The sequence below is a fragment of the Nilaparvata lugens genome, chromosome 5 (genome assembly GCF_014356525.2).
Source record: "Nilaparvata lugens isolate BPH chromosome 5, ASM1435652v1, whole genome shotgun sequence".
Lineage (NCBI taxonomy): Eukaryota > Metazoa > Arthropoda > Insecta > Hemiptera > Delphacidae > Nilaparvata > Nilaparvata lugens.
Window position 1 is genome coordinate 17460656 of NC_052508.1, and position 288358 is coordinate 17749013.

Sequence of the window (288358 nt, forward strand, 5' to 3'; positions counted from 1 at the left end):
CTAATAATGATTATTTATTAATCCATTTTTCACAGACCTATGTTTTCGAAATTGTCGGCCTAGCGGCTTCCGAAGAACGGAAAGATGATCATGATTCAAGATCATATTGAGATAATATGCTTCAGCATCTAAAGTTACCAGCTGTAATAAAGACGTCACCCTATGATAAATTGTGTAGGCTACTGGTATTACAACGGTAGTTTGGAGTTGAAGTGTAGTTGATTGGTACCAGCTGTAGATAATGGTTCCTTAGAAGACCTATACAAATAATTATCACTCCCCTATCATTGAGTAAACGGAAAATGTTGGGAAAAAATTATTCACCTGATGGAAGAGAGTTGTTCATATTGCATTCATTAATGGCAGAATAATTTCCATTTTTTTTAAATTTAGCTTAGCTTATATACATCCTAAAATGTAAGATGGAAAGAATATGTAATTCTGTGTGATTCATCGTACATCGCATATTTCCTGGACCATCTATTGACAATCAACAACTATGAAAACATTGAATTCATCTTTGAAACACTGATTTATCCTATCTAATTTTTTTAATTCAACACTTTACTGTTAGATATTACTACCAATTGATTGAGAAGAATATGTTTTGGGAATAATGAATGCTGCATGACTAAGCACATAGGAAGTCCGTATTCAGATGTAAATGAAAATATTGATTGTCAGATAAATTTCATGATTCACCAAATAAAGTAAAGTGTGACATGAGATACATTGACTTTTTGGCGGTACGAAGTTCGCCAGGTAAGCTAGTTGTAAATAAAGCTTTATTATTATAATAGACAACGCTGAAAAAAGACAGGCTCAATCACCAGGAATACTATAAATTCTATGAAGGACCAGTAAGCCAATAATTTTGAGTAGTTCGATCACTTCCATTATGGACACTGGATACATTATGGACACTGGATACATTATGGACAATCAATACGTATGAAATTTATTAGCTACAAAATGAAAAACTTTGATTGAAGTGACCCAGACTACCACAATGTGAATAACCATTTAGATCAAATATAAAAAATTACTCACATCTCTCATCAACTCGTACTTTTTGTTCACAAAATATCTACACAAAAATATAAGTTATATTGAATGAACTCACGGCTAATAGTACTCAAGTTTGTCTTTTTCTGGCCGTGCAACAAATAAATGTAGGTTTATGTTTGACATCTTGTTTTTGTAATCTTGTTGTCTATCAAGAAATTTTTCAATGTTTTTTTTGTTTGCAATAAAATTTAAATTTGAAAAAAGAATTATCAACAAACTCCTAACCAAAGAAAAGCTCTGTACTCAGTTCTAATCGGAATGTATGAGACTCCATATACAGCTGATAGAAGGCCAAGCATAAGCATACAACAATGGAGCAAACACGTGGCAATAAGCTCGCGCTTTCGATCCACAGAAAATTAAATTCGATCAGCTGATTGATAAAATTATTTTAAGCTTTCCAATGATTACAACATATGTTAGAATATCATGAGTCAATTATATCAGTTCCATATGGCTCACCATGGAACCATATTTTATGGAACAGATACCTTTTCAATCATCATAGGAACTAAAACAATGTTGTAATTTGAGGAATAGTTTTGGGAATTGAGAAAATATAGAAGACTGTCCACATGGAACCTTCTGGCTATTCATTTACATCACACATTTGAAACCACTATGTAACATAGAACCTTTTATTTCGCCATTCTTCTACTGTTGATATTTTTTAAATCACTGGAATATCTCCACTCCATGACAATTTCCCTATTAAAAATATTATTAATTATCAATAAGAATTTGAAAATTTCAGTAATCTAAGAATTTAGATTTTTACAATACTTGATTACATCTATACAATCATGACTGCAGTAAGGCAAGCAATCGATTTTTTATAAATGCAATTCTAGTAATCTAGTAATAATTCTAGTATACAGTAAAGGATGATCCATGGATTTGGATAGCAAACTCTATCAACTATTATACCAGCATTCTATTAACAGTGCAAGCAGGCTTTATTGATCAAACATTATTGGTCACTGATTTAAGATTTATAGCTTATTCAAACGTCTATTACCTGGAATAATAAATATTATGAAGGGAACAAACTAAGAAAATAGATAATTGTGTATGAATTGAACATTTTAATATCAGCATTATTATGCAATAATTGAAAAACAAATTAAAAGCTACGGAGCCTCAATCAATCAATAAGTACTCTTCATTATCAGACTAAAAATTAATCTCGATGGATTGCTGAGTTCAAGCGTAGATCATCAACTCGGGTTTAAAAGATAATCTCGGTGGATTGCTGAGATCGGGATCAGGCTAAAATGAGATAATATCAGGAGCAAAAATGATTATTTTGGACTCCAACTTAGACCTGCTAGGAGGCAGGTTTAAGTTCGTATTAAGCTATTAACTTGCTATTCTTTTTATTTTATTAGAAACCAGTGTCAAATTGGGGTTCGTCTTTCAATTCTGAACAATTTCATTACCCACAAAGTCATATTTAAAATGTTTTTCCACTAATGTTTAAAATATTAAAACATAAGAAAGTGAAAATGAAAACACCTTCAAACAAGAAAATTCTATACCTCTCACGAGAAGGGGGTCTGGGGAGCCTCCCCCGGAAAATTTTAGAAAAATACCCTCAATTTGGTGTGATTTCAAGCAATTTATACTTGTAAAACTACATCCTAATAATGAAGTTTCTTTATTAAATAAATCATCATTTAATTTTTCATAGAAAATAATATATCATAGGCCTATGATATTTCAGTTCATATAACAAATAGAATGGAAATATAATTTTATTAGTCATTCAATTGTTTCAAAAAGTTATAATCTTCAAACCTATGATTTTCATGATTTTTACTCAAGTACAAAAAATATATTGGGGGGGGGGGATATATCCATGTTCCCAGATATTACAGGAGATTTGTATATCCTCCTGTCCCCGGTGGAAACTACTCTTTAATCATAACATTACTAGGACATTTTGTGGGTACCATACTAAAAAAAAGGTACTGAAGCATTGGCTGAGGGAACTACGTTTCAATCACATGAAATGATTTACATCCATGATCTATTCATATTCATGCATGAAACTGAATGAACAATTATCAATACATGTTATAATATTGAACTTTCAATTGTTAAAGATGGTAAAAACAAAACTGACTTACTTCAAAAAGATCTTTCTGAAGTATTCGCTATACGCAGTTCCTAGCCCCCCCCCCACAAGGATCAGATAAATAATGAAAATACGGGTCTATCTACACGAATCCTTAAAATCTCTGATTTTAAAAACTTAAAAACTGATTTAATACTTTTTTTAAACAGCAGTAGTATAATTATTCCTCCTACAGTATCAACAATGTAGCAAAATTGCCTTGGAAGTATGGCTACGGGTACGGAGTAATAGAGAATATATTTTTCTCTGTGGTATAGTTGAAGCTTGAAATAGAATAGGTACTATTATTGATCAGGGAGCAATAAGTGAGTTATTGCATATGTTTCAACGTGAGAATTAACAAGTTGCAAGATGTCACAGTGAAAGCAGAAGAAAGGGCGCAATCAGACAATCAATGTATGTACAGAGTTGGTGAAAATTATGGAACCAGCTTAAAGGTTCTTTAGCTTTCTAACTTAAAGTTATTTCCCAATAAGAATATGATTCCCAATGAATGAAATTGTTGAAACTGTTATTGTAAAAGGAAAATTTATCTGTTTCCATGATTTTTTAAGAAATCTGTTTCAGTGTATTCCTACTTTAGGACCTTCTCTGTAAGTCTATATTTCTAATAAATATTTAATGATTTAATAACTAATAATGTATATGTTTGTATTGATACTTCTACCACATTTTTATGAAACTGGGAAAAATGAAGCATTTAATAACATAGAACCACTAGCCACTTGGAGGAAGTGCAGCTGTTCAGACCTAATTATGCTCTATGTTTCAGTATGATCACATAGAACCTTATGGCTCAAATCAGTGGAGGGGTAATGCACATGGGACATAATGAAAATATCAATTTCTATAACTAGAATACAGTTTAACAAATAGAACCTTTTACTGGTGCATTCTCTTTGTTTTTGGGGATCGATCTATGTGCATAACTCAATAAGCCCAAAATTGTCACATAGAACCTTATGGAACTGAGCCGACGATATATGGCTCACCATATATGGCTATACCTTACCATGTTCATAACCTTACTAAATAGGATCCTTTTCCATCCTTTGAAACCCTTAGAGGCAAAATCCGTTCTTAGTGCGCATCTAGCATGTTTGAAGAGTATTTTTGCAAAGTTTCAAGTCTGTAGGACAATTAGTTTGAGCTGTAGTGTGATTTTACATCAAAATTTTCGAAAAATGCCCTCTCCTGGACCCCCCTGTGCTCCTGATCGAAATTTTTCTGCATAGATCTAATTTTTTTTCGTAGCTGAACAAAAAAGTTCCTCATGACTTTGCTGTGCAATGAGCGGTTAAAAAGTACAAAATTTTGGGGGGGCCCCAGCTCCCTCAGGGGGGCAAATTTCTGAAAATCCTTTCTTAGTGGATGTTTTCAGGCTACCATAAACAATCGTGCAGAATTTCAAGTTTTTAGGCTCAGTAGTTTGGGCTGTGGTGTGATTTCAGTCTGTGGGGGCTTAGCCTTTTATAAGTATAGAGAAGAAGAAGAAGAAGAAGAAGAGAAGAAGAAGAAGAAGAAGAAGAAGAAGAAGAAGAAGAAGAAGAAGAAGAAGATAACATTTGATGTTTATTTGTTTGACAAATGTTTATTTGTCAATGTTTAGGTATTTACAGATATCGTTCTTAAGAAGACATCAAATTTCCTATAATGCTGAATAATCACTAGTTCAATTTTCTCTAAAGCCTAGTGCAGCTTCATTAAATTCTAGTACAGAATTTATTTTCTGAAATAACCTCATAGTAGAACGTTTTATGATACAATAATCATGTTTTTTAGACTCCTATAAACTCGCGAAATGAGTTCGGTTATCCTATTTCAAATGAGCTGCTGATTTTTAAAACGTTATAGATCCTTGCTCATAAATAACATTGTCTATCGGCCTATTCAATTATTTTCCAAGACTTATCTCAAGCTTCCAACATAATCCTCCAAGAATCATCACTTTCCAAGACTTATTTCAAGACACGCTTCAAACGAATCTGTACTTGTCTTTTTTCTTTAGGGCTAGTTTTAAATAGAAATAGAAATAGAAATATAAATCTGAGTACCCTTTTTAAATTATTTCGTCACGACATATTTCGGCTACTAATGCCATTTTGAAAAATTTGGTGTGGTACACTCACACAACTTTCCTTGCTCATTGATCTATAAGCCTCATTCTTAAACGAGGGGAATAACATCATGCCGATTGGCGGCTAAATAACTACGATTATACTATTGTTATTGTGTTCAGAGTACATTTTCCTTTGTTTGAATTACGAAATTTCAGGATTTTTTGAAAGTTGTCAAAACAGACAGCTGTTCGAGAAATAAAATATTGACATGTGTTCTTTTGAATAAACTGCTCTACCTACCTACCTCCCGCACGAGAAAGAGGTTACAAAGTAAATTTCTCAGGGATGGGGTGGACCCCCTGTTAGTTTCTCAGGGAGGAGACTCAGTCCAGTTAATAGAGCTGATATATAACTATACAGGGTATGAATTTTTAAAAAATCGGTCAAGTCATTTTCGAGAAAATCGTGATAGAAATTTAACAAAATTCATTCTTCTCAGGAATATTACGGAGCTCCTGCAATTTTCCCAGAAATAGGACTCATGTCAGTTAATAGGGCTTATAAATAGCTATCTATGGTATGAATTTGAAGAAATCGTTGGAGCCGTTTTCGAGAAAACCGTGAAAAACATGGTTTTTTTAGTAATTATCCGCCATTTTTCTCAAGAATATTAGACCTACGGAGCTCCTGCAATTTTCACAGAAATGAGACTCATGTCAGTTGATAGGGCTTTTGAATAGCTATCTATGGTATAAATTTGAAGAGAATCATTAGAGCCGTTTTCGAGAAAACCGTGAAAAACATGGCTTTTTAGTCATTATCCGCCATTTTTCTCAAGAATATTACGGAGCTCCTGGAATTTTCCCAGAAATGAGACTCATGTCAGTTCATAGGGCTTATAAATAGCTATCCATGGTATAAATTCGAAGAAAATCGTTAGAGCCGTTTTTGAGAAAAAAGTGAAAAACATGGTTTTTTAGTAATTATCCGCCATTTTTTTCGCCATCCTGAATTGAATTTTATTGAATTTCTTATTGTCGGATCCTTATGGTATAAGGACCTTAAGTTTAAAATTTCAAGTCAATCGGTTAATTAGGAATGGAGTTATCGTGATCACAGACATACACACATACACACACACACACATACACACATACACACATACATACACATACACACATACACACACACACACACACACACATACACACACACAGACCAACACCCTAAAATCATGTTTTTGGACTCAGGGGACCTTGAAACGTATAGAAAACTTGAAATTAGGGTACCTTAATTTTTTTGGAAAGCAATACTTTCCTTACCTATGGTAATAGGGCAAGGAAAGTAAAAATAGCCCTGCCGTAGCAGATTAAAAAGAGGTAGGCCAAAAACTACCTGGATGACGAATGTCCAGAAGGACATGAAAAATTTGGATCTTTCTACAAACGATGCCTATAATCGGAAGGAATGGCGCCTCAGGATTGGTAAAGCCGACCCCGCATAACGGGAAGTGGCGAGGATGAAGAAGAAGAAGAAGAAGAAGAAGAAGAAGAAGAAGAAGAAGAAGAAGAGAAGAAGAAGAAGAAGAAGAGAAGAAGAAGAAGAAGAAGAAGAAGAAGAGAAGAAGAAGAAGAAGAAGAAGAAGAAGGTAGCCGAAACATGTCGTGACGAAATAATTTAAAAAGGGTACTCAGACTTATATTTCTATTTATATTTAAATCTGTACTTTTATTATACTCCATTGCTAGTTTTTGAATGCCATAAGTCATTTTCTGATCAACAATACAATTACAATACAGTGATTTTGATTCAGAGATGGTGGTTAATCACGTTATTATTGCTTGATTGGTTTGATTCGTTCCACGTAATAGTAATTGACATTTTAATTCATATACACCAATAGATCACACTGATTAAACTATTGATTACGATCCATCAATTTTTTGAACAGTGGTTTCCTTCTCTTATCCAGTGAGTACGTAAAAAACTGCAAACTACTGAACTACTGAATACTGTCAACTTAAATAATCATAAAATCGATATTATCCATGTTTTTTGAAATGTATGAATTCAGGGCTACTTTCTTGTAGTTATGAAATAAAATTATTACCCTTTAAAATTAATAAAACAAGAATACAAATTGTAACGTAACTACTAGTTTCAGTGAACACACCGTTAATTGTTACGTTACAGTTTGTATTCTTGTTTTATTAATTTTTCGCCACACTGCACAGAAAGCAGCTGTTTTCCAGTCCCTACATAGATCTGAAAGACCTTGTTTGCAGACGACTCTTGTCTGACGTAAGAAACAGGTTTTTTTTCTGGTCTAGGCCAGAAAGTGTTCCCTTTCCAGCCGCTTGGAAGTCCGTAGTTAATAAGTCATCCGCTAGATTGGGCGAGTGTCCACTCTCTTCATCAAAGTTGCCATGATTTCAGTTCGAATTTCGAATCAAACTAATTCAGCATTCGCTCCGTAACCATTTTTATTCAATTATTTATTGTTGATTAGCGCATTCCAAATTTTCAAAAATGCTTGTAGATGATGACGCCTGTGATATTCCAAGTGAAATTTTAAAAGAATCTGAAATCCTGACTACAAATCTTCTACCACTAAAATCAAGAGAAAGGAATGATAACAAGTATTCTTTATTTATTTTGTCAGCGATACCTGTAGTGTGGAGAAAAATATTGTTCACACCATGGGCAAAAATGTTTTTCCAGCTCTCAATCTTTTCTAGTCCTTGGCCTATGGCCTCGGACTTGAAAACTTATTTCGAGCCGGAAAAATCTCATTTTCTGCTCTAGGTGCGAAATATACTATCAAATGATATTATTCAGTTCCTTCGTGTTTGGATAGATTCATCTTCTTCTCACTGGTTAAATGTTGACACACTTGGATCTTCAAAATCTAAAATTCAGAGCATAAGATTTAAAGCGCTCAGATTCCATGAATTGAGATTTTAATGTAGATTTTTAGAATAGAACAAAACCATACTTGAATTAGTATCAAACTAGAGATAACTATTATAGTAACTACTTATGGCAATTTATTGACAAGTAACCAACCAAATGAGTGAACCCACATTATGATGTATTTTCTATCGTGACAACGAATAAATAAGTAGGTAAGTTATATTAGAAGTAATATTTGTGAATGATAGGAATCAAGTGGTATGAACATTAAAAGAGAATAATCAAAATCAGTATTTTGTAAAAGATATTCCGGCTTAAATCTTTGTAGTATAGCCCTGCTCAATCACTAGCTAGACGTTGTATCCATTATCACTTTTTGATAGTTGATTAGAGTTCATAAAAAGAGCAACATAGCGTAATCAACAAGAAAAAAAGTAAAATTGGAGCTCAAATTTTACTCTCTGTAAGACCAAAAAAATGGAAAATTTGAGCTCGAATCTTTGAAAGACAGGCCTGATTTCATTGAGTGTGCGATTCGAAATTGAGGGCTCTGGCCCCGAATCAACAAGAGGCCGAACGTGTCATCAATATATTTATTAGTTTTTCGCTGAACGCCGCTTGAATATTTAACACGGCTTTCCCGGTTGATCCCGTTATTTCAACCCAATTTTTGTCTCTTCTTTCCGCCTGATGAATAAGAAACAAAGTGCGGACGGAATAATAAGAAACAAGGAACAGGAAAGACAGCTTTAATACATCCTAAACAAGATATAAGAAATGCTTCCTTTTATAAATCGAATTTGCTTCGCACTTCGCACCTCTCCAGCCGTTTTCTATCTCATTCAATCCCCAAGGTTCGACTTATTTTGTTTACCAGGATTTATATTCCATCTGTTTGCATTCGCACTGTACACCATTCACGCTACTTATTTCCCTCCAGGTCTTGGAAATACGAGGAAACCTTACATTTGCTATTCTACTCTCTTGCTCTTACATATTTCATCCTTACTCCATTAGGACTGATATTTGCCGTGAAGATTTTGTGATACCTTGCGAATTCCTTTCCACCTTTCAAGCTTGTTTTCATGATGTTCATAATATGTTTTAAAGATCAGCCAGTTACTCCTTTCCTGAATAAATGCATACAATCATTATTAGTATTAGCTTGATTGTTCTTGAATGAATGAAAGTTCTACTGAAATACTCCAATCTATTCAATAAGAGACTTAAATCTTAAATGGCTTGATATTCCAAATGAAATATAGTATTGTGATATCAATCCTTTCCAAATGAATATAGTATTGAGATATCAATCCTATACTATTAAACGAGCAATTTCTGTTTATATGTTTATATGCTAAGATGTTTAGATGTTTAGATGTTTAGGTGCTATATGTTTATATAATATCTGTATGTGACCGGAACTCGAAAACGGCTCTAACGATTCTCACTAAGTTTGGAACAAAGCTGGTTTATGATATGAAAACTCGATTGCACGAGGTCTCAACCCTGGGATAATTCGCTGAAGGACAATAAAAGGATAAATACGTCCTTGGAAAAACAGCTGGAAATTTTGTCGTCTGACAATACCGTAGGCGTAGACTAATGGAATTGAGTGAACGAGTGCATGTGTGGGATCATTCAGCTGATCTCACGAGAAGAAAAATTCAGCAAGAAAAATTCATTATCGTTTATTTCTCTTTTTTTTAGAAAACATGTTTACTTTAGAGTGTCCAAAATAATAACTAGATGCTCTTAGTGTAGAATAGTAAATAGTTTATTAACAAATATTGTAGCAAACATAGTATATCATTCTAAATCGAATTCATAGTATATCTATTTGTAATTATTGATGATGTGTTTGTTTTTTGAAGTGTGAATGAATTGTTATTTTGATGAGTGATAGTAGATTAACTTAGATTTTGATTTGGACTGTAGTATAAATTTGAAAAGGGACATTTTTGGACATAAGCCTGTTGTGCCTCCTCTCATAACTGTAAAAATAATTGTACGACTGAAGAAATTCATAAATAAATAGACTATAAACTATGAATTCAATCTTTCGTTACAAATTTTCTATGTTTTTACACTCCAGAGCGAAGCTCGGTCCTCCGATATTATATAATGATATCATTGAGGAATAAGTATAATTTTCAAAAACCAGTTCTTTTTATATTAATTACGGAATATTTGATCTTTAAAGCTAGAGTGCTTCCATTTCTAAAAGAAAACAAAAACCTCACAAATATTTGGAATTACATATAGTTAAGTTACCTACTGTAGAATTATAATAATGGATACGTAGCTCTTTTCTGTATCTACCTACTTACCTAGATTTCAACGGGTGTAATGCTCAATGTCAAAACAGGCGAGAATTATACAGAGCTTACACAAGAACATGATGTAGAGTATTTCTAATAATATAAGGCTCGGTTGCACTGAGGCATGTTGATCCTTAACCATGATCAAAGGCCACGATAACCAATCAGAGTAACCTTCTTCCCAAAGCAACTTCTCGTGCATTTATCATTATTTAAATTTAACAGATTTTTGTGCAACCGGGTCTAAGAAAATGTATTCATCTTTGAATGGATTTAGAAGAAATTGTTTAGTTAGAAATGGAGAACCTGAACTCTGTGTTTATGATTACGTTCATAAATCAAGGACAAATCCATAAAATACCTACTTCAACCCCGATTGAAATACGTAGAAACCATCAAAGCCTTCTGCTCCATGAATCGTTACTTTGTAGGACTCCGAATACATCAATCACAAAACCGACTTGAGAAATTCCCATCTGCGAAGTTATTTAAAAATAATAAGTCATAGTTTGGAACACGACTTCTGCAGCCAGATATTAATCTTAATTTCTCAGGATTCAATTTGCATTTTTGAGCAATGGCCGCCGATGATAGAAATAGAAACATTTTTTGTTTGTTCCGCCCTCAAAACACGTTTCAGACTCGCATAAATTTGAATCAGATTCAGCCGATACTCAATAAATCATAGGAAAGTAATCAATTATATCGCTGAAACAATTACAGGAAGAGGAGACCTTGTGGCAAATTGATTTCCAATATCAACGAAGGACGAAGCGGATAAATGATTCGAGCAATTCTTCAAGAGAAAAAATCCAATTCTTCCAATCTCACAATGAGTGTCTCACATTCACTACTAGGCTACTCAACAGTTAACATTAATTTATATAAAAAAACAAGTATCTTAGATTTGTAACCTGTAAGGAAGAATTATCAGGAGTTTTATTTATTTATTTAATAGAGCTATTGCCCAAAACTTCTTTTATCACCAAATTTTGTCTTGAATGATCCAAATATTATGTAGGTTATATCCACTTTTACACCGAATCATCAATCTGAAACTACAAATCAGAATAAAACAAACAATTTCAAATTTAGATAGAAGTTCTACGGTGGATTGGAACTACTTATGTAATTATTCATTTATGAAGCCAAATCTGTTGAAATCAGAACTATTGGAATAATTATGATGTAGCAGAATCCTCAACATTTATCTTTCAATTTCAAAAATTGGAAGCTGTGCTACAAAAATATTGAAGTGCCAAATCAAAATTGAAATTGAATGCTACTATACTGTAGAATTAATTATACTTAGTTTCATGAGCTTGAAGGGAAAAGTCAAGCAACAGCTTGACATGATTATTTTCTCTTGAAATCATTTACCTCCTCCACCTACCCATTTGATAGAAATAACTTCTATTCAACATGGCGGACTATTATATTCAAAATTACAGTAAAATAGTATTTGAATAGAACTATAGTATTAATAAAAATTAATAAAAACTGAATGAAAAAGACTAAGAAATTGTCAAAAAACCACTGATTTATTGATAATTAGAAACACCGGATTATCTCTGATAATCTCAGTTTATCAGAGATTGATAATGGTGTAATAACCGAAACCGGTCTTTCTAATTATCAATAAATCAGTGGTTTTTTGACAATTTCTTAGTCTTTTTCATTCAATATGAATAATTACCACAATATCAACTTCTCTGTATACAACATCATAAACTATAAGAAAACTATAGAACTTTTTAATGAGAACCAATGGATCAGGTTTCGATCCATAGGTAGAATAGAACTACCTATAATTAGTAGCAGAATCCTCAACATCTATCTCATATTTATCTTCCAATTTCAAAAATTGGAAGCTCTGCTACAAAAATAGATATGGTATTAATACCATATTTCCCAGAAATTCATTCACTTGACGGAAAAGCCATTGAAATTTCCCACTCTCCACAGCATGACCAAAGCTTTCCACTTTTACACAGTAGAAGAGAATACAGTAAACAATAATTCTCTGTTTTCTGTTTACATTACTGAACTGTAAACAAAATATTTCCGAAGAAGCTCTTCATCCTGCGTTACGAACTCAGCAATAAACAGCATGATGGAAATTTCAACTACAACTGAAATAACTGTTTATTTTTCTTGATTGAAACGCTATAAAATTATTTTTCTGATTGCACGTTTTAATAACACTGTATATGCAGTAATGTAATGTTACATTCTATACTCACTGTGTATATAATGTAAATCAATCTGAGAAGACATATTTGTAGTTGCGATCTTGCAATCAACAAATATTTGTTCAATTTTAAATATATAAAAAGTCAGCATCAGTGAAAGTTAAGTTTGGTAAACACTCCAGCGAATTAATAAACTCTCAATGAAAATCAAAAATTGATTTGCACAACGGGCAATCCAGATAGCACTGGAAACACTGAATGTATTTCATTCTGTATTCAATTATAAATATAGAATGTTTCGTAAATTCCCTTCAAACTGCTTTTTAATAAATAAATCACCGTTCATGATTTGATTTGCTTCTAGAAGAAATATGAATCTAATCTATTATTAGCTCTTTTAAAATATAAAATTCAGAAAAACATCCATTACAATAAATCTGTTTCAAGAATATTTTGCAAAATATCTGATGTCGAACTACCTGTTTTTGAAGACTAGAATAGTATTTCATAATGATTATATTATGTATTTCAGTATACAGTCACATAATAATGATTTTATACGAGATCTGTCCAAGTATATAAAGAAAAACGGTTATATTTTATTGATTTTTTCAAAATTAATCATATCAATGACATCACATTGTTATAACAGAATGTTGTGCATCATAGAATATTGCTAGAATCAATATTTGAATATTAATCTACTTATTATAAAATCGTAATATTGTGAAGATAAATGATAGGTTTTGAAGTGTATAAAACCATTTTAGTGATACAATTTTTGATCATCTATGGATTTATTTAAATTTAGTGTTTTGAAGAATTATGGGTATATTTTTCAATAAGATCTGCAGCATAGACAAGTAAATTATATTTCATAGAGGAGCTTCCAAAGATCTTTGAAGTCAAATTTGAGAGATTTCTTACATCAGAACTTACTCTAGTCTCTATCAATGAATATCTACAAGACTTTGAGCAGTATTTATTCTGCATTCTAAGAGATCTGGCAGCTCTCGTTATCGTCGTCCAGTCCCAAACATTTCCTGAAAGTCGGTACTTTGACTTCGTAAATCTTGATTATTTGTGATGATAGTTAACAGCTTTAAAACGCCAAACCAGTCATCAAAATGAAATAATACAATGCAAAAAACGGCGTCGTGCGATGCAAACATAGACCTTGTTCGATGCTGTTATTTAAAAGGTGAACGAAGACCTTGAAGACTCAGTAAACATGCTTCGTTACAAGTGCTCGTTGCTGGCTCTGCCGCTGGCTTCTTTGGTTATCCTGTCTTCAGTCGTCACTCCGGGAAATTCCCTGGAAAATGGACAAGGATTGCGCCGACTGTTGTGGGATTTGGAGGAAGGAACTGGTGAGTTTTAACAATTATACATTCTACGGGACTCTAGATATTTTTGAATGTTAGAAGATCTTTAAAATTTTTTACAGTTTTCTAATTTTCATTCATCTCTCATTATTCGTTTGATTACCCACGCACAAGCCTACAGCTCATGTGGGCATTAACCCCAATAAAAAAATGTGATCAGAAGCATCATGACGTATGATTTTGAAGACGATGTATGAGTGTTGTTATAGCTGCTAATAGTTTTCGCATTCTTGCAATACGTGCTTCCATATAAATGTTGTAAACTCATTTTATAACTTGAAAGCTATGTTTGGCGAATGATCCAAGAATGATCGTACAACAATTTTCCATTTTGTTTTCTCTTGGATGAAGAGAAATACTGATACTGATACTGTTGAGAACACATTCTGGATAATAATTTTTCTTACAATAGTAGGAAAACAACTGGTCAGCAAAAGTGGGAAAACAATAAGATGATCTAGTACAATTATATATTCAGTTTTTGAATTTCTCTATCGAGATGTGAGCATGATATCTTTGAACTATCGAGATTTATCATTATTAGAACTATATTGAGCTGAGAAATATCCACCAAATGAGGCTGATGGTTCCGGCTGTGATTCTGAGTATATAGTTATTTTCAGATTGAATAGAAATGAAATGTTTTTCATTTGAATTCCAATCTCATTGTGAATACATGAACTCCAGGAAAAAACTAGACTTCATCGAAGATAGTTTATTAGTTTTGAGTAGTATAGATTCAATTCTATAGTACTATAGATTAAATAGCTCAAGTATCACCTTATTATTTTATCTACCAATGTTGTTGTATGTTAATGTATCTTTATGAAGTGACTTCTGTCAATGCAATTATTTTGTTTGTGACAGTAGAACATTCTTGATTCTTGATGCTCGATTCTTGATTCTTGATTCTTGATTCTTGATTCTTGATTCTTGATTCTTGATTCTTGATTCTTGATTCTTGATTCTTGATTCTTGATTCTTGATTCTTGATTCTTGATTCTTGATTCTTGATTCTTGATTCTTGATTCTTGATTCTTGATTCTTGACTCTTGTTACATCACAGTCATTTGTATCGTAAATGAATAAATTCAAACTACTGATTCCCAGATTCAAACTACAAATAGAATAATTTAATTGGCTTAGGCCTATTAGCATCTATGATCGTTTATAGGGAAGAACCAGAAGTATCCTTTCTTTCGAAATCTGGTGATGTCATGATATGAGTCAGTCACATAATTTCGGAGAGCACAATTGAGAAAACGGCGCGATTTATCAACTGGTGCAGTTTGCAGTCTCCACGGCTCGATTCCAGTTTACATCGAAAATCGGCGCGGTCCAAAATTGGAATCGACTTTACGAGATGGAGCACATTCCCCAAAGGCAATTCAATTACATTGTTTTCGAATGGAAATTCGGGGCGGGCGGCTGCCGACTGATCATAAATTTCCAAACGGTTATAACTGTGCACTGTAAGTTTATTAGAATCGATTTCTTCATTCGCAGAATGCGAATCGAAAAAGTGCAATCTAAAATCAATTAGCATAATTGCTGGATGCGTATGAAAGCTGCCAATTGAATTGGGCCGCACAATGACAGTAATTTAAAAGCTCGTCCACCGTATATTGGCTCATCTTTTAATACCACTCTGCTAAGTGGAAAGTGAATTATTTGATTCTGATTAAAAAGGAGAAAACATAAAAAAGGGGATCCATGATTGGAGTTTTATTTCTCAAAACTCGTAATTAATAGCTTTTCACTACTGCATGAGTTTGATGCTCACTACAATATATTATACTTTTGAGGTGGATTATTATTCAATGTCCGTATACCATACGGAGCATCAAACTGAATGATTCTAGCGGGAACTGGATTATCTATTACATGAACTCTTAGTTGAATAATAATCCAAAATCAATTAATTGAATTGAAATTGAACGAATCCGATATGAATTGTTGTAGGAGTAAAAGTAAAATGAATAATACTAGAATTCTCATTATATTTCTATAGACAGTGGTTTTGTAGAGGGAGAGTGCAAGTATACACTATACTCTTTGCACTGGAGTATGTTTAGGAGGAGGAAATCATGACTGAACGGAGCTAAATTCAAACTTAAATATATTTGTAAATGTTTGTTGAGGAATATACTGGCGGATTCTCATTTCCTACGCACTGTGAAATCAGAAACGACAGATAATTTGTTAACAGACCTGACAACCTATTATTGAATTCAACGAAATCAGTCCAGTTCTGCTGAAAAAGACCGGACGTGGGAATAACTTGACAATATCCAGCGAGAATTTCTAATGTCATTTTGATGCCAGAAGGCAACAATTTGATATAAATTTCGTCGAATGTCAGCGGTGTGTATTGTAATTCTTATTATTGGAGGAGGGTTGTGTCGCGGTTGACAGTTGCGGAATGACGCCGGCTAGAGAATTGGACCAAACTGATGTTTTTGTTTGAGCCGGTCTTGTTGTCGGCAGGCCGCATTGTGATGTGTGTGTTTTGCTCCACTGTGATGCCACACTGTCCTGTTGAAAACTACTGTAGAAATGTGTGTGTGATATATGACTGGCATACATGACGCCTCCATACAGTGGGCAAACATTGTTGGAACGTTGAAGCGAGAGAGAGCGAGAGAGTGAGTGAGAGCGTGTTGCATGCAACAAGCAACAAGGGATGCGATGCGATGGATGACCAGCCACTGAAAGAAAACCAACTGTAGCTTGTGGCTTCTGCTGGTGACATGTTGCCATCGATATATCAGTTGTTTCTTCCCGCTGACAATGCCAGCCACTCTTGCATGCATATTCCATTTTTGCCCATCACTGTGAGATAATATTAGTTTAGTAAACTGTATGCAGAAGTTAAAATAGTAGTGCATGCTCTCCAGTAAGTTTTGACATAGAGTAAAATAATTGTATAGAGGTTTTCTCTGGTTTTGATATTAGTTTATGCTGTTTAGTAAGTTTTAATATTAGTTCATGCTACGGTAAATAAAAAGCTTTAATATAAATTCATGCTGTATTCTGTGTAATAGGCTTGAGGGTAGCTAGCTCCTTGTGGATTTGATTACTGACAATCATTGCGATAGGCAAGGAAGACTATTGAAGACCATGAAAGACTATGGAAGACTATCGAAGACTATGGAATAAAATCCAAGACAATAGAAGACTATGTAATATCAGAGAAAACTTATTCAATAGATTGATTCTATTGTAATACTTTGGAAGACTATTGGGAACTAGGGAAGAATGTGGAAGAAACATCAAATGTGTTGGGGCACTCCTCCTTCCTAATCGAGAGTTTCAGGATATGAAGCACTCGAAAGAATGAACTCCGAATTATGAGCAGATCTGAAACAAAATAATTCAGTAGGTCTACGTAGAGTATTGAAATGATCCCGGCCACAGGAAGGTAGGAAGAAATGAGATAACAGGAATGTTATACAAAGTTTAAAATTAAATTGAAGTTTGAACATTTTTAGAATGTATTGCCTAATAACTTTTCAGATTTAGACGTAGAATAGTCATCAGTCATAATTCAGAACTGATGGCAGTAGAATTGGTGAGGTGATGTTCAGTTTATGCCCATGGACTGAGAGGCACGTGGACAAGTATACAAGTGAAGCGCAAACAAATTTATCTACATCGGCAAATTTATTGGTTTGGATAAAATAGTAGGTCGGATAATCGAGACTCTTTGACGATTAAAGACATTCACAGTAGAGAATGAGGATTGGATGACGGAAATCCACTAGTCATACCAGGAACTACTATTGAGGAATTGGAACTATCATCTCCAGGTCTTCAAAGCTGTCAAATCGCAATTGTCTCTCATCATTCAGCCAATAGCAATCTAGCAACGAATCAAAGGTTAATGTTAAGCCATCGGCTATCCACGTGTTTAGGATTTAGGAAATACATGACGTGCTTATATTTAGCTTGTAATAATATGCTGCTGCGTATTCTAGCTTCAATTAATTAGCTCAATTGAGAATTATGACGCTATTACGGAATATAATTACTATCCGGTTTCATTCAATTAATCATGCATGTGGTTAGCAACAGAATCAAGTCAGATCCATTTCATTCATCATTAATAATTCAACATTAATATGAAGTGCACGCTCTCTAGGAATTGAAATAGAGGAAGTGCAATTCCCCTCTCTCTCTTCTATATTCGCACCGTCAATAGATCCACCGTCTATATTTGCACTCTTTCCAGTATTCACAGGAAGAGGAACCAGTATGTAATTTTGGCTGAAATAAAGCCCTATTCAACGAAATATGAACGTAACTGAAACAAAAAATATAGAAGTACCTTCACGCAAATAAAAACTAAAATGAAACTATTTATAGTAAACTGGAACGTCAACAATAAAAACTATCAAGTGAACCTGTTAAAATGAAGGGGAAGTAATTAATACCTGCATAATTTCCTTTTACATGAATAATAAAAGATGAGAATTGTCATTAAGCGATGAATATAACAGCAAAAATAGTAATAGACATTCACATGAGACATTAATTTAGATTTACATACACAAATTATTCGTGAGAGAGATTTGAGAATATAATTTTTAATAAATTTTATTTGTGGGGGATTCTGAAGAATATAATTCTCAACTACATCAATCGGACAGTTTGCTGCAAGATATTCCCAGTATTATTTTTCCAGAACACTATAGTGAATAGTCTCCGTAGTCACTGTAAAACAATCTTGAATCATCATCGATCTAGATCTGAACTTGAAAATTGAATTGAATTGAATTGAATTTATTGCCAAAAATCACATACAAATATTTGTACAATACAATCACTAAAGTATGCAATATACAATCACTAAAGTATGCAATATACAATCACCTAAAAATATACATTTATTGTAACTTGCACAACAATAATTATCAATGTAATCAATGTAATATTCGGCACTCCTCCTTCCTAATCGAGAGTTTTAGGATATGAAGCACTCGAAAGAATGAACTCCGAATTATGAGCAGATCTGAAACAAAATAATTCAGTAGGTCTACGTAGAGTATTGAAATGATCCCGGCCACAGGAAGGTAGGAAGAAATGAGATAACAGGAATGTTATACAAAGTTTAAAATTAAATTGAAGTTTGAACATTTTTAGAATGTATTGCCTAATAACTTTTCAGATTTAGACGTAGAATAGTCATCAGTCATAATTCAGAACTGATGGCAGTAGAATTGGTGAGGTGATGTTCAGTTTATGCCCATGGACTGAGAGGCACGTGGACAAGTATACAAGTGAAGCGCAAACAAATTTATCTACATCGGCAAATTTATTGGTTTGGATAAAATAGTAGATCGGATAATCGAGACTCTTTGACGATTAAAGACATTCACAGTAGAGAATGAGGATTGGATGACGGAAATCCACTAGTCATACCAGGAACTACTATTGAGGAATTGGAACTATCATATCCAGGTCTACACAGCTGTCAAATCGCAATTGTCTCTCATCATTCAGCCAATAGCAATCCAGCAACGAATCAAAGGTTAATGTTAAGCCATCGGCTATCCACGTGTTTAGGATTTAGGAAATACACGACGTGCTTATATTCAGTTTGTAATAATATGCTGTTGCGTATTTTAGCTTCAATTAATTAGCTCAATTGAGAATTATGACGCTATTACGGAATATAATTACTATCCGGTTTCATTCAATTAATCATGCATGTGGTTAGCAACAGAATCAAGTCAGATCCATTTCATTCATCATTAATAATTCAACATTAATATGAAGTGCACGCTCTCTAGGAATTGAAATAGAGGAAGTGCAATTCCCCTCTCTCTCTTCTATATTCGCACCGTCAATAGATCCACCGTCTATATTTGCACTCTTTCCAGTATTCACAGGAAGAGGAACCAGTATGTAATTTTGGCTGAAATAAAGCCCTATTCAACGAAATATGAACGTAACTGAAACAAAAAATATAGAAGTACCTTCACGCAAATAAAAACTAAAATGAAACTATTTATAGTAAACTGGAACGTCAACAATAAAAACTATCAAGTGAACCTGTTAAAATGAAGGGAAAGTAATTAATACATGCATAATTTCCATTTACATGAATAATAAAAGATGAGAATTGTCATTAAGCGATGAATATAACAGCAAAAATAGTAATAGACATTCACATGAGACATTAATTTAGATTTACATACACAAATTATTCGTGAGAGAGATTTGAGAATATAATTTTAAATAAACTTTATTTGTGGGGGATTCTGAAGAATATAATTCTCAACTACATCAATCGGACAGTTTGCTGCAAGATATTCCCAGTATTATTTTTCCAGAACACTATAGTGAATAGTCTCCGTAGTCACTGTAAAACACTCTTGAATCATCATCGATCTAGACCTGAACTTGAAAATATCAAGCAAGCATTACTAACAGTAACTGTCTCTGAATAACAGCACTGTATGTTATTTTAACAATCATGTTAATAGCCTTATGATAGAATAGTTTTAGGTAGTACAAACGGCACTAATTTGCGAACTTGAACTTAATTAATATGAAGGCCGATAACGGTACCGGCTCTAACCTGTTTGTGAGAATTATAAAAAGATGACGTGATTACAGTTTGGCTCTCGACTTAGAAGAGAAAGAACCTATCGAACCGTTGAGGTAGCGAATGGTAAAATGTAACATTTGGATTGAAAACGGAAAGCGATCTCTCACCGGAATTGAAGGCCGCGTCCAATTGTTTGTTTACTTTTCATTCACCTCCATTTTACGGAAAATTTCTTCATAGTCTCCTAGTAGATTAAAGTGAGATGATTTTGAGGATTGGTTTTAGACCTTGTATTTTGAGGCGATAAGCTTCAGGAATGTAGAGTGTGGCTCTATATTTATAGATAATTTTCCTTGTAGAATTCTTGTAGAACATTCTTGAATATCCTTCTACAGTCCGGGTCCTGTAGCTTTGCCAATCGGCGGAGGTCCACTAGACTACAATACTACCCGTTCACAAACATCGAACATTTTTGAAAATGTATCTTTCCATGAGCAACAGATGATTTTTTGTATCTTCTCAAAAGCAACGTGTTGCATCCGAAAAGATACTCAAGGAGCTTTTTGGAGTTCTTTTAGCACAACGCAGCCTATCAGCTGACATCCGTTCAACATGCTCTTTCTATTGTTGGTGATATGTTGCAACTCTCTCATTCATGAAGACTCTCTGTATGTAGAGGGCTCCCTTCAAGGAAGCTCTGTAGGGAGCTTCCTCCATCTAGGGATGTAGGGTCTAGGAAGCCTGATGTTTTTGCAAAGCCGTGAATATTACCTCGTGAACCATATCTTGCCCATATGCCGTTACAAAGTCACGGAGGCAAAGCTACGGGACGGATACTGTACAATATTATATAGAATAGAATAGGAATATGAAGTGGAATTATAATATATCTATACAAAAGGATATTGTAAGATTTTCCTGCAAGGGTTGGAGTTTAAAATTTATACCACAGAAGCAACACAAATGTTTGTATGTGTCCATGCTAGATCATTTAAATCATAACTGAAATGTGTGTGAAACAAACCTCTAAAAATGCATAATACCTCTAAATCACAGTGACTGAGTTTGTATTCAGTGTAACAATTATTGCGGCGATGGTGTCAAACAATCAAAGTACAAAGCCTGTAATCCGAGCCGCTTTTTTGCGCCGAGAACTTAATGAAGCCAACTACAACAGCCAACAGCCAACAGCCAACAATGTGCAGCACTCTAATTGCCGCATTTTTTCAGACGAGCTGCTCTTCAATTCACCTATCCACTTTATCACAAAGGCAGCAGCAGCAGCAGCACTGCGATTTTCCCGCTTTTGCCATCTCCCCAGGGTCAAGTTACACAATTACGCTACACAGAAGGGTTTCAGTAATGCGAATTTTTGTTGACGTGTGTGTGCGCGCTGCCTAATTAGGGTACTTTGAAGGTACACGTAGATTCAATTGCTAGAATCGGATTTCTACAAACGGATTGTGGGTGTGTGATTGTCGGTGGGAGGGGGAAGAATTCGAGTAATAAAAATATGTATAATCAGCAACATGATTTGCAGTGTAGAGTGCTTTGTGAACAGTCAACACAAAGAATTAGGCGCGGCTTTGTCGTAATTGAAGATAAAAGGCAAGCAGGACCGCTGATACTCCATAATAAGGTTATTACGTTTATTTATGTATGGCACTCGGCGTCGTTACGTCTAATTGGGAATTACGGGACGGTCGTCTGGTGTCACAATAACGAGGCCATTAATATTTTAGATATGAATAATTATCGACGGTGACATCGGATGCTGATATAATGCTAATTAGGCGACGCCCGCCGCTTTTATACGGGCGACGCGACGCTAATGTGTAGCAACTTTTCTAATTACGCTCGACGCGAGGGCGACGCTCAATGGACGTGGGACGCTTCTTTAGAGGTGCCAACTTCCTAATTGCCTTTTTACATGTGGACATGTTTGACGGGTCGCTTTAATGCACAAACTGCGCTGTTCAAATGCACCTACAAATTGCACCTACCTCCCTCAAATTAAACTGATGATGTTTAGAATTATGTTATGAGAATGGATGCAACACTTGTATAATTAAGGTGTCACATGTATGGGGGTGCAGCTTGGATATGACAGACGGTATAAGTTTCATGATGAATGCGACACTCATATACCAACACTAAAAGAAAGCTCCACATGGATTATAGAGGTGCAATATGTTTAATTCTGTAAGGAATAATTATTAAACTCCAGTTGTCAATATTTGCATTAGCAGAAGTCTTAAGGGTGGTTGAGAGCATATTTGAAATTTCGTTCAATAATTATTAGTCTAGGATGTTACATAATTCATTTTCATCCATTGATTTCATTTGTACAGTCATCAAGGCCCGGATTCCGAGCTCGGGATTTGGCCAAGTTCTAGACTCGAATTGAATTGATTTGAAAAAATCTTTATTCATAAACAGCTGGAGTAAGAAAATTTGCTTTCCGAAACGGGGCGTAGTCGTAGTCATTGTCAAAGTCACGTTTGAATTGAATTTCAAAAAACTAGAAAATTCAACACAAAATAAAATAAAGAGAAAATAGTGTGAAGTTTCAGCTATTTTGAATTATTTAGAAATGTTTAATTTCTACAAGGAAAACGTTTCCAATTATAGAAATGAGAACTGCGACTACTGTTATAAAAACTGCGACTACGCCCCGTTTTGGGAAAGCTTATTTACTGACTCCAGCTGTTTAAAGTCTAGAACTTAGCTAAATCCCGAGCTCGGAAACTGGCCCTTAGGGCTGTTTACACAGTCGAAGCTTAAACTGAATTCAATCAGCTGGTGGCTTAAACTCAAAATGAACCATATAGTAACAAACGAGACTTGATATGGATTTAATCCAGTTTAAAATGTAATTCAGTTTAAACTGGAACTGTGCAAATGGCACTAAGTGTATTCGAATTTTGATTTATTTTATGGTTGATTAATTGGAAGGTGGAATAAGTGTTGTGAGCCAGAAACGGGCCGGCCAGGATAGCCGAGTCGACTACGGCGTTACACCCTTCAGTCTGCTACCTGGTCGTCAGTTTGAATCCCGCCAGTAGGCATGAAAGTTAGATAATGTCATAGAATCACCCGCTCACTCCCAATTTTTCACGCACAAGCAATAAACTCATGTAGGTATCATCCATTATAAATCTTGATGTCTTGATGATAAAGACAAAAAAAAACAGATTACCATTTTGTGAGATGATAGCCTACAGTAAATTATTAAAACAAAAATCTGCCATATTGTTAGCATATTTTTTTAGTATTTTTCTGCTACATCACATTCTGGAAAGTTATGAGTTCACTCAAAGAATAAAAATAAAATTGAAGAAATAGGTACTTTGTTGTTGAAAACCTGTTATAGTGTTACAAGAACTACATTCAGGTTCAACTGTCATTCACTTTCAACTAACAACAATTCTATCCATTTAGGTGCTGGATAATATTAATCACCGTATTGTACTTGGCTTGTTGATTGATTGAGTACTTTATTCATATAGATTACAATATATACTGGCTTATACACTTATATACAATAGCTTACAATACAGCAAAATTATAGATAGATCTACATAATATAGACTAAGAAAATAATTATTGAACTGTATATGATACAAAAAAAGCAATTTGTAATAATTAAAGATAATATTGTTACATCTACATAAATTGGCGGAGATTTGGACAAAGAATATTCAAAATATCCTTCCCAATAACTCTCTACCTTGTTCTGTGTTTGGTAGAAACACGAAATCTTTCCTGAAGAAAACTGCATGAAGAATTGCCGGACAAAACATCAAAGTTGTCTCTTGCACCTGCAAAATAGTAACAAAGTATCAACGAACGACCTTGCCACCTTGGATTAAATGCAGGTCAAGTTCAGTCAGAGAAATTGATACAGTGGGATTCACTCCAAACAGACAGCATTCCTTTCAGGTGACACTAATACTACCCATTGCATCCGATGCTGACAATTTAGAGTGAGTCTCTCAGTCGCAGAAGTGGCGACTCTAATCGTAGCGCTCTACGCTCGGCTGGACACGTCTTGAGACCATTTCTTAGCTAGTAATTAGAGATGGAGGATTAGATAGAAACCGACATTGGAATTCAGATAGCAGCAAGGATTCTAGGATGCTTCAATCTTCCTGCAGTTCCGTTTAGCATCAATTTAGCCCGTTGCAAACTTGCAGCATAATCCAAAACTAATTGCAAATCTACAGTAATTCGAGAGAACGTGGAAATGTTGGCTAAGGATATTTATTTACATGTTTTACTATTGTTATATTCTTCGTTTTTGTTATATGGTTTTTTTTATCTCGTCTTTGTCTTCATTCATTAGACTTTGTTAGCGTTTCCTTTTATATTTTTTCAAATTAACAATTAAATTTGAATTTACATCTCTAATGCTTCTCATTTATTGTTTTGGTTATTTATCTCGTCGTCGTCTTAATTGATTAGGCTTTGTTAGCGTTTTCTTATATATTTTTTCTAAAACAACAATATTAAATTTTAATTTACAAAATTTCCAACTTGAATGCTTCTTTGCTGTAACTATAAAAACTGATCATACAATTCAAATTCTGATTTTTTTTGCAATATTGTAAATAGAGTTGAACTTGGCAATGTGAAGTCTGTTTATAATTTCAAATGTTGCATCGTGCTACATTTCTTGTTTGAATTTACTGAAAGTAATATTCAGCAAAACATAAAAAATTCAATTTTTTGTCTAAAACTTGGTTAATAAACTAAACTTTTATTTGTTTTCTAATAGTATGAATTTACTTCTACATTCTAGAAAATTCGTGTTCAAGTAAGTTGGAATAATATAAGGGTAATTCATCCACCTTAATCATTCAAAATTAATCTCGTTTGTCATCACTTGTTGAGCTGATTGACTAAACCAACGCTTCCCTCTGGATGTTAGAGCATCATCAACATTTAATCTCATTAGTAGGGTGATCATTTTCAATGAAAAATTCAGTGAAGGCTGAATCATTAATGGGTTTATAGATCATTAGAGCGATTGAAACCTAGTAATTGTAACGGGACTTAGAATAAATGATTGAAATCATCAATATTATCCACTTTTTCATCACATTCTGAATAAAAGCTGCTATCATACAATATTTTTGATAGATGCTATAGCTCATACCTCGAACTACACCAGTTTGATGAAACTTTAGAAACCTGACACTAAAAACTATGAATGAATCGAATGTACATTCGAGGCATGAAGCAGATGCTGCTCAGAGTTCAGTTGGAAATAGACCGACTGAGTAGATAAGGTGAAGTTCGTAAATTAAGTGCCGGTTGCACAACAGCCGGTTAAATTTTAACCACGAGAACCGTCTTTTCAAAAACGCCTTCTCTGATTGGTACTCGTGAAATTAATCACGGTTAAAATTTAACCGGCTGTTGTGCAACCGGGCCTAAGTCCTCAATCCAATCCTTTGTAGTAAGTAGTCTACTTTTCTTATAACAATTTGTGTCTTATTGATTTTGTTAGCCCTGATAACAGCACTTTTTTGGACCACCTCAACCATCTCTCTGATTTTTGAAATTATTCAAATACATTTAAATATTCAAATACATATATTATGTTCATTGACATAAGTTTATCGATAATTTGACAACCTGTGAGACTGAACTCCCCGTGATGATTCTTTCCATAGCTAAGTTCTTAGTCAACATGGCTAAGCTCTTAACATGGTATGATAATCATTGTGATGCTTGAAAAATTTGAGTTTATAATCTAAAGATCAAAGGCATGGAAAAAGTGTTGGATATTTTCTATTACACTTCTTATTCGAGGACTACAGACCAGCAAAATAAAGAGTTCAAAGGCATGAATGAAGTGTTGAATATTTCCTATTGCACTTTTCATTTGAGGACTACAGACCAGTACAATAAAGAGTGGATTTAAAAAAATTAATTTTATTTATTATGGAGTTTCTCATAATCAACAGAGAATCTACAAATCAGTTCAACGGCTTCACGTTGCAAATATTGTCGATCTATCTACATTTATAAGTGACGTTACATGTTGAAAGTAGCTTAGCCCAAAATACTGTTTACAATAGTTTACTTAGGCAAGGTATCTGATGTCACGAGGCGTCAACTCAAGTTGGAAAACTCCGCCTCTACATTGCTCTCTGATACTGAATCTATTAGGAACGACATCGACTTCGCCTATTCGGTTTTACGCCGGGGTATTTGAATGGATTGAATAAATTAATGAACGAAGCCTGTTAAGGGCCGACTCAATAAGTGCTAATCGTCTTCTGAAGGAACAGCATTAGGCTTTCATTGGCAGTCACAATGTATCTATATCAGCATCACCTCGCGCTTCCACTGCAAACTTTGTTTAATCCCATTTGAGCGGCAAACAAAGCAATTCAGCCGATCGCTGTGGCATGGATGACGTCATCCATATTTCGAGAAGGCCAACCTGGAAACTGTGAGATAATATTCTGGAGCGCTGAATGCTTCACTGCAAAAGCACTTCCGGCTTAGATTCGAACTTGTGCGTCGATGAAATATCAAACTGATACTCAGTTATTTACCATTTTGTGAATTCGTGGAAACAATGAGTGGAGTTCACCTTTCAACACCATGAATATTAATTAGAACACTTGAAAATCGAAGTTCGACTTGATTTTCAACAAATCAAATCCTATGGAAGAGTTCTTCTTGGAAATGAGCTCTAAGTCTCCATTTCCCATAGAGAGTGGTTCTGAATACTGTGCTAATACTTTCGATAAATAACGGAATTCTATAAATTAGTACAACTTGCTTACAAGTCAGTTATTGCGGATGATGTTGTTAATAGAATAATTGAACATTTTGAATTCATACCTGCCATTATGATTATAATCACTACCTCCGTAAACAAAGCCATAGTGCATTCTGGTGACATCAGCACAGGTAAGGCTTCTACACCAATAAAAATGAGTTGATTTCAGCTAATCTATATCAGCTAGTGTTTTTATTGGTGTAGGAGCCTTCCTGCGCTGACGTTACCATCAACCACCTGTCTTGCACTATGGCTTTGTTTACGGCTTAATACTGTAGCACATTGGAAATACAAAACATTGAAAGCAGCGCTAACAAAACACTTCACTCGTATAGCAATCTTCTTTATATATGAAAATGAATAAATATATAGAAAATAAAAATCTTAGTACCCTTTTTTTGAAATATTTTATCACAACATGTTTCAGACATTTATGCCATTTTCAAGTGATATGAAGTAAATAAATAAATACTACTGGAAGATTCTTATTCCATAAAAACATATGAATACACTAACATATGATCAAAATAAGAATCTTCCAGTAGTATTTATTGACTTCATATCACTTGAAAATGGCATAAATGTCTGAAACATGTTGTGATAAAATATTTCAAAAAAAGGGTACTGAGATTTTTATTTTCTTTATATTTATATTACAAGTAGCCCTATACAGAAAAGAGATGAAAATGAATGTCTGTTTGTGTGTTAGTTTGTTTGTTTGTTCCCTATAGACTCAAGAGCTACTTGACAGAACGGCATGAAACTTTGGGAATATGTTGTGTGAATATTGGTGATGGTTTCTGACCAGAATTTCTAATTAATTCATTAATAACTGAAGAATGACAGACTAATTTACATGTTTTTCTAATTTAGCTCAGCTTATATTCATCCTAAAATGGAAGATGGAAAGAATATGGAATTCTGTGTAATTCATCGTACATCGCATATTTCCTGGACCATCTATTGACAATCAGCAACTATGAAAACATTAAATTCATCTTTGAAATACTGATTTAACCTATTTTTTTTAATTCAGCAATACTGATAGATATTACTACCAATTGATTGAGAAGAATATGTTTTCGGAATAATAAATGATGCATGACTAAGCACATAGGAAGTCCGTATTGAGATGTAAATGAAAATATTGATTGTCAGATGAATTTCATGATTTACCAAATAAAGTCATGAGATACGTTGACTTTTTGGCGGTAGGAATTGTTTTAGTACAGTAATAAAACATTGATTGATTTGATTCGTATACACAATCGATTCGAATTTGATTCATTCATTCGAATTTGATTCATTCAAATTTTGAATTGATGCTGATTTTCAAGACTATAATATAGTCTACTCATGAAAACTCAGTTGAAAATTAAAAATCAAATACAAAACATGTCGTGATTTTCAATAGAAACTGAAGTTGAAAGCTCATAAATTCTCACCCGTAGTATATCAGTATGCTAGGAAAGAGAATGCGTTAACAGTAAACATTTATTGAGATTAGAGTATATCAGATTTAAAACAGCGATTCAGAGATATTCTGGACTTTTTTATATCATTTTCCAATATATCATTGCTCATAAATAAATTTTGCTTCAATGATCTAATGCTGCTTCAATGTTGCTTTTATGTTGCTCTAATGTTGTTTTTATGTTGCACTAACGTTGCTTTAATGTTGCTTTCTCAACAGGAATCGATGTGAGCGAACACGAGCGGATTAGGAGGGAAGCTGCCGAAGAAACAACTACGACATCAACAACAACCACAACAGCAAAGCCCGACAAGAAGAAAGCCGATAAACCGAAACCGTTTCCCGATTTTCCGAAACTCGAGTTGGACCCGGACACCGAGTCTCTGTCACCCAACAACACTGACCCGGAAATCCCTCTCGGATTTCCCCCTCTTATGCCCCCTGATGGTCCCCTCTACCCTCCCGGACTGTACCCAGGTTCCCCATTTGGACCAAGTCTCCCTCCCCGACCCGCATACCCACCCGGCTTCGAGATCTGTTTCAATCCATTAGCCTTGCAGCCGCTGCCCGAGGACTCGAAGAGCGCCAAAATGCAGAAACAAATCATCAAGATGCAGTGCGACTTTGTCAACATGCAGACCAAACTCACCAAGTTCCAGCAAAACCTTGAGAAGGAGCTCGTCGAACTGAAGAAGTTGAACTATAACGTGGTTGCCAGGATAGCCCGGCTCGAGTCCATGCTCAGGGCTTCTCCTTTCTAGAAACATCTTGCAAAACTCGACAAAATTAATACATTCAAAAAGAATTATTCAGAGATTGTGAGTATCGCTTTCAACAAAACAAACTGTACCCTTCCTTACAATAATATGTTTGAGAAAGAGTAATAAAATTCAATTTCAAACAAAAATCTTCCCTTTTTAGAATTTTATTGGTTCACTCTTAAACTGAATGAACATTTTTCTCAGTATGGATAAAGTGTTTCTATCCCAAAGTGTATAATAACTATTCCATAGTTGATTCTGTTTTGAATAATAACTCAAGTATAATCAAAGATGAAAGAATTATTAGAAATTGCAGTTTTTGGACAGGTTCATTCAACGAATTTCCTTCAGCTATTAAGTTCTTCGATCAAATCAAATGATTTGATAAGCTTCTCGTTGTTGAAAAAAATGAGACACAGATGTTGTCATTACCACTATAAATTGGTAACAATTGAAGTTGTATTGACAACAGCTGTGTCTCATTTTTTAATTAAGGAGAAATACCAGAATATCTCTTCAAAAACAATAAATTTCTTAAAACTTCTGGTTGGTGTTGACACTGTAATCTATATTATTTACAGTTTCTTCGTATAGAAAAATTGAAAACAGTAAACTGTACTTAGCATTGTCATATGGATCTCAGTCCACAGTGAATATTTATTGATTAGCGTAGAATGTAATCGTACTTTCTCCGATAAGTTGATGAAGAATTGCGCTCTCCAGCTATTGTACTGTTGATCCTGGATTTCTCCTTCTTCAAATTTGTATAGAATTCTGGAACCAACTGCAACTAGAAAAAACAAACTTGTTATGAGAATTGGTTGAAGTGAAAAATAACATATCGGATAGCATACTGTAGTTAAAGAAGTGGCCCATTCTCTCAAACTATAACATACTAATTCTGTCAAATACAAATTTATTAATTTGTTGACAGGACTGCAGTTTTGTGTTGAAACCAACATATTTATAGTTGTAAACTTCCAGTACAGCTGAAATGGTTTCAACACAGAGCTGCAGTCCTGTCAACAAATCCAATAAAAAATGTAGATGTGACAAGAAAAAAACTGTGTTTTGTCATTTATGAAGAAGTTACACAATATTCATATAAATTCAATAAATTGTATCATACATTGCAATAATAAACTCTCAATTTAAACACATGTTGTTAGTCCCATAGAATATCATGTTACATCATCTCAGGTAAACAATTCTCTCGGCTTTGCTCAACTGGTGATCCTAGAAATGCACAAACTGATAATTCGTTACAATAATATCATTTTCAAAGCATGTTATTGTTCAATTAGGGTTAACTTGCGACTCGCTTTTTCCGACTAAAAGTCAACATTACCATCCACCGTCATCCTTGGTAAATTGTGAAACAACCAACTGGTCGTTCTCGAAACGACAAAGTTTGTGGTTGATACAAAATAATAATAAACTATTAACACGTTGGTTGCTTGTGATAATAATTGAACTTATACAGATAATGATTGCTTTGAAGTCAATTTGCTATGTTACTCTCTCACTAACCGATCATACTTTGTCCCCTCCAATTTCTCTTTATGTATACAACAGGCATCAAATATCCTATACTATTAAACGAGCAACTTCTGTTTATATGTTTGGATGTTTAGATGTTTGTATTTCACCGGATCTCGAAAACGGCTATAACGATTCTCACGAAATTCAGAACATAGTAGGTTTATAATATAAAGATTCGATTGCGCTAGGCCTCATCCCTGGGAGAACTAGCTGAAGGCCATTAAAAGGATAATTATTATTTATCCTTGGAAAAAAAGCTGATAATAATTATTTCGTCGTCTGTTGGTGATGGAAGTGAGTGAGCGAGTTCATGTGAGTGGGACTGTGTCAAAATTATGACTCAGCTGTTGAACTTTTGTAATCATTCAATCAGGTACTTAGTGCCGGTTCCAATAAAGCCGGGTTATTTTCAATCCTAATTAATTTTCCAGTAGATCCATCTTTTTGGAATGGTCTTTTTCGATTTGGTTCACGTGAAGTTAATCAGGATTAAAATTTATCTGGCTTTTGTGCAACTGGACCTTTGTGAAGGAAATTTTTGCATTCCTCTGGGAATTAATCTGAATTTACTGTTATTGGATAGAACATTTCTGTATGAATGTTATGAATGTTATTATAATTTCTTCTTTCGTAATAATTTTTTTATGCTTTTGTACTCCAGAGAGAAGCTCGGTCCCCGATATTGGTAGGCATAAGTTATCTTGATACAAGCACAGACAAGCATCACTTGTATCTGTCGTTAGAGAGAAAATACTTGTATTATATTTATCATTATACAGAGAGAAAATACTTGTATATCTTTCTCTCTACTAGTAGAAACCAGAAATTATAAAAAAATATAATTGAAGTGAACAAATGACCTTTGTCGTATGTCACCAACGCGTTTTCCACTACAAGCTCGGAAGTTGCAGTTGGATGGAAAAAGAGACATCGGAAGACCGAGGAAGCGGTGGACACCGGAACAGGTTTTACAAGCCTAGTCCATGATTGATTATGATGATTTTTCTCTCTGCTGTAATACAAGAATAATAATGAATATGATGTATATATCTCTCTGTCAATTTGTGTAGGTTGATGAAGTTCAGTTGATAAAGCCAAGTCTGTTGCCAAATCAAATATTGACTCCCAGTCATATTGCGATACAAGTTTGTTTTCTATTATTTTTGTAAGCAGAGAAGGAAGTTGATCTTGTGCCATTTAATGTGTAAGAGGTTACACCACTTGCGAAGCACAATAATTTTTAAAATTGAAATTGATTTATTTTCCTCTTCTTTTACAAAATACAATATATTCAATATTAAATGTGAAGAAAGCTTCTCATATGGGCAATTGCCTGTGTGTGAGGAACGAGTTCCAAATACAAGAAAAGACAAATCATAAAAAGTTAAGATTTCAGTTTACAATATTGATAAAGAACAAGCAAAAAAATTATTCTAAAATACCTCTAATTAGTATAATATAGTATCTTTTCATATAGTATCTTTACAGGCATCGACATATACCTGCACTCAGAATCACACGAGCACACTATTATTATTATGCATCTAATAATAACGAATAATATGGTATGGTTTATTGTGCTTCTCATCATCATCTTCACTTCAGGGATTAGGTTTATTAATTAACCTGTTCCGGTACCCATCACTTTCTTGGCCTCCCTAAATCTCTTTTTCCTGTACGTCTATAGTTTTGGACTACAACGGGAATTCTTCCAGGTGGCATTCTATCCAAATGACTGCACCAGTTGCGTCTATTTTGAAGAACTCTTTCATGCAGAGGAGCAACCAATAAAACCTGTCTTATATCAGTATTTCTGATTCTAATGTTGTGCTTCTATGGTTATACATATAACCATATGTATAATCATATATATAATAACCATAACCATATATATAATGTATAATGGTTAGCTTCTATGGTATAATCTAGATTGTTTATTCTATGGTTATAGTTTGTGTTCATCAGCTAATATTGTACCTATGGAAGTTGAGAGGACCAAGCAGAGTTTACCATAATTAACAATAGCCTAATATTATCATTGACAGCCGGTCATTTTAGTTTATTTTTGTATGCAATAATTGAAGTTGATATATTATTAACTTTGTGAAAGGTTACTAGTGAAATACACATCTGGTGCTTGCGTCACTGTTATTATACACAACAATGTGATGTCAGGATTTAGTATGCACCAGGCCTGGCCTGCGAAAGCATGAAAATATGGGCGCTAACAAAACTCAGGAACGTGTATAGTGGAATTCAATTCAAATTGCCAGCATTGTTTGAGTGGAATGCATTAGTGTTGTTTGGAAGTGAAGCTGACAGTTCACAGTGAATCTCACTATAGCTGCTACACAGAGTACAGAGAAGAGAAGAGTGGAGCAAGAGCACGTATATTAAAACAAAATGCAGGTTGAATTTGTGACACACTGGGCCCTACTGCAGATGAGACCCACTGTAAGAATCCCCCGTAAATAACATCAGTACTTCATTCAACTAATGCTGACAGTCTAAAGTGAAACTCACAATAGGCCTGCTGCTTTATTTTGCTCTTTCGGCCACATTTCTGCGTTGACAGATGACATCTAAAATGAATTACATTCTGCGCGCCGAAATAATATATGAGCACCGTGTTTAATTATAAAATGAATTTTTCGCCAAAATTGCACATATACTGGAGCAATGGCGCTCCGAACTGGTAATGTTTGTAGGGAAGTTTTCTGGCCATTAATCATTTTCTGGTAACTTGTTTGATTATTTTTGTGCGAGTTTATTGTGATGAACGTATAGAATTCCCGAAATTTGGATTATAACTCTGGAAACTCATTCTGTGTTTTCAATGATTTAATTTTCAACGTTGTTCCATATCAATTAAATAACCATCATTATTCTTTATGAAAACCACGAAAACGCTTAAAAATTCAGTCACTCAAAAATCTCCCTCCAAAATTGGGTACAGACTTATTTGCCACGAATACGCGCATTCCGCTTTCCATCAGCTGATGCTATGCTTATTAGTATATCTGTATCTTTCCATCAGCTGATACTGAGCTCATTAGTATATCTGTATCTTATTGTTTCTGCACGGGGAGAGGCATAATAAGCTGAAATACGCTGATGGAAAAAGAAATGTGTGTTTTCGTTGTTACGCACCTTCATGTTTTCCACTTTGAGAACTATTTTGTAATCTCAAAAGTAGATAACTTCCATTGAAAATTGAAACAAAAAAGAATGAAACAATCATTTATGTTGTTTAAAAACTTGGATATTGATGTGATACTTGAAGACTGATAACAACCCTACCATGTGAGAATTTTGATAAGCACTCTTATTAAAAATTCTTGGTATTCTCCCTTAAGAAATTAATAGTAGACCATGTTTCCCAAATAATTGCAGTATTCTGATTTGGAGATAATGTTTGTTGAATTTCATCATCCAAGTCATATAATTATTGAAATAAGGTAGGAATTATTCAGTAGTTTGGTGATGAATGGATCCATAATTCCAATGATGTGTTGTCTATCAATGAACAATACATGATTGATGTGCTAATAGACTATCTCAACGTTAATAACCTATTGTCTGTCCAATACATCAGTAATCCAGATCCATATCTATTCAAATTACATCCAATGTTTGATGCTCAAATTATGTAGCAATGCTACAACATATAAGATATAGATATAGTTGCTAATTGAATACATTGAGAAAGTGTCTGCTATTTTCGATAATTACGATAGAGTTTATCTAGTTTACTGAATAAAAAGACTGAAGATATTTCTCTACCATAGGTTCATTGGAAATCGAGATTCTGGTTTCGGTTGTTACACCATTATCAATCCCTATTGAACTAAAACTACAGGTAAATAGCAGTAGTATTTATACTAACGGTCAAGCACCGTTGGTGAACGTCTATCAAGGTCTGACAATATTGGCCTAGATAAGCTTCTCATCAATTAGCGGTTCAGACTAAACAAAATGGCGAACAAAACTAATTTACCTAATGTCCTTCTCAATTTTTGGAATTCCAAAATACTGTAGTAGATAATTCCCAAATACTTCGTTTTAATAAGTGAAGAATTACAACAGATCTCGTAAGGGACCAATAAAAAGCTGCAAATCATTCTATTTCACTTGTTATCACATCAGATTAGTGTTTCAATATATAATGTGTTGGTGAATTAACAGAAATAGGATCGATTGGATATGTATTTGCCATACCATTTTTGATTAAATTCTACAAAATTGTTGGAGAATGAAATAATGTTATTGAAAATAGGAAGTCCTTTTGAGTGAAATATTTTAAAACTTCAATAAAATGACAATATAAATATGGAGCTAGTGATAATGAAAATTTGAGCTTAATATACAAATTTGGAACTTCGGATGAAATTAATAAATGAAAAGCTCTTCTACTTATTTATGGTATATTACTATCCTTCTCATATTATATGATTATACATGTATACTTTTTTGCCAATTAATTCTCTTCTTCAAAATTGAAGCTTTACTGCTGCTGTAGTACCTAATACCAAAGAAGATCCATATAAATAGAAAATAGCCATACATTAGTTATTCTGATTTTATACATATGAAAACCATCCTTTGACCATTCCTTCTTTCCCCCTAACTATTCTCCTTTGAGTGCAGAAGCTCTAATGACTTTGAAATGATTCCAACAATAATCAATGCTGTATGAAGCTGAAATTAATGCATTTTGCAAGATATCTGTGCCGCCTTTGAGCATACAGATTGGAACATTACCCGTGCTGAACATGACCCTGGTCTCCTAATTATTTATATAGCATCACCCAGTGCGTATCTTGTATATCAAAGCAAACCTGACCTCTTCCATTGCTCTTAATTTCCGCTCGTTTCAGCGAACTTTATCTCTCTTTCTCTCCTAACCAACGAAGTTTCAGAGGGAGAAGGATTCGAGATTAAAAATTGAAGACTTTCAGATGAAGTTTTGTGGTTTGGTCTGGGAATTGCATTTGGTCAGCAGCCAGAATGACTCTTACAAATTCTTGAAGCTTGTTGTATCAATATTAATAATGGAGAATGGAACAGGAGAAATCAGAAGCTTTTCAACTCATGAACTTGAACATTAATTTGCAATTCATGAAGTAAGATCTAATAGTAGGGCCGAAGAATATATCAGAGATTGGGATGAATGATGGTGATTCTAACTTTGTTGATCATTTGATAACAAAGATCACAAGATCGAGCTTCACGAAGATTCACGGAGGACATTCAAGTTGATAGGTCACGGCTTCTACTTATAGCGGTGCTCAATCGTTACTCGTTAGTATAAATACTGCTGTATTTATACTAACTTACTTGTAGTTTTAGTTAACCAGAGATTGATAATGGTTTAACAAGCGAAAACGGTAGCTCGATTTTTAATAAATCTGCGATTGGTCAATATCCAGTACTTTCATTCAGTATGTACAAATGAAACTGGGAGGCAAATGTTACAGTTTACGAAATAATATACTAGGATGATAGTGATTAAACGGTATCTTCACTCTATGATACGGATAACTGCCACAAAATCACTTCATAGCTACTAAGTATGTATTAAGTAATTAATAGTTACTCAAAAGAAAAACACATACATTCGATACATGTAGGATGTGATAAGAAGAGCAGTTCTTACAAAGCCTTTTGAAGAATGATCACGAATATAAGTCCTACAAAATATAAATAGAGGCTTATTTAGAGAGTTGGGACATTGAAAAGTTTATTGAATAAACAGAGTCAGTACAATAACGGAGCAAGCACTATTGACCATAATCAACATTGGCTGCGTCATGACACAGAAAATAAAAACATTTATTGGCGTCATGACCAAAAATGTAGTTTTCGATAGTTAACATAGTGAATGTAGTTGAATAGCATATCTTCTTATTGAACTCCTGTTGGCTGTTACCATGACAACAAAATTGATGTTCTCTGATTGGTTGGTTTGTGATTAGTTCAAGATAGTGTAATTCAACTCCCATTGGCTTTCACAATGATGACGAAATCGCTGTTCTCTGGTTGGTTAGGTTCGGATCAATTCATGAATTCCTTCTCTATCAATTCTTATTTGCTAAGGCGATGACAAAACCCACCAATAAGGGAGTAGAATCTTCGATGACATGATGACATCCAATTGGAATTGAGGAAGTTAAAATTCATCAAACCACAAGCTCACACATTTTCCATTATAGCGACAGCTAACAAAATCTAGTAAAGCCAATATATAATGGTGGGAAAGATTATTCTATTATTCATTCTCCATTACATATGAAGAAAATATGGACAACTTGTTGAAAGCAATAATAAATCCATGAATGTGATCTGATGATTTGTTTAACTGATCCAAAATGTACTTCACGTCATAAACTGTCACATGTGTAGCAGGCTGAATTCATAATAAGATCTAGATTATGAGGCCTATCTGATCCTTTGAACAATGCAAATGGAACAGCCTGTTAGAGCTGCAATGGGGATTAGTAATGTTTGTCATGAATTGCTCAATCACAGCTTTGTTTCAGGCTAAAGTGTTTCCGGATTTGTCATTGGGGTGGGCGAAATAATGGCCTTAGTTGTCTCCAAGCTCAAAGAGATATCCTGAGGGCATCTCATGAACTGGTTGATAAGTCTCAACAACCTGTGTGTTCCATCTCAATAGGCTTTGATAATTGGGAAAATGATGAGGGTAAATGAGGAAGTTTCCAATAGATTGAGAGAGGACTAAATTACTAGTAGTTCTGTAAACAGTAGACCTCGTGCAGTTATAAACCACAGCCTCTTCTTATACTGTCCATCAGAGCAAATCCTGTTTGTATGTCGTGTCGGCAAGATATCGGTGTGAAAACAGCTAATGGCTGTTGGGGTTGGTGTATCAAAAATGCTAACATCAAAAGCTAATTTCCTTCAAGACATACTGGCAACAGGACAGCCCGAGTTCAAAGCAGAGAAAGTTCGAGAGACAATACTATGTATGTTTGGTTATTAATTGCATGCGTTATTGCACGCAATCAATAGTTCATTTAATAGTGGGTAAAAATTGCATTCAATGAGACATGCGATTAATAGTCTACACAGCTGCTGATTTTTTACCAAGTTACATTGAAATATTGAATTGAATTGCATGCGTCATGACATGACGCATGCCTCATGTCATGACATGACGCATAATCCACTCGACAGCTGATTTATAATGAATAATTCTATAGTCTGATTTTTACTCCAATATTGGCGTATGAAGGAGGCTTGTTTTTCCTTTTATATTATCCTTGAAATGCAAAATTTCCAAAAACCTTTTATATACCTCGACGCGCAATTTAGAAAGGAAGATACCTGTCAATTTTCATGAAAATCTATTACCGCGTTTCACAGTAAATGCGCAACATATGAACATTTAAATATATAAACGTAAAGAGAAATGCCAAACCGTCGACTTGAATCTTAGACCTCACTTCGCTCGGTCAATTATGGTCTTGTATGAACTTCCAATTGATGAAGCATGATTTTTGATCATTTTCATCACGAATCTATAGACTACAGTGCAGATGAAAGAAATCTTGTATTGTTGAAATTATTGGATTTGAAACCTTCAGCTATTCTCTTCCTATATTGTTAATATTTTCAGTTGCAAATAGGCCTATGTACATATTTATCTTTCTAGTATATTAATTTGGATTTTTTATTTGATTATTCAATTTATTTGAACTAACTGGCCAGTCATGAACATTTGAGGCTCTTTCTTCATTACTCCTGTATCATTTCTTCTGCATCAGGACTGTATCAAGTGGCTTGTGAATATTGTGCTTCGATATTATTATAATGAAGAAGCCTTTGATGTTTTACAACTTTTAAGTTAAGAAACAATTTATCCATCAATTTGCATTTGAATAAGTGCAATCTCTCATTAATTTTCGTCTATTTCTTGGAAATTCCATTACGATTTACAGCATTTAATTTGGATTATCGTTTAATAATAACTATCCATAAATTTAGCATCTGGATAAATGCAATCTTACATTAATTTCCGTCTATTTCTTGGAAATTCCATTAAGATTTTCAGCATTTAATTTGGATTCTCGTTTGATAATAACTATCCAATAATTTAACATCTGAATAAATGCAATCTCTCATTAATTTCCGTCTATTTCTTGGAAATTCCATTAAGATTTACAGCATTCAATTAAGATTCTCGTTTAATAATAACTATCCATAATTTAGCATCTGAAAAAATGTAATCTCTCATTAATTTCCGTCTATTTCTTGGAAATTCCATTAAGATTTACAGCATTCAATTTTGATTCTGGTTTAATGATAACTATCCATTAATTTAGCATCTGAATAAATGCAATCTCTCATTAATTTCCGTCTATTTCTAGGAAATTCGATTAGGATTTACAGCATTTAATTTGGATTCTCGTTTAATAATAACTATCCATTAATTCAGCATCTGAATAAATGCAATCTCTCATTAATTTCCGTCTATTTCTTGGTAATTCCATTAAGATTTACAGCATTCAATTTGGATTCTCGTTTAATTATAACTATCCATTAATATAGCATCTGAATAAATGTAGTCTCTCATTAATTTCCGTCTATTTCTTAGAAACTCCATGAAGATTTACAGCATTTAATTTGGATTCTCGTTTAATGAAAACTATCCATCAATTTAGCATCTGAATAAATGCAATCTTTCATTAATTTCCGTCTAATTCTAGGAAATTCCATTAGGATTTACAGCGTTTATTTCTGATTCTGGTTTAATGATAACTATCCATTAATTTAGCATCTGAATAAATGCGATCTCTCATTAATTTCCGTCTATTTCTTGGAAATCCATTAAGATTTAATGTAGGAGCATCTATAGTATTAATCTTCACTAAGCTGGACAAGGAACAGCTGACACGAACTGCTACACATTTAATGGAAATGGTACGACACGGAGCTATGGTGCTTTAACGGCACAGAGCTATGGTGGCCTACACTACGGAGGTGGTTGTACTCGCCTTGTCTCGGCGCAGTTATCTTCTGCAAATGTCTGCAGCAGAGATATTGCATTCACGAGATGACATCACCAAATTACATGTCATCTTCAGTGTTTGCCTGTATTATTTGCTTGAAATGATAGCTGGTGTGGGAGGTATGATGATGATGATGATTAGGAGGGGGAGGGGTGTCGCTAAGAAAATTGGAGGAATTTCGGTGCCAAGTGCGAGAGGAGGAGAAAATTGTGCGTGTCTCTTCTTGTTGGTCGGTTTTTGTTCGCAACGATAATAATTTTGAAGTCGGCGCGTTGTGCACCACAGATAGTGTCTTCTGCCAGCCTCAACTGCACTAAAAGACTGTCTGCGTCGGGCAAAACGAATGGGCCATCCCTAGCTGCGGAAAACGGGCCTTTTCTTCCCTATTCCACTCCCCATTAGACTTTTCTTATGAGATTACACACTCTCGTTTGCTCCGTCTGCCATACAGATTCTCACTTACACACTGTATCTCTTTTCCACTCTCTCCTCTTCCTCTCCTTTCCCTCTAATTTCTTAGTCCTCTCACTCACCTCTTCCTCCTTTCCTCTCATTCCTTCAATCCTCCCTCTCCTCTTCCTCTACAATCCCTCTCAGTCCTCTCACTCACCTCTTCCCCCTCTCCTCTCATTCCCCTCATCCTCTCCTCACTCTCTCCCACTCGCCCTCTCTCTCTTTCGTGAAGAGTTAAAGGGAAGGTTATGGGTGATATTCCTAAGAATGGGTGATATGTGCAAAGTGAAACGTTGGTTTGCTTTGATTCAGATGAACTCACGGTCTATCTAAAACTGTTTCAATCAAACTATGTATTTAGATCACATAGTTTCATTAAAACAATTCCATACAAACCCGTATCCTATTCCGAAACAATTCAAACTCGTTTTCTAAAATATAAGTAATATCAACCTTAATCGCAACTATGTTCTGTGGTCGAGGTTTTGTAACAAAAGAACAAAAATTTGTTTCTCAGAATTTCGAGATTAATAGAAATTTAATTTTAAAAGATTAATTTCCAATAGAAATTAATTAGTATGACAATTTTATATATTTCCACTGAGAATTTATATGCTTAAACATTGAATGCAATTCAGTTTAACATTATATATATTTCTTATTCGATCATTTTAAACAACCTTAACATATCTTAAAAGTTTATGTGGGAAAGAAAGATACAATTTCATAATAAAATTCGTAGTTACTAACATTTCTAAACTTTAAAGAGAAATAAAATTAAATTTGAATATAAAAATATTGTTACCTTTTCAGCGGAATTTGGAGAAAAGAAAAATTAAACTTGTATAATAAGAAATAGGGCAAACTGAGCAAACAACCTATAACTGAGCAAAGTATTAACAAAAATTCGAGGAAACTACTAAAAGAAATTACATTTGAAAGGAAAATCTTCGTAATTGACTACATCTGGATCTCCAATTCATGTAGATGCAAAACAATATCTATAGTAATTCCGAATTGATTTTTCCCATATCATTCAATAATCATTATTTTAGTTTATATTATGTAAATTCATCTAATTATTTGCTGTATTGTAAGCTATAGTAGCCTATATAAGCCAGTATTTATTGTAAACTAAGAATTAAAGCACTCAATCAAACAATCTCCTCTTCCTTCTCACTCCCGCTCCTTTCTCAGTCCTCTCACTCACATCTTCCTCCTTTCCTCTCTTTTACCCTCATCCCCCCTCACTCTTTCCTCTCCCTCTCATTTCTCAGTCATCTGACCCACCTCTTCTTCCTCACCTCCTATTTCTACTCATCCTCTACTCTCTCTCCCCTCTCTCAGTCCTATCACTCATCTTCCTCCTTTTTTAATATTCTTCTGATCCCTCCTCACCCTCTCTTCTATCTCTCCTCTCCCCCTTCTCACTCTCACTCACCTCTCCCCCTTCCACGCACTTTCTCTCTTCCATTTCTCTCTCTTCCACTATTCTCCCTTTTCTCATTTTCTTCAGCCCTTTCTCTCTCACTTTACTTCTCCTTCTCCAGAAGTCTGATCTCGTCTTCGCAGTGCCATCTGTTCTACACTTATTGTTGAGAAATATTAAAGGGGCTGAGATTTTCATTTTCTCGTCGCGACCCAGCACCGAATTTCTAGAGAAATATTGCAGATAATTCGAGACAAGGCTCGAAAGAATCACTTCTGTCTTTTTTCTAATCTTCAGCCAAGCTGATGTAACTTGGACTCAGCTCCATAAAAAAGGGCTCAAAGTGATTTGGAAGAGATATTAATTTGTTGAGGATGATTTTGTACATTCGGAACAGTGTAATTTATGAGCTGCTAATAGGATAAAGACATTGTTCAATCTCCATTCAATTTTCAGAACGGAGAAAAATGTAATGAGCTATAAGCTGGAATGATCTTTGATATATGACGCACGATTCATTTCAAGAATGATTACATTCTTCAGTCAAATATCTAAGTAAATGTCTATCTAATTGCAGATCAAAACCAAATTATAAAAACTGTAGGATAGCAAAGTAAACACTGTATTATATACCACATTATTAACTGTTAATCACAATATTATACTTAATCTCAAATTTTCGAGACTTTCAGACAAGAAGGACGAGAAGAAGCTGAAGAAGAAGTGGGATTGAATCAATGCTGACCCAATATGAAAGTTGTAGCAATTCGTGTAATTTAATACCCGCATGCTTTTTACTTGAATACCCCTGTTTCTCTTGAGATGTAATAAATCTTCTTCATTTTCTATTCAAAACACAACTTTAAAGTTTATGGTCTACGATTCTCACTGACTTATTTACTTCGTGGACTATAATTATCATACAACTACTATGCAGCCTAGCTAGCTGATGAAACTTAGAAAGTTAAATATCCTCACGGAATCAAACTTGAAAATCTCTGAAAACTGTTGCTAATCTCAAAGTATTGGAAGTTTCATGTACTTGCATCAGCTACTAACGAACTTGCAAGTTCTTGGAAAGTAGTAGGTACTCCAATATTAATTTATGTACAAATAAGCTTTTTACAAGAGCAATAAACAGGGAAGTTTCTGGCATCTAATGAGGCAATACTAGTGGATGAATGCACTGAAATTGAGTCAGAAAGTTGACTGGGTGGAAACTGGAAACTGGAAACTCTCTCGATGGAGCAAATAATTTTTCCTTGATCGGCGTGTCTTCTAATTAATAAAAACTTTCCTCGAGATATAAGTTTGATGCGAAATAAACTTTCGAATCGTATACAGAATAAATAAACAGAATATCTTGGTGAACTATCTTAAAACTGTACGGAGAAGTTTGTGGTGAACTTGAGTTTTCTCGGGTTGAAAGCGGTGTGTTCTTATAAATCTTGAAATTGAATAAATTAATGTGAAGGAAATTCCTCCCACGTTCCAACGTCATGTTGATTTTTCTCATCATCTTTCTTTCATGATAATATCAATTCAATCCTAATAAAAAAACCACAATCACTTAGCATAAAAGCAAAAAATATTACATTCTTTGAATTTTTTGTAATTCCTGTGTACTAAATTGTACTAAACACAGATGATAGAAATCATGATAACCCATGTTTCATCAATAATAATCCACTTTTGGGACATCAAGATCAAATAATTACTTTAGCAAACACTTGGTGTTGATTACTACTCTTGGAGACAGGTACATTTTTATGAGATTTTTGAAAATATATCAAATATAATGTGAAAACCACATTAATACACAAAAATACACAAGAATTCATGATATATTCAAATTTAAACTCTTGAAAATTATAATAAAGTATTTTAATAGGGCTACTGTACTTGAATTGGTCTATTATTATAAAAATGACCAGTACTATTTTTAATAGGGCTTTTTATTTTTAATAGGCAAAGAATTTTAATAGGGCTACTGTACTTGAATTCGTCAATTATTATAAAAACGACTAGTACCATTTTTATATATTCTTACATAAACACAACTACTTTCGAGCACTCATGCCATTTTCAAGTGTAAAAATGTAAATTCATTCATTATAGATATGATGTCATGGAAATTACCTGAATTTTGGTACACTAATCTATACTATGAAATGAAATTTATTGATTCCTTTTCACAATAAACATAGCAAATTACAATTTATAAAAGTAGGATCTCAGTTGACCACACTAACCAGTATTCGTGGTCAACTTACAGAAGAAATAAAAATAATCATCATTACTAAAAAATTACATTATGGTCATAACTTGATTAAAAATTATACAAAATGAACAAAAATATACAACCAGAACAATTTATCTTGAATATCCAAAAAATATGGTCTATCATTATTATTTTTTATAAATGTATTAAAACCATTACTACTCTTCGATATATTTCTCACATGTGTTATTCACGATTCTAATTATCGAAGAAATAAATAAATTGTATATAATGTTTAATCTGTAAATTATTAGTACCTGCTCCTTTATAAACATATTCATACTTATGTCAGTGATGCATCAAGGAAAACTAATTCTTGGAAAGACTCTTAAAATTTAAAAAAAAACTTGATATTTTCAGATGATTTGATTTTGTATGGTAATTGATTGAAGTATTTTGGAGCTACATATTGGAACGATTGCTTGAAAAATTATTTATTGACTTTTGGTAAACGAAACATTCTTTGTGAGATTTTCTTGTATTGTAATATAAATTCTCTGTACCAGTATTGCTAGCTCTGACATAGAATAGCTTTAAGACTTTACATACAAAAAGATGTTGTAGAGGTAATGCTCTTATGGAGGAATATAATGGAATAGAACGTTCTCTTCTAGTACTGTTGCACATTATACGAATTATATTATTCTGAGATACTCTCAGCTTTTCAAGGTAACTCTTACAAGCACCCCCCCCCCAGCTGAGAATCCCATATTGCAGTCTGGATTGTACTAGTGCAAAATATAATATTCTCAAGAGATTAAGATGACAAAAAATCTTCAAGAGATAAAACGTTCTCACCGATGATTTAATGCTCTTATGCAAGCTCTGAATGTGGAAGTTCCAATTTAAATCTCGATCAAAGTTAACACCCAAATATTTAAACGTAGGGTAGTAGTTCTTTCTATCATTTCACATGTGCGATTTATTATGTTACACTGCAAATCATGAAAAACCAGTGGTGAGTGATGGAAAATCAAAACTGTTAGTTACACTAAAATTTACATACTTTGTTTTATTTATGCTTATCTTCATTTTATTATTATCACACCATTGTCTCAATCTTGTCAGTTTCTTCATTAATATTTGCCCATATCTCTTCTATATTTCTGTGGGAGTAGAAAAGTGCCACATCATCCGCAAAAGCGCTCACATGGTCATGTAAAGGTGACTAGTAAATCATTGATAACTATTGCACTATTGTAACAGTATTTCTAATGATTTTTGATGATTCTATTAGACTATCTATTTATAGATAATCAAGGTCCAAAATATATGATTACTAGAATAATTCCGTCAAGAAATCCCACTACGTTGATTTTATTATTTATTCATTCAGAATTACACAGCTTTTAGAAAATTACCACAGGCTTACGCCCTAAACGGTTCCAATTCCAATTTATACAACAGTCCAAATGTATCTAGGTTATGTGTCACTTCAACATTCTTCAATTACATACTCAATTTACAAATTTTGTTTGATGTTTTTCTCTTGATAATTTTAATATTGACATTAACATTATTTCAAATAACAACTAACCACCTAATGACTTACTTAACACTAATTAATAAATAAAAAACAAACAAAACCTACTCTAGAACATGGTAGGCCATAGTGGAGTAGGTCAATTTCCACACAGAAAAAACCAAACATGTAGAGGACACATCATAAGAATTTTTTTGTAAATAACTATTGTATGTAATGCAATTTATCTAATATTTCCTGCAATTGATGTAGTTGCTTTAGTTTTTTTTGGAAATAAACATTCATTCATCTGATGTCTGTTATTTCTAAGAATTTTATAGTATTAGTATTCATCATCATCATCTTACGTACAAGGATTAGGTTAATGCCTGTTCCGACTTACAAACAGCTTATTAATATCTATATTTCAATTACAAAATTACGCTATAATATATACAAGTAGTGTATTTATTGCCATCTCTTCCGTGGCCTACCAATAGATCTTTTCCCTGCCGGTTTATAATTCAATATCTGTAGTGGAAGCCTTTCTGCCGGCATTCTTTCCACATGGTCTTTCCACTGCTTCCGGTATTGTGTGACTTTTTCCAACAAGCTGTAAATTCCTAGCTCTGCTCGGATATCATCGTTTCTGATGTGGTCCCTTCTATCGCAGCCCTTGGTTCTCCGGAGGAATCGCATCTCCGCCGCCTGCACTCTACTCTCTAGGGGTTTAGTTGTAACCCACGACTCACTTCCGTAGAGGAGGACTGGAGCAGCCATTATTCTATAAAATTTCATTATAGTTTCTCTCCGTGCTTGCTTCCCCAAGGTTCTGCTAATATTGCCACATACCACTTGAAATTTTCCAATCTTTTTCTCGATATCCAAATCTTCACTATAACTGATGTCACATCCTAAATATGTATATTTCGACACTTGTTCTAGAACTTTGTTGTCAATCACAATTTTTGACCGGGTTGGATGTTTACCTGTGAAAGCCATAATTTTTGTCTTGTCTATTGATATTTTAAAATTGTACTCTTTACAAATTTCGTTAAGAACATAAACTGATTTTTGGAGGTCATTTTCACTGTCTTGAATAATCCACAAGTCATCAGCAAACAATAATGCATTCAGGTACTCGTCATTTGTTAGTTTAATTCCTAAAGCTACTCTACATTTCCATTTTCTGAAAATGTGGTCCACATAAATATTGAATAGAGTGGGTGATAAGCTGCACCCTTGTCTAACTCCTTGATTTATAATCATTTCGTCTGAATAGTATCCACTGCAGATTTTTATAAGCTCCACAAAAAGTGAAGTTGTATTGGATTCTGTACATGCTGATGAGCTCCACATCTGTTGAACTGGTGTCGAATTCTGTAGTTGTTGATCGTGGTTGAATTCACGTATCCTATGATCTACTGCAGGAATTTTATTTATACAATGTAGGAAGTTACTGACTATTCATTACATCAATGCGAAATAGCTTTCTCACAAGGTTGTAGCTACGGTACTCTTTTCAGTAAAGAAGTAAGCTCTTGCAATTATATCCAGTTTGAATTTGAACTATTGGATGAGAAAAAGGGTGTCAAATAGAAAAATATGGAAGAATATGTATTTGTAATGTTATGAATAAACTTATTGGATTAGTATATTTGTTTATGCTCCTCTCAAATAACCAGTAAAACCATTTTCATTAGTCACTTTCGATTGCAATTTGGAGAAACAAAAACTGAAACGACTCCTCAACACTACTATGTCGCAGTGCATCAACCAACCACACGAACACATTAGTCTTATATGGTCGTATTGGTCGATGCAGGTTGGTGCTGTGTTCATGGCGTATCATGGAGATTCACGTGAAACTGGCAGCATTTCATTTAAAGGACATTGATGTTACACATTCAACTAATGAAGGCAATTTGTAGGGAATCTTACCAGATACTATTCCTGATTAGGATATTCCCTGGATTCATACTCATTTTATTAGCTACTATCATTCTTATCTCCTCATATTTTTTCTCTCTTTCATTCTTGTTTTCATTCTTGAGTTGAGATATCTTTGTATGAGGTGAATTGATTTCGTAATTCTTGTGAGAGACAAGCACATTTTATGTGCTGCTTCCATTGAGAATTCCAACTAAACAAAAATGGATAAATCCAGCCGTGTCCAACTTTGGCCTAAAGTGGCCGTTGTATTGGGATTGCTCCACTCATTTTCTCCCTGAAAATTCGATAAAATTGGAATGAAATCAAGACATCAATAAAATCTAATACTGTATTTGATTTACTCTCAAGTTCAACTGATCTAAAATAGGATATTATTTCGAATATCCAAAAAAGCTATATAAATAGAACTAATGACTTCTGCTACTGCATGGCCAAAGAACTGAATAGCAGAAGGAAATTGAACAATGAAACTGTCCAATAACTAAACTGTCCATCAATACATTTAATTGGAAAATCTCCACCTTCCACAGCGCCATATTCGTTTCAGTTATATTCGACTCAACCCAGACGTAGAAATCCAACGTCAGTTGTTCATTGCTTACAATTATAGGGGATATTGAAGTAACTTACTATTGTTCTAATGGTGTTTGCAAGATTTCACAAACTTGTAAGACTCAATTAGCAAAGCGCTGCTCCCTTATTGCGAGAAACGCTGATTGGAGTTCACACATGGGTTCGAACTCGCCCTTAATACTCCACTAGCGAGTGCTCGAACTTGCGCGTGCGTCAGTGCCACATAAAATGGAGCACCCGTATAAAGTTAGTCTGCACTAGTTGTCAACAAACAGTATGGCTTCCGTCATTCATCACGACCACGACGCAGTGCACGTTCATCACTTCAATGCCTTACTATGACGAAGACGAGGTTGCAGACTGTCGTACTACACACAATGCTTCAACAATGGATGTATTGACCAGGTCAATGCTGTAAGGCTGTGAGCAAACAGTCTTGCAATTCATATAACAGCAAGGTAGCTCATTCCAGGACTCCACACACAAATCTAAATTCAGTTTGAACTCCAATATGAATGAGGATTTAATTGAATATTATAGTCAACTTGTATTATACCAGGGTGATTCTTAATTATGGTAAAATAATTCAATAAGTGATAGTAGAGGTAGAAATAAGAAAAAAGTTCTCATAAACATATATCCATAAACGCTTCATTAGCGAGCTATACAGGGTGGAGGATTTCGCCCGGAATTCAGTTCCTCTGGTGAAATACACCGATACTGAATTGTTTGGGGACTAGTTTTTGATAAACTTATGCTGGATTAATATGGAAAAATATTTTAAAAATTGAATAAAACTAGTCTGGAAGCTGTAGTGTGAGTAGGTTTTGAGAAAAAAGTTGAAATATGCAAAATTCTAAGTAGAAAAACACAGACTTCTACGTTTGATGCCCAATAACTTTCTTCAATGACCAGTGAACAAATAATTTTTGCAATAAGAATTGTAGAGAATTCAATTCTGAAAAGAATTATGTAAGTTGTGTAAACTACATTTAAATAAAAGTTGAATAAAATGTATTCTTATGTAGTACACCACAAAAATTTGCTGTTTTATGAGGAGAAAACTAATAACTCATAGGTTGTAGCTGATTGTAAATGAAACATGGATTTAAAGAACAGCTGATTCATTTTGTTTTAAATGAGAAAATATTTAAAAGAAATTTTCAGCTGAAAATTATTTTTTGAAATATTGTAGCTCATTGTTGAACAAAACAACAAACTGTAAGTTAGGCCTACTGTAACCGCGCTGTGTTTATTTTTTTAATCTATTAACCAGTTATTTGTAACCATTTCACTTTGCTGTTGTGAGAATCATGCATGATGGAGCTCCAGCACGCTTCAGTGTTGCTGTTTGTGAACACTTGAATCACAGCTTTCCAAATCAATGGATAGGCCGAGGTGGGCCAGTACCATGGCCAGCTAGGTCACCAGACTTAAATCCTTTGGATTTTTATCTTTGGGGACACTTGAAAACCTTAGTATACAATACTCCGATTGATACCATTGAAGAACTCCAATTAAGGATTTTGAACGGAATAGAAATGATAAAGCAGACTCCTGGAATATTTTAACGGGTCCGACAATCGATGAGAAGACGTCTGAACATATGCATTCAGAACAAAGGAGGTCACTTTGATTCACTTTGAACATCATCTTTAGTCTTTTGGTATAAGTTTAATGTCATTTAGATATGTTACTTTCATATAAAAATAAACTTTTCATAAAAAACCGAAAATTTATTTGCAATCAGCTACAACCTATGAGTTATGAGTTCTCTCCTCATAAAACAGCAAATTTTCGTGGTATAATGTACTATATATAAGAGTACATTTTATTCAACTTTTATTAAAATTTAGTTTACACAACTTACATAATTCTTTTCAGAATTAAATTCTCTACAATTTTTATTGCAAAAAAATATTTGTTTACTGGTCATTAAAGAAAGTTATTGGGCATCAAACGTAGAAGTCTGTGTTTTTCTACTTAGATTGTTTGCATATTTCAACTTTTTTCTCAAAAACTACTCACACTACAGCTTCCAGACTAGTTTTATTTGATTTTTCAGATATTTTTCCATATTAATCCAGCATAAGTTTATCAAAAACTAGTCCCCAAACAATTCAGTATCGGTGTATTTCACCAGAGGAACTGAATTCCGGGCGAAATCTTTCACTCTGTATAGCTCGCTAATGAAGCGTTTATGGATATGTTTATAAGAACTTTTTTTTTATTTTTACCTCTACAATCACGTATTAAATTATTCTACCATAATTAAGAATCACCCTGTAGATTCCATGAAGAATTGAACAACAGATAAAATAATAATATTAAAAGGAGGGGTTTGAGATTCACTTCATCTTGTCAGCATTTTTTGAATGGGAAGCATCGATCTTATTCATAAGGATTGCTGTCAGTATCAATTGAAACTCACTCACTAGTTTAACTCACTAGAAACTACAGTAGTATCTTAATGTGTCACTCGCTTTTTCCTTTGACTTCATTGATCAATTCACGGTGATTTCAACTATTGCAGACATTTGACAGTTCCCTATGTTATTTTCACACTATTGAACAATAGTCACATTGCCATCATCATCATCTAGTTAGCTATTACCATAGCTATTTCATATAGAAGGATTGAATAATTGACCGAGCGAAGTGAGGTCCGAGATTCAAGTCGACGGTTTTGCATTTCTCTTTATTTATGTTCATATGTTTATATTTATGTTCCGCATTTACGGCGAAACGCAGCAATAGATTTTCATAAAATTTGACAGGTATGTTCCTTTTTTAATTTCGCGTCGGAGGAGAAGGAGGAGAAGGAGGAGAAGGAGGAGAAGGAGGAGAAGGAGGAGAAGGAGGAGAAGGAGGAGAAGGAGGAGAAGGAGGAGAAGGAGGAGAAGGAGGAGAAGGAGGAGAAGGAGGAGAAGGAGGAGAAGGAGGAGAAGGAGGAGAAGGAGGAGAAGGAGGAGAAGGAGGAGAAGGAGGAGAAGGAGGAGAAGGAGGAGAAGGAGGAGAAGGAGGAGAAGGAGGAGAAGGAGGAGAAGGAGGAGAAGGAGGAGAAGGAGGAGAAGGAGGAGAAGGAGGAGAAGGAGGAGAAGGAGGAGAAGGAGGAGAAGGAGGAGAAGGAGGAGAAGGAGGAGAAGGAGGAGAAGGAGGAGAAGGAGGAGAAGGAGGAGAAGGAGGAGAAGGAGGAGAAGGAGGAGAAGGAGGAGAAGGAGGAGAAGGAGGAGAAGGAGGAGAAGGAGGAGAAGGAGGAGAAGGAGGAGAAGGAGGAGAAGGAGGAGAAGGAGGAGAAGGAGGAGAAGGAGGAGAAGGAGGAGAAGGAGGAGAAGGAGGAGAAGGAGGAGAAGGAGGAGAAGGAGGAGAAGGAGGAGAAGGAGGAGAAGGAGGAGAAGGAGGAGAAGGAGGAGAAGGAGGAGAAGGAGGAGAAGGAGGAGAAGGAGGAGAAGGAGGAGAAGGAGGAGAAGGAGGAGAAGGAGGAGAAGGAGGAGAAGGAGGAGAAGGAGGAGAAGGAGGAGAAGGAGGAGAAGGAGGAGAAGGAGGAGAAGGAGGAGAAGGAGGAGAAGGAGGAGAAGGAGGAGAAGGAGGAGAAGGAGGAGAAGGAGGAGAAGGAGGAGAAGGAGGAGAAGGAGGAGAAGGAGGAGAAGGAGGAGAAGGAGGAGAAGGAGGAGAAGGAGGAGAAGGAGGAGAAGGAGGAGAAGGAGGAGAAGGAGGAGAAGGAGGAGAAGGAGGAGAAGGAGGAGAAGGAGGAGAAGGAGGAGAAGGAGGAGAAGGAGGAGAAGGAGGAGAAGGAGGAGAAGGAGGAGAAGGAGGAGAAGGAGGAGAAGGAGGAGAAGGAGGAGAAGGAGGAGAAGGAGGAGAAGGAGGAGAAGGAGGAGAAGGAGGAGAAGGAGGAGAAGGAGGAGAAGGAGGAGAAGGAGGAGAAGGAGGAGAAGGAGGAGAAGGAGGAGAAGGAGGAGAAGGAGGAGAAGGAGGAGAAGGAGGAGAAGGAGGAGAAGGAGGAGAAGGAGGAGAAGGAGGAGAAGGAGGAGAAGGAGGAGAAGGAGGAGAAGGAGGAGAAGGAGGAGAAGGAGGAGAAGGAGGAGAAGGAGGAGAAGGAGGAGAAGGAGGAGAAGGAGGAGAAGGAGGAGAAGGAGGAGAAGGAGGAGAAGGAGGAGAAGGAGGAGAAGGAGGAGAAGGAGGAGAAGGAGGAGAAGGAGGAGAAGGAGGAGAAGGAGGAGAAGGAGGAGAAGGAGGAGAAGGAGGAGAAGGAGGAGAAGGAGGAGAAGGAGGAGAAGGAGGAGAAGGAGGAGAAGGAGGAGGAGAAGGTGGAGGAGGAGAAGGAGAGGGAGGAGTATAAGGAGGAGGAAGTAGTGTCGAGGAGAGACTAGACATAAACAGCGTCGGAAAAGGACTTGAGCGTCCCTAGGACGCCGACGAACGGACGTTTTAGAAATTCAGTGGCGGCGTCGGGTGTGTACGTTGGGGTCCGTTCGGATCAAATTGAAAAATTCCAGCAGCGCTTTCAGGCATGGAAAGCGACTAACCCGGAATGCAAGGCATTTTGACTCCCGATTATATTACGTCGTCGTCGTCTACTGTGACTGAGACTCACCCTCTCTCACTCTCTCCCTCGGCGACTTCCTATCTTCTCTCTCCCTCTACTTCCGCGTCAGTTAAACTCTCTTCATTCAACAGCCTGCTTCTCGCCACACCCACAACCCTGCATCGTCGGCTCCTTGAGAACTTGCATTTTCATCATCAACATTCATTTGGACCAAAGTGAGTTGTGCACCACTTGCCTCGTGCAATCGTGGAGTATTGGTTGGTTTAAGTGTTGAGGAGTCCCAAAGACAAATAATCTAGGTATCTTTGAACGGTATCTTCACTCTATGGTTTGTGTTAGCAGAAATAAGGTAAAATAGAATGGCTTTTTTTGGTGGTGAGTCACTTGCGTGAAGGTAGATATTCACCTCGCCTAAATATAAAATTAAAGCCGTCAATGGGCTTTACGACTGTCATACTTCAGCCGGGACCGACAAAATAACGTGACCATCCGATATGTGTCTCAGTGTAACATCTTGACAGCTGCAGATGGTTTCATTTATCAATATAGCCTTGAGCTAGGCCTGTAAAATTCCTTATAATCTCGTAGAATACGCCTTGATAGAGGAGGCATTGAATAGTTACCATAAATCAAAGATAGCTACTGCTAGAACAGGCTTGATTAGCCGTTTCCATCTATGTCTATTCAATTATTGATCCGGCGATTTGCACCACAGCCTTCTGAATATTTATATAGCTTCATTCCATTTCGTTAATATCATACATATTAAAATGTGGTTCCCATAATAAAATGTTATACAATATATGTCATATATATTTTATGTCAATATAATGCTTATTTATACAATCACAAAATCAAATAAATGACAGGTTGAGGAACAACAAGAATCTCTTTCGAATTTTGATAGTTACAGTTATAGGATTATATTTGCAGCTCTGGAAAAAGTTCAGTATCATGAAAAATAGTTTAGAATCCAGCATGAAAACCATAAGTCATATTAAATGTTCTATCTGACTCACTCACCCGGATTGAGTATAATACTAGATGAGATGATATACAGTGACAAAGTAGGATTGCACCTGTTGTGAGATTCATATTCCAAAGACAATTGAAATGATAGAACGGCGCAGATGTCACTTTTCATTTTTCACCACCTTCTACAATAGTGGCAATTCTACCTAGATAGCAATGATTTAAGTCATTCTGGTATATCTTATCTAATAAGCTATTAATTGTTGATTCTTGGTTATAGTGATCAATTCTAACTCAAATTTATGTTACATTCTTCAAGAAAATTCATCGTTTTATGATTTAATGAAATGATATGAAATATCCTGGTGTCTCATTCTGGTCTCATTATTGGGATAATTCAATTTGGCAACGTTGTGTTATTGGGGAAGTAAATAACTTTTTCTAACAACTGACAAAGATAGCAAACCAATGTGAATCAGGTGCTGACATTGGAATGTTAATCTCACTATAAAAATTGTTCAGTTGATTGAAAATTCGAAATAAATGGAAACACTTTGCAAAATTGGCAATGAAAAGTCGAACCTTACACTTCTGAATAACCATTTATCGTCTTTGTAAAGTTGCATATAAATTTCTATGAGCACCAAAGTAAATGATCTGCATCCCAGATACTGAGAAATAATTTGGGAAAAGGGCTTGAATAATAGTGGTAATATCAATAAGATACTGCCACCTGCGCCGTATTATGCTTATTGGAAGGGAACTGCTGAACGTTCGCCATATGCAGAATGCTTTTGACGATTCTCTTACAATTGGAATATGAAATTCACCACCTGGCTCCCCTAGGCACATATTTTCTCTGAAATTCCTTCCCATCGATGATTCTGTAGTCATGATCAATTGAAAGGAACAATCTAGATAATAGTCGAAGATTTTTCTTTTGCTGGTGATGCCTGAAACAATTTTTAGTTTTTTAGTTCTCGGTAGATTAATTTAATTTTCTTTTATTGTAATAAGTGTTGATTTTTCAACCTTGATTTGTTGCATTGTTAAATTCTGGCAATAAAGAATTGAAAAAAAGGCCAAGTTAAATTATATTGATATACAAAGTTTATTCCCGAATCTCTATCTTTTTCGTTTCAGTATAACTGTCCCTAATTCACTAAAGATTCTTCTCAAACCTCTAGCTTCTCTTATAAATAATTCCAAATGGAATATTTAGTAATCGTATTACTTGAATAAAAAGCTACCTCAATAGCCTTGAAAGAATTTTGTTACAAATCTCGTTTTCGAGTGTTGTTTGAAGTTTCTTTAAATGATGTTACCAACCGTGTTGACATTCCCAATAGAATAATCATTATTACTTTCCTTGCCCTATTACTATAGGTACCGTAAGGAAAGTATTGCTTTCCAAAAAAAATTTAAGGTACCCTAATTTCATGTTTTCTATACGTTTCATTACTTTCCTTGCCCTATTACCATAGGTAAGGATTGCTTTCCAAAAAAATTTAAGGTACCCTGATTTCATGTTTTCTATACGTTTCAAGGTCCCCTGAGTTCAAAAACATGATTTTTGGGTGTTGGTCTGTGTGTGTGTCTGTGAACACGATAACTCCATTCCTAATTAACCGATTGACTTGAAATTTTAAACTTAAGGTCCTTATACCATGAGGATCCGACAATAAGAAATTCAATAAAATTCAATTCAAAATGGCGGATAATGGCTAAAAAACCATATTTTTCACGGTTTTCTCGAAAACGGCTCTAACGATTTTCTTCATAGTTATACCCTAGATAGCTATTTATAAGCCCTATCAACTGACATGAGTCCAATTTCTGGGAAAATTGCAGGATCTCCGTAATATTCCTGAGAATAATGGATTTTGTTAAATTTCTATCACAATTTTCTCAAAAATGACTTGACCGATTTTTTTCAAATTCATAGGTATATATCAGCTCTATTAACTGGCATGAGTCTCCTCCCTGGGAAACTAACAGGGGGTCCACCTCATCCCTGAGAAATTTACTTTGTAACCTCCTTCTCGTGCGTGAGGTAGGTAGGTAGAGCAGTTTATTCAAAAGAACACATGTCGATATTTTATTTGTAGAACAGCTGTTTTGACAACTTTTAAAAAATCCTCAAATTTCATGATTCAAACAAAGGAGAATGTACTCTGAAAACAATAACAATAGTATAATCATAGTTTTAATTATTTAGCCGCCAATCGGCATAATGTTATTCCCCGAAATTATCCTCGTTTAAGAATGAGGCTTATAGATCAATGAGCAAGGAAAGTTGTGTGAGTGTACCACACCAGTTTTTTTTATGATGGGAACATATGCTCAAGTATAAATATTCGGGACATTTTGAAGCAATATTGATCCCTTGGATGTAGAGTTCCTGGTTCCATTGGACTTGTAAGAATCTATACGTTTCTCTTCTCATGATAAAGATGTTGATTCATTCTTTTTTTACAGGCGTACCCATATATGTCTCCTAAATATGACTTAATTAGTTACTCCTGCATCTAGAACTGCATTTCTAAGTCTAGAGAGTTAGGACAAGTCCATATTAGACGTTTTTCAGGCGCCAATCCAATCTACCAATTGGAGGGCTTCTTGCCGACTTTGTAAACGCCTGTAAAATGCCTTTTATGGTCTCGTCCTTCAATAGAAGTGGGATATTATGAGTTTGAAATAAAAAAGTACTGTTTTTATAACAAGATCGATGTCAATATAACAAAAATCATACTCGGACAAAGGTTTCAATTTGAATTGAGCCCTGCATTCTTGATTCCAAATTACTAGAATATTTTCCCCTTCAATATTCTACCAACAACGTAGAATATAACAATCAATTTCCAAGTTGAAACAGTGTGTGTGTTCAGTTAGGGAATGGTGGCTGGCGGTTGAATGAACGTTAAGCATTGAACGTTTTTTCGAAGTCGAAAAGTAATTTTGAAAGGCCCTTCAGCGGTCCATCAAATATTTCTTTCAGTTAGCGGAACTTGTTAGCAGTTTGTGTACATAACTCGGGCTAAGTAAATTCAGACAAATTACTTTGACGAGAGATCCGTTGTGGTGTAGAAGCAGCAGAAGCAGCAGCAGCAGAAGCTTCCCTCGTTTGCTTTTAGTTGAATTTCTTATCAATGATTAAAAGGCTGCGGCCCGTGCTGGGGCGTGCGTCTGTTCACTTTGCAGGAAAGCGTGTATGTGTTAGTGCTGAAGATCAGTCGCTGATGTAGTGACAGTAACCGGTGAACTATACCTCGCTGAAGTGCAGCATGATAAGAAACGCTGATAGCATGATCTATTCCTAATGTCTTCTAAATGTTTGTGAGTTGACGTTTCCAGAAGTCTGGAAAAACCAACAGTTTTTGAAGGATAGAATGTGCTATGTTGAGGCTCATTCCAAGCTGTCAAAAGAATAGGAAAATAGGTCAAATTGGAAGCATTGAGATAAGGTGAGGTAGATAGGTTGTATTATTGAAGTGGATGAAAATAGTTTGTGGCGATTGGAAAAGTATATGGGATAATGTTATTTATAATGAATCCTGACTATAAATTAAAGTAAATCTCACCAATTATAATGATACTATGATATACTATTATATTAAGCGAGCGTTTTCTGTATATCTGTTTATATTTTTATATCTTTGTATTTTTATATTCTTATTTTGGTATCTGGTTATTTATGTTCAAAGGATCTCGAAAACGGCTCTAACGATTTTCACGAAATTTGGAACATAGTAGGTTTATGATATAAAAATTCGATTGCACTAGGTCTCATCCTTGGGAAAAACCGCTGAACGACATTAAAAGGATAATTCATCCTTGGCTGAAACAGCTGAGACTTTCATCGTGTGTGGTTAGTAAAAAGTGAGCGAGTGATTCTGTGGAAAATCAAAATATCGCATCACCGAAATTCATAAGCTCACTTATAGCATAGAGAAAAAATAGCATAAGTAGATATCCCATGGTATAGGGCGTTTATGTCGCAACTTTCACTGTTATCTCAAGGTGATAGTCCACGTAGTTCTTTTCTGTGAAGCTTTATGACGCTGGTAGTCTCTCATATTGTGCCGTTCACACACTCTTACCCGGTCAAAACAGTAAAAATCGACAATAATCGACATTAATCGGCTTGAGATAACAGTAAAAGTTGCGACATAAACGCCCTATACCATGTGATATCTACTTACGCTATTGTTTCTCTATGCTTATAGCCAGCTGTTAAAATATAAACACGATAATTTACAGAATTGTGTTCTGTTTATCAATAAATAAAAATAACGAGCGAAGCTCGGTGCCCCGATATTTAATAAATGAATGAAAATGGAAAACATCACCAAAGATATGAGAAAATATGATATAGTAAAAGTATGTAAAGTAAATCTCACTATGGTCGAATATTGTAGAAGGTGTAACTTGGTCTTATCAGTCATAATTCCTGAAGAGTAATAACTCCATTGTGTGTGTGTATGTGTGTGTGTGTGTGTGTGTGTGTGTGTGTGTGTGTGTGTGTGTGGTGTGTGTGTGTGTGTGTGTGTGTGTGTGTGTGTGTGTGTGTGTGTGTGTGTGTGTATGAGTGTATGTACGTCTGTGTACACGATATCTTATCTCCCAATTAACAGATGACTTGAAATTTGGAACTTGAGGTCCTTACAATATAAGGATCTGACACGAACAACTTCAATTCAAGATGACGGCTGAAATGGCGAAAATGTTGTCAATAACAGGGTTTTTCGCGATTTTCTCAGAAACGGCTCCAACGATTTTGATCAAATTCATACCCAAAATAGTCATTGATAAGCTCTATCAACTGTCATAAGTCACATATCTGTAGAAATCTCAGGAGCTCCGCCTCATCTCTGCAAAGTTTGATTTTAGATTCCCAATTATCAGGCTTCATATTTAATTTGAACAAAAAAGACTCTACAATTAATGATGAGTAACATTTTCACCTAAAATTGGAAATAAGCTCGAAGTTCGTGGAAATAAGATTATTCAATATTGCAAACTGTTGGCAACTGTTGATTCTATTGAACCATTCACTATGAAGAGATAGCAGACTTCGTGTGTCTGCAGCGCTATTGTCCTATCACCAGCTGGCTTACATCTTTGAATAGTAGACTTTCAGATGCGCGTGAACACTAGCGTCAGTTGATCAATTTTCATAACGGCAAGGAAAGTTGTGTGAGTGCGCCACACCAGATTTTTTAATATTTTAATTATTTTAAAGGGTACTATAATTCTATTTTATAAATACAAGAAAGTAGCCCTGAATTCAATCTTATTTATTTTAATCATCCAATATGAGGATAACATTGTATCTCATCTTCAATTGAAAACATGACAGTATGATGCATTTCAATCGAGGGTGAAACGATAAGCGTTATACCAACTGAGAAAATGCAATCACAGCGATTTATTAAAAATACTTAATATACGAACGAAAAAGTTCGTCTTTAATCCAATTCTCCACGTTAAATCAGCTAACTGATCTGATCGACGATTTTTTTTCAATTCCGTCCAACTCTCCTCAACGTGACAAGCGATGGAGAATGGAGATGTCATTTGGGGCGCTCTTTTTCACACGGAAATGGAGGCGAATTGATGAGGATGTGGATGGAGACTGTATGGAGACAGGGTCGTCGTGCATATGTGATGTGCCGAGATTGGCAAATGTAGAGAAAAGAAAAAAAATGAGGATGAATAAGGGGCTAGCCATTCGTTGGCCGGAGTCGGATGAGCAAAAAGAGTGTATAATGGATGGGGGGTTGGTAGAGTGAGGGGTGGTCACAGAGGGGGAGAGGGGGTGTGTGGTATGGTGGTGCTTACTTGTTGATTGGGTCTGAATGGGAAGCTGAGTCAAAGCACTCAATCGCATTATCTACACCTCATTGTCCGTTTCTGCACCTCACCTTCCCAGTGCTCTTGGCTTTTATTTTTATTTTTCTACTCTCTGCTTTTTCCTAACCTTTTTTTGTCTTTTCTTTTTTTTTCTACTCTCTGCTTTTCCCTAACCTTTTTCTCTTTCATTTCTTCTACTTTTCTTTATTTTTATCTACTCTCTGCTTTTCCCTAACCTTTTTTCTCCTTCCTTTCTTCTACTTTCCTTTCTTTTTTTTACTCTCTGCTTTGCCCAAACCTTTTTTCTATTTTCTTCTACTTTTCTTCCTTTTTTTCTACTCTCTGCTTCTCCCTAACCTTTTTTTGTCTTTTATTTCTCCTTTCTCCTTCTATTTTTATTCCTATTTTATTCCTTCTCTTTCTTTTTCTTTTGCTACTCGCGATTATTATTTTTGTTTTCCTACTCGTGCTCCTACTTTTCCTTTTTCTTTTTCCCTACCACTGTTTTAAGTCTGCATTCACTAGGCGTCATTCTTTTATCTTTTTCCTACTCCTTCCTTTATTATTTTTCTCTCTTCTTCCTTTGACTTTCCTCTTACATTGTCGTTTCACATTTTCCTACTCCGACTTTCCCCGTTTCCCTCACCACTGATTCTATTTCTGAATTCACTACTTCCCTTCTTTCCGCTACTCCTTTAATCTTCTCTCTGTCTCTCTATTCAGGGTTCACAGAGGACCTGGAGTCCCAACTCCGCCCTTATTAAAGGCAATTATTCTCTCTACTCTTAATTTTTATTCCTCTTTATCTCCTTCCCTCCCCCTCTTGTATTAATCCTACCACTGTTTCCAACTCGGCCTTCACTAATTTCCCTTATTTTTCCATACTTGCACATTATTTATCCCACTTCTGCTAGTCCTCTATCTTCATTTACTCGTTTCCTTATTTTTGCATTTGCTTACACTACTCTTCCCCCTCTTCCTCTCTTCTCTAGAATACTTCTATATGATCGTATTTTTGGTTTTCTTCCTATCATCCAACTAACACCCCTCAATCCAAAGCTACTTTTCAATTATTTGTCCTCATCTTTTCTCTTTCATCTTCTCTCGATTCAGTTGTTCTCCAACCCCTCTCTCTCTTCTTCATTATAGAATCCTCAACGAATAGGATCTTTTATTTTTATCAATTCTTATGTTTTTCAACATCTTTGGGCATATATTATGATCTACTCTATATGCTCCATGATTTATCCTGCTTTTATCCTCCTCCTTTTTCATCGTCACTCTTTCTTCTGAACTCCTCCCATTCACTTTATAAATTTTCCCGTCTCTTCCAAAATATAACTTACCTTGTTTTCTATTTTCTCATTATTTCCCTTTATTTTTCATTATCTTTCTAGCCATCGTTCGTTTCCCAATCCACTCCATCACTACTCTGCCAACTTCTCATCTACTTCCACCTTCTCCATTCTCCTCATTCCCTCCATAATCTACTCCCACAACTTCTCTTCCTCCTTATCCTCATTCTCTCTCGTATCCTTCTTCTCGATTTCTTCCTCCTGTCTCTTCTAATATTATTTCTCTCCTTCATTGCTCGACCTGCACTATGGGTCTTTCTGGACCACTTCCGGTCCCTCCGTCTTTCCGCGCCCCGTGAGCATTTTCTTGTCCTAAACACCCTCCTGTCCACTTATCACTCCTTCTGTTTCTCCATCTTCTACTCCTCCTCCTCCTCCTCCTCCTCCTCCTCCTCCTTCTCCTCCTCCTCGCAAAGTGAACAGCAGTAGTGGCATTCGGCTGCCACTCTGCAGTCTATCCTCTCAGGATTTCTTTTATTCGGTTAACAAATTCTCTGCTTCCATTCCCTCCTACCCCTTCCGCCCAAATCCATCCTGCAATCCAATAGCTCCACACTGACCTTTCAGGAAAATCCTCCCTCTCCCCATTCACCTACTCTTCCTCATCCTTCTCCTCCTCCTCTTCATCCTCCTCCACCTCCACCTCCTTCTCCTCCCTACCCTTTTCCTCGGCTAGAAAAACCTTTTAGGGCCCCGTCTTAGCTCTCAGGACGATTTTCAACTCTCGTTGCAAAAAGAGAAACACTATTGCCGAACAACTACGAGATGAAATCACCACGAGCTGCCCCACCATCAACAGACCATGATTGTGGTGAGAGAGAGAGTGGGAGAACATCTATTCAACTGTTTCGGCACCATTATCAACCCTGCAAAACAAGACTAATCTCTTTAAAAGGCTAAGGGATGGGATAGTTGTGTGGATCCTGATACCAGCCAATAATCACACCATCACTATAATATGTATAATGAGTATAGAGAATGGCGCAGGGTAATCTATATATATATATAAAAGCGTAATGGCACTCACTCACTGACTGACTGACTCACTCACTCGCAGAACTAAAAATCTACCGGACCAAAAACGTTCAAATTTGGTAGGTATGTTCAGTTGGCCCTTTCGAGGTGCACTAAGAACGGATTTGGAAAAAATTCCAGAGATACGCCCAAAATCTGTGTTTTTCCAGCGTTTTTTCGCGTTTTCCAAGCTTTATCGAGAACAAATGAACAGAAAATGTTCAAATCTACTACAGAAGCTCAGCTAGGGTGTAATAATGTTGTGTTAGAAGGAATTTGCAATAACTTCAAAGATACGCCCAAAATTAGCGTTTTTTGCTTTTTCTTAGATTTATCGAGAACAAATGAGCAGAAATTGTTCAAATTTAGTACAGAAGCTAAGCTAGGGTGTAATAATGTTGTGTTAGAAGGAAATTGAAATAACGCCAAAGATACGCACAAAATATGCGTTTCTCCAGCGTTTTTTTGCGCTTTCTCAGCTTTCACTTTCTGATGGAATGAAGCATGCTCAAATGAAAAATGCAGGCGGGCGAAGCGAGCCCGCTGATCTCATTTTTGGACGATCCAGTCGGGGCTCCAGGGGGCCGAGCCCCCTGGCTAGACGGATATGGCGAACGAAGCGAGCCTGACGGCTAGTGGTAATATATACCTTAGTGATATCATCATACAGAGCGTTCTAAAAAGGACTTTACAACTTTGATATTTAATAGAACATTATTTGAAGAAGATATACAGCTGTATTTAGTGTTGTTACAAAGGGAGAAAACTCAAGTTTATATTTGACTGCTCTCGGACCAAATGAACACAGTGAGAGAACAAGAATTCTGAAGCATTAAAACACATAGAAACCACCCGCCCTTCGAAGAGCATGACAAATTATGTCTCCAAAAGTGTATAAATCCAATGTTAGCTCTCATGGCTTTGGAGCTTTTTAGCTGGCTTTATCCAAATTTGTATTATTCTCTGTTCAGAACAAGCATTTGCTCTTTTGGTCTTAACCCATAGAGTAGTTCCCTAGTTCTAAAACCTTAGAATAGTTCAAAAGTACGAGATAAAGTCATAGCAAGCACTGGCTTTAGTTACGTTGAAAATCGCTGCCTCCTTTGTCTATCCGTATCCAAGATAAAGAATCACAAGGATAGTTCATCCGAATCGATTGCAACAGTTATCAATACCCAATATCGAAAAGAATGACTAACAACGAAACTTCCATCAAATGCATGGTATATTTATTCATCATTTACAATCAACTCAAGGACAAAGAAACAGACTACAGTCCAAAACTTCTTCACATCCCAATTTCAAAAGATAGATTGTCCAAAATGTTGGTATAAAACACTATCTATCTGTCTTTTACTGGAGTCATTCTAAATGTAACTTCCGCTAGCTCTTGTAATGACGCAATTTCGTACCGGTACCATCAAACTATTGAGAAGTTTAACTTTTTTTCTCCAAAACAACACTGGATTCAGCTCTATAATTATTATCTTCTTCGAATAATTTCCATCAATTATTTTAATTGCAGAATTCATTTTGAAACCAATTGTGGTACGGTTATTGATTGATACCAGGATTAACGATATTATCCAATTCCTTGGCCTTTTCAGTCTTGTACCATAGAAAAACACCATTCTCTGTGTTACTATGTAAGATGACTCGTACTATCCTATACTATTAAACGAGCAACTTCTGTTTATAGGTTTATATGCTCAGATGTTTAGATGTTTGGATGTTTAGATGTTTAGATGTTTAGATGTTCATATGTTTGTATCTCACCGGATCTCAAAAACGGCTTATAATATAAAGAATAGTAGGTTTATAATATGAAGATTCGATTGCACTAGGACTCATCCCTGGGAAAACTCGCTGAAGGACATTAAAAGGATAATTATTATTCATCCTTGGAAAAACAGCTGATAATAATTATTTCGTCGTCTGTTGGTGATGGAAGTGAGTGAGCGAGTTCATGTGTGTGGAACTGTGTCAAAATTATGACTCAGCTGTTGAACTTTTGTAATAATTTAATCAGGTACTCTGTGCCGGTTGCAAAAAAGCCGGGTTATTTTCAATCCTGATTAATTCCAGACGATCCATCTTTTTGAAATGGTCTTCTCTTATTTGGTTCATGTGAAGTTAATCAAGATTAAAATTCAACCGACTTTTGTGCAACTGGGTGAAGCTCGGTCCCCGATATTACGAAATAATACGAGAGCAAGTTGTGTGTTGAAACAGCTGAAGAAGGCTCAATTTCTGGACGTTACAGTAAAAAGATTTCAACGTCAATTCAGTAGAGAAACTGTTCCATTATTGGAATCGATCAATAATCAACTATCAAAGCAGTTCAATCTGATTGTCAGCTTTATATCTAGCGCATAATTGTTATGTTACTGAGTTCATACAGCAACCGTCATTTCACACGATACATTTTACTATGATGGAAGCATATTTTACCCAAAAAACTATACATTTTGAATCTTATATTTGAATCTACAAGACTTCATAGTCTGCTTTGTAGAGTATTTGCTACCATACGATAGAAACTCTCTCAAACAATAGGCATATTTGAGTTGAGCCAACCTCAACCTCTAGGCGTAGATGCTTTGCCTTAGGCATTATCAGCATGCACTTGTGGAGCACATTCCCAACATGGCAACTAACATTCCACCGCCCTTCACCAGACATCAAAAGCAAGCAAATCCATGAATCTGTTGATTTTGAAGTGCCATGAAGAAGCTTAAAAGTTATTCACTAAGATGAGAACAAGTTTTATCTCGTCAGATGAAGAACGCCTGGTTTTCAACGGTTTTTACTCCCATCGTTCAGCAACTTATCTAGTACTTTGCAAGCGCTTGATTCTTGGAAAACAATATTTGAAAATTAAAATACTGCCGGTTTAACGTCTGTCAGAATGTACTGAAGGATGCTTATCAAACTCAAATCCAGACGAGGAAAGTAGCGTTCTGAAATACTTTGCTCCTTCAGTCAGTCTCTGTAACTGTTAAAACAAGGCAGAAATTTATAACAAAGGTTATGGGTTGCAAACTTTGTTAACTCAAACATTGAGATATTTCTTGGAGCCCATATTAAAATCTGCAGCTATTGTGAATCTCGAACGTAAGCCTCCTAAGTGCTCATTATAGAATCTCTTCACGCTTCATTTTGTCTGATTGAATAATCTGATAAATATTTGTTTTCAGACGAGCTGGAAGATTTAAGTACTGAGTCATGAAAATTATTGATTTTCAACAGATTTATAATCTGTACTCTAGTACCCGAGTTTCTCTAGAAGCTATGGAACTCAGAGAATGTTGGTATTATTTGTAGATAATATTGTGGAAGGGGTTGAAATATATTGTGTTCCACACTTTGCTGAGGTCAAAAAGTTACTTGCTCCCCAAAGCTAGCGCCAATGTTCCTGAATGAATGTAACACTATAACAATTATTATTGATGTTAACAATTCTTCGAGATCTTCAGATCATGGTCATTGTAGAGAATCTGTCCGAGGAAATTCCTTCTTCACATAACATAAAGACTCAATCCAAGAAATTCAAGAGACCTTTCTTGGACAAGAACAACAATATTGTACAGTGAAGGAGAGAACATAACAACATTGAACGGATCCAGTTGACTTGATGATTCCGTTCTCTCTATTATTTTCTGTGAGTGTGCTGTTGAGAAAAGATTTCTGAGACAAAAGGTAACAAGTTTTCCCAAGTTTTCCGCGATAAGAGTTTGCTTGTACGCTGTTTGTCAGTCGTTTATCTCACTTCTCTCCCTTCCCCTCCTCATCGGCATCACCACTTTTTCGCACTGTTACCAACTGAACACAATCGAAACCAGATTGGAGTGGAGCGCATCTGTTGATCTGGCGTTGACAAGTCGGAAAACCTCGCCTCTACGTTATTGGCAAAGGGAAAATCTTGTTGTTACTCTCTGTTAAGTTTGTTGTGAACGAAAACACATCCCTTGCCGTTTTCCTACGCTGCTTTTTACAAGAGCCTTGCCTTTATTAAACGCCTCCACACAGTTGACTTGTTTCATATATGCGAGTATATTCTCAGAGCATAAAGCGCCTCAAATCCAACAACAGCTTTCCTGAAATTGTTGCGAATCTGTTTTGGAGTGCTTTCCAGCCTCATCTTCTTCCAATAAAAGAAAAAATATGAAATTTGATTTTCCAGATGAAAAGCTGGATACACGAATTTGCAGAAATATTGGGAATGTAATGGAATGAGACATCACTTTCCAATACTGTACAGAAAGTGGGATGGCAATTCATTTCTATAGTCTCAATAAATAAGACTTATAGTATGGCGGTAATATAGTACACCGAAATTTGTGATATTTTAATGGACGAAAATCTCAAAGCGAACAAATCTAATGTGTTTTCTAATTGGAAATTGAATTTGGGATTGGAATCGTCAATTGAATTGGATTTGTGAATTGTATCCCATAAGTTTGATGGAGTGTGCATTTGTAACCTAACACAAACTATAAATGAGCCAATATAATGAAATATACGATAAATGAGTTTATCTCAATTTTAATAAGAAAAATACCAGAATCAATAAATGGTCTTATAAATGGTTCATGAACTTGACCTGTTACAAAAAGCTTTCATTTCCGAGTCCAATATATTTACTGATATTATTCACAACAGTAATCCTGGAATGAATAAGTGAATTTAATCGGGTTTTCACCTCTAATGAATTATATTGAAAAAACTGAGAATTTTTATGACTGCTTCAAACTATTTCATAGATAACGATGTGGAATCAAGGAAAGGTAGAGATACTTTACAAAAGTATAGTAACAAAGAAATCAATCAAACATACCAGTATAAATTACATTTTCATGAACAAATAAAATTCTATACCAGTACAATACCAGTACCAAATTGTTTTCGATTTACGAGTAGCACATAAGTATACAAATTCCATATGTATAGTCTACTGACGAGATGAGTTTAAAACTCTCAACTCTTAACACTTGTGAGTATCTTGAAACTATTCAATTTGAAGTTACAGTGATTTTTCACGTTCATGAAAACAATATTGAAGTTCGGTCCAAGTTTGAAGTGGCCAATCAATTTTGCAAGATCGACACATCAAGACTGGGTCGTTCTTATCGCTGCTGGTGACAAACTTGGAGTGCACATTTCTCGATGACTGAACACCGGCTGAGATCAGCGTAAGTTTTCCTTTGTCGCAGGATTCATTCTACAATTTCTAAGACCAACTTTCGCAGCACCGCAACATCTCCAAGCTGCCTTTAAAAACTCATACTGTATGAGCCAACCATTCTCTTTCTGCAACTTGAGACAATATGAAAATAGTTGGTGAACGGTGAAGTGTGAAAAGGCAAGAGCAAGAGAAAGAGGACGTGAGAGAGCGAGAGAAAGACAAAGTTTGGAGCGCATTGCAGTCGCTTTTGTTCTTCATCTCGTCTCATTTCCCGAGCGCTAAACTTCAAGTTCAAAGTTGGCCTCAAGTTGGGGCTTGAGGGCTTTGTGCACTGCAACAAGAGATGATTGTCGATAAGTGATACTGCCGAAGATTTTCTTCTCAACTATTTTTGGTGCTAGACTAATAACAAAGGAGGGGCAACACGATGAATAAAGTTTATCATGCGAACAAAAAGAAGCGAAGATCAATAGTGATTGAATAGTTAGTGTTCAGTGGAAAAAAAATTGTAATTGGATTTATTTATACAAGAGGATTATGAGGAAGTTTGAAAAATGAAATATGGATAATTTGTAATAGCAGTTACACATAAAGATTATTGGCTATGGAGATGAATTAATGGAGAAGATTTTGCCAGCTGACCTTGAGAGATAGGGTGAGAAATGAGGTTATAAGGGAGAAAATGAAATAGGACAGGTCAGTGGTGGATGAGGTGGAGGAAAAACAACTGCAGTGGTACGGACATCTCAGAAGAAAGAGCCCCAGTCGCATACCAAGGAAGGTATATGAGTGGATTCCGGCTGAGAGGAGGAAACGAGGACGACCACGAACGGTTTGGCAGCAAAACATAGAAGAGGCCATGGAGAGCAGGGGCATCCAACAAGACGTATGGAGAGATAGAGGCAGATGGCTTGTTGAGTGCGGGAAACGGCCGGGAAGGCTGTAAAAACCCGCGTATTAGGTATTAGGTTAGGTTAGTTACACATAATCTTTAACTGAAACTCAATTTTTATTCTTGCAGTGTGTACCTTCAATGCTTCCATTTTAATGATGAGGAAGGGAAAATGAAAGGTTGGATGATGAAATATGGATAATTTGAAATAGCAGTTACACACTCATTTTTAACTGAAACTCAATTTTTCTTCTTCCAGTGTGTACCTTCAATATTATCATTTCAATAATCAGGGAGGGAAAAAGTGTAGTGAGATTAAAATTATACCTGAGAAACAAATTGTTTAATGGCGTCCGTTTTCGTCCATTCACTGTAGACATTGTGTTGTGTGCTGTCCATACTCCTCTGAAACGTAGATGGTATCACTAGGATTTATTTTGTTTTTATCTCATTCAGGGCTTCAAGTTTCCATAATTGCATTCATTCATGGAAACATTACGTCTGAAACATTCAAGGCTTGTTACTTGGAAAACATTACATTGGGTTCACAATCGGAAGGGTTGAAGATTCCTCGGAAACTACGATGGATTACAAATTCAAAGTACTTGTAAAACCTTATTCATCCTCCTTCCAAGAGGCAACTTAACATTTTAATAAGTAAGCGCAATGGTTGGGTAACTTTCTTGAGGGGAGATGTGGTACCGCGTAAGGCCACCATCTTGTTCCTGCTTGTTATGCGCATAAAATATCCTGTCAACCGACACAGGGTATCAAACTGTTTCAAAGACAGATCATGTATTACGACTGTTGCAGAAGTTTACCGCAATATAAGCAGCATCGCTTATGAATACGATGTGACTTGTCTTTGGTGACAACCGAAGACCGAATAAAAAGCATCGGCAGAATGAATTCAATTCGGGGAATCGGTGATCCTCTCTCTCCTTCCCACCCGATAAAGATCCGCTCTTCTTATGAAATATTCTTCTTTTCTCGTCTGACAATTTTTTCCCATCAAATCGCTTTTGTGAATTTCATGGCAGAGAGAAAAGATACAACAGAATAGGGAATATGGCGTTGAAATATTTATTGGCGCGAAAGTACTTGGAAGAGGAAACGAAAACAAATTGCAGGAGAAAATAGAAACAGAATATTTTGCAGTCCTACCCTTGGCACGGATGAGGAGGAATTCGTTCACTGGGGAAATACTTGCAGCTTTCTTTGCGCTTCTTTCGCGTTCCAAACACATTCTTCGGCGAAAAATTAATAACAGTGAGAACTTACGGAAATTTATTCGTGTTTCGAGAATTCGACAAAATCTTCAACGCAATTCTCTTCTAACTTGGAATTTTAGGAAGCACAGACTGAAAGCAATCACTAGAAGTTTGACAAGAATAACACCTGAATTAATAGAACTTTGGTATTAAAACTGTGGAAGAAGGCGTACGTTCTTTTTCTTATCTAAAGGTGCGTACAGATTTACGCGCCGCGAACATGAGCAATTCACTTTTAATCAGCTGATGCCAAGCTTTTTATATCAGAAACGGTAAGATACAGATACAAAAGCTTGGCATCAGCTTGTGAATTGCTCATGTTCGCGGCGCGTATATCTGTACGCACCTTTAGACAGCAGTTTACTGAATTTTAGTGCAGTCTCATCCCCTGTGATTCAAAGCTACTAACATACTGATTTCAGCACTGATTGAATCAGGGTAATAGTTTAGAACAGATCTCAGAGAAAAATAAATGTGGTTAATCTCCTAGAAGCTTATAATCTACTAATACTGATCATTCAGGAAATAATCTGTAAAAAACGAGAAGTTAAGTATTGTTTTGGAATAATTTTGATTATCTCATGATGTCATTCTACGTCAAGCAACCACAGTTTCATTGGCTAAATTAGTTCTAAGGAATCATTGTGAATACAATATTGATCTTTATGTGGGCCTCATACTTCTTGTACGAAGCTTATACACAAACTTTGCATGCAGGAATACAGCTATCATCATTACATATTTTCATCAACATATTCCATAGTTTTCAAAGTGGAATTATGAAATCATGATCCCCGTTTCAACTTTTCACTTTTCTCAAGGACTTCTGTTGGGGAAAAGTAGTTTGAGACTTGGAATCAATTTAGTTTCCAAATTTGATTATTGAATGAGTAATTCAAATTTAATCACTCACGTGTCGAAAATCTTCTTGTAAGCCGCCGATGTCGATCCAACTCCATGTGGTCCGGGAATATGGTAGCCGGAATCGTCTCCTCCAAGGGTTATAAGTTTAATTCAAAATGAAAATGACTTCTGCTTCACAATAGCATCACGAAGTCTTTTAAGAAATTTAATAATTTACTTTAACTTTAACTTTTACAAAAACATTAGTAAGGTACTACGCTCTAAAATATTTGGGTCCTCTTATGGTGGCATTTGGCTGGCGAGTGCTGGTTCTTCTTTTTCAAGTTTTACAGATCCTCTTTCCGACTTTCAAATTAGCATAAAATTTAAATATCTTAGTCCTCCGCCATTAGGTTCAAATAGATCTTACAAAAAAATGCCAAAATATTGCTTAGATTGTATGATTAATAATTTCTTTGCATTCGAGCCATATCGATAACATAGACTATACAAAGTTTTAACACAAAATCTAGTACATTTATATAAATATATAGAAATATTTTTGTATTGGCCTACAGTTGCCGCCTATTAACTGCCGTTTTACTATTGGTGCATGCAAATTTTATTCGGTATTCATGCGCCTGGTAACTCTTATTTCCTGAATACATTAAATTATTTTTATTTGGTTTTTTATTTATGCTCTTTACATGCTAGTTAATATTCTATACATTAATATTAATTCCATGCTACCTAATAATTAGCCACGTGGACAGGTGTTTTTTCACATTGCACACCATCTGATTGCAATAAAGCTCTGCCAAGGGGTTTTGGTCAGATTCTACGTTCCTCGGTTTGATCGATCTCTAGGTCACCGATCCGTGAATACATGTACATAACCTCAACCTTCAATATTTTATATAATAATCTATTTATGAGCAATAAACTTCCTTCAAATCCTTTTTAGGTTCTTGTACCATTTAGCCAGAACAAGCTGATGCTATCTAATCTTAGTTATTATCTATTTGGCGATATTAGCCAGTTACTTTATTTTCAGACCTATTACTGTTTCTGTTAGGGCTTTTTATCTGCCCAGATTTAATATTTTACACGCGCCCCTGGGTTTGAATTCAAAATATTTGAGAATCACAATGTTTTTAATGAAAACCCACCCTTCAATACATCGATATACACTATACTTTATTTATAAATTATACTCTCATACTTCTATCACAGTTCGCAGACATATTTGCTGCATCTCCTTTATACCTTTATCAAATACAATAACAAATTCTCCTCCTCAACACACATAAAATATCATAAATATAAACTTCTAAACGCACTCCTCCTGACAACACTTAAAACATAGTAATTTTTAAATTCGCCGCTTGCAGGGCCGCCAACCTAACTACACACATTTCATAATTCTCATAAATGATTCCTTTTAGACAATAATTTCGATTCACAAAACTTCTGGGCTTATATCTTATAGTATTTCTTAGGTCTTAATATAAATAATTTTTTATACATCAGGTACAATACTTTTCCTTTGCTAATGGCTCTTTGGTTTTTTGGTAGCTTGTATTCACTTTAAGTCTTTTCAGGTAACAAACGTGGCATAATTAAAAGTAATAAATATAAAACATATAAATAAATATACCGACATTAATAAATATGATAAATAACAATAATAGATAACTTTTTGGGTTACAATGCTTTTTCATAAACATATGTTTAACAGACGTTACATATTTGATTTAGTTGGCTTTGCCCAGCTGGTCACTGGTTCTACATTTCATACTGCTACATGTTACATCAGAATTTTGCTGTCGAATTTCATAACTAACCTAACTGCAGCATTTTTTTCTCTTTAAAGGTAATTAACAATTTTTAAACATACTATCCTCGCTTGTGTCCTTTTTTATCTGATGTATATTATTAAATTACATATTTAAAAATTATTCTTTTTCTTATTGCAGGCTTCTAACGGTTGGAAGGAATTAAAACATTGGATTGTTGCCACGCGGTCCTATGCCAAGATTAAATTTATTAAGGAAGGTCAGTAATCGGTTTGATAATAATGTTTTCCTTGATTTCTTATCATATTTATTTCAAATTCGGCTAAGCTCTAGCCGGTATGCTCCCCCTATTATCTCAGTTATTATTGAAGATATTGACTCAATTTTTTTTTTAAATGAAAGAGGAAGACAAAATAAAGCGCGCTAGCATATTTTTATACCATTTGATTCAATTTTAATATTAGAAATAGCTGTTTCAAAACTAACCTTATTCTATAGAATGGACGATTCTAAATTATAATGATTTGTATCAACTATTATTAAAGATATTATGGGACTAAATTTTTTTAATGAAAGAAGAAGAAAAAATACGTGTCGGTAACTGAATAACAATTCTAATCAATGAAATTTAATGTTATTAATATTTACAGCAAATTTTGAATTTTGTCCAACCTATAATACTATCATGTTTTTACTAGCACCATAGAGTTGTAGAGTTATAGAGTTCTACTCTATGAACTTTGATTAAGGTCACAATATATTATTAATAGAATATCGTACTTGAGTTTCTACTACTCAAGATCTATTACTATGTTAATATGATTGATGGTGACGATTCCAATCTTGAGGTTCAACTCATGCATGGTCGGATATCTGAGTTGTAGCTCATTTTAATAATAATTATTTTTGAGTCTCTTCATAATTAATGAGCAGAATACAAGCGGAGAACTTTGATTACACTACGGATTAGCCTGCTTTGAAAGTGAATCCGATTCACATCCTGATTCAATAGGATAGAAAAGATCATGCTGACGACAAAACTCATGCGATTCCATTTGCAAATTGAAATGCAAGTCAGCCACACGAGACGATTATAGCAGAAGATATTTAATGAAATGGAGAGCTCAATTTCAGCTCTTTCCTGGAACAGTTGTCTATTACAGTAGCTTTCTTACTCTCACTTCATCTCACTCTCTTCCTCACTCCTCCTACTGATATGCTCGTTTTCTCTCTGCCTAGTTTTCGTAATTGATTCTGATGGGTCTGAAATTGGAAGATCGAATTATTTTTCTTCTGATTGGTCGAATATTGGCTTGTAATCTATTTGAATTACATTAATGATATATATTTTTTACCTCAATAAAACAAAATAACAACTAGTTGTTCAACTATTTAAAGTTTTTTAAAGAATAAAGGGTGCTATAAGATTTTATTTTGTTTTATTAATTTAAAAGTAGCCCATGTCAATAAGTGTTTTATTTGTTACCTCCTACGTATTCAGAGTGTCACATAAAAAAGGGTCGCAGTATCAACGTTCTTGTAAATAATTATATCATATTTTACGTCTATTTTATACATCATTTACTAGTCTGTGCCCATATTTTTGAACAAGGTGCAAAAATATGTATTTAACATACATATGTATGACTCCTTGTAATTTTCACTTTTCAACTCCTGGTGCATTCTAGACTACATTACAATATATTAAACTTGATCTCAGCCAACTGGTCAAGAAGTGATCATCAATAACTACTATTAATAAGAAGACCAACATTTTGCTTCAGATCATGTTTATCCACAATGTTTGAGGGATGAAAATATATAATAATCAACTAATCAAGTCCTCTCTTGCAGTTTAATTGAGGCTTGTCCACGGAAAATCATAGTAGAAGGGTATTGAAACTCCTGAGATGGAACTCACTTCAGCTTACTTACTTGTTCAATGGAACACGAAAACAGTACCACATGAATTAAACTCATTGAAAACATCTTGCGATTAAACTTCAGAATGGAATCTCGGCTTTACTGAATGTTTCCCTCACAAATCTCTCCAAACCAAGTTTAAATTCGATTTAAACTACAGAATACTTGTTCGATATCAAGTAGTAAAACTCATTGAACGTCAACTTTTGGCGGTTAAATCTCAGATATGATTACTATTAAACATATTGTCCTTCTCTAGCAAGCTGCAGAGGGATGTAACTATGATATACCTGTACGTTACGTGGTGAATACGGACATATACAATACTCTCATACTATCACTGTGTATTCTGCTACCCCACATAAATAGCTATACTTCTGTACATGTGTTGCTATACATAACTAACTATATGTGTATCCATATGAATATATGTTTGATGCTGTTTGCAGTCATAGCCGCGGTGTATTATGCAAATCGAGTGATGTAACTGCATGAGATTAGGATGACATGAGAGTCATTTGCCGATTGCATAGGGACTGCTCGTCTCCTCTCTGCCTTCCACTCATGGAAGAACTATAGTTCCTCTCTGTTTCACCCCTGTGGAAGAATTAAAGTTTCTCCCTCGCACACATGGATGAACTATAGTTTCTCTCTGCCTCGCCCCCGTAGAAGAATTATAGTTTTTCCCTCGCCCCCGTAGAAAACTGTAATTTCTCTCTGCCTCGCACCCATGGAAGAGCTTTAGTTTCTCTCTGCCTCGCACCCACGAAGAACTATAGTTTCACTCTCCCTCGCACCCTTGGAAGAACTACAGTTACTATCCGCCTTGCACCCATAGAAAACAATCGTTTCTCTCTGCCTCCCACCAATTTGCTCTTGCTTCGCTCACTCTGCCGCTCGGTTTGTTTCTAACAAGAAGTTTTCGATAATGGCGCGTGACGAATCTCGAAGGAGTCGTTAACCTGGGCTGGCATTAGGCAGCTGTAATTGCCCAGAAGTAATTGTAATTGCTTCGGTAATTGAACTCTGCGATGTCTTTTACGGCCTGCAGTCGTGTAGGAACAGATGGGAGCCGGGTGCACTCATCCGCGTCTCTCCACCACACTTCAACAACAGCAGCAGCAGCAGCACATGCCACAGTTAAAGGTGCACATTCGATGCAAGCAATCCTGCGATACTCGGCCACAACACCTATTCTACAGTCAGACACCAACAAATTCCAAAACAAGTCTAGAGACTTAAAATGGTAGAGATTGAAGTTTAGACAAACAAGTTTAGAGCTCTGAAAATTTGGGAAACAAACAACAAGTATATAGACTTGAAATGGTATTTTATGAGGTTGAAAACAAACGAGTCAAGATCTCTGAAAATTTGGAGAGCTCATGTTTAGTGATCTCTGAAACAGGATCAGGAACATGTCTAGGGGCTGGAGACTAGTTAGAAATGTCTTTAATGGAATGGAAAACCAAACAATCTTATGGCTCTGGAAATTTGGGAAGCTCATGTTTATTGATCTCTGAAATAGAACAACAAAGATGTCTAGGGACTAGTAAGGAATGTCTCTAATGAGATTGAAAACAAACGCTATTTTAGCCCTGAAAACTTGGGAAACAAAATTAAAAACCGGAAAAAGGAACGGATTAAAATGCTGAACTTACTTATTCCACTTTCATAAAAGAAAGGCCGCAATTTTCTTTTATATTTGTAACGAATACATTTGGCCTAGAAATGCATATTGGAATCATTTTGATCATAATTCAAGTTGTAAAGCATCTTGTAACAATAACTTTCACCATCTTTGCAGTTTGAAAAGAAAGATCTTTTAAGATATTTGTCTAGAGCTCAATCTTTGTACCAATAGAAGTAGTTTGCCTTTTACGATCGTATTACACTGAGAAACCATGCTGGGACATGCCATCTATTATTATAGCGGAACATAAGTTCATTAGACTAGGGATACCAGATTTTGGTAGAGGTAAGTGTTTTTATTGGTCTATCCGCCCAACACTCTGCGGTTTCTGCTGTGACATTACTGTTGTTTAAGAATTTTCAATCGCAGGACCTTAAACCAAATTGCCGCAGTTATATCGCTGTGGATATCATTGGTGTCCACTTGCTAGGAAACCGTTGTCCCGACAAAAGTCCCAGAGTGGTATCCTAGTGTGATACGACTGTACCACCTGTTATTGTACCATCTGTGGTACCTAAAACATATTTATTTAAAAAATGTTGGTTTTTCAAATCTTCAACATTTTTCATTGTTTGTGGATCAAACATTGCTTGAGGATCCTTAAGGAACTTGCACAATTATGGAACAATAATATACTTGTTCATTTCGCCCTCCATAAGGTGGTACAAAGGGTGAGCTCTGAACAGATTCATGAATTTTTTTCATACTTTCAACATTTCTCAAGGCTATTATTAGTTTCAATGAGCTTGCATGATTATGAAACGTTCACAATAATGCACTTGTACTTTTTGGCCTCTATTAGCTTCGTCAAAACGTAATAAGCATCATTTTACATTCCACAATACATGAACTCTCCTGATAAAAAGCTATTCACCACTAAATAATGATGAACTGTTTTTCGAAAAGTACAAAAAGTCGATGAATAGAATTAGTGGTAAATTAGGCTGGCGGCATTCAGTTGAAATGAGCACGATAAGTTGAGTGGTGGTCCTTTAGTGCGAATTTATTTGCTTTATTTGATTCGGTTTGGGAAAAAAGGCGGGTAAAGTGGTGGGTTCGAACGCCTCGAATAAATTGGCTCGATTCGAATCGCATGGAGAGCAGTGCATCATTTTTGCTGAGCAGTCGAGCGCGAGTCAAGCTATTTATAATCCCGCGCTTTCATATCGGTCGGAAATATGCTGCGAGTTTTGATGCTAGGGGTGCACAGCTAGTAGGGGTGAGTTTTACGAGGAGAATGAGGGATAAGAAGAGGGTGAGGAGTAGAGGGTTGAGTTGGAAGATGAGAGAAGAGAGAAGAGAAGAAGAAGAGAAGAGAGAAGAAGAGAGAAGAGAAGATAGAGAGAGAGAAGAGAGAAGAAGAGAGAAGAGGAAGAGAGAAGAGAAGAGAGAAGAGAGAAGGAGAGAAGAGAGAAGAAGAGAGAAGAAGAAGAGAGAAGAAGAAGAGAAGAGAGAGAAGAAGAGAGGAGAGAAGAGAAGAGAAGAGAGAAGAAGAGAGAAGGAGAAGAGAGAGAGATAGAGAAGAGAGAGAGAGAGGAGGAGAGAGAGAAGAAGAGAGAGAGAAGGAGAGAGAGAGAGGAGAGGAGAGAGAGAGAGAGAGAAGAGAGAAGAGAAGAAGAGAAGAGAAGAAGAGAGAGAGATAGAGAGAGAAGAGAGAAGATAGAAGAGAGAGAGAGAAGATAGAAGAGAGAGAAGAGAAGAGAGAAGAGAGAAGAAGAAGAAGAGAAGAGAGAAGAAGAAGAAGAAGAAGAGAAGAGAAGAAGAGAAGAGAAGAAGAAGAGAGAAGAAGAAGAAGAAGAAGAGAGAGAGAGAGAGGAGAGAGAGAGAGAGAGAGAGAGAGAGAGAGAGAGAGAGAGAGAGAGAGAGGAAGAGAGAGAGAGAAGAAGAGAAGAGAGAAGAGAGAAGAGAAGAGAAGAGAGAGAGAGAGAGATAGAGAAGAGAGAAGAGAGAAGAGAAGAAGAGAGAAGAGGAGAAGAGAGAGAGAGATAGAGAGAAGAGAGAAGAGAGAAGATAGAGAAGAGAGAGAGATAGAGAAGAGAGAAGAAGAAGAAGAAGAGAGAAGAGAGAAGATAGAAGAGAGAGAGAGATAGAGAGAGAAGAGAGAAGAGAGAAGAGAGAAGAGAAGAGAGAAGAGAGGAAGAGAAGAGAAGAGAGAGAAGAGAGAGGAGAAGAGAAGAAGAAGAGAAGAGAAGAGAAGAGAGAAGAAGAGAAGAGAGAGAAGAAGAGAGGAGAAGAGAGAAGAGAGAAGAAGAAGAGAGAAGAGAAGAGAGAAGATAGAAGAGAGAGAAGAAGAGAGAAGAGAGAGAAGAGAAGAGAGAAGAAGAAGAAGAGAGAGAGAGCGAGAGAGAGAAGAGAGAAGAGAGCAGAGAGAAGAGAGAAGAGAGAAGAGAGAGAGAAGAGAAGAGAGAAGAGAGAAGAGAAGAGAGAAGAGAGAAGAGAGAGAGAGAAGAGAGAAGAGAAGAGAAGAGAGAAGATAGAGAGAAGAAGAGAGAAGAGAGAAGAGAGAAGAAGAGAGAAGAAGAAGAGAGAGAGAAGAGAGATAGAGAAGAGAGAAGAGAGAAGAGAGAAGATAGAAGAGAGAGAAGAAGAAGAGAGAGAAGAAGAAGAAGAGAGAAGAAGAGAGAAGAGAGAAGAGAAGAGAGAAGAGAGAAGAAGAGAGAGAGAGAGAAGAGAGAAGAGAGAAGAGAGAAGAGAGAAGAGAGAAGAGAGAGAGAGAAGAGAGAAGAGAGAGAGAAGAGAGAAGAGAAGAGAGAAGAGAGAAGAGAGAAGAGGGAAGAGAAAAGAGAGAAGAGAGAAGAGAGAAGAGAGAAGAGAAAAGAGAGAGGGGAGAAGAGAGAAGGATAAAGGGAGGAGATACCAGTGGAGGAAGATGTTGACAGCTTTTCTGCTTCGTAAACGCTCCTACTGTATGTGAAAGAGGACGATTTCAATACATGGCACACGGTGATATTGTGCCAGCATTCCATTATGAACATGTTTCCCACCGATAAGCCACATTCAATGACGTGGCAAGCGAAGATCCATGCCGTGGATAAATTCCTTGTGACTTCAACACTGTGAAACTGCAAGGAAAGTGTCTTGACATGTGAAATATATATTGGTAACTTAGGTCTTTCAAGAAATTTGTGTATGAATGCAGAGAGGCTATGAACTTTTATATAAACTTATGATCAAATCGATTTTACCAAGTTGATTGTTTCTCAAGAAGAGTGAATACACGGGAAATTCAATTCAAATTCAAATTTATTCACACTCATAAATACATATACAGAAACCAAATAGAGTCTAGCTTGACAAATACAACAATAATCCATCTAAAATTTAATAAAAGATTGTAAGTAATAGTATATAATATAATAATATATAATATAAAATTAATGTGAACAATAACTGCTCACAAAGTGCTTCATGAAGCACTTGTCCGTGAGCAGGAGTTGAGGTTTAATCGGATATAGGAGGAGAAAAAAGCCTACACACACACACACACACACTCAAACACACACATTCAATCACCATCATCAAGTAATTTTATTGATTGATTGTAGCATTTCCTCTCTTTAAATATACTTATATTATGAAATGTAGTTTCAAAAAAAAAAAAAAAAAAAAAAAAAAAAAAAATGGGAGGAAGAATCACCAGTATAATTTTTTTCAACCTGATTCATGACAAGAGCGGGAAAAAAATGAAAAATAAAAGATGAGACATAACAGTGATAAATAAAACAATTATTGCAGATCAAAGCTCAAAGCAGAGGTTAAACTTCAAATTATCTATAAACCCGGTAGTTTTTTGAGCAATTGGGTGATACAACCCAGGAAGACAGTTAAATCAAGAGGTGTACCATTGAAAAATGAGTAGTAGTGTGAACTAAAATTGTTATGTAACCGTAAAAAGTAATATGTATCCTAAATATTTAAATTACAGCCTAAGACTATGATGAAAGTCCTGGAAATACAATAATTATCACGGTATGTGATCTGGGTGACAAAACTTGATAGACAAGGATATCTTAATGGTCCATAGTTTGTGGTGTAACTCGGGATTCTGCCAGTAGACGGCAGCAGATGCTGGGTAATATAACAAACTCCGCCTACTCACTTCTGATTGGCCGACAGTCTGTTTGTAGTTCTCAACTGTGCCAATAGGTAGCAGCATCAGCTGGGTGATGAGTTCAAATAAAAGGGTTGCACTTGTAAATGGTTCCTATTACTAGAATTTGTATTGTATTTTGGAGGAATTGGGAATGGCAATAATATTAACAACTATCTCTGTAATTGAAATCCAATCGGACATTTTGATTACATTCCACTCCATTGAATTTCATCGAATTCTGTTCAGAGCTCATGGAATATAATACCCAACATTTGACTATCATTGAATTTCACAAAATAACCTGAGTTGATTAGAGCAAGGGCTTCTAAGCCTACATATAATAATACATGGTGTTACATGAACCAAAATGTTCAACACTACATGATAGAGAGGAATTAAGTGAATTGATATCTGCGATACTGTATTATCAATAAACGTTATCATCAACTGTATTATCAATAATGTAGTATCAATAAACTACTGTAAAACGATGTTATATTTTCTAAGAAATACCTTATCAATTTATTTTCTTCATCATTTTCATGGATCATTGATATGATCCTTATCAACTAACAGCTGTAACTTACTAATAGTTTGTAGGTTTGTAATTTTGTATTCAAATTTTTCGAATAAGTGCAATATTTCATAAGTTTTTTATTCATAGTGATAAATTCTGTGATTCATTTAAAGTATTATGTCAACCTTCAAAATCCAAAATCTTCAAATCATTATTCCTGGACCAAAAATCAAGTGACGAAGCAGTGTGTGATCATAACATCAAACTTTGGACAACATTAACTTTTTATTAAAATTTTTGGAGAGAAATAGTACAGGCTCAGCCTAGTTCTTCCTCCAATCTCATGATTGTATTATGATTGTAGTATTTCGTACAATAAATGAATGAATGAATTGGAAGTTGATGATAAGCCCTGTTGCAACTCAATTGAATGGAAACCAAAATAATCCCTCACAGTGTAATTCTATTTCCACCGATCATTCAGTGCAGAGTATATAAGGATTGAAACAAAATATAATGTTTTCGATAACCAGCAAAAATAAAATACAGGCATTTCACGAATTCTTAAAGCATCATATCTGGTCGCTATACATGACATATTCTTCTTGTACATGGGCATCGTTGCATATTCTCAATCTTTTTTGAAACAGAACAGTATAGTTTTGAAGTAATTCGTTTCCCTTGCCCCTAGAGACAGCCATAATAACATGATCCTAAAATGCAAGATAAGACGGGCAATTCAGCCACCGCACATATAAGATTCCTATCTTCCTCCCGGAAGTCGTTTGGAGTTATAAATCAGGGCGATTACTTCATCTGATGTGCCGATCTAAGATAGGCCTTGGGACAGACAGAACCCCCACTGAAAATCACATCAGGTCTCATTATCCAACTTGGTTGCAATCCATGAATAGAAATCCCATTTATAAAACCAAACGACATTCATTCCACTATCCTGTGTCATCTTATCAAAATACTTAATCTGAATACTATTTACTTTGGCGAGGGAAAGTGTAGACATGCTGTACTTATTTCTAGATGGGAACTTGAAATATGGTGGGTGGATAAGTCATTAATTTTCAATTTCTGTAAGCTTTTATCAGCGATAGTCAATATCTCCTTCTCAAGTAATATCACTCAATGTCAATCCAATCCATACAAATTGAAACGACTTGAAATTGTCACGTTCTATTCACAAATAAAAGTGAAACTATTTTCGGTTGTTGAAAACAGTATGAATTTCTAGTAAACAGTGTAAGATTATAAATTTGAATAACTGGAAAAATCACTAAATGAAAAGATTTTATAGGTCTCAAGCAAACAGCTGCATTGCTATCGCCGGGTGCGATATCCAAAGACCTTAAAGAGATATCTTAAAGATGTGGAATTCAACAAATCAGTCACAGGAACTGTGAACTGTTAAAGCGGCCGACGTTTGCAACCAGCAAAAGCAGAGAACTGTTTGAGCTCCTGAGAGAGCTGGTAAGAAATTGGTACTATTATTTTTCCAGGAACCACAAAAAGTGTTATACATTTTTCAAATCTTAGCTCTACCGACTGCAGCCAAGCAGGGCACACGTTATAGAAAAAGATAACGTTACAACAGTTACCAGTGATCTAGTATTCTGACTTAAATAATTTACTGGAAATTGATTATGATAATGGTATAGCATCTCACACTAGTTTCTTGATAAGTATTGGTAAATAAATGGTTGTGACAGTCAAACATCGTTCAATTGAATTTGGATACGATAACAGCATCACCTTCTCTGAAAATTGGAAAGGCATTCTACAATAGTTATTTGTGCAACTAGTGCGCAAAGTGACAGTTTGCTGCACCGAAAGAAACGTTTTCGCCACACTTGGATGTAATGAGCTGGTTTACGTGCGTCATATGGAGGCCGAAAGTGATTGTTTTCCGACCAGGCCGGTAAAACTTTACGGCCCTAGGGCTGTAAAATGACCTTGAATAACAGCTGATCGTGTCCGATCTCACAAAAATCATAGAGATAATCTCATAACGACTGTAATAATCTATATAATTATGTATCGTGAATCGCGGTATCATGTCTATAATATATTTTATGAATTACTGTTTCATAATTTAATATTTTATTGTGTTTTTGATATCAAACAATAGAATACGATGATATCTCCATAGCCTCAACAATATAATGTTGGCTGCATTGTCCATTGTCAGAAAGGTAAGTATCGCAAGTCTTTAAAAGTGAAGAATCGAATTTGAAATCAAAGTACAATAATTGTATCAATATTTAAAAGTGAGGTAGAGTAATAATTGTTTCTTTTTTATTATCGAATTCCACTTCTTAATGCAATACAATCAACAATAATAATAGGAAAATACAGCAGAGATCTAAAGTTTAAGGTAAGCCTACTGGTGAAACTCAGCCTTGACTGAAAAATTCCTAGTAATTTTTTCGTAATTCATTAATAAAACTTTTAGATAATTTTTCTTCAATATCAAACCATATAGAGAAAACATTAGGCCCACTCAAGATTGAATCTTCGAATGTTTTCTCTATGATTTAACTATTTTCAGAGCAATATTTTGTTGTGAAAATGCCGGCAAACCGGCTTCAAGTTTGCCGCTATAGGCCTACACTATATTATAGTAGCCTACATACGTTACCTGACTTACAGGCCTCTGTGATCAAAAATATGCAATGGCCGAGAGCGTAAAGGCGTAATACATCAGAACTCAAAGCTCAGTGAATTACAAACATGATCTAGGTTCGAACCTCGGTCAGTGACATTTTTTTTTGTTGATGAATTTCGACTTTTATTAGCTATTTTTTATATTAGTTACCGTAATTTAAATTTCAATCAATTTTTTAGATATATTTTGAGACAAGACTGTGAAATATGCAATTATATTAATTTTTTAATCACATTATTTCAAAATAGTAATGAAAATTCTATTCATCCATCTATCCATGAGATATTGCACCAGGCGCAAAGCGCGAGCTATAAAAATTCAAACAATTATTCGAAATATTAATAGTATAAAAATATTGTCACTATTGTAAATTATTAATTAGTAATATTGAAATTAATTGACAGTGAAAGTTGTCATAACCAAGATTCAAAATATCAAAATAGGCTGTTTGAATTTTATTTATTTTTTAATTTCTTATATATTGGGAAGTTTTTTTTTGGTGTGGCGAAAAATAGCGTTCGCACCATGGGCAAAAATGTATTTCCGGCTCTCAATCTTTTCTAGTCCTCGGCCTACGGACTCGGACTTAAAAACCGATTTCGAGCCGGAAATATCTCATTTTCGGCCCTAGGTGCGAAATATACTATTACGCCCGAGCCGTAGGCGAGGGCGGAATGGTTTCTTGAGTGCAGCAGAGGAACTTTGCGCACGTATTTCACATTAAGTTTTTCCTACAGTTACCATTGAATATGAAAAGTGGGTAATTATGGGTAAAATTGCCTGAAATGCATCAAATGTTTTTCTGTGTAATTTCATTATTGATAAAAACCTTAATTTATTGTCAAATTAAAAAATATGTTGTCCTTGGTTATAATATCTAATACTAATAATTTGCGCGTTGTGCTTCGTTGCACCTCTGCTCACTATAGCAGCCACAGCAGTCACTGTTACCAACTTCATTTTGATTTTGCTGCACTGTTGCTCCATATAACCTACTAAGTATTTTGCGTTGCCATGTTGCAAATTTGGAGTGCAGAAAAATTTTTCCCGCACTAGAGCGGAAAAGTGATTCTTTGCGTTCTGTAATCAGTGCAGCAATGGTCACTTTTCAACGTAACTGTAGGAAAAAGTATAATAGCAATCAAATTTTCATACACTGCATGATTGATTACTCCTCTCATTAAAACTACCAAGTTATCTGCACTTGGCAAATCTTATTAAATCAATTGATTTTTAATTCTTGGATTATTTATGAATGAGCGTTTCAAAAATAAACAGAATCCAATATTATCATCTTGTAAACACCCTCATATTAGGATAGGATATTTATAGATTTGAGAGTATCCATTGGATTTAAATAACTTACAGAAAAATGTGTTTTATTTGATGACTTGTATGCTAACATATCGATTTCAAATGATGAGGTTCTAAAAATATTATGTTATCGAACTAAACTAAGCTAAAGAACTAATCAGACATTTAATTATTGTTGTAGTGAATTTCCAATTAAAATGATGTTATCTTCCATGAACCAGCTCTCTACTACCCCCTGAAATAAAGTTGATACACTACAAACCCAAACAAATGTTTCCCGGAATATTACAAGGAAAAACAGTTTGAAGCCGTTCTCCTGATTCATCGTTACGTGATTATAGACTGTTAGGACTGTTGGACCAGAGAGGATAGAACTTAACTTCTAGTGTATTCACTTTGTCTCTGACAGTCTACTGGGTCCTCTAGTGTATAATGTAATAATAGAGTGTATATAATAATTGTCTAGTGTACTGAGGTACCTGAGGTAATTTCTAATTCTAAGAACAGGGTAATTGAAATATCATAACATTATCGATTACCAACTTTATTCAAAACAAATATGAAGGCCAACATCCGGTCTAAAAGCTAGGCTTTCACCAACCTCACTGGAACTCACACGTAAACTAATATTGACTTTCCTCGGTGAATTCAGTGGCCCATTCAAAACGTTTCTCATGACGATAAACAACAATCTATACAACTGCTGCAAAACATTGTTGTCACAAACCCAAATTATGTTGCATTTGTGATGTTATTGTAGCGGACATCCAAGCATTAAGTCGTTGTTTTGCTCAACAAGCACATTTTGCATGCGAGCCAGGTAACAGGCAATGTAGGCTACCTATATTGCTCAATGACGACCAGCGAGTATAGAATGTACATTATATACTCACTGATGTCGACAATGTAGGCTATATTATCATGCCTATTGTTTCACCAAATGGGAGCATTTCACTTTCAGTTGTCATCATCGTGTCAACACAAAACGCCGGCTCTTTAAATGACGTCAATTGAACAATGGAGAGCTCACTAATTCACAGCTGCTCTCACCGTTAAAAGTTTCTGCCATTTCGAAAATATTGTACCAATTCAAATGCAACTCATCGATTGGGAGTTGGGAGGTAAAAAGTGTTGAGCTTTTGAAGAGCTGAGAATAGTCATGAAGATAAAATAGCTTCAACTGACGGCTGCTCTATCTCAGAGAATTAAGACACATTAGTGCAAATTCAGATCAGAAGAAGGACTTAGAAATGTTTCTGTTATAATAGTTATTCAAATCAGACGGATAGGCTATTCAAGAGGAAATGTTAGTGTGTAATGTAGGATATAATGAGAAAATAAATTTAATCTTGTTCTATTATAGATAATGGAAAAACTATACATTCTAATAATATACTATGTCTAGAAGAAACTCATGACTTTTCAAAGATTAGTTGAGACGATAGGAGCCGGTTTAAGAGGAACATTGTTCCAAGGTATGGCAACTTCATTGTTTGCTCGAATACCTGTTCAATTAAAGCATCATTGAGTTATTGAAATGTCGTGTTTCAAAACTAGGGTTGACCCATTTCGTCTAGAGACAGAGCTCGTCCTGGTTTCAAAAATGCATTTAGATGGTAATAATGGTATAATAGGAATTTTGACTAAACCCATTAAAGTCATGTTTTATAGAAACGATGAATTTGCACATAATATATGTGAACGCTAATTTCTGCGTTGAGGAAAGTCTCATTAAAATTAACCGAATTTTGACGACACATTGGATGACATTCGTTTTGGTAGATGAAGTAGTATTGACGAGATTAGATAGTGATTGATGGAAGCATGTATGTTAGCGATGTATGGCTATCGTTAGAGGTCGCAAACCAGTAGCCTACGCAATACAATATCGGTTGAACTTTGAAATTGATTGACTCGGAAGGAATGAGAAACTGTTGACTGAGTGTTGACTGAGGGATTGAAAAGAGAGGCTTTCAATTTGCAACACGATTCACCACTTAAGACTTGCTGCATTGACACCAAGCCGAGCGAAAGAGACGGAGAGAAGTGGGTCGGTGGAAACAAAGATGGACAGACAACTAAACGCTAAAAGGACTTGACGGAATAACGAGGATTGTTGGCATGCTTTTAAAGGTGTTGAATTGTTCAATTGAATGTGTCATAGATCTAATCAGTGAGAAAACTGAGTTGAATGTTGGCTAAAAGCTATGTCAAAGTTCCTCGTGTGGATACTTATTCTCATTTGAGATATCAAATTAATGGAAGAGACGGAAATATATATTCCAGGAAATATAAGAGCACCAAGTTTGGCTGTTGCCTCCACCATGCAAGATTCACCTTCTTGCATACGAATTTGTTTTAATTCAGTAATGAATACTTTTGTTTCGCCAGAGTTATTTGAAGATCTATCTAATCCAGTATTCTTTTCAATTCATGTGAAATAGTATTTTATTGTTTCGTTCTTGATTTACTGTATGAATACTACTATTGTTTTGGCAATTGATTTGATTAATTGTCTTTTAGACAAAATTTTGACTTGAAGTCTTCATCTTGATCTTGAAGTCTCAACATAAGTGATTATAACAGAATAAGTCACATTACAAGTCATTATAAGTCACATGATGGTTTCAATTATAATGAATTTTGATGTTTTTTCCATTAGAGCCATCACTGTGATATCGCTGGAGAGTTTTGGACATCAACTGAAGTGTTAACTTGCTCGGATAAAATGTTTTCGCGATCTTCAATAGAGCAATGGATATAGGCCTACTTTATTGGATAATGAATTAGAATATCATGAAATGTCTATCCATGTAAAAAGTTGTGTTCTGTAGTTACAGTTGACAGAACCAGAAAGTTAATGAGTACACATCCAGAATATAATTTGTAAACCAAAATCACACACAAAATTCAAATTCGACCGAGCAAATGCAGAATAAACGTTCGAAATCCAACTAAAGTTTTCAGAAGTCACTCAATGAAAGTTTATACAAATCAGTTCCAAACTGAATCATGGAGGGATTATAGATTTGCTAAAATAATGAGTTACTGTATCTTGATTGATATTGTTTCGATGAAAATATTATCCGGTTGAGAGATGCATTATGTAATGTATTGTGCAGTCAAGTTTAAAGTTTAAGTGCAGTCTTAGCTCTATTCGTAGCTTCTCATAAATAATTGAACATCTACGGTATCTCCATAATATCTATATCTAGGTACTTCTCTTTATCTAAATTATTTTATAGTATGATGATTTTCAATTGTCTAGCTCTTCAAAGCTCCACTGTTTATTTTCAACTTGTGCAGGGAAAATCGTATTTTCTATTTAGATCTCTTGTACACTCAAAATATGATTTAGTTTCTAATACATTGGAATTAAAAAGTCATTGGTTCAAGCAATAACTTTCAAAACATTTTCTCATTATTGTTTATTAATAATTCGTAGAGATACTATTGTAACTGAAACTGGATGATAACTATTTCTAATTAAATAATAATTAAAGTTATGATTTGATTCATCATCCATTACGGACGCACAAACCCTATGTTTATGTGGGCATCATCATCAGCAAAAAAAGTGATTACCAGAAGAAGGGATAGATTATCTTAGTTTCAGTGATTCTCCATTCCCAAAGTAGTGGAGATCCGATTGCCGAGAATGCTTCTCTATTGTATTCCATATTGAACGCAAGCAGTTTGTATACAACATGAAGCATGATCTTTCACACCAATATTCGCTGTATTACACCAATTCACACAATATTACAATAGACTCACTGATGAATATTACAATTTACACAATATTACATCAATATTTTCCCGATAGCCAGAAATGCTTCTCCATTGTATTTCACATTTGTTTAAGACATGTTTGTTTAAAACATGAAGCCTGATCTTTTACACCAATATTCGATGTATTACACCAATTCACACAATATAACAATTTGACTCACTGATGAGTATCACACAATATTTTCCCGATTGCCGGAAATGCTTCACCATTGTATACAAATGAAGCGTGATCTATTACACCAATATTCACCGTATACTAATTCCACTTACTCGAGATAAGCAGAATCATCAATTGCGTTTCCCAAAGGTCAGCAGTATCAATGTCTAATACATCAACCGAAAATGACAGCTTAGTGCCATGAATAAACATCACGCTATGAGAGAGATTGTATTCTCGAGGGTGTTGCCATGTGAATGAAGTTGATCAGTAGTTTCAGTTCAAATCCCACCGGTCTGATAAACTGCACCTGCAAATAATTACTGCTGCTCTTTTGGAAGAATCGATTGCTCTGTTCAAGCTGCTTCTGTCATCTCTATAAAGTGTTGTTCCTAAACCAAAGTTGGATGAGAATATTTGAAAATTCTCTATTATTTTTTATTCCTTTCTTATTGGAACAAGAAACTATAGGGCCGGTTTCCGAGCTCGGGATTTGGTGTCAGAAAATTGGTTTTCCGAAACGCGGCGTAGTCGTAGTCATTGTCATAGTCACGTTTGAGTTAAATTTCGAAAAAATAGAAAATTGAACACAAAAGAAAGTAGAGAGAAAATAGTGTAAAGTTTCAGCTGTTTTGATCTATTTAAGAATGTTTAATATCGTGAAGGAAAAACGTTTCCAATTATAGTAATGAGAAAATAAAATCTGTGAATACTGTGATAAAAACTGCGGCTACGCCCCGTTTTGGAAAGTCAGTCTTCTGACTCCAGGTGTTTAAAGTCTAGAACTTATAGCTAAATCCCGATCTTGGAAACCAGCCCTTAATACTATAAATTTGTGCTCAACATTCGGATTTTAGATTTGGAGTTAAGTTTATTCTTATAGTTGGTAAAGTTACTCTGACTGGTGTTATGTTAATCAACTACCATTACGACTCGTGAATTCATTTTTGCTGAGGGTGATGCTCACATGTGCTGTAGGCTTGTGCATCGGTAATGAGTTGGATGATAGTGAGAGATGGATGGACCTGAAGTTTTAGGTGGGTTCCGAGACACCGGAAAAAAGACTTATTATAAAAAAAACTGAAGATATAAACTTTATTCGTACCAGTATGAATCTTGGCTACTTTGAAAACTCTGTTGATTATGTTCAGTGGAATGATATAAGTTTTGAAAATGAATTCCATCAAATTGTATTATCATATGATAAATTGCACGAATACTGTTTACAGAGAATTGTTGAATGGCAGATTGAATTCACCGACACAATACTTCACAAGTTTAAAATGATTCGATTGCAAAATGGATTGGATTCAGAAAGTATCTATCTGATTCATCTGAGAATCAGGGGACAAAACTTATCGAGTTTTCCTGTGTACAATAGTATAACTCTTCACAATGCTATCCATTTAATTTAATGGTATCCATCTGATTCATCATTACTTTCTTGAGAGATTCAAAAATTGAGTGCAGTTTGTTACTTATTGACTTATATATCACTATACAATACTAATATACTATATCACTATACTATACTAATATACTTATATACTATACTAATCGTGATTTGCTTATTACACCATCACTCATGCTTCAAAAGCAGGAATACAGTCATAAAAATTCTAAATCGATATAACATTCAGTTTTGAGTTGCAAATGAATCTGATTCATTGTTTTGAATCGATTCAGTTAGGAATTTGAAACAGGAATTCTGTTGCCATAGGATTTCAAATAGATATATTTAGAACCAGTTAAAATCAGAAATGAATATCAGTTATGTTTTGATAAATGTTATACAATCTATCAATATAATTTTGAGCAAAACTTTTGAGTGATGGTGTAATCAGCAGTTCACAATCATAAACTGAAATATAGGTCACAAACTGCTCTCAATTATTGAATATCTCAAGAAAGTAATGATGAGTTAGATGGATACCATTGAAAATTAGATTGAGCCAAATGAATAGATTTGATTATCATCTTTTCATGCTTAATGAATCTTTTGAACTAGAAATCCTCGTGTCAATAGATTTGATATAGGTGGGTCGGAAGCAAAATTAGGTGGATGATTGAGCGATCCTGCTTTGTCTTGGTCACTACTCAGCATGTCACTTGAGTCCACACTAGAGCTGGATGCAATTAGAGACATAATTTGAGGGTTCCACCTGAGTGAGTCCCTCTCATGGCGTCCGAGTCCCTCTCATGACGTCCCATAGCTCAGCCCGCCATACATCACTTCAAATGACGGCTCCGTCCTCTGAATAAACATGAGCATCATAGCAAGATGGATCCTGTTAGCCTACTGAATATATTTGATTAATTGATTGCACTAGCCTGCCTTCCAAGCAACTCCAACTAGACTAATAGTTGGGGAGTGAACTGTGTTAATTATGTTGCGAAGAATTACCTTAACTTTTTGAATCAGTGTTTCTTGAAGAGAAACTAACTTGTCAAAAGCAGTGCCTTATAGCTCATGATGATTCCTATCTCATTTGCATACTGACAATGATTAGGTGTTATATTATGTCACAGGGTCCCTTGCCCCTAATGGGGAAACAGGACTGGTCTTTTCAATATATAGAATTATCATTCTATGATTTGTGTACTATCAAATGAATAAATACTGTATTGCTGACTTACAGAGCTTCATAATTTAGGGCTCTTATTTATTACATAAGGCGAACCACTAATGGTAGAGCATGCATGATAAACATGTGTATACATGTCTGGTTACCATGCACACACATACACACACATGTTCATCATGCATGATTTATCATCAACAAGAGGCTTTGACCAAAAAACAGCTGTTTAACAGCAGCTTCAAACATAAAATGAACAACTAATAACAATAAATAAATCATTGGAGAATTAGAAATTATGATAAAACATTTAACCTCAATAAGGAATGTGAATGTGAATGATGAATAGCGTTTGAACTGGGTGAGGTTTCATACAGCATTAATTCACGTGGCAGGAGCAGGAGAACTGATCATCGGCAATATAACTCAGAACATTCAACTCAACGAATAGGAGTTATTCACCTGGCCATAAGCCATATCTCATATGAGAAGAGGAGGACAAGTTATACACGGTAATACAAATGTAGAAAAACTGTAAAGAATGTTTTAAATCATGCTCCATCACGAAATTTGTCGATGTACTCATCGGAACAAAACGTGTTCCTGTATTATAAAATACTCTAGAGACCTACGCTTGGTCTGTTTTCAGGTGAAAATCATAACCAATCGGGTTTCAGTTTTTATTTGGAGCAGAAACTCAATTCAATGGTGAATGTTGAAAAGGATAACAGGCGAAATGATTTTTTCTCGAGCCCGAACCGGAAATTGGAGCCTCTCTCCATTTTCATTATTCGAAAAAGTTACGAGGGTGATGGAATCAGTATAATTGTTGGGTGAGCTCGCTCCGCTTCCTTCAGTGTGGAAAATCTTCCCCTTTCATTGGTGCACGGTGTATTGAAAGTTGTGATGGTGTGCTGTGAGGGGAGGGGGGTTTAGTGTAAAAGAGGGAAAGGGATGTTGTGTGAAAAGCTTTCGAGCCCTTCTGGCACACGTCATGCTCCCAGGGGGTGTGTAGTGTAGGGAACAACCAGTCGAGGGAACGTCTATCTCATTCTGTTGACGGGGTTATCTAAATAACGTAGACATCAGTTAGAAAAGTACAAATAGAGTGGGGTGAATAGAGTAGGAAGCACCCATTGTGCTCTAGGAAAAGTGCGAAGGGTGGTCTAGTGATTGTGTGGGTGTGAGTGAGAGGGAAAGGAGCAAGGGATTTGGTTGAAATACCTTTAAAAGAAGGGACCGACGCTGAAATAAAGTTGTGACATACAAAGGCTTCAATTCGGAGCAAAAGGATGGGAACCCGACTAAAGCTACACAGAAGTAAAGGCGACATCAGATTAAACTGAATTAAAGTTCTACGTAATTAGATTTCGTATGAAAGGCAACATTCCATTGTAGTGAATCTCTCTTTTTCTACCCGGTGCTCTGAGAGAAAAGGGCAAAAAATGAACGCGTTCATAATTTAGTTTTAGTTTTTCTTCTCAAGGGAAAAATGCTACAAAAACTGTTTGTTTTTCTTCACGGCATCCCGTTGTTCCTTTATTATCCGCCAGCCATTCACATCAAAAAAGTTCGTTTTGATGAAAATGTACTTTATTTTTCAGCTTTAATTGCGCGCAATACGGTTTGTCTGCCCAGCAATAGTGGATAGGGAAAACAGAAACAAAATTTAATAAATGAAACCCAATAAAATTACGGATTAAGGTTCAGTCTACCTCTACCTTCATGAAAAGTTCAGAAGAATGCTGCAGATTTAGGATTACATTTCTGATTCCTGAATGAATACTTTTACAATATAAAAAGGTGAATGTACTCGTAAAATACTCCTGATAACGGCTATCCATTAACTTTCTTCTGTTTTTTGCTCAACCTAGATCTATTCAAAACTTTTCAGTAAACTGAATTAGTCTTCATCTCTGATATTCAGTATGTTTTGAAAATGAAGATGAAAACTAAAACCAAAATTTCAAAACTCATAAATGTATTTCAAATGCTACATAAGATGAAGTTATAAACAAACTTCACCTTTTGGACAGATACAATTTTCTTTCAAACTAGTTTCTCACTAAAAAAGTTTTGCTCTGCTATGGTGGAAATGCTATCTTATCAAGAGATAACATCACTATCCCCTTATCATTAAACAAACTACATTCGAATAGATACAGAAATTGAGTAAGTGACTCAAAAGCAATTTATTCTCCACAGAAATTACCACCAAATTACTCGATTACTCATCAAATAGTTTAACTGTATTCATATTTATTTACAGTAATATCACTCTACGATGCAGTCTGTAGAACAAATTCCAAAGGCTGTAAAGTTTTAATCTGAATAATACACATGAGACACAAATTTCACAATAGTTCTATATAAAAGCTTCTCAATTATTATCAACACCTACATGTCGCGCTCGCCTAGTGCTTTTCAACATTGTGTTTTCCTGAATGCATATCAATTTGATAGTAAATCATCTGCTCACATGTTAGTACTGTACTTATAAAAGAATCTCGAGATTTCGAGAACGCTCTTTTAGTCAAACCCGCTTTTTTAACCAACAAACAGGTACTTGATGATTCCGATTAGGTTTGTGATAATTGTTCAATCTTGACAATTATAGCTTGTCAAGTACATCCAAATCCCATTAACCTCTCATTCTTTTATCCCATATTCTATCATGCATGGGTAAATTCATTATTGTATTCATTTATAATATATTCATTGACTACATAATGTACTGAGACTTGTCTATGTTGATATATAGTTTTCCGGCTGTCGATTGTTTAAGCAAACTGTAAATATGGGTGCATATTGTATTGTGTGGTCTTGAATAATAAAGCATCTTCTTCATTCCATTCGATACTGCTCTGCGAATAAAATAAATAAATTGATTGAGGAGGATTTCTTCTAGAAATAAACAGACAAATTAAGCGTGAAATATAAAATTTATTGGCAACATCTTATTGAAAGTTTTAAAAATAATATGCTTTATAGACTTTAGCAAGGTAGAAGGGAAGAAACGTATTCGTTAGTGAATATATTCGGCGTTCTCAGGATGACAGTTGCGTAGTTGAAACGTTGAGTGGAAGCATGGAAGGTCACGTGACTGGGTTGTTCATGAGACTGCGCAACTTGCGCAAGTTGCTCAGAGTGGTTGCATCGTTCGGATGCAGGCGTAGAGCTTCCCGGTATGCGTCGGCTGCTTCAGTGTACTTGCCGTTCAAGTGCAAGATGGCTCCCAAGTTGCTGTGACTAGTTGCGTCCTGTAAACATAGAAACAATACTTTCTATTATTAAAACATGTAATTTCCAAATTAAATATGAGTGGGAATTTTGCCAATGAGTAACTGGTTGCGGCCAGGCCAGAGAGTATAGAATGTAACATTCATTACATTCTATCCTAACTGGTTGCGGCCTGCGAACATATAAACATGAATAGTTTTCCACTTCAAATCAATCATTGAGCCGACCTTAGATAAGTTTGCAGTATCTTGGATATAGTTTAACTTCAAATTTATCATTGAGCCAATCTTGAGTATTCTAAAGTGAAAGCTACTTAAAATGAAAGACTGCATTTCTTCATTGAATAGTTTGCCTACTCTTGTCAGAAATTGTCGGAAAGGAAAAATCTCTTATTGAATCCCATTAGGGTGAAATAATGAGTGAGCCACAAATGGCGACCACGTGCTCTCCTAAAATTTAAAAATTGTAGATTTCTGTTATTTGTTGCAACACGTGCTCTGAACATATTGTATTGTAAGAATATGAACGCTCGAAGAGCTAGAATAATAAAAAGAACCGTTTCTCGAAACTATTGAGAATGCATTTGAATAGCCTACCTAGCCAGATGAAAGGGGTCATTATTCTTTTCAAAATAGTTTGAAACAAAAATCATTCTTTCATAGAAACTTGCTAACAGGATTCTTAACGTCAGTCACAGACACGTCTACAATAGAAACCACATGGCCCACTGTGTTTTTTGTTAACCCTTGTATATATCTATAGCATAAGTTGATGGCAGGTAAATGAAGATTGTGTATAGCAATATAGATATATAGTTAGGAGAGAAGTAAATATAGATATGTAGTTTACAATGTAACCACGTGGTTAGCATATGCTACAATTTTACCACGTGGTCAGCATATGAATATTATTGAAGCAATTATTTGAATGGTGATCACATAAAACCATAAACATGAACCGAGTACATGTTTATGAAAACTAGGGCATGAAGTAGATTAGGCTATATGTATAAAGTATTCAACAAATATAATGTTGTACAATAAATTAAAATTTAATAATTATTATAAGCTAATTAAGTTAGTTGAATCCGAATTCATAGGCTAAGGACAAATTTGTAAATAGAGTAAATTAGGTATATTTGATTGAAACATGTTGACAATGAGTATAAGAAACCTGCTTAATTAATTAAGTAGTAATTAATTGGTATCTTATTAATTTGATTTATTCAACTCAATTGTAATGATATACTGTATGAAATTGTGTTTTGTTCTTCATTTAATGTGTATATTATTGAAGTATTTTCCATATTAGATTTATAAGATTGATCACTGTATTAATCAAATTCAATGAGAATGTATTCAATTGTCAGTATCCAAACTTTAGAGTTTAAGTATTGGTAAAATGTATGATATCATTTGTTTTAATAATGAAGGGGAGCCATAGTTTAAAATGATATAACATAATAAACATTAAAGTGAATTTAAATTGATATTTGAATTCAATTTGTAAGCAGAATATTAGCTGATGAGTTTGAGGGTAGGCGGAGCTAGAGGGCGAAGGGTGATGAGGGGTGGAAAATCGTGGTGCTAGTATATATGCAGGCAGCCATGTCTTGCAGAGTTAGTTGCTGTGAGTCTCTCTTAGTCTCTTGGATTTTGGACAGTGTTCAGTGTAGGAGTGAGTTTTTGGTTTCAGACTCCAATTATCCTATAGGGAATTGACTGAGCCAGGTAAAGATTGTATTTAGAATTTTCAATTTTCCTAATTTCAAATCCACACCACCCCACCCTAAAAAGCCCAAATAAGTATATCAAATTTTATAGCATTATAGTAAAGAGCAAACTTAATTATTACTTCTTTTTAAATTCATATCTAAGGACACAATCTTAATTAATTTCTTGAAGCTTACAGTTTGAAATTCACTTCTAAGCACAAATAATAGTTTTTTAAAGCAAGGCTCCCCTAATCATATTCATTCTTTAAAATTTATCAATTCTCTTTTTTTTTACTATAATCATATTTTAACAAGAGTTGTTCAATATTTTGATTTAACAACTTACTTTTCAAGTAACCTGTTAAAATAGGAACTGTTTGTTAAATTCTGTTGTATAAAATTAAACTTGAACTGTAATATTTTCGAAAATTCAATAATCTTGTATATTTTGAATCATTACTATAATTAAATCAATTTTATAAATTCTCTTAAATTTAAAGTTTACTAATAAATTCATAATTAACCTTTGTTTTGCCTTTCACTTTATACATTCCCTTACACACGACCCTGATCTATCTCTCTTTATCTTTTTCTTCTATACTATTATTAGTTCAGTGAGTGAAGTCACAGTAAAGTAATTATTTTATCGATTCATAGTAATTGATTGGCGCCGGGCAAAATACCGTATAGAGTGAGGGAGTTCGAAACCCACTCTAAACAAAGACCGACAGTGGGAAAGAGTTCATGAGACTCAACTGTAAACATGGCAGTCAACAATGTATCAAGGAATAATCTCATAATCCATGATTTGTCAGGTTAACAATCATGATTTTTGAACACATTTGTCATGGAGTCCCAGTAATCTCAGATCAAATTTGATGTGGGACCTACTCTCATTAAGCATACCATGAATTCCTTTTTTTTCAACATTAAAATTAGTAAAGGTGGAATAATGATTGATCAATCAATAACACTCCGATTAACTACTGGTGTTAGATCAGTGATAATAAATTGAGAGCATTCTAATACGCTTTCAGGAATAGTGAATGTGCTGATCTTGAGTTCAGATTAGAAATCGTCGATGAGTATCTTCACAGTTGACACATTTACATGGAGAATTATGATGTAGAATGAACGGATGAAATGGATTTTGATAGATTTCCGATGTATTTAAAGTGATGTCAATCAAATGGCTAACATTTTATTTCTCCCGTAAACCAAATGTACAAGGCGCATATGAAATTATCTAATCCTAGTTTCCACAATAACAAATTAGTCCTTGTTCTCTTCACCCATAAAAGTTAATATTTTAGTAGGCCTATCGATCCAATTCTTATAGGAATTCCAGCACTGTGCTCTTCTAGCACTCCAAAAAAGTCATCATATTACAAATTACTTTTTCATATCATATACAGTTCAATAATTATTTTCTTAGTCTATATTATGTAAATTCATCTATAATTTTGCTGTATTGTAAGCTATTGTATATAAGTGTATAAGCCAGTATATATTGTAATCTACATAAATAAAGTACTCAATCAATCAATCAATCATTCTTCTACTCCAACTACTCTTCCTCATCCTCCTCCTCCACCACCAACCACTCCTCTTCCTCCTCCTCCTCCTCCACCACCACCTCCACCTGTTCCTCCTCATCTTACTCCTCCATCTTCTCCTCCTCCTTCTTCCTATCCTTCTAAAAGAATCGAAAATTATTTGTTGAAAAACCGCCGATTTATGAACTTACATCACATTATTATATTTATTATCGTTATTCTAATTGCATTTCTATATTCATTCTCATTGATTAATAATTTATACTTTGTGAAATTCGTTGAATAACTAGCATTATCGTCATTTAATGTAAATTAGTGTATAAGCCAGTAAGTATTGAATTAAACACACATAAATAAAGAAATCTAATCTAATCCTTCTCGTCATCCTACTCCTCCTCCTCCTCCTTTTCCTCGTCCTCCTTGTCCTCCTCCTCCTCCTCCTCCTCCTCCTCCTCCTCCTCCTCCTCCTTCTCCTTCTCCTCCTCCTCCTCCTCCTCCTCCTCCTCCTCCTCCTCCTCCTCCTCCTCCTCCTCCTCCTCCTCCTCTTCTCTTCACATTTCACTTACTCCACATCCTTCACCACCACCTCCACCTGTTCCTCCTCATCTTACTCCTCCATCTTCTCCTTCTTCTCCTCCTCTTCATCACCTTCTCCTCTCCCTCTTCATCATTCTGCTCTTCCTCCTTCTCCTTCTGCTCCTCCTCCTCCTCCTACTCCTCCTCCTCCAACTTCTCCTCCTCCTCCTCTCTTCACATTTCTCTTACTCCACATCCTCCACCACCACCTCCACCTGTTCCTCCTCATCTTACTCCTCCACCTTCTCCTCTTCCACCCCTTTTACTTATATTACTCCTCATCCTCCACATACTTCTCCTCCTCCTCTTCCTCTCATTCCTCCTTCCCTATATCCTTTTCTACCTATTTCCCTCTTCTTCCAGCACCAACATTTCATTCTCATCCTCCACCACCAGCTTCTCCTCTCCGCGAACCCAATTTCAATTCGGCCCAATTCTCACCAACTACAGTATCGATACAGTACATGGTTTGGAGGGCATTTGGCAGTTCTATTCTGAAGCCGCAGCTGACCGCAGGTTTGTTTACATCCTGTTTGTTATCTGTGCTCTATGGGCTCCACATTCATTGTCACTACCACCACTACACCACTACACCACTACACCACTACACCACTACACCACTACACCACTACACCATTACACCAGTGCGACCAGCTTTCCATCGTTTGTTATTGTACGCTGGACGCGCTTTGTCGCATGCATCTCTGATAACAGAAACTTCAAATAATATCCAATAGCAGCTATAGTCAGAAATATATTGGAAAACTGAGAATGCACTAAAATATGATTTTCTTCATGTTTATCATATTATTATCATTTGTTACAATATCATAATCATGCTTTTTTCATGTTGAGTTGAAGAATACATTTCAATTTCAATGTAATACATTGATGATAATCGAAATTCCCCCCAAAAAATGTTTATTCCCAAGAAAAAAACTAAAACTACTACATCAATTACAGAAAAAATGAGATGAAGGACAATTACATACAATAGTTAGTTACAAAAAATTTCTTATAATGGAAATTATTGACCTACTCCACTATGGCGTACCATGTTCTAGAGTAGGTATTTCCCATTCAAATACATTGAAATATTGAATGGGATTTTTTTAATAGTGCATTCCATGTCAGCTCATGTTAGATTAGTATCAGCTCATTAGTATGATTATGAGTTATGTTCATATTGATTTAGGTCAATGTCCTATAATACATTGTTTTGAATAATGTATTCTCGATACACTGATTTGGTTGGTTCATTTGATTTGATAATCTTAGGGAATATCTCATTATATTCATTATATCCTAATTGAGCAGATTCAGTTTACCTTCTAATACAGTAATTTTGAATACAGTTTTTTAAGATCTTGATCATTGAGTGATTCCATTGAGATGAGGTATAATTTCATATTATGCATTACATTGAACTCTCAATTATTGATTCTGAAAAATCTTGAAGGGAAATTAAAATTATTCTATTCATGATCGGTCATTAATATCGATAAAGCTATTATATATAAGTGTATAAGCCAGTATATATTGTAATCTACATAAATAGAGTACTCAATCAATCAATCAATCATTCTTCTACTCCAACTACTCTTCCTCATCCTCCTCCTCCACCACCAACCACTCCTCTTCCTCCTCCTTCTCCTCCTCCTTCTTCCTATCCTTCTAAAAGAATCGAAAATTATTTGTTGAAAAACCGCCGATTTATGAACTTACATCACATTATTATATTTATTATCGTTATTCTAATTTCATTTCTATATTCATTCTCATTGATTAATAATTTATACTTTGTGAAATTCGTTGAATAACTAGCATTATCGCCATTTAATGTAAATTAGTGTATAAGCCAGTAAGTATTGAATTCAACACACATAAATAAAGAAATCTAATCTAATCCTTCTAGTCATCCTACTCCTCCTCCTCCTCCTTCTCCTCCTCCTCCTTCTCCTCCTCCTCCTACTCCTCCTCCTCCTCCTCCTCCTCTTCTCTTCACATTTCACTTACTCCACATCCTTCACCACCGCCTCCACCTGTTCCTCCTCATCTTACTCCTCCATCTTCTCCTTCTTCTCCTCCTCCTCTTCATCACCTTCTCCTCTCCCTCTTCATCATTCTGCTCTTCCTCCTTCTCCTTCTGCTCCTCCTCCTCCTCCTACTCCTCCTCCTCCAACTTCTCCTCCTCCTCCTCTCTTCACATTTCTCTTACTCCACATCCTCCACCACCACCTCCACCTGTTCCTCCTCATCTTACTCCTCCATCTTCTCCTCCTCCTATTCCTTCACCTTCTCCTCTCCCTCTTCGTCATTCTGCTCTCCCTCCTACTCCTTCTCCTCCTCCTCCTCTCTTCACATTTCTCTTACTCCACATCCTCCACCACCACCTCCACCTGTTCCTCCTCATCTTACTCCTTCATCTTCTCCTCCTCCTCTTCCTCTCATTCCTCCTTCCCTATATCCTTTTCTACCTATTTCCCCTCTTCTTCCAGCACCAACATTTCATTCTCATCCTCCACCACCAGCTTCTCCTCTCCGCGAACCCAATTTCAATTCGGCCCAATTCTCACCAACTACAGTATCGATACAGTACATGGTTTGGAGGGCATTTGGCAGTTCTATTCTGAAGCCGCAGCCGACCGCAGGTTTGTTTACATCCTGTTTGTTATCTGTGCTCTATGGGCTCCACATTCATTGTCACTACCACCACTACACCACTACACCACTACACCACTACACCACTACACCACTACACCACTACACCATTACACCAGTGCGACCAGCTTTCCATCGTTTGTTATTGTACGCTGGACGCGCTTTGTCGCATGCATCTCTGATAACAGAAACTTCAAATAATATCCATAGCAGCTATAGTCAGAAATATATTGGAAAACTGAGAATGCACTAAAATATGATTTTCTTCATGTTTATCATATTATTATCATTATTACAATATCATAATCATGCTTTTTTCATGTTGAGTTGAAGAATACATTCCAATTTCAATGTAATACATTGATGATAATCGAAATTCCCCCCAAAAAATGTTTATTCCCAAGAAAAAAACTAAAACTACTACATCAATTACAGAAAAAATGAGATGAAGGACAATTACATACATAGTTAGTTACAAAAAAAATTCTTATAATGGAAATTATTGACCCACTATGGCGTACCATGTTCTAGAGTAGGTATTTCCCATTCAAATACATTGAAATATTGAATGGGATTTTTTTAATAGTGCATTCCATGTCAGCTCATGTTAGATTAGTATCAGCTCATTAGTATGATTATGAGTTATGTTCATATTGATTTAGGTCAATGTCCTATAATACATTGTTTTGAATAATGTATTCTCGATACACTGATTTGGTTGGTTCATTTGATTTGATAATCTGACGCTAGTGTTCCCGCGCATCTCAAGTCTACTGTTCAAAGATTTGATCCAGCTGGTGACAGGGCAATAACGCTGGAGACCCACGAGGTCTGCAATCTCTTAATCTCTTCATAGTGAATCATTTAATAGAATCAACAGTTGCCAAAAGTTTGCAATCATTGGATAATCACATATTCTCGAATTTTGAGCTTATTTTTAATTTTAGGTGAAAAGGTGAAAATGTTACTGAACATTAATTATAAAGATTCTCATGTTCAATATTTTCCACTCAATTTTTTGTTTAAATCGTATCTGAAGCCTGATAATTGAGAATCTAAAATCAAACTTTGCAAAGATGGGACGGAGCTCCTGAAATTTTCACAGATATGGGACTTGTGGCAGTAGATAGAGCTAATCGATGACTATTTCATGTATAACTTCAATCAGAATCGTTGGAGCCGTTTTCGAGAAAATCGCGAAAACCCCTGTTTTTGACAACATTTTCGTCATTTCAGCCGCCATCTTGAATTCCATTTGATCGAAATTGTTCGTGTCGGATCCTTATATTGTAAGGACCTAACGTTCCAAATTTCAAGTCATTCCGTTAATTGGGAGATGAGAAAGAAAAAATAACGAGCAAAGCTCGGTGCCCCGATATTTATAAAATACGACCATGCATTGATTAAACGGGTTCAATAATTGAACCAACTCTGGAAAAAGCGATATCGAATATTATATATAAATTGAACATCATCAGTCCTCTGTATCCAGTACATGACTGAATGAACTTGATGAATATCGCCCGATGACGTGATTATTGATTGTATAGTCCTGATAATAATGGAATGGTGGTATAATCTGGGCGGATAATGCTGCAATGAGCATGACGCCACTAAGCCCACAGGTGCCATGGCTACATGCTGCCATTTCGATTAACCCCGCTTAATTAGAATATAATGTTAATTGATTTGTCGGTAACAAGCTGAGTACATGAGGCATGTCTTGTGGCTACACTGCATTAGAGCTGTTTTAGTAAATCCCCTAATTCAACACAATCTTTCACTGAAACATATATAATAATATTATCTCATATTTATCACATTTTCTAGTTTCAGACTCTATGGATATAATATTTCGAATAGAATTGAACTTTCTCAGTTTTCTAATGATACGGTAATTTGACATCTTGGTTTCAATCTTTAGTTTGTTTTGTCTCTCCTATACATTCTGATTTTGACTATCTCTATGCCAATATTAGAAATGACAATATCCAAAAATGTACTGTATTTAGGTTATCAAACTCCAGTTATAGGCAGATTATCCAAGAATACTGGCTTTTCATGAGAAAAATGTCATCTAATTCACCGTCTATTTACAGTCCAATTTACTGGTTTCAAACTTTTGTTAATTTTGTCTGATCTCTCTTATATCTACCGACTCTGTCTATCTCTGTCATTACTAAATATGACAATACTCGGATTATAAATTGGAAAAACTTATACAGACATAAACATAGCCTATTTATTTACAATTTCTATCCGAATTAAGGTAACAGTTGAATAAATAAATAAATATTTATTCAATTACAAGTGAATACAGAATAACAATAGTCAAATATTGAATTCAACAAAAATGCGAAGTGTACAGTCAATGAATACAATACTGTTTGCTAAAGAGTGAACTTTGTCTGCAAACAGGAGCATATCTCATAATTGAAAATAAAATCAGGAATTCGCTAAGCGTACACACATGAGATATTATAAACTTAAAATAATGCGAGTTTAAGACTAGAGAATACTCATTCGGCAATTTGATAGTGTGCTTAAAGTCCCCTTCGCTATCAATATCAATAATTTTAATGTGATTTCTCCATTATCGGGAAATGTACCTTTTGTTCTCTAAACCAATCAAAAGGGTAACAATCAAAACCCCAATTGACTTGCTGGTCTGCATCAATTGAGAATTCATTAAAACTTGTGCAATCAAATAACCAGTCATTTTTTCGTCTTATCAGCTCGAACGATTAGAACCATTAGAGCTTGAGTATGTTCCCCAAGTGATATAGGTCTGAGGATATCTATACCTATTTTTGGATATGCTTGTTCATTCTAAATTTACTATAGATATTCTCGGAGAAACACTTTACAAAAAAATAACGCCCGCAGGTTTGTACAGCACATAGAAAATTTCAATATAAATTATTCTTTGAAATTTCTTAACTGTCGGGCGGAAAGCAAACCAATTGTATTAATTTGCAATCAATTAATTTACAGTACAAGTTATTAGATGTAGTAATATGCATTCACTCAGTATAAAGATGTAGAAATATGGATTCACTTTAACTGGCAGTATAGGAAGGCGGGATTAAAAAGGAACTCAGTTACTTGTCTGATTTCTCTTTCACATGGCTTTCGTAATAGCAAAAAGGAATTTAGAAATATGGTGCGAGTAAGTGAGAATAGGAGATAACGCATGGGGCCATCTGTTTTTTCCACCTAGTAGTTTGCACAATCTACAAGTAATGCTTATGCGAGAGACAGAGAAACGATGGGTGTATCACTCTCTCTCTCTCTCTCTTGTACCCTCCGAATTATTCAATTTGCAATCACTTTAATTTTACAGTATTATAAGTTATTAGATGTAGTAATATGGATTCACTTTAATTTGACAGTAGAGAATACAGATTCACTTTAATCTGTCAGTAGAAAGGGAAATTATTTTTTCCTCACGGGAATTATTTTTTTCTCAGGGAAATTATTTTTTCCCTCACTGAGAGAGAGAGAGAGATCACTCTCTCTCTCTCTCTTCACTCCCCCTCGCCTCCCGCTGGGGGAGGGGAAGAGATTAGATTAGATTAGATAAGATAAGATAAGAGAGAGAGGGAGAGTGAGAGGGAGAGGGTGAGGGAGAGGGAGAGGAGAGGGGGAGTTTGCACAAACTCTGGGGGAGGGGGAAGGGGGAGGGGGAGGGGGAGGGGGAGTTTGCGCAAACTCAGGGGGGTGGGGAGGTGGGAGGGGGGAAATTGCGCAAAAAAACCAGTCTTAAATCTCATATTGTATTTACTATTTCACCTTCTCTAAATTAAATTTCATCTTGTATACTGTATTTTAAAATCTTGATCGTTAGGTGATTCTATTGATATGAGGTATAATTCCATATTATGCATTACATTGAACTCTCAATTATTGATTCTGAAAAATCTTGAAGGGAAATTAAAATTATTCTATTCATGATCGGTCATTAATATCGATAAAGCTATTATATATTCGTCAACAATATATATAATCTCCTAGCAATAATATAAAGAGCTATTATATATTATATATTCATAACTTGGTGTTTCAAATAATTAACGTTTACTTGGATTCGAGCCTCAAGTAGATTCGAATAGTATCACTACTCAAGTGGTTCACGAATAGATGAAGATACTACTCTCTCACTCACTCTCCCACGCAATATATAGCCCTCTCTCAATTTCTTCATCACTCTCACTTATACCTCTCTCAATTTCTATATCACTCTCACTTATCCCTCTCTCTCATGATAAATCTCATCATACGATCTCTTATGATATTACAGATTAATCTCTCTCAAAAATTCACTTCCTCAATGAAAGTTGAACCTAGATTCTTGTTTAGAGCGTTAGCAGGCTCGATTGAAACACATCATATTATATTAAGCGAGCCATTTCTGTATATCTATTTATATGTTTATATCTGGTTATCTGGTTATCTGTTTATTTATGTTCAACGGATCTCGAAAACGGCTCCAACGATTCTCACGGAATTTGGAATATAGTAGGTTTATGATATAAAAATTTGATTGCACTAGGTCTCATCCTTGAGAAAACTCGCTGAACGACATTAAAAGGATAATTCATCCTTGGCTGAACAGCTGAGACCTTCGTCGTCTGTGGATAGTAAAAAGTGAGCAAGTGATTCTGCAAAAAATCAAAATATCGCATCCTTGAAATTCATAAACTGACGTATAGCCAGCTGTAAAATAATTATAAACACGATAATTTTGGAGAATTGTGTTCTGTTTATCAATAGATAAAAATCTGGTGTGGCGCACTCACAGAACTTTTTTTGCCGTTATGAAAATTGATCACCTGACGCTAGTGTTCCCGCGCATCTCAAGTCTACTGTTCAAAGATTTGATCCAGCTGGTGACAGGGCAATAACGCTGGAGACCCACGAGGTCTGCAATCTCTTAATCTCTTCATAGTGAATCATTTAATAGAATCAACAGTTGCCAAAAGTTTGCAATCATTGGATAATCACATATTCTCGAATTTTGAGCTTATTTTTAATTTTAGGTGAAAAGGTGAAAATGTTACTGAACATTAATTATAAAGATTCTCATGTTCAATATTTTCCACTCAAATTTTTTGTTTAAATCGTATCTGAAGCCTGATAATTGAGAATCTAAAATCAAACTTTGCAAAGATGGGACGGAGCTCCTGAAATTTTCACAGATATGGGACTTGTGGCAGTAGATAGAGCTAATCGATGACTATTTCATGTATAACTTCAATCAGAATCGTTGGAGCCGTTTTCGAGAAAATCGCGAAAACCCCTGTTTTTGACAACATTTTCGTCATTTCAGCCGCCATCTTGAATTCCATTTGATCGAAATTGTTCGTGTCGGATCCTTATATTGTAAGGACCTAACGTTCCAAATTTCAAGTCATTCCGTTAATTGGGAGATGAGAAAGAAAAAATAACGAGCAAAGCTCGGTGCCCCGATATTTATAAAATACGACCATGCATTGATTAAACGGGTTCAATAATTGAACCAACTCTGGAAAAAGCGATATCGAATATTATATATAAATTGAACATCATCAGTCCTCTGTATCCAGTACATGACTGAATGAACTTGATGAATATCGCCCGATGACGTGATTATTGATTGTATAGTCCTGATAATAATGGAATGGTGGTATAATCTGGGCGGATAATGCTGCAATGAGCATGACGCCACTAAGCCCACAGGTGCCATGGCTACATGCTGCCATTTCGATTAACCCCGCTTAATTAGAATATAATGTTAATTGATTTGTCGGTAACAAGCTGAGTACATGAGGCATGTCTTGTGGCTACACTGCATTAGAGCTGTTTTAGTAAATCCCCTAATTCAACACAATTCTTTCACTGAAACATATATAATAATATTATCTCATATTTATCACATTTTCTAGTTTCAGACTCTATGGATATAATATTTCGAATAGAATTGAACTTTCTCAGTTTTCTAATGATACGGTAATTTGACATCTTGGTTTCAATCTTTAGTTTGTTTTGTCTCTCCTATACATTCTGATTTTGACTATCTCTATGCCAATATTAGAAATGACAATATCCAAAAATGTACTGTATTTAGGTTATCAAACTCCAGTTATAGGCAGATTATCCAAGAATACTGGCTTTTCATGAGAAAAATGTCATCTAATTCACCGTCTATTTTACAGTCCAATTTACTGGTTTCAAACTTTTGTTAATTTTGTCTGATCTCTCTTATATCTACCGACTCTGTCTATCTCTGTCATTACTAAATATGACAATACTCGGATTATAAATTGGAAAAACTTATACAGACATAAACATAGCCTATTTATTTACAATTTCTATCCGAATTAAGGTAACAGTTGAATAAATAAATAAATATTTATTCAATTACAAGTGAATTACAGAATAACAATAGTCAAATATTGAATTCAACAAAAATGCGAAGTGTACAGTCAATGAATACAATACTGTTTGCTAAAGAGTGAACTTTGTCTGCAAACAGGAGCATATCTCATAATTGAAAATAAAATCAGGAATTCGCTAAGCGTACACACATGAGATATTATAAACTTAAAATAATGCGAGTAAAATAATAATGATACTAAATAATAATTATAATAAATATGAATGATACCAAATAAATTCTGGGCTTTAAGCCTGTTGTTCCTCTCCCAATCATTCATAGATAAGAATGATATTGTATCCATCAATGTATAAATAAATAAATAAATTATATAACTTACAACTATCGTGATAAAGTAAACTTAATTAAACTTCAATCCGGTAGTATCATTTCTGGACGGAAGTAAAATACGTTTCATCAATATAGCGATGCTACTCTGACTCAAATAACGAAATAACGATGTGAGCTCGTTATTTCCGGATTCTTCACCAACAGGAAATATCCAAGAGGTTTTCCGGGGAATCACTGATAATGCCACATAGGACGACTGCAGTGAAAACTAACTTTAATCCTATTGATGGCTCTGGAGTTGATGCCAAAAGCTGAGAATAATTGGATGTTTTCATGGAGTTGCTATATACATTGTTTTTATCCCCCTTTAATCGGTAGGTGGCAACTAGGGTGAGAATAAATTAAAACTGTCAGCATCTATTACAATGCTGCCAGTATAAAATGAGTCTCACTAACAAATTCAGTGAGCGTTGACAAGCAGATTGAATAGAGGAAGTTTCTATTTTTGTTTATCAGCTCTAGGCTTTAGTGGAGAGATATGGTGAGAGGTTATTTATGCTGCCTATCAAAGGTTGTCAGGTTGTTCTGATTTCAAGGAATTTCTGAATTCAGCCTTGTAGATGTTTGTTCAAAATTACTGTTTTTCCATCAGTTTTGTTCTGGAAATATTCAGGGAAATGAGAAGTACCTTAACTACGTTAGTACTGTAATAGCGTGGATGCACCATACTCTTATATGTATACTTATTCACTCTTATGTGTATACACCATACTTCCTGTATACTTATTCTATATAACTAATAACCAGGCCTCACAGAACTTGACCGTAGGTCACCATTTTAACAGTCACTGGAAAATGAAAACATTTTTATCCATAGGAAATTACAATTTAGTCATTCTAAGTGGCTATCCAAGCTGCATCATAAAATTATGAATTTTATCCATCAGGGAAGCTTTCTGTCTTTGATCATCTTTTTACTCTCAAAATTACAGTGGGCATCCAGTATATAACAGCTTTATCGTGATAGCTTCATCATTTTCGTGTATGTGGAAGCTAGAACTTTATAATATTTACGAGATTCATAGAACAATTTCATATTTTTCTGCTGCACAAGTCCAATTACTCTCAACTAATATTACTATTTTCAACTTCTACTACTTCCACTTTCAACTCCCCATCCCCATCCCATGCATGAATTTGTTCTAAGAGAATTGTCATGTCAGGAAATTGCTAATATAGTCTCTAGAATGAAATCATCTTCAACTAAAGATATTTATCACCACTCCAGCTCTATGATGAAAACTGTCATAAATTTCATACTGGCACCATTAACAACTTGTTTCAACGCATGTATAAGAGATTCCATTTTTCCACTGAAACTCAAGCATTCCAGAACAGTGCCTATTCATAAAAAAGGTTCTAAAGATCTGCCTGAAAATTTTAGACCCATCTCAATTCCACCTATTTTTAGCAAAATTCTAGAATATGCTATTGCCGGTCAATTGTACGAGTTTTTCGAGAGTAATGGTTTGTTCTCAACTTCTCAATTTGGCTTTAGAAAAGGAAAGTCTACAGTTGATGCAGTCACCTCTGTAGTGAGCGATGTTGAAAATAGTTTTGACAATAAAAACTTCACAGGAGTTGTACTATTCGATCTGAGTCGAGCTTTCGATGTTGTCGATCATAATATTTTATCGAAGAAACTCCATCATCTGGGTGTACGCAACAAGGCACTTAAACTTTTGAAATCATATTTAAACAATAGAAGTCAGTCTGTATGTATAAACTCCAATCTCTCAAATCCATTATCTGTTCCTCACGGGGTCCCTCAAGGTTCCATTCTTGGGCCTCTACTTTTCATAGTTATGATGAATGATATTGAGTACAACATTGGATCAAAAGTTGTATGCTATGCTGATGATTCATCCATAATTACAATAGATAAAGACCTGAATACTCTCCAACAAAAAATGAACAAGTGTCAGGATGAGGCTGCAGTTTGGTTCAAGGCAAATGGTTTGCTGCTTAATAAAGATAAAACCCAGATATTATTGCTTGCACTGAGACAGGTTAGTGAAGGTGCAAAAAATGCTAAGCTTCTTGGTATTACACTGGACCAAAAGCTTTCCTGGAGTTCTCACATAGATAATTTATGTTCAAAACTCTCCAGGGTAATTTACTTGTTACGCAGTCTCAGCGACTCTGTTCCCAAAAAATACATGAGAACTTGCTATTTTGCTTTCTTCCAGAGTGTGTTTCTGTATGGCCTGGAACTATGGGGGTGTGCTCCAGATGCACAGAAAGTATTCTTACTACAAAAGAAAGCTCTTAGGATAATTTCTGGTGCAGCATATTTGGATCATTGTAGGCCCCTATTTGTTGGAGAGAAAATCATGACTTTGCATGGCATGGTAGTTTTCAGGCTCTTGATGAGTGTAAAGAGAAAGATAGGCTTGTTCCACTGTAGGGATGAAATACATAGCTACAATACTAGGAACAAATCCAAAATTGATGTACCCTACTCAAGATTAAGCAAGGTATTAAATAGTCCAAGTCTCATATCATTAAAGCTTTTCAATGCACTACCATATTCGGTTAGGGTTTTACACGAATCAAAATTTAAATGTTGTTTAGAGTCTCTCCTTTTGAAAACCCCCTTATATTCTATTTCTGATTTTTATCAAGTAACAGTGGAAGATTTTGCCTAATTATGAAAACCTTATTAATCTTTGAAGAACCTCAATTAGAAGATATTCTGTGATTTTAGAAGATAAGAACATTATGTGATCTTACCGTACTCGATTATATTGATATGTTTGTGTTGAAAATCAATTAGCCTATTCTCAACTTATGTCTAGTTTTAGTAATATTTTACATGTTTTGACTGTGTATTTATTTGACGTTTCCAATTGCAATGTAAACAATGCTTGAAGGAATAAAAACATTCTTATTCTTATTCTTATTCTTATTCACTATCCTATCTCTAATCTCATACCGGTTAGCCACTAGATGAACATCATTTATACTTTCAATGAGCATCAAAGCATGTAGTACAGAGGTCTATTTAGCATATTTTGTAGTTTATACTTTCGACTGATATGACAACAAAGGTTTATTTAGCATATTTGTAATGATGTTTTAGTTATCACTGGAACATCACATGCACGCGTTGTGTGATAAACTTTATTACCGCCAGGCGAAATTGATAGCCAAGTTACGTATCACCAGTTGCAATACATCCACGTTTTTGTGACGCAGACTTTCGGTGTCAAGGTGTATCACGCATAAATTACCCGCGGGTTTATTTTTAGTTTTGTTGTGGACATTTTAGGGTTTTACGACTGTGTCGATGAAATTTGAAGGCATGCTTTTATGGGCCGGCCACACGGCTTTTGTTGTCGGGCGGGTGCTGTTTTGCGGTTTATAACGGTGCAGTCTGTGACAACTCATAAACGCTACGAGACGGGCGTGACACACCTACAAACTCTCACGTACAACTGAAACCTTTCCTGCTGCTTCCACTCCACTTTTAACTGTCAGAAACCCTTGGAAACAACACCAATGCATCCCATTTAAACAATGCTGAAGTGGGTCACAACTGCACTGCCGACTTTCCTCGTCTGACACTTCCAACACGTCAAATTAATACACTCGCGCTTGTCACACTGATGAACTATTCTGTTCAACTGTGGCAATGATAGTGTTATACTTGAAATACCGAGAAGAAATAGGTCATTGTGTGTTTGGGATTTTCGTTGGTTACTGTAAATGATGCGAGAGGTAGCTTGTATACTTGATTCGTACTTGGTTAAGAGAAAATAATACTCCTTGTCGTCGTCCTGTGCTCAATGTCATCAATAATGTGAGTCACATTGCAAGATCCAACTCCTAAAATATCCTTCAAAAAGTTGAAAATATACCCACAAATAATGTATGCATGATGCAATTTTCTGAAATTTTCCTTAAATAATTTATGATCCATGACTACTCTTACATTCAACACTAGTAGGATAATAGCAGCGTTGTGTAACTGAGTTTAGTTAGCTTTTTACACTGATGAGTTAAAGAAAATAGAAGAGAATGGATTAAAATGCATGTGGAATGAAATATTTACTTTAATATAGTGTTGTGTGTGTTTATGAGTTGTGTGTAACTGAGTTTAGTTAGCTTCTTTTTACACTGATGAGTTATAGAAAATTGCATGTGGAATGAAATATTTACTCTAATATAGTGTTGTGTGTGTTAATGATTTATGTGTAGGTCTAACTGAGTTTAGTTAGCTTTTTACACTGATGAGTTATAGAAAATTTAAGAAAATAGATTAAAATGCATGTGGAATGAAATATTTACTTTAATATAGTGTTGTGTGTGTTTATGATTTATGTGTAGGTCTAATTGAGTTTAGTTGGCTTTTTACACTGATGAGTTATAGAAAATTGAAGAGAATAGATTAAAATGCATGAGGAATGAAATATTCACTTTAATACAGTGTTGTGTGTGTTTATGATTTGTGTGTAACTGAGTTTAGTTAGCTTTTTACACTGATGAGTTATAGAAAATTGAAGAGAATAGATTTAAATGCATGTGGAATGAAATATTTACTTTAATAAAGTGTAGTGTGTGATGTTCACGTGGAATCAATCCAACTGACATCTGAGCCCAGACCTAGTATTACAAGCGCTTTTCAGTCGAAAATGGCTTTCAAGTTGGAACATGTGGAAAATAAAAGTTCAAGTAGGAAAGGATACATTGATTTTTTATTTTAAAGCAAATTACAGCGTAGATTGCTTGTTTGGTTTGGCTTGATGGAGAGATGGTTATGGTCATGTGGTCATCTTGCTAATGTTCTAACAACAGTTGGATATATTTCACAGTGATTCTGCATTGACGGTCAGTATATAGTAGCTGCGATTGGCTGGTTAGGTGCGTTTGGCTGATATCGACCAATAGGCTTGCTGGATTCTCTAGTCGGCCATTTTGTGTGTGAGTGGGATTAACTGTGATTGACTAATATTGACCAATAGGCTGGCTTGGACTCTCTAGTTGGCTATCTTAAGATTGGGCTGGCGTCTGTACAGAGAATATCTATGATTGTAGTATAGTCACGGTATGCGTCTGTAGCCATAATGGTATAATGTGAACTTGAATCGACATGAATATCATTCACTCAAAGTGAATCAGCTTTGTGTGATGACTTGTCAGTGTTCCTTAATACGTTCTCAAATCACTTTCAAATGGAATAAATCCGTGACATGACAACAGTAGATATATTCCACTATCATAGTCCTCATCAAGCAATATTTTGTTCTATTGCATTGAAATCATTGAATTCAATGGAGAAAACGGCTCGTTTCTGTGCCGCTTCAATAGTGGTGAGACACGCCATACTTATTATCCCAATCGCAGTGTATATTTACGTGCCATTATCACAAATTGACTAGGCTACTGCTTTGAAATTGGAAAACTTTTGATGGAATGGAAAATATTGGATACACCAATTCCTACTTATCCAACGCCAATTTGTGTGCTACGGTATCGTTAGTAACAGCGATATTTGCACAGAAATAATTAGCGAATGCGGAGCGGAATGAGGAAAGTAAACCACTTTTCGTGCTGATAAATATGTAGCATGGTGCATACGATCAACATTGCTTTTCAATAGAAATAATTATGGAAGCGGTAAAAGTGATAAAACATCCTATTATTAATAAAGTGATGAATGCAATGAACATGGGATGGAATTGAAAATTATATTAAAATCGAATCAATTAGATTTTATGATTAAACCGACAAATTTTGACAGATTTTCCGACAGTCGTTTTGACAAAAAATCAGAACAGAGTTAAATATTTTCAACAGTTTTCCTTTCCCATTACTAGTTTATATTCTCCGTTTTTTACTTTCCTTGCCCTATTACCATAGGTAAGGAAAGTATTGCTTTCCAAAAAAATTTAAGGTACCCCAATTTCAAGTTTTCTATACGTTTCAAGGTCCCCTTAGTCGAAAAACATGATTTTTGGGTGTTGGTCTGTGTGTGTGTATGTGTGTATGTCTGTGAACACGATAGCTCCATTCCTAATTAACCGATTGACTTGAAATTTTAAACTTAAGGTCCTTATACCATAAGGATCCGACCATAAAAAATTCAATTAAATTCAATTCAAGATGGCGGGGAAAAATGGCGGATAATTACTAAAAAACCATGTTTTTCTCGAAAACGACTCTAACGATTTTCTTCAAATTTATACCATGAATAGCTATTTATAAGCCCTATCAACTGACATGAGTCTCATTTCTGGGAAAATTGCAGGAGCTCCATACTATTCTTGAGAAAAATGGCGGATAGTTACTAAAAACCATGCTTTTCACGATTTTCTCAAAAATGACTTGACCGATTTTTTTCAAATTCATACCCTGTATAGTTATTCATCAGCTCTATCAACTGGCATGAGTCTCCTTTCTGGGAAACCAATGGGGGGGTTCACCCCATCCTTGAGAAATGGACTTAGTAACCTCCTTCTAATGCATGAGGTAGGTAGGTAGCGCAGTTCATAAAAAGAACACATAGTCGAGATATTCCATCTGTAGAACAGCTGTTTTTACGACTTTGAAAAAATGACGACTAAAAAACATAATCGAATTTCACAATTCACACAAAGAAAAAGTTCTCTGAAAACAATTATATATACACATATATACAGAAGTATGATCGTAGTTTCAAATATGAGCAAGGAAAGTTGTGTGAGTGTACCACACCAGATTTTTTCTATTCTTCCAGTTCTGATTGAGAACTAGCAATGACAAAAAAATAATAATTTATAGCTCTATATTATCTTTGTTCCCAATCATGGAAGTTTGAGTTACAAAGGTAATTCTTCATATTAGATGTATTAAGCAAATATAATATTATATATGAATTCATAATATTACATCATATCCAATAACTAATTACATATCACAAGATACAATTGAGCAACTGGAGATTGTGTAGTCGATCATGCTGTTTCTGTTCCAATACTAAAGTTTTATTGATTCAAGTATTGTTTTCATTATTCCACGATATTGGTGTTTCCAGTAGTTCTCTACTCATTAAATCCAGTAGTTCATATAATTATTTCCAAGACATTTCATTGGAAAACATTTGCTTTATTACACTTACTTATCACATTTACACTGGGAGAAGAGATGCGTTCATTTCCAGAAAATTATTCACTAAATCTTGAACGTCAAAACTATTGAACGTTAAAATTTTGTACCCGGCTGAAATGCAATAATCGTGAGGCTCATTCGTGGATTGATGTTTATTCAGGTTGGGTGAGACTTCCTTGTTAAGGACTCATCATAAAAATGTCATATAAATTTATTTCATGTAGTTTTCGCTTCTGTAGATGATTTTCCAAGTGAAAATGGAATTAACTTATCCAACTTTCTAATGAAGGACTTTTATCCAACTTTCTAGTTGAAGAGATCAATAGATCAACAGATGAACCAACAGTTCAACAGATCTGTTGGATCTGTTAGATCAACAACAATAAGTTATAAATATTTATTTCAGGCCTATACATTTTTTGGCTTTCGTGATGATTTTCAAAGGGGGGAATTGAATGTATTTCTCTACTCGTTCTTTCATGAAATAATATCATATTACCCTTTTTAAAAAAATAGTAGCCCTCAATACATCTACATTTCAAAAACTTATGAAACTACTTATATACATTCATATACATTTATAATTTTACATACATAGTTTTTTATACATCGTTCATATACATTTATAATTTTTTGATTTATTTTATGCATTTGCTCCTGTAAATGTTTTTGGAAACTAAAGGAAACTTTATTCAAGTATGCATTCTGCCATATTTATTTAGGAAATGAGACTCACCTTGGGATTTAGAGCGAGAGCTCTCCTGTAGATGGACTCAGCATGTGACAAACGCCCTGCCTGCCTGAGAGCAGTTGCCGCTGCCGAGACCAGAGGAAGTTGCTGACTTGCAGAAACCATCTCTGCCCCCCGCAGCAGCACCTTAGCTGCCTCCATGTGCCTTTCTAGTCCTCCAAGGAAATCACCTACGGAAAATTAACAATAATTATTAAAACTTTTTCAAATGAAAGCCGATGTTTAAGTTTGATCTACATTTTGTATTGTAATGGAATGTATGTTGTGGAAGATATCTCATAATATATTAATGAAGAAATGCTAGATAACAATCATGTTTATTCTGAAAGTGGAATGTAGGCTATGAAAATGAGTTAGCCTTTTTTTTAGTAGTGAATGTGAAGTAATGATGATAATGAATAAAGCCTTTATTGTTTCTCAATACTATACAATAAGTAAAAAAGAGAAATGAAAATTTAAACATCTCTGCTAAGATAGTACGTATTTTTTACAATACTTATCACGACATTACTGAATTCAACCGTACATTTTTTCTTTTCTTAGTACTATATAGTGGAAAATTTGATTTTTGAATGCAGAAATGTTTGCTTTCTTTTCTTATGGAAACATGCATGGTCCTCTTTTTGGACATAGGCCTCTCCCAGGTTCCTCCACCAAAGTGTTCTTACATTGAGTGATCTAATTAAACCTGGGAGATTCTGCGCTTGTTTCCCTTTGATGACCAGTCGTTCCAGGAAATAGTTGGCATTCCCATTTTCGATTTACAGTTTTATTTACTTTCTCCCTTTTAGTTGGTATCCTGGTTTCCACTTTGTCCTAGGTTCAAAGTTGCAATAGGTATTCATAAACAATAAACCGACTTGTAATTGTCTAACCCAGTTATTTGAAAAAAATTGAGATACTAGCTTACAATCCTCTAGAGATTGATACAAGGGCAACGATCAAAACTGGTATTTAAATTTCTTAATGAATAAAGTTCAATTCTCGAATTTTATTTCAAATTTGAACAACCAATAGATGTACAATAGAACAGTGTAATATACTGAAGGTGTCCATAATGTGCAATATCTAAATATTGTAGAAGAAAGTATTCACTAAAAACATTATTTGAAAAAATATAGGAATTTTGACTCACCAAAGTGTGTATAAACCGCAGGATCAGAAGGGGCTAACTCTTGTGCTCTTTTGAACCACAGCTCTGCTTCCATTGCTCTCGTTCTCTGTGGGTAGAGAAAAAAGAAACGTACAGAGTAATCCAAGTTTTCAAGTTATATTAGAATTAACTTATCTAAGTTAGTATAATGTTGAATGAGAACTACAATGATAGGTCTACTATTATTCATAGGATCTTACGTATCAAGTCGAACTAGTGAGACTATTTGGTGGGTTCCATCATTTTTTCAATATATCTCAATCAACCTAACAGAGTTAAGTAGGGTAACCATCTCATTAAAAATATCTATCAGCAAATATATAGTTCGTTTACTCGTATGATCAGTTATTCTCATACGCTCAATTTGTACTGTCCAAATATCTGGTGCCAATCCTATAATGGGATATTTGTGAATAGTAAAATCTATAATCTACTCTCTATCCGATTATAAAGAACACTGAATATTTTTATTATCAACTCGTTCCAGAAAAAGAGTTTCTCCATGAAAACTGAGTTGCAGAATAACGCAGAATGTAATATGCTTCTCTATGTTAATACTGTCGTTTCAATAAACATCGGGTTATACGTAACAGAGTATACAGCAGACAACCAGCCAACTCTACGTTTATATGGACTCCATAAAAGCTTGCTTATTTCCTTAGATCCCTCGCTTCTCCTTACAATATTATTAAACAGAGGAATATGTTGTCTCATGTTTTATCTCAAGCACTTTGAAAAAGTTTCACAGTTTTATTGGGATGAGTTGGATGTGCTCCAAAGTTGAATTCCTATAGCTACAGTACGGGACCGTTTTTCAGCAATGTGAAATTTGAACATTTCTGTTGTACTAAAATGTTTTGGCTCAGTACACTCGTATAAAAGTTACTCGACGATCTTTCAAGAGTTTTCAAGGGCAAGAAATCAAACGGTAAAATATAAAATAACTTAAATGCATAAATATTGATTGAATAAAATTCGAATACACGGTACGTGGAGAAATATTCTAACAATCGCCCATTCGACAGTCATCATTCATTTTCAACAAGGCTAATCTGAATCTCAATACTTTAATATTCCAATTGTGGATGCAATTTCATAGGTTCATCATAGTAAGCAATCAATAGGTGTAGATGTATATTTATGTATTTATTTAATTCCATTGACAATCTCAAATCATAATTTACTATGATATGATTCGTAGAGAACAACAGGCATAGCGCAAAACTGCCTCTATTATTAACTAATATATATGCATGTCATCGATTGAAATATAAGCCCACATTCTTCCTTCTACAGAACATGTTATTTGAATATTCTTTTACCATTTTATTCAACTCATGCATGATTACGATTAGGATACATGAAATAATTTATAAATTATTACACAATTATTGATATGTTGAAATGTAGGTAATGTGGAAGATGAAGTGGGAATGCATTAGTGGATGTGTGAAATGATGGTTTCTTGGTATTCTCGATTTACCCAACACCAAGCTCCAAGCTCCAAGCTATAGTTCATGTTCTAGCAATTGGAACTCCACAGTGGATTGGACACTACATAATACACAGTAATCCATGTATTCCATTATAATTCTAACTGAATTTGGAAAGTTCATTCATAAAATGAGGTTTCATTGATTTGCAGTGATATAGAATGTATTAATGAGGTAGTTTTATTCGGCACACCCCTGTGCGGCCCCAGATATTTCCTCTCAATACACACCTCCACACTTTTTTTTCCGGTGGTAGTTTTCACGAACCCACCACCAGGTGTGCGTTGAAATATGCAAAGAAGCATGCTTCCCTTTTTTTCGACACGATTTTCCGAAACGGTCATCGGCAAACAAGGGCTGCCCGGCAATGGCGGACTTTTTAAAGTTTCAGTCCGGCGAGATCGGTGTTGGACATTGGGCCATTTCTGACGCACGCACTCGCACGTTCTAGCACGAGCAAGTGTACCCTACAAGGAATGGCAACATTTGCACCGGTGACTTGGGGAAAACCAATAACACTACGCTTTATAAAGCCTATAAATTTTGTCACGCCGAGTTTTGTGTTGTGCGACGGCTGCCTACGCTGTGTCCCTATCGCTGGAAAACAACTCCCGGGAACGATTTTCAAATTTGGATGGAATTCGACGTTTAGAACTCCCAATAAAGAAATGCATCTTCCAAGTGAATGAATAAGTTACAATTGTGTCTCGATTGATATATATTTTAAGAGATCCATGGCCTATACCTAATCGGTATGAAAAAAATTCTTACATGTAGAACATACAGCGTCTGTGATTGAACGGCAATAGAATAATGTAACTTGGGAAAATTTCATCATCATCATCATCATTCATATTCTTTATTAATATTATTACGCAATAATTTGATGAATATTAAAAAAAATTACACTTCGATTTGACATTCTCAAATTTTCATTTTGAAAGATTAATTTATCAATCAATTATTGGGGTACTGTGTTGATCAACAACTACTTATTCTACTTGAAAAGAGGATGGTAGAAAGAGAAAATTGACTGAGAGAATGAGAGATAGTTTTTACAAGTGACATGATTGCTGTTCTTTTATTGAAAATTCATCAGTTCTTTTTGAATTGAACTTCAATTAAAAATAATACAGTATTAATAATGTTAATGAATTCTGTCAGTTGTAATACTCTTGACGATCTCAAGATCAAGAGTCCTCTACAATAAAATGATTTGATTGAGCTGCTTTTACACCACAGTTATTAACTAGATGTTAATAACTCAATCCTTATAGATTCTATTGGATATAACTTATCATACATATTTATGTGTTTGTTAAGTTCCGTTCAATCTAAAAGAATCTATAAGGATTAAGTATTAACATTTTGTTAATGTAAATGTTTACTTCTGTGGAAATTGAAAAAAGCGAATTTTGAATACTTCTGTTGTTTCATTTTACACTTCCTTCATATTATATTCGCTCCAGATTCCTTCGATGCAATGATCTCAACTGATCTTAATACAGAACTATTGGAAGTTCACTTACATTTTTAGCTAGTAGTTTCCCGTAAGTGAGATGAGCTGGCACATGGTCAGGACTAGCATCCAAAGCGGCTTTGAACCACCTCTCAGCCTCTTCATGGTTGCCTATTTTACCCAACTCTTCTCCGAGTAGATTATACAGCGTCTGTAATTGAACGACAAATTATTTATTTATTCAACAGAGACAAAAATACATAATCATGAAATTATGAAAAACAGGCTTATTGCCCTTACTATTCCATCCCCGAATTTCGATAGGATGAATAGTATGAATACATTGATGAAGACTGTGTAAAATTTGATACACTATTGACATCGTTTATTTGATTATATGGCTTGATAGATGCCAGAATCTGAACCTTTGAACAAATGAATCAGAATCATATATCATCTCTATAAAAAGATGAGGAGGTTTATGTGTATGTCCATGTGTATTCTGTACAACTGTACTATACTCTAATATTTCAATAACACTGATTTAATTCAGTAAGTTTATTTTCGTCTAAAACATCCTCCTATCGCCAGAGTTCTACCCAAGCTCCATTGTAATCGTGTCAAAATGTTGGGTCTGAACGAATGCTGGTAGAACAAAGAAGTAGGAGGAAAACATCTGGAATTGAATTACAAACCAAAATTTGAAAGCTTTTCAGTCCATTCTGAAGTAAATTCCGCGAAAATATGTTTTTATACAAGGAAATAACGCAGGAGGAGCAATACGGAAAAAGCCTTGGTTAGTATCGAATAGACAAATCATTCTTGTCCGTGCTCACTTTTCTCTTATTTAGTAACGGGAAAACTGGAGAAAACTCTGAAATAACTGTCTATTTATATGAAATGGAAAGTTCTGTGTAGGAGTAACATTCAGAAGTACTGAGATGTAGGAGGTGGTAGGAGGAAGTAGGGGGTTAGTGGAGAGTAAGTAGGAGGTTTGAGGTGGAAGGTATTCAGAGAAATTTTTGTCCATCTCCAGAAGGGATCTAGCGCTTCCAACGTTAGAATTTGACTTACATTAGAATAATAGTACACAGTATGAAATTCTGTTATTGTACTATATAATATTATTATAAGTATAATTATTATTATACGTTAATCAAATACTGCCATTATATCGTGGACCTCACTATAATGGTTGAGCTCTTCCATCATTTTCATCGAGTCGTTGAATGATACGTTAAGGTGCGTACAGATTTACGCGCCGCGAACATGAGCAATTCACTTTTCATCAGCTGATGCCAAGCTTTTTATATCTATATCTTACCGTTTCTGTAAAAATACAGGTATAATCAGCATATTAAAAGTGAATTGCTCATGTTCGCGGCGCGTATATCTGTACGCACCTTAAAATTAACAACTATGCTCTAGATACCATTGTGATCATCTAGTTACTTCATGATAATACATCAATGTGCCTTAAAATTTCTTCGACTATGAAACCAATTTTTACGAGCCATGATAATCTGGAACATGAATGTACGCCAATCTACTATAGTGAGGTCCACGTTATAATGACAGTGAAGAAAGATACTAGGAGAAAAACGTTGCCGATTCTCTGTCTTGTCAATGCCTTCTATAGACGGTAGCTGATACAGGTTTATTGATGTGATATTAACGGTTCATTTTCGTTTGAAATAGACAATTATATATTTTTTCGTCTTTTTTGGCCACATAGGACCACTTGAGTCAATCAACTAAATTCGACCTTCTTTCTGAAGTTGTCTGGCTTTTCGATCAGCCCAATATTTCTTCATTCTCTCGGATCGTTGTCGTTTTTTTGCATCGGTGATTACAATCTCCCTGTGCATCTTTGGCGAATTGTTTATGGGCGTTTTAAGTAAATGGTTTATTCTCACTTTATCAATGACATCCTCAACTTCAAGCTTATTTCTTGAAAATCCTAGACCCAAGCCTAGTTCATCAACATACTTGCCACATTTTTTCTTCTTCAAATTACGCATTACAAGCTGTTTCAGAACTCGATTCTCAGGCATTCGCAGAACATGGAAAAAATGAGAATTTCTTTGTTTTTTTCAATATACTAAGGATGGGCTCTACTTCCTTATAGAATGTCTCATTGGTTGCAATTCTCCAGACTCCATTCTTTTGATAACTAAAATTATATTTTATTAGGCAAGAAATTATATTTTTCGATAATTTCATAATTAAGATGAAATATTTTGTTAATTGATTATCAATTCTACAATGTTAAAAGACGATCTGGCAACAGAGCAGAGCGAGAAAGAGATAGTGTAAGAAATGATAGAGAAGGATCGCAATACCATTGCTAATGAAACACTGTCATTATAACGTGGACCTCACTATAAATGAATGTACATAGATTCTTTTTGAATATGTTACTATTTTTTAGGAGCGCACCTGCGGTTGATAGTGCTCAGGCAAGTTGTGCACCGCTTCCCGGTAGACGCCGACCGCCCTGGAGTGTTGGCCGTGGTCGGAGAGCATGCGTCCAAGAGCCAACATGGCGGACACGCGTGTGTGGTGGTGCGTGCGTTGGTCCTTCAGTCCGACGCCGTCCAGATGCCAGCAGCGACGCAACACCGCCTCCGCCTCAGGGCAGCGGCCGCGCGACGCCAGAAGCTGGCCCAGGTTCAGGTGGGCCACTGCCACAAAAACAAACATCAAAATGAAATAATTGTCAAATAGGAAATCCGTAGTTTCTTCAGACTTGAGATGATAAAATCGCATTACTTTTACTCCAGCTACAATCTCAAATCCTCAGAAACACAATTATCTTCACAACCATGGAGAAAGAGTGTAACTTTTCCTCTTAATATACAGAGTATTCGGAAAAAAATTGCCCATAAGTCAGGGCGTGACTCCTCACATCAAAAGAAGAAAAAAAGTTCTCATTAACATAGGTCCGAAAATGCTTGGTTACTATGTTATACAGAGTGGAAGATTGCAGTTCCCCTGCCGAAACGAAGCCCCACGGTTATTTGTTGGATGTTAATTAATATGTACAATTTAGCGTTCTTCATGTAAAATGAACTGAAAAATTGAATAAACCCGTTTCCAGACGTGTAGCATAGAAGTACAATAGCGTAAGTATAGATATCCCATGGTATAGGGCATTTATGTCAAAACTTTTACTGTTATCTCAAGCCAATTACTGTCGATTATTGTCGATTTTTACTGTTTTGACCGGGTAAGAGTGTATGAACGGCACAATATGAGAGACTACCAGCGTCATGAAGCTTCGCAGGAAGAATTACGTGGACTATCAGCTTGAGATAACAGTAAAAGTTGCGACATAAACGCCCATGGGATATCTACTCATGCTATTGTTTCTCTATGCGTGTAGCTACTGTAATTTTTAAGATATGTGACGTAATACGCGAAACTTGGTCTCAAAAAACAAGTTCCTTCAAGGTTTGAAGCAGATTTACCATGTTAAATGTACAATAAACACAAAATATGTTTCATAGAACTTGTAGAAAATTTAATTTCGGAGAGAAAGATGTAGAATAAGTCTAGACAAACGCAACCTTCAAAAAATAATCCTTTATTATATACAAAACGTATGAAAAATAGATCTATTTCGTTTCGTTTCGGCAGGGGAACTGAAATCTTCCGCCCTGTATAACTTGATAACTAGGCATTTTCGGACATGCATGTTAATTAGAGCTTTTTTTCTTCTTTTGATGAGAGGAATCACGCCCTGACGTATAGGCATTTTTTTCAGAACACTCTGTATACTTGAGGTGAAGCATGATGTACCTAATATTATTCTTCCACGAGAAAATTACAAAGTTTCCTGAATTAAATTCTTCAACTTCACTTCATCGTCATCGTTAAGGCGAACGCTCACATCAGTGGACAGACAGAGAAAAAATCAAAAGCATCATGCATGAAATGAGCAGAGACATTCATGGAGACAAACGGACATGTGTGTGCATTAAACCTCTTGAACACCTTGGAAGGGATTTTTGTTCAAACATATCCTACAACCGGTGATAATAGAACAATCTACAAACTGGTTTATTCCAATATGATTAAAAAGGAAATTAAATTATTTTATGATTATGAAATTGAATTTCAAGCTCATAATGATACAAATGAAATGAATATTATAAAATAATTATTGGGGAAGCGATTTAGTTTCTTGGTCGCGCTGATGAGATAAGTTGAGTAGCCTAGTGCCTGCTACTCTCATTGCAAGGGTGGCTTAGAGCCGAACTCCTGTGAATACTATTTATGAGTTTGAAAAATAGCAGGTAGTTCGGAACCCACCTAATGTTGCGGGTGCACTCATATCTCGTCATAATCCGTCTCATTATCCACTTACAAGCTCAAAGATCATGCGAGCATCATCCTCAGCAAGAACTTGAATAAATAATAATAAAATAAAAAAAGCTTGAAGAGGCGCCTTTTAAAGGTCGTATATGCAATCCGCACTACACTATTATTATCGCTTTGAAATTTGAGCGGTGCTCAGGCGTAGAGAAATTAAAAAACAAATGGTTTCGATTATCGATTTGAGCCCCAGGAAAGTCTTAAAACCCCACAAACATTATCTTTTTCCACAGCAACTGATAGGAAGAAACGATATGAAGTAGCCTTTCGAACATCATCTATCAATCCTTTGTCTAGTCTGTGTGGCTTTTTTACCATGGAATAAGGTTATTTTGAGCTACTCTCCTTCCAGTAAAAGATTGTGAAGAATCTAAAGTCAAGTTCATTATCACAATAATTGCATAAGCTATTCACAAAGATTGGATTGTTTGAACCTTATATATCATGAATCAAAACATATTCCTCCAATTCAAGGTTTGAAGGAAACAAGAAACCAAAGACTTCTTTGAGCCACAAACTAGAAGACAATCTTCTAGATAGTGACTAAGCTTGATCCATTCAGCTTCATTCCGAAGTGAGTAACTGATGTTTACCTTCATTCTCATTCCCAGGATGTAGTTTCATTACTGGCACGAGCTTTAAATGCTTCCCTAGGTTAGAGTCCAGTTTAATGGCTGACAACGCTCTATGAGCTAGTCGTGTCCAGACAAGATAAAGTCTCAAATCTTGTTCCATTTTCCAGCAGTCAAGTACCGACCATTTAACATGAGACGTTATCCTGCAAGCTATTAAACGTCAACCATCTTAATCCTGTTGATGTCGTCTAGTACCCGGACATGAGTCTGGCAAGTATAGGAAGGAAGTTCCAAGTGAAGACTGGATAACTATAAAGGATCTTGTAGTCTGAATTTCGCTCCGTAATCTTTTCCAGTGATGATTAATCCCGTTTGGCTTCAAGGGAGAATATAGAAAACATGCAGATCAATCCATCGTTATCATTAAATTTACCATCTTCATCCTAATAATACAATGAAAGTAGATTTTCTGTAGGTTTTGAAACGCTCCGGTGTTCTAAACTTCTTCAGTGATGATTGATCCCGTTTCCATCTAAGATGAGATATATATAGATTGAGAAACAAATCAATCTAGCGATATAGATCATCTTCATCGAATTAATATTTCTTTCCTGTTAGAGATGAATAAGTTATTCTATTTTGACCAAAATTGATAACAATATCATTTATGGAGGAATGACCCATTAGTTAAACCATCTGTATTAGTTGATGATCAAATTCACGGTTATTCTCCAAACATTCTCATTATGAAAAGTTACTCTGCTTCACTATTATTAATGGAAAAAACTTGCTTTCCTGAACCTTGTAGAACGCTCATCGTTAATAATATTTATGTTTCATGGAGGTTGATAATCAATACTCGAAAAATAATGTAATCATGAAAATTTGTAGTGACCAACTCTGTACTGTAAAAGTAACACTAATTAAACAATAAGATAAGAATTCTACAGTTAAATCTATTCCAAAATACATCAGAGATCCTTTCTTCAAGTACAATGGATTTAATAAAATTGGTAGAATTGATGGTGATGTTGTGAAATCTCTCCATAATAAGAAAACAAAGATATTGTCAAATTTCACTAGAATTTTTTTGTGAAATTTGACAATATCATTGTTTTCTTATTATTAGAATGGATTTCTTTTGAAATCGGTAGCTTGTTGGTTTCTCACTATCATGATATAACCTCTTGAATTGCTCCTCCAACATCCCTACTTATTTTTAAAAGTATTTCTCATGGATTTCATCCTGGACACTAAATACGATGAAATCGAGTACAAACAAGTTTGTTCAGATAAGAAAGTCTATTAAAGATTTAAAGTAAAAATAATATATATAAATAATAAAGTCTATTCTATTCTATTCTATTCTATTCTACACAATAGGAACTTTGGAAAGATGTAATTTATTCACTTGTTTATTCAATTTCCAACGGTTACACCAATTTGCAACTCAAGAACAATGATGAAATAGAATGCAAAATAATCAAACATCATAAATTAAATAAAACAATCCAACATCAATCAAAATCGATAGTAAAAATATATGATAAATATAGAAGTAATAAAAAAAGCTAGCAGCAAAAATTTAACAATTTTAATCCAATAAACACCAGACTATGATAAAAACCATAATCTAAACCAATGTGAGAACCATCCAATATTATTGGCCTCTCCATAACTTGATCTGCAGTAGAAGCATTCAGAAAAAATCCACCAGCATATTCTCCTTTCTCGAACAGAGCTTCCTCTGTTTATGATACTGAGATGCCGGCTGAGAAGCTTCAAATGGTGGCATTTAAAGGAATAGTCTGCCCGCGGAGAAGATAAATTTGCAACCAACTGGTGAGCGTGAATTGAAAGCGAGAGCTCTTGCCACTACCAAATCTGTGAGAGCAATGCTTGCATAACATCCATACATATACCAACACACTTATATAACGCGTTTCTCCAGCCGACTGGAAGGGTTTAGTGGTATATTGGTAGACGCCACCAAGGCAAGCCAGGATGTTTTTCTAGCGAGATATTTTCGCTTTTTCCTCGACGAAGAGGGGCTGATAATTTTTCTTGGGAAGCACAGAGATTTCCGACCGCTTTCTCGCTCCTTATTTTGACTTCTCTTCGCTCCCCCTCCTATTTTTCTTCACACTCTCGACTCCTCACTGTATCATTGTTCAACACACAAGCCTACCACACTTCTCTCCCACTCTTTTTCCGTTTTCTCCTCGGCTTCCTGCCTCTCTTCTATCTCATCGTTTTCTTTTCCGGCATTGAAAGATAGCAAGAGTTATAAAGGTCAAAAAGGGCTAGGAGTGCAAATTTATTTTTATTGCTCACTCTCACCACCATATCACCACCCACATCTGCTGTATGATCAACCCGCCTCAACTGTTGTTGATAAATAAAATCTAGCTGCCATCCGAATCGACACTATCTTGTTGATAACAGCTTTTCGCGCCTTCCTCTCTTCTTTCAATCCTACTTCTTCTTTCCTCTTCTTCTTCTTTTTCTTCTTCGCACCATCCCCCGCAGATGTTCTTCCTCCATCCGCAGTATAAATAAAATATATTCATCCTCCGCGCTTGAAGTGGCTGGTTTTCTTTTTTCGATACCACGTCAACGCTCCCGATGCTAGCTGGCTTTGGCTGAGGGAGAGAGAGAGTGTAAGTGAGTGAGAGAGATTGTGAGAGAAGATGAGAGAGTGAGAGTGAAAGGGTGAGTGGGAGTGAGTGAGTGAGTGAATGGGTGAGAGAGAGAGAGAGTGAGAGTGAAAGGATGAGTGGGTGTGAGTGAGTGGGTGAGAGAGAGAAAAAAGAAGAGAGAGATTGTGAGAGAATGGGTGAAAGAGAGAGGATAAAAAATAGTGAGAGTGAATGACAGAAATAGTGAGAGTGAATGACAGAAACAGAGAGTGTGAGAGAGTAAGTGTGAAGGAGTGAGGGAGGGATTAAGAGAGATAGAGTGTGGAAGAAACCTTCTTTCATCGCGGCAGATAAACGGAAATGCGAAAAATATTACCGTTATATATAGTGGTTGTATTTTGGCAGCGATAAGCTACTTGTTGTGCGTTCTATTCGCAGGATAAATTTTTTCTGTCACATAAAAGCGGTTGGATTTATAGTCGGCCACTCATCATCTTATAATATTGTTTGAAGTGGGCAGATGATTGTATCGAGAAATGACGATGCTCTTGTTACATGTGCGAGTATTGTCGAGAATTGGTGTTATTGTAAGATTGTAACTAGAATAACCACAATCTTGTCAAATGAACATGCATTGTTGAGGATTGGTATGTTGTTAACCTTCCTCTGGGACGATAGTCATGATTTGCTTGGATATTCTGGCATCAATATTTTGGCACCCTGTTTGATTGGATTGTAAGGTTTTCTTTTATGAAATTGGGAGACATGTATCTCCGTGAATTTCAAGCGTCCTGTGCGACACATAACTTCAAATTTTGAGTTTGCACCAAAAATTACTAAATATTTCCATCTCTACATTAGAATAGCTAGATTTGTGATTGTTTTTTTTTTAATTTAACGTGGTTGAGTAGTAGAGTGTATATACGGTCCAAACTTTGCCACATCATCAAATAAAAAAGTCATACTATTTCAAATACGAGATGAAAATCACATGCATTTTCACAAGCAGATAAATTATGATGAATATGGGAATGATATGATCATTCCCATGATCCAGATCCCCTAAATTATATGATTCCTTTGATTCAGAGAATAGATATCCTGTTGATCCAGGAGATAATAGAGATGTCAATCCTGGTTTACTCATTATTCAGTATATTTTACTTCTTGTTATTGTTGAAAATGAATGATACAACGTCAAATAATGATTTCTCATAAGAAATATGGAAGAAATTGCCAGAGGATGTATTTTGTTATTGTTGAAAACGTATGATACAAAGTCAAATAATGATTTCTTATTAGAAATATGGAAGAAATTGCCAGAGGATCTATTAAAAAATCATATCAAATGTTAGAATAGGAGGGCTTCCGATGTGTTGATCGATAGGGTTGGTAAAAGCAAAGTAAGGACAAAACTTGTAAGATCTGAACAGATCTGTAGCTTGATATTTTGATGTGTTATTGATAATTTCAATATCGACAGTACATACACCAGATACGGAACTGTACTTCTCAATCATTCAAAACAATCAATAGAAGATTAGGGGATGAATTGATTACACGATTAATTGTGGATTGATTAACCTTCCCTATAACGTCAGTGTGTTTCTGTAAACCGCGAATAAAAATGAACCTTTGAAAATTAACAATATTTTTCAAACTATTAATATTGTTAATCACAAGAAATCGTTCATCCTTCTTGAATTGAAATTTTAAATTCTATATCTGAAGCATCACTGTCTGATTTCCGGAGATGCGATGCTTCTTGATAATGAATAAGTACATTCTCATGTTATTCTAGAGCTATAGTAGTTGAAAATTAAAAAATGAAAGAGTAAATTTAGTTGATTGATGGATTCGTCGACAATGGACAGAAAGATAATCGTTGGTTGTGATGTGAACGGAAGAAGATGGCAGGAAAAGACTGGAGAAAAACGGAAGTTACAATAACTCTTTGGCAGACCGCAAAGTAATAGAGCGAGTCTGCCGCATCACTGCATCGTGGACTCAGATGTCTGCTCTGGTTTCATGCGCCGTTACCAAAGCAATAAAAATATATTTGCACTTTCCGCTGTCTTGACCTCTGAGCAAAAACTGCTGCACTGGAAAGGGTAAATGTATGACGATCATTCTTTCTTTCTTATTTCTACATTTTTCCCCTTCTATCCACAATTTATAAAAGTTGCTTTTTTCACGCTCAGTGGGAATCCCTGAAGACAACTCTTTCCCCGATGTTTGTACTATCACATCTGATAATTCAATAATAACGTTCGCTAAAAATATTCCGTCTCGATTGTAATAATTTTAAAATAGTTTATGCACCAAAACAAAATGCTAAGTTTTTTAAAAATTGTTGAACTATTATTACTCAATTCAAGGAACTAACTAGCAGTTGAATTTTGGAAATGGAAACGCAAGGGTGCCCAATGTCGCCTACTCTCTTCAATATATACACTGACGAGATTATGGAAATTTGGAGTCGATATGTTGACGCAGGGATAGATCTCTGCAATAATTCTTTTATGAATTCTTTACTATATGCTGACGACACTGTGGTCATTTTCAACACTGAAGATAAACTACAATATGCTCTTTTCAAGTTAAACGAAATTGGGTTGGACTTTGGCATGAAAATCTCACCTCAAAAATCCAAGATAATGGGGAAAGTGGCCAGTCAGATCAAAAATCGTGATAGACAATCAAGCATTAGATCAAGTGAGAGACTTCAGCTACTTGGGATGCCGCATTTCATTCGATAAGGATGAAGATGTTGGTGAAAAAGTGGTGAGACTCAGTGCGGTCTGTGGCACTATAAGACGAGCTATAGGAAGGCGAAAGAGACAAGATACCCAGCTGAAGTTTCACAAAACAATGGCGATACCGTTAATAACATACAGTAGTGAGGCATGGGTCTTGAACAGACAAACTGAATCTCGTATACAAGCTGCTGAAATGAGATTTTTACGAGCGGTCAAAGGTTGTAGTAGACTGGATAAAATAAGGAATGACAACATAAGAGCTGAATTGAATGTAGAACCGCTTTTGGATATTCTGAAGAAATATCGGGAAAATTGGTCTACTCATTTATTCAGAATGCCATCCAATAGGCTCCCAATATTAGCATGGGAGTACAAACCCGAAGGAAAGCGAGGCATAGGAAGACCAAGGAAGAAATGGATGCCGGTACAGGCCAATAGAGCCTAATCCTTGTAAGACGATGATGATGATAATGATGAAATACAGACAGCATGAATGAAAGAGTTGAGGAGAATCGGCATAAATGAAGAGAGCATTTTCAAAGAATTTCAGCTAGGTCCATTAAAATTCAGCCAGTAGGCAAAAGCGACGCTGGCAGACCACACAAGCGGTGGCAATAATAGGAATCTTTGCAATATTGTTGGTTAATTGAAGTGAGAAGGAACTGGCTATAGTCAGAGACAAGAAGTATAGCTAAGTATATAAGTTATATTTCGAATACATGCATAATAAATTTACAGTATATTCACAGTTTTCAATACAGATCTACAGTGACATTTTTACAAAATAAAGTAAGTATGAAATGTCCTATTCTTAGTGGAAGTATTATAGAAAAAATCATACAATGAATTATCATGGACCAGACAGATATAAATAAAGCATCAAGAAACACATGAAGATCGAATATAACTTCTTCTTCATCTTCATCAATACAGCAAAATTCGAAATATAACTTATGCTTATCCTTTATCTATGCTATAGCCTAATCCTTGTTTGTGAGAAGAAGTCAGATACCCGACTCAACCCAGCGTTGTCATTGGAAGCTTTTCTTTAGATGCAAAAACAATAATAATTATCACTCAATGTAATATTCAATAAGCTTCTTGATGAAAGTGCAAATTTTGAATAGCTAGAATATGAATACATCATACTACAAGTAGCTGGAAGTGAGAATTTTGAATGCCAGGATTATGAATTCGTCGTGAACTTTCACAAAATTAATAACTGGCAAGTGAACATCTGCCCAACAGTCCCACTCTGTTCTATCATTGAAAGTCGCTCTAGAAAAACTGAATGACTTTCAGCTGGGGTGAAATTTAGTGTGAAAAGTTATTTCCTTTTCAAAGAAGAAGAGTGAGCGCGCCCGGAAGGGGAGTGCGACTGCGGGGGGGGGGAGGAGTTCTATTGACTGCGAGAAGAATGAAAAGTAAACAGCTGGGAGAAGTTTGCCGCCACCTCACTCTTGCCCATTCTTGTTTGCAATTTTCCTTCCTTGTCGCTCCCACAACGTTTCTTCATCATAAAGACTCGGGAAAGCCTCGGGCTATTTAGCTTTCTCTCTGTTTACTTAAGCAACAGGTTAATTTGTAGAAATCTTTGCGTAGCGCCGGAGTGAGCGATGAGGAAGGAAGAGCAGGCCCAAGTTTGGGAGAGAAGAAAAAGTTTCTAATTCAGAAAACAGAAGGCAAGTTGAGTTGGGCCCTGCCCTGTCCCTGGCTGGCTTTGGCTACATGCAGCAACAGGTTGGATCTATATCATTCCGAACGCGAATCAAGAAGACTCTGCCGGCATTTCGTGCTAACGAGTTTCTCTCACTCAGTTACTGGCTCTTGTTTTCTTTGCTCATCTTTGCCTTCTCAGTCGACGATTCATTCCAAACTTGGCTGCTAATTCGACCCCCTCTCTCTCACTCTCTCCCGGAGATAGTTATCTCGCTAATTTGCAAGCATCGGACACCATTCGGCCAGCAATGGCTCACTTTGAAACTCGTCCCAACAATTCAATTATCTGGCTTGATGCGTACAAACATCAACATCGCATAATTAATTTTGTTTAGATTGCAAGTGCTTGGAACTCAGCTCTCAGTTTAAACCATGAAATAATTATACGCCACGTAGTTGTATTTTTGTTGGCCATGTTTTGTTGGTAATTCTGGCAAATTTCAAAATTTCATAGTTTATCCTGGACCTCGATTATTGTGAATGTATTGTTTACTTCAAAGTTCAATTTATTGTATTGATTCGATATTATTTTGTGTTACGATTAAGAAATCGTTGATTGATTTTTCGATTTAATCATAGCAGAAAATAAATCTCAAACACCATAGCTGATCACTTTAATAATATTCTCTTATATTTCCTCTCATCAACATCATTTCTATCGATTCCAAAGTAATCTTATTATTTTATCATTATAATTAGACATAAAATTAATTTATTCCTCATCTATGTAACTAGAAATACAGGATATTCGTTTATACTGGAGATTATTATTCTATTTGATATAATTCGATTATATAATACCACATACTCAAGCCTGTGGTATTTCTAGCTGTTTCATTCTTGTCTGTAGTGAAACGTTCATTCAGTACAATCCCTAGCTTAGTAAGAACAGTAGGGTTTGCCAGTATAACATAGTAGGCATATCTTTCTGGTCCCACTTATTGAAAAGTTGACCATAAAAATATGAATATGGTATTTCCACATGAGAAATATCAGATTACAGCCTCCAATTGATAATATATTGTGAAATACATTGAGTGAAGAAAATAGAATATTGTAAAAAAGATGCGGTACTGGAATTGGTCAGTATTCCTTTTGTGGAATACATTTTGTGAAAAAGTGGAAAATTGTGAAACAGATGTGGTATTGAGAGCAGTGTTTTGGAAAATATTGAAATGGAATGCACAATTTTATTCTAGTCACAGACGTTCACTGCACATTTGTCGGAGACACGATAGGTTTTCCAGAATAGCTAGGAAATAGAAAATTCCAGCACAATACACGCTACACATTGTAGCGGGTGGTAAATAATTTTTGATACACATGACTTATCGCGTTGTGGCTGCGGTTAGTCACTCAGACGGCTGAGATCGAATATTTCTTGTGGAAAAGCTGCAGTGAAGCGCATACCAATTGAATATGTAGTCGGATAAGGCTCACATTCTCATACAGAATGGAACGTGATTTCAAAGATAGCTCTGATACCGAGGGGGAATTGGCATATTCTTATCTCACTTTTCCCTGTTCCTTTTCAAACTGTTTCATCGTTGAATATTTTGATATAAAATTTGAGCATCGTATAAAGGATTTGAATGAGACATAAAGAATCTACAGAACGAGTTACATCTGAGCGATATCTTTTCAAACCGTCTCATCGTTGAATATTTTGATATTTAAATTTGAAAACCATATGAAGGATTCTAATGAGCAATGAAGGATCAACAGAAAAAGTTTAATTTTACCAATATTTTTTATTGATTTGATATTTTAAATCTATATCATCACAGATCTCACATTTCTGTTCTTTCTCTAAGAGTTTTACCGTAGATTGAACTGGAATGTTATGATATAGAATCTATAACATAAGAATCTATAGGATCTCAATGAGGAATAGAACATAAATTTGATTAAAAACTCATAGAGGAAACTTTTTCAATTTATTTATTTAGAGTATGGCAGATACACAACAGATATATAGCTCATAAGTCTCAAATGCCTAGATATACACTGTATATTTTCCAAATTCTTTGAGATGTTGTGTAGTTTTCGGTCAGGAGAACATAAGTTTGTCTGACCGCCATTATTTGCTAGTCCATTTAGCGTTACCCAATGTGCACCATGGAGGCGAACTAGCGTTACACATATTTAAGTTAAAAATCTGATTGCTGGAAAAATTTTGAGGTTGAAGAAGGTTAACTTTCAATTTTCACAGAAAAAATAATTTAGAAATCATCTTTACCATAACATAAAATATGTCCAAAATTGCTTCAAATTGTAATGATTTATCACATAAAAACAATCCAAATACAGAATTTATATTTAGCTATGTTGCTAAGCTGGTTGATATACATTTTTCAATGATACAGTATAATATAGTGTGTTTCAAAAGTAAAGCAATCCAAAAATCGATAATAACCATTTTTCATATTCCGACCAAAATACGATTTGAATGAGAAATAGAACAAAAGTGGAACGAGTTACACCTGAACGATGATTTTTTGTCGGTGGATCGGTTTAGAAGAGTTTAGAGGTTGCTGGTTGCTTTTTCAGGGGTGTGAGTTTATACCACATTTCGTCTGAGGTCCAAAACTGCCATGACGGAAGTGTTAGGTCTCCCGAGTGAGCGGTCTGTCACCACTCCGGAAATATCATTTTTTATTTTCCAATTTCCACCATCCTCACACACCCTCTCTCTTTTTCCTTTCAGGGAAAACCCGGAAAACATCCTCATTGCTCCAACTGGCTGCTAACTTCCAATCAACACGCTCCAATTATTTCTCTTTTCAGACTCTGTGAAGTATTTTGAATTATTTTTCAGTGCTTTGTGAACATGCTCCCAATAACTCGACCATTCAACTCGCCTAGAAAATAGAATGATGAAAGAGATTCCTAGTAAATGCCTTCAATGGTAGGCCCATATTTAGAAACATTCCAATTATGTTGACGATGAACATATATGAACAATAACAATAATAAATTTCATTATTGCTATTATAAAAAAAATTCGATAACATTCAGTTATGATCAAATTGATTTCTAGGAGAAACACAAATTCACCTCATCAATAATAGGTTATTGATTATGATTGGAGGGACCAGAATATTGCATCAACTAAAAGCAAATAGAATGAATATGTAATTAATTAGAGGATTCCCTGTTTTGTCAATATTGTTTCTGTATGCTAGTTGAGATATTCAGAGCATTCAATAGCACTTACTTGAATTCTCGTTCAATTAATTAAAATTCTCATTGTCTCCATGACCAAGGCTCAAGGCTCATACCGTAATAGTTTTATCAATATATTATGAACAAGATTGACATACTTCTAGAACATTTTTCCCGCTTCCTAGAACCGTAACCGCTGATTATAAACGAGACCCACTTGTAGTATTTTTGTTTGCTGTTCACTGCTTCACTCTTGCTCACGATATCATGAGGCGAATAATTATTCTATAATAATTGTGTCATAAGAGAAACAAGCCTGATAGAATGAGAACATTTTTTGTCTGTGTGAAACATCGACAAGCTTAGCCATTTGACATTCTAATCAAAAATTCCTTGTTGATAATCTCGTTAGTAATCACTATTATGTTATGTGTCCATATATCACTCGTCAAGCAAACTCAATATTTTCAACTTCCAATTTCCAAATCTATTCATTTATTCATCCTTATATGTCAAACGTTGCAAAATGTTAATATTCAGGGATTGTCCATACTGTGATAATCCAGCCTGATACAGCCTGCTATAGGGTGGAAATGTGTCATAAAATGAATAATGGGATTTAAAATATCAGGAGTAAAAAAAAACAGTGAGCCTTCAGCGATAGATGAGATCATCAGATACAAATATTTTTTATTTTGTGCTGGTAAAGCTCAATCCGATTGTAGCCTACGTGACGTCATATTGAGACAGATGTGGGATGAAATTCATAATTGAATTTCATGTGAGCTGCACTGCCTCCAGCTGACCTGCAGTTTTAGACAGCTGCACGATATGCGATATGCTGACTGACGAATGTGACTCAATTCACTGAATGTACAAGTCATGCACGGATCTGACACATCTGCTTTAATTAGCGGTGCTTCAATTTTGAATGAGAAATAGAACGAATTTTCAGTTTGTTACATGCATATCCGCTCGACGTGCCAAAAATTAAGCTGTCGAGATATCGAAATGCCAGAATCGACTACTTGACAATCGACGTTCCATCAGGTTGATCGTGGATTAGATTAGGTTGTGGTCGTCATGATTTGATAACTGATTTAAAGGATAGCAGAAATCGAGTTAAAAGCTACTGTCACATTTACATTCATTCTGGAGGCGCGTCGATGGTATCCTCAAATGACAACCAATTCTAGCTATCAATAATAATGCTATGAATAGAGAGTTTTTTGAGCCAAGTTTGAAATTCAAAAACCGTACAAGCGGATAATCCAGATTCATAAATGTTGAAATTTTCGGGTGGCCATTCGTATCAAATAAGAATACATTATAAAGTTTTCCAGATGTTTCCGGTGCATAATCTATCTAACGAATATTCAATCACCTCATTTAAGACTATGATGCAATAATTATTGTTACATATCCGTAATTAGCTTAAGACAGCTCTCCAAGCTGGAATAATGAAATTAATGATTGATTATTAATGATACATTAATCTTTATAATGTATCACCTGTCAAAATCACTTGACCTGTTACTGATTAACTTGTTTAATAGTAGCTACTACCATCAATATGGGAAAGATTAAAAATGCAGTTTCGATATGCAGCTGAAAATCAATTACACAGATTATTACTGTAGTTTTTTGAAAAGTGATGAGACTTTCACGATTTGAATCCTCAATACATATTTGCTCTAGTATTTTAGTCTTTCGATGTTGACCACAATTTATTTCAGCCATTGTTGTATATATAATATGATGTGATAAATTATAATATATTACCATTGATTAAAGAAATTACAGAAGATAATACTTCCAACTGTGTAGGCCTATTCAATGAAAACTCGAATTCTGACTTCCTAGATCCCACTCACTAGAGTTCATAGAGAATATTGCTTTAGCTGAAAAATTGAAAGCTTCATCACTACTTGTAGCTTTCACGATATTGGAAAAACAACTTTAATGGACTAGCCAGTACTATGGTGATGTAAACAAAGTTCATATTCTTAAGTGGTCGTATAAAACGAAGCATATGAAATGGATTATAAACTGTGGCACTCTAAAAATTGCACAGGGAGAATCGAATATAGGACAGCGGTGATCGTAAAATCAGAGATATTCGATTCCAATATTTGAAAGTAGCAAAATATTACTATTGGCTCCCAGTTATTGGCTAGAGCTCTTTTTTTGGCGGGAGTTTTGGTTCTCAGTTTGGCTTTAGAGTAGTTATGGGTCTCTTTGTCTATCGGGTCCAAATGCAATTTGTTATTGAACACTAATGGAGTTTTTATCGGCCATATTTCATGAGTCAGCCTTGAGGTCGTTCGATACCTCATTTTATAGCACCATCAATGCTTCATCAAATTTCCTTTTTATATAAAGGCCACTCGCCCTTTGCTCTAGCATACATGATTTCCCTTCCTTATCAAAGCGTCAGTGATAGTTTATGGGTTTGATTTTGAGATGAATATTCTACCAAAATATCATGAATAACTATGGAAGATATGGTTACAGCCTCCGTTTAATCTTTCTCCAGCTCTTAGTTTAAGATTGCGAGATGGAGAATATCTTACAAAAATATCATGGATAACTATGAGAGGCACAGTTATAACCTCACTTGAGTATTTTTCCAGCTCTTAGTTTATGAGTTTGAGCTTCGAGATGAATCTCACCAAAATATCATGCATATCTATGAGAGGCATAGTAAGTTATAGTTTCAGTTGAGTATTTTGTTAGTTCTGGTTGACATTTTATTCTTTTCTGAATCCAATAGATGGTAGTCACCAATTTTGACATTTAATATATGAAATTCTTTTTCCTCTGACAGAATATTTTAAGCAATTCAATAAGATGTAATAAGAATAGATCATCATGCTTAGGCTAAAAACCTGAATTGATTTAAATTATAAATTGAAACCCGACAAATAATTATAACAAATTATTAGGAATTTGATATGAAGCAGACACCAAGTAAAAACTTATCCATTCATCCATTATGATTACATGATCGTGTTATATTGTGAAAATGTGTCAAAAGATTGCAATCAATGTTTTTGAATTGGATTGAATATTGTACTCACATGCCAGTGAAGGTCTGAATTTTATCGCCATTTGGTAGCTGACTATGGCTTCGTTATATTGGCCTTTGCCCTGCTGAAGGATTCCTCTGTAACAAAATATTCAAATTGATAATCACGTTTTATGAAAACACTTAGTCGATTGTGAAACATTCTTGTTTCTAAAAATACATGGGGTAACAATATCATCATTTCATCATATTAAATTCATGTAATTGAATAATTAATTTATTATCATCATTGAACAAAATTCAAATATAAATATTAAAGCCCGTTTGCACAAAAGCCGGTTGAATTTTAATTGTGAAATTAATCACGATTAAAATTTGACCGGATTTTCTGCAACCGGTACTGAAGGCAAAATCCAAAGTTAAAGTTGAACTTAGATAAATTTATCTACCTTCACTTCGTGTAGCTCATGATTTATACGAATCATGGAAGTAGATAGTACAATCTAAACAAAGAAATTTATTCCAATTAGAAAACGTGAATGAAGTTATTCTATTGAACCCAATCCATTACAATCGGAATACACGAGAAGTAAGGCTCGAAAACCCCACTATCACCAGTTCTACTCACGTCAACTTGCAATCATCAGATGTCAAAATAATTCCACTTTCCATCCATAAAGCGAGGTGCGAAAACTGGTGGTGAGATGAAATTGATTGGCACCCAAGTTCCCGACAAGTCGAGCTAATTGTTATTGTTTCAGTTTGGGCCTTTGTTAGTCCAGGCGCTGGCCTCGAGTTTGCAGATCTACTATCGACGATGGTGCGAGATCGAATATCAACTATCGACTGTTGACCATCAACTATCGACTATCGAATATCAACAATCGACGGTTGACCATCAACTATCGACTATCGAATATCAACTATCGACTGTTGACCATCAACTATCGACTATCGATTATATTGACGACTATCGATGCATGGTTTTTGTTTGGTGTTCAGCTATAGATCTTCAGTTGAGAGATGTATTCGGCATCAATTTATTAAAAGGCACAAAGCATTGAAAGTTGAAAGACGTAATGTTAATCTTTAGATATCAAGTATCGACGATGGTTCAAGATCGACTATCGATACTATCATTTATCGACTATTGATACAAAATATAACTTTGGAGATCGACTACTGGGGATGGTGTGAGAGGAAACAATAATATAGAAGTTAGAGGAGAATGGAAGTTTGTTGGGAGAACTAGGCCTAACTTGAAGTTTGCAAACTGAGGCGAGAAAACGCCTGGAAGCTGCCTGTATCGCTTGCTAGTGAGGCTCACTCAAAACTGTCAGCTTAATTTGAAAAGGAAGCATTCAAGGATTGCTGACTGAATCTCACTGTAACAGACAGGTTCTCTCACTTTAATCCGTTGAATTTGCGCCACAGTTTACTGAACACGACGAATTGCCCCCTTTATTTGTTGCCGAGCCCATTGTCTTTCGGATGATTAGTCTATTAGACCTTTTAGCGAAATCAATATGTAGAGCAGCGATAAGCTTCCCTCTGGGAGGAACTCGGTTGAATATAACGTCAAGTTACTCCCCTCTCTCTTGCTCGCTCCAACATCCACAGCAAATCGCTTCCGCTATTTCCTCTTCTCCGTTGTTTGCATCCAGATCCGACTCTATTAACATTCATTAGTTTCAATCCACTGTGTCAAGTTTGAATAGATTATTTGGTTGAATTCTTTCGATTAAGAAGATAAGCGTTGGCTAATCTTTATGAGTAAATGGAGGATATAAGAATTGATCAAATTATGCACAATGTAAAGTTACAATTCTCTTCTTAATATAAAGTTGCACCTTTGATTATGGATACGTTAACTTAAACTAAATGGATACGTTAACTTAACGATTTCCAGTGAAAGTGAAACTAGGAACTTGAAATTGAGTCGTGAAATCTCTCACTGTTTTTTTCTACGAATGAAGTTCAGATCTATAAATCTTATGAAATGCGTTATCGCTATTCAAAGATTGGAGTATTTCAATATGGATTAACGGTGGGGTAAGTAGTTTATATATCTCACTGAGTAGTAAGATAACAATTCAATATGGCTTGAAAGTAGCGTTTAATGAAGTAGTAGATCCCAACTGCTTATTCTGTTCCATTTTTATTCTTTATTCGTCTTCTCTTGCTTACTGCTTGAATCTTTAAAAGAATATTTTAGTCCAATATTAATCAATCAATTCATCATTTATTTATCGATGGAGACAACAGGTAGAAACCTATTCAGACTAATTTATCATACTACTTTTGGTTATTAATTTTTCTCTCATTTATGTAACGAACAGCGTCAATACATGGAGCTTATGAACAGCGGCTTCAGAGCGGCTTCTACACTTCACACTAATATAATTAGATGCACTTCCTGATTCACCAACAATGTATCCTCTATAATGAGACTATCCACGGAAGATCAATGGACGATCCAAGCTACTGGTTCGATTACGCTACATAATAATCCAATCATGTTGCATAATACCACACTGTTCAATATGCTGCTTTAAACACCACCACTCTGGTTATGTTGCTATAGATCTTCCAAGCTTTGCTCACTGCAGCAGTCTAACTCAATTATGATTGGATACTGTTGATATTTACTCAATTATGATTGGATAATGTTGCTGCCATACATTCAAGTTAGCTTGCATCAATCTAGCTGCTCGCAGTGTAGTGGTATCCAATGTGAATATCACAAGATGAGGGAATTGGTTTTCCTTGAATAGCATCTAAGTTAATATAATTAATGATATCCGTATTTGAAACGGTAAGAATAGAGTATGGATTACCATAGATAACGGTTTGTAGTGCAATATCATGCTTTCCTCATATAAACTAATTTACTATATTAGGTAGAGTGACATGCTCACAAGCAAATCTATCTCAAGAATTAACTGTATTATCTACTATTCTGACCTCTCAAAACTGATGAATACATCCATATTAAGATCAGAGAGGAAATGAAAAAAATACACACACACACATTGTATATTCTAATAAAATATTCTTGAACAAGTATTCTTTCTGCTGAGACACCTGTATTGGAAATTGTGTGGAAATTATGGAAAACTGTAGGCTACTGTTTAGTTCTAGAAATGATTGGAGAGTAAGATTGAAGAGAACTGTGCTAATGCATCCACCAGAATATATAATGGATCAGTGATTTCGCTTTGTACGAGCAATTCCAGATGTAAAATTGGAATAAAATTTTTGAATATGTAAAGAGATTATGCCGACAAATACAAAAGAGATTCAGAATGAGGGAACAGACTGGAAATTGATGACATATCAATGTGGAAGAGCTGCATGCTTAGGCCTTAACATGAAAATATGTTATAGAAATCAAATAATGAATTTCTCTCGAGAACCTATTGCATGGCATGATATTGCACAATAATATGCATCATATATTTGATGCATGTTTTACAAAATATTTCAAAGACGAATCTATCAGAAGCTCACAGAATATGAACAAAAAGAAAAATCTATTTCCATAGTCAATACTCACTTTGGATACATCGAACGTACTGCAGAATTCGAAAATAAGAATTTAATAGTTAAAAATGAATGCAATATATGAGATTCCTGGAAGAATATCGCTCTCAAACAGACTTCCAAATCAAATGATTGGACAGATATTTAGAACGAACAAAATTAGTTTTCACACTGACTGTCTTCACAAAGAGACTGGGTCAACATGCAGTAGTTTGAATATTTGAAACAAAATTGAGTTTCATCAAAACAAAATGAAGTTTATGATGGACATCGATAATTATTCTATGAATAATTCAGATGTAGCTGGTGGAGGAGAGAGATGAATGGAGTATGTTGGAGGTGCAGACGAGTGTGAGGAAAATAATAAAATACAAACCAGCAATAGAAAGACTTTCCAGTCTCCATTCGTTAACGTCCTGCTATGTCACATGTCACCGGAGTCTAATAAAGGAATTTCATTCGCCCGTTCTCATCTCAATATACGTCAGCTGCTCCTCGATATTAGCGTTCCCCTCGCCAACTTCCACCCTAGCCTTTCATCCCTTGACAAACTGTGCCTACAACCCCTGACATACTATACAGAATCCGTCCTGAAAAACGTTCATTCATCTCGCTAGCGTTGCGTTTTTCAGGCCCCTTCACACCAGCGGCACCAGACAACGAAAATTGATGATGTCCGTGTGTGATACCTTCCATTCGTGCCCATTGTTCAGAATTTTTAATCTCAACTCCCGTTTGAGTAGGCTACAGAAGGGGAATACTGGTGCCCAATTATCAATGCCCATTCACATGTATATCCTCGATTAATGCTGGTGAAAAAATGAAATGATTAAAATACTCGAGTGGCATGTATAGGCTACAGTTCACATGGCATTTTGTAACGCTAGCGTTACAAAGTAATTTCTCGGGAGAGATGACTCATAGTTGTCCGAATGAATGCTTCCGGATTTTTGATTTAGGTTCCCAGATAGACTATTACAATAATTGTATAACACTGATTATCAGTTTCCCTTAGAGCCAGATACACACACATCGATTTCTGTTCGTACGATATTTTGTCGTCCTTATAAATTCTATTTGATTGAACAGATGATGTTTGTCAAGCTACGTTTAATCTGATAGAATTCTTAAGGACAGCAGAATATTGTATGAACAAATATCGATTTGTAAGATATAATGTAATGTTGTATGTGCGACTCTTTGGATTTTCTCCTGTTTCAAAATTTGAACGCACAGATTAAAAACAAATATATCGGATTGCTTTCTCAAGTACTGTAACTGAAAATTAGAGATTGTTCAATACTAATAGGATTGTTTATCCCATTCTAAAAATGTAAACTGTGGATCAATAACTTATTATGTCGTATATGCGACTTTTCAGACTTTCTTCTGTTTCGGAATTTGAACGCATTTGAGGAAGAAGCTATCCAATATAGATTACAATAGATAGTTTATGGTATTGATGGTCTGTTCATTGTAAAATGGAGAATGGTCTATACAAATGGTGTAACATATTTATTTGGATAGATAAATAAAAATCCCTAGCTGAAATATTTATAGGTCTAAGTGAAGTAATTGGCTAATATCGCCAAAGAGATAAGTAAAGATTAGATAATATCAGACGTCCTGGCTAAACTGTACAACAGCCTAAGAGGAATGGAAATAAAATTTGCTAATAATAATATTATATAGAATTTGAAATTGAGGTTAGGCATGAACATTTAGTGATCGGCGACCTAACAATCGACCGAGCCATACAACGTAGAATCTGACCAACACCTTGGCAGAAATTTATTGTGGCAAAACAGTATGCAATTTGAGGAACTAAAGGTCTCACGTGGCTAATTATTGTGATGTATGAAACAAATAATAGCCTATAAAAAATTACTTAGCATGTAAAAATCATATTTAAAACCCCAACAAAAATAATTAAATGTATTAAGGAAGTAGGAGGTTACTGGCGCATGAATACTGTAATAATTTGCATGCACCAATCAAATAGCGGCAATTGATAGGTGGCAATAGTGAGCCGATTCAAAATATTTGTATATATTTCTACAAATAAATAGAATTTATAAAAAATTTTTGTATAGTCTATGTTTTGGATATGGCCCGAAGGCAAAGAAATTATCAAATATAAACATAAGTAATAATTTAATATTTTAGTACGGTCAATTTGAGCATTGAATGGCGGAGGACTAGAATATTCAAATTTTTATGCAAATTTGGAAATCGGAAATGAGAATTGTAAAATTAAGAAACGAGAACCACACTCGCTGCCAACTGCCACCATGAGAGGTCACTAAAAATTATAGAGCGTAATACCTTGCTCTATCTTGTAAAATTTAAAGTTAAATTGAATTACTAATTTCTTATAAGACTTTGTGATGCTCTTATAAAGCAAAAGTCATTTTTTTTAAATAATTTGTAACCCCTTGGAAGAGACGACTCCGGCTACAATAATCCAGGACCACCAGGAGTTGGATCGACATCAGCAGCTCATAAAAAAATTCCGACACGTGAGTGAAAAATATTGAAATAGTGATAGGGCGCCCTCAGTGCTTCGAAATTACATAAGAATCAAAGCTAGCTCGTCGAAAGGGTTTCTTATAAATTAAGAATTTGGTAAAAAATACTTGCGCAAGTAAAGTAGTATTAAGGTATTTTATTAGAAAGTAACGAATCAATCCACATATCAGAAGATCTATCAATCAAAGAAGTATAAAATCTAGGCTGTTAATACAATATTCATATGATCATTAATTTCTGAAATATAATTTGTGATAATTTAATGTAGCTCTGATTCACTAGATGAATTGCTCTCTTTATTCCTTCAGGTGCCGAACCTCGCACCCTGAGATAAAATATATATTATTACAAAGAAATCTATTAGATACTATAGAATTTAATATATATATTTGGAATACTATTTTGTCAGTTTATCATGCTGACCTAAAAATCTATTCAATTGAACAGATGATGTTTGTCAAGCTACGTTTAATCTGATAGAATTCTTAAGGACAGCAGAATATTGTATGAACAAAAATCGATTTGTGTGTGTGCAAGACTTTATACATTGCTTTATCGACAGCAATGATACATTCTAGACTTAATATTGTTTTTATATTTTTTTTAAATCTCAAAAGTATATGTATCTCCACAGCTTGATCTAATAGTGACAAAAACTATTTTATGGTTGAATTGGATTTTCAAATACGACCTCAAAATAGAATTTCAACTTGTAATTTTGAACGGTGTGATGTTGTGTACTACTCAACTCAATTTTATGATTTTTTTGTGCTCTTATCAATTGTATCCATTGGGATCAATGAACTCAATATTTATGGATAGTGGAGTTCGATTGTGAAGGTAATGGAGAGATGAAAATACTGGGAATTTGACAAAAATATCACTTATCTATTGAAAAAAAAACGTGTTCCGACTCCAATGTTGTCATCATCAGAACCCAGAAATTAGAAAAAACTGATGATGAACCCATTGGTGTCTAAACATGTTTGTTATTTTCATTAAATAATTGGAATTTTTTTTAATAAGTGTTTTTATTATGGATGAATATCACAATATCTAACCAGCAACAGTATCTGAAGTGAAATGAAGTAATTAAAGTATATTCCAATAATGTCTCATACTGTGAGAGTCTGAAAATTGGACTGGGAAGTGTATCGAAGACTTAATCTGACAGTGAATTGCAATAAAACCACAGTAATTAATGAATTAACATCAATAAATTTATGAACCACTCGAGTAGATAGTCTACACGAAGAAGATTTGAATATGAGGTTGAATTGAATTGGTAACCCAGAAATATTAGATTCAGAGCCCAGAAATGTAAACTGTAGATTAGTAAGATATAATGTAATGTTGTATGTGCGACTCTTTGGATTTTCTCCTGTTTCAAAATTTGATCGCACAGATTAAAAACAAATATATCGGATTGCTTTCTCAAGTACTGTAACTGAAAATTAGAGATTGTTCAATACTAATAGGATTGTTTATCCCATTCTAAAAATGTAAACTGTGGATCAATAACTTATTATGTCGTATATGCGACTTTTCAGACTTTCTTCTGTTTCGGAATTTGAACGCATTTGAGGAAGAAGCTATCCAAATAGTATATTACAATAGATAGTCTATGGTAATTGATGGTCTGTTCATTGAAGAATGGAGAATGGTCTATACAAATGGTCGTAAGGCCCATTGACGGCTTAAATTATATATATTCAGGCGGTGGGACCTTCCCGCAAGGGACTCCCCACCAACAAAAGCCATACGAATTAACTTTTACTATACAAATGGGGAATCAGAAGATAATTCGTATTCAAGTACACTGTAAATTAGTCGGATGATAATTCTACGCTCATAACGTTTCCAATCTCCAATTCTATGAAAGCTTCAATCAGATTCCATGGAGTCTGAAATTAGTAGGATGACTGGTAATTAGCAGGAACTAACGTTTCCCCTTTTACTATTCTGACTATAGCTATATTATAGCGGTGATGATTCAAAAATTCAAATTCTATATTGCAGTTGCATCATTGAAGAAGAAGGACCATTAGAAATTGAAGATTAATCCGCAATTACTGTTATGGAAACTGCTGGCTTTTGTTTGTAAAGGATGGAGACTCTCATGAAAAACAGGAAAACAATCGTGAAATTGGAATGAGACGATTCGCTATTTTTCTCTGTTTTCCCGGTCCGGTGCTTACTGCTTACAGAAAACGTTCAGAGCAAGAATGTAATGCGATATTCCTCAACAAGCAGCCATTCTTCGTTGCAAAATCTCAGCATCATTCCACAAAAATGGCTCAATTTTCCAACGTGCAGTTGAAAAACAAACAAAACTCTAACTAGATAGAGATGGAAGAACTGCTTCGAGCTACACTTTTCCGTTTTCCTTGTTACAATTCCTCAGCGGATGAAATTCTATCTTCTTTGTTTCATGAAAAATTAAAACGACTGAATATTTCCATGCATCTGAGATAGCGATGTTTTTGTAATTGAAAAGTTCGTTCTCCCATGAAAATGTCACAGGAAATATAACTTCAGGGATTTTTGAAGGTGTAATGTGGTGAAAAACTTGATTGGATAACATTTTGCCAGTAAATACAAAAGTTAACGTATTCCATATCTCCTATAATAATATACACTTCTTCGAGTTAGAATATTGAACCCAGTATTTTTCTCTTGGGATATTGAGAAGTTGAGTTACACTTGAAGAGTTCTATTTGAAGAATGGTATTGTTTTTGAGATATAAAAGAAACAAAATCACTGGGAACTTTTAAATCTTGAAAGAGCTTGAGAAATCCAGGATTTTCCCTATTCTTCTTGAATGTCAATTGATGATCCAAATAAGAAAATAATCACCCTTGTTGTCAAGGGTTACATGGAATGCAACAACATTACTAGAAACTTCTAAATTTCGAAAGAGCTTGTGAAATTTAAGATTTTTGTATTCTTCTTAAATTTCAAGTAGAACTACAATAAGGAAAGCTTATTGAACTAATACTACTCATAAGTAGAACTACAACCTTGGTTACAAATTTTCTCTTGTATTTCCTCCACCCTCTACTCCATCAGTAGATCCAAAATCAAATACACCTTTAAAACTTTCTAATATTTGTAGAAGATATTGTATGATTCTCACAAAACTTCCTTATTCGAAAAATATAACCTATTCTTCACAGGAACGTTCTCTTTTACAAATTCTCATCTTACAGATTTGCTGCAGATCTCACAGATCAATTCCAATAACTGGTAACAATAAGGAAAAGTGATACATTTTCCCTGAAGATGGATTATTCATACATTTGTTCATTGTTCTGCTTCAGCAACTCCTCGATCGAAGAGTATCGATTCCTCCAATATGACAAAAGAACAGTATCATGCAAAGGCTTGATATTGCCTTCAAGGAATTATTCCTTCGTATGTAACGTTTCCTGGTATTGAAGTATGGTGATGTTATCGAATATGGGAAATGGGTTTATGAGATGGGAATAGTATAGCATTTCACGACATCATTCTACGTCTCTCTTATTACGGAAATTGATGACTTTTCCAAGTAACGAAGGGCTATTGAGTAATGTCTGATGTTTGAAGTTTGAAGAATGACTGACACGGATATCAGGGAAGTATCGATACAAGAAAAATGTAATAGGAAAGTTTGAGAGGAGAGTGAGAAGGCTTGGTTGCATGGTGGGTGCTTGAGTGTGAGCCAAAGGCACGTACTCAACAGCTGTCTTCAACAATTTCAATAAAACTCTCCTCCTTCTCCTCCCCCTCCTCCTACTCCTCCTCCTCGTCCTCTTTCGCCATACTTTCTCAATTCTTCTTCTCACTTTCACTTCCCCTTTTCACACTCTCTCCCTTCCATTTCCTCATTCTCACACACCCTGTTTCTTCTGCTCTCTCGCAAGATATCAATTTTCCCGCGTTAACGGTCAAACTGCTATAGCTTTCAACTCTTCCCCAAGTACATTACTGTGTCAAACACAATATGGCCGCCCTGCCCGGCGTCCAAGTGTGGGAGCAAAACTGACGTTAATCAAATATCTTCTCTCGGAAAAACCGCTCATTGTTAAGACATCGATTTGCGTTGCGGGTGGAAAATGGAGTGCAGATTGGAGAGGGTTTTCAGCTTGGAAACGATACAATTTTAAGGGTTGAGATTTCTTTAACGAAGGTTGGCATTGGAATTCTCAACTCCAATTAATCTCAGTTTCTAGAGTTATGTTTCAAATATATTGAGTAGTTTATATTTTTCATATGAAGTAACTATATATTAGGGATTGGGATTGAACTGAACATTCAATAACTTTTCAGTAGCTACAGAGTGATTTCCAGTATCAAATAGTATCATCTTTAGCCAATAAATACAACCAGTGATATAGCCTAGCTATATAAACTAGAATTTAATTAATAGTTTAATTTCCTACATGCATATGAACTTGAAAATTACACTTATAGTATAACTATAAGCTAGTTGATTCCAACTCGAAAATGACCTATGGTCGAAAGTAGTCGTTGTGATATTTTAAATAATAAAGGGTACTTCAAGTTTTAATATTGTTTTATTCACTTATAGTATGCATCCTATACAATTATTATACTTCTTCTCCTATTATATTGCATTTATAAAGGGATATTATACCCTCACAGCATCTTATTCAAATACGATGAACCAGAAAGGCATTTAAAACTATCACATATAAAGGACTTGAGAACGTAAATGAAGATTTGCATTGAAGTTAACAAAGTTAGAATTCTCTAATATGGGTCTACTGTTGCAACATAAAGATAAGTGCAAATGGGGTATGCTGCATAGAATGGAAGGAGGAAATTACCTAATATATTATAACAAACTATGGTGTACCATGGTAGAGAGTATGAAAGTGAGTAATGGAAGGTGAGGTGGACTAGAAGAGGGAATAATGGGAGAGAAAAAAGACAAGCAAAATTTCTAAGCGAGTCCACTTCTAACAAAAGTAGATTAGAGAAAAATGTCGTTTCACTCAATAGTTTAAGCAGAGATTTTGAGCCTCATACGTCGATATGAAAGAAAACGTTACTGAAAGTCCATTTTTTATATCCAATTTAATTTTTCTACCAATCTTGAAGTCTGAGAGAGTTAAATCTATAGTAGTTGGTTCTGTAATACAAAAGTTGTTTGGAAGAGGAACGTACAATTATCTACATGGGCATATCAAGAATTATACATCGAAGTTAAGTTGATAAGAGTTCACTAATAGTTGCCTGAGTAGAGGCATCTTCTACTATCTACGTGGGCATTTCAATAATTATACAGAAGCTAACTGAGCAACAGTTAGTTATACAACTGTCAGTTCCACATAGTTGGTTCTACAGTAGTTAGGTCTACGGTGGTTATTTCTACAGTAGTCAGGTCCACAGTAGTTAGTTCTACGGTGGTTATTTCTACAGAAGTTAGGTCTACAGCAGTAAGTTTTGCGGTGGTTAGTTCTCCAATACAGTAGTTGCATGGAAATGGCATCTCCAACTATCTACCTAGACATATCAAGAATTATACATAGAAGTTAACTTGGCAAGAGTTCACTAATAGTTGCATGAAGAGAGGCATTTCGCATCCATCTACGTGGGCATATCAAGAATTATACGTAGAAGTTAACAGGGCAAGAGTTGGCTAATAGTTGCTTGGTGTCCAAAATTGAATCGGGAAGTTGTTGAGTTTGAGAGAGAATCTGTGTTTCGGCGAACAGTCGTCAGTGTCTTGTCCGTGTCGTGAACCGCATTCGCACAACGGAGTGAGTAGTTCTCGGAACAACCAGCCGCAGTGCCACTATATACCTCCACCTCAGTGGCGCGTCAAAACCGCACAGCCGCGATCTTCAACAATTCAACCGAGAGTAACGCCAGCGCCACTGGCATTCAAAGTTGTTACTCTTGCCGCCGTTCTTGTTATTTCTGTCGGTGGAAAATGTTTAATTCAGAACGGCTCCGGCGTACCTCAATGATTTATAGCCGCTGCCCTAATACGTTTCCCTTGACATTTCGCGGCTTCATTTACGATTCACAGAATTATTCAGAATTCCAGTCGCGTATTCGGGCTGTGAATCACGGCGCTCTTTTTCCCCTACCATCCTCCCCTCCTCTCACTCGCACTCTCTGTATTAATTTTCTAGATTCGTTAGTGCGCCGATCTTATTCATTATGAATTAAAACAACAAAGCATGCACATTCGGCGCTGCTGCAGATTGCATTTCAAACCGTTTAATTCAATTGAGTTTTCAACAGCAGTTCCTTTGTCATTCAAATTTTCTCGAGGGAAACTAACGGTGATTGTTACACGTTGCGCTCGTGACAACATATATTGTTTGACTACGTAGGTAGCACTGTGAAAAACAAAGTAGTGTCGCTGAATTTCGAATCTAATTTCCGTGGGTTGTCCATGAGTTACAAAACAACATTTTCATTGCATTCTGAAAGCCACAGTATTAATTTTACATTGAAACAATACGCATTCATTACACTGGCGTTCAATACACTGAATCCATGAAATTTTGGCATTGATGTTTGATACAATTCCGTTAAAAGTTATTTCTCACTTTGCTATTTTGCGTGAATCGAAGCTGGTCCAAATTAATTTAATTCATTTCGATTATGTTCGTTAAGTTTTATCAATTCAATTTTGTTCTGGTTTGATTCAGTTACAGCCTTGCAGAGAATCTGAGTTCTAGGCTATTTCAATCAATTGATTGGATTCATAATACTCCTGTCGTTCTACAGTCTCTACCACATCAATAACTCATTCCGGTTCAAATGGTTCAGTCTAAAATCCCACTTTAAATCAATCATTTAGACCTGCCAATCCTACTCTGCTCTACCATACACCATTTTCGTTTGCTCTATCTTGCAATCTTGCACATTTTGTATGCATTCGTAATTTAATATTGTTCATCATAAACGTTATTCCGTTATTTGTTGCTTTTCAAGAATTTTTAATTCCCTCACAAAGTTTAGTCAGGAATCTCATTCAACGGTTGTACTTACAACCAACCATTTTTACTAATTTGTATGTATTGAACCATCCTTTCAATACCCATTCCTCTATTAATTGTTCTTCCCATATTCCTAGATCCTCATTACACAAATCAACATACGATATTATAGGTACTGGCGAAGAACAGGGTAAGTCCTTTTTTGTTCATTCTCGTGCATCAGAAAACTTGATCCAATTTGATTATTCCAAGTCCCCTAAAATTTTATACAGCTCGCTTTTGGATTATTTATAATTCTACCAGAACATTCGTGAGGACATTTTTCTTCTCAATAAATAACGAAAAAACAATTCTTTGACTAACCAATCAATTCTCAAACCGGATTCATGAAGACAATCTATCCTAACTCATTTTCCCTCTGATTCTAGTTGGATTAACAAGTTTTGAAGTCCACTGAATATATTGGAATTACTTCAAACTTTACTCACGAATTGACTTCACCAACTCCACTGAATATATAGAGTTGAAATGGTTGAATAATATAGAGCATTAAATAGACTGCTTTCCTTGTGATAACACTCCACTCATATCCAGAATCATAGACTCCAAAACATTGTTATTCGCCAACAGTAGGTTCTGAATAATCGATTTGTCGTATAGCTACAAAGTCTCAACAAGAACCAATCAAGTTATTTGCGAATGTGGTTGATGTCTGGCTGGAAAGGGTCGACTGCGATGTGATGGCGGTTGGCTTCTTACTGATGCTGTTTCTCGTCAGCTAAGCCGTTCCTGAATTCCCAGGCCGACTGTCGGTCTGATTAACGGCTGTTTTGAAGCTGTTCAGGACTTTCAGAAAAGGCAACGACCTCTGCACTGAAAACTATGGACCTGCTTAATTTACCATGGAGAGATCGACGGCCTTGAGCGGGGAGAGAGGGGGGGTTCAAAAGCTCATTAATACCCCCTCGATTTCCTCGATGTGTTCCCCGCTCCAACCCCTTTCTCACCGCCGTTTCTTTTCATCGTGAACACAACTTGTAATGGAACGATAATGGCGGTGGTGGGGAAGTTTTGCTCTATTTATTATCTCGCCGTGAAAAACGAGCGGCGGCTGCCAGAATTGGCCTCTCGACAAACTACCCTTTAAAAATCCGTTTCATATGACAGCTAAGATTTCTTCCGCCATCAATTTATTACACTCGATGAATCTGGGCAGCTACTCGAGAAAATGGGCTTCACAAAAATTTTTAGAGATAAAAATCGCAGGACAATCATATAAGTACAGTCGATAACTATTACTGTAATTGGATAAAGAGATAAAAATTTAATCCAAATATAACTGAAAATACCTAACATAAATTGTCAACAAACAATGAATTTGTATAGTTATGACGTTCTATCTTTTACTACTTTTACTCGATCTGAATTCAATACGAATCGATAACATGAGAAGCTGAAGTTAATTTAAATCTGTTCTCTGAAATTAGTGAATAAGAATAAAGATTATTCCTCAATTCAAGTAATTCTAGCTCATATTGATATTTCACTTGATATCAATCTTTTACAATGATCGAAAATCGCCTTAAATTAATAGAAAATTATATTCATTGGGTATGTTTTGGCAAAAAGCTGTAAGCCTCTATATGTTGTAATTGGCATTTCAATTGATGTGAAAAAACAATAGTTCTAATAACTGATCACCATTTCCAGTTACATACAATCATCACTTGTTTATATTCAATGTGATGACATGTAATTATTGAAATGCATGAATTAGAATCTAGGCCAACTGGGCTTGTTTTTGCAAGTTCGAAATTACTCCGTTCGAATCTTTATTAAATTTATAAATTAATTCATTTTCAATCCACCCATGCATTGAATCCAGTATACACATCTATGATAATCACCTGGAATAATGATAATACATTGAATCCAGTATCCAAAATTATGATGGTCACCTCGAAAAATGATAGTACTGTATTGTTAAATTTTACCCGGTATTCATTTATACGGAATCGCAATGGAATTTCAATAAAGTGGGTATAAGTATGTAAATTCTATCAAAATATTCCATTTCACTTTATTTGGAATTGTAATGTCTGTATTACCTGCATATTTATTCCTAGATCGAATCATACATATAGATTGGAACAACCACTGCAATATCGTTTAGCTACTTCTGAATGAAACAGGAATGAGGTTCAATGAATGGGATACGAGGAATACTGAGCAACTTTCGGAACTGTTGGAACATAAGGATGCAGAGAATGCAAGTGGAACAGTTGGAATATAGTTTCTGCTGATTGTGATCTGAGCAAATGGGGTATGTGATTGCTAACCGCAAACGGTGTCTTCGAGTCTATCGTGGAGTGCATCCTCAAACTACTCTCCCTCTTCAACATCCTCCTCCTTCTCCTACCCCTCGAACTCTTCCTCCTTCTCCGCCTCCTCCTACTCCTCCACCTCCACCTGCTTCACTCCTCCTCTTTCCACTACCATCCTCTCCTTTAGCGTTCTTGTTTGAGAACAACGCTTGGGGTTGCAACGCCCTGGCTGCAACTTAACTCCCTAACGATCGCAATTTAACGATAACCACCGACGGCATAGTCAAGTTTCATCCCCACTCTTGAAAGGGTTGATTGTGTCTAGGTTTGGGCAAAGTGTGAATTCCTCCTTGTGATTTTGAACCTTGTTGACTATACTTGCGATCAAAAACTAATTTCTTTCGAGATATTCTCGCTCTACACGACATGGATCATTGAGAAACTGTCAAACTTTTGAATTGAAACATTTGAAGTTCTAATCAATATTGAAAACAATGTATCAGAGGAATAAGAGTTTGCACCTTATTTCGGATCAATTTTCTTCCCAATCCAATGTTTTGATAGTCTATAAAGCGTTCGATTTCGCTTGGTTTAGGCACAAGATTCTGAATTTGACATTCCGGAATTGACAAAATAAATCTCTTGTCATGTATCTTCTCAAAATAGAGATTATCATTTTTTTTTTTGGAGAGCATCTTGTTTCACAAAATACATTGCTTCAAGAGGGTAGGCCTATCATAGAGAACAGAGTTTGGTTAGGTATGTTTCAAATGTTAGTTGATTGGGGATCAACAGTAATGTATAAGAGGGAAAGCATGTAAATTATCAATACGTTGAACTAAGAATATTTTTTGATCAATCTACGTAATTATTCGATGCACCGATGTACTTAATGAGCCAATAGTTTATGATAGGTAAGTAGAGTTAGTCAAAAACTACATTTACAAAATCTACAACAGAGATGAGAATATCAACAATCAAGTCTGGAATAGGAGTAACATCAAAGCTGAATATCTAACTTTGGCAATGAGGTAACATTAGTCAATATGACACTTCTCAAGTAAACATAATTGGCTTACACTAGAGTAGATTCGATCCACCTGATTGCAGAATAATTTGGAAATTTAATTCTAAACTGGAATGCATAATTCCATGTACCAATATCAATCTGAATAGAATAGAAGTGAGTTCCCCATTCCATTTACTTAGTTGATATTATTAATAATGAAACGGGAAAAAGTGTACTTACAGGTTGTAGTGGACGTCTGCCATGTTGGGTCGAAACTCGAGAGCTTTTCTGAATGCATATTCGGCTTCCTCCATTCTTCCTTGAGAACTTAGCACCGAACCAAGATTCCCCCACGCTGAAATAAAAAGACAATTCAAAATTATTCCATAACAATAGATATCTAATCAGAGATTCTCAATTTCCTATTTTTGAGCTTCCAATGAACTGAGCCAAAATATTTCAATTTGCTATTGATATCATATTGAGTCAAAGTTAGTGGACAGAAGTCTGTCTACGAACGTTGGTATTGATTCACAATGTCAATAGTCTTTGCTGTGAATAAAGGAAAAGAGAACAATTTTGAAAATCCTGCCTAACTCTCCATTTTCAATTAATGAATTATTATTTAATTCAGTCATTTTCAATGACTCGTTATCTTAAACTGCATACAGACTTAAGCGCAACGAACACACGCATTTCGCTTTTATATCTGTATTTACTATATCTTAGCTGATCAGTATAGCAAAAGCTATAATCATAGACAATGAGATACAGAGATACAGATCACAGATAAGCATAGCATCAGCAGATGAAGAGTGAAATACACGTGTTCATGGCGCTTCAGTCTGTACGCTACTTTATATATCATCCTATTCTATTATATCTCTTCAAATTTAGAGATTGCTAGAAGTATTTTCCAATCGAATTTACCATGGAATCCATTTATATGCAATTGATTACCCCTGCTGTACTGAGAAGTGAATTATTATAATTAATTTTCGCTTTACATACATCAAGTATTGTCCTACTGTCAATTATATAGATGAATAATCTAAAAAAACCTGAAAATCATTTCATAATGATAATTGAGATTGATTTGAATAAAATAATTCTCAATGATCCGCCTCTTGCATCGATTCACGACCTCTGTCTCTTGATGGACCATCAATCCACTGATCCATTAATGCTGATTGAATTTATAAAAACAAGTATGCCCTCACATGTGTTGTGTTTTCAATGTCCAGAGAATCTCCTCCACATTTGAATAGTTCCCATTCAATCAAGTGATTGCATTGGTTGTGGAGAACAGAGTACTGCATCATTCGTACAATGCAATGCTGTTCGGTTCCAGTCAATACCATTTCCAGTCTTCTGGCCACAATTTCAGCTTGGACTATACTTGACGAATTGATTGGAAAGCTGATGAATTTTCTCTTGGAGTGTAAAATTATCAAACAAGATCAAACTGACGTGATGAAATGATCAAACTCGAAACAAAAAGTCGAGAATTCAACCTTTTAGCGCTACATCAAACATTCTTAAAGATAAAGTTGAACCTCCGTATTTGTTCCAAACTTTAAACTTTCAGGGAATTCATCTATAAGAATTATTATTGTCATTTCAAGTATTTGTGTTTTGTGTATCATTGAATACAAAATACAACTGCAAACATTGAATTAGAAAGAATGTTGAATACAACCTTTAATTTTATTTTCGTGCAGTACTGTTCATCATTATCAGCAAGTTTCCACTAATCATTCTCATCTGTAGTCTATAATTACAGTGTTATTAATTTTGAAACATGATAATACAATGTGCCGAAATTTATTTTATTTTTTTTCAAAATTATAACTTCTCCAAGATAATTTTCATTAGAGTGCTGGATTAACTTTGTGATTCTCACGGTATTGGAGTAGTTTCATGATGTGATTCAGCACATTACATAATTAAATTCTAATATTTTCTCCATTGTTGTCCAATGTTTTCCTCGAGTACTTAGAATTGTTGCAGACAAACGTCCATTCTATTGCTGAGTCTTCTACTTCACTTGAGGGAATTTTCCTGTATTCTGTCTTTGTTATTTGTATTCCTTCCTCATTCTATTGAGGGAAATTTATGGCGTCCCCACCACATGCTTTTTGTATTGGTAAATTTTTATGTGCTTTATTACTGAACCTGATACCTAACTTTTGAGCCTGATTCGGTCGTCTTGGAGACCTGAACAAGAGAGCGCCTTTAGATTCTGTAGAGAACAGAATTTATTATTCTGAGCTAAATCATTTATTTGCCTGATTGAATCAGGTCTTATTCAGACAGTTTTTCGTTCTCTCTTGGAGACTAACATTATATAATTATTGGGAATCATAATAATTATATCCCAGCAGTTTTGTAATCGCTTATATTTTCTTTAACTTATTAAAGCATAGTTTATTTGATTTCATTCTGAGCGGTTCACTGCTGCAGTATATACTTATTTTGGGCTATATGGATTAGTAACAGTCGAAAACCCATTTAAGGGTGAGTAATGAATATTCCATAGTATTGTTGTATTTTTTTCTTGTATGTATCATTTAACAACCCCTCATTCCACAGTTTCTCGTTTTCTTTAATTGTTTGATGAATTAATAAATAATTATTTTCTAATACCGATTTTTTAAAAGGATTTTATATTCTATCATCATGATTTTATCGTAATCGATTTTATATTGTTCATCATTCTTTTAACTAGCTATTTCTTTCCATAATCCCATTTATTATAGATTTGAAATTTCACAATGAAAACCTTAAATATTTCAATATTTAATTTACATTTCATTTTTAATGTAAACTGTATGTATGTATGTATTGTATTCATCAGATGATTTCATGAGAAATCATTCATTGAATACAATATTAAGATGTTATTTATTCTAGCATTACTAAGTAGTTTTGACTTGTGTTGTAGGGTTTTTTTAGTTTGTGTATTCTCGAATTCGAGGATTGAGCTGTAAATATGCCTTGCTTTCGAACGAGGGCTGACGAATTCGCCGACCGAGATGGCCGGTGATATCGGACATCTGACCTTGCCGTGCGAGGCCGAAAGACGATCTTCGATCTGACGCCACCAGCCCGATGCCCGGAGGTCATTACCCTTCAACCTCATCCGTCACCCTTTGGACACCGGACTCGATGACGACAGATCTTAGATAAGTAGTTGATACCCTCACTACAATATCAGATGTGCCCCCGTAAATTTGTTCTCTTAAATACATGGGTATTTGGTCACTTAAATACAAATTTATTATTTGATTCTTCATGTAAAAATGTGTTTTGTAATATTTTCGATATTATTATTATAAGAGCAGTAAGTCAACCTCAATCTATGTTCTTATTTCCAAGACCCTCAAACCACTAGAATTAAGATCGCATTATTTACCAGATTTAAATCGACGGACCTCAGGGCCTAGCACAGTTTCAACAACTAAGCCTGAGACAAAATCATTTGTCACCAGGAGAGCGGCTAAATAATATTTTAAATGATTTTAGATTTATTTTCATTTGAGGAATCAAATCAAATGACTGCGATATCATGCTAATCTCTATCTTTGGTAATATTCATAATACATGCTGTAATATTCATAAAATGTTCAAGTCTCCATTCATTTCATAATAGGAGATGATCGTACCTCATAGATAATACGAGATAAGAATAATATTGGAAAGGACAAAAGTATATACATGAAGTCAATGCGAGCTCCATGTAATCTAGAAACACTGTACGGCTTGAAAAGTTTGATAATTGGTATATTTTACTCACATTTTGGAGGATTTATCGGTATTCCCGAACGATAGAGACTCTCCTCGTCAGTCCAATCCCGATTCCTGTGATGGGTCCTCGCACCCAGCACCACCAACGTCATCACAAAGCACAGCCTGATCAATTTGAAGTCAGCTCTTTTGAGGAGCAAATGGTAACCAAGTCCCACCAGAAAACAGAAGCCAACACTGGGAATATATTTGTGGCGGGGAGGAAGGGGATGATTAGAAATGCAAGACACATTAGTAGAGATTGGTTGTAGGTGAGGTGTAGGGGTGGGGGGCTTTGAGGGTGTTTGTTGTAGTAGTCACATTCGCATGATGGTGATTGAGGGGGGGAGTTGTTGTTATTTGAGAGACGACAGAGTGAGGAGTGGAACGGTTGGATGATATGTTCACAATCGGAACAAATTTGGGGTTTTAACTTGGCAGTCTTATAAGTTTCATTAATTTTTGATTTAGGTTTTAACCCTATTCTGAGACATGTGTAGAGTGACGTATAAACAATGGCAGTGAGGAGATTTCTAGGGTCGAAGAGTGAGGTGACACGAGGTATCGCCTCCATTGACCAATCATAGCTCAGCCATCGCGGCCAGAGCAGGAGTTTGAAGTTGAAGGCAGGCAGGTAGAGGAAGGTGAGGGAGCGAGCCAGCCAGGAAGAGGTCCTCGCCGTGGGGTTGTCGCAGGAGGCGAAGGATGGTGGTCGCATTCCCATCACGTGTAGGCGGAGACTGACCAGGACCAGCACCGCTGCACCCAGACTCATCAAGCTCACTGATCGGCGAGATAACTGCAACAGAGGAAGAAAACGATGCTATCAATGACTGGAAGAACTTTATCAACCAATTCTCAGATATTGTAATAATTGTTTGCCCAACTAATTCCAGTCTTGTGAAAGTGGAGAATTATATGTGGAGAATTACTTAATAATAATAAAGAATTGCCCCTATTGAAATGGGCAATTTCAATTGCTTCACTACACAAATTTTTCGTTTCCACAGAACACCTATTATAAGAGTATTTGAGAGAGAAAGAGTAAGTTTAAGCTTGTGTTCACATAATTCACATGCTGTTTATATTATATTGGAAGACTTTCGCAGATTTGATGTCAGTAATTTTAAACGTTCCAATGCAATTTGTGTTGGATCGAATTTTAATATGAGGATGAATTTATTGGTAATAGAAGATCAGAAAATATTTTCAAAAATATTGGGAATCGTAGAGATTCCATTTTTGTTTTATGTAAAGCACAAGAATAATATATCCTATTTCAAGGATGGCTCAGTTATTTTATTCAGAGGAATAATAAGATGTTGATATTGTCAATACCACTTTAACACGCGAGTAGTCGCGCCCGCGGCAAATTGCCGCACAATTATTGTAACTTTTGTATGTAGCTTTGGAAATTTTCGTTTTCCAAGGTTGGCAGGTCATGTAATCCTCGCTGTGACTGTCCTCTAGACAATCTTGAACAGTTTGAGTCCTTGAACAGTTTGAGGATGACAGAATGAACGTTGACTAATCCCAATATATAAGTATTATCTTCCTATTTTATTCTCCATCTTCTGATTTAAACTTTCATTATCTTTTTATTCTATCTAGATGTCGAGAAATGAGTCAAATAAAGAAGGTATATTCATTCCATTCTTGAGTAGATTATTTTATCCCATAAAAATGATAAATTCTAACAATAAATTTGCAGTATATAGTTTTAGAATCTACTCCATGTATTATGTTATCATATACTATTAAATAGTATATAATAACATAAAACACGTTGAGAAAATACCAGTTACAGTACCAGGTTTCATGGCAACACCTGCCACAGCTGTACTAATATTAATTTGCTTGTTATTGTTGAAGGAACAGGAAAATTTTAGGTTATTTGTTGGGGCTATTTCCTGTTCCTTCAACAATAGCAAACATATTAATACAGTATCAGTACAGCTGATGATGTGGCAGGTGTTGCCATGAAACCTGGTACTGTAACTTGAATTAACTTTCGAATAAATTAGAGTGGTATTGACAATATCAACGTCTTATTCTTTCAATCATGGAGAAATACCGCAACATATTATACCATACTATCAAAGTATTCAGAGGAATAAGTGATTTCTAGTTGGAATGGAATTCTTTCCTTTTCAAATTAAATACATGACTATCACATATCCTATGCAAATTGTGAATACAATTCAGCCAAATACTATTGCAGAAATATGGATTTTCATCCTCGCCTGACATGCTTGTTGAACTGCAATCCACAATTTATCAAAGTGTATTGTATCTGGTCCATGTTATTCAACCGTTTCTTATCATTTTTGAATGTTTCATTCTTATCTTCTGGCAGAAAAGATGTTGGCTTACGTCTGTCCCTACTGACAGTCAGGTTTCTATTAAGATTATATTTACTGACATAAATTTGAAATTTATTTATCTCACGTGAAGGTATTTGATGTCAATAATAATCATAATCATCAATATCATTTTGGGGATGATGCAAAATTGTAAAAAACAATAATAAAATGATGATGTCTTGTCTTCTAATGGATGTATACAATAATGCTGATGAAATGCTAACCCTTAAAAATATTAGACACAATAATGGATCACCTAGGTTTGGAATGTTTTCCAATTTTGGACATAAGTCTGTTCTGCAACTTCAAAGATTATAATTCTACAATATAGAATAGATAAAGAAGAATGGATGAATAGATGATGATGATGATGATGATGGAGATCATGACAGAAGACTTTTGGATTGGGAATGAAATAGTACAACTAAAGAGAGTCCTTGACTTGTGTCAACCCTCCGTCCCTCTTTTCTATCAAGGCCAGAGTAAGAGAGAATAAAAAATGGAACCAAGCTACATTAGCCGGCAATAAATCGTGGCGGACATTTTGTTATCAGCACAATGGATCACACAGTGACCAGTGACAGAGCCGTGAAAGAGTCGCGATGCAAGATCGACGTTCCAACATAAATCTTTCCCCGGCGAGAACGCAGAGCGAGTGTGCGTGACTAGCGCTCGTACGGTGGCGATATTATAGCAGAACGCATACATCAAAACCCAATTTATCTTCAAAGGGTTGCGAAAGGTTGGGGTGGTTGAACAAAACGGCCAACGGTAACTGACACTTATAGCGGCACAAAACTTCGATGCCCCCTGCGTGGCAAAGGATAGGCAACACGCAGTACAGTTGTGTACGATGAAGTGCCTACTCACCTCCCTCTTTCAGTTTCTGCAATAAGTTCCACTTGAATCAGTCAGCTCAGTACGAATTGAAACCATCCATGATATGTGAGGGAAATACTGCCAACCTGAAGTTCACTCACTCTAAACAGTGACTGTCAGCAGTGGTTGTACGAAAAGTATTGATGTTTAATACAGATAACTCTGACATTCCAAAGTGAACCTCACTATAAACGGCGGCCAGCCTAGCGTCAACAGGTTGCCTTCAATCGATACAAAACCTGTGGAGTCGTTGTCTGTCACACTCACACTGACACACACACGCAATCATAACAACCCCCCCTTCCTCCTAACATCATCAGACGGCAAACTGCCAGGCGACATTTCCCCTCACTTCCCCTACAATAATTATTGCTTCAACACCCACCCGATCGAAATTGCTTGGACGTTTGCAGTTTTTGTGGCATTTGAGAGTATTTTGAGTGAGGGGAGAGGAATAGGGTGTTTGGGGGTTGATGTAATTCAGTTATATTCTAATTTGATGTTTCGGTCGAAATATTGAAAAAGTTAGTGATTTATTTGTTGAGGGCTCAAGGCTTTTCTTTAAAACGGATGGTTGAGGATATTTTTAAAATCGGTTTGGTTTCAAAAATTACCTTCAAAAAGTCACATTAAGTATCGAGTAGTATGCATTCTCTATATTTGATTACTTTTCTTAATCTCATCCCATTCATGGAATCCTATCATTTGATCTTATTTTTCTCTCGATTCATTACTTACATTCTTGAGTTACTCATTCAATATAGAATGAACGATATTTTATGGGATCATATTGAAAGTCAACTATGCAATCATCCACCATATTATTATCTGATGAATGGAAGTAGCAGATCAAGGTTTCTATAGACCTCGTAGCAGACCAATCATACTTCTTTTAAGCATAAATATGACTTCCGAACATTTTTTATGTGAAAAATGCGAAATGTCGATATACTAGAACTAGATCCTATACGTTTCAATCTCGTAGGATTTTTCTAGTAATGATTCCAAACATCTAAGACGACATATATTCTTTGTTATTACAAGTTCTTGTAATCCAGAACATTACTTGGAATTCAAAGTTCATATCCAGTCTCACTTCGAATTCTTGTTATCAAGAAAATTTATTATTCTCTACTCCGAATTATTGTAATCTAGAAAATGTTTCATTCGTTACTTCCAATTCAATGTTGATATAAATGTTGGAACCTAGTAGTACCTCTTATCATAACATTGAAGCATCTCATAGTTGTTTGATACTTTGTCAGTAGCATCTGTCATCTTTCAATTTCCTACAGCATGTTATATAATCAGTTGAAGCTGTTGCGACAAAGTTGACTTGAAATATTATTTGATATCAAGAAGTTGCGGCTTGACAAGTTTCGAGTGCAGAGATGCTTGCACACTACAAGCTGTCTGTCACTCGACACTTGAGTAGTCAAGAGGAGGAATGAGGAGGAAAGAGGTGAGACGTATAGAGAGAAGGAGTGAAGGAGGGAAGATGAGAGAGGATTGAGGAGGAGAGAGGAGGTGACAGGATGAGAGAAGAAGAGATAGGAGAGAGGAGGGACAGGAGGAGAAAGGAGGAGCTAGGATGAGTGAGGAGTGAAGAGTAGGGAGGAGGAGAGAGGAGTAGAGAGCAGGGTAGAGAAGGGAGGCAGCTGCTGCTTTCGGTTGACAAGAAGTCGCAAAAGTTTGTTTTAACATTTCCACCCAAATGAATTGAGCTGGTCGCTCTCACACTCAAAACCCATTGGCAATGTCAGACGGATTATTTGTATCCAGGAGTGCTAGCAATTGATTGGGTCTTATCAATTATATTACTAATGTATTATGGAGTGACTTGATAATGGCTTTGAAGTTGAAACATGTTGTGAAAAATAGGAAATAACAGTTGATTTGGTTAAAAAGGGTAATTTTATTGATTGTTCAATATATGGAATATGAAGTAATAATGTACGGTACAAGAAGTAAGTATCAATTACTGACTGCTAATTGAATAAAAAATGCATATTCATGTTTACTAAATGACGAGATCTTGTTCAATAATTCTTTCTATGATATTTATTCTTGATGAGGGCGATGTCCACATTACCTCTAGGCTTGTGCATGGGTAATTAGAATGAAAATAGGTAGGATGATGGCGAGAATATTGAAAAGTATTGGATTTCGGATTCAGATTAGAGATTATGATACTCAGTCATCATGAGTACTTTTTCAATATCTATCATGATGAATAATATAAGAACGATTTCCACATGTAGAATGAAAATTATCAATAATAATTGGATGTCAGAAAAATTCTTCAAATCACAGGGACTGGAACAAGGATATTCAAGAACAAAAGATTCCAGCTTCTATACTACCCAAACGGAGACTTTTTCTGAAAGTCCAACGTTTTTATTCGTTCGGTAGATTTTTCCAGCGATGATGTGATTTGTTCCTATGTCATACTACTCGTAAATCTTGTGTTAGGTTCGATGAAGTTGTTTGTAAACAACATTTGTAGTTACAGAAACTGTGAGATGAATACAAACGACAAATATCTAATGCGAAGTCTGATACTGAAGATCTTATAAATCCTGTAGAAGACAGAAATGAAAAACAAATTTGAATGTGAATTACTGAGACACAAATTTGCAATAATATGATTATAAGTGTATTTAATGTCTAGTCATTGAATACTTAAAAAGTTATCCAAGTACAGGACATCTAATAGTTGAAATAACTTATTATCGAAATAAGTTACAAACACTTTGAAGAAGCTGTGAAACCGTTATTCAAAATCTATTCTCTTAGATAGAAATCTATCGTTATCTATTCTCTTTAATTTATCATCAATTTGTGGCGGAGCCTCGTGTACAGTAAATAATCTGAACAGTGAATGCTAGATAGCATATGTCAAATCAATTAGAGAAGAGATCACATTCGTCATGGAACAAAGTGGGACACAACACGACTAGGAGACACACGTGCTAACAATGCACGCTTCTTATTACATGTTGAAAATGAGCACGCTTTGTCATGTGCTCAATTAGTTCATTCTGCTCTCTCTCAACTCCCCTCACCCACTCACCACTACAGCCACCCTCATCAACCCTCACCCACCCTTTTATTCCAACCCCCCTTTGCCCACCAACCACCAAAATCACCCCCAACAACCATCAAACCCCGTGACGTGTAGAATGGACAGTTGGCGATAGCAAGAGATGCTCATCTCATCATATTTGCAAGCCCAAGGGGTGAATCTGGGAAGGGTTGATGCAGTTAGGCACGGATTGCACAGTGGATGGTGATAAATAGCCAACGGCAATGTGAAAATGTATTGCTAAAAACAAAGAAGCTAAGAGGGTGATCGAATAATGTTTTTTATTATTCAAATCAGGTGAAGCTTGACGTTTAAAAAGAGAGAAGATTCGCTGAAGCTTGAACAAAATCGAGGGTTGAAAATGTATTGGAAAGTAATAGGATTCGAGAGAAGAAACATCAATATAATGAGGATGTTATTGATGTTCAATGTATAATAATTGAAGGGGAATTTCCTCATATAAATTTAATAAGAACTTCAATTTTGTTTTCCTCCCCTGAAAGTATCCAATTATGAATGCTTCAATCTGGAAACAAATAGTTATTTCATAATATTTTATATCTCAGGATTTTTTCCCAAAAATATAACAAGAAATGTTCAATAATTGAGGAATCTGATAAACGTGTTGGTTATAGGCTACATATTCATCCATTTCGATTGTAAACAAGACTAGTTGAAAGTGAAAAGTATTAATATTTGAATACTAGATTGGTAACTGATGGAATTAAATAGAGAATTCATTTATTCAAATGCTAATTAATATATAATTATTATTTAACGAAAATCCTAAATGCTTTACAGCATTTATTGAGGATTTTCGTGGAATAATAATTAGATTGGTAACTATTTGAACTATGGCTTTACGGAAAAATTTAAAGGATATCTTGAACACAAAAAGTCACAAACGCAGAAGTACTGCAGCGCATGAGAAAGGGAGCAGAGTTGATAAACACCATTTCATAATGCCGGAAACTCCAATACCTCGGACATATAATGAGGAACACAGAAAGGTACGGGCTACTCCAAGAGATCCTTCAAGGCAAGATAAACAGCAAGAGAAAACCGGGTCGAAGAAGAATATCTTGGTTGGCAAATCTGAGGAAGTGGTTCGGTAAAACATCAGTAGAACTCTTCCGAATCGCAACCAACAAAATCAAGATAGCCATGCTGATAGCCAGCATCCGGAACGGACAGGCACTTAGAAAAGAGAAGAAGAAGATTGGTAAACTTGAGCTCGAAATCATTATAATTGATTCAGTTGAAAATACAACTGCTGTTTCTAAGTGAATATCTAAATGAATCAAATTTCTTTTTTTGAAACTTTTATTTGTAAAAATTTGGGAGAAGACAGTTTTGGGCTATGCCTGTTGTCTTTTCCCAATCATATTATAATTATGATCTGTAAAAAAAAAAAATACCTTAAAGATGCATAGAGTCACATGCAGCGCTAATGTCGTACTTGGAATTGAAATCTGCCATTGAAGGAGCAACCTGGAAGATTATTACATACCAAGACCTTTGTAATCTCTAATTATTACAAATATACATATACCACACATAATATCTCACACTTAAATACCTCAATTGCAGCCTTCAATTTTCAAGTAAGAGCTAGCATTGGGAGGGCATAGGCATTGTGACTCTATACCTCTTCAAGGTCTTTGAAATTAACTGAATTTCTCAAATTCCAAATACATCAATTTGGGATACATTTTACATGAGGAGCTTAATCTGTCAAGATGTAAGCTAAATCTTGACTTAAGCTAAATTAAGTAAATCAGACTTAAGCTAAGTCTGTCACCATAAGCAATTGTTGTCAAGGATTGAACTCTGTGTGGTTAAATCTATGAATATATTGAGTTTTATTCGTAACTGATTCAGTCATTAATCAGATCAGATCTGTCTTGCTCGTAGTGTTTGAATATTCAATATTGTTCTAATTTTTAGTTTGCTAATTCTCTAGCATTTTCCAAGGGTGGGTAATTTTACAATATCTGTTTCGATGTTTCTATGACAGCCGTCCCGATAAGTGGACCAAACACAAGTAAGAGCTAGCATTGGGAAGGCATAGGCATTGTGAGTCTATACCTCTTCAAGGTCTTTGAAATTGACTGAATTTCCTAATACGTCAATGTGGGATACATTTTGCATGAGCAGCTTCATCAGCCTCTCACCATAAGCGATTATTGTCAAGGATTGAACTCTGTTGTCAAATACATTCATAAATTGAATTGGATTTGTCATTGATTTGGTCATCAATCAGATCAGATCTGTCTTGCTCGTAGTGTTTGAATATTCCATATTGTTCTAATCTCTGGTTTGCTAATTCTCTAGCATTTTTCAAGGGTGGGTGATTTTACAATAACTGTTCCGATGTTTCTATGACAACCGTCCCGATAAGTGGACCAAACACTATAACACTGTGTTCAGATCAGACTGAATTTTCAATTCCCTATGGATTCCACTGATCCCATCAGTTCATGCTACAGGATGAAAGTGAATTTGAAATGATGACAAATGGAGAAGACTGTCGGACATGCTTCTGACTCATCGCTGATTCACTAATGAAGACAGCCATCCAAGTTTCTCTTCAAAACTGTCAGCATTGGTTAAATGGTGAGTATTGATCTCGTCTATTAGAGATACTGACAGTCTAAAGTCAGTCCTATAGTGAGGCTCACTATACTAAAACTGTCAGTATTAATTGAATGGAAAGCATAGCAGCTATTTTATGAGGGATGCTGACAGTTAAAAGTGAATCTCCGGGTAGCGAGGGTGAATCCAGCAATTGCAGCAAATCGTGATGCTGCGGGCAAGAAGTGATCCAATTCGACTGAAAAACAACGGAAGCTGCTACCAACCCTTTGCCAACCCTTTTTATTTTGTCACGTGGGCAGTAGCCTGTGGCCTGTGGCGTTTGCGGGGCGGAGCAGCTTCATTAAAAGCGAATTCCAGCCAGTAATGGCGTCGTTCTAGGCTTTCAGATGCAGGACGCAATCATTAGAGAATATTTATTTAGAATTCACCCCATTCATAGGGTAACTGAAGTTGCAAGAGCTCGTGGAAGATTAGAACGGAGGAATATTTCTCTTCTCACACTTTTCTGTACGATATTCATAGAATAACAAGAAATTATATATAATTGCATTATTTTACAGAATATCAATGAAAAAATAACAAGGAGGATGAATGAAGTTAATATTATATATATATATATATATAAAAGCGAAATGGCACTCACTCACTGACTGACTGACTCACTCACTCGCAGAACTAAAAATCTACCGGACCAAAAACGTTCAAATTTGGTTCAGTTGGCCCTTTAGAGGCGCACTAAGAAATCTTTTGGCAATATTTTAACTCTAAGGGTGGTTTTTAAGGGTTTAAAGTTCGTCTTTTAGTATGTATATTCTTCTTATTCCAATCTCTTAATTATAATTGAAAAATGTCCATACCATATGTTAATATAGAACTATAATCTGGAGAGAGTACTTTTTCGAAACAGTTGTTAACTGGTAACTAAATTAATAATTTTGTCAGGTTGGCATTAAGTTGAGTTGACTTTGTTAGGTTGGCACCAAGTTGAAGATTGAAATGCATTTATCGCGGAAAAATTGATTGGGCACTGCTACTTCAATCAAAGCTATTCCTGGGAATATTATAAATTATTACTAGCCGTCAGGCTCGCTTCGTTCGCCATATCCGTTTAGCCAGACGTTTAGTTTGGACCCCCGACTGGATCGTCCTAACATATGATTGAAAAAATGCTCAAAAGAAAAATGCAGGCGAGCGAAGCGAGCCTGCTGATCTCAATTTTGGACGATCCAGTCGGGGGTCCAGGGGGCGGAGCCCCCTGGCTAGACGGATATGGCGAGCGACGCGAGCCTGACGGCTAGTTTTCATATATGTTTGTGTTCAATGGTTCCAAATATATTTTCTTAAATAACTCAATATTATTCGTTGAAAGTGGTAATTGAGTGGAATATTTCTAATCAATTTATCAATTCAAGCCATCTAAATTCAAAATTTATATTTTTTATGTTTATTTTTGACTAAAATTTTATAAAAACTGTACACGTGAAATTCTAACTTTATCTTGAACTTTGTCACCTATAAATTCAGAATTTAATAGCACAAGGACTACCATATTATTTTATCTACCAATGTCATTACATTAGTGTCATTTGCAGAATAAATTAATAAAATAAAATAAATATATGATTGCAACATGTGGCATAATGTTGTTTTATTTCGCATTGTAACTTTCCTGCTATAATTGTAATTTTGTTTCCCGTATGCTTTCTATGTATTTGGAATATAATCGCAATTTTTATGAATCATTTATTTTTGTGCAGCAATAAGGTTTAGTGGTTTTTTTTAAGCAATCATGAGAGAAGTCCATATTCTCAATAAAAGTGACTTGAAAGTCGAACCACTAATTTTTTTAAAACAATTTGAGAATCTAGTGTTGGCTGTTGGTAGATCATTATCAATCTCTAGTAAACTAGGAGCTCAACTATTGAGCAGCCGAATATGTAGTAAAGGTGATGTCCTCCAATTGGTAATCAGCTTTCGACTAATAGAGATTGTGCTCGACTGTCATTGGCCGAGACTATAGACGCCCAAGTATTCCAAATATGGCCTCGTGACTACTCTCGACCAATAGCAGTCGAGCTCAACCTTCATTGGTCAGCAGTCAATTGCCAATCGTAGTGCTTCACCCATACTACATATTCCGCTGCTCAAAGTTTTAGCTTTCATAATGATGATGAAAAAATAATGATGATTTTAGTTTTTGATAATGGTGTGAACTTACAGATGACTAGAGATTGATGGTAGAACAACCGAAACTAGTATTCTAAATTGTTTGAATAAATTAGTGCCTTGTTAATGTCAAGTCATTTCCATTCAATATGGGTGTCTAAAATACTAAAACTACAACACCTTGATAACAACACAGAATGTTAAAAACAGTTTTGTTTTTCATTCAAGATTCAAGCCGGATGTGAATTGAATCTTCAATCTCACTTCAATCTGGATATCTCCCATCTATCCAATCTATCATATATATATTCTTCATAAGGCTACTTTCAATTTCTAATAGCATCTATTTAATTAAAAATTTGCTCGTTTATCTGAGTATTGAAGAGTGTAAATTGTATTTTGAGAAGTGAAAGTGACATAACCAACATTTTGATTTGGACAGTATTATAGTATAAATTGGAAATGGGACAGTTTTGGGCATGAGTCTGTTGTGCCTTTCCTCATGTTGAGTATTTGTACACAATGTGATAAATAAATGAATATAAATTGATACAAATAGTCACAAATGACTTGAAAATCGCATTAATGTCCGAAACATTTTGTGATAAAATAATTCTGATAATTTGTGATAAATAAAAGAGTACTGAGATTTGTATTTCTATTTCTATTTTTCATATTATTCCATACATTCTAAAATAAATTTATTCATCTCCACCTTATTAAGAAACATTTCTATTATTCTATTCCATTTCATCTTTTCGAAACACGAAATTTATCAAGCAGTGAGCCGGGGACAGTTATTCAACGTGTTATAGATACACGATTCATTCATACAAAATATATTCACATGTCTTCTCAGGATTCACCCTATCTCGGCCACAATAAATCTGGCGTTTGATAACAGCGTTAGGACACGGGCCCTATAATTATAGGAGCCGAGCGGATGATGTTTCGTAGCGTGAATAAATTGCATCCCTTGTTTGTTGAACAAGAGAGCTGCTGCCCTGTTATTATGTATCTATTTGTGAATTTATCGGCGACCGAAATTAGAAAATTACTGATCATGATGTCGACAACTGACTGCTATAATGAATCGGCCACTATCACGAACAAAAAGTATTATCTTAATCATCAACACGCGAAATTTGTGTATTGATCTTGGGAGCTAAGAGACATAGACTGTTTGTGGAATCCCAAGGAATAATTAACGTTTATCCTTCATTCAACCACCATTGAAAAGTACAAATAAAAATTGTGTAATGATAAAAGGGACGAGCAAAATTGAATAGTCAACCAACAATCCAAGAAAATATAATTCATTTCTAATTCAATTCATTATAATACTGGAAAGAGATACTGGAAATGCTTATACGACACACAATGTGGGTTATAGAATATTCATATTCTATGAATAATCACTTACAGTTGATAATTGACGATAAAAAGCGGTTAGAACTGTTCTATAGCACACAAAATAAGAGAATCAATTAGTCACTTGATTTGATGCCATGTAGCAGAAGATAAGGGATGTTAGTCTTTAAGGAGTGATGTGGCTGTCAACTATAACTGCTATGATGAATTATTATAATCCATTAATCATTCTATTTCAAATATCAATTTTAGTTCATAAATAATGTAATACGTCACTGAACAAGAGTGTTTCTTCGTTTCAAATAAATTCCTTACAAGAGAGTCATATAAAATGATAAACCATCATTCACCATATAAATCAAGTAGCCTATTCAGCATATTTTCACGAAATTCACTTGAAATTGAGAATAAAGGTTTGTATTACAGCCTTCATGATTATTTCAAATGTTTCCTGGCGTTTATAACATCATTCGATCAGATGCTGCATAATTTTGAATATTCTGTTATTGATTCATTCATTATTTCTTCCAACACTATTATATTGATTTATTGATAATGAAATAAATTGATTGGTGTCGCATTCCTATCGTATGAGGAAAACACTCCTCAAAATTATTTCCTGGCTGACTTGAACTCGAGTTTTCCAGTTCTGCTAAAACAGTTTCCTCTGTGTGATCCGCTTTAACATACGACTGAACACAGAGTCATTTCCAGCGCTCCATGAAAGCAATGATCAACTTTCATAATAGAAAACGTGTCCGGGAACAAGGAAGCGAAGAAGTATAGCAGAAGTTGAAGTTTAAAGATGGCGGCAGTCGAACGGAAGAGGGGAAATTTTGTTGCATTCCCCCAGGGTAACAACCTTTACCGTTCAACGTCTTACAATAACTCGCAGACGTGCCTGCCACTTGGTCGGCTATCTCTGTCCTCGTCCACATGTTATTAACAATATCTTTCTCTCTTCCTTCATAAAATTTACTTAGTACGTTGTACTATCATTCTTTGAATTTATCAGAATTAATCTTCTCTATTTTGTACAGTGCTATCCCGCTAGCTATGAACAATATTTCTTTATTATTTCGAGGAGTATTCCTCTATAATAAAATACACTGTTTTCAATTACCATAGTTTCAAGTTCTACTGTTGTGATGAACTCATCTTATTTTAGGGTAGTTCTATTCATGTTGTATGCTGTTTAATTCTCATGGAACAGAGAACCGTTACGAATATTTTCTTTGTAGCGTAAAGCACAAGATGCTTTCGTTCATTTCACAAAATTCATCTCTGCTTATTTTAGTTTACAGTCAAGTTTAGTATGAGGTTGGTTCAGTCTTCTCAAAATTAGTCCACAATACAGTTTGGTCAAGATGACTTTAGTTTTGATTCAGGCTAGTTCACGCTTTCAAACTTTTGGTTCAAAGCCTCGCGAAATACAATATTCTATTCTGGGAGTATATGGTTCACGCTTCAGCCACAATCGGATTTGTAAAATGCACCATAAATACGAGTATGCATACATGATGATGCACCATATCGTTCCAAACGGAGAAATATCAGTGGCTTGTTTAAACCCGGAATGAAACAAATTATGGCAAACATATCTACAAGTAAACGTGGTTTCGCATTAAACATAGATTTTTCATATAGCCCTCAGTCATGCATGAATAAAATTCTAATTTATGGTCCATTAATAATCTCTATGTTCAACCAATATCGATATGAAACAAAATATTCACCCACTGTTTTGAAGCTCTTGTGTATCCATGAGAATAATGATGCAAAAATAGTTGATAACCGATAAAACGTATAGCTGCACAGAGTTTGATACTATTCACTACGAATTGTTCACAGTCATAGTCAATCCAATTAAGACTGAGGTAATAACAAAGCTGTGAAGAACACACTGGTCTAGTTAACGTACAGTTAAGTCTAATCCCAGTTTTAACTTAACCACTGACATACTGCTCCCCTTTCTAAACATCTGAAATGTATAATTGAAGTCGACTACTGGTCAGTAACTAGAACTGACTAGTGATTACCGATATACAGCCCCTTTCTAAATATCTGAAATTTATAATTGAAACTGCCACATCGAATAAACTCTAGTTCAATGGACTGCGTAATAGGATTAATGCCTGTTGTCTCTGTCACACCCTCTCTCACACATTCTCTCTCTCGATCCTGCATCATCCTTATGCCTGTTGTCTCTTTCACACCCTTTATCACACTCACACTATCTAGCTATAACATCATCCTGATTCCTGTCGTCTCTATCACACCCTTCGATCACTCTCTCTCGCTCCAACATCATACTAATGCCTATTGTTTCTGTCACACCCTCTCTCACGCGCACTCTCACTCTCTCTCGCTCCCGCATCATTGTACGTGACTTTAATTGAATTTGGAATCAATGTATACCCTTGCGAGCTGTCTAATAATACGAATACGATGGCTCCGTGTTATTCATCGATATGAACACAAACATGTATTGTTTCGACCGTATATTGATCGACCGTAACACACAGTCTGGTGGCAGACGTTCGGTTGCCCAGTATCCCATATTTCCAATGAGTGCGGTTAACCCAGCCCTCACGAATTTTCAATTGCCTGATTGTGAAGTCTTTATATTACTATTATCTTTCTCTGGTGAAATTAAACAGGTTTCACAGTTCTATATTTATATTATGAGAGAGGCAGATGTTCTACCACCCAGTAACTTATATTTCTAGTGAATGCGGTTGACCCTACCATCACATAATTGAAATAGGCTGAGAAGTCACTGAATTTCTATTTCTAATGTCATTATTTGTCAACATCATTCTGGTATTAGAACAACTCTCATAGTAATATTAGGATCCTTCTGGACTCTGTAGAAATCGTGAGGACCATAGAATATAGGTATGGGTAATGTATAGGTTCTCTCTGGTAAGGACTATACATTTTATATTCTAGATAAGATCAGATATTTAACCATGCATCATCAAGTTTATTAGGACAGATTGCATTCACACAGAGATAGCAAAATATGCCCACCTTGTTTAGGACTCACAATACCTGGGCCGAGAGTCAACCATGCAGGGGTATTTAACACTGTCGTCCTTCTCCAATATTGATATTATGATATGATAAGGAGGCGCTCGGTACTGTCATGAGTCCCCGGCAAAGCTACTATCAACACTGGATGCATGAATACTCACAATTCAATACCTTCAGTGTTCACCAAGAGTAAGATGTTATTATTTGTCCCTGTAATTGTATAGTGAATTTCATTTGAAATTATTGTATTTCTAATCCTATACTATTAAACAAGCAGCTTCTGTTTATATGTTTAGAGGTTTAGATGTTTAAATGTTTAAATGTTTAGATGTTTAGATGTTTAGATGTTTAGATGTTTAGATGTTTAGATGTTTAGATGTTTAGATGTTTAGATGTTTAGATGTTTAGATGTTTAGATGTTTATATGTTTGTATTTCACCGGATCTCGAAAATGGTTCTAATGATTCTCACGAAATTCAGAACATAGTAGGATTATAATATAAAGATTCGATTGCACTAGGTCTCATCCCTGGGAAAACTCGCTAAAGGACATTAAAAGGATAATTATTATTCATCCTTGGAATAACAGCTGATAATAATTATTTCGTCATCTGCTGGTGATGTGAGTGAGCGAGTTCATGTGCGTGGGAGTTTGTTTCACAACAAAATTATGACTCAGCTGTTGAACTTTTGTTTCTTCAATCAGGTACTCAGTGCCGATTGCAATGAAGCCGGTTTTTTTCAATCCTGATTAATTCCATTAGATCCATCTTTTTGAAATGGTCTTCTCTGATTTGGTTCACGTGAAGTCAATCAGGATTAAAATTTAACCGGCTTTTGTGCAACTGGACCTTTGTGAGGGAAATTTGAGCATTCCTCTGGGAATTAATCTCAATTTACTGTGATTAGATAGAACATTTCTGTATGAATGTTATTACAATTTCTTCTTTCAAAATACATTTTTTATGCTTTTGTACTCCAGAGCGAAGCTCGGTCCCCGATATTTATTATTATCAGATTGAAGTTCTCAGCTCTGTGGAATTCAATATTGTGTAGTAACTCACACAGGAGGATGGAGATGTAAAATTGTAATTCTGTAATCCTCTGACTGATTGACTTGCAGAGAAATCATTTTTCATTCCGCTTGTGACTCATGACTGTCGACTTGGTCATGAGAGAATTACTATCAAGCTATTTTCATGGAGATTCTCAATTTTGATCTGGAATAAAAGAGTTTCAATAAGAGAGAAGTTTCCAGTCAATGGATTATGTTGAACAATATTTTTTATTGCGGATGATGACCACAAGCTGTTAGCTTGTACTTGAGCAATGTAATGAGTGCTCTGATGAGATGATCCAAGGTCCACTGGCGGGTCTCGAACCCTCGACCAGTCAGCGCTAGAAGGGTGCTATGCCTCAGTCAACTCGGCTAATCAGGCTGACCACATTGTACATTATACAAAAATCTGGTGTGGCGCACTCACACAACTTTCCTTTCCGTTATGAAAATTGATCACCTGACGCTAGTGTCCCCGCGCATCAAAAGTCTACTATTCAAAGATTTGATTCAGCTGATGACAGGGCAATAACGCTGGAGACCCACGAGGTCTGCAATCTCTTCATAGTTAATCAACAGTTGCCAATAGTTTGCAATTGGATAATCACATTTTCTCGAATTTCGAGCTTATTTTCAATTTTAGGTGAAAATGTTACTGAACATTAATTGTAGAGATTCTCATATTCAATCTTTCCCACTCAATTTTTTTGTTTAAATTGTATCTGACGCCTGATAATTGAGAATCTAAAATAAAACTTTGCATAGATGGGGCGGAGCTCCTGAAATTTTTTCAGATATGGGACTTGTGGCAGTTGATAGAGCTTATCGATGACTACACACACACACACCACACACACACACACACACACACACACACACACACACACACACACACACACACACACACACACACACACACACACACACACACACACACACACACACACATACAGACCAATACCCAAAAACCACTCTTTTGGACTCAGGGGACCTTGAAACGTATAGAAATATAGAAATTGGGGTACCTTAATTTTTTTCGGAAAGCAATACTTTCCTTACCTATGGTAATAGGGCAAGGAAAGTAAAAAAGTTGTTATATCAAGAAGTGGATGTATTCACTTTATTCTGTATTCACTTTCTTCACTTTATTAAATTTATTCTCACTATTCACTTTAGTTATTAAGTTTCAAGCCAAATTCCATTCAAATCATAACTAGGATTGTTTCAGTTTGTAAAAGACATTGCTGATATGGATGTGTTGTTATGCCAAGTGCTTGAATTAGAAATTGGCTTATCGAGTTTCCAAGTGGAACTCCATACAAAGCATAACTATGCTTGTTTCAGATTGTAATATACATTGCTGATATAAATATGCTGCTACGCCAAGTGATTTTGTTGAACTGACCGAGTTTTAAGCCAAAATCCATACAGATCAGGCTTGTTTTAGTTAGTAATGGGCATCACTGTGTAGCTGTGAAGTATGTCCGGCATGAACACTCTAACTTGCGGTTATTTCAGCGAATCATCATTTGACGCCGAATTTGATATTCTGTTGACAGAAAGCCAGGCGTGAAAAATTTATCGACAGCACACTCTTGAGCCTTGCAATGCGTCACTCTGCTGAATACTCCGATGTCAATGGAAACTGCAAAAACATTAAAGGGACTTGACGGCTCCAGTTTCAACGGCCCTTCAAAGTTGGCCTTTTCTCTCGAAAGCGGACGGCTCTTTTTGGTGAGAGTGAGAGAGAAGACCGGTCGAAACATGAGTGGAGCAGAGAGGAAAGATGAGATGAAAAGGTTATTGCGAAGGTATGAGCGGCTGGGACATTTGCAAGTGTGTACTTTGCGTCCTACTCAAATATTATATTACCTCTGCAGTTAAACTGAGACCTCAATAGACCTGTGACCAGCCCTGCTCACACTTCAAAATTCTCTGTCCTCCGAGAATACTGTAAAGTTGCACTGGATGCGGGACTGCCTCTGTTGTCATAACTTTGGAACATCATCACTTCAAATTCTGAACAACGTCCAGGCTGTTGTGGTTGTGAATTGATGTAAATTTTGTGTTGTCGTTATCACATTTCTTGACTCACAAACAGTCAGCTCAATGAGAGTGATGTTTCCTCAGGTAGATTCAGCATATGAAAATAAACTTGAATTGTAGTACGGTACATATTGATTGTTATAATACCATATTATCACTGAAACAAAACTTATAATTTGAACACATCTGATTCTGAAATAGATTGAATTCAGAAATATCAACTTAATTCATAGTTCATATTGTTTTTTATCACACCGTATTTGTCCCGAAACAAATCAAATTTAAATTTAGAACCATTGAAAACGTCCATTTCATCAATAATGTAGTACTTGGAACTATCAATTCATTGATGCTCAATCATCTAATAGGAAGTCTACTTGTAGTGAAAGTAGTTCTAAAAATAGATAAACTAAGTCCGGAATCGGAAGACTACTTGTGATGAAGATCTAATTTCTTGACATGCTTTGGAGAAGGCTGGTAGATAGAATAAGCTAATACTGAGTATGACAATATAGAATAATTATTCTATTTGATAGTCGGTTGAAGATTTTAAAAGCTGCTTACGTAGCACATTCAAATGGTAATTGAGGATAAGACAAATATGGAATGGAAAATCAGGATTTTTCACAGAGGAGTGGGAATCCACAAATTTACATTCAAATGAGATGGAGTAGAAAATGAAAATATTATCAAAATTAAGTTAGGGATGTTAAAATGAAAAATATATTATTCATAAACGGTTTCTGTAGCAATGAATTGATCTTTATCACGTTCTCGGGCAAGTTGGATCAGTCAATCCAAAAGCTCCTTCAACAAGGTCATAGATACCGCACTAATTCATAAATTAATAAGCACTACCATTATTTCGCGTTTTGTAGAATACTTATCAAACAATTTATCTAGAGTAATTGATCGGCCCTCAAGATAAGCAGCATTTCACATTAATTCTTTTATCATGAGAAAATTATTTCGTTAACATGAAAAACAGTAATACTGGACATGCTGTTGTATGATCTCATCATGGTATTAATAGGGAGCATTTATGCAACGGTTGAATGATCATAAAACTCGTGATAAGATTGCAGCCCACCCTTCACGATCCAATAAAACGAGTTCCAACAAAGAACTTTCCGTGTTTACAGCTGATCCTATTACATCGGGCTCAGGGCTCATTCTATCTTTATTTAGGCAACAATAAAATTACAGCTACAGCACTAAATGAAATAATTCCATCCACATAATGTGGTTAGTTGATGAAGTTTTTATCAGAAGTGAGTGTTCTACCAAGGAACCGATTCCCATTTGTATTTATGAGCGGACTCATTTAATACCAATTTAATCTTCGCAAGTTGAATTAAGGAAGAAGAGTTTAGCGTTCGGAATATATACGAACCTTTCCTTTTTTCCGACAGGGTTCGTCCATCCATTTTAATAAGCAAGCTTGCTAAGCGCCTTTTCTTCTCAACTTTCTGCAGATTAAGTTTGTACTTTATCCGTCGTTCGTAATTGAAGGGATTATTCTTTAATAGTTTATCCGATCGCACGCTGAGTCCTATGGGATAGAAGAAGTTTTTTTTGCGAAACGAAAAATCTTCCTGAACTTGCTGGAACTAAAAGCAAGTAAGCAACTATTGTATTGATCAGTACTTGAACAAAATAATCCCAAAAAACAATCGCGAGCTTTTTCTATCATAGTTGGGTTTTAAAATATTTCCGACTAAATAATTAGGAAGTTTTCAAAGAAAACTAGACTCTCAGGGATTTCTAAAGTCTCTCTAATCCCTATTAAACTAATTATCTGGGAAAATAAGCTTGAACTATTTACCTTGTACCTCCATTGGTTGATGAATAATGCCACTGGATACAGTACGAATTGTAAACTACTGAATTTTAAGCATTGCTATTGTTACGTTGAAACTCTCAATAATTGCCCATCCATTGTCCTTTTTTGTATAACCATTGTCATGAATTATCTCTTTGGGAAAATGAAGATTCAATTTGATTTGAATTGCACATCAATTGTCATATTGAATTCAAATCGCGAGAGAACAAATATTAATGAATTCTACTGGATTATTTGAAAATTCCGACTTGGAGATAACATCATAGATGATACAATCAATTCGACAATCTGGATTTTCTATGGAAGCAATCTTTGCAAGTTTGTAGTACTTTGAAGGTACTCGATTTGTGAAAATACTTTGAACAACATTCAGTGGACAGGAAGTGGAAGACTTATTCTATTTGAGTCTGAATGAAACATTCACATAACTATAATTTATCTTCCAACAATCTCTATTCTTCAATAATCTAGATTGAGAGTTTTCCTTCTTTTCTCTGCAGAGCTGTAATTCATACAAATTATATTTGATATTATATCGGTATAGCCTATTATATATGTGAGGCAATATATAGTTGTATCAAAAAAGGAAATATTATTATGATACGATGATCGATTTAATGAGCATCGTCTAATACGTTTTATCTCAATGGACGTGCTCAGTGGCTTCTTCCATCATCATGTTTCAAAATATACAAATACTTCCATTCATAGTAGGAGCAGTTGTTCAAATAAACCAGATTGGAATTCAAAGTCTAGACATTGTGTGTATTTGAATACTGTAACGGACGTGCTCTTCGATATTATTGGGGGTTTGCAGAGTACACAAAAACATCCATATCCAACATGATACCAAAATTATTGATCTAGTCCGCAGGGTTTTATTTATCCAGCGGGAGTGAGGATAGCAGCAGTATGGTGCATAATCCAAAAAGGGTTCCGTAGCCAATACCGCACTTCATATTCGCAACAAATATGGCCGCCGAAATCTAGAACAAAGTTCACCATCCTAAGCGTAAATAGAAGCTGCGGAATTGATTCTCTTCAAACCCAATCGTGTATCAAAACATTCGCCCACTCCCATGAAACCGACCATACGTTATACATAGTTTACGCCAATGCGGGAAACTCTGTATTTATATTACAATATCCGTTTCCCCTGTTTGAATTTGATCAGAACAAACACGAAAATTATTTTAAAACAAGACTCCAGGGTAGATCCGTGGATGGATCCGGTTTAGTTCGTGAATTGAGTTGTTTTGGAAGTTAATACAAAAATGAGACTTCAGAGTGGAGAGAAACTTTGTGTTGTTTTTGAGCTTCTCCAGTTCTTTGCCTTTCATAGCTGATAATTACAATGAGAATGATGTGATCGAGATAAAAAAATGATGAACACTATCCTAAATCAGTTGATCCAGAGACACTGAATTACTGTTACATTGAAAGTAATAAGTGCTTGGTGATAAGTGAAATTTTTGTTTGAAGTGTGGATAGTGGAAAATGGAATTCGAACTAGGGATTGGAAAAGTATTACAATGGATGAATTGAATGGATTTGAAATCAAAATACTGCGAAAAAATATTCCTCATATTTTTATTTGAGTAAATTGAAGCTTCCAGATTTCTCTTCCAGCTCTTTTCTATCTATATCAATTCCTCTCATGTCCTCTTTATACATTTTGAGCCACTTGGGTTGTGTTTTCCACTTCCAGTAAAATTATGTTGGTGTATTCAATGTAATCTTGTTCATCAAGGTGATGTTCTCCACCAATATATTATAAGGAACTGCACTCCAAATTTATTATAATACTATCTACTGAAAATATGTTTTACAGTGGGACACTCTCTCAAGAGTCCTTACTGGATAATATGCTGCGACCCAAACACCAGTATAGTAAAGTAGGCGGTGGATGACAGCTGAAAACAGGCGTATAATTAGCTCTCTCACTCACTCTCTCACTCCTCCCATCATTGTCCCTCTCACTTTTCTCTCTCACTCTCTCTCGCACCCTTGCAAATGACGGCAGGCACCGACATCAAATAGGCTAGCACGTCGCATTCAAACAAAGGCTGAACTGTGTTAATTAAGCAAATATCCGACATTCGTATTTCTCTTTCTACGTTTGTTCCGGTAAAGAGCGGCGCAAAGCATTTTCACCGTTTCCATTCTATGCATTTCCCGCCGGTCATATCTACCCCAGGTTAGTTTGGGGATAGAGTCGATACAATGACCACCTAAAGCTCAGAAATCAGCCAGCTATCAAAAAATAAGTAACAGAAATGAAATCCAATGAATTAACCTAAAATAGCAATCAATCTCTTTTTTCAGTCTTGCTATCACATTTCTTGTTCTTTTTTTTTAATTATTTTCCATATCAAAAATCACTCTCCATATTTCTCGATGGTTCGAAATCAAATATAAGACATTATTTTCTAAATGTTGTTTTCCATCACGAACTACTTACTATGGGTGTGAAGATGGCGGACCTGCCGAAAGATCTCGTTGTCACAGTGAGTGAATAAATTCATTTATTGAAGAAATTTTACCGCTAGTAGTTCTATTCGATAACATCATTTCCTCTACTATGTGACATTTTTTGACATATTTTCTCATTTATCACATTGATATTTTGAATGAAGGACGAGCAAAATGGTTTCAAGCTTTCATTAGCTTTGCCCATTATTTGTGGCACGGAGCTTCGCATAACTCTATTATATTCAAGATTTCAGTAGCTCTATCAATGATTTGTGGGACAGAGCTTGGTTTGGCTCTATAACTATAATACGTCTTAATTGATAACTATCTCATAACCCGTCTCCAGGATACGTGATAATTATCCCGAAATTCATCCACAGGACCTATTCATACGAGGAAAGCCCAACAAGTGACGTGCTTCAGTTTGAGCCGAAATAACGTTCGTGTGTGCTGCCACTTGCCTAATAAATATCTAATTGAACCTAATTGGCTCAATCACCACTGTTGGGTTAGCACTAATAATTTGATTGACGTAGAATTACAGCTGATAGGCATATAGCTCTCGTCTTGTCGTGTTCAAGTATGGCTTGTTAGTGTTAGTGTAGTCGCTCGTTTTTGCTATCAGTAAGTACAACCCACATCAACATGAACAGTCTCTCATTCTCTTTCATTCATCTTTCTCTTCCTTGTTCTCTTTCCATTTACCTGCCTTTCTTCCTCTAACCTATCTTCTTCCTTTTTTCTGTATTCATTCATCTTCCTCTTCCTCCTTCTATTTTCATTCACCTGCCCATCTTCTTCTTTCCTCTTATCCCAATTCACCAATTTTCTCCCTTTCTTCTCCTGTATTCGTTCATATTTCGCAATTATTATATTTCCCTCTTTTTTCAATTTATCCCCTCTCTCATTTCCAGGGTCTAATTTTGTGAAATTTGATAACTTCCTCATTGTGCTGTCTATTTTACCCGGATCAGGAAGCTTCTCTACAAATTCTATCAACTCCGTAAAATCCTCAACTATGAGACATTAAAAACTGTTCATTTTTCTTTAGTGCAATCAATTTTAAGATACGTCATAATTATCTGGGGAGCTACGAATTTTATAGATGTTGAACCTCTCTATAAACTTCAAAAACGAATACTAAAAATAATAGGCTTCAAGGAGAATCAATTCCCCACGAACATTCTTTTCAAGGACAGTAAAGTACTGAGTGTAAGACAACTCTACATCCAGGCTATCATCACGCGAATGAGGAGAAACAACGAACACATAAGACTGGCAGATCATAACCATCAAACAAGGCAGAGAAACACGCATTCAATAGTACCAAGGATGAACACTACATTTGGGCAAAGAAACTACATATATTTGGGACCAAAAATTTACAATTCAATACCAAGTTACATTAGGGAAGAATTCAATAGACACAGGTTCAAGAAAAGTTTATTTTCCTGGTTGGTTGATATTGGGGTGGAAAATTGTGAAAATTTAGTTAGACTGTAAATATTGAAACTATTTATTCTTCATTCTTCTCTTTACTGTTTTTCATTTTTCTGAAATAACCTTTCTTATTATTATCCTTAGTAGAATATTAATATTTATCTACTAATTTCATAATTTTGTTTGTTTTATAAATTTTTACTAATTTTATTATAAAAAACTTTAATCCTATATCAGTGAATGAAGTTTGTAAATAGTGATTATAACACGCAATAAGCAACTAATTACTTATACCCCAACACATATAATTTATAGTGGGGTGTATATTTATTCATTGAAGTTATCATTTATTCATTGTTGAAACACCGCTGATTTATGTAGTTGCATTACAATACTATTATCAATATTCTAATGTTCCATTCAATCTTCATTGTAATTAATAAGTTTTTATAATATGTGAAATTTGTTGCATAATTAGCTGTTGTACTGTAATTTTTTGTAGATGCTTGTATAGACCAGAATGTATTGTGACTTACTTGAATGAATACATTTGAAAAATTTGAATTTGTATTCACGTTGTCTCTATGAAGTTTTGAAGATTTGTGGTTACAAGCTGATAAGAGAAGAATAAAGATAAAAACATGTTCTACTTTAAAAATAAAAATATGTAATACTCTTCTGTTGCATCATGATAGAGGTCAGACTTGGATTCAATTGAAACTCATTGTTAGTCATATGACAGGCTTCTGTATCTAACCTGTCTATTTTACATGGACTCTGTTATTCTATCGATTCCATAAGATTGGTGTTGGAGGCATCATAAAATTCAATTGACTATCAAATTATTTCAATAGGGCTAATTAAATTGTTAATTGATAAGGAAATAAGTTTATAGTACCTTTTTGCTTTCAGAACTTTTTCATAATTATAAAAAATCTGGTGTGGCGCACTCACACAACTTTCCTTGCCGTTATGAAAATTGATCAACTGACGCTAGTGTTCCCGCGCATATCAAATCTACTATTCTAAAATCTGAGACAGCTGGTGACAGGACAATAGCGCTGCAGACACACGAAGTCTGCTATCTCTTCATAGTGAATGATTTAATAGAATCAACACTCTTGCCAACAGTTTGCAATTGAATAATCTTATTTTCTCGCATTTCGAGCTTATTTTCAATTTTAGGTGAAAATGTTAATGAACATTAATTGTAGAGATTCTCATGCACAATCTTTTCCAGTTCAAATTGTATCTGAAGACTGATAATTGGGAATCTAAAATCAAACTTTGCATAGATGGGGCGGTGCTACTGGAATTTTTACAGATATGGTACTTGTGGCAGTCGATAGAGCTTATCAATGAATTGTTTAGGTATGAATTTGATCAAAATCGTTGGAGCCGTTTTCGAGAAAATTGCGATAAACCCTGTTTTTGACAACATTTTCGACATTTTAGCCGCTATCTTGAATTGCATTTGATCGAAATTGTTCGTGTCGGATCCTTTTAGTGAAAGGACCTTAAGTTCCAAATTTCAAGTCATTTCGTTGATTGGGAGATGAGATATCGTGTACACAGACGCACATACACTCATACACACACACACACCTTCACACACACACACACACACACACACACACACACACACACACACACACACACACACAACACACACACACACACACACACACACACACACAACACACACACACACACCACACACACACACACAACACACACACACACACACACACACACACACACACCACACACACACACAACACACACACACACACACAACACACACACACACACACACACACACACACACACACACACACACACACACACACACACACACACACACACAACACACACACACACCACACACACACACACACCACACACACACACACACACACACACACACACACAACACACACACACACACATATACAGACCAACACCCAAAAACCACTTTTTTGGACTCAGGGGACCTTGAAACGTATAGAAATTTAGAAATTGGGGTACCTTAATTTTTTTCGGTAAGCAATACTTTCCTTACCTATGGTAATAGGGCAAGGAAAGTAAAACCAACAATTAAATTCAATATTAAAATGAAAATATCATCTACAAATTAGAATTTTCTCCACAACAGTAGCGTTATCACGTTGTGTACACAAGTTACTGTGAGCACACGTATTACTGTGAGCAGAAGATTAGTTGCTTTTGCAGCAAGATAGGTTAGTATTCGTGCAAGGCTATGAGTGTACTGAGTGAGTGAGTGATGTGCCTATCTACCTATGTACTATGGCACTATAAGTGAGTGATATATACTCTGTATATAAACTGGATTGGGCTGCTTATCATATCATGTTGCAGCGCGTATCATATCGCATCATAATGGGAGCCGTGTCTAGTGTTATATGAGGCAGATTAATTTTAACGAGATATATGTTAATAGATTATGGATATAGAATAAATAGATTAATTCATATCATAATATCAACAGATCTATCGTATTGTTTTCGTTTATATTATCAAAATCATCGTTTATTGTCATATAACATACAACATGTTGAGACAATCTTTATTATTCATTAGAAAAATTACAAATTGAAGAACCTTAGTATCACAGTCAAACACTAGGCATACAACGTCCTAATATACACACTACAATCTACTACAATTCATACATAATTAAAATAACAATGGATATTCATCATTTGGTTAATGAATTCAACGTTTTTATTCAAATCTTTTGAGGTTAAGATCCTTAATCAATATGATAGGATTTGAATTCAATTCAAAAACTTAATACATTACATTGTATGTAAAAACAAAGTAAAGGCAATACATTAGTTTGTAACATTAATATGAAAAATCTGGTGTGGCGCACTCACACAACTTTCCTTGCCATTATGAAAATTGATCACCTGACGCTAGTGTTCCCGCGCATCTCAAGTCTACTATTCAAAGATTTGAGCCGCTGCCAGAACCACGACCCCGAACAATTAAAAAAAAAAAACACATTTTTTATTCATTCTTCACTATTTATTTTTTCAAAACTGTTAAATTTTATCAATTGTAAAATTCTGTCGAATCACGCATGGTATCATGCAAGTACAAGAAAACTGCTAATCATTTTTGTCAATGTTGAAACACTCTTAATTTGTAAATTATATTCTGAATCTGCACTGTGAGATCATATATTTTATTATAATATATTTCAATTTTGTTAATTCGTTTTCTGAGTTCGATTATTTCTTAAGCCTGTCAATTATTGTGTCTGATACGTTCTATCTCATCAAGAACCGATCGAATACGATCATTGAAATAATTGAATTAAGCTGGATAGTGGAACAGGTCTAAGTGGATGTAGTGAGTGGGGTCAGATCGAGATATTTGTTCTTTGTCCTTACCTGCTCATATATCAGCTTTTATCTGTTACCAACCTCGACTTAGGAGCGAATACATCAATTGTACAGCAGATGCAGCCAGAGATCCTATAATTTCCTACAATAGAGCTTAAAACCCGACAAGACTCTGTTCTCGAAATATATTCCGAACGATATTTGGTTCAAATACTGTATCTTAATCCTTCGGAACTTATTAGAGACGCAGTCCCGTAAATTATCTACATCGGGATTTTTGCTCGACCTGTATGATTTTGTATGCTCGTTCTTCACAGGTAATAATTTTAAGGTATCCGTCTTCAGTGTTTAGCGATCGCTACACTGCTTATAAAAATTTCATCGCTATACAATCTGTCATTAGAAGAACCAAGGGTGAGCGAGCGTTTAGACCTCCCGCGATTCCGACAATTGTATTGAATCTTGTAGTGAATCAATCAGTCTGGTGTACACTTAGCGTCCACGCACGCAGTTACAAAATTTATAACCTCAACACCGTTGATTTAGTACAAGATTCACCCTACGTATGTGAGGCGAGTAAAAATACCGCTTTACAGTATCTTACTGTTTTTGTACAAATACAGTTTTTATAAGCAGATTAAAATACTGAAATCAGGTTGTTTGTGACGCATAAGTCTGTACGCACCTTTGAGGGACTGAAAATATGAGCAGATATCAAATAAACCTTTTCATAATTTATTATGAAAATCAGCTTGAGTTGATAGGTATTAATAAACAGTAAAACAAAAGTACCCCACCCTCGAAGACTAAGGATATTGTTTCCCAATTCCTTCCCCCGTCAGAATGAACAATGAAACAGACTTAATCAAATCTCTCCGGGACCATCTGTTGTCAGATTGCCGCTACAAAGTGACGTATAAAATCAATCAATCTAGAGTGTGCCTTTTCAATGTGAGACTTGAATTGAAACTCTGGCTCTCCACCTCCCCCTGGTCCGGAGCTTAAAGAGGCGGTATGAAGCCATTACGGTATTTGTCAGCGTTATTAACGGAAACAGAGCCTAATGGGAAGCTCACTGCCATCACAAAAACCGAGCTATTAATCAAACAGTGGCATGAGGGGACGGGTGGCGTGATTACATTACCTTGGGGTATATACATCGATGCCAGTATCTAATGAGGGCTGTAATTGAACACCTCTGCTGCACTGAGTTGGTGTAGAGCTTTTGGAGGTGGGGGTGAATATGCGTGTCCTTGTGTCATGCCATTGTGAGAGCAGGGTTATCTATATCCATATTATATTAGATAGTTTGTGTGTCAACATACAGCGTGGGTAGACGCAGTGTTATCGGATCTGTAGCTAAAATCTATTGAGCAAGATTATTATCATTAATATTCACCTAAGAGCTTTTATCCAGATGAACAAAGGATAACTGTAGATAGATTAACGATCATTGTCAAGCGAAATAAGTTTGGAATAATCAATGACCAAGTGAAAATGGAAGAGAATTTTTATTGGCATGCTTAATCGAATGTTCACAGGAAAAATTGGATTACTCTGAAGAGAGCATGAGTTTGAAAAATAGAAACCCAACGATTTTCTCTTACTGACGTAATACAAAATTTTCACAGGTGATCTTGCTCCAATTCTGCCTCTTAATTTACTATCCTTTTCAACTAGAGATGGCCCTTGTTTCATAACAGTTATTCCATGGTAAAACCATGGCCATCTCTAGTTTAATTGAATTAGTTACTGATCTTCTCATGATCTTTTATAGAAGTTGAACAACTATATTGTGTGAAACGTGTTGGAAGTGGATTATTAACTTGAAATTCGTCAGGGAGAGTGGAATTGATCAATATGTGCAAAAAATTGTTAACTATAATTAATCCTGCAATTGTGATGCAGAAAACCTAGAAAAGGTATGATACAAACATGAATATAATGTGATACATGTAAGAATATTCAATATTGATAAATGACTCACCAGTGAAGGCAAGGCGCGCATGCGCGACATCTCGAAGACAGCGCAAAGGGCGAGCACAGTGATGCCTGTCTCCTTGGATAGCATGGCGAGCGCAGCGAGCAGCACGGAAGCGAGAAGGAATCCCCAGGCGAGCCACGAGTCACACTTGAGCACATCCCAGTGGGACTGCGATCGAACGGAAGCACACTTTCGGCGTGTGGCGAACAGGTCTCGGCAAAGGGCGTCGATGTAAGGTCGGTGGGGAAGACGGTTTTTAGAAGAGGGTGGCTTGCGGGTTGACGCCGGGTGACGAACGTCCCTGAACTCCACGTGTTTCAGGTAGGCGAGGAAGCTCAACAGGAAGAACACACAAGCCAACAGATCCGCTCTCCCCACTATACCAGCCACCGCCTCCGAGTGTATGGGGTGCACCGCGAACAACATCCCAGCCGCGTTGGCTCCCCGACAGGGCAGAATCCGCCGCCCGACCTTCAACACCAACCCCGTGGCGAGACTGTGGAGGAGCACGTTGAGCGCATGGTAGCCCCATGGCTTGAAGCCGCATGCCCAGTGTGTGGCACGGAAACTGAGTACGCACAAAGGCCTGTAACTGCCGTGGCTGCCGCTGGAGGCAAGCGGCGTGCCCCAGAAGTCATTCGTGAAAACACCCCGCCACGGTGTTGAGCCGTACACGTCTGGGTTGCTCAGAATCGCACGGCTGTAACAGACAAAATGATAATACCAATTATTACAACTGGTAACTACATTTGAATTGGATTTCATTCAGTTATTTTGGCTGATGGTTATATGAGCTTGTGGTGGCTCAAAGATTGTGGCAACACAAATTTATGGTGGTTTGTGCGCGGGTAATGAAACGGACGATGAAAATGATTTGGAGGAGGAAAAATGAATAGACCTACAGCTTCACTTGTCAGTAATGGGTTACAAAGAATTACTTCACAAAATAAAATATCTATCTATTAGAATTGGATGTACCCAATATAATGTAAATGAGTAATAGTAATTGAATGGTTTTCGAAATCTAATAAGGTATTTCCATCTCTTCTCCAGTTGTACAAGGTATTTTCAAGTATTACAAAAATTCAACGATTGAATTCTTCTGGAGTATGTAAGTAAGGTAATGGAGTAAATTATTAAGGCCGGGAAATTCTCATCTAAATTAATTCAGATAAAAACTCTATAGCATGTAAGTTGAGTATCATTGAATAAAGTATTATAATAATAAAATTGTTGTCTATATACTTATTCACTTGTCTACAAAGTTAACATTGTGTCAAGATGAAGTAATTTCTGGTTTGAAATCTGCTATCATTCTTGATTAAGAATAATCTGTTGGTATAATATGTTGCACTTCAATCCATTTCATCATTTATGATTCTGGTCAGAATTTTTGCAATTTCAATTATATTATGAACAGCGAAGTGAGTCTACATGATTCCCATTCGACACAATATCATTCAAAATGATAGAAAATTTGTGATGGAGTAGCTTGGTATACTTCTGTGAGAAGAGCTCTGAATATAAAGTGAAAAGGAACAAAATTCATGTGAGCCTGACTGCTGTCAATTCATTTTGCACAAACACAATTCACTTCATCCCAAATCCCAACGTTCATGAGTTCCGACAGTCGACAGACACTACTTTAAATGTCGCTTGATAATTCGACTCCATTGTGCTAATAATGCCGGCGCGTTGGAGCGAGAGAGAGCGATTGGCTCTCTCAAACAAAGTGCACGATACAAATCTTTGATGTTTGTAACTGAATTCACTCATCCTGACTACGAAACTCCCAGAGGGAAGCGAAGCTATCCCAAAGTGAGCATGCCTAATCTATTTGCTGCGACACCCTGACAGGCCGTTCGCCTTTACACCCCCCTCTACCCACACCCTCTTCCTTTTCCAACCCCCCCCACACATCAGACTTTAGCCCACTGTTAAATTGGACGTCTAATTCAGGCACCTTGTAATCTTCTGCTGGCTTAACTCATTCAGAAGTACAGTTGCAAATTGCCTGATATCTAGCATGAATCTTTGATGTGATGTGTCAGCTCTAATATGTCACAAGAGCATTCTCTTGGCTTCCCGTCGGGGACAATCGTGCTTTCTCTCCCTCGATTAACACATCCGCATGGCGTAGAGTTCAATGAGCTCTTATCGATGAGACAAAGAATACTGATCAAAACTGAGTTCTATTCTATTCGCTGGTTATATTTCCTCATCAATAAAATTCAGGAGAAATTTATTTGTTGCTGGAGAGTTGATTGGAGGAATGAGATGAGCCTACATAAACTATCCTCTGTAGTGTTACAACATGTACTATTACATTTGAAAAATTACTCCATATTAATTGCTTTGTATCTAATCTTGAAAATTACATTAAACAATTTATGTGATAATGACTCTATCCATGATCATCGATATAGTTCTCCCATATTCTAATATTGAATCTCAATTTTCATAAAATGGAGGAATACTGCTGATTAATATATAGAATCTGCAAGTCTGAGAGAAGAGTCCGTGTCTCTATCATATTTTTTTTAAAACTTCCTTTTCCTTCCTCTGTGGATTTTGCTATCTTACTGATACCTTTCCCAACATTCTCCTATTCCTTTCTCTCAATCCCATACTTTTCAGCATTATGAATTCTTTGCTTATGAAATCTCTCATACTAGTAATACTCATACAGTATTTCAAATTGATCGTTTTAATACTAGGATAATTCTGTAATAATCTCATCCTGGTAAAGTAATATGGACGCTGTTATTTGAAAATTGAAATGGATTCAACAATCATTTTATTGATATTACCCATTGTTTATTCATAAGTGGTATTAGTATTAGTGGTGGTAGTATTCATTTCATATTATTATTACTCTGCAAATGACGTAGAGTACTCACTTTTCTAGTAAAGAATACTCTATAGAGCTATGAAGAGTTATTGAAACTCCGTGAAATATTTCAGGTTCCCTTTCTTCAGTTCAGGTTCTATTTATGGAAACTTATGTTCCTGTAATAGAAATAAATTTTGATAAATTGGGAATTCAGATTTTTTCGTGCTTTCCGAGAAATAGAGTACTACTTCCATCTCACTCAATTCGTCTAAAATGTATTAAGACCTAAGATTATTGATCAGATTATCAATTGTGCACTTGACTGCCACCACATTTCACTTCTTCAAACGAATTTCCATCACACGGAATAATAAAATCGCATACACCGCTGACCATGATCAGAAATTCTTTTTAATTTCCGTCGGAGTGCTGAGATGAGCTCGTGTGTTATTTAACTGGTAGCCACATGGCAGATAATAATACTGAGGCTCGCTGGGTTGTCGGTAGCGAGGTCGTGTCAGGCCCTAAATTGGATCACAGTGTAATATCCGTTCTCCCAGCAAAGCACGGTCTGAGGCTTCCTTCTCTGAGACTCGCCTAATTACATCTAATTTCGAGGCCTGCTCTATTACGCTGTGCTGGGAGTTGCAGCTAGGCTAGGCGTGTGTTGGTTGTCTGCTGTATCAATTCCGACTCCCTTAGCGACTCTGAGTAGGCTACAGCTCCATCTCGGCCTCCACTCTGATTCTAACTGTTGATTATTGGATGCTGAGCAGCTTAGGTTCATTGATACTATTCGATTACACAAGAAGTTGTACCACCCAAGACCAAGTGGCAATCTCATAATATCTCATGTGCTTTATTCCATTCATATAATAATTTGTACAGTTTTAGATGGAAGGCTGCCAACCAATCAAACGATTGAGCTGAAAGAAGAGAATAATTTGTAATTTTATTCCATTATCGAAATTGTTTACCTAGTTTGCACAATAATCCATTGAACTGAATTCAGGAACAGAACTAGTTTTGGGCTATTGTTTTTCCATTCCACTTTCGTAGAACATGTAATTCAATGAATTCATGATATAATTAATAATATTTATTCGGGAAAACGTCCCATCTGTCAAACGCTGTATTGCAAGAATAAGTTAGGGATTATTCATCATGCAAAAAAATTAATATATCTGCTACAAAAAATGCTACGTTGCAAAATCTGCGACAATGTTTGATTTTCACACTCCATCTAACTTGTCACTGAACTATATTATTTTGAAAGTATTTTTATGTATAATTATGATCTATGTTGTAATTAAAGTCACCTCTTTATTAGTTGAACAGCTCTAACCTTTCCTACGCCAATATAGTACTTAGGCTATAGATTACTGATAATGGATTCCGTGAGAGACGGTGGATCTGTAAAAGTATTGATAGTGAATGTTTTGGATAGAGTAATCACCTTGTTCTTAATCATGCCTTATATGTCTCTATTCTAAATTCCAATAGAGATAATCGAGCATACATTGGGGTATGATACGTTAGGCAATCCATAAAACTAAAAGCAAACGTTGCAGGGAAACGAATTCCAAAAATAAACTTCGATGTGTACTCCAATGCTGAGTAATCTGTTTACCTACATTCTATTAAATCCTACAAATGAAAGCTTCGTGAGAACCTGGAACTCATTTAATCCCAGCCGTGAGTGCAGAAGCGTTCGGCTACTGGAGTTTATATACGCATGTGTAAATAGTAAAAAAATGTATGAAGCATACAGGCAACAGAATTTCACCTGGCTGGCTAATGAGCTTACCGTGCAGTAAAGAATTAGCAGACTCTAGTGAGGCTCTCGGATCCATTTAAACTACAGCCTTTTTATTAGTCCCAACAGCTACTTTTCTCTCTCAAAAGAAGAAAATCCCCTGAAATTAGAGGATATCCATTTACAATCCCTTCATTTCTTGTTGTGAGCTCGTTACTCGGCTTAGGGCCCTTAGCCATTCCTTTTCTGTAGAAAACAAGCTCAATCTCTAGTTCATGAGAAAGACCTTATCCGGAAAAGCTCTTCTGAGGAGTTACCGATCAACAATGCCAGTGTTTTCGGAACAAAGCTGTTCTCTTTGTGACTTTTTTGATCAAGTTCTGAGTTCACCTGTCGATTGAAAATTAGCTAATGATTCGAAAACCCCTTCAGCTCTGAAATTCCTGATTATATGTTTCGTCTCTTCATATTCCTCAGTCTCGCTGGAATAATGATGTTATCACAACGAATTTTGAATTTTCTCAGAAAATAGTCAACAATTAGCGTTTCTTCAGAATGTTTTTGAATCATTCTAATTATTCTTTGAACGTTTTCCCGCGATACATTAATAGCAAAGGTAGCTGGAATCATTTAAAATCTGCGAAGGACTTGAAATGATGGATTCCTCTAACTTGCCCTATATTATCGGAAGGCACGTTGAGTCGTTGGGCCCAGCTGTCTAAAAAGCAGTAGTTACGTCGTTTTAGAGGCCCTGAAATTGATTGGTTGCGACCTGAAAACTCTGACACCAGAACTGAGCCAGCCAGGTCACTCGATATTATTATTAGAGACAAACGCACACAGAAACAGACCGACGTATGCAGAAAGTCAAAGGAAGAATCCCTACCTATGTTTTCGACTTTTTCAATTCGCACATCAAATACGTTTGCCTGTCTGCATAATATGTCTGCTCACGTCTGAATGCAGACGTTAGATTTTTCCTCCCTCTGAAAACGTTGCAACTGACGATATTTCACAATGAAATACTCCAGTGTAAGGACGTTGGAGGAATGGTTCCCTACCTAGTGGTGGCATCTGTGATTGATGGTACGCACTATTTTATTGATATATAGTGCAAACTATCAAACACAAGTGTCACTGATCACTGCTAGGAGGAGAATAATTCTACCAGCGTTTTTACTCTGGAACATCACGCTGTGAAATTTTGTCAGTTGCAATGTTTTTAGAGGGACCCATTCTCTATCTGCTGCTGTGTGAATTCGCCTCAATTTCTTGTAAGAGACGTTGGTATTTCATGCAATCAATTCTTCCAAATTTTGGGATTGGCGTCAAAGAGTGATGAAGCTACTTTGTCATCAACTATGATTAGAGAATCAGGTTTATTTCACTTTCCAACTCATTTATTTCAAATAATAAATCATTCTAGATTGGTTAGCTTAACAATCCTGATTGAACTAACCAACAATTTTAAATTGCAATTTCCATCTTCGAATTTGATTAAAGAAAAGTTTCAATCCATGTTGTTCTCTCATAACAATAATTATTTTCTTAGTCTATATTATGTAAATTCATCTATAATTTTGCTGTATTATAAGCTATTGTATATAAGTGTATAAGCCAGTATATATTGTAATCTACATAAATCAATCTGTCAGTACTAAATCAATCAATCAATCAAACAACAAGCTAATCAGGAAAAAGCTGTGATTACCAGAATTTGATTCCAGTAACTTTATTGAAGTGTTCAATAGAAAGAGTAATACATTTGAAAAATGTTTGTAACAATAATTAGTAGACCCCTTGTTAATCTATTAATCTATTGTAGGAAATTGTAGAATTAATTGTTTTCTCCAATATAGTCATCTCAGTGCATTCAACGAATTGGAGTGCTTGAATTTTTTCAATATAGTCTTTTCTTTATTGAGTATTCGAATTGTAGAATTAGGAATTAGGAATTGTAGAAAAAAGAATAGGAATATTTACTCTATTGTAACAGACAATTCCCTGATAAAACTTGATACGGGAGAAAGATACTCCAAATCTCACCCACTCCAACACACTGTCAAATTACTGCAATTCGAATACTTAATAAAGAACAGACTTTATTGGGAAAAATTCGAGCACTCAATTTCGTTGCAAGCACTGAGATGTATTGAAAGAACGTACAAAATTCCAAAAGACAAGAGCGCTGGGAAATAAGTAAGTGCGATAGTGAGTAGATGATCGAAGTTTCGTATTTCCAGAGCGCAATAAGCTATGGATGCTGTTTCTATGAACTGAGCGAAATGCAATGCGACAGGGAGGCCACACCGGATATCGAATGACTATTGAAGCTTGTCAAGGAAGAGCAGCAAATTACTATTGAGAGGTGGAAGCATAAGGAGGAAGAAAAAGAAGAAGGAGAAGAGGAAGAAGAAGATGATGAAGAAAAAGAGGAAAAACTGAAGAAGAACAGGAAGAAGCCATCCAACTCGGTAACAATGGCCAATAAAGTACAGAAATTCAATTCTTCTCTCTCCTGTCTTATCTCGTACACCACGCCTTTCCGTCAGACGACATTAGATACACTCTCTTTCCTATCTCGAGATTGAATCGATGTACAGCTATAAATTTATTTGGGTGGAGTGTAAAATTTACTACACATTCTACATCTAGATGATGATATGGGCATCAGCTTGAAAGCAGGTTGAAACTTTTAAAAGCCAAGTGTTCGGATTGATGTAGTCAAATTGAGATGATTCTATCAGTATTTGTGTCAGTATCAACATCATTATTATTATTATATGAAACCTCTATTGAAAATGTTCATCTTATTTCTCGACTTAAATTTCTCGTCAAGCCTATTTATTTCTCAATTTTTGTGGAATATTCTTATTTGATTGTTTTGATATCTCTAAAATTCAATATTTGTATAAAAATCTCGTGATTCATAATTCATTATATTCTGTCTCTCATTTCATAGTGTGCATCATGAACAGAAATTCACACTTAAACTTATGTAATAGAAACAAACTGTGACTAATCTTAGCTCATCTATAGCTAATAGGTGAATAGGAAATGATACATTGTAGTTTTATAAACTCAGGTACCTTAGGAATTGGACTGAAGATAGCAATTAGTTAATGATTGAAGAAGGAAAAGAATAGGAGAATTGAGGAAAATGATTAAATAGAAGAAATTGATTGATTGAGTACTTTATTTATGTAGATTACAATATATACTGGCTTATACACTTATATACAATAGCTTACTATACAGCAAAATTATAGATGAATTTACATAATATAGACTAGGAAAATAACTATAGAACTGTATATGATATGAAAAAGCAATTTGTAATATAATAACTATAGATAATAATCATATTGTTATGCATCTACATAAATTGGCGGGGCTTTGGACATATCAATGTCCATTCTTTGGGAAGAATAATAAAATCACGGAGGATGAGAAACAGAGAGGAAGGGAAGAAGAGTGTGGTGTATGAAACAAGAAAATACGAACTGGAGGTGGAAGAAAAAATGAAAATTATTAGGGACAAATAAAAGTAATTTTAATTCTTCCCTTATAAAGATGAGGGAGAATTGGGAAAATAAGAACTAAAAATATAAAAAAGAATGATAGAATGATGGAGGATGAGTAGGTGGAAGGAGGTGGTGAACAAGTGTGGGAAACGAATCAGAACGTAGAGAAAATTTCATGACAATGATGAAGATGTACGCGAGATCCAGACTGCAAGATTGAAGAGTCAACTCTCGACTCAAGTTTATGCGAGGATCTTGACAAAAATATGGTTCAACTGTTCTAGTGTGCGGACAGAATTGTATGAGTGAAGTTGAAATAGAGTTTCATCTCTAATTATAATTAGTTGAGCATATTATACAGCGCGACTGAAGTTTGGCTGTTACAATAAACAAGCTTAAACGGGGTGAAAGTGGTTTGAAGTTGAGTTAGCCTTAATAGGCAAAGCCTGCGGGTATTGTTTGTGAGTTAGCAAAGACGCATACAGACACAATACCACTGCGCATGCTCCAGAATACTACTTGGGGGTTTGCAACAAGAGTTGTTGTAGTTAGAGAGTGTGGTTTGGTTAGGAAAGAGTGAAAGTTGGGGGTTCTGAAACGAACTTGTGAGGTCTGTCAGACGCTGATAACTTTTTGCTGCCACTTACGCAATCGGGTAATGAGCCGTGAGTTTTTCCATTAGTTATCCTCGAGCTACTGTTGTTGTTGCTGGCCACGCTTGAATAACACATCAGCTCCTGTTGACGTCATGAATGAAAACTACCCTTGTCGGCGCCAAAAAAACAACTGCCAAGTTCAACTCATCTTACATGGTGTAAGGGCGTAATTTACATTCTGTTGTTATTACAAAGAATGTTGCGTTAATACATGGGTACTGGACTTAGTAAGATCAGTTACTACTAGACTTCAATAACAGTATATTTATGAATATTATGTTTACATTGTGTAATATGATAGTAAACTAGTAGGAGGAGTGTTGATGAATACGAACAACAAGAATAGCGAGAAACGATTATTTTTATTTCTAAACGAGCTGCATTACTTAATAAGAGAAATTCTTACTTGAAATAACTATAAATTGACGACCAGTAGGGGAGAGAGATATATTTCTGATGAATAGAAGAAGTAGATGAGAAGGGAGCAGAAGATGAGAAATGGGTAGGAGGAGCAGAAAAAGAAGAAGAAAAAGTAGACAGGAAAAGAAAAGAAGGAGGAAGAAAGGGATAAGAAAGAGGAAATCGAAAGTTATGACCAAGGAATTTGTCATTCAACTTCCATAATATATTTAGAACTCTTTAACTTAATGTAATATGTTCTAATTTTTCCATTTCTTGAAGTAGATATTATTTCAATAGAAATTTGTCATCTCAGTGTAGGTCGGTGGAATAAACTACAGTAGATGATAATTCTTCGAAAATTATCAATGTATTGGATGAGATATAATAAGTGGGAGTTGAATGGACACATTTTTAAGAGCGAAAATTTCACATATTCACGGTCTTTCGTATTCAATAATTCAAATCATCATTATAGCAGATATTACTGAAGCATTGCAATCTTCTTATCTACTTCTCAAGATAATATAATTTGCCCTTCAATAACACACTCTGATTCACCACCGGGATGAATAGAGCGAATTGAGTTCATAGAAAAATGTAATCACTGATGAAAGAGAATTCAGTGTTCGCCAGTTAGTTGCCATTGTAAGAGGATTGTGTAGGAATTCAGTTGGAATCACAGTTTGCTTTGGCAGGCAACGATACAGTGCCAGAAAAAGGTCGAAGCCAGAAAAAGTCGTAATCTTAGCAAGAGATCAGTGAGCCTTATGAAAGACGATACTTAGGTTCCAACATTTGAAAGCGACTGAAACTTTTTCTGAGACCAGCTCTCAACTCAGTGAAAGACTTAGAAGTGTCGGCCTTTCAAGTGGAGGAGAAAGAAGCCTGTTCTGCTCGGGTGAGAACTCCCCCACTCCAGGAAGGGTTGAGGGTAACATTTGCCATTTCTTTTCACCTTCGTCGTCTCAGAGACTTCTGTTGAGTTATTGCATGTGGTCGCAGTGGCAATCAAATGATAAATCAAGGACTTGCCACGATTCAAAAGTTCCCGCTCGATCAGAATGAGTGCCAATTCACTTCCCTCCGAAATAAAACTAGTAAATGGAGTTGATTTGATCGTTACTCATTCACTGCCGCCTTCGAAGCTCATTTCTCATTTGATTTGCTACACAGCCTGTATCGCTTACACTGTGATTTGATGGTGTGTGTACTTGCTACTATACCTGGATTCATCAATCACCAACTCAACCCAACCAATTCGAATCAATAAAACTCGTCGGTTCTTGATGTGATCGAATTATTCATCCCAAATCCCCTCAACTTGTATAGCGGACTGAATCCATAGAACTCGATTGGAATACAAGTAGCACTCGCACTGTAACTGATGTGTTTTTGATTATGTACTAGACAACTAGAGTTTGAATCAACTTGACTTATTATCATTCGCTTTCAATCATGCAAAATAACACGATGAAGGATTGAATGCGATGGGTGTAGCTGATAGGGTTGAAATGGATGAGAAGGCTTAGGCAAGTGATGTTTTACCATAGAGAAACGATAGCATAAGTAGATATCCCATGGTATAGGGCGTTCATGTCGCAACTTTTACTGTTATCCCAAGCCGATAGTTCACGTAGTTCTTTCCTATGCAGCTGTGTGACGCTGGTAGTCTCTCAAATTGTGCCGTTCATACACTATCGCCCCAACAAAACAGTGAAAATTGACAATAATCGACAGTAATCGTCTTGAGATAACAGTAAAAGTTGCGACATAAATTCCCTATACCATGGGATATCTACTTACGCTATTGTTTCTCTATGGTTTTACTCTTCGAAAATTTTATACATACACAATCATATCAGTATAGGCAGTATTGACTGTAAATTCATACTGTAGCTTCAACTGTATCTGATCAGCTGAACTGTAACTGATGCATCCGAGTGAATGCGATGTGTAAGGGTTTATAGGGATGAAAGAGTTAAAATGGTTAAGGCAAGTATTTCTTCACTCTTCGACAGTTTCATACATACACATCTTCAATCATATAAAATTTATTTATCCTTAATAATAATTACAAAGTTTATAACTTGAAGAATAAACATCACTTAATGATGTGTATATATATATGTGTATATATATAATCACTTAATAGCTGTTATATATTCAGTGTATACAGTAGGTATTATAATTAGTAATTATATAAAATATAAAGAGGGTCCCTGCAAGGTAGAAAAACCTGTGCGCAGAGGCAGAGTGTTGAAGATTTTTACATAAATTTTTAGCAAAAAAGTTTCTTAGATTAAAGATATCTATAGTATAACGATGTAAAACTTAAATATTTGATATAATAATGTGGTAGTACGAAAGAAGATATGAAGTTGCGCAGAAGAAGAAGACTTGATATGAAAGCATGAAGATACAATTTATGGGGATATAAAAAGATAAATAGACTATATCAGTATAAAAACAAACTACAATATATTCCTACTATAGTATATGCATGCTGTAGTTTCAACTGTGTCTGTATATTCATGCATATGAGTGAATTTATGGTTTGAGAGTAAAAATGAAAATATCTAGGTTTACAAAAAGAACGATACTATGGGTATATAAATAAATGTAGGCTTCCATTGATTATATTGATATAAACCTCTCACTCAGATCGTCTACAAATGAACACATTCGGAACAAATTAATTGATACGATGTTTCAAGCTGTAGAGATAACAAAATTCGTCGATAGACCTGATATCGTAGCAAGGTTTCGTATGCTCAGTGAAACAGTGTTTTACATCTTAAAGCGTTTTCCATCCATCAATTTTCCCATTTTTGTTTTAATGGATCCAATTAATGTAAAACTCGAGATTTCAAGATTTGACTCAACAATTATTGTATTTTGGAAGTATAGAACTACAGAACTCACCAGTTCCATGTACCATATTCTCGACATATTCGATAGATGATGTACATGAGTGTAACTTGAATAATCTTGGATCATGAGCTATTTTAGTCATTAATTACCCTATTTTGGATTCCAATGGAGAATTTTTTTGATAACAATACACTCCATCCATTACAAAATACAGATGAAAACAGTTTGGTATGTTAGGAGTAAAATAGGCCTGCTGGGAATTTTTGGGATGTTCGGGATATTTTTTGAGATATTTGTAAGATTTTCATGATTTTCATCCTTCAACTAGATTGATTCGTTTTTATGTATGTGGATGCAAGGGAAAATAACAGATGTCATTTATTGGTTCTCCAACTTGTTATTAACTTGTATTCAGTATTCAAGTTTAGTTACAACAAATACTCTCTCGTTCGTTTTAAGGCGATTAGAGTCTGATGTCGGAATAAGAATTTTGAACACGCTCCATTTATTGTTATACAAATAACGAGGGAAACAGACCAATTACTTCAGAAATATTGAAAAAAAATTAAATGGAAGTTCACATCGAAATGTTTTGAACCATTAGTGAATTGCAAGAGAGGTTGAGAAAGGAATCATCACGCTTTGAGACGAATCGTTTGCTAATGGTTTGAAAATAATTGTGCTCTTCAAAATCGTTATTGGTGAGGAGTTTCACGATTGCATAATTGAACTGTGCTGTCAAAATAGAGCACAGAAGAACTCGTTCACATCTTTTCAAAAAAAAAGATCACAAAGTTTCCCGCTTTTTATTATTGAATCATGAAATTCGATGGAATGAACAGCTCAAAGTTTAAAATACCAATACATTGTCCTACATATTACATGTTCAATTAATTCTTTCCGGGACATTTCCAGTATTTTACTAATAGAAACCTAAATAAGAAAAACATAGAGACATTGCAATCACAAAGAATATGTACCTATTGTGATGAATTCCGAATATGCTCACACCCAAATAAGTTCAACTAAAATAATACACTAGCTTTAAAAATTGAGCAAGCACATCATACCAATTCACTTCTGATATTGCTTGCTGCAACCGAAATGAATATAGAGAGATGAGAAATAAGATTTAACTGCGTAAAATTTTTAGAACAATAGGCGAAGTCGAATATTAAATACAGTTCAACAAAAGATAAAAGTTTTACAGCAGCCGTACCACAAAATCACATTACTGAGTCTTAAAAATAATACAGTAAGTGAACTGTAAGTCAATTACATTTTTCAAATACAGTAAAGTAATTTATTTGAATGCAAAAAACATATCCCTTACAGCACAACTTGAGCCTTTTGAACAATACATACATACAAAATAGAGAACTCTTAACTCTAAGCAACAACTATTTCACTCTCAAATAACTCTTAAACACTATAAAAAGGATTTATCATAAGCCAATTCAATAACCTCGTCTTGAATTTCTTTTCTGTCTCCAATATCAAATATGTGGGTAGTTCATTGTGAATTTTTATACTAAATGTATTGAATTGCAATTCAGAGGGAGATGCGATAATATATTATGAAGTTAACAGCTTTTATCATCTTACCACGATGATAGAAGCAATCACAATGGGCAAATCTATGAAAGCGTATTAGGCTAGGACGAATTCAACACTGTAGCAGGAAAAACTGCAGACGACAAAAATAGAACAATTCACATTGGGATATGTGGGCGGAGAGCTGTGTTGAGCCGATTTAAATTTCGGAATTGTTTTTTCAATGGGAGTTATGAGAGTGGCACGACACGACAGGAAAAGCTCGCCTTGATTTCCCTCGGGAACCCATTTTTTCCGAATTCGAGTCCCGGAGAAATTGCCAGGTTTCAACTCAAGTTATCAAGTTATTACATGCATGAATACAACGGAATTGGAGCTCGTATGAAAACGTATTGATGATGCGTGTAATAGGGGATGTGAGAGTTGGAAGAACTTTTTGTGCTACTTTTTCCTGAGTGCTAATTTTTGTGCTACTTTCCTCTCAATTGTTTAATAGTCATCATGAAAATTGTTGATCATTTATCAAAATTGTTGTCATCATATCATTTTGTTCCTTGTCTATTCATAATATCGTTCTGTGACTGATTTAACAATCAACTCGAAAAGTTTTAAAATGAGGAGGATGCTTTCGAAATCAGGAATTTATGAAAACAGGTCGAATTTCCGATCATCCCATATATTTCTATATAAAAACCTCTACTATACAAAATTGAACTTTGAATCACTTTTTTATCACATTGATTAGAATCACAACACTTGAGGAAATTAAAAATTTGAAGGCTACAATATTTATCATTTCCAAATAATACATATTGATTATACAGTTTATACATATTGTACAGTTTATACAGTTCATACAGTTTATACATATTGAGAATACAGTCCAAAAAAGGATTCCAATTGGAATCCAAGGTCAGATTTGTAATTGAAAGATGTACACTACAAGAAAGCAGAATGCTTGAGAGTTGAAGAATACACAAATTGAATGAGCATACAAAGTTGGAGCCAAGAAACCACATGCTCTATTCAAAACCGTGATAGATAAAACCGAGGTTGTCTGTAATGCATATAGACACAACTTATACTGTACATGACTTATAGAAACAATTTATAATGTGTATTAATATTCGATTTTAGTGACGATATCCAACTGCATGATGTTTCGTTTTGCTGTATTGAATAAATAAAATATTCTACTCTATTCTATTCTAATTCTGGTTGACAGTGCTACGGTTCATTCTTTAAACAAAGATTCCAGAAGAGGCACGAAACTGGGAGAGAAAAAGGGTTGAGGATGTGTCATGAGTTGTATACAATGAATAAGAGTAAAAGACATAACTAAAATAATGTACAGTAGTGAGATTAATGTGGGATTTTGAAGAAGAAGACACTATTAGATGGAAAAAGAAGTGAAAGCTCCCAAGTCCTGTTAATAATTTATTCAGTGCTACACCCTCAAATTACTGTTCTCTGCGTGGAACGAAGAGTGTTCGACCAAGTCTTTCAGTGGGGAAAAACCCCTCCAATGGTGGCGAGTAAGAGTGGGGATTTAGGGGAAGCCAAGGGGAACCGAGTCCAGTACGGAAGCAGTTTATTCCCAGCCACCTAATTACAGAAATTTAAAGTGAGTTTCCACTGAGTTGGAATGGAGCAAGATTGGATGAACGAGAGGGAAGGTGGATATGGGCGCGAGAGAGATATTGGGCCCACGACAGCGAAAATAAAGGAAATTCCGAAAGTTGGAACGGTATTTCGGGAGGGTTTCAATTCTCGTCAATCCGAAAATAATTCAAAAGCATTTCTCAGCTGTGAAATATTCGAATTAATATCGAATCCTGCTTTTGATGAGCTCACTTCTCGTCGCATTAATCAGGCAGCTCAAATATTGGATTTTGGTGGATCATTATTTTGATGGAAGTTTGTAAATTGAATACATTTTTCTCTGTCAGATCATAATTCCATACAAATTGGAAATACCGAATATCTCTGGCTGTCTGAATACTGGGATGAATTCCGAATATGCTCACACCCAAATAAGGTTCAACCAAAATAATACACTAGCTTTAAAAATTGAGCAAGCACATAATGCTAATTCACTTCTGATATTGCTTGCTGCAACCGAAAATAATATAGAGAGATGAGAAACAAGATTTAACTGCCGTGAAATTTTTAGAACAATAGGCGAAGTCAAATATTAAATACAGTTCAACAAAAGATAAAATGAAGTTTTACAGCAACCGTACCACAAAATCACATTACTGAGTCTTAAAAATAATACAGTAAGTGGACTGTAAGTCAATTACATTTTTCAAATACAGTAATGTAATTTATTTGAATGCAAAAAACATATTCCTTACAGCACAACTTGAGCCTTTTGAACAATACATACATACAAAATAGAGAACTCTTAACTCTAAGCAACAACTATTTCACTCTCAAATAACTCTTAAACACTATAAAAAGGATTTATCATAAGCCAATTCAATAACCTCGTCTTGAATTTCTTTTCTGTCTCCAATATTAAATATGTGGGTAGTTCATTGTGAATTTTTATACTAAATGTATTGAATTGCAATTCAGAGGGAGATGCGATAATATATTATGAAGTTAACAGCTTTTATCATCTTACCACGATGATAGAAGCAATCACAATGGGCAAATCTATCAAAGCGTATTAGGCTAGGACGAGTTCAACACTGTAGCAGGAAAAACTGTAGCAGACGACAAAAATAGAACAATTCACATTGGGATATGTGGGCGGAGAGCTGTGTTGAGCCGATTTAAATTTCGGAATTGTTTTTTCAATGGGAGTTATGAGAGTGGCACGACACGACAGGAAAAGCTCGCCTTGATTTCCCTCGGGAACCCATTTTTTCCGAATTCGAGTCCCGGAGAAATTGCCAGGTTTCAACTCAAGTTATCAAGTTATTACATGCATGAATACAACGGAATTGGAGCTCGTATGAAAACGTATTGATGATGCGTGTAATAGGGGATGTGAGAGTTGGAAGAACTTTTTGTGCTACTTTTTCCTGAGTGCTAATTTTTGTGCTACTTTCCTCTCAATTGTTTAATAGTCATCATGAAAATTGTTGATCATTTATCAAAATTGTTGTCATCATATCATTTTGTTCCTTGTCTATTCATAATATCGTTCTGTGACTGATTTAACAATCAACTCGAAAAGTTTTAAAATGAGGAGGATGCTTTCGAAATCAGGAATTTATGAAAACAGGTCGAATTTCCGATCATCCCATATATTTCTATATAAAAACCTCTACTATACAAAATTGAACTTTGAATCACTTTTTTATCACATTGATTAGAATCACAACACTTGAGGAAATTAAAAATTTGAAGGCTACAATATTTATCATTTCCAAATAATACATATTGATTATACAGTTTATACATATTGTACAGTTTATACAGTTCATACAGTTTATACATATTGAGAATACAGTCCAAAAAAGGATTCCAATTGGAATCCAAGGTCAGATTTGTAATTGAAAGATGTACACTACAAGAAAGCAGAATGCTTGAGAGTTGAAGAATACACAAATTGAATGAGCATACAAAGTTGGAGCCAAGAAACCACATGCTCTATTCAAAACCGTGATAGATAAAACCGAGGTTGTCTGTAATGCATATAGACACAACTTATACTGTACATGACTTATAGAAACAATTTATAATGTGTATTAATATTCGATTTTAGTGACGATATCCAACTGCATGATGTTTCGTTTTGCTGTATTGAATAAATAAAATATTCTACTCTATTCTATTCTAATTCTGGTTGACAGTGCTACGGTTCATTCTTTAAACAAAGATTCCAGAAGAGGCACGAAACTGGGAGAGAAAAAGGGTTGAGGATGTGTCATGAGTTGTATACAATGAATAAGAGTAAAAGACATAACTAAAATAATGTACAGTAGTGAGATTAATGTGGGATTTTGAAGAAGAAGACACTATTAGATGGAAAAAGAAGTGAAAGCTCCCAAGTCCTGTTAATAATTTATTCAGTGCTACACCCTCAAATTACTGTTCTCTGCGTGGAACGAAGAGTGTTCGACCAAGTCTTTCAGTGGGGAAAAACCCCTCCAATGGTGGCGAGTAAGAGTGGGGATTTAGGGGAAGCCAAGGGGAACCAAGTCCAGTACGGAAGCAGTTTATTCCCAGCCACCTAATTACAGAAATTTAAAGTGAGTTTCCACTGAGTTGGAATGGAGCAAGATTGGATGAACGAGAGGGAAGGTGGATATGGGCGCGAGAGAGATATTGGGCCCACGACAGCGAAAAATAAAGGAAATTCCGAAAGTTGGAACGGTATTTCGGGAGGGTTTCAATTCTCGTCAATCCGAAAATAATTCAAAAGCATTTCTCAGCTGTGAAATATTCGAATTAATATCGAATCCTGCTTTTGATGAGCTCACTTCTCGTCGCATTAATCAGGCAGCTCAAATATTGGATTTTGGTGGATCATTATTTTGATGGAAGTTTGTAAATTGAATACATTTTTCTCTGTCAGATCATCATTCCATACAAATTGGAAATACCGAATATCTCTGGCTGTCTGAATACTGGGATGAATTCGTTTAATGAAATGAATTTAATTAATTAGAGCTATCTCTCAATCACATTAATAAATCAAATAATCATATCATATCGAATCTGATCGATGGATCGACTTGACGGATCAAGTCAAATGATTGAAACGAATGATATATTCTCATCGTGAGTGGAAGCAGAGAATAAAAGTTTACATTTATAATATATTTGTACATTATAAGAATTATCATGATAAAGATACACTTTGTTCACAAGAAGTAATTAGCTGTACGTCATGGTGAGATTCTAGAATCATAATAAGATGAAAATATTCATACGATATTTTCTAGGACCATTGAGTTACTCACCGTAGAGTTGAAACACGTTGTTTTCTTGAAAACCAGATAGGCCTAATAGTGTTGAGAAAATTGTACAAGTTTGTCTATTTGAGAATCATTTTGTAGAATATGATAATACATAATATAATATTGTAAAGTATAGTCAATCCCAACGGATTGGAAAGTATATGCTAAGGCCTCTTCTTTTCCCGTCACTATACAACAAAATTTAATTACGATTACAGTTCATTCATTATCTCAGTTATCAACAAAATCCACCTCTTTCAACTTTTAGCAGCAGACTTTTCTCTACATCTACTAGAATATATATTTTAATCTGAATCTTACTCCATCTAATCACCTCTCTCATCACGTTCTTCTCTCAAATAGCTTCGTCATGCTTCCATTGTCACCATGCCCTGTTTGGGATGCAGAGATCATGATACGGCTGTCTACTCTATTAACTACCTTCCACCTCCTCCTCCAAGAGAACTACTCTTCAAGAAACGACACACATTCAACGATTCCAGCTTGCTCCTCATACAAACGCGTGTCGTTTCTCATCAAGACGTTCGCACCAGAAGGTATGCGCAAATTAGCATGTGGGGACGCTAGTCGTCTGGGGAATTCGTTCTGAATGAATTCGGCATCAGAAGCGCGCCGCCCTCAGTCAAGAAACCCGGATGAGAAACGTGCTTAGTCAGTCACCAATCAGGGATCACTCCACTTTGGAGAAGTGAGGAAGAAGGAGAAGAAGAAGGAGAAGAAAACAGGGAAAAAAGGGGACGAAGAAGAAGAAGAAGAAGAAGAAGAAGAGGAAGAAGAAGGAGGAGAAGAGGAAGAAAAGTAATCAGAAGAAGAAAATGAAGTGGAAGAATAAAGAGAAGAAAAAGGAGAAGGAGAAGAAGAAGGAGAAGAAAAATAGAAAGGGGAAAAGAGAAAAAGGGGACAAATGAGAAGAAGAAGAAAAAGAAGATAAAAGTGAAAAAGAAGAAAGAGGGAACAAAAGCTATGAAAAAGAAGATTAAGAAGAAAATTATGAAGAAGAAAAAGAAGAAGTGAAAGAAGAAGAGGAAGAAGGTGAAGAAGGAGAAGAAGGAGATAAATATGAAGAAGAAGATGAACAAAAGAAAAAGATGAAGAAGAAGATGAACAAAAAGAAGAAGAAGAAGAAGAAGGTAAAGAAGAAGATGAAGAAGAAGGTAAAGAGGAAGGAGAAGAAGAAGAGAAGAAGAAGAAGAAGAAGAAGATGCTGCTAGAATTTTGTCCTGTATAATTGACTGACTGCTGCAATACGCTAGTTGTTCTAGCTAGCTCATCAGTGACTGGAGAGATTCACTCCATACTGTCAGCATTGGTGGAATGTGAAGCATCGATGTCATCCATGAGGAATGCTGACAGTACTATGTGAATCTCACTCTAGCGGCATACTACTCATTGCTCGGGAGCTTCCTTCAGCCCCCCCCCCACAACCACCGCGCCCACTATTCATCCAATTACTCTGCATCTCGAAGATAATTGCTGCTATTGCACAATAATAATTCCATCGTCAACTTCGTTTCCATTGTTCTTGGAAATTTTGGCGAAATAGATGCAGGTTTCCCGGGAAATTTCACTTGAACCCTGGGTTTCATTCATGAGTAGGCCTATAGGCGTATTTATACCTCCTGTGAAATACAATGATAAAGAATAGAATGAGTTTTCTATTTGTTGACGTGTCGAAGTTTCGACAGTGATGTTCACAGTTCACTCTACCACTTAACTACGAATAGGGATACATTACTATGTTAGGGATATGTCATAGCCACCTCTAATACAAGGCCGCGGCCTACGATATTGCAACGTCGCAGTGTAGGCCTAGAATCTAATACATGATTGGTGAATAGTTTGTGCAACTAGTGCGCAAAGTGACAGTTTGCTGCACCGAAAGAAACGTTTACGCCCGAGCCGTAGACGAGGGCGGAATGGTTTCTTGAGTGCAGCAAACGAACTTTGCGCACGTATTTCACATTAAATTTTTCCTACAGTTACCATTGAATATGAAAAGTGGGTAATTATGGGTAAAATTCCCTGAAATCCATCAAATGTTTTTCTGTGTAATTTTATTATTAATAAAAACCTTAATTTATTTATAATTGAATAATAATAATTGAATTATAATGATTAGTAATTCAATTGAAAATTTTTGTGACTGCTTGAAGGGGGTTTATGTTATGTAAGCATTGAAATGACTATAATCAAGGCAAGGCAACGCTGTTCTCCACTGTCATTCATTATAACATGGGCCTCACTATGAGCATTACCAACTTAATTTTGATTTTGCACTGGTGCTCCATATAACCTACTAACTATTTTGCGTTGTCATGCTGCAAATCTGGAGTACGCAAAGTACTCACTTTGCGCACTAGTGCGGAAAAGTGATTCTTTGCGGCCTGCAATCAGTGCACAAATGGTCACTTTTCAAGGTATCTGTAGGGAAAAATATTTCCAAAAATACCAGCTGATCTTTTTCACCAATCATGTATTAGATTCTAGCCCTAAACTGCGACACTGCTAATACACTCTTGTATTAGAGGTGGCTATGGATATGTATTATGATTTTTGGATTTATTACAAAAATATGATAAAATTATGATGCAGTTAGTTATAATGACGTGTCCATTATATTATATTATAAATTCTGATTTTATCGACAGAATATATATAGGGATTGAAGAATAAGAAAATTTATTCTTGAAGATCTTAATGGCGTCATGGGTAAATATGATAAGAGCTGTATAAGAATGAAGGATGGAGGATGTCGTCCAATGATTCATCATACACTTCCGCTGAGTCCAGACGCAGGAATATTAGAACTGTGATCATTATTCAATCTTGTGTCAATACGAGTAGAGACTATTTTATTATTATCAAACGAAAATCAAAATTGAATGTCAGTTTTGTGAATAAATTTCGATTTAAAAAAATTCAATTTTAAATGCTGTTTAATAATTCACTAAATTACTAATTTTTGAATAGTAGCGCTCATCGAAATTCCATCTAGCTGTTTATCCTGTTTTCCCTTCAGTTGTCAATATTTGCAGTAGCAGAAGTCTTCGGGGTGAATTACAGCATTTAATTTGGATTTTCGTTTAATAATAATAATTGATTCATTAGCTCATTCAATATCTCAGTAATTTTCATCTAGAGACTATTTTATAGTATAGACAGACTGTGGACCTTCAGTTTTAAAAGTGCAGATACCAATTGATTACCAAGGTAATCAATAAAATGATGTGGAATCGAACGTAATGAGTTACGACCGACTTCCCTGTTTCCTGTAGATGAGATGAGTACAATTTACTCAAAATTTTCCTCCAGGAATGGATAATCCCCTACAATGAGCTACATCTCTAAAGTTTTAAAGGAAACGGAGACACTATGCCAAGAGTAACATTTTACTCCTTTACGGTAATTAGAAGTGGGTGTGTTTAGAACATTGAGGGAATAATTATTATTGAACGAACATCCTAAATAAATGCTGCAAATCACCCTGAAGACCTCTGCTACTGCAGACATTGACAACAGGGCTAACAGATAGATGGAAATTCGATGAGAACTACTCAATAATAATTCGTAGTATACACAATAATAATCGTTCAATGATAATTATATTTTAATTAGCATTTGAATAAATGCATTCTCTATTTAATATCATCTGTAACATTGAGGGAGTTACATTCACAGATTAGAGTAATTGTCTTGATATTCGGAGTCTGAATCAATACTCAACAATAAAATTCACTTCCCATAGCCAATAACTCGATTTTAACTAAGTGTTCAAATCATAATCGAACAACAATGTAATGTGATAGCTTCATTACTGCATCATCAACATCAGAACAATATTATCAACATTTTGGAGCAGAAAATATCACCATTTTTATGACCTTCCCAAGTATGAATATGAACACAGAACGGAAACTTGATATTGAGACGCAAAAAGCCGGAATACCATATTTGTTGCCCCATCACCATGGCAACGTCACGACTGCTGGATGGATATTTTCGCGATAATCTACTCGTTCATGATATCGCATCACCCTTCAAACAATGAGTTCTGAATCCTGTCGGCTTTATAATGTAGGCGGTTTAATGATCAACGTTCAAAAATCGGATTTTTGAAGACAGTTCAGTTTTTACTGAAGAATTTCTTTCAATAACTCAGTACAATGGGAAATTGAGGAATTCCACTAAGGGACTTATATGAGGGTAATTCCTCCATAAGGAAAATAGATTATGAGGAAAATGTGTATCAAGTTGATGTGAATTTTGTGGTGTGAGCTGTTTTATGTTCACTTCATGTGAAGTTATTGATTCATTATTTAATAGAAGTCGACATCAATAATATCCAACCAAAACTGTTTTGGTATCAAGTTCCAGTTCCACAATCAAATTTTAATTCATGAAACATCAAACTGGAAAATTAAACCTAATGATTTCAGAACAAGAAATATCACTACAAATATGAATGCAGCTAGAATTTCAAGTTCAAAACTAAAAGGCAGATTTAGGAATTAAATTATCGCTGTTAGTAGCTAGCGTTTAAAACCAAGCTACATTCAACACTATACCACTGACAAATGGCAAATGAGTTGACTGGGTACACAAAACTTCAAAATACATAGAATAAATAGACTAAATAAACAATTGAGTTTAGAATCTGTGACCTCAGTTATTGAAGTTACAAACCTAAACAATATAAAACTCACAGATAATTATTATTATAAGATTGTTTTATTCTAGGCCTAAACTCCTTAACCAGTGAAGATAGAATGTATCATTACATTCTATACTGTCTGTCATAGATCCCTCTCCATAATAATAAGAATATAGTCATTATTTCAGAATAATTGAGAAAATGATCGCGCCCTATTGTTCAATGATTGAATCAATTATTGGTTCATTCAAAAGAGATTATCTTGGATGGAAAGTGAGTAAAAATCCAATTGTTGACAATATATTTTTGTCTAGATCTCTAGGTAGGTATTGAGTTCAAACTTCACGTTGGACTTCGAAGCTGAAGGTTGTAGGTGCAGAGAGAGTGATTCCATCGCCACCCAGCAGAGAGTGCTAAATTACGCGCTACCCAGCTGGTCGCTTTAATTAACTTTGTGGAAACAATGATCCCTGAACTATATTTCATTCATGTCGTATTGTAATATACTGAGCGGGGAAACAGGGCCGAGTATTTGAATGGAGAAAGCGGCAGACTAGCAGGTGATATTGCTTTCCAGGCGACGAGTTATGTTGCAGGAAATGAGCCCTGTACTGATTGATCTTGAAAATGATTTTACTACACAATGGCGCACTCGTGATATGAATGTGCTAATGAAAGCCACCTCTCTTCAATAACAAAACTGAACAATGTATTATATTACAAATACTCGATCATTAATGGTCGTGAACTCAATAATTAAAGAAGCTCCCCCATTCAGTATTGGCAGGGATTGGAATTGGAATTGAACCTAATATCTTGCGGATCGTTTGAATTTCCCAATTCAATATTATAAACCTATATATAATGTTGAAGTAGAAATTTTTCCGATTCGATTCCGGTACGAAGTATAAGAATTCACGTTGATATTATCAGAATATGTTCACTTTCCACCAGTATTGACATTGATTGCAGTTATTGGATTTGATGAACGTCTGAGTTTTCCAGTTGGATATTTCACCTTGATTATAATAATTGATTGCACTCGAGATGAGAATGAAAATAGCTATTCATGTATTAAGAGCGTAATGCGCGACTTTATCGCTCGCGCAAAACAGTTATCATTGATAATTTTGCAAGAGCGATAAAGAGCATTACGCGCGAATTACATACAAAATTTTTCTACAACTGCCCAAACCTGTTAAATAACTTATATCGGCGGAGTTACAATTACCGACTTCTTAGGTTAAGATCTGACTTTTTGGCTTACCATCAGCTGATTAGCGAGCGTAAAGAAACTCTCCTGCGCATGCGCGAATGATCAGCGAGCGTAAAGAAAATCTACTGCGCATGCGCGGATTGTTAGCGAGCGAAAGAGTAGATTTTCCTCAGAAATAAGCTGTTTTACGAGGAGAATTGAGTATGTAAATTCTTTCTTTATGCGCAGTTGTAGAAAAATGTGTTTATAAATATGTAGAATAATAGTCTAACAGAATATCAGATTCTCAGGTTCTTCAAACTCACATCAATCACGTTATCAATGTGCTAATGAAAGCCACCTCTCTTCAATAACAAAACTGAACAATGTATTATATTACAAATACTCGATCATTAATGGTCGTGAACTCAATAATTAAAGAAGCTCCCCCATTCAGTATTGGCAGGGATTGGAATTGGAATTGAACCTAATATCTTGCGGATCGTTTGAATTTCCCAATTCAATATTATAAACCTATATATAATGTTGAAGTAGAAATTTTTCCGATTCGATTCCGGTACGAAGTATAAGAATTCACGTCGATATTATCAGAATATGTTCACTGTCCACCAGTATTGACATTGATTGCAGTGAATATTATAATTCGATGTAACAGAATTTCAAATATGACCGATAATTGTATAATTCAACTAATAAATTAATATCAGTAGCATTTCTATAAAATCTTTTATTTTACGTTCCTGGCTCTAGTTACTTTGTTTCTAAAACAGGTGTTGTTGAACAATAGTGAAGATCTTGGCATTTGCATGAACGAATCAATCTAAAGCTCCCAACCGTGGATTCAAATAATTTAAACAGTTGATTGGAGGTTTTAAAAACAATTATTATATTTTTTCTTTGTTACGAAATTTAGGGCTGACAAAGTCCCGTCATTACAACACAAAACTTCAAAATACTTCCACATAGACTAGATAATTGAGTTTAGAATCTGTGACCTCAGTTATTGAAGTTTACAAACCTAAACAATAGAAAACTCACAGATAAGATAGTTTTATTGTATGCCTAAACTCATAAACCCCTTTCCATAAATAAGAATATCGTCAGTCTTTTACAGAATAATTGAGGATAATAATGCATAATAAATGATCGCGCCCTATTGTTCAATGATTGAATCAATTATTGGTTCATTCAAAAGAGATTCTCTTGGATGGAAAGTGAGTAAGAATCCAATTGTTGACAATATATTTTTGTCTAGATCTCTAGGTAGGTATTGAGTTCAAACTTCACGTTGGACTTCGAAGCTGAAGGTTGTAGGTGCAGAGAGAGTGATTCCATCGCCACCCAGCAGAGAGTGCTAAATTACGCGCTACCCAGCTGGTCGCTTTAATTAACTTTGTGGAAACAATGATCCCTGAACTATATTTCATTCATGTCGTATTGTAATATACTGAGCGGGGAAACAGGGCCGAGTATTTGAATGGTGAAAGCGGCAGACTAGCAGGTGATATTGCTTTCCAGGCGACGAGTTATGTTGCAGGAAATGAGCCCTGTACTGATTGATCTTGAAAATGATTTTACTACACAATGGCGCACTCGTGATATGAATGTGCTAATGAAAGCCACCTCTCTTCAATAACAAAACTGAACAATGTATTATATTACAAATACTCGATCATTAATGGTCGTGAACTCAATAATTAAAGAAGCTCCCCCATTCAGTATTGGCAGGGATTGGAATTGGAATTGAACCTAATATCTTGCGGATCGTTTGAATTTCCCAATTCAATATTATAAACCTATATATAATGTTGAAGAAGAAATTTTTCCGATTCGATTCCGGTACGAAGTATAAGAATTCACGTCGATATTATCAGAATATGTTCACTGTCCACCAGTATTGACATTGATTGCAGTTATTGGATTTGATGAACGTCTGAGTTTTCCAGTTGGATATTTCACCTTGATTATAATAATTGATTGCACTCGAGATGAGAATGAAAATAGCTATTCATGTATTAAGAGCGTAATGTGCGACTTTATCGCTCGCGCAAAACAGATATCATTGATAATTTTGCAAGAGCGATAAAGAAGCATTACGCGCGAATTACATACAAAATTTTTCTACAACTGCCCAAACCTGTTAAATAACTTATATCGGCGGAGTTACAATTACCGACTTCTTAGGTTAAGATCTGACTTTTTGGCTTACCATCAGCTGATTAGCGAGCGTAAAGAAACTCTCCTGCGCATGCGCGAATGATCAGCGAGCGTAAAGAAAATCTACTGCGCATGCGCGGATTGTTGGCGAGCGAAAGAGTAGATTTTCCTCAGAAATAAGCTGTTTTACGAGGAGAATTGAGTATGTAAATTCTTTCTTTACGCGCAGTTGTAGAAAAATGTGTTAATAAATATGTAGAATAATAGTCTAACAGAATGTCAGATTTATCAGGTTCTTCAAACTCACATCAATCACGTTATCAATGTGCTTCCAAAGTAGAAAACTTAAATCAATCACGTTATTAATGTGCATCCAAAGTAGTAAACTTAATTATATAGAAATATACATAAAGTGGAACATAAAAAATGATGGAACATATTTGAATTTTCTAAATTTCTAATTTTCAAGGTTCATTCAAAATTCAGAATTTTTGAACGATTACTACTCTAAATTTTCAATTAGTTTTGGGATTGAATAGTATTGGTTAAAAATTTGCTCGTTTTTCTGAGGTTAGAAGTGTGTGAATTGTTTTTGAAAATGTGAAAGTGACTCAAACTACATTCTGATTCGGACTGTATAGTATGAATATCCAAAACGGGACAGTTTTGGAAATGAGCCTGTTGTGCCTTTGCTCATGTCAAGTATACACAATGTGATGAATAAATATTGATGGATTTCGAGGTACGAAAATTTCAATACACTTTTTGTTCAACTAATATCTAATCAAGGATAAATGATGCCAATCGAATAAGCCTACTACGATAAAGCGATCACAATAATGTGAGTCGGAAAATCTATTTTAGTCTGTGAAGATCAAAGCTGATAATCACTCCTCTACTATTGGAATTGAAAAAGGGGTAGATTTGGTAACAAAAGACTATGGAACGTAGTAATCCTGATATATTGTTTTGGTGAACGAAAGTTTCAGAAACTTCAAAATGAGGAAATACTGGCTTCATATTTTTGTTTCATATTCCTACTCGCAATAGGAATGCCTAATCTCCCCTGTTAAGAAACTAATACAGCAGCAATCAAAGAGCTCTTATCATACATGACGCGAGCAGCGCCAGGAGAAATAGCCGACTCGGCAGCCAGTTTTATCTCTGGCCGGCGTCTGTTGTTAAGCGCTCTGTTTTGAAAGAGGGCACCCCGATGCACACAGTCGAGGGAGGAGAAATTAATAGCGATTCAAAGCCGCTTAGTGCAAGCCCTGTGCCCTGTGCAATGCCGGAGGAAGGGCCGACTTTCCCTTCAAGGGCTTAAGGGCGAGCCAGAGATAGCTTTCGACCGTCAAGTCAGCCAGCTAGAGATTTCGCTGCAAATCTCGGATCACAAAGACAAAAGCGTCTCATCTTTCTTGATGCGTTATACCCTGCGGAACGTCCATTGTTTACCCAGCAATCAAAAGACAAGGCAGCTCCAGCTATGAGCCATGAATTAATTACTGAACAGACAGCTGTCCGTTTAGTAGCAAGGCAGAAAGCTAATAATTCTACTCGATTTGATGTAGGCCTTTACATGGAAGATGATAGAAAAATCAATACAAGAAACAAAAGAGGGAATACTTTCATTACTTCAACTATAGCGTCAGTAATAAATGGAAAGTATATAGTTCATTTTAATCAAGAAAAGCTTCAGAAGAAGACTGTAGGATTGAATGGAAATAAGAATCATGAATAAAATGGAAGAAAGGAGGAAGAATTTCAAGTTCAAACTAAAAGGCAGATTTAGGAATTAATTATCGCTGTTAGTAGCTAGCGTTTAAAACCAAGCTACATTCAACACTATACCACTGACAAATGGCAAATGAGTTGAGTGGGTACACAAAACTTCAAAATACATAGAATAAATAGACTAAATAAACAATTGAGTTTAGAATCTGTGACCTCAGTTATTGAAGTTTACAAACCTAAACAATAGAAAACTCACAGATAATTATAATTATAAGATTGTTTTATTCTAGGCCTAAACTCCTTAATCAGTGAAGATAGAATGTATCATTACATTCTATACTGTCTGCCATGAATCCCTCTCCATAATAATAAGAATATCGTCATTATTTCACAGAATAATTATTGAGAAAATGATCGCGCCCTATTGTTCAATGATTGAATCAATTATTGGTTCATTCAAAAGAGATTCTCTTGGATGGAAAGTGAGTAAGAATCCAATTGTTGACAATATATTTTTGTCTAGATCTCTAGGTAGGTATTGAGTTCAAACTTCACGTTGGACTTCGAAGCTGAAGGTTGTAGGTGCAGAGAGAGTGATTCCATCGCCACCCAGCAGAGAGTGCTAAATTACGCGCTACCCAGCTGGTCGCTTTAATTAACTTTGTGGAAACAATGATCCCTGAACTATATTTCATTCATGTCGTATTGTAATATACTGAGCGGGGAAACAGGGCCGAGTATTTGAATGGAGAAAGCGGCAGACTAGCAGGTGATATTGCTTTCCAGGCGACGAGTTATGTTGCAGGAAATGAGCCCTGTACTGATTGATCTTGAAAATGATTTTACTACACAATGGCGCACTCGTGATATGAATGTGTTAATGAAAGCCACCTCTCTTCAATAACAAAACTGAACAATGTATTATATTACAAATACTCGATCATTAATGGTCGTGAACTCAATAATTAAAGAAGCTCCCCCATTCAGTATTGGCAGGGATTGGAATTGGAATTGAACCTAATATCTTGCGGATCGTTTGAATTTCCCAATTCAATATTATAAACCTATATATAATGTTGAAGTAGAGATTTTTCCGATTCGATTCCGGTACAAAGTATAAGAATTCACGTCGATATTATCAGAATATGTTCACTTTCCACCAGTATTGACATTGATTGCAGTTATTGGATTTGATGAACGTCTGAGTTTTCCAGTTGGATATTTCACCTTGATTATAATAATTGATTGCACTCGAGATGAGAATGAAAATAGCTATTCATGTATTAAGAGCGTAATGCGCGACTTTATCGCTCGCGCAAAACAGTTATCATTGATAATTTTGCAAGAGCGATAAAGAAGCATTACGCGCGAATTACATACAAAATTTTTCTACAACTGCCCAAACCTGTTAAATAACTTATATCGGCGGAGTTACAATTACCGACTTCTTAGGTTAAGATCTGACTTTTTGGCTTACCATCAGCTGATTAGCGAGCGTAAAGAAACTCTCCTGCGCATGCGCGAATGATCAGCGAGCGTAAAGAAAATCTACTGCGCATGCGCGGATTGTTAGCGAGCGAAAGAGTAGATTTTCCTCAGAAATAAGCTGTTTTACGAGGAGAATTGAGTATGTAAATTCTTTCTTTACGCGCAGTTGTAGAAAAATGTCTTTATAAATATGTAGAATAATAGTCTAACAGAATGTCAGATTTATCAGGTTCTTCAAACTCACATCAATCACGTTATCAATGTGCTTCCAAAGTAGAAAACTTAAATCAATCACGTTATTAATGTGCATCCAAAGTAGTAAACTTAATTATATAGAAATATACATAATGGTATGTGAAAATAAATTTGAAGTGGAACATAAAAAATTATGGAACATATTTGAATTTTCTAAATTTCTAATTTTCAAGGTTCATTCAAAATTCAGAATTTTTGAACGATTACTACTCTAAATTTTCAATTAGTTTTGGGATTGAATAGTATTGGTTAAAAATTTGCTCGTTTTTCTGAGGTTAGAAGTGTGTGAATATTGTTTTTGAAAATGTGAAAGTGACTCAAACTACATTCTGATTCGGACTGTATAGTATGAATATCTAAAACGGGACAGTTTTGGAAATGAGCCTGTTGTGCCTTTGCTCATGTCAAGTATACACAATGTGATGAATAAATATTGATGGATTTCGAGGTACGAAAATTTCAATACACTTTTTGTTCAACTAATATCTAATCAAGCATAAATGATGCCAATCGAATAAGCCTACTACGATAAAGCGATCACAATAATGTGAGTCGGAAAATCTATTTTAGTCTGTGAAGATCAAAGCTGATAATCACTCCTCTACTATTGGAATTGAAAAAGGGGTAGATTTGGTAACAAAAGACTATGGAACGTAGTAATCCTGATATATTGTTTTGGTGAACGAAAGTTTCAGAAAAACTTCAAAATGAGGAAATACTGGCTTCATATTTTTGTTTCATATTCCTACTCGCAATAGGAATGCCTAATCTCCCCTGTTAAGAAACTAATACAGCAGCAATCAAAGAGCTCTTATCATACATGACGCGAGCAGCGCCAGGAGAAATAGCCGACTCGGCAGCCAGTTTTATCTCTGGCCGGCGTCTGTTGTTAAGCGCTCTGTTTTGAAAGAGGGCACCCCGATGCACACAGTCGAGGGAGGAGAAATTAATAGCGATTCAAAGCCGCTTAGTGCAAGCCCTGTGCCCTGTGCAATGCCGGAGGAAGGGCCGACTTTCCCTTCAAGGGCTTAAGGGCGAGCCAGAGATAGCTTTCGACCGTCAAGTCAGCCAGCTAGAGATTTCGCTGCAAATCTCGGATCACAAAGACAAAAGCGTCTCATCTTTCTTGATGCGTTATACCCTGCGGAACGTCCATTGTTTACCCAGCAATCAAAAGACAAGGCAGCTCCAGCTATGAGCCATGAATTAATTACTGAACAGACAGCTGTCCGTTTAGTAGCAAGGCAGAAAGCTAATAATTCTACTCGATTTGATGTAGGCCTTTACATGGAAGATGATAGAAAAATCAATACAAGAAACAAAAGAGGGAATACTTTCATTACTTCAACTATAGCGTCGGTAATAAATGGAAAGTATATAGTTCATTTTAATCAAGAAAAGCTTCAGAAGAAGACTGTAGGATTGAATGGAAATAAGAATCATGAATAAAATGGAAGAAAGGAGGAAGAATAGAATAGAATGACTTTTTTATTTATGTTGACGTGGCGAAGTTTGGACAATATTGTCCACTCTACCACTTAACCACGTCGTTAGCAAACTATACAATACAAAATATGCAGAGACAACAAAAAAAATTGAAGCAAGAAATGACAATAAAATGTAATAAATATGAGAGATCAATATTGAATAATAAAATTATTTTAGAAAATAAGTGTTTTTCAATAAACTCAATCACTTCACTTCTGAAAGAAAAAGCAAAAAAATAAATTAAAACAAAATAAAAGACAAGCTACTGAAGAGAATTAATACAGTAAGAATTGGAATCAAAGATGAAATTCGTTCATTTTATGAATAGTGGATATGGAAAAAGAACCTGTGTAGGCCTAACAGTATTCAATACCTGGGAAAGAGAATAAAGAAAAGTGGGGAAAATCAGATAGCAATTAAGAAGATTATAAATAGGAAAAATTTTGAAAAGAATGAGGATAAGATGTAGTTACCTAATCAATACATATTTTTGAGAATTGTAATAGATACAGAATTGCAATGCAATACGTTTTGCAGAATAAAATGTTTTATAGACAAGGGAAAAAACTGCGAAAATAATAGAAATTTAAAAGACAAGCACACACGCAGACATTCAACATTCACACTCGTAAGCATCCTACGAGGATACTGATAACTTTAATGATAGCAAGATCAAGCCCCTAGGAAGAGGAGGAGGAGAATTATCTTCTTTCCCTCTCCTTTCCAGTTCGATATGGCAACCCCATGTTTCATACAAACATCTCCCAATATAATATCTCAAACGCAATTTTGCAGCATTCAAATCTGTAATAGAAACAGTGAAATGAGATACTACTTGTGAAGTTCCAGTCCCAGTTGTATCAGATCGATCCATTTATAATATCAGTTTTTATAATATTTATACCAGCTTTCTGCTATAGTCTAGGATAATAATTTATTGCTTTCGCTGATCTGGATCGTGAGTATTCATGCTATATTGAGTATAATAGAATATTGGAGTGACATTATACTAGAGAATTGTTATTTTTGAGCTTCGCTTTCCAATAGACGATTGTTCTATGGTTTTAGGAATTCATGTAGTTCAAATTCATTTTTTCGACTATGAAAATAATTTCAAACCGGTTTTTTCATTACTTCCAATAGTTTTGTCATGACTACTCACATGAATTGATTATGTAACAATGTGATCTGCAACATGTAGAAGATGACAAAACTATATTGTTTTAGTTATGACAAAACTAATAACACTTTCAGCTGGATATTATTTTTCTCCAAGTGTGGAAAAATAGTATCGTTCTCAGATCAAGACGTGAGATGCGATAGAGATTAGCGATAAACACGTGGTAAGAAAGAAGTTAATAACAACTCGCACAATTCTTGCCAAGGAAAACATCTGGAGTGTTTGGTACGGGGACAATGACCATTGATTGTAATGGGACTCTGCAGAAGCTATCCAATTAGCCGTAACGAGTTCTATTCTGTAGCCGTTAGTGAACTCTGTTCCAAATCAATCGGAGTGCCTAGAGAGCTGGATGAAAAAATGTCGCCGAAGGGAGAAATGCTGGCGACAATAAAGAAGATTGAACAAAGGTGATTCGGATTATTCTTGAATGAAATTATTGAGATAGGTCCAAGAGCGAAGCCGAGAACAAGCCAATGGAGAAAGGAATTAAGGGTTAAGACAGGGTGTACGAATCTGCATTATTCATCAGCTCAGATCTGCTAGCTTCTCTTCTCAATTCGCGTTCCAATTTTCTGCATCTTTTTTCTGCGCTCTCAATTTTATCCCTTTCCGGATGGGTTTCGAATTACTTCAAGTCAAATGAGGAGGCGACTGAGAGAGGCATTACCATTTATGGTGTAATGAATACCGGAGTTCCTCGTGGTGATAAAAACGTGCAAGCCTACACTGGAGAATAATTTATTCTCAATATCCTCATGTCCGCTCGCTCGCTCGTTCTGATGGTGTACGTTTTCAGCAGAATACAACATGAGCGCCACTCTTCAAGACCAAACTGTCTAAACTGACTGTACTCCATTTGAATATCCTTAGAGATGACTACCATCGAGAAACTCTTGGTTATCATCGATTACTGATGATATTGATACCACTATCATTCAATATATAATTTATTTACATTTCTTTATGTATTGAAACCTAGTAAATAAAAATGTATTTTTTTAATATCCCTCAAATAGCTAATGGCTAGAGGGATTAAAATACATGTAAAGTGTTAATACAAATGAAAATACAGTAAAGAAAATACAAATGAACTTCTCATTGATTAGATTGTGTTGTGCGTGGTGGAAGTAACTCTTCAAATATGGAATATGAAGGGATATAAAATTTATGAAATTTTGGAGAAGAGCAGTTTTGGGTGGAGCCAGTTGCTCCTTGCCAGTCATGATTTGTGATATTGTATTGATAATTGAATATCTACGGACCTCTTAAAATCATGTACCAGTTATGAAAATGTCTGACGCTTATCACAAAGGAGTATTCTATTTCGTGTAACATGAGATCCAATTTTCCATAGTTTTCCATTGATATGCACTATTACTAGACCATAGAAATATACGTATCTACTGTAGTCCGTCCAAGCCTCAGATTGCAGCATTGCTCTCAAGGAGTACAGCGCTGCCAGATTTTACAGAAACCAAAAATCCTGTGAGCTAATTGTGTTGTGAAAAAAGAGTGAAAAATAGCGTAGGTCATTTTCATAGCATTAGGATAAAACCGGCAACATTGTGCTCAAATTCTGGTAAGGAATAACATTTGCCATTGAGTTTCATGCTGAAAACTGAGATCTGCACAGGGTTTTATTTGAACAAAGTTACTGGTTCATAGGATCAAGAGTGATTCCATAGCATTAGCATAAAAACGACAACAGTGCGCTCACATTCTACTGGTGAGAAATAACATTTGTTATTGAGTTACTGGTTCACATGTTCAAAGAGTGATTTCATACTCATTAGATGATGGAAAAAGTGACTCTAGAGTGATTATAATATGGTGAAAAAGTGACTCTCCAATGAAAAACTACAAGCACTCCACTTGTTTTTCCCGTGCGGTAGCATGATAAACCGAGATAGCCCGACAATCTTTGTAGTGAGCGAACTGAGAGAAAGCTGTGAGGTGTATCTAAAAAGTGTGCTAAGCGAATCAGTAGCAATCGAAAGCAACAGGTGAGAGAATCCTCCCTCAGACGCAATTTGGCTCCGAGTGCTCGAGCTGTCTTGCTGCTGTCGTTTTTCAGGAGTCCTGTCTAATAGAAAAGGCTGCCGGTGATAACATATTGCGCACGCTATTTGATTTGTCGGAGCACGCTTCAGCTCACTCACAACTCCAACTGGTCTCAATCGTTCGACTTTTCAGTGTTCAGAGAGTAATTTTCTACTTGTCGCGACAAACTTCCACTCACAAATTCGAATCTGCTCAAATGTTTGTGGGTTATAAGTTTCGAATTGCGATTTGCTTTGTGAATTCACAATATTAAAGTCTATGCATATTCATGGTCAAGTAGGAGAGGTGCCCTTAATCTCTCCCACAAGTCTGAAAATAAAGCTATTCTTAGATTTAATATTCATCACTTTGAACTTGGAAAACCTTATTGGAATCAAGGGAATCCCTGTTGTAGTTTCAAAGACTCTGATCAGTTCACAAAATATGACTACATTCAAAATCAATTTTCTATAAAAAATCAGTTGTTTTTAAGAATATCTTTCCACGGCAGGCTGACTAACTATATGTAACTATAGTCAACCGCGCGAAAATAGTCCGATGGAAATAGATGAATGCAACGTTGCCAAATAATAGTTGACGCAGCTGTGGACAATGTTCTCCACTGAAGATTATGAATGGGTGTAGACTAATATTTTCAAAACAACTGACGAGTTGGAAAGGTCTATTGAAGTGGGAGGGTGAGGAGGTACTCAACCATTCCAATTTCCATCGGACTATTTTCGTGCGGTTGACTATAGTTGATATGTGAATATGAATATCGGAATATGATGAGATTATATTGATTTGTTCATTGTGGAGTGAGCATATTATTATGGATGAATGATAAAAGCATTGGACAAGTGAGTTCTATTTGAGGCATACATAAGTGGAAAATTATGCTATTGAAATCTCACCTGTCATCGTATACAAATCCAGCATCCAAGGTGTTGTGGTATATCACGGCAGATAAGAAGCAGATGAAGGCGTCCAAATTCATTTCACATCAGAATGTTCAAGCTGAAAACAAGAGAAAGTATGTTAGAGAATTGTATGTGTTCAATTATAATCATCTTGATGATTTTCTTTGTTTTGAGATATTCTTCAGATCATTATTAAGAGTCGATTTCTATTGATAAATTGATTAATTTATTCACCATTGAAACAATGGGAACATTTGAATACAATTAACAGTAAATAAACATTGAATCAATTAACAGTAAATCACTACAATCAAACACTGTCGATTTTTCATATTCATGAAATACTAGCGATAAAGCAACAAATTAAAGCGTAAAAAAACTTCCCAAATATGAATAATGTTTAGAAATGTTGTTTGATGACGGTAGAATTTGAACGCTGGAGTAATTTGAAGAAGAAACATCAAAAAGTGGATAGCATGACATCTATCAACAATAAAACATTACTATTGCACACTGTCATATTTATTTATTTATTCACAATGGAGACAACAATTTCCCCTAAATTTGTCTCCATTATTTCATATGTGTAAATGCTTTTTGCTTTCTTTTCTTTTTATACTATATTCCATAATTTCAATAAGTTAATTTGTTGATTCAGTTACTTGTGTAAATAAGGCTCTTCATGGATTAAAGATATATTCAATTATTCATTAACAACAAGTGATAAATCAACAGATTTGATTCAACCTTCAAAACATGAATACTGTTCAGAAATGTAGTTCGATGGCGGAAGAATCTGAACGCTGGAGTAATTTGGGGAAGGTGTTTATAGGGTACAAGCAAGCAATGCCGGTTCAAAGTTGTAAATCTGGGCACGCACATGAGTGGGCAAGTGCGGTGTCTGTGTTGGGTGGGGGCGAGAGAGTGTTGTGGAGAGGGGCGGGGGAGTCTGTTAAAAGGCGTGAGCTCTCTACGGGTAGCCGCCACTAATAAGGAGTGATGTTCGCTCTTCCTCCAAAATAATGGCAGCGAAAGCGGAGAAGAATCTCTGTCCAAATTGCGGCAAATCTTTTATTCATTAGAGCGTTGCGCTACGAGCAAAGTTGTGTGTGAGTCGAACCTGCTCTCTCGAAAGAGACTCGCTGAGAAGCTGAGGGGTGAACTCTCTTGACTCTTTGCTTCGGCGACAAGGGATACTGGGTTGGGAGGGTTGTGGAACCTCACTCCTTCCGGCAACGGATACAAATTGAAGGGGGATGAGACTAATAGAATATGTTGTGTTGCTAGAGAGAGAGAGAGTGAGGAGTTTGCAAAGTGAGAAACATGAGCCACACGAGCCAACCCCTTGTCACCACCCCAATGAAGAAGCCTGAAAAACATCTGGTACGGGGAAAACTTTATTAATTTTTCAGAAAAGAAAAAACGGCTGTTGAGGGAAGATTCACGAATGACTAACAAAGTAGCCTCTCAAGTGCCTCTTGCCCGGGTTAATGAAATGTTATAGGGTTCACTCCGCAGCATAAGAGACATTTCCACGCTCTTGAACATGCAATCCCGGCACAGGAGTCTGTGCTCACTTCCTACACTATCATTTTTGTCCGCATACTGGTGACTCAAGATCCAAACTTCAGAATGCATTTTCAACCTAATTAATTAAGAGGCAATCATGCTCATAACTACTATCACACTCATTATTCAGATGTAATATACTCGAAATTATCTCATCATTTTAACGAGAGGTATCGATCATTATCAAAATATGATCATTTTGATTGGATGATACGGATCAACAATAGATTACTATTGAAAGGATCAATAACCAATAATGAATCAGTAAATTCTGAAGCAGTAATTTAAAAAAAGTCAGAAAATTTTCTGTTGCAATTGTTCTTGTATTCCATATTATTTAGCTATTAACTGATATTTTATCGGTACAGTTATTTATTTTATGATACATTAGCACCTGAAATAAAAAAGAAACTTGAATATCTGTGTTCATTTGTTAAACTATAACATGAAGAAAACTAAATTATGTATCACCTACAGATTATATTCAATCATCACCTTTTCTGAGATGTCCAAAGATGTTATCAGAATATTATATTTTCTTGTTGAAAGATGTTATATTGGTTGATTGATGTGTTCTGAACCTGGAAGTGATAAAATATTTATGTTATCTCTTCTACTTAGTATTTATGTCATTGAATGAAATGGATGTATGAATGAATCAATCCTATCATTCAATTCCAGTTGGGCATGACTACTGTATGATCCCTTCTTACAATAATTAGCGTAGTTATGTGTCATCATATTTTCTTACAATAAATATCATATCAATACATGTAATTCAAAACTGTCACTCTCAGCTCCAACCTATCTAGAATGGGATTTTCATCTATTTATGGATTGAATAACTTTTCAATAAGTATTACTCAGAGGTGAAAAGATTCCATGTTCATCTTTGATTGAATTCAAAATAAGGATTATTTTATATAAGATGGTGACAGCGAATAAGCTTCTGTTTAAACAAGGAAATGGAATATACAGGGCAGAATGCTCATACAGGAAGGAATGTTCATAAACTTTAATTTTGATGGAATGTTATGAATGCAATGAAATCAATGTTTGTTGTTGAGTGGAATCAGATTGAGTTGCTTTTGGAATTCGGAGATGGAGCGATATAATTCAATATCATCAGTATTTTCAGTGAGACTTTAATTAGAGAACAATGGAATGAGAATTTCAACATTCAATGAAAATCTACCCGTATAGCAGGGGAGTATAGAATTGAGAAAGCTGAGACCTCTCAGTTGAGTGCTCCCTCTGCGTTCTGCGACTCAGAATTATAATAGAAAGATGTAATTTCTGCTCTTTTATTTTTGCCTTTATTAACTTCGTTATACTTTTAATAGAGATTTATGAATCTAATTTACTTTAGTGAGAACTGCTGTTATTTTTCGCGCTCCGGCGTTAGCGTTATTATACAGGTCCGCTCTGCTGCCTAAAGCCGGAGTAAATTAATTAGAATCTTTCTGCAGAGCAATGCCTTTCAAGCATTGTTAATGATGATATAGGGATTCCAGGGGACGTAATAAACATGATATAGCTTGCGCTATAACTCAGAAATGATATTAACAAGGATAAAAATGGAGTTCAAAATGAGCTGGTGAGTGCAATATTATAACTCTTCTGTCAGTACAATCCTTGGTATTCTTAACAAACTCTACTCCCAGCAGGATCTTGGATTTCACATAGAAAACAAGTATTTCACATAACAGACACTCACTGAATATATGATTCAAATACATAATATCTCGAATGACTAAGTCTTGTTCTGATCTACTCTCAATTTGTGAACTGAAAATATATTGTACTGAAATAAGTTATTATGCGCTAGAATCTGTTTCGTTTGAGATAAATCCTCATCATGATATTTTAATACATTCTCCAATGAATCAATATTTGTATATATTTATTGATGTCAGTCAGTGAGAATCTCTGGATAACGTATCAACCAATTACATTTCTGGATAACGTAACTTAGTATAACCAAAGGACATAATTGGGTATAGGTCACAGGAAAATTACAGTGGACTGTTGATTATGATGGATCATGATTATGCATGACTTTCCAATGTAAATCCATCAAAAACTCAGTCATAGGTGAATTTAGTAGTGACCTGGAAGTATTGAAATAGAAACGAGTTCATTTCAACAATTTTCAGTTGAGAGCCCATTTCCTCCTTTGCATATTATTAATGATGTTTATTGATGAATAAATAATAGATGATAAGGTATTGTATCAACCTGTTTCAATATTTTTCCATCATCAATAATAGGATTGGTGATAATGGATATCATAAGAGCCTCTTGCATTCTTGAGAATGAATGTAATATTCCATTCCACTAGGAACTACATGGTTCATATTATGCCGAAATTGTAGTCTAGAACGGTCCACATCATACTCCGAAAATACTCGATTGAATTAGTGGACTATTGGATGGCGAATACATCTGTGCAGAGTCATGTGGAAAATTTGCGATCAGAACCCAGCATTATAGAGAGTCCTTATAAGAGGATGAGTCAGCCTCCACATGATCTTGACGTTTTGTATCATCGATGAAGCTGAAATTCCATCTTACAATACGGCCTCGGTTCAAGTGATGAGCTCTGTCAAACTTGAGAGATGACAAATTGGTAGATCGTTCAAAAATAAGGAAGGAAATCGGATCAAGACAACTGTAGGAGAAAACTGAGCCTCTTGAGGGAGAGGAGTGGTAGCAGAACGTGGAGGTGGAGGAGTCTGAGGAGGAGAAGGAGGATGAGAAAAGAGTTGAGATACGTACGAGCTACAAAGAAGCAAACATAACTACTTAGGATGGCAAAAACCGTGAAGATGCAATCAGGAAGGCAGCTCAAGTGGAAACGGCGTTCTCATGGAGCCAAAGGACACACAAACCTAAGCATTGACTACACTGCAAAACTTCCACTCACTATTCGATCAGCTTTTCTGGGCGTTCTCTCTTGGGACTGCTGTCCCATTTCGAATGTGTCTTTCTGGCCGATCCAAGCACTGATTTGAAGGAAACCTCGATGAAGGCTTTCAGGGCGGGTCAACAGCTCCGAAAAGGGAGCTTGGAGCTGCATCATACGGCTGTGATTTCCTGAGAGATAGAATAAAAATGTTTTAGTGTGTTTTGATATTTTTGAATTTTTCTTTGCCTCTATTTGATTTCTCGTTAGTGATATTTATTCTCATTTTCGGCCATCTTGATAACTGAGAAATAGAATAATATATATTGTCAGGTAGATTGATTTGATAAGGACCTAATGCTAGATCATACAAGCACTATTATTTCTTGAAAGATGGAATTTCAAAGTAGTTTTAACATTTTTCAATCTTTTTCTCCTTCTGATTGAGTTCTCCTGGAGTGAGATCATTTTGTCTTTTCGGACTTCCCAGTTTCCTGAGAGATGGAATATGAAATCCCATACTATCCCTAATATTCAGGAGCTCTATCTGATTGAGTTTTCTCGGACTAGGTAGTTTAAAATGAATTTTCATTCATATTTAAAAGCAGAATTTTGAAGAATCAGGACGCGTAGAACAACCGCATGTTGTGGTAAATACGATAGAACAGCTGAAAAAATTAAGTAACGGACTTTGTTCTTCTCTTATATAGTTTCCTTCTGAAGTACTGATTTCATAGGATGGAGAACTGTTTCAATTGATATAGAACTGGTTATCATTTTTGAGTATGCTTCGGAAATTTATCATCGCTCAAATCATCACTAAACGATCAATCTTATGTTGTAGTAGCCAATTTGTAGTTTTAATATCTAGATGTGAATTTCTCGATGAATATGTGATATAAATATATAATATATTATTTATTTATTGGATAAATATAATTGCGATATGAGGAGTAGTTTATCATGATATATCAATGGAATATCATCAAAATATATCATTCTATTGATTGAATATCACAACGAGAGATGAAAACACCTCCTTGTCTAGCATTAGTGATCCATGTATATACATCAGAGGCCCTGAAGTTCAAAATATCAAAGCGTATGATAACATGTAATTTTTCTTTGCCTCGTATGGTAACATGCATGAGAGATGGAATAGGATTGCCTGACAAACAGTACATAGTACATTTCTATGAAGCCTGTAGCTGATGACACATTCCAATGTTATCGATGCAGACAGCCAAACATCAATTGATGTGGTCCGTTAGATAGTAGTATGATGGAATAGGGGGGTTTGATGCTACTGATACGCATAGCTGCCGGTATTAACCTATCGCTTTGATCTTCAGATGAATATTGTATGACCTGTGACCAGCGGTGACTATTGTTGTGCCAGCCATTGTATTGTGCTCTGGGGATTAGTTATGATAATGGTGAGTGATTGAAATGGTAGCAATTGTGACCCTCAGTGGTCAGATCACCTTGGGCGGACATACTTGATCGGTAACCAGCCAGCGGCAAAAGGCAAGATCAAAAGGTTACATCTGTGGCAAAACGTACAAGAGGTATAGTAAGAGCAGAGGATAACTATACAGATAGTCATGTAGATTGTTTATTATAAGGTTTAAGCCAAAACAGTCATGGGCTGGTATAAGCTACAACATGCGCTTTCGATAGAAATAGGCTACTGGAATACAGTTGATAATTATGATTATGATTGATTATGTCCACAACTATTGTGAACGAAAATTTACTCTAGACATAAGAAGGGAAGATTCAGGTAGATAGAGATCACAGATCTAATATTTTATTAGACTATTCACCTCCGTCAATAATAGAGAAAATCGTCTGTGTTTCTAGATTAATTCCTCTTTCCTACGATTGAATGGATATTGGAATGCAATATGATCTAGTCTTCCAGTTGAATATCAAAATTTGAAAGCTGAATCCGAAATAGAAAATTTTTAACTTGACTGCTTCGACCTGGAAGCAGTTTGAAACAGACATGTTATTGATCATTTCCAAGTTATTTCAATCTACTTGATTGTTCAAGTATGGTTACAGTAAGCGAAAAATGAATTTTGCAAGTACGAACGACTTTCCTTTCAATTAATATCATCCTATTCCAATTACTCCGAAGAATGGAATTGGTGCATAGAATTATTGTGTTATAAGGGATCTGAATATGAAATTTATGAAGACTAAACTTTATTTCAGACCGTGTTATAAGTATTATAATGTAGATTTGAGGGATATGATAGTTCAAGATCCTTCCCCAATTGTTCCATTTATTTGAGTGCTTGCTCAATGAATGTATCACATTATGCTAGGTAATAGGATCAAATCATAGGTAGGTTGATTATAACCTAAGTGTCCTTTTTTCCATTAGGGAACTTTGGACTATATACGGCGAGGTGGAACTACCCTTGGGTCTCCCCACCATTCAAAGCCATACGCTAATAATATTAATAATAAGTAGGTTGAATGTAAAAATTTAGATGTACAGTCGTTCTTTCAGTTATTGATTCAGTGTTAATTCTCACTGTAGTAAAACCGAGAAAAACGTGAGACTTATCATTCTGAAACTTCGTTTACATATTTTTACTAATGGAGTTCCATATTCTTAACAAATCTAAGTTTGATCAGACTTTTCCTCCATGACAAAACTGAAACTGTTTCTGAAATTCCCAGCAATAATTGTGCCGATCCATCAGGGATGACTTGATGTTGATGAATCAACCAATGCGCAACTTTACTTTGTTTTTCAGTGGAGCCGACGACAATGTGTCAAAAGTTTGTAGCTATGATTGATACGAACTATGAATGGTGCCGTGTATGAGACATCATCAATCAATCAAGTCTGGTGACATGCAGGCTTCAATCCGCGGGTGTGACAAAGTTGGTAGCACTGCGAATTACTGCAAACGTGAACTGAGGGTGAGACTCTCTGTACTCTGTGGTGATACACCTCGCACTGCCAATGTGAGCTGAGCACGACTCTGTGATGATACACCCTCAGGTCGCGTCGTTCTACCCCATTAAAACAGTTTATCCACTTGGGCCCTCTTTCGCGGATGGCAAACAGGAAACGGATGGGGTGTGTAATGGAAACAGCGATAGGTGGCTCTGCCAGATAAGGAGGAGAGATTAGGACTAAGATGGATCGGAGAGAGAGGGGACGGATGTATCCGTGGCCAAATCCCTCTCGCAAACAGCCCTTCTGCTCATCGAAGCTTTAAATAAATGTTATAACCGTCGGCCGGAATAGATGTGGCGGCACGAATGGTGGGGATCATACATTCCGCTAGGGGTGTTTGCACCTTACTGCTCCAGGATATACGATTTAAGATTCCCTGAATTTTTAAAAATACGCACATCAATGAACAGAGTACTGAACCATTTTGAAGATTGATTCAGTTACTGATTTTCTGAATATTCCTAAATACGTACAAAAATGAACGAGGAACTTGAAGATTTAGCTGTAGGGTGGAATAATAATTTTGACGAAATGAATCAAAGTATAGGCATACTACCAGTTGATGCATACTAAGACAAACGAAATATTTGAACAAGTGAGTTGAGCCTTGTTCAAGTATTTCTGAACAGAAAACTTCAAGAACTAGCCAAGTTTTGGTTGATTCAAATGAATTTTTCATAACGTATTCTATTATTTCTGACTGGAACAATATTCCTAATATTATAGAATGTCTCATGTAAGCACGTTTCTATTTCTGGATATGTTAACTGATAGTGTCGTTGATGAAATTACTTTCATATTGTTGTGATTGTTTCATTGAAATATTCTCCGCTGGGATAGCTTTTGAACTCATTTATCAATTGATTCGATTGATATTGATTTTGATTCGATATTTCATTTACAACTCCCAGCCTTGCCATATTGTCTTCAATTCATTATAAAGGCGTTCGATCAAGCTTCAGTTTTTAGTCCATGAAGCTCTTGAAAAATAGTTTCCACATGAGCTCAAGATGAAGAAATGTGGGAATTTCAATTGATAATGTGATGAAAGGTCAACAGATAATATTCGTGGTGATAGAAATTATGCTCTATACAACATTATTTTAATATTGAGTGAGACAAATTTGAGAATCAACACGTTTTTTGAATCAAGAGAATAAATATTCAGAGCTAATCACAATAATTAAAGAACCATTTTTCACTCCAGCGGTATGAGAAGTGATAGGACTGAGCTATTTGATAGGCTGGAAGGCTGTGATTCGACGAGCGTCGTCGGTCGTCTGAGTCGTCATTGGTGGAAGGCAACAGCCAATTAAGCCACGCCTAAACACGCCACACCTAATCGCCACGCCCATATAGCACACATGCTCACTCATACTGATAATAATTATAAATCCAAATCATTCATATCGGAAATATAAGTCTACTCAAAGAAGGTTTCTCTAATCCTAATGAATAAAAATTGCCTTGAACACTGAAAGAGAATGAGTGATAACATAACTTTCTCAGAGACTCTGAATTCTAAGCAAATAATCTATTCGATCAGCTAAAGATCGCATCTAAATGCGAGATATTACAAAGATTTCATCAAAATTCTGACTGTAGATCATCATAGAATTCTCCTTGGAAACCATATTATTATATTTTCGACTGTTTCTATTGATGAATCTTTCATGTGAATAATTGGAGAAGGGCTCAAATTTTGATTAAACTTTTTACTATGCTTCTTCATATTGAACTATTCACGGAAATATTTCAGAAGGTTATTTTTCAAATTATTTACAAAGCTATATGCAGGATTATTCACAGTTTTTCTCCAGTAACAGTAGGCCTACTCTCTTGAATTCATCCACAATCGATTGATACTTCTCTCACTTTTATTTTGGCACCGGCATCATTACTTTTGCGTTACTTTTCCGGTAATCTCTACAAAGTCCCTCGTCTACCCCATAGGGAACATTGAATCAATTCCAGGAAGAAGGATATCGCTCAATCTTTCCTACAGAGGAATCGCTACCAGAGATCAAAACTCTGTTTATTCTCATCGGCCAACAATTTGCAACTTGCGTATCAATTGCAACCCCAGCTCACTCCAACAAAGCAGACCAGAACTTCTGCTCTAATGATCGGCTTTGCCGAATACTCTCCATCGAATACAAGAATTCTCAACTCATTACAATACGTTTAGAGGAGTAAATCCTACTTTAATTGGAGCGCGTTTCCGAAACCTGGAATTCCATTGTCTGATAACGTGCTCGTAGCTTTTGAAAGTTGTTATCGGCAAAAGTTGGGCAACCTGAATTGCCAGCGTAGCGATTATTCTACTCGAGATAAAAGTAAAGCCAAGATAATTAGACTTTGCAAAACAGCGATTCAGCAATTGTGGTATCAGATAGCAAGAAACAACACAGAACAATATTGTGACTGCAGAGCAGAGGTTGAAACAATTCTCATATATTTTGCTCTGAATAGGAATACTAATTTTATCACAAGAGGTGGATGAGTTTTGCAGAAGATACGATGTAAAACACGTTGAATAGGATGTTCAAATTTGAAAATTCTGTAACTTGATATTCAAAAGTAGGAATTTATTGTATTCCAGTATTATATTCCAGCGGAAGTGTTGTAACTACAATAATCGGTTAATAATTCATGTCGTAGTTCCATGATGAAGTACATTATACTCTTACATAACAAACATTACCAATTATAGTCGTTTATTGAAAGTATTGTTGAGTTTTGAATAATAAGTGGTTTTTATCATTATAAGGATTTGGAATAAGAATTGAATAGCTTCATTTTATAGTCCTACCAAAAGATATAATACTCTCTTTGTAGTTGCTATTATGCTATAAGCCCTACAGATCATAATCACTAGTGATGATGTCTCTCAAAAATTAGAGCTACAGTAACATTAATTTTACTTTTGATCTTTGGAACAAAGCCAAAAATCGGCTTAGCGTACGATTACGAATAGGCTACATCTATCAGTTTATCCTAATTACGATTAATAAAGTTATCAATATAACCTAGAACAATCGAGTCAATTCAGTCCTATTGAGAACAGTTATTCCTGGAAATGAGGAAAACGGAATACCGTGAAAAGCGTTATAATAATATAGTGGTTTCGAGGAATAAAAGTCAATTACAAAGTCTTAACTAATACGACCCACACATTCATATATTTCAGATTTTACTTTGTAGCCTTGAAGCCACAATGTAACTATGTTGTTTGAATCAAAAAACGTTTTAATATTTGAGCGGCTCCAAGAAATGAGGAGCTTTTATGAAAACCTTTCAAATGAATATTTTTCTTTCAATATTATATTGAGCCCAATATAATATTGCGGTGAAGTTTGACAATATTTTTAATTTGAATGATATCATGATTTCTCATATTGTATGAAATGAGTGAAATAAGATTATTGATATTCGAATGGAACAGGCATCAGAGATGCTTCTATGAATCACGACTGCTCCCTCGGAACTAAAAGTATCTTCATTTTGAACAGCGAACCAAGTATGAAAGTAATAACTAATCGATACTCTGGACATCCACTAATTCCATTTTGAAGAAAATATTTTTCAATGATTGTATACTATGATTCTGATATTGTCTGATCGGGCAAACCAAATATCAAAGTTTTAAATACTTCATACTCTGTTTCTCCACTGATTTTGAAGCAAGCTCTATTTATCGTGGAATATGATTCCCAATACTATCTAATCGTATGTTGCCACAAGACTTCAACTGATAACTTTATGTTACACTCCTCCACATATTCCGAACTGAAAGCATCTCCACTGATTTGATTGCCAAACTCATGCAATCTAATTTGCGCCGGACGCACCAAGGGCATTGCTGCATAAATTATTCATTGTTCGTCACAATTAATCTGCTTGTTTTTAAGTTTAGAGGCGCTGCAGCGGTTCGTTAATAATCATTATGTACAGGCCGCTACATGAATGGAAAGTCATGATTCATTTGCTCTCGGTAAACAAGAGGGTGCAAATTTAATGCCGTTCTCTAACGAACCGTGGTCCTCCCCCTCACCCTGTCATCCTGTTTCCCCACCTATCATCGGCACCCTCAAAGTAGTAAACCGAAGCCCATTATTGCATGGACCACTGATAGATGGCCGGGGGAGAGAGGGGGGATGATTGCGAGGGAGTCCAAATATAGAGTCCGAACAAGACCAAACAACCAACTCCAGAGTCACACTCCCAACCGTGACGACAAAGGTTTTTGCTAATAATTCACACCACCCCACTTCAAATACAACCCTGTCTCATTCTCCCAACACTGGCCTCTTGAAATTGATCTCAGAACAGTGTTATTGCGGAATGTGAGCAATATGAAAGGGTGGAAGAATATTTTAAGTGGTTGAATTTGAACTAATGTAGCTGAAAAAGGGACGACCATAATAGATCGAGTGAAGAATTGAAACAGTTGTAGGTTTTCCATAGAATGAAGCACAATAAGCCTGCTTATGTTATTCAATTGGATATAATAATCGGATCATTGAACCCGCAGTGAGAATAATGTGAGAAGGATGTTTGAATCATTAAATTATTCCACATTGAAAACTTGATTATTCATTAACGTGATAATTATCACATATTTCTCATTTAATAAAGTAATCAATTGAGAACATAAAATATCAGTGAGTGATTAATCAATAATTCATTTAATAGATTTGATTTATTACAAGATAGAACTTTCAAGTGTATTTCGGTATGTTAGCCAGTGTATCGAGTAGTAATTTTTAATAATTCTTGTCGTAATTCTTTTCGTATCAAGATTGATTCTTCATGAACACTCAGAAATTGTAGAGCAAACAAGGAGTTGACAGCCACTATCTATTATTTATCTCTAGAAAGTCATTTGTATATCAAATCCTTTTCTGAAAAAATCATGAGATTCTTGAGAGCGTGTGATCTGATCAATTCTAATTCAATAAATATTCTTCGAGTGAACTCTCTCGAGCGATTCTTCATGATCAGATTCTAAAAACCTATAGTATCATTTGGTCAGTTATGAATATAGTTTAGTACTAAGAGTACTAATAAGTACTAATGAGCCTATAGTTAAAGTGGATAGCATAACCTATAATTTTTATTCATTAATAACTCTACCTCATTTGTATTATCATTCATCCCATCATCATCACCTAGGCTTAAAATACTTCTAGAAAGTCGCCTTTGTGAAATAATAAATGAAAATAAATAATGTTTCAATATTATGATTACCATAGTTATCCCACTATTAGGTAGCTTTCATTGTATTTTATCAATCAGTATTCTACCAGACATGTGTTTAGATTAATCTACTCCCTTTCATTCTACATTTCCTATTCACTTGTTTTCCATACAAAATTACTTTCAACTTTGAGGAATATGCAGAGCAGAGAAATGGATGGAGATCAGTCAATTACAGTGATGAATAGAGGCATAGGTAGAAGTGTAAGTGTATCATGAGCACTTGAACACTCACTAGAAAATAATTAGAGAGGGCTGGCCGGTTTAGAACGGCAACATCGTCATCCTATCTTTCTCTGCTGCGCATGCCCCCTCAAGTCAAAAGTAATTTTGTGTGAACTGTAGTATAAGAACTAAATGATACATTTCGAGTCAAATCTCTTTCTTTATGAGAATTGTTTATCATACTCCCACACAATATCTTTTTATTTTCTTTCTCTTCTTTAGTTGCATCTATCTGTGCTGATGATAGTGTTCCATCGAAGAGAGAATACTTTTATTATTCCTTAAAGTGATAATATAACAAACTAGCCGTCAGACTCGCTTCGCTCGCCATATCCGTCTAGCCAGGGGGCTCCGCCAAATTTTGGATCACCCAAAAATGAGATCAGCGGGCTTGCTTCGCTCGCCTGAATTTTTCATTTGAGCATGCTTCATTCCATCAGATAGTCAAAGTACTGAGAAAACGCAGGAAAGCTGAGGAAAACGTTGGAAAAACACTGATTTTGGGCGTATCTTTGATGAAATATTAAAGTCACTTCATCACAAAATTTTTAGACCCTAGCTAATCTCTGTACCAGATTTGAAAATTTTCTGTCTATTACTTGATGAAATAACTGAGAAAACGCAAATAAAACGCTAATTTTGGTGTATCTTTGGCGTTATTTCAATTTTTTTCTAATACAACATTATTACACCCCAGCTGAGCTTCTGTAGTAAATTTGAACATTTTCTGTTCATTTGTTCTCGATAAAGCTGAGAAAGCGAAAAAAAAAACGCTGGAAAAACGCAGAGTTTGGGCGTATCTTTGGCGTTATTTCAAATTCCGTCTAACACAACATTATTACACCCTAGCTTAGCTTCTGTAGTAAATTTGAACAATTTCTATTCATTTGTTCTCGATAAATCTGAGAAGTAGCAAAAAAACGCTGGAAAAACGCTAATTTTGGGCGTATCTTTGACGTTATTGCAAATTCCCTCCAACACAACATTATTACACCCTAGCTGAGCTTCTGTACTAAATTTCAACATTTTCTGTTCATTTGTTCTCGATAAAGCTGAGAAAACGCTAAAAAAACGCTAATTTTGGGCGTATCTTTGACGTTATTGCAAATTCCTTTTAACACAAAATTATTACACCCTAGCAGAACTTCTGTACTAAATTGTAACATTCTCTGTTCATTTGTTCTCGATAAAGCTGAGAAAACGCTGAAAAAACGCAGATTTTGGGCGTATCTTCGAACATTTCTTCAAATCCGTTCTCAGTGCGCCTCTAAAAGGCCAACTGAACAAATACCTACCAAATTTGAACGTTTTTGGTCCGGTAGATTTTTAGTTCTGCAAGTGAGTGAGTCAGTGAGTTAGTCAGTCAGTGAGTGAGTGCCATTTCGCTTTTATATATAGATTATTCCAACCAACTGGGCAACAGTGTTCCAACCTATTTCCAAGTGCTGCTGTTCAGTGGCCTGTTGATGAAATCAATCATAACAACTGAAGCTCTAATGGATGAGTGCTGTCAGTCCACGCGCCAATTGATGGGATACCTCAATGGTACTTGATTATCAACATCTACTCTAATTACACTCATCAAAGTGAACATCATAACTAAACTCCATGAACATTATGATAACTGGAATTCCATGAATGTTACTTTACTCGAATTATGGAAACCCTATGATACAAACGTATTAATTAGACTAGTGTAGTGATAGCGGGTACGAACACAACGGTCAGGTCGTTCAGAACTTCAGCTTCCAGTGTAAGTAGCGATGGCGATAGAATTTCATGAATCACAAACACATTGTGAATCATGGGTATGAACAGTACGGCCTCGATTTCTGAGACCTAATTGATTAGTGGTATCAATCGAAGCAGAAACCCACACCGTAACTTACTCGTTCTGTCGCACCTTGAGAAAGGATTTTCCAATACACAAGGTTAGTTGATTCAATTGTCTCTTTTCTTTAGGGCTACTTTAAATATAAATATAAATATGAATCTGAGTATACTTTTAATTCATTTTGTTAAGACATGTTTCGGCTACTAATGCCATTTTGAAAATGTTTCGGCTACTAATGCTATTTTGAAAATGTTTCGGCTACTAATGCCATTTTGAAAATGTTTCGGCTACTAATAATGCTATTTTGAAAATGTTTCGGCTACTAATAATGCTATTTTGAAAATGTTTCGGCTACTAATGCCATTTTGAAAATGTTTCGGCTACTAATAATGCTATTTTGAAAATGGCATTAGTAGCCGAAACATGTCGTGACAAAATAATTTAAAAGGGTACTCAGATTTATATTTTTATTTCTAGTTGATTCAAGTACAAAATATTTCCAATGTTCAATAAATAATTTGATATAAATTTTCATGAACCAGAACAAGTTCAATGAATAAGATAATTAAATTTGTAAATCATAATTTCATAAGGAACATAATATAATCCAACAAAGAGAACAAAAGTGATCTCACACATCAAATTATTCAGTATATACCTCGCTTTTCTAATTTTTTTCAGTTCATACCACTTGAAACCTACTATAGGATTGTTACTTTTGCTGGAATTGGCCACTTTTCAGTATTTTTTGCTATTGCTGGATTTAATCTCTTGAACTTCTTAAATATATTGCTCCACCAGAAAAATTGAGTTCGATCACTACTTTCCCTACAGTGGTATTTCATCACCTGTGATGAATATGCATGGAGCCTCAATCCAAGGAGGTTTAACGGCACCTTTTCTGTATGATGCAAGTATCTTTCAAACAAGTATGTTTTCTCATTGGTATTACTACTAATGCAATATTTCTGGAATGAATTGATGCTTCCTGGAATGAGGTTATCATTACCAAGCACGTTACCAACACAATACAAGCATTAGCATAGGAAAAACGTCCTGCCTCCTCCTGTCCAGTTAGGTTCATCAATATTGTGTATTCTATTACACTGGGAATGAAATTATGCACTAAAATAGGAGCATATCACTCTGATTCTCATTATATGTCTTGTGTATCGAATAATTTCATACAGGAATCACCTTATAACAAGGAGGTCGCATGATACTCCAATCCTTGTGAACCGAGATATATGATATTGCATTTTAGTCGCTTTTTCATATGCTTTCGATATGCATTATCAATTATCATCAGAATGATATAAAAAAGTAAGAATGATATAAACTGATACCATCCTGTTATCTTCCTAAATATAAGGTAGCTATCATTCGACATCTCTGGACAATTTGTCAAATGGTAGTGGATCGGTTTGAAGGTGGGATTAAATTGTATTTTAAAATTCTGGAAATCCTTATGGAATCAACCCTACATGCTTTTTAATAGAAACACGGTCAAGCTGATCAGGAAGCATTTTCCCTTTTGGACAAAATAGGGCAAATGATGCGAAATAGTCTGATAATTGGATCCCTTCACTGGAGAACCAACAAAAAATAATTGAGAATGTTTGGTGACGAATTGGAAGTGTTTGATATGAAGTGCAGTTCTATAAATTAAAACGTATCGCGTGTTGCTAAACAAACCGGCGTCACGTGACATGAGCTTAATCCCATTCGATGCTCGAATTTAGCCTTGTTCTCTCGTTTCCTATGCCCTAATTTATTCATGACTACATTGATACACGGCTTGATATTGTGGTCATAACGCTCCCACAAGTGAGATAGGCCTCATAAATAGCTCCCGAAATAAGTCCAAGATCAAACCTCATGACAAAACGTTGTGTCCCCCAATAAACAGGTTTATTACTGTTGTTTATCACTCGGATCTAGAAGTTACATGACATCTCGCAACATGATGTAGACTATGCAATGACGATAAAATATTGTATTCGTCCCCTATTGGTTGGAATATAGTAATTTTAAAGCAATGAAATATTTTAATAACGAGAGCTAAGTCCTCCCTAATTTTCATTCTATTACACATACTTCAATTCAAGAATTCGAATTCCTATCAAGATCTTTTGATCTATGAAACTAATGTGATTGTATAGAATTTCTGTAATAATCTAAATTCTCAAAATCAAGAATTGAATTTCATGTTATTTCAACCACAATACAGACAATTCAGAAATATTTAAACTATAAAATACCACTTGTACATATTACTGAGCTATCTTATACAGCTGTATAATTGTGTCATTTTGTGAAAGAATCGGAGATTCATGAATGCGTTCATGTTTGAGAGGGTAAAAAAGGGTAGAAATTCGATATTCAATTATTTCTCCCAATAGATTACAAGACTCTACTTAGGTATTACAATATTACCAGTGATATTTCTGCTCCAAATGCACCTAGGTTCCTCTGGAAAACTCCTATTCGATTCTGATGCACTCTTGATTTGATATGATGGATAACAATACAATAAGTTTATGAATTTAGCACATTTAAACCGCAACGGAAAATAGCATCATCAGCATGTGCTTGAGTATAGTAAGTGGATAATACTTGATATTCTCATCACTGAAACTACCCTCAATTACATATTAATTTTTCCTTAAATCAATAATTCATTTTTATTATAACTAATTCATTGTTATTACTCTATGACAGAAAGCTAACAAAATACCGGCTTGTTGAGGTATCATCAGGATCCACTCTTCTCTCACATACATCATCTGTGCACGTGAGAAGCCAGCAATATATATTTTCAAATTTCATTGTATCCTTCCTATTTAGGATACCGAGAACTCAGTACTTTAACTTCAATAATCTTGTTTTATAAATGTATGGTAAAATAGATTCTGTGAACATCAATTTCAATTACGAATATAAATTTTTCATCTTCATAGAAATCAAAACGAACTGTCAATAATGATTGGATGAACAATTCAATATTGGAATAGAAATTCAAATTCATTCAACCAAAAATACAGGAAGTGTAATTACATTGCATCACTGGGTCTTAGGGCAGATACAGGTAGGTGGAAATGCCGGTAGTGTCAACATTCTTACTAGTTTCACAAAAGATTGAATTTCTTCAAAAGTAGAGTCAAATTTGGGTTATTGGAAATTGAAATTGGTATTTAGTACTTTATTGAATCAAACATAGCTAACAAACATTTCAATTCTTGTGTCAACAGCTTTGTTGTCATATGGTGGATGAAAATGCCGGTAGTGTAATCAATCTCACTACACGCACAGTGGGTTTTTTTCAGATTACAGTCAAATTCAGATGATTTACCTGATTGACAGCCCACGTGACTACGTTCGAGTCACGAGACAGACGCCGGATGTCATGAGGAAGTACGTCGTGGCTACGTCTTCGCCTCCAGTCAGACTACGTTGGCGTACCGACGCGTACTGAACGCCACTAACCGTGCCGACGCGACGCTTTATAGCAGGCTACTGATCAATGTGTGCCAAGTTGCGCACACAAAAACGCGGCTACATGACAGTGCGCATGTGCGGAGAAGGGATTGTGACGTCACAGAGGGAGATCCGCGACGTAGGATTCATCTGTCGCTCGGCAACCTTTGAGGGGAGAGCATAGGATGCTGCTTACTCCGCAGCCACTGGTGAAACGAAAGGTTCTGCTATCAACTCCTTCTATACAATGAAATCAAACTTTCGTATTTTGACACATAAATGATTGAAACTCTGGTTTCTTTTATCAACAAAATTTTCTCATATATTTATGTGATGAAACAGCATGAATTAAAACTTTTCTATTGTAAAAGCTTGAAACCACGTCTGATCGGCTGCTCCAATAATATAGGACCATGTCCTATCCATTTTTTGAAACTCTGCAGAAATTCACCTTCAAAACAAAGTCTTCCTCCAGGATGAAGATTTGTTTTCATTTCTACCATTTGGTGAACTCTACCAAAATGAAAAAAGTAGTCTTTTTCCAACATAGAGAAACAAAATAACAAATAGTTACTCCATGGATCTACATTTTTGAATGATCATTCATAATGGTGTGTTGCAAGAAACATGATTGAACTCATTGATCCAAAACTGAGGAGAGCAAAAGTTATTGAATCTTTCCTCTTCCAATAATTCCTGATGTTGGTGCATTATTAGATGATTGGACAAACCGACAAACTGAATTCTGTTTCCAATCATTCATGGAGTTACTGATGTATGAATAGAGTGACGTATTGATCCAAGATGGATTAAGGATAATGGATCCAAGATGGTTCCTACCACAATTATGAGAAGATGTAATTGTTAGAACACTTCACAGTTATCACATCACTTGATCACAGTTAGCAAAACACGGCATGAGATACAATCATGAATTGAATGGTGTTTTCAAATGAAATAAGCCTACGAATAGTGAAAACTTTTTAGAATGCATTTCTAAGACGTTGCCAAATTTTGAAAACAAGTCGAAAGTAAACTGAGTTGAGAATCGTTTGGTGACCAAATAACTTTTCTTCGGGCAGGAAAGTATATTTCTTTGAATCAACAGTTGTAGAACATTACTGAATAACTGAGAGCTCTTCCACACCTTGTAGCACAGCAACTACCTTACAAATCAACTACAGTGCAACGAAATTTAATAATGCCTTAATAACATCTCAACATGTAACATTGATTAGTAAAATAATCGTTAGTGGATTATTATTATTTTTATTATTTTTTTTTTGAAATTTTCCAATGAAAAGGAAATTGCTTTGTTTATTATTGTTCATTTTTTGGTTGTAAGATTTCTTTTCATAAGTGTATTTTTAATTTTTGTTTGTTATATTTTATCTAATAAACCGCCTTCTTCTGGGGGTACCGGGACGAAGGAAAAAGGAAAAAATATATTATTTTTATTATCGTATGGCTTGGAATTATTGTGGGATGACCCAAGGGTAGTTCCACCTCGCCGTATATAGTCCAAAGCTCCCTAATGGGAAACCGAACACTAAGGTTATAGTGAGCACAATACTTTAAATCGTAAGTGGGAAGAATACATTAACTTCAGAGGGAAACTTGATACATTAATTAATATTATTCACTCTGAACAGACTATCAACATAAAAAGCTTATGCGGGAAGAAAAAGGAATCATTTCATACATCAGTTAAACTATAAATACTCCACTCACATGGGCTATTTCTTAACAAATTGATAAAAACAATATGAAAATCTTGTAGTACCCTTTATTTTTTAAAAAACTTTAAAATAGTTTAACAACTAGTTTCGACCCTATCTTAGGTCGAAATGTAGATTTTTTTAATAAAGTGAGCTAACTGTACGTTGACTCAAAGTTGAAATTTTAGAAAATTTTCCAAGGTGATTTGTGCCGAATTGGAATGTGGAGCAGGACATGAAAATTTACAGTATTAGAATTTATCGTATTTAAAAAATATAGAAACCACACGTCTATCTGAATAGGTCTTCCAAAACGGTCAAAGTGACAGTCGTTGGTGTTGCAAAGGTTTTGTTACAAAAAAGGTGTTTTTTTCTTTGATTTCCTATAAATCTGGTATTTTAACATTTTTACGTATTGAGGTGAGATGAATCATTATTGTTATATGAACCTGAAATATCTTCAAAATCACGCTTGATTCAACGCATCCGACACTGGAAAAATGGAAACTCCTGCAATAAACACAGTTCGACCGAATAATTTGAACCCTTATTCTACTGACAAAGCAATATTTCTGTCAAGTTGGATGAATTCTCGGGTCTGATGCGAGCCAGATGGTGTGTTGTGTTGTGAGACTCCATGTCGATATAGGCTATACGACAGTTACTATCAATCTCTCTCTGACAATGAGTACGACCCTGTCGTATTTTATTACATCGTTAATCCCTGAGGGTTCTTGTATTGCTGTTCGGATGAGGATATATACAACTGCAGGGAAATCGAAATACGACGAAGGGTTCTCCACCATTCAATCCCACGTATAACTAAGCCCTCCCTCACCCTCCCAATGAACAGATTGGAGAATACTGTTATTTGACAACCAGCTCGATCGAGAAACCAGGCCTGTGGAAAACAAGTTATGGACAATTTCGGATCGATAGTTGTTGCAATACTGAGGGAATAACCATCTCAATAAATGCTTATACTGAAGCTGTGTCTCATGTGTAGAACAATGTGGATCAACAATGCATTAATAATTGACAGATATTCGAGAAACATCAAAAAGCTTCAGTACGAACAGAGTAGACAATATAATAAATAATAATTATTTGTATGATGGTAGTCGATTACATCGTTTAAATTTCATTGTCACGATTCAATGTGGAAATTCTTACCTTCTATTGCCAAAATCCTGAATAAATATAATAAAGAATCCCGGATATTTAGAGTGTCGAAAGTGTCACTTTTCTTCCTAAATATGTGTTGTTCTTGAGTTGAGGTTCTAGAAAATAAATTATATCTAAATTCCAGTTGGTACGTACTTTCTTCTTGAGATATTGTTTGTTCACCAAGTTAAGACACAAATTATACTTTTTATGTCTGTAGATAGGAAGTAATACAGTTATTCTGATATTGTATGGACTATTGAAGTCTTTCAAACACACATTACAATGGAATAATATTTTGTTTTTCATAAATCTATTGTTCCTCATCAATCCTATTATATTAAGCGAGCAACTTCTGTATTCTAATATCTGGTTATTTATGCTCAACGGATCTCGAAAACGGCTCTAACGATTTTCACGAAATTTGGAACATAGTAGGTTTATGATATAGAAATTCGATTGCACTAGGTCTCATCCTTGGGAAAACTCGCTAAACGACATTAATAGGATAATTCATCCTTGGCTGAAACAGCTGAGACTTTCGTCGTCTGTGGATAGTAAAAAGTGAGCGAGTGATTTGTGGAAAATCAAAATTTCGCATCCACAAAATTCATAAGCTGACGTATAGCCAGCTGTAAAATATGAAACGATCATTTTGGAGAATTGTGTTCTGTTTATCAATAAATAAAAATAACGAGCGAAACTCGGTGCCCCTTTATTATTCTATGAATCTCATTAATTTACTGTATTACGGAAAATACTCAGTCTAATGGAACATCAAATCAATAGTCTAGGATGTAAACTTCTAGAAATCTATGAATTCATGATTGAAGTTCAAATGGCCTTCAATTGTATGACTATTGATTTTGCCAATAGGAATTCCCGAAGAATTACCATCTATAAGATATCCTTGTTTAAATATGGTTAAACGTTGTTCCAGAAAATTGTTCTCTCTCATCAAATTTTGGCAACAGTCTGTTCGATATGACGACGACATTAAACCAGCGGTTTGATAACCGATGATGAATAGACAAATCAACGTCACTGCCAACAATAAATCAATCAGCTTCCCATTCCATCTAATGTGACAACCAGAGATTCATGTCTGAAAAGTTTTGGCGTAGATTAGCAATAAATCGTCTCTCAGTCAGCCAAATCGCAAATAATGGCGACGATATCGGCAGCTTATTAATGCCTTCATGTTATTGATTGGAATGCTGGGGATGAAAAATTGTTACTGTAAGTTTCCAAGATTCAATGTAAAAAATTGATTGATTTCATCATTATTTACACTACCGGTATCAAAAATGTACACTATCAAAACACACGGAAATTCAATTTCTTCATTTCTTTATTGTAACTTATCTATATATAGGCTAACTTGTAACTTTATTGTATTGTAGCATCGTTCGTTGTAATTTACGATGGATGCACAAATTTGAGGCTGAAATCACATAACTGTTTATTTTCCAATATTTTGTACAACACAGTCCTTGAATTTAGGTTATAGTGAGGGTCACATCACTAATTCCACGTAAAAGTCGAATGAATAAATAAAAGATGAAAGGAGAAATAGGTGACAAATAGAAGCTGCCACTTTGCCAACATTACATAATATATCTTATTCCAATCGATGATACAGTATTGACAACAAAATAATTTTCCAATAGAAGAAAAAATAAATACCGTACTGATTCATTACACACGTTATTTGAGCACCAAATCAAATAAATGACTGCATGTCAGTAATTGAATTACAAAAAAGTATACTGAGACATCGCAGTTCGGAATAGATCAAGAAAGCATCATAATCAATCCAGTGATCATTCAGATCTTCTGTCAACCTTTCATTGATCCTTCAGTGGAATAGGTGATGCAAAACAAATCAAAGTTTGTAAGCGCTAAGACATCCCAAATTTAGAAGAGCTAAACTTCGGTAGCAAAAATATCAGCTCTGACACAGCACAAGAATAGTGTGCAGTATATATACTACATACTATCCTCATACTATCCTTGGACACAGCATACTAGATTATCTTCAAAACTCTCTTTGAAATCTGCATGTTGCTATCATCAAGGCTTACGTTTTCCACTCATTCTTGGGTACCTATACATGAGATGGAAATGCATGACTGAGGAAACATTGGAGAGCAGAAAATCTCTTTGTAATACTTTGCTTTCCCTGTGAGCTTTGACATATGTCCGAGGAATAAAGGTTGCTCCATGAAGGGCGAACAATTCAGACAGCCGATGACTAAAAGATGAAACTGATCAGGAAAGAGTCTTCAATAGATTCCAGATTCTGTGCTCGACCAAGCGTGCTTTCATCTCTTTTCTGCCGGATCACAGGCAAGTCTTTCATCTCTTTTCAGCCAGATCACAGGCAAGTATGGCACAAGATAAACATGACTGAGAGCGAATCTTGTGACCGGAATGTTTTTACAGGGGCGTATTTTCAAATTCTATTAGACTCGGATCACTACACTACTATGAGCCGTAGAATATTATAGCGTTGACTAAAGAATATAAACCTGAAAATTGCATGCCACACAATCTCGAAGTAGAGAAAAAACTTGGTAGAGACCTCACAGCCATGGAATTAATTAGAAAAAAAAACATCAAAGAAAACATTTCGTTCTATTTATTCATAATTTGATAGACTGATTTTCTTACCTGGAGTATTTATTTCAAATGTATGTATTTTTGTGAAAAATGAAATGGTATATTTGTTTGCTCCATTTGTATAATAAGATCATATTTCGAGTGAAAATTGAATGTTTATTACAGGTTGAAAAATAATATCAGTTCTCGCGATAGGGTATTCAGATAGCTTGTCTCAATTACATTAATATTGTATTAATTTTTCGTATAATTCTGTAACTTGAGACTGTGTTCAGAATTCAATCTTACATTTATCATTGAATTGGAAATCCTTTGTTAATTTCCAATAGTTCTCATTGATGATTAATTTTCTGGTTACTTGATACATTATAATCGTAAATGAGAGCAAAAGTGAATTCAGTTCAGGCGCCACTAGTCTATTCTTATCTTGTAGGAAAGCGTATATGAATTTGTAGTATGAGAATTACCTAGAAAATTACCTAGTATCTCTATTTCTTTTGTAGCCTTATTGGGATACAGTGCAACGCCACCATTTTCTTTCGAAATTCGCCAATTTCTTCTGGTCTTCCCGAGCTGGGACAGTCTACGAGGTCGAAAAAGCTAGAAACGATGAAAAATTCAGAGCGCTGTTCTCTTCTGGAAACGGAGTGCTAGATGTTAGACATATAAAATTTATGAGGAATCTGAAGCTGCTGGCCTCTAAAACAATTCGCACCGTCTTTGGACGATCCTGGCTTGCCATTTAGAGGGAAGATTTCTCAATTCTATGCAATTTTCAAGCTGTGAGTGACTTCTCATTTACATTACTTCTACTCTTGACTGCTCAGTCACAGTTAATGAGTCGGTGAGTTTCAGGCTCATGAGCTGGCAGAAGACTTTCGTACATTTCCCACAAAAAAATCTCTATGATAAAATGAATTGGATGATTCTTTGGGTTTTCTTTTCAAATTGTATCACTCCAGTGTGTAGAATCCAAGTATCTTCAATACTCCTAGAATATTGTTGATTTGTTTTTATGTTTCAGATAGATTGTAGATGAGATATATGAATTATAAATTCAATCATAATATTTCTGTATCTTCCCAGAATGAGAGTATAACTGAATCACTGAAGCTTACCTTTCGTATGATTATGTATCATATTGTTATTTGAACCATTAAATCGTAAAATTCCATCACAATATGGATTATCGAATTGTTGATTTTACTGCTAGCTGAACGATTGATGCTTTCTCATCACTTTAAAGGCTGTTGAAGTTTATGAAGTATGAATGATTATTCGCTCCGATATTGAACACGTCCATATGAATTCTGATATGGATGTTGAACTGATGTGAATGCATGTGAATTTATTTTTGATATTTATAAGTGTATGACTCAAATGAGTTTTTGATTTGAAAAACATGAACAGAAATGGAAGATCATTTAGTAAAAGTATTGATCCTCAAGATAGACTTTCTAGATGTGAGTTCGAGTGATTTGTGAGCTGTAAGTTGTAGGAAGACATGTTACTTAGCAGCTTTTGAAATCGACTCCAATAATTAGCCATCTATGAAAGCTTGCTAGAATTTCTTCGATCCCTTGATAGATACTGCGTATCTTGCATACGATAGGCTCAAACTTGTTTCGCATTATCGTTCTATTTTATCCAGCTTCCTGCTAATAATCTGTTTCAATATTTACTTCGAGTATAAATATTTGAAAGCGTGATAGAATACACTAAAATGAGTTACATCTATGGAAATTTGATATGAATCTCAAGATCCCTTGATAGATAATGTACTCCCCATACGATAGGCTCAACTTTCCCTCATATTGTTACTCAATTTTATTGTCTCAGTTCCTGCTGCTTCGACTATTGTGGCTCAGTGTAATCACCTCAACAAATGTACAGACACAAGTAAAAGTTGTTCTGTACATGCAAGTTGCGACTGTAGTTTGTTCGCCAGTCCGCTACGGTCAAATTACTCGAATTTCAGAAAATTCAGATGCACCGGCATCCTGTTATAAACATGGAAGTTAGGCGGGGACCAACGGAAGTTATTTACTTCTTATAAAAGTTGGCAAAGCTCTAGGGATGCTGAACGTTACGGTAAGAGACGAAACTTTCCCCTTTTTTGCATCTTTATAGGCGCCCGTCTCCTACGCTACATATGCTATTTTCATCTTCTTCCTCCTCCTTTCACCCTCCCATCACTCCTTTCACTTCTTGCATGACACGGAAAGCTTCCACGTTTTTACACGACGGCCGAACTAGCAGGGTGTACGGACCATTAAAAATATTAAATTTTCCACCTACAGTTCTGCCATACAAAGTCGAATGATTAATAGATGCGAGTTTCAAGGTGGATTCATTCAAAGTTATGTCTTGCAGTATGATAATATACGTGCATGCTATTTCTTTGAGTTATACAATACTTTGGATAATATTATGACTTGGATAAAAAAGTCACATTGTTTACGAACGGTACTGAAACTAAGGGGACGCTCCCCTAGAGGAGACTTACGTAGGAGGATTACGGAAAAGGCAGTCGGAAAATGTTGACATTGATGACAAATTCGAGGAGAAGTAAAGGAATGAAAACACTGAATTCAAAATTGAATTGATTCATGTAGTAAAATAGGAAAACCTTCACATGATTTCCACCGTTATTGAACTTCAACGATAAGCTTTGAAGGAGTTCAGAAATAAGCGGTTTAAAAAAGCTTTAAAGAGATGTTTGTGTATTAAGCACCATTGCTGTGAAGTTGAATGAACCATTAATTGTAGGATTAGTTTTTCTTGGCCAATGATTGACTTTCACCCTGGTAGGCCTTTCATCTACCAATCATATTGCTGGCTGAATTTCTCAAAGCTATTCATTCTACTCCACTCCACTTTCGCCATAAATCGATCTATAATAAGATGTTGGTGTATTAAGCGCAATTGCTGTGAAGTTGAATGGACCATTAATTGTAGGATAGATTTATCTTGGCCAATGATTGACTTTCACCCTGGTAGACCTTTCATCTACCAATCATATTGCTGGCTGAATTGCTCAATGCTTTCATTCTACTCCACTCCACTTTCGCCATAAATCGATCTATAATAAGATGTTGGTGTATTAAGCACCATTGCTGTGAGGTTGAATGAACCATTAATTGTAGGATTAGTTTTTCTTGGCCAATGATTGACTTTCACTCTGGTAGGCCTTTCATCTACCAATCATATTGCTGGCTGAATTGCTCACTGCTATTCATTCTACTTCACTCCACTTTCGCCATAAATCGATCTATAGCAGCTCAAGTCGACATAAAGATACAGCTGTCACTTGATAATCCGACAGTTAAGGGACCGAGAGAGTGTCGGATCACCAAAAATGTCATATCATCAAAGATGTTATATTCTTAATGTGTTTGAACACAATGAAGTTGAAAAAAGGATGAAACAGTGAAGGATCATGTAATTTATTAATACCAGGATACAAAAAGTCAGTACAGTGATTGTGAAAAGCCTGAGAATTACAAGACTCTCTATAGAATAAATAGCTGAACTGTGTCATATACCTATCCCAGTCTACTACATAAGAATTTTTCATCAGGATAGGATGTCGTTCAAACAGATGGATTTCCTGTGCTCGTGCTCTCAGTGCTCGTAATTTTGTCTATCATAAGACAATACTTATCATATATTATTCACTTTATAATCAAATTTGATCAACTCTGAAAGTTTTATCACAACCACATATTCTAAACTTGTTCCGTGCATCTGATGGAAGTTTTTCGACGTCAAACTCCAACCAATAACTTTGAAAGTGCAGTTCACCTACTCCGAAAATTGTTGGAATATATGAAGGACTGTTGAAAAAAAGAATGAAAAAACTAGTTGAGATGGAAGCCAACAAGTTCCGACCGGAATAAGTTGGGCAAAAGTTATCTTCTGGTTCATTCATGTTTCATTTCTCTTGAGAGATGTGGAACTTTTCACGACATGTTCAGAGGGAGCGAGTTTTACCTCTATTTCAAATGAAGTACTGTACAGACATCACAGTTCACGTCTATCAATATACTCCATATTATCTCCATTCTCTAGAATTTCCGAAATTCATTATAATATTCTTGTGTATTCAATCTCTGTTTATTTTGTTTGCTTATTGATTTGTCACATTATTCTACAATAATCCACAATTCAACTTATTGCCAGATAAAACTTCAAAGAATAATAAATAACATTACCTATAATTTTGATCATTGTTCATTCATACATTCAGAAAATATCACATAATTATTATTGGAATAGGAACTTGGAACTGGAATTTGATACATTCCGATTGATTATTAATATGTGATTGGTTATCATTATGCAGTTTGATCAACCCATTCATAAATTCAACGGGATTTATATATTCTCTCAATTTTGTCAAGTCATTCAATTTACTAGTGAGAAGCATAATCAACTTTTCTTATTCTGAGAATAAATCATGGAATTCAACACAATGATGATCAAAATTATCCAACTGAATCCACAAAATGTTATACAAGCAAAAGTTTTAATTCAAATAAACATGTCCACCCAGCTTTGTTGAACTCTGGGGAGCCTGAAATGAAATTTAACTTTTGCTGTTTAAATCATAACTACGGTCACATTATACTCTTGTCCCACTAGGAAAACCTAGAAAATAGAGGCCGACACAACACTGTTCTGTTTTGATGTAATAAAAATGTTAGAAGGGTTCTGCTTTTCTCTGTTTGAGCTTTTTAATGACATCATAACATTAGCGACGTAATGACCTGCTGGAGTTCCACAAACAAAACATCACATGTTATTTGATAACATACAACTTTTTCCTGGAAATGAGAGAACTTGCAGTAAAATGTTGCTGGCGAACGAGAAAAGCGTGTTCAGTGACATTGGAGCACCGCAGAGCTATAAGAAGGGAAACTCAGGGACAAACCCTCGTCAGGAATCACTTCCCCCAAGGGAAGCTTATCCAAATAAACGAATTACATGTGAAAATATTTATTTTCAATTTCACCGGGAAAGTGTGATGTAATCGGATGGAATGTTTGTTATCACTGGTGGAAACTCAATCGAGCTGAACCTAGAATCGGTGAGTTGAGAAAAGAATTCCCAGGACAGTAAAAATACTGATTTGAATTCAATGGAGAGAAACATTCGGTCAACACGCTGTGACAGGAATTTGTCACACTATTTTATTCTCATCTTATTGAGTGAGAGAACTTTATCCCTCTCACATTGATTTCTCACGGGGCTATTTTCAAATTAATTCAACTTGTGTTTAGAAATAGCTGAAAAAGTGTGATTTATAATGTTGCTCCAATTCAAAAATTCTATTCATTTGAGGATATTGGTTATATTAAATTCACAAAATACGTATTACAGTCCTATTTCATCGCTCCTTTCACATGAAAAAGATTAGATTGTTGAAAAAGAATACTACAATAACGTATTCGGAATGAAGTGGGGAAATTAAATTGCTATTCCACTGATTAATTGAAAGAGCTGATAGTTGAAGGAATTGATAGTTCAAGAACTAAGAATAAGAGTATTGGTTCAATTGGATCAACAAATTATAGGAGTATTTGTTTGAAGTGCCAGAGACTGGATTCACATCTGTTCAAGAATCGATATCAACAGATGGCCATAAGCTTCTTGTTTTGTTTGACGAAATTAATTATTTGAACAGATGTGAATCAACCCCAAATCCTTCCAGACGATAATCTTCTCAATCCTTTCATACGATTATCTTTCCAATCTAATCTTAATGGCTCACAGTGGAAAGTGAGGGGGTTTTTGGATAGCATGTGCATGTACAATCAGCAGCAGCCAAAAACAAACTAAGTAACTAAGCTAAGTAGCTGAATAGTAGTCATTTTAAACTGATATTTCAAACTCTCAGGCAAATTCCACTGTGAAACTGATTGACTTCTAATGACGTTGGAAATACCAACTTTATTAGAATTAAGTCCTAAGATTCGATCCAAACAGGCACATGACCTTTGTCATCTTCTTCCATGTACCTAGGCAGAGAATAGAACAATCTAAGTTTCCTCAGACTGGGATTTGAACATAATTTAAGGAAGATTGCTTGAATATGTACATTGAATGAATTATACTATTTGGATCATATGGAGTGTCTTGTTGATAAAAATTTCAGCAATTTCACTAAAATTTAGTAATGTAATAAAAATTAAATTTAGTAATTTAATAATGTAGTGCTTGGATTTCAATGAAAATCGTGGTGTAAGCCTACATATGATTTGAATAATTCTATTTGAATCGTTTCCAATAATCTTAATATGATTGTCATGAATATAATTATATTGAAGATCACCCTCTATTGATCCATTCTCGAAACCTAAAGCAACTCGCTCCCTCAGTACCTTCTTATTACATCATTCGTCTTTTCGCCCGACATCATTGCAGACAACCAATTGAGATATCCTTAGCAGTGAAAAGAAGGATGATTTCTGCCAGTTATTTCGAACGAATACGCCTGAGTTAGTGCGATTGTCACTTGAGATACTGTCATTCATTCTTCTTTCCTCCCATTTCCTTCGAAACGAGCATTTCTGCTTGTTCAGCTCACTCTTTTTGACATTCAATAACTTCAGCTGTCTATTGGAGACGATAAAAGAGCCCTTCACTGTTGACATCAATACTGCAAATGACAAAGGCTTCATAGTTTGCTGCTTCATTCAATAGATTGGTATCAAGACTCCGAAATGTCATCAAGGAGTTTGTGGGTCTATAATGTTCAGAAAACGGGGAATGATAAAATTAAATGGACCGTCTCCATAACAAAGTCATTTGAGGTTACTGTAATATATACATAGCATGAAAACACAAAGATATAGTCAAATATCACAAACTCATTTGAATAAAAACAATAATGTTTCAAAACATTCGGTGTCGTTTCCAGTGTGACATTTCTTGAAACTTGAAACATCGATTTTCTGTTACTCATTTCTGGTGCACAGTGAAAATTTCAAGAATGATAATGATTAATGAGAATGATATGATATGAGCATTGAAATGTTGGATGATGAAGTATATCAACCATAAAGTAGATTTATTCCTTGATAATGAGTCTCGTGAAAAGGTGGAACAGGAATTCTTAAGCTGCGTTTACACCAAAGTTAATAACTCAATCCTTTTAGATTCTATCAGATTGAACGTAACTTGTCATACAAATGATGAACATATTTGTTTGTCAAGCTCCGTTCAAACCAATAGAATCTATAAGAATTAAGTTATCAACATTTTGTTAATAACTTTTATGTAAACCCAGCTTAAATTTGTCAATCATTTGATAACAAACGTTCACAAGTTCAAGGCCGAAGAGAATATTGAGCTTCTAAATAATATATAAAGAACAAAGGCAGACTTCTGAATATTCTTGAGGCTTCAGGAATAACAAAAGGAGCACAGGATAATCCACAGTTTAGATTAAACGACCAGATACATTTTAACCAATATAACACCATCAATCTTGTTTTATCAGCATGAATTTGTTAGTAGCTTGCTACAGTATTTTCTTGTTCCTTTGTTTTTTATGTCTCTATAAAATTTTCTATTGATTACGTAACAACTATAATAGCTCATTGCTGTGTTTAGTGTTTGAATCACTATTTTGTTCTGTCTGAACCGCTAATTAGAATGAGGCTTGTCTAGGCCAATGGCAGACGTTAGGTACCCTTCATACGTCACGGTCACCATCATTCACAGTGCTCGGCCGTTACTATAAAATACTGCTCTCCTCTACTTGTAGTCTCAGCTTACCAGAAATTGAAAATGGCGTAATAATCCAGACCGGTATCTTGATGTTCAATAAATCTGTGATCGAACAATATATAGCATTTTTATTCAGTGAGTTTAGTGACTCTTAAAGCATAATATGTAGCTATATTTGAGCTGAGACTTTTTCAGTATAGTGTAGTATGATACTAAATTTAAAAGTGGATCATATCAAATATGTAACTACCTTGAGACTATGCATCATTCCACTATGCGAGAAGATGTCCATAGTGCAATATGAGGAGTAAATTTAATACGGTGGAACAACGTACAACTACTACTAGATAGATTAGTTTCAATATTGTGTCGCAGTGTATTATATTATTCATGATCACCAGGCTGGAATTGGATCACGAAACTAATGTTATTACTGTGTTCGTAATCGATTTCGCTCATCGCAAACTGATTGAAGTGAACTACAAACTTTGAAGCAAATAATAGCGTGCACTTGATTTTGAATCTGGAATTCACCAATGGTCATCTATTGTGATCCTCAGTTGAATTGGAATTAGAACTGATGGTTCCTCATATCACATTTCAAAACAGAGATTTGGACTTGAAGACAAGAATAAATAATTTTATCGAATAAGTTATGCACAATATCATCTTTTTCTCCAAATACGTGTTCTTTTTCAGAAGCAGAGTGTATTTTTCTATGCTGTAGTTTATTTCAAAATTTCATAAAGTCAATCAATATCAATACAATATATATGAATGTAAAATTTCATTTCCAATGAGGCGAAACACTATATTCAAAATATTGATATACTTGAAAACGACAAAAGAACAAATCTATTATAATAATGAGATCGAGAAACCGGTTCCGATTGTAGAGACATTATCAATATCTCTCAAACTAAAATTCATGAACAAAGAACTAAAACTCATGAACAAAGCAGTAGACTATGCAGAGCAAGCAATATGAGTGGTAGATGAATGAACTATCAATGTGAACGTCTTCCATTGGTCACTCCCACTCCCGACCAACTTGTAAGCCACTCCCACAATATTAGTACCTTATTGGACGTCTAGGCCAATGGAGAACGTTTACCTTATCAGGCCATTCAAATAAAAATCATCGCTTCTCAATCATTTCTATATATTCTGCTTCTCTATACTTTAGTTTTATTTTACCAGATATTGATAATGTTGTGACAACCAGAACCGGTATCTCATTATTTTAATAAATTTATAGCTGTAACAGCTTGAAGTATTTTCATTTAATACGGATAACTATCAAAATATCAACCTCATTACTTGATAAAAAATTCAAGAGAGATGAGAATCCATTTAGAAATGACTTCAAAAATAAGAGATGAATTTTTTATAGAACAGTGGAATGCAGAGTAGAGTGAGCGAAGGATTAGAAATAACTAATGAGTAGAGAACTGAGAAAACGTAAAGTGACAGCTCTTGTCACTCTGTAATTCTCTAATGATCAGTGAAAAAATAACGAACTCCGTTTTTGTTCCGAGAGAAACTTTAGACGCTGTCAAGTACTGTCCAAAGCTTACGTGACTCAAGAAAGCACTTAAGATTATAATTACGACTTTTTATGATGAATATTCCAGGAGAGTGGACTCAAATCATAGATTGTACCAATGAATGGTGGATGGTGATTATTTCCAAGGCTATTTGTCAACCTCATCTGAATATTGTTGTTATGAGGTAGGTGCACTGTCCTAAAAAGAAACAGGTTAGATTTACTCTGTGAGAAGCATTGTTATGCCTATTGCTTACTCAATGACCGTTTCTTAACACTGCGATTTCATCCACAATAGATTGACATTTATATCAGATTGAATGTTTGAAAAAGAGTATGAAGTTGATCATACAAACAGTTTAGACAATACATCAAATACCTAATAAATCCAATTGGATACTTGAAGACTCTGAGCCAGCCAGGTCACTCGGCACTATTAATGTTTATTGAGAACCTGATCATATTCACAATTTGTGCGACAAAACGACATAAATTCGAATTCATTTATGTGAAAAGGACTTGTACCAAAGCGATGAGCTTGCTGATGCCAAATGAAAAAAACTTTTGTTTAAAGATGTCTTAACATTTTAAGCTAAATACTTTTTACTTATGTCACTTCATGTTGATAGGAGAGAAGGTTGTGGAAGATACGTACCATACTATACAATTGAAGCAGCGTTTCTTAGGTTTGAGTCTCATAGCTTGGTAATGCATTCGCCATAGATATATTCCTCATATTTCTATGGAGGTTGAAGGAAAGGAATCTATGAAAAATGCAGCAAGTCAGAACGAGGATTGTGAATTGATGAAGTGTAATATAATCCGAACGCATTACAGGGCATGTGACAATTTGCCTGGCAAGCTGTTGAAATATGACCGAGCCATTTGAATGCATCGCAGCAGGATTTCGATATCGAATAACATATTCAATCCCTCGGAGTGAAATGACGTTGTAGCCGAGAAGAATTCGTATCCTTTGGGAACGAAGAAAGCCATTCCGACAGCGGCGCATCTCTTATTCCGTTCCCTTTTCAGCAGCCGAGTATAAGGTACGAATTCTTCGATGGATATAATAAAACGCATTCTGACCCCCAACTCTCCGTCGAGGAATCCCATCCTTCAATGGAGTCAGCGCACGAGTCTCTGGTATTCAGTTCAAAATTGGGTGAACGCCTTTCCATGCAATGATGAACGGTGTGATCACCAGTTGCCAGAACGAGCAATGAAGTATGAACTTCATGAGAAGGTAATGTCAATAGCAGGAATTGTCATTTGATGGTAGTGTGAAACAATCCATCCAGTCATTCTGGGAATTTCGAATGATAAACAATTGAAATGAACAGACTCTAGCCTATTGGTGCGTTCAGACATATGCGTCAAGAACACGCGAATTCCACTTTTCATGAGCTGATGGTTTGTTCATTATATCTGTATTTGTGAAAAAAAAAACAGTAGAGGTGGGTTTTTGTTTGTGCGTAAACTTCCGCACTCGACGACAACAGGCATTGTTGTCTGAAAACATTCATATTGTCTAAATTTCAAGTGTGCTGAAACAGCTGATCCAATAACTTTTCGTTTTTTGTGTTTTATCTAGGTATAAAAAAAATCGAATAATATCAACATATTGCGGTTTAAAACTTTAAACCTAACCTCCACCATAAAAACATAATTGAACATAATCTTTTAGGTTATTCAGAAAAATTCAAACCTACCCAATCAATCTGAGATCCTCACCCTGTCGTGGTCTACGACGACATTTATGCACAAACGAAACCCCACCTCAAAATATTGATATAGTGAGCATAGCATAAGCTGATAAAAAGTTGAATGCATGTGTTCGTGGCGTATACGTCTGTAGGCTACGCACCTTAATGTTTACAGAATTGTGGTGACAGTAGAAGTATGCTCTTTCGGATTGTATTTCCTACAGAGGAAAATTATCGCAGACTTTCAAAATTATGATTTGCAATGGTAATAGTATCATTCAAAACATTGCATAACTGATAATAATCATTGGGTTATTTGTTCATGTTTCAAAAAATCGAGATACCTCGAATAATTATTTATTGGAATGTCACTCGCTCTGCAACTATCAAACACCAGGAGGAAGAAAATAAAATAAGAATACGATCCCGACTTGTGTTGAAAGCTTTCTCCTGTTATCTTCCACTCTTGAGTCATTTTTGTCAAGGCTATCTGGATCATTTCTGACATTCATGCCAGACAACTGGCTCAGAGTGAGTTTCGAGTTTCATTTTTTTCTGTGTGAACTGTTGAAAATTCACGCAAATAATTATTAAAGTCAATTCTTATTTTAGATGTTTCAATTTAGACTCAGTATTCCGAAACAGTATCATCATCATCATCGGTGTTCTGCCCGGGCAGGTCCATATGTTTCCTCCCCCTTCTTGAAACAGTATCATACAGTGAATTTGAATTCGTATATTTCCAGCTAGGTGGTAGCCGATAAATCTCATTAAAAACAAGTTGATCACTATATAACAATCTACTGGGAATCAAGGTCACTGGATTAATAGTATCATACATCTTCGATCATTGAGTTCAAATTCTATATCTCGTTCAGTAATAAGTAGAGAATTTCAACGGAAAATAATATACTTCATCAATTCCAAGGCACTGTGAGAATTCGTGCCAGTCACGGAATCATTTTTCCCCCTTCAAAGCTCAAATAAAGATCAATGACAAAAATGTCATAAAGATCAATGACAGAAAAGCATCACGAACTACTAAATCACAAATGGCGTCTGTCATTTCCTAAATGCTCCATCTTTATATATTATCTGACACTAGAAGCTCCTAGTAATCGTTTGGATAGAGTGAAAAACATTGGGAAAATCGATATCAGGCAATTCCATGGAATTATTAGAGTTTACTAGTCAACATTCTTACTAGATTATACTTCTTTTTGTGTAATGCTGATTATCATAGTGGTACTAGGATATTTTGAAAATTTAACATAGAATATGAACTTTTTTTCATTGATTAATCAATTCCTGAAGACACTTTCAATATCAGAGAAACTTTTGACATACTCGGTAGTTCACAAGAGCACATTGAATGAGAAGAGAAAGGTTGATCAATCATACCACATCAGTGGATAAGATTCTTCATCATTTCCTACAGGTACCTTCACCAGGACAATATACAGAATTACTTCAATATTGAAATGACAGAAATAAGTAAGTGATCATGGAACTTCCTACTTGGTAGTATTGATTATATATCAATATTTCACTCAATATTAAAAATTTGATCATGATGAATTAACAACGATTGACTCGTACTTAAACTTGATAATTATCCATGCTATCGAGCAGATATACAAGATAAGATACAATGAGTCTGAATAGAGGAAAATGTAGAGTATGCTGAGGATTTAGTTCCAGTATCCCTATAATCTCATCCTCTTCACACTCGTATACAACAAAGTATAACATAACGCATTTGATTGGAAACTCGAGCCAACTGCAGTACTGAGGAACTCGAAGTTGATTGTTACTCAATCGCAATTTTTTCAACTGGGAGACAACTTATAGCAGCCTCCGCTGCTCAAATTCGAGTCTGAATTTGCACGTGCGAGTGTGAACAAGGCTTGGAAAAAAGCGATTGTTGGCTGGGAATCGAACAAGAAAGAAGCAGCGATTTGAGCACTCAACATACACCTGTGGAAAATCCTCACGTTGAGTACTTTCCAGCTGAGTGCAGCTCCTCTCAGCTTCTCTCCTCTCAACACTCATCTCCTCTCCTTCCCACTCCTCAGAAAAGGCCACTCTCTCCCGATAAATCTGCCAGCTTAGTCCAAATCGATGAAATCTCCACGTCAAAAATCGCCGGAGATTGGATGCCGGGACGGCGGCCATTTGCTGTTTTTCTCATCAAACTTTCCCGCGTGATACGCTATGAAAATCCCTTCCAGGTGGCTTATACTGTAGCGCCTACAGTTTGCAGTTTTTCTCTCTACGTTCTAATATTTTAAACAGACACGAGGTGTAGACATGATCCTAGTTTGGATTCTAATAATTTTCATTGCTCCACGTGATATATCTGGCCAAGGTGAAAATCAACATCGCCTCAATCGAGAACAATGATTACGATACAAAGGAAAGTGAGATGAGTTTAAAGATATGTGTTCTCAACTGTTTTTTCATTTTCCAATCAACCAACATTCATCGACAAATAATTTTACTCCATGTTTGGGCAGTTCCTTCTATGAATCATCATACTTTTTCAGCTGTATTGAATCAAAGATACTGACTCAATACGGTTCATCTATTTACCCACTTTGGTAATAATGTACTCTTTGCTTTTCCACCGAAACTTTTCTCCGAATTATCATCTACAAAAAGTGTAATTTTGAATTATCAAGTCACATTCGGTAGTCAATCAACTAGAAAATTGAATACAACAAACAAACTCTTCACACTTTTTGAATCAATATAATTGAATTATCATTAGAATTGAAGCTCATAAATCATAAATAGTTTATTATTATTATGGGTTTTGCAATTACCTAAGAAATCTGATTTATTGCAATCAATGGGGTTTCAAACAATCTATACAGCTATGAACGATAAGAACTTTTGTATCGCGCGTATCAATACAATTAAAAATATTCCATTCTAAAAATATTTCAGTGGAAAACTCCCTCCCCCCACAATTCACACCGTAGAATTGTACCATTCTGTGTGATGAATGTGAATAAAACTAGAAATACATTGTCTAGACTATAACAATGTGTATATATCGATCGAAATATGATTATTGATAAGAATGTATGAATTTTGTAAAATAATGTATTCTACAGTAAAGTTCTATGATCACAAATGATCTGATGTCTTACTATCTAATTTCATAATGTTGGAGAAAATAAGAGTGTTATGAACTCGAAAATGAGTTAAAACTTATCTCGGGAAAGGTATGATAGCTCAGTGAAAGAACATAATCCTGATAACTATAAGAAGATGTATGAATATCAAAATTAAATACAGATATCACACAAATGTAAATGAATTTGTAAAAATACAGAATGATGCAAATTCCAGAGCATTGACCACCAGGCCAAGTTTCACGAGGAACAATGGTTTATAGGAGTGAATTATTCAAATTGAGGCTTTGTTATACAATTGACGGGTGCAAGCATTCAAGACGCACCCAGACGAGTGAAGAGATGGACAGCACTAAAGGATCATCCATGTTTATGCATGCAGTTGCTTGTACTAGCCAATGTTGGGGGAGTTTAGCTGTTTGTTAGCGAGGAAAACGTGGGGCGAGGAGGGGAAACAGCTAATGACCAAGATGCCGGACTAAGGGTTGAGGGGGAGTCGTGAACTCCAATGTTCCCGATAACAAACTGCCATAAATCATCGGGCCACTATCGGGACCTGCTGTTAACAGCTTCGGGATCTGGCCTCCCAATACACAATGAATGCTCGGGGGAGCTCGAGGGAGCTCGGGGGTGCTCGGGGTTGCTCGCCTTTTGTGCTCGCTCCAGTCAAGACGCCGAATGTAATGTCGACTTGGACAGAGCAGCGGTCAATTGTGATATTGGTAAAGTTTGCCCATTCAAGTTTCGCGCCTCCACCACGTGATATTGATAAGAAACTTTGCCGGCTTGATAATGATGCTTATTACGCTCGCTTCTATGATGAAATATCCCGAGGCACGGCCTATTCATATTGGTTCGTAGCGGGAAATTTCTACGAAGATCTATTCATCACTCCCGCAGCCGATTAATATGAGCTAAGATCAAAACGTTCGAGGCATTAATTATTTCAGGATATCAACTATCGTGAACCTTGGTTATTATTACTTGATCATATCGATGGAAGATGTAGAACTTTGAAGCTTTTATGAACTTTCTCTGAACAATCTATCCTTCACTTTCAAAAGTTCGATCATCTATGATTTACAAATGAAAGTCTGATAAATCTATCGGGTTTAGTCTACGTACGAGTGAAACATTTCGATATCATCATCTATAGCTTGAGTATTACTTTAGAGTAGTAAAATACGTATAGTTAAACTACTGTCTTGCTACTTCAAGGTTGCTGGTGATTAAGTTTGTTAATGATTCACTGAGGTGCATCCTATTATGATCATCACAATCGGTCTTTTTTATTGTTCAGCAATCAACAAATCCGAGGTTTCCACTTTAAAAATAGAAAATAAAAATTATTGAGTTCTCCATAATCCAGATTGGCAATATGTGACTATGAATATTGTTCTGTAGTTTGTTGTAATACTTCCCCATACAATATTCTAGTACTTTATTGGTTCAACATTATTGCCAGATCCGTTTAATCTTATAAAAATCTCACTTTGATAGTCTGTAACATCCTTCAAAATTTTCAACAATTTTTGTTCTTTCCACCTCAATCTTTCATCAATATAATAATTGGGATTCACAGTTTTTTCTACTCATCGGACATAATAGTAGAGACCTTCATCCCCTAAAATCTCATAAGGTTCTTCGTGTTCCCACCTCAACCACTTTTAGATGCAATAAATGAATTAGAACTCCTCTTAGTCGCCGGACACAACAGACCCCTTCTCGTTGCAGCTTTTGTAGGATCATTCAATTTATCATTTGCGCTTGAGTTATTGAAGCCCTTCTAATGTCGCCTCCAAACTTAGAGGACAAGCCCCCACTAAGAGGACCTCTAAGGTGAGCGCTGGTCTTTAGGCGTTTATACCGTACTATAAGAGGCCGACTGTTTATTGTCGGAGCGCATGTTGTTAATACATGGTGGGATAGAAGTTTGAGGCCGGTCTGTTGTTATTTTGCTAGTTGAGAATCTCCTCGTCGGTGCGGAACTAATTCCTTCCTCCTCCCAACTCCTCTGGGGAAATGACGGCGGAAGCTTTTGCCTCCTCCTCTCCTCTCCCGTCTGCTTTCTGCCGTCTCAGAGACCACCGCGGTCCCGTAATTAGCCCTGTGGACTCTCCATCGTCCGGGACCCTCGAGATTCGCCTTCTGCTACTTGCTGGCTGGCTGGCTTCCCTAACACTCCCTCCCTACGACCGACATCATTATACAAACCCGAACACCGAATTTGAGGTGTCCCAAGTGCTTTTGCGTTTGTGTGGTCTGGCTAAGTACCTCATGTATTACAGTTTGCATAGAATCGAGGCAGGGATCCCGTCATTCGTCAATGGAGTTGAATATCCTTGTGTAGAGAGAGCATCTAAAGAGGAAAGGCACTTGTAAGATAAGCAAAATTTTCACATTCATCCGATCAAAAATGTTTCAGTGACATCGGATGCAGTTTCCAATTCTACAGTAAATAATAGTTCCATTAACGAGTCAAGTTCAGTTTAATCCAGTCAAGCTCAGTACAGTTTAGTTTATTCTTCACCACAGAATTTTCATTGGGGAATTGTGAGACATTCCAAAATGGAGTATCAGTGTGAGTGTTTCTATAATTCACTTGAATTTTTCCATTCAATCATTGTATGCCTCCTGTTGGAGAAACCACCAAATGGATAGGTCTACCACGCCACACGCTTTCAGTTAGAACTTATTCTAACAGTTCAAACTTGTAGCATTTGCTTTTCACATCGAGAAACCCTTGAATTTCGTTTGAAAATTAAAGAGAATGAAATTCTACATCATATTGCGGCTATCAACCATATCTTCGAAATAAAATATAAGAGGTGGTCTGAATGGCTCAATAATACCACGATTCAATACGGTAATGGAATCTGCAGAATTGTTTTGGATTTTTTGTTTAAAGATTTTTATATTTCTTGTCATTTATTTTCTGATAACTCAACATAAGAGGATTTTGCTTTCAATGAGAAAATTATTTCTTGCTCAACTACCTATTCTCCAATTCGTCCATTCGACATATTCTATTTCCTTGCTCTGTCGAAAAACCGTCAAAGGAAAAACTGGTTCTTTTGTAAAGATATTCAAATTTTATTTTTCATCAACTTCAGTTTACTATTTATCAGTATCTATCCACCATGCCTTTATTGGATTGGATACAGTTGATGCCCTAAGCTGTCAACTCAACCACTGTAGCCTTGTTATAACTCCCATATTCGCTGTTTCCGTTGCACAGCATAATTCAATCAGAAATGGCGCCGGCTTACAGTTTCGCTGAATTGGTGCGTAATAATGACTCATCATCGATGCCCAACAAATTTTCAATACTGAACATCGCCCAACAGATCAATCAGCCGTCACGTGACATTGCCATTGCTTGTTAAGCACGTCAACTTGAACCGCTGTTTGCGTAGCTTTTTGTACAGCGATATTCACTTCATTCTGTCAGAAGTCCCCGTGAACAACTTCAATGCTTCCCATCAGATTAATGCTGACAGTTTCAAGTGAACATGACTAAAAACAGATCCACTACAGTCTGTCAGAATTTCTCATCTATAACATCATTACTATCGTTTTAAGCAACGCTGACAGTTTGAAGTGTATCAGACTATAGTTATCCCAGCCGATACGTCATTAGTGCGATTGTAGAGCTTGGTTGTTGTGCGTGAAGCCTATCCTACCCCTGCCAGTCTATACAAAGTCCCACTAACTGTAATACTGTTAGTAGCCACAATTCGAATAATGGGCTTGCTGCAGCTCGGCTCAGAAAAGAGAGAGGGAGAGGAAGACCTTCACCAGTAATGACCGATAAGCTGGAATATAGAGCTACTTATCAGTTTTGTATGTCATAATATAATTGTGATGATTGGTCGTTGACGAGTATGAAGCAAACGTAATTGGATGTATTCTTGTGAAGATGAAACTCGGATTTATTTCTAGTTTTAATTGGTGGATTGATATTTGTGGTTGAAATGAGAGGATAGTATTTTACGTTAATTATTTGTTCTGGTTTGGTATAACTCTCATTGATATGACGTTCATCTGAATTGGTCTGTACAGTAGCAGCAAGATGAGTCAGAAAATATCGTGACCAAAATCCGATCGGAAGTGAATTCATTAGAAATGGTTGGAGAAGCATTAATATGCAAAGCTATTATATATTTGATATAAGCTATTATGCTATCATGATTAATATTGCATAGCTATTGCTAAGTTAACATTAAATTATGAGACTTGAAGAAACTTCGTGCTTCGATTTCTATGAAATTCGGTAGATCGCTGCCAGTGTCATGGAGTAGTCTACTGCACATAAGACCGTAAGTTGATTACTGAAGAAGACAATTTTGTATTATTCAATTCAATTTCAATTTATTCAAACACTTTATACATAACATAGAATGTAAAAACAAAGTAAACGCAATATATTAGATTGTAAATTAATATGGAAAACAAGTAAAAGTGAATGAATAACTCCATGCTTGGACGATACGTCCGTGTGCATGTGTGTTCTGAGTGAACAGAAAATAATTTTCTACAATATTTGCGAACATGATACAATATTTTAACCCCTCTGTGATCCCCAAAACTACGAATTTGTTCAATCTGTGTTCAATTTTCAGTACTCAATTTGGTTGTCTATCCAATGATATTGCTCAAAAAGGAAGTTCTCGGGAACTGAACATCATTTAGAACTGGATCAGTCTTGAAACAACGACTTTGGGGCGAAATTTTAGGAAAATCAGACTATATACTGAAAAATGTAATTCAAATCTGGAAAATTGTATGGAGAACAGCTAAAACAAGTTATATTGTGGAAATATGTGTTCCTCCTCCACTTATAGTACAGTGAATAGAAACTTTTTTCTCTATATCCATGTACATCGTATCAAATCTTCTTTTAAAGAATCATTCTCGAATTTATTTCATCCTGGTTCATTGAATAATCTCATTCAATCCCACTTCTAGAGTAAATTCAGTATTATTTTCCATTTTGTCGTAAGATTATTAATTCGATTTGATTCGATTGATATTCTTAGCGAATAACCATCAAGCAAAACTGTTACCCTGAAACTCAAATCTTTGGACAACTCTCGTCAAGATTCTCAACGAACACAGGAGGCTTTTGTAATTAGCGCACAACCATTTTTGTCAAACTTTAAGAGCGATCGTAGTCATATATCAGTGCTAAGCTCTGTTACTGTCACGGCTGCAGGATGACGGAGTGACGTCACTCGTCCACTTTTGTCATGCGGTCGACTTACTACCACACAATTACACAAACTCACACACCAACTACTCACACACTTCTGCAGCCTGGAAAAGGTTTGGCCTATCAGTCACACGAGGCGAGACAAGTCGAGGCGAGTCGAGGCAACGCGAGGCCACACCTGAGCTCTCCATTACTAAGATTGTCCCCACCTCCCTCTGACACTAACACTACCACCATTCACCACTGACAGTAACACCAGCGAGCTCCCATCTGGCCTCTACACAATAATTGTAATGGACTCTCCGACTACTATTCTTCATGATAAAAATCTTCCTTCATACAGTCGCGAGTTGGGAATCCATTACTACACCTCTGAACATGTCCTACATCCGCTCCAACAATGATAATGGGAAGCTCGTTATCGCACATGAATCTTGCTCCATTTGTTCATAAATATGTTGTTTCTTAGATGTTTTCAGCATGACATACCACCACAATAAATTCTCAACATCCAGTCCATCCAAACCATTGTGTTTACATAACCTCATTTAGAATTTAGAATATTTTATCATCAAAATTAGAGAGAGAAACAGTTTTGGGTTTATCCTGTTGATTTTCTACCAATAATTAATTTGATGTTGTGATTGTGATTGTGAAATTAAATGAATAAATATTTGAAGTAGAAGAGACAATGTTTCCAGATCAACGTGTCATGACACTATTAGTTCTCGGAATACAGTTCATAGAGTATTTTTAACGGTGTAGAGACAGCACATGACAGTTAGAGAAAATGAGAAGCTCATTTGAATATTCTTCACAATATATTTAGGTGTGAGATTTACTTTAAGGGGCGAACAAGACTCTTAGCTATTGAAGTTTACATAGATAGGTTTCAGATAAATGGAAACAAAAAAAGCGGTGTACAACTCACATGAATGTACGAAAAACAACGAGCGTGATCGAAATTATGCAACAAACGTTCTCACTAAAAAATATCAACTTTTTCAACATGCTACAGAGAGCATGAAATTGCAAAATCCAGCTATGTTTGTTAACTAATTGAGCATTCGATCAAGACCTGGCACAATACATTGTAATTTGTGATAAAGAATCAATCAATAACATTCTTGTTGAACAGGGTTTCAGTCAATTGGATAAAGCACATTACAATAAAATCAATTATATATTGATCTCCTTCACATACTGTTCAGAATCGGTTTCATAATATTATTGAACTGTGCAAAATTAATCGAAAAAGTATGAATATCAATGTATCTCCTCTGAATACTACGTTACTTGTATTCTGATTGGAAAAATTAGCTTTTCAATATTTAGATATACAAGCGTACTTGTGTGTCATTCTGTCCTGCATGAAATAATATGTGTCTCTGATAGGTACAAGGGAACAAATCAATGTCATTTGTCATAAAAAACAATCAAGAGAATAGTGGATATGATCTATGATCAAACTATGTAATCCTTAATCTTATGAACAATACTTTACGTATCTTTACATACGTTACTACTTTATATTATGGGCCTACTTACACATGTACTTCAAGTTATTATAAGGAACAAACAATATGATTACGTAAACTATTGAACTAACATAATTTCAGAAGTATTAAATACACTTGACAAGTGACCACCCCCTTTCCGCAAAGTTAACAAGACAGAGCCGCTCTAATTGAGTGCTGAGCAGGGCATTACCAAGTGGCGTAAAAGTAAGAATTCGCACAGGAAAAGTGTGTTAATGCTCGAAGTGAGGTCAGAAAACTCATCGAGTCACTGCTGTGAATATGCATGCAGTGTGGATTTACGAGCGAATTTATGAAACTCCAAATTAAAGGGCCGAGGGAGAGTGTAATGATGGCGGGACGGGTGGAAGGTGACCCCAGTAATTGTGTTAGCAGTAGCCGGAGGGAGCAATGTTACATCCTACCCCTCCCTACCCCCTGAAACCCCCAAAACAGGGGATGTTCCCTCTGGTGGTGTACTGTGTAATTAGAAAGAATGGCACACCCCTTGGTCACCATAGCGGCCGTGCTTTGCACACTGCACACCTCGCTTTTTTTCCCCAGCAAGATTTAAATACATTATTCGATAAAACCTTCCCTTTTCTATCGTGCTGGAAGTGATTTTGTGGACATGATTTCCAGATTTTAGGGAAACTCGTAATGCAAGCAAGATTTGAATTTTTTTCTATAAATCTGGCATATTTGTATCTGTAAGTGATTATATTTATTCTGTAAGTGATTTTTTGGTCCTGACTACCAGATTTCAAGCGAGCTAGGGAAATATTCAATAATTATGATTTGAAAGGAGAATCAAATTTGTTCATTCCTGCTATGGGGGGAAGAGTAGAATAGAATAGAATGAACTGGCATCAGCTGTTGAGGTTTCATTTTCATAATATTGTCGCCATTCATAATCAGCCTTCGCTCAACATCTTTTGAAAAAATACTGAATGTAGGATATAAACGCCATACAGTTGGTCTCGGGTGTAGACCTGAATCAATCGTTCAAGTTAACTCAACACAGTTCACATTTCATTGTCTCTAAAGTATCGCCAAAGTTTGATAGTTTAATTGTTTGGAGAAGTATGATACATTACTTTAACATACTTTTGAAGGATGTTAAAAATGTGTAATCTTAGTTACTCATCCCCATGTTCCTTGGAAAGTTCAAAAACCCGATTTCTGAATCCCAGAAAGCCTTGTGAAAAATCTTGTGACATGATCGCAATATACACAGCATAAGGTACAATAATATGGAGTGAATCATACAGACATCATAAAAATACTAGATCTCTCGCGTTATTTTCTCAGTTTATTTGAACGAGAGTGTTCAGATTTGATACCCTAGAGAGAAGAACGCAACTCTAGGGGAAAAGGTAATCGAGTTTGCGTGGCCTCCATTTTATTATGCAATAAATCAAGTGAAATTTACGCTAGTGGTATCAAGTTTAGAATTGCAATTAACTCGGTGTAATTACTGCGTATTAATATATCACTGTTCGCTCAATGCTCAAAGTCGGCCATTTATTCTCTGGCTGCGAGTTTCTCTCCCCTTCCGCTCCACAATGAATAATTGTATCGTTTTGCATGAGTTATCACCATTCAAGTGGAAGTATTGGACAAATAGATGATTTATATTATGCAATCACTATGCACTGATGCTCATATCCGATTCAGTATGAGATTAAAAAGTCGAATAATATTCCAATTTATTTCGAAATCTATGGTTCAACTAGTTGAACGAGCATAGCATATCATGTGAGAATAAATTAATCTAGCTGCTTTTCCTGTATTACGATTAATCTTTTGAGAAATCTGACTAAGTCTTCATAGAGTTATTGGATGTCATCTTCTCTCGAGAGCACTATAAAAGAGATTTCACATAGAATAATGGAATAATATTTCACCAAAACTGGAGAATTATACTTCCATTATACCTATCTTACCTCTATTTTAGAGAGAATTTGGGTTATACGAGTATTTTATACAGTTCTCCAATCAAACAATATTGAAAAACACTGACAGCGGTTATGAATGGATGAACGATAATCTTCTAGTTTTACAACTATTTCGAATCCTGAATTTCTCTGTGATCACTCGAAATTTGATAGATTAACCAGTTTACTTGGAAATAAAAATGATAGAAAATACCTGATAAAATTATGTTGAAAAACTTCTAAAGCCTTCGACAATCCTCACCAAACGATTAGCACTATACTTCTGAAGCATTTTGCCGTCAACTCAATCGCCTTTCTCCACTCAAATCACTCAATAATCGATCAACACTTGAAGGAAAGGAGATATAGCTGAAACTCGCACATACAATTCGAAGAAAAATGAATCAGGCACATCACTCCACTGTATTTATTTCATGGCATTCTTCTAATTTACAAAAGCACAATAATACAGGCACATCACTCCACTGTAATTATATCATGTAATATTTATATTTCACCCGTGTTATTGGATTGGCACGTTATGCAGTCGGTCCTGGCTAGAGTATGACAGTCGTGAGGCCCATTGACGGCCCAAATCATATATTCAGGCGAGGTGGGTCCTTCCCGCAAGGGACTCCCCACCAACAAAAGCCATACGAATTTACTTTTTTTCATATTTCACAAAATATGAGCTGATTCATTCGAGTTGGTTGACTGATTGCCTTCATCTACTTCTATTCCCAATGCTGTTTATGTGTCTTATGTTGATCTCATAGTACACGAATCAAAGAAGTGATTAGTACAGGAATAACAAGAATTGTTCATAACTGTTTCGTTCCCAAATTATAATATAGATGTAATGTTTCGCAAGTTATTCTCAATCTAGATCAAGAGTGCAATATATACCTACATTTATACTGATATTGGTTTGTTTAGAGATTGATTTCTACATAGATTGCAGGTTTGATGCCCAGTGAGATCGGACTCCCCATATAATTAGTGACAATATAATTAGATATAATTAGTGACAAGAAATTAATAAGTTGGAAACAACTGATTACTAGTAACTACCAAGAACTTTATTTCTATGGCGAGTGAGTCTATGAAGAGAATTTCTAGATCAGTACTGACTTAAATAATACCGACAGTGTAATGGAAGCAATTGGAAGTAGTGTTATTGAAATTAGTTAAAATTAGAACGTAATATTTCATTTGCTGGCTGCCTAGCATAGGCTACGGAAAGCTAGCATTTTTTCAACCGATGGATGAGGTGAGGATCTTACTCAGGGTTGGGAACTGCCTAGCTAGCATCCCAGCCTGGGAAAGTTTCCATCCACTCGTCCCATCAACAGCTTCCGGCTCTTCTTCCCCCCTGCCGTAGTCTAGTTTCCACGTGTAGGCCTAGGAAGAGTCGGACCTGAGACAAAAATTGCATTCTTTCCGTGCACTCTTCTTTTAACCGCTGAAGCGAATGGAGCGCATTCAGACACCAATTCTTTTCGGAAGTGTGGATCACCCAAGTCATCATTAAATGGATTTCTTCAACGTCTCCATTATGGTTGAGTCCCGAAATTAATCCTACTCAAATGACAAGGGGCGATTGAAATTTATTTGCATAACGATAGGTTTTTTTTTGTTTTATTGTACCATTCCAAATCTCTTTTAATGTTTTTTTGTATTAGGCTAGGCAGCCAGAGTAGAGTCGAAATTGTTGTAAATAATGGTGGAGAAAATGTTTAATCATAACAAACTTTCATAGAGTAAAAAAATGTAGCTTTCTTTAATCACGTCCACCCTTTGGTAAAAGCAGTTGATAATATCTAATCTACCCGAGATATCCCACCACTGCCACCAATGTAAACGGAGGGAGTGTCTCCTCTCTTCTATAATATTTATCAAAATTATGCTATCAAATCTCTATTTGAATCCTTGATTGGTTGGGAGCTTTTAGTGGATTCGTTCATTCAAATGCACAGATTATCATCATTATCTAACTGTCACCCATTTTAGCAACTAGCAACTACGAGTCAGGAACTTCAATGAAAAATACTAATGAAATTCAACTTCAGGTTTATTGAACTAATAAAACCTTATTAATAGGCAGATCGAATCAATAAAAGTCAGGTAACATGTCAAATTTTCAAACAGAACAAAGTTATTCAGCAATCAATTCAGGTCAAGAAGACATACTCAATTTTTACTCTATACATTTTGGGAACCTGCTAACTCACTGCATTTAAATTTGGGCCTAGGTCATTCTTTGAAACTAAATTTTGAGCTTAATAAGAAAAACAACAAAAGTTCGACACTCACCATTTCAACAATATTCAAACTTGGACTCTTTAGAAACACTTACATACGCTTTAATAAAACTCACTATACTTGAACTCACACGCACAAAAATATTTTCCTGATTCTACTCCTACTAACTCTATGAAATTTGGTTTCCTATTCAACTAGATAAAAATTACTGATAACTGGAAACTTAACAATTTGTCCCTCTGAATGGGAAATGGGCCCAATCAGAGGACCGAGGCTTGCACACGGTTACATGTTTTCCCAGTTACGTCTCAATTCGAACTGGGACTAATACATAATATCAGTAGTACATTTTCCTTGACACGATAATAATTCATGATCTTGTTTTCGTTGTTTCACTAAGTATTTAGAAGACGATAAACTATTCAACTTCGTTGAATTTGTGGTTGAAATTTTCTCTCAAGAGCACTATCAGGAGGTTTCACATAAAAAATAGAATAAATATCCTGAAGACAGAACTTTCAGACATAATTCAAGTGAGTGGGAACGATGCCCTTCAATAACATTCGCAAACTCAAATTGAATGACCCGATTTCACGATTCATAAAGTAGATGGCCTCATCGAGATGGCAAGAACAACTTGTAAATGTCGTTTAGTTTCCTTTCTCAAGGGACATAGATTTTCTTGCCAGCGCCCGGTCTTTGATAGCATAAGAAAGATGTCGCAAAAGTTTTATATTCTTTTATATCTGATGAATACGAGAGGAGAGAAAAAGAAAGTAACTCCAGTTGGTTAGCTGGGAGAGACAGAAGTAGATTGTGGTTGGGAAGGGGGTTGGGGGAAGTGGTGAGGAGGGGTGAGAAATAGAATTTATGTCGTAGCCACTGCAAGTGATCTCCTCTCCGACCAGCCTTTTATCTTGCCAAATCGCCATACTTCTTGCGTCCTGCCTCTTCAGTGGCGATGTCTGTTACAAATTGATACCTCGGCCGACTTTTTAAGGAAACAAGAAAAGTTTCCGCAATATAAGTTCTGAACCCAGACTGGAAAAGAAAGATCTCGAGAAAACTCGAGCAAGTGAGGATGGAGCAACTACTTGAGCAGAGCACTTCCACTCGGCTCCTTTACTTCAAGAAAGATGAGGAGGAACAAGACAAACGATATCAAGATGGTGCGTGTGTTCTTTGAGCTCTGGATCTGCCGCTTTTTTCATATAACTGTTGAAACGAAGAGTTTCATAGGAGTGGATAATGCTCGTTTTTATTGAATTCAAAAGAGCCCTATCACAATAAATATTATCAGTCGGAGAAGAATGATTAATCATAACAAACTTTCATAGAGTAAAAAAATGTAGCTTTCTTTAATCACGTCCACCCTTTGGTAAAAGCAGTTGATAATATCTAATCTACCCGAGATATCCCACCACTGCCACCAATGTAAACGGAGGGAGTGTCTCCTCTCTTCTATATATTTATCAAAATTATGCTATCAAATCTCTATTTGAATCCTTGATTGGTTGGGAGCTTTTAGTGGATTCGTTCATTCAATGCACAGATTATCATCATTATCTAACTGTCACCCATTTTAGCAACTAGCAACTACGAGTCAGGAACTTCAATGAAAAATACTAATGAAATTCAACTTCAGGTTTATTGAACTATAAAACCTTATAATAGGCAGATCGAATCAATAAAAGTCAGGTAACATGTCAATTTTCAAACAGAACAAAGTTATTCAGCAATCAATTCAGGTCAAGAAGACATACTCAATTTTTACTCTATACATTTTGGGAACCTGCTAACTCACTGCATTTAAATTTGGGCCTAGGTCATTCTTTGAAACTAAATTTTGAGCTTAATAAGAAAAACAACAAAAGTTCGACACTCACCATTTCAACAATATTCAAACTTGGACTCTTTAGAAACACTTACATACGCTTTAATAAAACTCACTATACTTGAACTCACACGCACAAAAATATTTTCCTGATTCTACTCCTACTAACTCTATGAAATTTGGTTTCCTATTCAACTAGATAAAAATTACTGATAACTGGAAACTTAACAATTTGTCCCTCTGAATGGGAAATGGGCCCAATCAGAGGACCGAGGCTTGCACACGGTTACATGTTTTCCCAGTTACGTCTCAATTCGAACTGGGACTAATACATAATATCAGTAGTACATTTTCCTTGACACGATAATAATCATGATCTTGTTTTCGTAGTTTCACTAAGTATTTAGAAGACCATAAACTATTCAACTTCGTTGAATTTGTGGTTGAAAATTTCTCCCAAGAGTACTATCAGGAGGTTTCACATATAAATAGAATAAATATCCTGAAGACAGAACTTTCAGACATAATTCAAGTGAGTGGGAACGATGCCCTTCAATAACATTCGCAAACTCAAATTGAATGACCCGATTTCACGATTCATAAAGTAGATGGGCTCATCGAGATGGCAAGAACAACTTGTAAATGTCGTTTAGTTTCCTTTCTCAAGGGACATAGATTTTCTTGCCAGCGCCCGGTCTTTGATAGCATAAGAAAGATGTCGCAAAAGTTTTATATTCTTTTATATCTGATGAATACGAGAGGAGAGAAAAAGAAAGTAACTCCAGTTGGTTAGCTGGGAGAGACAGAAGTAGATTGTGGTTGGGAAGGGGGTTGGGGGGAAGTGGTGAGGAGGGGTGAGAAATAGAATTTATGTCGTAGCCACTGCAAGTGATCCCCGACCAGCCTTTTATCTTGCCAAATCGCCATACTTCTTGCGTCTTGCCTCTTCAGTGGCGAGGTCTGTTACAAATTGATACCTCGGCCGACTTTTTAAGGAAACAAGAAAAGTTTCCGCAATATAAGTTCTGAACGCAGACTGGAAAAGAAAGATCTGAAGGATCTCGAGAAAACTCGAGCAAGTGAGGATGGAGCAACTACTTGAGCAGAGCACTTCCACTCGGCTCCTTTACTTCAAGAAAGATGAGGAAGAACAAGACAAACGATATCAAGATGGTGCGTGTGTTCTTTGAGCTCTGGATCTGCCGCTTTTTTCATATAACTGTTGAAACGAAGAGTTTCATAGGAGTGGATAATGCTCGTTTTTATTGAATTCAATAGAGCCCTATCACAATAAATATTATCAGTCTGAGAAGAATGATTATTGACTGATAAACGAGAACTCTTTATTAATTTTATCTTGAACAATAATTATTATTAAAATAGAAGAAAGGCAAAAGTAGTTGTTGCAAAATAAAACGCAAGCTTATCTCCCCTATAAGCTCAAGCTATAAGCTTAATGGAGTCCTAAGCTTAAGCTATAAGCTTAATGGAGTCCTAAGCTTAAGCTATAAGCTTAATGGAGTCCTAAGCTTAAGCTATAAGCTTAATGGAGTCCCAAGCTTAAGCTATAAGCTTAATACTTTCCTATACTCAATTACCAGTTTATTATTGATAATTATCGATATGTATTACAACATGTAATAGACCCCAGGAAGCTTCAGCTCAAAACGGTATACAAATTCAAATTAATACAACAATAATAATAGGCTATTCATCGTGTAAAGGAAGCTTACTATAAAAAATTTCATTACTTTTTCAACTGTAATTAGAATAATTCAAGGGATATTTCAAGAAGATTGAAGTCGTAGCCTACAATCCTTGAAACCTATTCACAGCTATTGTATGATCAAAGTGAATTAATATTTTTGCATGCAATTGGAATCATTCAGAAAATTCAGTTTTTTATTCCAATCTCCATACTAGAAAGAGCTAGTGTGTGAAACTATAGAGCTCAATTCGATAAATAAGAAATGATTATCATGTATAGCTTTACATTCATTGGAAAAAGATTCCATTATGATAGGAAACTCTTTATTTACTACTTGGTTCACTTCAAATGACAGAAATCAGAAATGAGGAGATCCTACTGAGAGACAGATTGTTGTTGATATCATGATTATAAAGATTTGTATCCATCATGTATCAAGTTTATGATTACAGGACGTCACTCAGAGTAGATAAAAATTTCTGTTTATTATAGTCTGTTTACCCTCTTATTCGATAGAGCCCTATCACAATAAATATTATCAGTCGGAGAAGAATGATTATTGACTGATAAACGAGAACTCTTTATTAATTTTATCTTGAACAATAATTATTAAAATAGAAGAAAGGCAAAAGTAGTTGTTGCAAAATAAAATGCAAGCTTATCTCCCCTATAAGCTCAAGCTATAAGCTTAATGGAGTCCTAAGCTTAAGCTATAAGCTTAATGGAGTCCTAAGCTTAAGCTATAAGCTTAATGGAGTCCTAAGCTTAAGCTATAAGCTTAATGGAGTCCTAAGCTTAAGCTATAAGCTTAATACTTTCCTATACTCAATTACCAGTTTATTATTGATAATTATCGATATGTATTACAACATGTAATAGACCCCAGGAAGCTTCAGCTCAAAACGGTATAAATTCAAATTAATACAACAATAATAATAGGCTATTCATATCGACGATACTTCGTGTAAAGGAAGCTTACTATAAAAAATTTCATTACTTTTTCAACTGTAATTAGAATAATTCAAGGGATATTTCAAGAAGATTGAAGTCGTAGCCTACAATCCTTGAAACCTATTCACAGCTATTGTATGACCAAGTGAATTAATATTTTTGCATGCAATTGGAATCATTCAGAAAATTCAGATTTTTATTCCAATCTCCATACTAGAAAGAGCTAGTGTGTGAAACTATAGAACTCAATTCGATAAATAAGAAATGATTATCATGTATAACTTCTCTTTCATTAGAAAAAGATTCCATTATGATAGGAGACTCTTTATTTACTACTTGGTTCACTTCATATGACAGAAACCAGAAATTAGGAGATCCTACTGAGAGACAGATTGTTGTTGATATCATGATTATAAAGATTTGTATCCATCATGTATCAAGTTTATGATTACAGGACGTCACTCAGAGTAGATAAAAATTTCTGTTTATTATAGTCTGTTTACCCTCTTATTCGATAGAGACCATACAATGAAGATTTTCCGAGACACAGACCAATGTTGACAACATAAAGTTTTGTATTGATTAGAAATCCAGCTAATGGCCACAGGACATTACCCGGATTAATAAGCTGGGATAACAAAAGAGATGCTAATGGATTCCAAGTCGGCGGCGGTGAATCTCCATTGTCAGAAACGCTCTTTATAGACTTCTGTAAATGAAGAAGCCTGAATGGCAGTGAAGCCTAATATCGAGCCCAAGATTAGGAGACCTCAAGACCAGAGTGGCACGCACAAAGGGCTAATGACTGCTCTCTGTGCCCTGTGCCATTCATCTTCACTGACCCATGCCTTATTCAAAGAGGAATCAAATGGCGGGGAGCGTACAGAAGGGAACAAATAGAAGGGAACAGGGAAGGACAGGAGGAGTATTTCAACTATGTGTAGTAGATCGCTCGACCTGATGCTCCACTTTCATAAACCGATTTCCCGTTAGCATTGTTGGATGCCAGATAGTTTTCCCGTAAGACATTCATTTCTTCTAAGACATTTTATTCTATCATGAAGTATGGATCAGAAGATTATCTCTGTTCACTCTTTGTATTCTAATTACTCTCTTGTTTCAGAGAAATAGCTTCATTGTTATAACTGTTCAATTTCATCTGAAATATATTCTCACAACTAGCATCTATTGATAGTAGTAAAGAATTGATTGAATATTTGATGAATTAATTGATTAATTGATTATATTAGATATTCATTAGTTTTCAATATTATTGAATATTTGTAATCATTATTGGCCATGCTGTTTATGAATTTCTTTGTCCTCTTATTCAATCAATTCATTAATTTCACAAACAAGCATAATACAAAATATCAAAGAAAGATGATTATTGATAGTTGATATATCTTATAGATGATTGTCCTTTCTGATTAGACTGTGTAGAAATACTGTATTCAGAGAAGAGTATCAGAGTAATTTTACAATTTCTACATCGAATTTTCAATTTCCTTCTCAATTGTTATTTTTTTCTATAATATCCCCTATTAAATTAATATTATTTCTTCCCTTATGTTCGGACGTAATATTCAATGTTCCCCTTTGTTGTCTGGCGTTGTGTGGTGGAGGGGGCAATTGAAGGTTGAAGTCGTAGCCTACAATCCTTGAAACCTATTCACAGCTATTGTATGACCAAGTGAATTAATATTTTTGCATGCAATTGGAATCATTCAAAAAATTCAGATTTTTATTCTAATCTCCATACTAGAAAGAGCTAGTGTGTGAAACTATAGAACTCAATTCGATGAATAAGAAATAATTATCATGTATAGCTTTTCTTTCATTAGAAAAAGATTCCATTATGATAGGGAACTCTTTAGTTACTACTTGGTTCACTTCATATGACAGAAACCAGAAATGAGGAGATCTTACTGAGAGACAGATTGTTGTTGATATCATCATTATAAAGATTTGTATCCATCATGTATCAAGTTTATGATTACAGGACGTCACTCAGAGTCGATAAAAATCTCTCTTTATTATAGTTTGTTCACCTTCTTATTCGATAGAGACCATACAAATGAAGATTTTCCGAGACACAGACCAATGTTGACAACATCAAGTTTTGTATTGATTAGAAATCTAGCTAATGGCCACAGGACATTACCCGGATTAATAAGCTGGGATAACAAAAGAGATGCTAATGGATTCCAAGTCGGCGGCGGTGAATCTCCATTGTCAGAAATGCTCTTTATAGACTTCTGTAAATGAAGAAGCCTGAATGGCAGTGAAGCCTAATATCGAGCCCAAGATTAGGAGACCTCAAGACCAGAGTGGCACGCACAAAGGGCTAATGACTGCTCTCTGTGCCCTGTGCCATTCATCTTCACTGACCCATGCCTTATTCAAAAAGGGATCAAATGGCGGGGAGCGTACAGAAAGGGAACAAATAAGAAGGGAACAGGGAAGGACAGGAGGAGTATTTCAACTATGTGTAGTAGATCGCTCGACCTGATGCTCCACTTTCATAAACCGATTTCCCGTTAGCATTGTTGGATGCCAGATAGTTTTCCCATAAGACATTCATTTCTTCTAAGACATTTTATTCTATCATGAAGTATGGATCAGAAGAGTTATCACTGTTCACTCTTTGTATTCTAATTACTCTCCTAGTTTCAGAGATAATAGCTTCATTGTTATAACTGTTCAATTTCTTCTGAAATATATTCTCACAACTAGCATCTATTGATAGTAGTAAAGAATTGATTGATTAATTGAATTATTATTAGATATTCATTAGTTTTCAATATTATTGAATATTTGTTAATTCATTATTTGGCCATGCTGTTTATGAATTTCTTTGTCCTCTTATTCAATCAATTCATTAATTTCACAAACAAGCATAATACAAAATATCAAAGAAAGATGATTATTGATAGTTGATATATCTTATTTAGATGATTGTCCTTTCTGATTAAACTGTGTAGAAATACTGTATTCAGAGAAGAGTATCAGAGTAATTTTACAAATTTCTACATCGAATTTTCAATTTCCTTCTCAATTGTTATTGTATTTTATAATATCCCCTATTAAATTAATATTATTTCTTCCCTTATGTTCGGACGTAATATTCAATGTTCCCCTTTGTTGTCTGGCGTTGTGTGGTGGAGGGGGCAATTGAAGGGTGAAGCGCATAGCATAATTGTGCCAGTTGCCGTTTGCCAGCCATTCGAACAGCTCACTTCTCGTAATGTCGATTTTTGCAAAGTGATCTATTGATTTATTGTGATTTATTACAAATGTCGTCTCGTCTTGTATCGTGATCTGGACCCGGGATCCTAGAAGCAAGGAGGATTTGGACATGAAGGTAGGCCTATGTTATTGTGCACTTAGCCATTTAAATTGTTCAACTTGCTACCCGACGCCAGACAACCCCAAAAAGTTCTCGATGTAATTGATACAGTCCACAAACCAGAGTGCTGTTTGAGCCAGCCTCTGTCGAATAAACACCTTATCATTAAAAATGTCACACATAACCTTCATGAATGCTGTATGGATTGAAATAGGGACAGTTTTGATCCTGTGTTACATTGTGAGAAGATATTGTGTGAAGTACTCTCTACATAGTTATAGAACCACACTACAAAGTGGCAATAATGTAGACTATACAATTATAGAGACAGACTCACAATAATTGTCTTTCGAGCTACTTTTCTCACCTACTTACATTTGATGATTCCCACTCAGTTTGCACGGAAACACATGCATTTTCACAAACTTTTCCAATCTAACTTACTCACTTTCATAGTTTATCTTGATTTAAAGTACCACTCGATATGCAAACAGGCGTTCCGTTTTTCTCGTCCATGCGGGGCTGTTTACTCTGCAAAACTTTTTCCGCGCTGAGAATTAATTTCATCCCTTGTTTGCCACCTGAAAAATAGAAAGTGCTTACGCTCCGAAATTTAAAAGTGGGAACTACCACTCGGATATTCGTATTAGGTCATTGTGTGTGTGTGTTTTATGGCTCACACTGGTTCAACATTGTCATGGATTCTACATATTCATAGTCAATCTGAAGACATAAATTAGCTTTATTCAACAAAATCAACATTTGTTCAATCAAATTGAACAACATTCTAATCAGACTATTCAAATAAGTTGAGATTTGAAAAATTATCAATGCTGTTTATATGCATATGCTGAAAATACAAGATTGAGTGTAAGCTCAGATTTCAACACAAACCATGACTAAAGACATATTTTTTCAATGTTCGAACTGGTTCCAGCATACTCAATGAGATTCATATGAATAATGTTTCTCAAACCAACCAATCACTTCATATTGCAGTCTATTAAATCTGAATTATAAATAATAGTATGATGGGCTACACCGGTTGTTATTGTCAGTGTATTGAGTATCAATAAACCATGCCTAACCATGTAAAAAATTTTCCATCAATAATAATCACTTCAAATTTATACAACTTTCAACTTTTGAACAAAATTTCAAAATTTTACAGATTGATAGAGTATGCAGATGAGGAGGAAACGATTCCAGTTCCTGAATGTTTCTATATTTTTCACAAAAGGGAGAAATATTTTTAAATTTATTTTTCCCCCAGTCAACAAAACGTTTCAAAAAAGAAGGAATATGATGATACTTTCACAGAGCTGCTTGAACTCGAATGTTAGATATATAAAGGCGACGGCAAATTTAAAATAAGTCAAGCAAAGATGCTCTATGATGTGAGTCGATGGGATGAATCAAAATAGTTATTGGACGTCGATTATTTCAATTGAGAGATCATCATGAAGTTCTCCAGGTAAAGTGTTATTCTCAAAATAATATATACAAAGTGGCACGTTCCAAGTGGGTAAGAGAAACACCAAGTGAGTATACTCTGAAGAGGAGCAAAGAGAATTGCAATCGAATTTGGGAGTGAGTGGAACAGAGCGAGAGGGGAAATAAGAGAGGAACTGAGAGCGAGCCAACCAAGAACAAACATGAGAGAAAGGGAATCTCTCTAAAGAGATATATTTCTATTTAAATTTAAATTTATATTTAAATTCTTTATTAATTCATACAAAAATACATCATATTAAATTACAGTAGAACAGAGAGAGAGGGAATGAGGCGTGAGTGGGGAAATATCGTAGACACTAGGTTGGAGAGTAAGATATAGAAGAAAAAGAGAGAAGGAATAGGAGAAATGAAGAAGAAGGAGGAAGTGGGGAGAAGAAGAGAGAAAAGGAAGAGAGAAGGGGAAGAGAGAAAGGAAGGCAAGTTCCGAGTAGGTAAGAGAAACACCATGTGAGTATACTCTTGAGTGGAGGACAGAGAATTGCAATCGAATAAGAGAGTGGGTAAAAGAGGAAAAGGAGTGGAGGAAAGTGGAGAGGAGAACAGGAAATGTTTGCGAAATGGAAGTGAGAAAACGAAGATAGCTTGGTGAATAGAAATGAGACGAAAGAGGAGAAACATAAATTGAACGGCATTATGTGATAAAGTTGAAAAGGGAAACATAGAATCACTGTGACAAGGAGATACAGTGGGGGTATAATATATGAGAGAAGGAAGATATCTTGAGAAGAGGATAGGGTCGCAAGAGACGGAGAGGAAGACTGATTGTAGTGACTTAACATCAGCAAGATGACATGGTGTTGCCTCAAGGAAGCCCTAAAAGGTCTGCAGGGACCCATTCCCGTATACCTCCGAGAGTTGACACATTACCTGTAGACGAATGGGATTTTGATGTACTCTAAGCTACTTGTGCAACTACTTGAGTGATTCCATGCATATTGAGCAAATCCCTCCCAGATGACGACACAGATCTTCCCACTCACCAACTTGCAGAAGCTCTCCAAGATTCTGCTGATAGATCACAGCGTCCCACTCACAACATAATAATTGATCCTTTTCAAGAATGGAAAGTTATTAGTTGATATCTTGAACGTCGTTATTATTCTTGGAAAGCTTGTTGAAATTATTGTCTGTTCCCATCATCAAAGGTTCTAATTCCGAATCGAACATTATTTCCAATCAAAGTTCACTCAAATGTGAATATGAATTTTGATGTTATCAGTGGAAATATTATCATCACATTCCCAAGTATGACATGAATAATTCAGATCGAGTGAAGATACTGCTTGATAAAATGCTTGAACAATATTATTTGTTTCCAAGAAGAAGCTAAGTGGATACTCACGGAGTATTCTAATACGGTATTACAACTAATCTAGTGCACTACTACGAATCAAACAGCAGAGATCTGTAGCATGATTCTTTTTAATATGACCATATTATAATATATATTTATTTATTAAAATAAATAATATCATTTCTTCCTGTCTCAATATTTTTCAATATTAATATCAAAACTTTTTGAAGTTTCCATAAAGTTTACTGATCTGTCTTGCTCCTAATGTTGATATGAATAAAATTTTCCAATACAATTCTTCGTTCCTCTTATCTTGTCGATGTGGTTCTCCTTTCAAGATATCATGACAATTATGATATCTTCAAGAGATCAATCAAGAGATCAATGACAGTTATGTATGCAACTCATTTGATGGGAAGAGATGACAGCTTGTTCACTTATCGTGTGAGAAAACAACACAGCTTGTTCCCATCTTTTCCTTTTTATAGACCATTTTTGCTCTACAAGAAGTGCACACTAGTCCCCCTACTTCATTACACAAGCTTCACGCTTTTAAAATGTGAAATAAACCAGGAACTTTATTCCCCAAACTCATTATTCGTTTCAAATAATCAATTTGCAGCATATGGGTAAAGATATAGCCATACTTTGTATGTTGTCAACCAATATGAACCTCAGTCTTGCAATTCATTGATTGCTTCTTGAATAACCTACTATTTGAATGGCTCAGGGCACAAATATAGTAATTCCGAAGCGAGTCGCATAATCTATCTGGAATTATTCCGACAGATGAATTTGGAGCAGTCGTAATCACGTTCAGAGTGCATTAGACGCTCGGGTAGGCGCTCAACTACTAATATTATTACAGGCATCGAGGCAAGCGGGTCTGCCTGTTCCATCTAGGTGAGAATGAGCTTCAATTTGCACTGCCGGATTAATCTCGAAATTGATTTCCGCGATGAATAACTTAGTTTGTTCAATTCCTTACAGATACAAACCAACATCTTGCATTTGATTTCAAGAGTAGACGTTTTGTGAGATTATAATAAGAATTCAATATACTTTTAATGTTTTCTCGGATTAGTCGCATTAACTTCATGCATTAGAAACGGGAAAAGTTGCTCAATTCGAGGTTGCTGTAGGTTCTGGTAAGAAGCCTACATGTTATGGAGTGCTACTTCCATCAGACCGAACAAATATAATTATTTTGACAAAGGTTGAATGATTTTAATTATGATTAATACAATCTAGGGATTTGGATGGAAGATGTTAATCGTTTTCAATCTAAGAGCCTTATGAATTTGTTGAAGGGAGAAGATATCAACTTGTAAACATTGAGAAATATGAAATACTAGCCGTCAGGCTCGCTTCGCTCGCCATATCCGTCTGGCTAGGTGGCTCCGCCCCCTGGACCCCCGACTGGATCATCCAAAAATAAGAACAGCGGGCTCGCTACGCTCGCCTGCATTTTTCATTTGAGCATGGTTAATTCCATCAGAAAGTACTGAGATAACGCAGAAAAGCTGAGAAAAACATTGATTTTGGGCGTATCTTCGACGAAATATTAAAGTCATCTCATCACAACATTTTTAGACCCTAGCTAAAGCTAAACCTCTGTACCAAATTTGAACATTTTCTGTCTATTACTTGATGAAAGAACTGAGAAAACGCAAAAAATACCGCTATTTTGGGCGTTATTTCAAATTCCTTCTAACACAACATTATTACACCCCAGCTGAGCTTCTGTAGTAAATTTGAACAATTTCTGTTCATTTGTTCTCGATAAATCTGAGAAAGCGCAAAAAACGCCGGAAAAACATAGATTTTGGGCGTATCTTTGACGTTATCGCAAATTCCTTCTAACACAACATTATTACACCCTAGCTGAGCTTCTGTACTGAATTTGAACATTTTCTGTTGAAAGCTGAGAAAACGCTAGAAAAACACAGATTTTGGGCGTATCTGTGGAAATTTTTCCAAATCCGTTCTTAGTGCGCCTCTAAAGGGCCAACTCCGGTAGAGTTTTAGTTCTGCGTGTGAGTGAGTCAGTCAGTCAGTCAGTGAGTGAGTGCCATTTCGCTTTTATATAGAAGATAACTGAACAAAACAATTACGAAGTCTTCTCTATAGTCTAACTGGAATGTTACAAATGCCCCCGCCCACTGTGAGCGTGTCTTGTCTCGGCCAATAGCATATTTTGACCTTGCTAATTGAATCAACTTTCAATCATTGCCTCGACCAATAGCAGTGGAGCTCAGCCTCTATTAGTCAACAACAGTTAATGGCCAATCTTAGGGCTTCACTTACACTAGGTCTGTATTATATACTGCTGCTTCTGTACTAAATTTGAACATTTTCTGTTCAAAGCTGAGAAAACGCTGGAAAAACACAGATTTTGGGCGTATCTGTGGAAATTTTTCCAAATCCGTTCTTAGTGCGCCTCTGAAGGGCCAACTGAACATACCTACCAAATGCTCAAACTATCAGTTCACTTGAGATCGATTATGTTGTAGAGACCAAAATTAGTTTTATTTGACCTATTGTTTATTTGACTGGTTTTATTTTCAAATTGTTTCAGTTGAACCACTATCAACCGATATCAAATCGTTCTCGTTCAATAAAGATTTACCACAGATGCCCCTTCACAAAAACACAGAAAATTAATGCTACCCCTTAATTAGGTGAGTTTAGTAGTGAGGTTCAAAAGAATCGATCTATTTTTTGACATCTACCATTCTGATAGGCAGCTAACCAACAACCAGCATGTTTTGATTTTCGAAATGATATTTTTTTGAGGAAAATTCAACCGAGAATCAAGTAAATCAATAAGCATACTCAACTCTATTCAATCATCCCACGCATCATATTATTATAATTCAATAAACCTCGTTACTTTTCTGTCAAGTCCTTTTATTCGCATCAACTCAATGAGCTTCACATCCACTCCACAATAGACGCATTCATTATGAGATAACAAGCTCTGACCTTACGTGAACCTGCTTTATGGAAATGGTGCTGTTGTTTTCCCTCTAGCGAGCAAGTAACATACATTGAAGTGCTTGTTGTGCTTATGTTGTTGCAGGGGTATGGCTGCCTGCCCCAAGTTGCATCGTTCATTCAATTAGCAAGCAGATAAAGGTGGCAAGATGCATTCCATATATTGTCAATGTCCATCCTTAATGGATGAGCAGGTCCCTTAAGCGGTGCCCACTGCTCGTCGCCCATCAGATTGAATTAGTGCGACGCTATTACGCCGAGATACTATTGATTTCTCCTATCCAATCATGCAGTTAGATAATATCTTATTGGTAAGTATGCGATAATTATGAAATGTGTATTCGCATATACGCTATCACTCCAAGATACTACTGATTCCTATCAGATCATGGAGCTAGATAATATCTTATTGGTAAGTTTGCAATTATGCATATAATAAGTATATACTAGTTATGTCATATAACAAGTAAACACTCTCAGATACTACTGATTTATTTATAAGTTCATCTAGTAACGTACAGAGGTATTATTAGATTGGTGAGTATGCAACTGATACGTCTGAGTAATAAGTTTTATGTGACTTTGAGTATGAAGATTCTTGCATGTTTCTTGAACAAATGAATTCATAAATCAGTTTAAGATGCTATATAACCATAAAAACTTATTTTTTTGTGTCCCTTATCAAACATGAGTTGTGTTATTCATATTCGAATTATATTCCCACAATGAATCATTGCAAATTGAGCTATTCAAACTCGTCAAATGAGCAGAGATTTCGCAAACAAAATCCTGCATTGATTTGTTAATTTGTATGCGAATAATAATGTGTCATGGAGCTCAAATGTTCATATTATGTGAGTTTTATTACCATCAGCTCACTCAAGTTCTCACTGACGAGTGATAATGTTCATTATCGTAATGAATTTACGTGTACATTAAAAGTCTATACTTCGTATTGAGAGCATTGATATGTGAATGGATCTATTGGAAAAAGAGTATATATAAAAATGAAAATTCTATACTGTTGATGTCAATCAAACTTCTCCTTATCACTGTATCCTCGATAATGATTTGTGAATTGTTCTTAGTGCAAAACTCGTTATTCATCTTCTTATTCTATTCAAATCTTCTAGAATCCTAAGCTCTTTCAGAATTTTTCAGTATTCTTGATGAAAGATTGTGATTCTTGTTGCACAACTCTCATTTCTATTTCTTTCTCTCTCACTTTCATAAAAATGAGTGTAGTATTCATGACATAATTCATTCATGAAAATATCCTCATGAATTTTCTAGTTTAGCATGCGATCCTTATTCTCTTGCTCCGATTTGTTTTCATTTATATAGGTATGAATTTTGTAAACAATGCTAACCTGCTGAACGATAATTTCTTAAAAAGCAGCTCTATAAAATAAATATAAATGAACTCTATATATTCTTCTCATTCTAGTTAATTCTTTTTCGACTGCCAAGTTCTTCCAGAACTAACTACGAAAGTTCTGCACCCATGTTTGAGGATTCTACACAGGATTGTCTCTACTAGTGTAAAGCCATAGTTAGTGCGACTGATTGAGGCTGTAATGACAGAGTGGCAGAGGCCCACACACAGACGTTGAGGGCTGTAATAGAAGGGCTACGCCCGCACAGGTAGCAGTACAGCACTGCGACACAAAGGGCCTAATGACAGGTTGGCCCAGCCTTTTCCTACAATCTTCCAACGATGGCTGATCAAATAGTCACGTGACTGCTGACGAACTAGTTGCTCTGCTCCCCAATTTGACAAACTTCAACAACTGGCTACTAAACTGACATCCACTTCAGACTGTCATCATTGGTGAAATGAGGAACATTGATGCTATAATGTGAGGAATCCTGACATATCGAAGAGAATTCCACTGAAGGCCACTCCAAACTGTCAGTATAGGATCAATGAGAAGCATCAATTTTATATATAAGGTATACTGACAGTTTGAAAAAAATCTCCCCATACCCATTTCATACTGTCAGCATAGATTTAATGAGAAGCATTGATGTTATTTATAAGAAATACTGACAACTTTGAGAGAATCCTAAACTACAGAACAGTACTTGTGGAGTTTGGAAGTTTGCACTGAAATGCTCAATGGGTCTTGAAGCTTCCAAGTGGCAACTTCAACTCTATGGTGAAGTTTGGAACCAGGATACTTCAATCAACTACTTTGACCTTTCTCTTGATTTCAGTGAGGATTATCAGAATACACATATTGCAATTATTGAATGTGGAAATATGAATAGAAAATTTGATTTGAATGTTGTTTGATGTAGATTTGATTAGTATTGAGAAGTATATAAGTAGTAGAATTTTTAGGTTTGTGTCTGAAATGATTACATTCTTTTTATTCTCATGATAGTCTATAAGGTTTGTCTAAGATGTCATGTGAAATGATTGAGTGAAGTTGTTCGATCACTAGGATCTAGAAACCATCCCAGAAATATAATTTATGCAAGCCAATGTTTTTGCGATTGATACAATTTGAAACATTCATTTTTTCACAATAAAATCCTGGTCTATTTGAAATATCAATTAAAATATTCAAACAACAAATCGATCGAAATAATGAATGAACTAAGATATTGAGACTCTTTTGTGAAGACTACTTTCACCATTTTCACTGATTCATGTGTAGTGAATAATATAGTCATGTCCATCAGTATTCAAGATAGCTGTAGTCTAATAGTTGTACATTTTCACTCATGTATTTTCAACGTGTATTTTTGAAAATATTCAACTGATATCCTAAAATACTCATAGTAACT

The 288358-nt window shown here is 35.5% G+C and overlaps 2 protein-coding genes across 2 annotated transcripts; one reads left to right on the forward strand and one right to left on the reverse strand.

Moving 5' to 3' along the window:
- Positions 1 to 13904: 13904 nt before the first annotated feature.
- Positions 13905 to 29809, forward strand: LOC111053384 (WW domain-binding protein 11). The gene is made up of 2 exons (XM_022340255.2): positions 13905 to 14061; positions 29122 to 29809. Exons 1-2 carry the CDS (start codon positions 13923 to 13925, stop codon positions 29661 to 29663), a joined length of 681 nt encoding a protein of 226 aa, XP_022195947.2. The 5' UTR covers positions 13905 to 13922; the 3' UTR covers positions 29664 to 29809.
- A 63974-nt stretch (positions 29810 to 93783) lies between these two features.
- LOC111053779 (protein O-mannosyl-transferase TMTC2) lies at positions 93784 to 241414 on the reverse strand. The gene is given in 12 exon segments (XM_039427788.1): positions 93784 to 94120; positions 115199 to 115383; positions 116349 to 116433; positions 119389 to 119529; positions 121758 to 122002; positions 137633 to 137718; positions 154189 to 154303; positions 157745 to 157939; positions 157942 to 158533; positions 187449 to 188145; positions 223105 to 223207; positions 241235 to 241414. Coding segments are annotated over 11 exon segments (2589 nt in total). The 5' UTR covers positions 223188 to 223207; positions 241235 to 241414; the 3' UTR covers positions 93784 to 93955.
- Positions 241415 to 288358: the final 46944 nt, after the last annotated feature.

What these genes read in the sequence shown, in the direction of transcription:
- LOC111053384 (XM_022340255.2), top strand. Translation starts at nt 13,923, where the DNA reads ATGCTTCGTTACAAGTGCTCGTTGCTGGCTCTGCCGCTGGCTTCTTTG. An exon ending in GGATTTGGAGGAAGGAACTG is followed by an intron (nt 14,062 to 29,121) that starts GTGAGTTTTAAC and finishes CTTTCTCAACAG; the next exon opens with GAATCGATGTGAGCGAACAC.